General features: G+C 46.2%; 9 protein-coding genes and 2 long non-coding RNA genes across 30 annotated transcripts; 5 read left to right on the forward strand and 6 right to left on the reverse strand.

Annotated features, from left to right (window-relative positions):
* The first annotated feature begins 20168 nt into the window (after nucleotides 1–20168).
* SNX27 (sorting nexin 27) lies at nucleotides 20169–85412 on the forward strand. The gene is made up of 12 exons (XM_032303647.1): nucleotides 20169–20706; nucleotides 44209–44440; nucleotides 59137–59329; nucleotides 61332–61396; nucleotides 62690–62794; nucleotides 68325–68403; nucleotides 70417–70580; nucleotides 72571–72660; nucleotides 79618–79767; nucleotides 80070–80198; nucleotides 80639–80698; nucleotides 81610–85412. The coding sequence occupies exons 1-12, from the start codon at nucleotides 20396–20398 to the stop codon at nucleotides 81655–81657; spliced, it is 1626 nt and encodes a 541-aa protein (XP_032159538.1). The 5' UTR covers nucleotides 20169–20395; the 3' UTR covers nucleotides 81658–85412.
* A 5327-nt stretch (nucleotides 85413–90739) lies between these two features.
* CELF3 (CUGBP Elav-like family member 3) lies at nucleotides 90740–105386 on the reverse strand. 12 transcript variants are annotated; one of them, XR_004276258.1, is made up of 14 exons: nucleotides 104451–104595; nucleotides 103182–103264; nucleotides 97955–98003; nucleotides 97413–97541; nucleotides 97196–97275; nucleotides 96211–96354; nucleotides 95895–96036; nucleotides 95478–95627; nucleotides 95055–95120; nucleotides 94644–94790; nucleotides 94232–94375; nucleotides 93416–93553; nucleotides 92422–92483; nucleotides 90740–91733 (listed from the first exon to the last, which is right to left on the reverse strand). XR_004276258.1 is itself a non-coding variant. In XM_032302712.1 (14 exons), the coding sequence occupies exons 4-13, from the start codon at nucleotides 98001–98003 to the stop codon at nucleotides 93426–93428; spliced, it is 1176 nt and encodes a 391-aa protein (XP_032158603.1). In that variant the 5' UTR covers nucleotides 103182–103264; nucleotides 104451–104556; nucleotides 105312–105386; the 3' UTR covers nucleotides 90741–91733; nucleotides 93416–93425. The 12 variants fall into 12 exon arrangements, 11 of the variants coding, with proteins under 11 accessions (XP_032158603.1, XP_032158595.1, XP_032158593.1 ...); XM_032302712.1 differs by lacking the exon at nucleotides 92422–92483 and adding an exon at nucleotides 105312–105386 and having other exon boundaries at nucleotides 90741–91733; nucleotides 97413–97538; nucleotides 104451–104556; XM_032302704.1 differs by lacking the exon at nucleotides 92422–92483 and adding an exon at nucleotides 102958–103073 and having other exon boundaries at nucleotides 90741–91733; nucleotides 104451–104558.
* On the forward strand, nucleotides 98665–107631 carry LOC116567572. The gene is made up of 4 exons (XR_004276259.1): nucleotides 98665–98703; nucleotides 102505–102726; nucleotides 103013–103089; nucleotides 107410–107631. It is a non-coding gene; the product is annotated as an uncharacterized LOC116567572 (long non-coding RNA).
* Nucleotides 107632–110078: 2447 nt separating this feature from the next.
* Nucleotides 110079–121779, forward strand: RIIAD1 (regulatory subunit of type II PKA R-subunit domain containing 1). 3 transcript variants are annotated; one of them, XR_004276313.1, is made up of 5 exons: nucleotides 110079–110180; nucleotides 110665–110741; nucleotides 116009–116055; nucleotides 117160–117287; nucleotides 117924–121779. XR_004276313.1 is itself a non-coding variant. In XM_032302970.1 (4 exons), the coding sequence occupies exons 1-4, from the start codon at nucleotides 110097–110099 to the stop codon at nucleotides 116794–116796; spliced, it is 372 nt and encodes a 123-aa protein (XP_032158861.1). In that variant the 5' UTR covers nucleotides 110079–110096; the 3' UTR covers nucleotides 116797–117915. The 3 variants fall into 3 exon arrangements, 2 of the variants coding, with proteins under 2 accessions (XP_032158861.1, XP_032158862.1); XM_032302970.1 differs by lacking the exon at nucleotides 117924–121779 and having other exon boundaries at nucleotides 116633–117915; XM_032302971.1 differs by lacking the exon at nucleotides 117924–121779 and having other exon boundaries at nucleotides 117160–117915.
* Nucleotides 121780–135421: 13642 nt separating this feature from the next.
* Nucleotides 135422–140026, reverse strand: MRPL9 (mitochondrial ribosomal protein L9). Its single transcript, XM_032361567.1, has 7 exons — nucleotides 139492–140026; nucleotides 139173–139329; nucleotides 138600–138724; nucleotides 138336–138386; nucleotides 136640–136741; nucleotides 136054–136137; nucleotides 135422–135939 (listed from the first exon to the last, which is right to left on the reverse strand). The coding sequence occupies exons 1-7, from the start codon at nucleotides 139606–139608 to the stop codon at nucleotides 135805–135807; spliced, it is 771 nt and encodes a 256-aa protein (XP_032217458.1). The 5' UTR covers nucleotides 139609–140026; the 3' UTR covers nucleotides 135422–135804.
* Nucleotides 140027–142789: 2763 nt separating this feature from the next.
* Nucleotides 142790–145944, forward strand: OAZ3 (ornithine decarboxylase antizyme 3). Its single transcript, XM_032361568.1, is given in 6 exon segments — nucleotides 142790–143013; nucleotides 143301–143361; nucleotides 143363–143437; nucleotides 144182–144357; nucleotides 144869–144954; nucleotides 145701–145944. Coding segments are annotated over 6 exon segments (564 nt in total). The 5' UTR covers nucleotides 142790–142990; the 3' UTR covers nucleotides 145844–145944.
* Nucleotides 145945–147804: 1860 nt separating this feature from the next.
* On the reverse strand, nucleotides 147805–164119 carry TDRKH (tudor and KH domain containing). Of its 2 annotated transcripts, XM_032361562.1 has the most exons (14): nucleotides 163909–164118; nucleotides 155294–155442; nucleotides 154048–154154; nucleotides 153249–153438; nucleotides 152411–152550; nucleotides 151986–152310; nucleotides 150719–150879; nucleotides 150356–150528; nucleotides 150071–150135; nucleotides 149661–149812; nucleotides 149324–149425; nucleotides 148957–149053; nucleotides 148685–148774; nucleotides 147805–148500 (listed from the first exon to the last, which is right to left on the reverse strand). In XM_032361562.1, exons 2-13 carry the CDS (start codon nucleotides 155415–155417, stop codon nucleotides 148722–148724), a joined length of 1689 nt encoding a protein of 562 aa, XP_032217453.1. In that variant the 5' UTR covers nucleotides 155418–155442; nucleotides 163909–164118; the 3' UTR covers nucleotides 147805–148500; nucleotides 148685–148721. The 2 variants fall into 2 exon arrangements, with proteins under 2 accessions (XP_032217453.1, XP_032217454.1); XM_032361563.1 differs by lacking the exon at nucleotides 148685–148774 and having other exon boundaries at nucleotides 163909–164119.
* A 146-nt stretch (nucleotides 164120–164265) lies between these two features.
* Nucleotides 164266–183308, forward strand: LOC116601003. Its single transcript, XR_004289882.1, has 3 exons — nucleotides 164266–164364; nucleotides 164608–164720; nucleotides 183197–183308. It is a non-coding gene; the product is annotated as an uncharacterized LOC116601003 (long non-coding RNA).
* On the reverse strand, nucleotides 172414–177581 carry LINGO4 (leucine rich repeat and Ig domain containing 4). Of its 2 annotated transcripts, none has more exons than XM_032361561.1 (2): nucleotides 177430–177487; nucleotides 172414–174924 (listed from the first exon to the last, which is right to left on the reverse strand). In XM_032361561.1, the coding sequence occupies exon 2, from the start codon at nucleotides 174886–174888 to the stop codon at nucleotides 173107–173109; it is 1782 nt and encodes a 593-aa protein (XP_032217452.1). In that variant the 5' UTR covers nucleotides 174889–174924; nucleotides 177430–177487; the 3' UTR covers nucleotides 172414–173106. The 2 variants fall into 2 exon arrangements, with proteins under 2 accessions (XP_032217452.1, XP_032217451.1); XM_032361560.1 differs by having other exon boundaries at nucleotides 172475–174901; nucleotides 177430–177581.
* Nucleotides 177686–202038, reverse strand: RORC (RAR related orphan receptor C). Of its 3 annotated transcripts, none has more exons than XM_032361565.1 (11): nucleotides 201918–202038; nucleotides 199713–199742; nucleotides 188694–188779; nucleotides 188207–188348; nucleotides 186491–187003; nucleotides 186135–186256; nucleotides 185089–185221; nucleotides 184848–184919; nucleotides 184517–184627; nucleotides 183098–183207; nucleotides 177686–179802 (listed from the first exon to the last, which is right to left on the reverse strand). In XM_032361565.1, the coding sequence occupies exons 1-11, from the start codon at nucleotides 201955–201957 to the stop codon at nucleotides 179641–179643; spliced, it is 1521 nt and encodes a 506-aa protein (XP_032217456.1). In that variant the 5' UTR covers nucleotides 201958–202038; the 3' UTR covers nucleotides 177686–179640. The 3 variants fall into 3 exon arrangements, with proteins under 3 accessions (XP_032217456.1, XP_032217455.1, XP_032217457.1); XM_032361564.1 differs by having other exon boundaries at nucleotides 184812–184919; XM_032361566.1 differs by lacking the exons at nucleotides 177686–179802; nucleotides 183098–183207 and adding an exon at nucleotides 183325–183404 and having other exon boundaries at nucleotides 184812–184919.
* A 5120-nt stretch (nucleotides 202039–207158) lies between these two features.
* On the reverse strand, nucleotides 207159–209549 carry C2CD4D (C2 calcium dependent domain containing 4D). 3 transcript variants are annotated; one of them, XM_032303369.1, is made up of 2 exons: nucleotides 209374–209549; nucleotides 207159–208422 (listed from the first exon to the last, which is right to left on the reverse strand). In XM_032303369.1, exon 2 carries the CDS (start codon nucleotides 208362–208364, stop codon nucleotides 207321–207323), a length of 1044 nt encoding a protein of 347 aa, XP_032159260.1. In that variant the 5' UTR covers nucleotides 208365–208422; nucleotides 209374–209549; the 3' UTR covers nucleotides 207159–207320. The 3 variants fall into 3 exon arrangements, with proteins under 3 accessions (XP_032159260.1, XP_032159259.1, XP_032159258.1); XM_032303368.1 differs by having other exon boundaries at nucleotides 209103–209549; XM_032303367.1 differs by having other exon boundaries at nucleotides 208989–209549.
* Nucleotides 209550–213710: the final 4161 nt, after the last annotated feature.

Raw genomic sequence — 213710 nt, forward strand, 5'->3', positions numbered from 1 at the left:
CTCAAATAGGCATGGTCAGTTATTAACTCCCATTTCCAGGCCCTCCCTCTCTGAAGAATTGGGGATGAGGCTGCAAATGCCAAGCTTCTAATCACAGCTTGACCTTTCTGGGACCAGCTCTTGCCCAGGAGCTTGCCCAGAGTCACCTCACAAGAACAAAGATGCTCCCAATGTTCTTCTATCACTTAGGAATTCACAAGGGTTACGGGAGTCCTGTGTTGGGAACCAAGGCCAAAGACCAAATATGAGAACAAGAAATGTTCCCAGTGCCCTTATCACTTAGGATATTACAAGGCTTTTAGGAACTCTGTGCCAGGAACTGAGAGCTGAAACCAATATGTATATATATATTTCTGTTATCTCACAACTTATCTATAGTACAGACCTCTCTTCTTGGATCTATTGTAATCTCAGGGTCAGGAGGACAGAAATTGACTACCTTCCCAAATAGTGCTACACCGTTCTCTTTCTCGTTGTAAAAAGAGTCACTCTCTTCAGTGAGTCAGGCTGGAGACTTTGGGCTGTCTTTGACTCCTTTTTCCATTCCTTCATCCGTTGTATCCCGTTGGTCAACATGTCCTGATGCTTCCTTGTTTGAAAAATCCCTAAGACTTGCCTCTTGTGTCCACAGCCTTGTCTCAGTCAGCCTTAAAAGCTGGATTGCCTCAGAAGCCAGTGTCTTCTGGTTTCCTACCTTCTAGTCTAACCTACCCCAAGCCCATCCTCCTTACCACCATCATTTGAATCTTTCCCAAATACTAGGTTCATCCTATTAGCTGAAGGTTCATCCTTCAGCCAGGATGAAAAAAAAAAAACTGAGGGGAAACAGGACAGTCTCCAAAGATGAAAATCTACCTGTAAAAGGAGGGGCAGGTTTACTCCATCTGGCTCCAGAGGGCAGAACTTGGGTCTGTGGGTGGTTTTGGTGGGAGACCGCCAAGAAACGAAAGAATGCATGGACAAGGAGAGAGTCAACTGGCCTGTCCTGTCCAGTTGGCAAGTTTCCCTGCAGACACCAGTAATAGCCCAATTTGAAAACACCCTGAAGGGCGCCTGGGTGGCTCAGTGGGTTAAGCCGCTGCCTTCGGCTCAGGTCATGATCTCAGAGTCCTGGGATCGAGTCCCACATCGGGCTCCCTGCTCAGCAGAGAGCCTGCTTCCCTCTCTCTCTCTCTGCCTGCCTCTCCATCTACTTGTGATTTCTCTCTGTCAAATAAATAAATAAAATCTTTAAAAAAAAAAAAAAAAAAAAAAAAAAAAAAAAGAGTTTTTTAAAAAAAAAAAAAAAAGAAAACACCCTGAAATATAAAATACCTAGAAATTGGGGCACCTTTGTGGTGCAGTTGATTCAGCGTTGGGCTCTTGGCTTCAGCTCCAGTCATGATCTCAGGGTTATGGGATCGAGCCCCGCAATGTGCTCTGCGCTCAGCCCGGGAGTCTACTTGAGTTTCTCCCTCTCTGCCCCCTGCCCTGTACGTGCTCATTCTCAAATAAATAAATAAATCTTTAAAAAGATACCTGGCAATTGCCTTTATTGGAAATGTCAGTGAGCGATGTGAAGACAATGACCAAATTTTGTTGAGAAATATGGGAAAAGTCAATGAAGGAAAACTTCCCTGACTGGCAAAGTTAAAATTATAAAGATGTCAATTCTTTCTTAATTTATTTCAGGCTTTGTGTAATTGCAGTGAAAATCCCAATAGAGTCCTTTTAGAATTGGCTATAATTATTTTAAAATTTATCTGGAAGAATAAATAGGGAAGATGGCAAAGAATATGTTGAAGACAGAGCTTAACTGGGAAGAAAGAGTATTAGCCTTGGCAAACAGTAAAACATTATATAGCTTATACATCAATTTAACAGACTGGCAAGGCAAAAATTTTATATAATTTTATATAAGCCTTGGCTCAGGGGGTTAAAGTCTCTGCCTTGGGCTCAGGTCATGATCCCAGGGATCCCAGGATTCGGGGATGGAGCCCCACATCAGGCTCTGCTCAGCAGGGAGCCTGCTTCCTCCTCTCTCTCTGCCTGCCTCTCTGCCTACTTGTGATCTCTGTCAAATTAAATAAATAAAAATCTAAAAAAAACCAAAAAAACAAAAAACCACCATGGGGGGCTCCTGGGTGGCCTAGTCAGCTGAGCATCTGCCTTCAGCTCTAGACCTGGTCACAGGGTCCTGGAATCGAGTCCCACATCAAGTTCCCTGCTTAGTGGAGAGCTAGCCTCACTCTCTGCCCCCTCTGCCTTCTCTGCCTGCCCTTTCCCCTGCTTGTGCTCTCTCTCTCTCTGACAAATAAATAAAATCTTTTAAAAAAATAAAAAGAACAATGGGGAGAAAGGCATTTGAACAGATGGTTAAAATTTGGGACATAGGAGCAGGTACAGGACTCTATCCTTAAATAGTACAACTAAATAAATTCCAGGTAAATTAAATATTACAAGTTAACTGTAGGCAGAAATATAATTTAATAACTCTGAGAGGAGATCCATTTAGAATTTTAGTCCTCAAGGTCATGAAGGTATATGTCAATTATACCTCAATAAAAAAATTTTAATTCACAAAAATGTGACTTGTGAATTGAACTGAAGGCCAAAAGAATGAGGAATTCTTAGTGACAAAGATGAAAGAAAATAGTCACATTTTTACTGATAAGCTCAAACAAAATGATTGAAATACTAAGATCCCCTTAGACCACTGATCAATATGAGGATGGATAATTCCTACACATGTTTATTAAGCTCCCACTCTGTGCAAGCCATGTAGCTTTGCACCCTAGGATTCCCCTAGGGTGACCAAGGGAGACGAGTGTGTCGAGGTGGAGAACGTGGGTTGCAAGTCCGATGGGCTTAAGCAATAAAGGGTCAGTCTTATGGTTCAGGTGACAGGAAAGTCAGAGACGCTGTAGGCCCAGGCAAGTGTCCATAGAGTACTCTGAGGTCTCACTAAAGACCTGCGTTCATTCTCTTTGTTCTCTCTGCGCAAGAGGTTTGTTACAGTGCTTATTGTAATAGTGTAAAATGAGAGACAACATGTGTCCAACAGCAGAGAAATGGGTCTGGCACATGAGAATGTGGCTTCCCTGGGATATTATGCGTTCACTACAAATGGCCTTCATGAAGACTATGTCACATCAGGAAACAGTGCTTCGAATGTTAAGTGACGAAAAGTAGGGCTCAACATTTTAGGGACACCTATTACAGCTTTGCAAAAGAAAAAAAATGTTTCTGAAAAGGCTAGAAATAAATACTCTGAACCACTCCCCATGCTTGTGCAATGTGGCTTGTTTTTCTGGTTGGTTTTTGCTAACTTAGCCCTTCATTTTCCAAATTTCCTATGGCGTTCATTCTTTTCTCTCTAGCAAGGCTGCTTCCCACACTGCCTTCAGCTCATGCAGGGATCAGTCTTGTCTTTGTACATTTTCCGGTATTGGTTCCTTCACCTGGAATGCCTTCCTCTTTTGACCTATTAACCCGTTAGACATTTACTGATAATCAACACGAGGATATTTGTGGAATGCATGGAAGACAGTGTACAAGAAAACACTTTGTGTAGAGCTTTACAGATGGTAGTTTTTATCATGAGGAAATAAAAAGGAAGGAGTGAGGAGGAAGAGAAAGACGCCTATTCTTTGCACATTATTGTGCCAGGCGCTAAGGGAGGACAGACTGGAAAAATCCAGAAGCTTACCATCTAGTCAGGTGGGTAGGGGAAAAACAACAACATGTGGAATGCTAACACGAGAGAGGCAAGTAGTGCTGTGAGAGAAGGGTGGGGAGGATGTGGGGTTAGAAGCAGACCCTGAAGGATTTGGGCAGGTAGGTCCCAGGAGAAAGGGCAAAAAGAAAGTCCAAGTGAGAAATAATCAGCCTGTGTGGGGGCTAGTGGGCATAGCTGAAGAATCCTGCTGGAGAAGTATTGGGGGACTAGGAGGTGTGGGTGGCAGCTAGGGTGGGCATGCCCCCAGAATCTGGACTCTAATCTTTACAATAACGGGTCTCCAACGGAGTTTTTAAAAAATTAGTGTGTAGGTTTCAGCGGGACAAGGGTCTTCCTTGTCTGTCCTGTTCAACACTGAATCCCTAGTGCATAGAAGCATGGTTCCTGGCACACAGTAGGTGCTCAATAAATGTCAGTTGAAGGGAAGTGGGAATGAAGGCTCATCCCAAAGAGGTAGATGACACAGATTGAAAAGGTCAAGGCTGGTGGCAGAGACACAAATTAACAGACTGTTAGGGCACCTCCAGGCATGAAGTAATGAGAGACTGACCTGCGCTAATGGCTACAGAACTGGAAAGTAAGGGACTGCTGTGATAGTCATTTGGAAAGATGGGATAGGTCCTGGTGCCTGACCAACTGAATGCAGGACATGGGGAGAAAAAAATCTAAGATAACATCAAGGAAAGTCACTCATGCTTCAAGATGGCCTGGGTTCCTCTGCCAGGAAGGCTTCCCAGAATTCTCAAGCTGTGTGTTCCCTTTCTGAACTTAACACAAATAATCTGTATCACCCCGTTTTAGGGTGCAACATTATCATCCAGACTTTGCAAGTGCTTGTTTCCCCAACTAGACTGCAAACTTTATATTTTATTTTAAAGATTTTATTTATTTATTTGACAGAGGGAGACACAGCGAGAGAGGGAACACAAGCAGGGGAGAGGGAGAGGGAGAAGCAGGCTTCCCGTCAAGCAGAGCCTGACGTGGGGCTCAATCCCAGGATCTTGGGATCATGGCCTAAGCAGAAGGCAGACCCTTACATGACTGAGCCACCCCTAGACTACAAGCTTTTAAAAGGTCAGGGTTGGGGCGCCTGGGTGGCTCAGTGGGTTAAGCCGCTGCCTTCGGCTCAGGTCATGATCTCAGGGTCCTGGGATCGAGTCCCGCATCGGGCTCTCTGCTCAGCAGGAAGCCTGCTTCCCTCTCTCTCTGCCTGCCTCTCCATCTACTTGTGATTTCTCTCTGTCAAAAAAATAAATAAAATCTTTAAAAAAAATAAAAAATAAAATAAAATAAAATAAAATAAAAGGTCAGGGTTATCTCCAAGCCCCTGAATGCCTGCCCTTCCTACTCCTGCAAAGTAGATGCTCAGTAAGTCTTTAATCATTTAGAAGAGACCTGTGTTCTCCTCCATGCTGAAGAGGGTGCTTTACTTCTGTTTTCTTTTTTGTTCTCTTTTCTCTTTTTCTTTTTTAAAAATTATTTTCATCTTCTCTCTTAGTTGGTTCGAGGGAGTGAGGAGGAGGCCTATCCTGAGTACTAATACATTCCCCATGGAAAAGTCAAGGGCCAACTATTGGCATTGCCACCAGCAATGAGGAATTTCATTCATTTATTAGTTCTTATATGGGCTTAGTCATAGGGGAATGGTGTAGCATAGAGCCGAAGCTCAGCATGGGCTTTGGATTTTGCTTATAATCTTAGATCTTAGATCTGTCATTTACTGGCCATGCTGGCTTGGAAAATTTATTTATCCTATCTTCTCTTTAATTTGCTCATCCATAAAATCAAAATGGTAATGTCCACCTCACAACATCTACCGAGAGCTAACCATGTGCCAGGCACTGCCATTTGAGTCCCATTTTACAGATGAGGAAATGGATACGCAGAGAGGCTGACCACGCACAGGTGAGAAGTGTAGAACTGGGAGCGGGTCCTAGGCCATCCAATCCCATGGCTCCTGTGCTTGGGCTGCTTTTGAACCTCAGAGGTGTGGCCATGGTCCCCACAAAGCCATATGGAAGGATCACGTGCCACAGGTCTGACACACAGCAGACACTGGATATGCTAATGTTGTTAACATTTTTGAGCATCTAATGTGTCAAAGGAATAGGCTTAGGCTCCGGGAGTGTGACCAGGAAGAGACACACTCCGCCCTCAGATTGCTACCAGTCCGCTGCTGCCACTAGATATTTGTGGGCCCAGAGGCAAAGCAACAATCATGAACTCTCACTGCTGAAAGATACCACAGAGCCTAGAACTGCCTCACTTTACAGGTGAGAACACTGAGGCCCAAAGTGGGGGTGGGGGGAGTCACTCAAGATGGAAGCTTGGATGAGAATCCAGATCTCCTGCATTGGAGTGCTGGGTCCTTGGCCTAAAGAAAGTGTCCAAAAAGGCAGGAGATGGTCCTTATCCAACGCTGGCGTGCGTTTCCAAAGCAGCTTTCCTTGGGGGAGCAGAAGATGGGGTTGGGGGTGTCATGGATAGACAGAGAGAAGCCCATCAGATCTTCTCTGCTTGCCTGGCTCACCAAGTCTTTAGTATCGTCCTGTCTTTCTAAACTTCAAATGGCAGCTCCCTCTTCCTGCCTTGTCTTCCAATGAGGATGGCCAAGTGACAGAATTTCTCTGATCCTTGGGTTCCTTCTCTTAAAAAAAAAAAAAAAGCCAAAAAAGTGGGGGTGGACTAAGGTCTCTTTCAGCTCTAAAAGGGCGTGGGTCTTGTGGGGAATGCTTTCAGAGCATATTTACTCAGTAAACCTGAAAAACAGAAGGAGTTTTTGTTTGTTAACTGGAGGTTCTGCTATACCGCAGGTTGCAGCCACAAGAGGGCAGCAGGTCCTCGAGCCCCAGGGCAGATGGCCGGGGTGGGCCCCGTAGGAAGAGAGGAAGCAGGCTTTCTCCAGGACCTTCCCTGGGGTCCCAGAGTTTTCCTGTTGTAAATGCCAAACTCACTTCTTTAGCAAAAAGCAGCCAGCAAGCTTAGGGTGAGACGAGGGAGCAATTTTGCAAATTAAGTCTAGCACCAAAAAGATGAAAGACCAGGCCTAAAAAGAAATTGGATTCTAGGAAAGTAAATATTTTATGAAATATTGAAAATGTATCCCTGTCCTAGTTTAAGTTGCCTGCAGCTCACATCATCAGAGGCAGAGCTTTGAGAAGAGCGGGGAGCATTTTACAGGCTGATAAAAAGTATGGCAGGCTTATAGGTGATTTTAAAACTTATTTGTGAGATTCCACCTCACACCAGTCAGAACGGCTAAAATTAACCAGTCAGGGAATGACAGATGCTGGCGAGGATGCGGAGAAAGGGGACCTCTCCTACTCTGTTGGTGGGAATGCAAGCTGGTGCAGCTACTCTGGAAAACAGTATGGAAGTTCCTCAAAAAGTTGAAAATGGAGCTACCCCTATGACCCAGCAATCGCACTACTGGGTATTTACCCTAAAGATACAAACGTAGTGATCCAAAGGGGCATGTGCACCCAAATGTTTATAGCAGCAATGCCCACAATAGCCAAACTATGGAAAGAGCCCAGATGTCCATTGACAGATGAATGGATAAAGAAGATGTGGCAGGGGCGCCTGGGTGGCTCAGTGGGTTTAAGCCTCTGCCTTTGGCTCAGGTCATGATCCTAGGGTCCTGGGATCAAGCCCCGCATCGGGCTCTCTGCTCAGCAGGGAGCCTGCTTCCCTTCCTCTCTCTGCCTGCCTCTCTGCCTGCTTGTGATCTCTGTCCGTCAAATAAATAAATAAAAATCTTAAAAAAAAAAAAAGTTGTGGCATACACACACACACACACACACACACACACACACACAATGGAAAACTATGCAGCCATCAAAAAACAAAGTCTTGCCATTTGCAACAAAGTGGATGGAACTAGAGGGTATTATGCTAAGTGAATTAAGTCAGTCAGAGAAAGACAATTATCATATGATCTCTCTGATATGAGGAATTTGAGAGGCAAGTGGGGGACTGTGCGGGGAAAGGAGGGAAAAATGCAACAAGATGGGACCTGGGAGGGAGACAAACCATAAGAGACTTTTAATCTCAGGAAACAAACTGAGGGCTGCTGGGGTGGGGGAGGGATGGCGTGGCTGGGTTATGGACATTGGGGAGGATATGTGCTATGGTGAGTGCTGTGAATTATGTAAGACTGATGATTCACAGACCTGTACCCCTGAAAAAAAAATACATTATGTTAATAAAATAGTGTACCATAAAAAAAAAACTTGTGAGGTTCATGTGTTAGATCAGTGTTTCCTAAAGCTACTTGAGAAGTTTCAGTTTATTTTGCTCATGTTTATTTTATTTTTTAAAGTTTTATTTATTTGAGAGAGAGAATGGGAGAGGGAGACAGAGAGAGAGCATGAGAGGGGTGACAGTCAGAGAGAGAAGCAGACTCCCCGCTGAGCAGAGAGCCCGATGTGGGACTTGATCCAGAGACTCCAGGATCATGACCTGACCCGAAGGCAGTCATATAACCAACTGAGCCACCCAGGTGCCCTTTGCTCATGTTTAGTAAGGCTTTCCTCAGGAAATAATTAGTTCTGGAAGTTTCCAAAGCTCTTTGGAAACTCAGCCAAGACACCACTTTTTTTTGTTGTTGTTGTTGAGGGAGAGGGTAAAATAACCCAAATTATCATGTGTCATTGAATGAAGAACACCAGCCTGGACACATTAATGTGTGGATAGGAGAGGAAGCTTGGTGAAGATGTTGAGGACGGCTGCGCGTACTGGCTTGGCTTAACCTCTTCAGAGTTCCAGTCACCAATAATCACATTTCAGATCATCACAAAAGCCCAGAGATTCCCGACGACCTTCCCATGGGCTTTCTCAAATATATAAAAGACCTTGATTCCTTGAGAAGACAGTTCCCATTGCAGATCACAATCTTGCAAAACTTCTACAACACCCACACAACAAAAACGTAAGGATATGAGCTTTATATAGAAAGAGAATCTTGCTTAATTATCAGTTGTAGAGCTAGAGCTTCAATTTCTTTTTCCCCTACCCCCAGGGCCATGAAGGGGTGATGATTGGGATTAAGCTGCCCACTGCCTTACTCAACCAGCCTCATTTCTGGACCTCTACTACCTTGTGAGGTTCCAAAACACACTGTGTGCCATTCCCCACCTCTCTGCTTTTGCATATGCTGTTCCTTCTGCCTGGCACTCTCTGCCCTGCCTTAGCCTTCTAACAAGCTTCTGTTCAACCTTCAAACCCCCCCCGAAATGACACCGTTTGGTGAAGTCTTCCCCGACTCCACAGAGAATCGCCCACAGTTAATCAGTGGATCCATACTAGCTGGTACAAAGCTTATCCCATTCTACAGGAATTGTTTGTTTTCATGTCTGTCTCTCCCCCCAGATCTGAGAATTCCTAAAAGGTAGGGCTGATGATTTATGTCTGTGTCCCCAGCCCTGGCCCAGTGCCTGGCATGTTGTGGATACTCAGCAAATGCCAGCTGACCAGAAATGGATTCTCTTTCCTGTAACCAGCAGAGTGCTTTGCAAGGTGACTGACCAGGATCACAGAACAAAATGGAAACCATTCCTAAAGGGAGCCCTGGAGCTCTGCCTGGTATTCGGAACTAAATGCAGAAAACTGCTAACAGTCAATGTTCGTGCTTGGAAGGCACACAGCATTCAAAACTTAATGGAGACCATTTGCCTAGAATCTATTTTAAGAAGATTACATGTAAGGAGAATTTTTCTGATCATGTGATTAAGCTCCAGAACATGAATTTGAGGAAGTGACAGGTACTCCCTATTGAAGAGCTGCATAATTTATGTATTTTGGAAAAGACTGTTTGGAGTGAGTAGGTAAACATGAACAGAGACTTCTGATTGTAAGTTTATGTAATAGAATTGCTCAGCTCTGGGCACTGGACACGGGGTGGGGCTTTGGTAGCTTCCCGTGGAATGACGTGGCCCTCCGTGAACGGGTGTTGGGGTTGGATACATAACTGTCACTTCTCTGCACAGCTCCTCACAGCTTTGCCTCATTTGCAAACATCTGAGGGATTAGTAAATATTAGTAGATACATGTTGTCGGTAAATAGACTGCGAGAACTGCCAGCACCTGCTGGTGCTAAGTCCTTGTGCTCCTTTCTGGCTCCGAGTCTTCCTCTCTGCCTCCTTGTTCCGCAGCCTCTTGGCATGGATGTGGGGATATCCAACTGTACCAAAAGAGGACTGGGAGACAAAGGAAGAAAGGGGGCAGGTAACCTTTAAGGGGAAAAGAAGTGGGTATCATAGTTGGTTCAATTCTGTGCTGGGGGTTCCCTTGTAGGGCACTTTGGGGGAATGGAATTTCTTGAACTGCATGTCAATCAAAACAACAGTAGGTTTGAGAAAAGAGGGAAGGACAACACAGGAATGTGAAAGAAGTGATTGCTGAGGCTAGAAATGATTCTCACCCACAAATTAAAATGGGCAAAAGTTCAGCATTAGGTTATCAGAGAGAACCATGAATTTATATTGTACATTTGTACCTTTTTCAAGTTTAGTGCAATTTCTTCATTGTATATCTTTTTTAAATCAAGATTTTATTTATTTGACACAGACTGAGAGAGAAAAGGAGAAGCACACTCCCAGCTGAGCAGGGAGCCCGATGCGGGACTCGATCCCAGAACTCTGAGATCATGACTTGAGCCTAAGCAGACACTTAATCGACTGAGCCATCCAGGTTTGAGCCATATATTTGTTGTATATGGCTATATACATATATACATACGTATATGTAGACACACATATATACATATATACATATGTATATATGTATACATACATATATATAATATACAGATATATTTGTTGTATATCTTAAATAGTCTCACTATTTTATTAAATTTTTTATTGTGATAAAATAGACATAAGACTTACTATTCTAATGATTTTTAAGTGTATGATTCTATGACAATAAGTATTATTTACATTGTTGTGCGACGGTAACCACCATCCACCTCCAGAACTTCATCTTCCACAACTGAAATTCCATATCCATTAAACACGAACTCCCCATTTCCTCCTCCCCCAGCCACTGGCAGCTACCATTCCACTTTCCATATAAATTTGAATACTCTAGGCATCATATAAGTGGAACCATACAATACTTGTTTTGTGACTGGCTGGTTTCACTTAGCATGTTTTTAAGATTCATCAACGGTGTAGCATTTGTCTCACTGGTTAATTGTTATTGTTGGGGAGGGGGAGAGGCACAGGGAGAAAGAGGGAGAGAATCTCAAGCAGGCTTCATTCACAGCACAGAGCCCCATATGAGGCTCAATCTCGCAACCCTGATAATCACGACCTGAGCCAAAATCAAGAGTCGGATGCTTGACTGACTGAGCCACCACTGTTTCATAAGTGCATCTTGCAAAATCCTTTCTTTTTTTTTTTTTTTTAAGATTTTATCTGAGAGAGAGGGAGAGAGAGTGAGCGCGTGCATGAATGGGGGGAAGGGCAAAGGGAGAGGGAGAAGAAGATGCCCCCCCACCCCGATGCAGGGCTTGATCCCAGGACCCCGAGATCATGACCTGAGCTGAAGGCAGATGTTTAACTGACTGAACCACCCAGGCGCCCCACAAAATCTTATTTCTTAAAGTATCTCCATGTGTAGATAAAGTAGACATCGTCATCTCTAGTTTACAGTTGGAGAAACTGTTGAAGAGTTTGTTGAAGAGAAACTGTAGAAGAGTTGAAGAGAAGATAAGTATATCAGATATGACTGGATGCTTTTACAAATCTGTATCCCCCTATACTCTCTCCCTCACAACCTTCTTTCTTTTGTCAGAGCCCCAATTATGTTCTCATATTTACTGGCAAGCTATTCCAGGGAATACTCTTAGCTCCATGAGTAAATCTTGATTAGTTGGACTCAATCACAGTTATCTCAGGTCTTTTGCCAATGACTGGTTTAGGTGATACACTTTTGGCCAAGAGACATAAGAGAAAGCTGAAGCAAGACCTTTAGAAAGAGTGTCTTTACTTTTACAAATAGACACAAGAAGAAAAGGCCTAGTTTCTGCTTCTCAAAGTGGTCACCTGTGTGGGTGATGCTCGGAGCTCGGCAGCCATCTTGTCACTATGGGAGGAGTTAGCAAATGTTGACATGGCAGAGGAGAGAGATGGAAGAATGTGATCCTGAATGATATGAATAAGCTGCTGAGTTAATCAACACTGGAACTCCCCACCTTGATCTTGATACTTATGTGAGATCATAAATTTCCTTACTGTTTAAAGCGCTTTTAAATTTTCTGTATTTACAGCTAAAAAAAATACTCAATGATTTTGAATGATAACAGCTGAGCAGGAATGCAGAAGATGCAAGTCTCACTCCCCTTTTCCACTGGATGATGCTAATGCCTCAGGGCTGGTCTTTTGCTATGCGACCTCCCAACCTGTTGTATTATTTCTGAACTGTTGGCTGTGGGAAGTAATTTTTGGTGAAAAGGACCTGTGGAAAATTAAGTTCAATTTTGAGGAAAAAGTTGGAGGCACTGGAGAAAATGACGAGAGACACAGAGTGACAACTGCCTAGTGCATTACAACTGGAAGGATGGTGAAAAATGTTATTTGGGAACGATCCGCTGAAACATAACAGTCAGGTCTGATGAGAAGGGCTAGATGGAAAAAAGCCAGCCAGTGAGGCTATAAGAGCCAGGGAGCTTTTCCTTCCCATGGGAAGCCCAGCAAATCTTGGAGAGGTGGTATGTAGCAAATGGGAGACAAGGGCATGACATGAAGATGGCCAGGGGAAGGGCTTTGAGACACCAGAACTATTCGGTGCTGCTAGAGAAGTAATATAATTATAAGTACATACTAAGCTGACTCCAATGCTCACTTAAGCCTGTGATAGATTCTATTAGCTACTTTTTATAGTTTACCCAAAAGCTTTCTTTTGACTAGTGACCTGGGTATGTGATCCAGGTTCGGACAATCATAGTACTTCATTGTCCAGGCAAGTTGAATTGGTCCAGGTGATGTGCACACAAAAGGGCCAAAGTCCTTCCTGAAAAATAATACATGGATTTTGAGAAAAATAAGGTGTTTTTTGCTAATAGATAAAGAGAACCAGAGATGAACAAAAATGAAAGGCAGATGAAAAAGAATTAGGTGGCCCCAGGTTCTCTGTGTCTGACACTTAAAAGGCCTTGGTTTCTATAGTGCTTGGTTTAAATCAAAGAGGCAGGGATACCTGGGTGGCTCAGTTGGTTAAGCATCTGTCTTTGGCTCAGGTCATGATCCTGAAGTCCTGGGACTGAATCCCACATTGGGGTCCTTGATTGGTGGGGAGCTTGCTTCTCCCTCTCCCTGCTGCTCCCTCTGCTGGTGCTCTCTCTTTATAAATAAATAAAATCTTGGGGTGCCTGGGTGGCTCAGTGGGTTAAAGCCTCTGCCTTCGGCTCAGGTCATGATCTCGGGGTCCTGCATTGGGCTCTCTGCTTAGCGGGGAGCCTATTCCCCTCTCTCACTCTGCCTGCCTCTCTGCCTACTTGTGATCTCTCTGTCTGCCAAATAGATAAATAAACTCTTTTAAAAAAATGAATGAATAAATAAATAAATAAAATCTTAAAAAGAGTCAAGGAGCCATCCCAATGTGGCAGGTTATATTTTTCAGAGATGGCCAATGTGATATATCCCACTCTGATTATGTTGCAAAATTGACACTCTTCTCATCTAGGGTTGTGTCTGTGTCCCTTCCCATTGTACCTGGGCAGACCTCTGTGACCACCAGGACAAAAAAATATGGTGAGGTGATATCATGTGACTTTCAATGCTGCGTCATAAAAATGTCATGCACCAGAACCTTTGATTTTGGAGCTTTGACACAAAACTTGAAGAAGCCAAGAAGAAGAAACCACATGAAGAGGCTATGCATGGGGGTCAGGCCATCGGATCAGCTCCAGCTGAAGTCCCAGCAGACAGCCAGCCTCAATTGCCAGGAGTAAGACATGCCCAGGTGACTTCAGCCACCAGTCACCCTGAGCTTTTGAGTCCTCCCAGCTGAGGCCCCAGGCACTGTGGGACAGAAACCAGTCATCTCTATGTGTTCTATCTGAATTCCTGACATACAGTCCATAAGCATAATAAAATGATGGTTTCAGGCCACTAAGTTTGGGGATGGTTTATTTATAGCTACAGTTAACATGAATACCCAGTGTCCTTCTCAGTTACGTGAACCAATACATTCTCTTCTTTGCTTAAGCTAGTTTGGATTAAGTTTCTGTCACTTGCAGCTATAAGAAATTTGATTCATGTACTCTTTAGTCTGTAGGTATTATTCAGTGTTGCAGATCAGTTATTCAATTTACCAAAAAAATAAATAATAAATAATTTTTATGTGGTCTTCATGGAGAAAGTACAGAAAAAAATAGAAGGATAGAAGACTCAGAATTAAGAAAAGGGGCTAAGAAAAGGGCCCTCTTTTTGTTTTCTTCAACCTGTGAGTCCATGGGTAATGATATACCTTACTGCCTCATTTAAGCCATTTAATTTTTTTTTTTCACTAGTGTTGAGTTCTGGCCACTGATCAGCTGAGTGACCTTTGAGAAGTCATGACACATTGCTGGGTCTATTTCTTTTTTTAGAGAGTTGTAGTGGAGGAGCTATTTCTTCATCATCAAAATGAGGGAATGGGGCTAGATATGATATTATTATTGATATCTATAATTAAAATAATAGAGGTCCATTATTTTATATATAATAGTGATAACTGTGTTATTATGTTAGGTGTTTTCCCCATATGACTCATTTTACTCCTATACAGCAGCTGTTATTAGACACTTTCTGGTCCTTTTCTGGACTGAGATTTCATCAATACTCCTTCTCTTGTGCCCCTCACTCTCTTAACTCGTTGAGGACATGTCATGTGTGACAAGTTCCTGGTTTTCCAGAAACTTATGTTCAGATTAGAAAAGTAAAGATGGACTAGACATTAAATTATTATGGTCTAAACTGAGGGGCACACCACAAATACGATAGGAGTAACATTTGTTATCTGCTGCCATGTAACAGATGACCACAAACTTAGCAGCTTAGAACAACACACATGTATTATTTCATAGTTTTTGTGGGGCAGGGGTCTGGACTCAGCTTAACTGGATCCTCTGTAGGGTCTCACAAGCCTGCAATCAAGGTTTTGGGCAGGGTATGTTCCTTAGTGGAGCCCAGGATCCCCTTCCAAGCTTCTGTGGTCATTGGTGGAACTCTTAGAGGCACTGGACTGAGGGCCACCATCTTCTTGCTGTCAGATAGGGACAAGTTTCCAAATTCTCCATTCCTAGAGGCTCCTGCAGCTCCCTGCCATGGGCCTTCTCCACAGGCACATCAGAACATGGAGGCTTTCTTTCTCAGAGCCAGCAGGAGACTCCTTCATCCTAGTAGGCTAAGAAGTGTTATACAATGGAACTGTTTGTATGGGAGTGACACGTATCACCTTCGCCACATTCTGCTGGGCAGAAGAAAGTCACAAGTCCTGCCCACAGGCAAGGGGAGGAGATTACACAAGAGTGTGACTCACTGGGAGGTGGTAGTGGTGGAGTGTCCCAGGAAGGTGTGTTTGCCACAGAAATTTAGGAAAAAAAGGTAAGTCAGAGTGAAGTGGACTCCCTCAAGGGAGGTTTTATGGAGGGACTTAAGCTAGAGTTTAAAGAAGGAGTAGAATTTAGACCCCCAAAGAGGGAAAGAGAAGAGGCAGACTATCTAGAATCAAAGGACCATACACATATGAGCAAAGGTGTGAAGGTGGGGTTCTCTCTTAAGTTAATGTCACACAAAAGCCCAATGGAAACCTGCTGACTTCTTATATTACAAAGGACAGGAGGATCTTTTTTTCTCTTCTTTCTTTCTTTCTTTACTTATTTGAGAGAGAAAGAGAGAATGAGCATGGAGGAGGAGCAGAAGGAGGAGCAGACTCCCCAGTGAGCAGGGAGCAACTCCAGGATCAAGACCTGAGCCAAAGGCAGACACTCAACCCATTGAGCTGCCAAGGTGCCCCTCTTTTCTTTTTCCCCCAATGATTTATTTATTTATTTGGGAGAGAGCTGGGGAGGGGGATGGGGCAGCACAGAGGGAGAGGGAGAGAGTCTTAACCAGACTCAGGCTGAGCACAGAGCCCTAGGCAGGGCTCCATCTCATAACCCTAAGATCAAGATGTGAACCAAAATAAAGAGTGGGACGCTTAATGGATTTAGGTGCCTAGGAGCCCCAGAACATTTTTTTCTCTTTAACCAAAAGGAAGCTGGGTATTAAAGAGAGTCCTGGCTGTGGTGTCAGAAAATTTGGGTTCATGGTTCAGTTCTGCTATAAACTAGTAGTATGATTGGGGCCTGCTGGTTAGCTGAGCCTACTAGCTTCCTGTGGATGCTTCTATTTATGTTGCTATTGTGAGGACTTTGTAAGCTCTTGGGTGGGAAGTGCTCTATACACTTTCTGGGTCCCATTTCCAAAGGCAGCTTCATCGAGTTCCAAGATCCCACTCTCTCCAAGGCCATCTCTCTGGCTCTCTGGGAATCCTCTTTCTCAGTCATCACCTAAATGGCCAGGGAGAGGCACTCTCCAGGTTCTGGCCTTGGCACCCCTAATCACTTTGTTATCCGCTCTGCCTGGTGTGCTCCTCCATCACCACCCACCACCCTGAGCCCACGCTCATCAATCCATGCTGGGGCCAGACCCCTTCCCCAGTGCCAGACTCACGAAACCAACCAATCCAACCTGGATCTCCCCGAAACCCCTCATATCTTTCTCATATCCAGAACTAAACTCATTGCCCTCCCTGCAAGCTTCTTCTTCTTCCTCCTGGTCTTGGGAAATCACACCACCAAGTCTCACCGCTTGGAACATTCTTTCCTGCCCTGGCCTCACACCTGAGCTCCAAGTGATGCCAAGTCCTCTCTGCCCAGTGTGACCCTCCAGTCACCACAGTCCACGCCTCCCTCTTGTCAGTTCTCACGGGAGTCAGGGCACCTGGTTCTCAACATATCCTTCTGGCTCATTTTGTTCTCCACACTTCCTGCTGGATGAACTTTCTCAAGCACGAATTTAATAATGTGTCTGCTCTGCTTTAAAGCATTCAGAGGCCCCTAAATACTTGGGAATGAAATTCAAACTCCTGGACATGATTTTCAATGTCTGAAATCCTCTCCGATGTGATTCTTGCCCACGTCCCCTCGCCTCTGCTCCAGTCCTACTGAACTGCAGTCCGTTCTCACATGGCACCATGTTCTTTCAAGTCTCTGCGTTTGAATGCACTGTTTCTCTGGTCAGAATTACCTGGCCACACCATCCTTCTCTGCCTTGCCAGCCCTTCTTATCCAGAATTACCCAGCTTAGCTGTTCCATTTTCAAGGCTCTCCTAGGGGCACTCTTGCCAGCTTGTGCAGGCCTCTATCACAGCTCTCGTTACTCCACAGACCCAAAGCCTGGGTTGTAACTGTTTTTTTTCTTTTGCTCTCTTCCTAGTTGTGAGTTCTCCAGAGCAGTAATGGTGTCTTATTTTAGTTTCTTTTTTTTTTTTTTTAAAGATTTTATTTATTTATTTGACAGAGAGAGAAATCACAAGTAGGCAGAGAGTCAGGCAGAGAGAGAGAGAGAAGCAGGCTCCCGCTGAGCAAAGAGCCCGATGCGGGGCTCGATCCCAGGACACTGAGATCATGACCTGAGCCGAAGGCAGCGGCTTAATCCACTGAGCCACCCAGGCGCCCCTTATTTTAGTTTCTTATTTTGATGCTCTGATCACCTTTTCTTCCAATCTGATCCTTTCTACATATTTTATGTAGTTATATTTTGAATAGGTAACACATTCATCTGCCTAACATCTGCCATTCAGATGTTACAAAAAGCTATATAATGAAGTCTCCCTTCAACTGCTGTCCCACTCCAGTGGTCCAATCGCCCTCCCCAGAGGCAATCAACATTATCAGTTTCTTGTGAATACTTCTAGGGATATAAATATTTCTAGACATAAAAACATATCTATGGTTCCCCTTTTATACAAAAATGTTATCATGTTCTACAGACTATGCTGTACCTTGTTTTCACTTATGTACTGTATCCAGGAGATCATTTCATTTCAGCACATAAAAAGCCTCCTTATTCTTTATTTTCGGTTTTCCATTGTGGTTGTACCCTAAGTTAATGAACATTGGGTTACTTTCAGTCTTTTGCAAATACAGATAATACTGCAATGACTCTCTTCACAAAAATGTCACTTCATACACAAGTTTAACAGTAGAATGAATTCCTAGAAGTGGGGCTGCCAGATCAAGGTGTACGTGCATTTGTGAGTTTTACCATGTCATACTGCCCTTCATGGAGTTTGCAGATAACATCTTCTTTATCTTTGTATCCCTAACACCACTGCAAAGTCTAGAACAGAGCAGGCATTCAGTACATTTTTTTTTTTTTTGGTCAAATAAACAAACGAAAAAATAGCTCTTTCAGTGGAAGCTCCCGTTTTCCTTTCTTTGATGTCTAGTGGAAAAAATCTATGCCCATATAGAGCTCAATTCAAACTAAATGATTGTAGAGTATTACTGTAGAGCAAAATTCTTATTTCAACTTGTACTATTTTCCCTATTTGTGCAATTGATATACTTCTTCATCAGGTTGGTTATAAGATCATACTAACTTCTATGTTCTAATATAATAGCTGAATCCTTATCCCACATTTTGTGAGATGTCTTAATTATTCTACTACTCTCTTCCCCCACATCCTGAGCAATTACTAGAAGCCCATACACAGTCCACAAATTCTTTCAGGTGGTTGCTTGTTGCTTTTATATGTCATCAGACCTCTCTCTGCAACGAAACTTTTATTGTCTTTTTTTTTTTTTAAGATTTTATTTATTTATTTAGTTGAGAGACAGAGAGAGTGTGGGGCAAGGGGAGAGGCAGAGAGAGCTGGAGAGAGAATCTGAAGCAGACTCTGCGCTGAGTATGGAGCCCAACCTGAGGCTCAGTCGAAGGACCTCAAGATCATGACCTCAGCTGAAACCCAGAGTCAGACACTCGACAGACTGAGCCACCCAGGTTCCCTGCTTTTCTTTTCTTTTTTACACTGTGAATCCCTGTAGCTCCTCCTGGATTGTTTACTAGCTCTATGGATTCTCTACGCCTGTTTATTCATCTAAAAGTAGGGCACATTATAGGATTGTGAAGATTAAATAAAATTACAGATGTAAAGTGCTTAGAACAGTGTTGGGCACATAGTAATGTTGAGAGAAACAGTTCTTTATGGGTCTCTCATGCTTCTACCCATCTTCCTGGGTATGCCAAAAGTGCAAAACCCTGACTGCTCTTCACCAGGGTCAATTCTCAAGGTTGCATTTAGAGTGAGCAACTTTAAGGAAAGAAGTAATGTCTCCCTACATGACAGAGAACAGGTTTGTCATTGCTTCCTATGAAAAGGCAGTTTTCCCCCAACTCAGTGTTCCTTGGTTGTGCACAACCAAGTAAGTGCACAGCCTTCATGTGAGCCCTTGTAAGACCTGGGGGAAGAGGAATTGACACAAACGTGCTGAAGCTCATGTTGCTTCCTGTGTGGTAATAGCCCTTTGTCTCCGACCCAGTAATTCTGTGTCTTTTGTCAGCATCCACAAAACAGTAACAGACTAACTTATGTCCAGTCACAGACATCAGTCAGGAGGGTAAACTGAAATACCAGACTCCAGTACTAAGTGCTTAAGTAAGCTATTTTCATTATTTTGGTTCTTGCTCTTCTTTCTTGCCTTTGCTGGGCATTCTGCACACTCTCTGTGAGTGTGCATTTGGGTAGGTAGCTGAAAAGCATCAACTGGGCCATTGGCCAAGAATTCTACAGTGCTGTTTGGGGAAACAAAATAAATCAGAAATAAAGGATAACTTCAAAATCATTGCCCAATTTAAATTATTACTTAGCCCCTCTAATATCCAGTTCTAAATCGCTGAGACTGTAGTTTTCTCTGCATATACTTTCTGTATAGTTGGAGTATAGTTTTTATATAGTTGCAATACGTGGAAGTTGCGAAAAAATAACCGGGTCTTATTTCCTGTTAGCTAATAGCTGAATGAGTTTGGGCTCTACAGTTCAGTTTCCAAATAAGTGAAATACAGAAATGAATTCATGATCCACTCAGCTCACAAGGTTGTTGGGGCCACGGAATAAAATAATGTATGCTAACACAGAAGGTACTGAACAAATGAGTTGTAATGATTTAAGGTTGCAACTTAAGGCTGTCGAGTCACAAACATCAGTTTATCCTAATATTTTGCTTTAGAGGCTACAAAATGAGTTCTGAAATGAAAGAAGAAAAAACTTGACCGCATGTCAACAGTTGGAACAGTCCGTCGCACTCGATGCAGTGTTAGTCGCCCAAACTACAACTCCCGTCAGGCTTTGTCCCCGAACTGCGTCACACATAACCTCCGCTCCGCCCCGGGCCCTGCCCTCACCCCCGCCCCCACCGTCCAGAAACTACAACTCCCAGGAGGCGCCACGGGCCTAACCGTCCGTTTTCCCCCCGCCCCCGGCCTCCCCTTTACCCCCTCCGGCGGCTCTGTGACGGACTTGGGTCCCGCGGGCGGCGGAGCGGGCGCGCGCGTAGGGGGTCGCGCGGCTGCTGAACTGGGCGAACGCGCGCGAATAGGGAGTGGAGGCGTAGGGGGGCGGCGGTAGGGCTCGCTCGCTCCCAAGATGGCGGACGAGGACGGGGAAGGGATTCACCCCTCAGCCCCTCACAGAAACGGGGGTGGCGGCGGCGGTGGGGGGTCCGGGCTCCACTGCACCGGGAACGGCGGCGGGGGAGGCGGCGGCCCGCGGGTCGTGCGCATCGTCAAGTCCGAGTCCGGCTACGGCTTCAACGTGCGGGGCCAAGTGAGCGAGGGCGGGCAACTGCGGAGCATCAACGGGGAGCTGTACGCGCCGCTGCAGCATGTGAGCGCCGTGCTGCCCGGGGGGGCGGCCGACCGGGCCGGGGTGCGCAAGGGGGACCGCATCCTGGAGGTGTGAGTATCTGGGCGCCCGCCGCCCCACCCCGCCCCGCCCCCTCCGGCCGTCCCTGCATCTCACTCTACCCCTGTCGCGCTCGGGCCCCACTGTCCCCCCTCCCCCCTCCAGTCCCGGAACCGGCCCTAGGGACTCCGTTCCCCTCAGGCCCCGCACCTCCTTGGGGTTGACCCTTTCACCTCCCCGCTCCTTGGGTTTTCGCAACGCGCACCTCCCTCCTTGTAACCAGTCTACGTCCCTGCGCCCCCGCTGTTTTTACCCCTGCCCCCATTCTTCTGCCTTCTTTTCGGCCCGGTTGCTTTACCCCTGGGTATGCCGCTCTCTTCTCCGCGCTGCCCTCATAATGGACTTCTGTCCCCTGCTGACGGAATCTCCTTTTCTGACCCGGCCTCTTTCGTGTCCTCCCCAAGTTTTCATCTTAAGCATCGTAGTTTTTGTTCGCCGCTGCGGTCAACCCTCATGGACCGTCCCTCTGTCCTCTAGACGAAGTAGGCAAACCTGTGATCTGCTCCCACTTTTCCTGCGGAAATATCATCCCTCTACTGCACTCCTTTTGCTTTCCTTAGTTACCCTCTCCTGTGGTTAAGCACCCCCTCATTTTTTCTGTCCTGCCCTGTGTCCCTTTCCCCCTCTCCCTTTTGGATTCACACTCCCAAGAGTGTACCTTCTTCTCTGATCCTTGCTTGCATGCCTTTGTTTTTGTTTTTGTTTTTGTTTTGGTGGTGGGGGAGGGTGTCTCTGACACTAGTTTCTTTACACTATTGTGTAAAGAATATCCCATCTCACGCAAGCATTTCGAATCTAGTGTCTACCATTTCCATGTACCTCTGTGAGCATCCGTATTCTGAGCCCCCCCCCTTTTCTGATCTTCATTTTTGCACCATACTCCTACTTCTTTTTAGTCAGGATTATGGTGGAGCTCTCCTTCATTCCTCCTTCCCCCCAAATTATGCTCCTCTTTCGGGTCTTTGACCTCCTTACTTTATTGGGGCATGCCCTTTCTATTCTCTCTTACTACATCCTCTTGTGATCCCACGCTTGAGTTTATCCTATTCTTTATCTCCTCCAGGCTGCTTTCACTTCTCAGTTTAGGCTCTTGCTGCTGCTGCAACCCATCCTCTTCCTACTGCAGCCCCTCCTCCTTCATACTCCTTCAACCTTACTTCCCACTGCATCCCAGAGCTCTGCTGCCTTGTCTTCCTGTGTTTCTGTGCAGACCTCCTCCATCACTCTCATCCAGGTTTTACCCTTGGTGCCTTTATACTTTGTATTAAAATTTATATAGTGATTGCTGGCTGACTCTCATTACCTCCATTCTCCTCAGCAGTCTTCAATCCTGTATCTCTTGCATTCTTACTGAACCTTATTTTTTCCACACTTTTGCCCTCTCTCTCAGTGCTTGGATTTGTCCTCATGAGGTCTTTCTCATTTTTTATAAATGTTATTTTAGTTACAATTTCCACAACTTTCAGTCTCTTCTGTAGGAAAACAGTAGGTTTGCCGAAGTTTTCAAAGAGGTTAGTATCGTGAGGATCTAGCCTAGTTGAGGAGTCCCTCCCTTTTTATTTACCTCATCACCCCTGCCCTTATCCTCTACACACTTTCTCTGTGGAATTCACTCATTCTGTTTACTCTTACCTTCCACCTGAAGAAATAGTAGCTCATCAAAATAATTGTTTGGAGCTATTTAACTTTCCATTTATGTTTTCTTTTTCCATTAATGTTCTGTGTGCTCTTTTTTCTTATTCTCTGGTGATACATTCTTAATCTTTGGGGGCCTGGGCATTCAGATATAGAATGGAGTTGTGACCAAAATTTGTTTCATACCTGAGCATCTAATTCTATTCTTTCTAGATAACTAAAAATCTGTGGTTGATGTTTCCTTCTGATAGAAGCTCTTGTAATTGTCATTTTCCTTTCCCTTTGGAAGTTAACTTTGGATCCAGGTGTTTATTTTTAAATTTAAAATTGAAGTATTTATTTAAAATTAGAAATTCATCATAAAGTTCTACATTACTCTTTATAAGAACTAAAGGAACTAAAAAAAAAAAAAACTAAACCACAAATAATTCTGTAGATGACTACAGCTAACATGATCAACCATTTCAAATATATATGTGTGTGTATATTTATATGTATATAGATATATATATCAACTAACAATTTTATAACAGAATCTTGACATAAATTAGTTACTGTAAGGAATACTTCAGATGATCCCTTAGGACAGATGGAAGGACTTGCCTCAGGTCCATGTTCCAGGCTAGGCCCATTCCTCCTCCTAGAGAGAAAACATTGAATTTTGGTGCATACGTGGTGGTGAGTAGGGACTTTGTCTTAAAAGAGAAAGAAAGTGGGCAGGACAAAAGAATGCTCTTTGCTTAGAGAACCTTACTCTGGAGGGTTGTGATGATCAGACTTTTTCCTGGCAATGGTTTCTCACCTTTCAGCTGTATTTTGATTTCCAAATTCTGTAAAGCTTCTTTGCTACTGTTGTGGAAATGGTGATAGTTGCAACACGGAGTCAGGCAAGTTGTCAAATTGTCTGAGACTTCAGCTCTACAGCCTCTTTCCTTCTTCCAAAGTCTTTATCTTCTCCTTAGGTTTTCATGTGAAGGAGGAAATCAGCGATGGAACAGACACAGTTCTTGAGGGATATCTATGTCTGTTTCTTGTTTTGCTTTTGTTTAGGTTGATGCTAATTTTCCTGTAGCATTCTTTAGGCAGCACTCCTTAGAGCTTTTCTTTGTCTCCTACAGGTTCCTTAAACCTCTTTGTTGCCCCAGGAAAGTTTTGCATGTTACTGAAGTGCCAGGTGGGATCAGGGTTAGGCATAGGTAGATTATTATTGTGTAGACATAGTTTGCATGAAGTCATAGGTGGATGTCCGGACCTTGATGATTGCTGTTTAAGACTTGTCCCTATTTTAGATGCCTTCCTGCTATACACAAATTATTCCAATTTTCATATATTGTAGTCATTTGGGCAACTGATTGAGTTGTGAAAAGAACTGAGTAACTTTGAGATTTAAGGGACTAAAGTCTTGGATAAGAGTAAGAACATTGATTTCTTTGTATTTTAAAGTCTGTCTTACAAAGGTCCTGTCCTCATTGAATCTTAGAATAGTCATTAAACTAAATTCAGTATGAATCAGTTTGTCCTTTTACCTTCAAAACTGACTAGATTCTAACTGCTTTGCAAAGAGTCATGTTGCGGGATATGAACAAGCCCTCTGGGCTCTAAATTTTACTTTAGATGGAAAATTTTGTGCTAGCAATGTTAGTCTCCACTTTGTAATTTTTCCCAGTGTAACATATATTGAATGTTTCCCTTTGATGTGTATATACCTGGAGGGATGGTTTCAATAAGTAGAACCAAAATGCACATGTCTTTGCACTAATTATATAGTATGTGCAGTAATATTTGACTTCAGGTTAATTTTCTTAAGGTTAAAGTATTTCCAAAGGCTCTTGACTGATTTCTTGAGAGGTGCCCGTAGAAGGGTTATAGTTGTGGTACCATCTTTATTTTTAAGTGATTAGGCTTATCTGTTGAGTAGTTTGTTTTATCTCTTTGGTATTTGGGTGGTGTGGTGTTTAATAAGCATGGACCCCTAAGATTGCTTGCAAGCATTTAAAATCCTGGTATATTTGTGTGGCGTAGAGTTTATGCTTTTCCTCTTCATAGTGTCAAGATAATCTACCCATCGACTTTCCTTTGTTAAAGTTACACTTGCTCTTAGCCAAAAGGCTGAGAAGTGATTCCCTTGTTAAAAGTTAAACCATAAGAAAAAAAATTAAAGCTGTATATATATATCTATGTCTATATAGATTTGTTTATTGGGAGTTCATTTTATAGGAATATCTCATGGCCATTCCTTTTTTTTTTTTTTTTTTGGCTTCATTTAATGTGAAAGTTTGGAATAAAGAGGTTGGTGCCACAAGAAATATTTTTACAAATTACGTGTGAGTCATTTAATGTTGACTGCTAAGTACCTTCTCAGGAGCTGCTTTCTCAATTATAGATGAATTCTATTTGGCCCAGATTTTCCAGGTAGATTTTAGAAATGATGTTTGAAATCATGGTTATTGATCAAAGGAAAATTTTATGGTACTGATTCTTATGCTTTAGTGAACATAAAAATCACTGGGTGTGTTTGTCAAAAGTATCAATTCTTGGGCTCACACTTTAAGGGTTATATATGATTCAGTAGGTCTTGCATGGGGCCTAGAAGTCTTTATTTTTTTACTCCCTTTGCAACCTATGTACCCAGCCCATACCTGGAGCAACAGGTTCTAGGTCTTGAATTCTCAGTTCATTTTATCTTCGTGGTTATATTGAGAGTTATGAGCTAAGACTATACTAACAAATAATGATTTTTTTAGACTCCTGAACTCCAGCCCTTAGAAAATCAATTCAGTAAGATAGTAGACTATTATATCTGCTCATTTAGACTTTATTGAATCTTTCTAAATGTTGTAATAAAGGTATGTGGTGAAGGGTTAGAACAAGTTAATAAAATCCTTATATCACTTTGCACTTTTAAAATTTTTATTTTTATTTTTATTTATTTTTTTTATTTGACAGATCACAAGTAGGCAGAGAGGCAGACAGAGGGTGGGGGGAGGGGAAGTAGGCTCCCTGCTGAGCAGAGAGCCGGATGTGGGGCTTGATCCCAGGACCCTGGGATCATGACCTGAGCTGAAGGCAGAGGCTTTAACCCACTGAGCCACCCAGGCACCCCACACTTTCTTTAAATTAAAGATTTATTTTAGAGAGAGAGTGAGCGAGAGAGGGCACAAACAGGAGTGGGAGGGTGGGTAGGGGGAGAGAGAGAACCTCAAGCAGACTCTGCTGAGCACAGATGCGGGGCTTGATCTCATGACCCTGAGATCATGACCTGAGCTTGAAAATCAAGAGTTAGACATTCAGCATCAAGAGTTGAGCAGTCAGGTGCCTGGGTGGCTCAGTCAGTTGAAGTGTCTGCTTTCGGTTCAGGTCCTGATTCCAGAGTCCTGAGATTGGCAGGGAGCCTGCTTCTCTCTTTCCTCCCTGCTTGCTTATGTTCTCTGTTGCTATCTCTCTCTCTTTCAAATAAATAAAATCTTTAAAAAAAAAAAAAAAGAGAGAGACATTCAACAAATTGAGCCACCCAGGCACCCCTCACTTTGCACTTCATGTAATGTGTTACAATTTGCATAGTATTTTTACATTTGATCTTTACAACAGCCTTGTGAGATAGGGAAAATATAAATTCCTTGAGGATAGGGACTACATATACCCATGTTGTTTCCCTACTCAAAGGTCTAATGGCACATACAAGGTATTATTCAGTAAATATTTGTTGAATGAATATAGGAGTATTATTTGTCCCTTTTTCATAAGAGAGGAAACTGAGTATTGCAGTAGTGAATGTTAACCAGAATTAAACCCAGGTCTTTGGATTCTAAATCCAGTATATTTTCCACTTCTTTGTTTTCTCAGCTATTTTTGGCTGTTAATAGTCAACTATTTTTGACTGAATGGTCCCTTAAAATTCTTTTTTTTTTTTTTAAAGATTTTATTTATTTACTTGACAAAGATCATAAGTAGGCAGAGAGGTAGAGAGGCAGAGAGGCAGAGAGAGAGAGGGAAGCAGGCTCGCTGCTGAGCAGAGAGCCCGATGCGGGCCTCGATCCCAGGACCCTGAGATCATGACCTGAGCCGAAGGCAGAGGCTTAACCCACTGAGCCACCCAGGTGCCCCGGTCCCTTAAAATTCTTAAAATTCAGTCACATCCCTATAAACTTGAATAGCATTTGAGCTTTGGTTCTATTGTGAAATGTAACTTCTTATATCATTATTTACCCTGTCTCTGATTATTAAATTGTATGGGTTACAGGGAACCAAAATGGCTAGTTGTTGCTCTTGTTTGTTGATACTCTTTATTGGTTAGCAGTGAAGACAGCCTGATATAATCATAATTGCAGTCCCAGGAAATACTTTTAATTCCCTAGGTAATTGAGGTAGAAAACATATAAAACTAAATTTGAAAATAGCATTTATCTTCCTCTTGGAAATCACTTCCACAACACTGCTGTTACCAGGAAAAGATCTGTTGTTAGTAACAAGATTTGTCTGGTTCATATAAATTATTGTGAAGAAGGCTTCTCTTCAGCCCCCACTGACTAGTTTGTTTCAGGTGAGGGTTTGTTACCATGCTCTCAAGGATAATTATTTTTTAAGGTAAGTTCCGTTGGGAGTAATTTTTATGATAAGCAAAGAGACTCAGTTGACAAGCAGACACTTAAAATTTATGATCACTGCCCTGTGCTTTGGGAACGTGATGTGTGGTAAGTTTTATTCATTAGATGATGGTATTACTGACACAGTGGATAATGTGGTGGTTTAGGTTAGAGCCAATTAGAATTGTTCTTTTTGACTATCAGCTATATAGATTTTGAGCAGTTCTCTAAAAGCCTGTGTAGGGGTGGTATGATTCAAGCCCCACATGTGGAAAAAAATATTTAGGACTTTTTTTTAAAGTAGACTCTAGGGACACCTGGGTGGCTCAGTGGGTTAAGCCTCTGCCTTTGGCTCAGGTCATGATCTCAGGGTCCTGGGATTGAGCCCCGCATCGGGGAGCTTAGCGGGGAGCCTGCTTCTCCCCTCTCTCTGCCTGCCTCTCTGCCTACTTGTGATCTCACTCTCTCTGTCAAATAAATTAAAAAATAATAATCATAATAAAAATAAAAAGTAGGCTCCATGCCAAACATGGAGCTTGAACTCATGACCCTGAGATTGAGTTGCATGCTCTACGGGCTGAGCCAGACAGGTGCCCCAAAAATATTTAGGCAGTTTTAAAATATCTTTTTAAAAACTTGCAAGTCTCTGTAAGAGATATATTTTATATTAGAACCAATAAAATACCAAAAAAACCCACCTGAACCAAGTTTCAATAAACAATATTTAGTGTTCTTGTGCTCTCTGGCATTTTTTAGTCTGTTCAGTATTTGAGAGTTTTTTGTTTTGTTTTTTGAGTGCTGATGGTGATCCACATGAATTTCATGACTATTAGGTTATGATCCACAGTTTGAAAAATAGTGATTTAGGGTATCGCTTTTCTGGTATGGCCCACTAATATCACCCCATCTGGTTTAGCAATTAAGCACAAACTATGTGTAAATTACTGTTAGGCTTGTATGAATCACAGAGTCCCTGCATCTCTGCCCTTGAGAAGTTTAACACTGCAGTGGGTAGTATACAATTTACTGTGTGTAAAGCAAATGAATTAAGGGGAGATAAAGAATACAGTGGAGTTTAAAGGAAAGAGTGATATGGTTGAGATGACTGGTGGGTAGATCGGTCACAGAAGGCTTTTTTTTTTTTAAACTTTTTTTTTTTTTAAGATTTTATTTATTTATTTGACAGAGAGAAATCACAAGTAGATGGAGAGGCAGGCAGAGAGAGAAAGAGGGAAGCAGGCTCCCTGCTGAGCAGAGAGCCAGATGCGGGACTCGATCCCAGGACCCTGAGATCATGATCTGAGCCGAAGGCAGCGGCTTAACCCACTGAGCCACCCAGGCACCCCAGAAGGCTTTTTAAATTGTGATTGAAGGACAAGTCTAATTTCAGTAGTCAGAGAAGGGTGAAGGAATTCATAGGCTGAGGAAACTGTGACCAAAGGGAGGAGGATATGAAAAGTTCTTGGGATAACAAGAAATCTAAAGTTGCTATTTGTAGACAGTTGGGCTTGAAGTTAGATCAAAAAGGGCTTTGAATGCAAAGCTATGAAGTTTGGATTCTGTTCTGTTTTTGAGGTCAGAATATAATTATATGTGCATTAATACCTAGGACTCCCTGTGAATTTAGTTTTTATTTAAAAGAGGTTGAATAACTTCCAAGGCCAAAGAGGAAAATCACTATTAGAATTAGAAGAATTTCAGAGCATCTAGTCTCTTGGGCTATCTTATACTATATAAAGAAGGGAACTAAGAACAACTAAGCTCTAACACCCATAGCTGGGAACAGCTGGTGAGGAGCTGGTTGCCTTTAATTTGTTTAAGTTTTACTTCACAATCTAGCCTAACTTGTCTAATATATCCTTCTCTTTTTAAGTTTTTTTTTTTTTTTTTTAATTTATTTATGTATTTGGGAGAGAGAGGAGAGGCAGGGTGAGAGGGGCAGAGGGAAAGAATCTTCAAGCAGACTCCATGCTGGGTGCAGGTTTCCATGTGGGGCTCCATGAGGATCTGACAACCCTGAGATCATGACTGTAGCTGAAATCTAGAGTCGGATGCTTAACCCACTGCTCCACCCTGGCCTCCCACTTCTCTTTAAGCTTAAAATGAGTGTACTTACTGTTCTGTTCACAGTTGGTAAGTTTGATCCTTACATGCTACAGACCCACTGTGCTCTGCCCTACAATGTTCTGTTTTAGCTGTTCTAAGAATTCCTAGTCTGCTCCTCTGATTTGAAGATGCCTCCTTTAATTTAAATATTTGGTTTCTGCATATAGCATACTGTTGGGAGTTGAGGGGACTGAAGACAGACAGCTTAATATAGTACTAAGATTTATATGTGCTGTCTACATTCAGAATGAAAATACATCCTTAAATAAGAATTGGTGATGACCACAAAGTAAATTTTTGCTTTCTGTCCGTAATCTGAAGGGTACTTCAGGATTAAATTGTGTGATATGGTTTTAGTAAAATGCAAGGTAGTATGTATGTAGTCTCTTGTTTATAACTTAGTGTGCTCCCTGCTGTTAGTTTGCTCCCTGCTAAGCAAGTAAGGTTCTCATGGTAGTTGAGGAAATAAACCTATCTGCAAGGTATTGAAGTTGCAGAGTAAGAAATTGTATTTGAGTATCCTTATAGGTACTTCCTTCCATGAACTTAAGTTATTATAAAAACATCTTTTTATTTTTTTATTTTTAAAGTTTTTATTTTATTTATTTATTTATAAAAAATATTTTATTTATTTATTTGACAGACAGAGGTCACAGGTAGGCAGAGGGGCAGGCAGAGAGAGAGGAAGAGAAGCAAGCTCCCTCCTGAGCAGAGAGCCCAACTCGGGGCTTGATCCCAGGACCCTGGGATCATGAACTGAGCCAAAGGCAGTGGCTTAACTCACTGAGCCACCCAGGCACCCCTAAAGTATTTTTTTTTTTAGAGATTTTTATTTATTTATTTGATAGAGATCACAAGTACGCAGAGAGAGAAGGGGAAGCAGGCTCCCTGCCCAGCAGAGAGGCCACCTCTGTCCCAGGACCCTGAGATCACGACCTGAGCTGAAGGCAGAGGCTTAACCCACTGAGCCACCCAGGCACCCGCAAACATCTTTTTAAAAATGATTTATTTTTGCTTAAGCTATCTAAAAGTGTAGGTTCTTGTGTCAGACCTCAGAGCAAAACTAAAATGACAAATCTATGTGTTCTGTGGACTTGAAACACAAGTAATTAGTTTACTTCTCTTTGGAAAAGTACAGAGTGTCTGCAGAGAGTCAGCTGCTTGTGTGGATATTCTCCCAGCTGTGTTCAAGCAGCTGATTACTTTTAGAGAACTATTCCAGGAGATTAACCAGGAAGTTGTTTTTTTTTCCCCAAATACTGCAGTACTTTTATATTTATATGTCTGTCATGTTTTAGTTAGGTTTATTTAGTATGTTTTTAAAAATTGGTATATTGGTTAAATTAATTTTTGGTGGTCTTGGAAAATGTGAAAGTTTTGGAAACTTCTTCCACTTCTTTTGCTGATCAGTTTAATCATTTAATCATCTATAAAGTTTATAACTTGTAAAGTGTGTCGTTTGTCTACTGAATGCATCATGGGTTACTTAATTTTTTTTTACCCAATGTTACTGTCATTTTGATTTTGGTAAGGTTAAAAACTACTTTCTGGATCTGTTTTCTCAAGATATGTAACTTGCATCTCTCTTTACTTGGAAACAGCAATGAGTTTTGTTCTCTGGCCGGTATTTTGAATCCAAGGAAATGTGACACTTATATTTATGAGTTATGTGCTAGTAGATTATTTTAGATTTCCCTGCCTTACCCAGTTATCCTTTATATTGCTGATTCAGGAAAGGTCTTATTGTACCTTTCTTCTTCTTCTTTTTTGAAAAGATCTTATTTATTTATTTGACACAGAAAGCAAGAGCAGGAACACCAAAACAGGGGGAGTGGCAGGCAGAGGGAGGGGGAGAAGCAGGTTTTCTGCTGAGCAAGGAGCCTGATGAAGGGCTGATGGGACCCAGTGATCATGACCTGAGCTGAAGGCAGACGCTTAACTAACTGATCCACCCAGGCGCCCCTCTACACTTCTTTCTGTACACTCATGTATAGTACCTCTTGAGAGTAATTGAATGTTTAGGAAATAGCTAGTAGGATTCAGGGTGCAGGCTCTTGTCCTAGATCAAACTTATCTCATCACAGGAGGAGTCATGTTTTTAGTCACGTTATGTAGTAATCCAGAAATAGTAGTGAAATAGAACTTTAAAAAGTTAAGATTCCTTCTTTGGTAATTTGTGTCACTTACAAACTAAGATTGTTGATAAACCTGGTTGATTTTATCCTTTAACTTTCACTATGATCAGTGTACCAAATTAAAAACATTTGGGGGTTCCATTTCAATTGGCCATGAAGGCAAGGGTCCAAAATACAGCAGATCTCAGACTTTCTGAGTTGGTGTTGGGAAATGATTTAAAACTGATTACGTTTGTTTACTGTTCAGTAACTGAGGGGGGTTGGTTCTCAGCAGTAGTGGTGTACATGGGAAGCTATATTAGGCTAGGGAAACCATAATGACTACTAGCAACTTTCTTAACCCCTACCTAACATTCATCATCCCATAATGTAAAGAAGTAACCCAATTTTCACATTCAGCCTTACTTTTAAATAGTTTAAATAGAACCATGCAATACTACATGCTGACCAAATGTTTAAAGACAAAAACTGAAAAACTAACAATCCTATCAAAACAAAATAAGTGATGTTGTAAATAGTTTTAGTATCAGAACTTTAAGACCTTACTGGTAATTCTTTAGCCTCTGTCATGTGAGGGAACCCACTGTACTTAATTTTTTTTTTATACTTAGTGTGGTGCATTTTGTTTTCATGGATGAAACAGTATAATTATAATAGATTATTCCCAGAATTTACGTGAAATAAAGACTCGCTTTTTAAATGTCGACATGTTTATTTCTTACTACTCCTTACTTCATTTTGCTATCCTTGGAGTCAGTGTTATTTTTAAAATTAATAACAGTTAGTTACTTTTATTTTCAACACATTTGAGTAAAAGAAAACATAGCCTTACTTTGAAATTGCTTATGTAATTGAATGCCATATTTTACTCTTAAGCATTATTTCTGTTACTTCCCATAATAGAAAGCAAAATTATCACTAATATTAACGTTTGAAAAATGTAGAGCTTGTATAATGTTTTTAGTACTTCCCCCTAAACAGTGAAACCAGTATAAAAGTTAAAAATAAGGAGTGGAATTATGGGAGTACATGAAGGAAAACCATTATTGAATGTTTTTTGTGCTAGTCTTAATAATTTTTCATTCATTGGCAGTGATAGAGAGAGAAAGAGTACAAGCAGGGGAAGCAGCAGAGGGAGAGGAAGAAGCAGGCTCCTCGCCACCCTACAACCCTCCCCGAGCAGGGAGCAGGGAGCCCAATGTGGGGCTCTGTCCCAGGATCCTGGAATCATGACCTGAGCTGAAGGGAGTTGCTTAACCGACTCAGCCATCCAGGTGCCCCTTAGGGAAAAATTTTAGTGAGTGCTTACTACCTGAACATGGGATTAGACACTGGGGATAGAAAGATGAGTAACGTGTAGTCCTTGCCCTTAGGAAATTAGCTGCATGTAGCAAAGTTTATCCATTTCTCTGCTGAAGGACATTTGGTTGTTTTCAAGTTTTTGTAATTATGAATAAAACTTCTATGACATCTGCAGGTTTTTGTGTGGACAAGTTTTCAACTCCCTTGGGTAATACCAAGGAGGACAGTTGCTAGTTCAGGTGGTAAGAGTATGTTAGTTTTGTGAGAAGTTTCCAGTCTTCCAAAGTGGCTGTACTATTTGGCATCCCCACCAGCAATGAAGGAGCATTTCTGTTAATCCATATCCTTGCCAACGTTTGGTATTGTCAGTGGTCTGGATTTTGGTTATTTTATTAGGTGTGTAGTGGCATAAAATTCACTCTTTTAATTATAAAGTATTGTAATATGATAGAGAAAATTTGGAGACTAAAGAAAAGAAAAAAATCCCCCATCTTATCATCCTAACAAAACTACTTTTGGTATTTTGGCTTTTATGTAGGCATCTTATATAAAGTTGAGATCATACTGTTATAATTTGTAATCTAACTTTTAAAATTAATACTTTATTTACCAGAACAGTTTGATTTACAAAAGAAAATATCAGAGAGTTCCCATATATCCTTCTCCCACCTCAGCCATATAATTTTTCCTTTTTTGAACATCTTACATGAGTATTGTCCTTTTGTTTAAATTAAGGAACCAATATTGATGTATTATTACTAACTTAAGCCCATAGTTTGTTCACATTTCTTTAGTGTCTAGTCCTGATGTGTTTCTGTTCCAGGATCCCATCCAGGATACCACATTACATTTAGTTGTCATGTCTTTTTAAGCTCATTTTGGCTGTAACAGTATCTCAAGTCTTTCTGTGTTTTTGATAACCTTTTGATGACCTTGACAGTTGTGAGTATTAGTCAGGTATATTATAGGATGCCTGACTACTGGAATTTGTCTGATTTTTTTTTTTTTTTTCATGATTAGACTGGGGTTTTGTTTTTGGGGGAGAAATATTACACAGGTAAAGTACCATTTTCATTAGTTCAAGTGAGGAGTACATACTGTTATTATGATTTGTGATGTTGATCATCTGGTGCAAGTTGTGCTCAGCCCCTCTCCCCTATTGTACCCTTTGGATAGGAGTCACACCCGGCGTAGCTTACACTTAAGGAGTAGGGAGTTATACTTCTCCCCTCTAGAGTGTAGTATCTGTTTAATTTATTTAGAATTGTTCTGCATAGGAGAAGGATGCCTCTTCTCCCCCATGTATAAATTTATCAATCATTTATGTCATGGGCTCAATGGATACTTATTTTATAATATGGGTTTTATAATCCAATACTGCTTTATTTTATTGCTCCATTTGTTCTAGCTTTGACCATTGGTTGGTCTTTCAGTTGGCCCCTGTGCCTTTTGCCATACCCTCCTCCCCATTAATGTTTGGGTTGTTTTGTTTTGTTTTGTTTTTGAGCACTTCTTTACTTTCTGGCACTACAAAAGGCTCTGGGCTCGTGTTGTGTATTTCATGCCCAATCCTCGAATCAGCCATTTCTCCAATGGGTCCTAGTTATTTTTAGTGGGGAATGGTATTAGAAAGCAAGATCTGGGCAAGATGCGGTGGTAGCTACCAGGGTATAACTTCTTTCAGGTCCTCTCAGTTGACAACAAAAGAATATATGTGTGTATATTAGCCCCTGTATATATGCATATCTGTAAATATTTCTATATGTAACCATCTTTATCTGCATTAAGTTAAACATGAGTTCTTACTGATACTGTAGCTTTACTTCATTACCATATGATTTTTTGGTTACTCTCCCTTGCAGATCTGTGCATTTCCACTTCAAAGGTGAGAAATTTGGTTTCCCATGTTCATCATTCATTTACTTGTTTAATTCCAGTATACACATATAGCAGTTGTTAACTTGTACCTTGGGGAAGCAATTTTATCGACTAGAGTATAGTATTTATGTGCAGTCGCTTTTGCCTTTATCTTATAGAATTCATTATGGTTACTTAGGTCTGTACCTTTTCCCCCTATCCCCTTCAGTGAGGTTGTTTAAAATACATTTGAAATACGAATAGATTCTCTTGTCACAGTCTGGGATTCTCCCAACCTGCTAGCTGTTTTTTTGTTTTTTTTTTTTTTTAATTTGCTTACCTTCAGGTTTACTCAATGTTATAAATATCCTTAAGTTTTGCAAATGCATTTTGTCGTGATTGTGTGTTACAGTGTCATACAAAATAGTTTTATTGCCCTAAAAATCCCCTGTGCTTCACTTATTCATCCTTCCTCTCTCTCCACACCCCAGCAACACACTGATCTTTGCGTTTTCCAGAATGTTGTATAATTGGGATCATACAGTATATAGCTTTTTCATATTATCTTCTTTCCCTTAGCAATATGCATTTAAGGTCTCTCCCCCGTACCATGTCTTTCTGTGACTTGATAGCTCATTTCTTTTTATAGCTGAATATATTCCATTGACTGAATGGATAAACAGTTTTGTTTAGCCATTCACTTAAAAAGGACATCTTGGTTGCTTTCAGGTTTTGGCAATTACGAATAAAGCTGGTATAAACGCTTGTACATGGGTTTTTGTGTAAATACAAGCTTTCAAGTCAATTGAGTGAATACCTGGTAGTGTGATGGCTATGTCTTATGGTTGAGACTAAGTTTAGCTTTTTAAGGAACTATCAGTCTGTATTCCAAAGTGGCCATACTGTTATGCATTACCACCAGCAATGAGTGAGTTGCTCTTGTTCCACATCCTCATCGTCATTTGGTGTCATCATTTTTTTTTGGATTTTAGCTATTCAAGTAGGTGTGTGGTATCTTGTTTTGACTTGCAGTTCTCTAATGATGAATGAAGTTGAGTAAATTTTCATACTCTCTTTTTCCCTAGGTTTTATTTATTTATTAGAGATAGAGAGAGAGAAAGCACAAGCAGGGGGAACAGCAGAGGGGGAGGGAAAAGGAGGCTCTCCACTGAGCAAGGGAGCTCCATCCCAGGACCCCCATTCAAGGAGCCTGGGATCATGACCTGAGCTGAAAGCAGACATTCAACCCACTGAGCCACCCAGGTGCCCCACTTTTCATATTCTTATTTGCTGTCTGTAAATCTTCTTTGGTGAGGTGTCATATCTTTTGTCCAGTTTGTAATTGGGTTGTTTGTGTTTTTATTGTTGAGTTTTAAGAGTTCTTTCTATATTTTGGATACAAGTCCCTTATCAGATATGCATTTTCCGTATTTCACCCCAAGGGTGTAGCTTGTTTTTCATTCTCTTAACAGTATCTTTCACAGAGCAAAAGTTTTTAATTTTAATAAAGTTCAGCCTAACAGTTTTTTTTTCTTAGATAACATTTTTGTTGTTGTATCTAAAATCTCTTTGCCATACCCTAGCTTGTCTCCTATGTTACTTTGTAGAGGTTGCATTTTATAATCCACTTTTTAAAAAATAACATTTTATTTATTTATTTGATAGAGAGCTAGAGAGCACAAGCAAGGGGAGCGGTAGAGCAAGAGGGAGAAGCAAGCTTCTTGCTGAGCAGGGATCCTGATGCGGGGCTCCATCCAAGTACCCTGGGTTCATGACCTGAGCCTCACGTAGACACTTAACCGTCTGAGTCACCCAGGCACCCCTACAATCCACTTTTTAACATAATATTGGCTCAAACATTGTTAGATATTTTCTTCATCTCCATAATTTTAAATGATTGTTTTATAGTTAATTTGTGCTATAATTTTAACTATTCATCACTCTTATTTTTTTTAATTATTTTTTTATTTTTAAAGATTTTAATTAATTAATTAATTAATTAATTAGGCTGACAGAGATCACAAGTAGGTGGAGAGGCAGGCAGAGAGAGAGGAGGAAGCAGGGTCCCCACCGAGCAGAGAGCCCGATACGGGGCTTGATCCCAGGACCCCGGGATCATGACCTGAGCCTAAGGCAGAAGTTTTAACCCATTGAGCCACCCAGGCGCCCCTCTTATTTATTTTTTTTTAATAAGAACAGAAATTTGGAAACAGTCTTTTTCTTTGTTTAGGAATATTTCATTTTTTCTTTCAACATACTTGAGAGTGGTCCACATACAAAGGTTAGTAAGTTCTTATTACTCTCTTGGAGCTCCTATTTTGATGTTTTCCTTTGGATAAATTTTTCGGTAATGCCATTTTAATTGAAAAGATAGGAACACTTTAATAACTTTAGATGCATATTACCTGTAAAATTGCTTTTCAGAAGGATTTTACCAGTTTACATAGTCATCATCTCATTTTCCCTGTAAGTTAACATTAAAAGCACTGAGGTGGGGCAGCTGGGTTGCTCAGGCCATTAAGCTTCTGCCTTTGGCTCAAGTTGTAATCTCAGGGTCCTGGGATGGAGGTCTGCATCTCAGGATTCCTGCTCAGCTGGGAGCCTGCTTCTCCCTCTCGCTCTGCCCTGCCCCCTGCCTTCGTGCTCTCTCTCTCAAATAAATAAGTAAAATCTTAAAAAAGTATTGAGATAATAATTTTGCGCTTTTTAAATTGTTGACAAGTTTTGCTATTTATTGGAAAAAGCTCAAACATTTTAGAAATCTTTGGCCATTTACATTCTCTAGTTTTACTTCTCTTTTCCTGTCAATAAGGTGTTTTAAAATGTAAGATGCAAAATGTTCTTATTTCTGAAACAAATTACAAAATGGTCCAGAATAGTAATTTTGTGTAGATGCATCCAAGCTTCACTTCTTTTGGCTTTGTTCGGCTTACATGTGATTGAATCTCTTATCTCAGGAGTTTAAGGGCAAAGTACAGCCTGATTGCTAAGACAATTAGTCAATAAACATACTCCCAGACTTGATTGTTTGCCTAAGTAAGATAGTGAGGAGGCAGAGTTAGATGAAAAGGAGTCAATCTAAACCAGTCAGATGCCTTCACTACAAATTAGAAAGGACATACATTCACATTTCAGTAGAGTAGATCCTTGCTTTTATAGTCTAGTGTACCCACCAACTGGGCAATGAACCAATGAAAAGTCGAAGTGTCTCTCTTCTCATGTGTCAAGGGTCTGTTTTTCTCCAACTTGGAGTCTTTATCCAATTTCTATAAAGATACGTTGTGGACAGAGTGGGGAGGTTTATAAAAAGCTTTGTGTAGTTGAAGAAATAATAGGTATGTAAAATTTTAAAAAACTACTCATAGTTCTAGTCACTCTAAACTATTTTCATATTTTACACAGTGTGCCTTTTCTTGGGCAAAAATATTTTATGCGCTCATAATCACAATACCCAGTATTTTGCATTTAACATAATATAAGAACTTTTCCATGTTATGTTGCATGTAGTCTTTACAGATTTTTTTTTTAAGATTTTTATTTATTTATTTGATAGAGAGAGATCACAAGTAGGCAGAGAGGCAGGCAGAGAGAGAGGGGGAAGCAGGCTCCCCGCCGAGCAGAGAGCCCGATGCGGGACTCTATCCCAGGACCCCGAGATCATGACCTGAGCCGAAGGCAGAGGCCCAAACCACTGAGCCACCCAGGCGCCCCCTTTACAGATATTTTTAAAAAAATAATTGGTCCAGGGGTGTCAGGGTAGTTCATTCAATTAAGTGTCTGACTCTTGGTTTTGGCTCAGGTTGTGATCTCAGGATTGTGAGATTGCATTCTGCATTGGTCTTGCTTTCAGTGGAGAGTCGGCTAGAGATGCTCTCTCCCTCTCCCTCCCACTGTGTTCCACCCCATGCTCGCTCGCTCTCTATCTCTCTCTCAAATAAATAAAATCCTAAAACTAAACAACTGGAAAAAGAATTGTATGATCCATTTGCTTGATGTACTTCAGTGTCTTTATTCAGAGTAATTTAAAAGTAGAATAAGGATTGTGTTTCACTCTGATGATGGACTCCTATTTCACATTTATAAATGAGGATATTGTATAATAATTTTTATTTAGTTTTATTTTTTTAAAGATTTTACTTACTTATTTGAGATAGAACAAGAGAGAGAGAGCGCACAAGCATGGGGAGAAGCAGGCAGAGAGAGAAGCAGAGTCCCTGCTGAGCAGGGAGCATGATGTGGGGCTCCGTCCCAGGACTCTACTGGGATCACGACTTGAGCTGAAGGCGGATGCTTAACTGACTGAGCCACTCAGGTGCTCCTAATTTTTATTTTTTAAGATATAATTTTTTAAGTACTCTACACCCAGAGTGGGGCTTGAACTCAGGATCCCAAGATCAAGAATCACTTGCTTAAAGATTTATTTTTATTTTTATTTTTTAAAGATTTTATTTTTAAGTATCTGTATCCAGCGTGAGGTTTGAACTCACAACCCTGAGATCAAGAGTCATATGCCCCACCTATTGAGTCAGTCAGATGCCCCAATAATTTTTATTTTTAAATAAGTGTTATTGAGGTTTATGTATGGTCAGATGCACACAGCTTAAGTGCAGAGTTTGAATTTTGACAGAGGTATCGACCCATTTAACCACCCCCCAAGTCAAGATACAGAATACTTCTGTCATTTCTGAAAGCTTCCTTGTGTTCCTTTGCATTCAGTAGTTACCCGTGCCCCGCAGATAACCACTGATATGATTTTTACCACTGTAAAATAGTTTTCCCTATTCTGGTAGTTAAATAGATGGAATCAAATCAGTCACAGACCCTTTTCTGTTTCACTTCTTTTTCTCATTATGTTTTTGAGATTCATCCATGTTGTTGTGGATATCAGTAGTTTTGGTCTTTTTTATTGCCAATTAAGAGTTCATTGCATGAGTGTGCCACAATTTTTTTAAAAATCTGTTTACCTTTTGGTAGATACTGGGCTGTTTTTAGCTTTGGACTGTTAACGAATAAAGCCTCAGTGAACATTCAACAGCAGTTGTTTATAAGAAATTGCCAGATTGTTTTTGCTTTGTGCTTCCATTAGCAGTGTATGAGAAGTCCATTTCTTCTATATCTTTGGCAAAAGTTGGTTTTATCCTCTTTTTTATTTTAACCATTCTTGTGGGCATGTAGCCACTGTGTTTTAATCAATATAATTGAAATCTATGTCATATTGCTTGCAGTTATAGGAATGTATTGTCTTTTTTTTTACAGTCTGTCTCCAAGGGACTAATTGCCCTTTAATTACTTTTTGTGAATGTCACAGGGGTGGGAGGTCAAGATCATATTCTGTTTACCACACAGAATGGCTCCTTGCTGTGGTACATTTAGTGATTGGCGCTGTCATATTTCCATCCATATTTAGTTTCAGTATGTACAGCTTCCTTCAGTAGGTACACCTTCCTCTACAAATCCCGACTATTTAGAGCTTTTCCCCCTTGCTTTTCAGAGTGTTTATATTAGCTTTACAATTTCCCCTGTTGGCTTACTTTAGTTGAACCGAAGTCTTATCTAAAGCCACGCACCTGGGTGGCCTAGTTGGTTAAGCATCTGCCTTCAGCTCAGGTTAGGATCCCAGAGTCCTGGGATCAAGCCTAGCATGGGGCTCCCTGCTCAGTGGGAAAACGGCTTCTCCTTCTCCCTCTGACTGCTGCTCTGCCTATTGTGCACTCTTTTTCTGTCAAATAAATAAATAAAGCCACTCCCCTTAGCTAGCTAAAGGCCTGATTGGGCCAGATTTTGGTCTTATGTAAAAAATGAGAATTTTATTAAAATTATGAGGTATATTTTTATAATGCTGAAAACACAAAGTATACATTGTAGGTATATCTGATTACCCAGAGAAACAAAATTTGTGGATTGTTGGAGATTTTTACTAGCCTTTTTTTCCCTTATGCTTTATTATGAAAAATTTCAAGCGTACAGAAAAGTTGAAGGTAATGCACAGTGAATACCTGCATACCCACCACCTAAATTTTATAATTAACATTTTGCTGAATTTGTTTAATCAAATACCTGCTGAAAATGTTTTGATAGTGTGGTTGAGCTGTTCCCTTTCTTTGTGGAAGAACGTAGATGAGTGGGACCCATTGGGCAGTAATTACTTTTGTGTGGTATAGGACTAGGTGGTTCTCTGATGCAGTGATATTATGAAGGTGATTCCCTTCTTGTGATGAGTCAGCGTAGGTTGAGAGCTCAATCATTTATTTTCAGATGAATTCCAGCTACATTTTATTACAAAGGCAGAAGACAGGCAAGGGAGATTGGTGATAGAAAAGATTTGTGTCATCAGGAGGCCAAAATGCTACTAACCTGCTTGCCCAACTGATACAAATACTATCACATGGAATAGCTGTCATTTATTGAGTAGTTACCGTCTTCTAGAGCTTTATCTCATTTTAGTTCTCATTCTGTTAGCTAGGTATTATTAGCACAATTTTATGGGTTAGGAAACTGAGGTTCAGTGAGATTGAATAATTTAGCAGTGTCTCATCTGTTAAATGGCACAAGTGTTACTCAAAGCCAAGTCTCTCTGACTCTAAAACCCATGCTTTGAACCAGAAGTCAACTGCTGGAAGTTTCCTTTATTGCAGAATTTATAGTTTACATTTATGTCTTTAGAATTGTCCAAATTGGGCCACACTTTGAGCTTGATATGGTGGCATTCTTGTGGAAAAGAGGGTATCATAAACATTTTTATAATTGCAGAGTCCTCTTAATTTTTGAGGAGGGAGGATCCTTTTTGAAATTAAACATCCTGGGGTTTTTACTGACCTCATTTCATTCTCTGAAGAATGAAGGAATTTCCAGCCTTGTATTAAATTGTGGAATGTATAACCTTCCATTTTTAGTAGAACCAAATAAACATTAGCAAGTGTGTTTAGAATGTGACAGTGGTAGTTCGTTCCTGTCTTTATTTATTTAATTTTTTTTTTTTTAAAGATTTTATTTATTTATTTGAGAGAGAAACAGTGAGAGAGAGCATGAGCGAGGAGAAGGTCAGAGAGCGAAGCAGACTCCCCATGGAGCTGGGAGCCCGATGCGGGACTCGATCCCGGGACTCCGGGATCATGACCTGAGCCGAAGGCAGTCGTCCAACCAACTGAGCCACCCAGGCGCCCCTTTATTTAATTTTTTAAAAGAGGTTTTTAGGATGATAGCCAATTTAAAGCTTGGTCTTTCTGATAAAGAATTGAAACGTAAGCAAGCTCTCTTGCTCCCTGGCTCTTGGAATAAGCCCTACTGAATTTTCCCAGATGACTTTCAGGGCTTGTTTTTTGAGTGACCCAGGAAAAGTGTATTTTAATGTAAAAACTGAATGGTTGGTGGCAATATGCATTGAAAGCAGTAGTTCTTCACCTTTTTGGTTAAGAACTTTTAAAGGTTAAGAACTTTTAAAGCCAGTGGAAGCAGTGGACTCCATACTCACGGTGAAAAATACATATATGCACAAATATAGTTTTACAGACAAATGATATAGGTGTTCACCAACCCCCAGCCTATTGACAGAATACCCCAGATTAAAGATCCCTTAAAGGAGAAAAAAATGGGGAGCTGAAAAATAAGATTTTAGTACAGTTAAACTTTTTTCATAAATGTGTGTTTCATAAAATTGCTTATACTAACATAAAATCTTATTTTAGTATCCAAGGTGTTCAGTCTCTAAAGTGAGTTTTCCCTACTTTGTTAAAAAAATTTTTGGTAAGGGTATTCATGAATAAGCTAAAATTCCTAAGGGTAGATGAAGTTCTCTATGTTGATTTCTAAATTTTTGCTCTTTTCAATTTTTTCTACCAGCAAAACATGTTTGTAGAACTATTGATAAGGCTAAAGATTAGATGAAATCCTTTGACAATTCCCAACTTTAGGTTTCCATTTCTTCTTCAACCAACATTTCTTCAACAGCGATGCAATACTTTGTTCTTTTTTTTTAAAGATTTTATTTATTTATTTGACAGAGAGATCACACGTATGCAGAGAGTCAGGCAGAGAGAGAGGGGGAAGCAGGCTCCCCGCTGAGCAGAGAGCCCATCCCAGGACCCTGAGATCATGACCTGAGCCAAAGGCAGGTTAAGGCAGCGGCTTAATCCACTGAGCCACCCAGGAACCCCACAATACTTCATTCTAGTGCAAGTATTCAGGTGGTGTTCCTAGCGAGTTACATGTTTCATTACAGTAATCCTCACAACAATCTTTTTAGGGGCTTATTATTGTCCCCATTTTACAGATGCAGAAAACAATGCTAAGAAAGGTTAAATGACTTAGTTAAGACCAGTGCCTGCACTGAAGGTAGGGCCAAAAATTTGAACCCATAGCTTCAAAGCTCATTTTCTCTCTGTTTTACCCTCTGGCTCTGTGATGAGAGTTGATCATTTTTTTGATTACTAGTTTGACCTGATCCAAATCTTAAAATCCCAAATTTCTATCAGTGGAGGGGGTGCTTTTATTTTTTTCTATAGCTAGCCAATTGTAAAATTACTGAATTTTTGTGTGTGTATAAGTTAGACTTTAGGTTGTGAAAGGTCTAGAGTGCTGAATTTACTGATTAGATTGTTAAACCCAAAAGGAAGGAGGTTTAGCAGGGTGATCTCTTGCCTGTTCTGTTTATATAAATGGATGTTTCAGATACCAGACTTTGACAGAGACAGTTCCAGTGACTGGAAAGTTTGTGGAAAGCTTGTTACTAAACTTAACATCATTTTCAGGAAGGAAAAATCCTAATGGTTTGGAACTGAAAAAGAGCATAACTCTAAAGGGTTGTAGATCAGCTTTTATCACACTGAGTAAAGGCCAGGTGTCTATTTCTTAACTCTTGGGAGATCGCCATGGAGGGAACCTCCAGCTCAGCTAGCTGCCTTGTGGTTTTTGCTGAGACAGCAGGCAGGGTCAGCATCGTAGAAAGGTAGTTCACAAAACTCACTTTGCTGAGTGAGTTTTGTGACACTCAGCATCTTTCTTGACAAAATTATTGTTCTTCCAAACCTTGTACTTTTCCTAGTTGCAGCCTTCTTATGCAATGAAGCAGGGAGGAGAATGAGTAGGTTGATTTACTATATAACTTTAGATGTAGGTTCTTTTAGTTTGAACTGATGACACAGGGCTTTAAGTGAGATAGCACAGAGCAGAAAGAAGAGTAGATAGAATGCTAAGAGAGAATAATTGATGTAATTGGGAGGACAAAAGTTGGTTCAGATAATGAAATTTCAAAATTGCCTTTTTATTAAAAACCAAGTGATAAAAGAAATTATTTATATGAAAATATATACCACTTAACTCCCAAGGTGATGAAACTTGGTATAAAGGAAAATTAAATTGACTGATTTGGAGTTACGGGATAGAATCAGATATAAATATAAAAAATTATTTTAAGTCATACTTTTGAGTCTTTACAAATTAAAGGAATGCATTTTGTAAAAAAAATTTCTTCTTACAGAAATTTTAGGAGGTTTAAAAAGAACTAAGTAGAGTTCAAATGGCAGTATTATTAAAAGGTGTTTTGAATGTACTGTATACATGCTTGGTTAGGATGAGGAAATTGGCTTTGAAAGCTTTGTTTCCTCTGCAGCTTCACCATGTGCTTTTCCTGAAGCTCTGTGTGGGATTCTAGCATAGAGGAAGGGCAGGCCCTCTCACCTGTTTCCATTTTTTCTCCCTGCCATAAGTTCACAAATACTTTTTCATGTATGATCTATAAAAATAATAACAGCTTTTCTGGAACCAAATTAATCTTGATTTTATGGTTCATACTGCGTGACAGTGGGGGCAGGAGGGTGGAGTTACAAGGTGTTTGGACCCTTCTGGTTTATGGGATTTCTTTTTCCCTTTTTCCCCTTAGGAACGGCGTGAATGTTGAGGGGGCGACACACAAGCAGGTGGTGGACCTGATCCGAGCAGGCGAGAAGGAATTGATCTTGACAGTGTTATCTGTACCTCCACATGAGGCAGATAACCTAGATCCCAGTGACGACTCGTTGGGACAATCATTTTATGATTACACAGAAAAGCAAGCAGTACCCATATCGGTCCCCACATACAAACATGTGGAGCAGAATGGTGAGAAGTTTGTGGTGAGTGTCAGCTCAACTCAATCCTCAAAACATTTAGCTTTTATTTCCCCTCGATCTTGTCATTTATGATATATATTAGAGCATTAGAAGTAATCACCACAACTTTGATTAGTTTGTCTACCAGCAAGATGGGTTCATACATAAATAAAAGATACTGATTATGATTTTTGCAGGGAGTAAAGTGCGGTAATGGAGAGGATTTCTATTTCTGTTTAAATATAATTCCACTGTCTTTCCAGACAGTTTTAAGTTTGCATTCTGGTCTTTTGTAAACATGTTTAAGTTGGTTTCGTTGACTTGTTTGTTCTTTTATTGGTTGCCATATATCTTTGCTAATAGCAGTCTCTCACTTATTGTTGACTCTGTAGAACTATAGAGCAAGGTTAATTTCAGAAGATGGTGTTTTCTAAAACATTTGGGTAATACAGAATTTGTCCACATCAGAACCTACAAATGCCCTGCACTCCTTTCTACCTCTTGTTCTTTTTCCTTTTCTTTGGAGATCCTGGTTGAATGATTAACTTGGGTTTTCCGCAAGGTCCTAAGTATACTCTGACTACAGTTCTCATGCACTGTTCTATATATTGTCAACCTGTTACTGTTGTAGATGTGCAGGAACGCCCATCTTGAGTTCTGGGTGATATGTGCCAGCCCCTTTTTTGAGTGCCTTGCTTGTTCCTCAAAACCTGATAGGGGCTGGTAGCCCAATATACTTATTTTTTCTCTTGATTGAGGTATGCTTTATTTGCCTTTGATTATTTGGGGAGTGTTGAAATAATGAGAAATTCATTATTCTTTGTAGAAAGTGCAGTGTGTTCTGTTAGATATTGGCAAACAGACCATATGTGTTTCAAGGTGAACTGCTGACTAAAGATGTAGTCTCTGAAACTGGGATTTATTCCCTGTGTAGGAATGAGCCACAGGACATTTATGGTAAATTCTTTTTAGTGGAGAGATAAGAAAAGCAAGCAGAGAAGCCAGAAAAGTTCAGAAGGATCAAATAGTGTTCAACTGCATCTTTAATTTAGCTGGTGATGGTAATCCATATAGCACAGCACAGTTTATGTCAGCCTGGTCTACGGATTCTCAAAGCCTTACCACAAAGTTTAGAGTTTTGTGTTTTGGAGGTACTATACTTTGAATCACAAGGCATGTAAAAAGTAGAAATCAAGGTCAGCTCCTAAAAGTAGAGCAGATTCGATGTTGAGACCTTTTGGGAATTACCTGAGACCTTTGGAACCTCTGTAGACTTTAGAAAAGGAATGAAACTACTAATTATCTGTTTTAAGAAAATCGATATTACTGAGCATAATTTACCAACATTAACATTCACCCAGGTTAAATGTTCAGTTTCATGAGTTTGGATAAATGTACATAGTTTTACAATCACCATCATCACAATCAAGATACAGAACATTTTCACCACCCCAGAAAGTTCCCTGGTAACCCTTTGCAGTCAGTCCTCTCCTTATAACACCACCCCTGTCGGCCACTGATGAGCTTCCTGTTAGTATATTTTGCCTTTTCTCAATGTCAAATAAATGAAATCATATAATAATATTATATATATATATATATATATATATATAATCATATAATAAGTAGTTTTGGGTATCTGGCTTTGTTCATTTTGTTCATTTTTTTAAAAGATTGATACATGTTGCATATATCAGTAATTTGTTCCTTTTAATTGCAGTTAATTTTTAATTGAATAAATTTACTATAATTTGTTTTTCCAGTGGCTTTTTGATGCATGTTTGGGTTGTTTCCAGTTTGGGGCTATTATGACTAAACCATGAAATAACTTTAATATATGGGGCTTTATGTAGATGTATATTTTAATTTCTCTTGAGTAGCTAGAAGTGGAATTGCACGGTCATATTGTAAATGAAAGTTTAATCTTTTTTTTCCCTTTGAATTTTTTTTTTTTTTAAGATTTTATTTATTTATTTGACGGACAGAGACCACAAGTAGGCAGAGAGGCAGGCAGAGAGAGAAGGGGAAGCTGTGCAGAGAGCCCGATGCTGGACTTGATCCCAGGACCCTGGGATCATGACTTGACTTGAGCCGAAGGCAGAGGCTTTAACTTACTGAGCCACCCAGGTGCCCTCCTTTGAAGTTTTTATTTATCTATTTGAGGGAGAGCGTGAGCACAAGTTGGGGGGCGGAGAGAGAGAGGGGGACAGGGAGAAGGACAAGCAGACTCCCCACTGAGCAGGGAAACCCATGCAAGGCTCAATCCCAGGACCCCAGGATCATGACCTGAGCAGAAGTCAGATGCTTAACTGACTGGGCCACCCAGGTGCCCCTAATCTTTTTTTTTTCCACCCCAAAGATTTTATTTATTTTTTTGAGAGGAGCAAGAGAGGGAACAGGAGTGAGGGGAGGGAGAGGGAACAGGAGTGAGGGGAGGGAGAGGGAGAAGCAGACTCCCCTGCTGATCAGGGAGCCGGGTGTGGGGCTTGATCCCAGGACCCCGGGATCATGACCTGAGCCAAAGGCAGATGCTTAACCCCATGAACCACCCCGGAGCTTATTTTCATGTCCTTAGTGGCCATTCTTACATTTTCATTCTTGAATTGTTCAACTTTTTCCCCCATCTTTAAAAAAAAGATTTTATTTATTAAAAAGAGTGAACATGAGAGAACGAGTGGGGGCAGGGGTAGAGGAAGAGGGAGAAGTGGACTTATCACTGAGCATGGAGCTGATCACAGTGCTCCATCCCAGGACCCTGAGATCATGACCTCAGCTACCCAGGCGCTCCTCCCATTTTATTTTTATTTTTATTTTTTTAAAAATATTTTATTTATTTATTTGATAGATCACAAGTAGGCAGAGAGGCCGGCAGAGAGAGAGGAGGAAGCAGGCTTCCCACTGAGCAGAGAGCCCGATGCGGGGCTCCATCCCAGGACCCTGAGGTCATGACCTGAGCCGAAGGCAGAGGCTTTAATCCACTGAGCCACCCAGGCGCCCCACCTCCCATTTTAAAACTTAAGTTTTTTATCTTCTTTTTTTAAAAGATTTTATTTATTTATTTGACAGACAGAGATCACAAGTAGGCAGAGAAGCAGGCAGAGAGAGGAAGGGAAGCAGGCTTCCCACTGAGCAGAGAGCCCGATGCGGGACTCGATCCCAGGACCCTGAGATCATGACCGGAGCTGAAGGCAGTGGCTCAACCCACTGAGCCACCCAGGCGCCCCTTATCTTCTTATTTTGTTGCTAAGAGCTCTTTATGTATTTGGAGTCCTTTATCAGAGAGGTGTTTTGTAAAGTATTTTTCCCAGGCTGTGGCTTGCCTTTTTAAAAATTTTTATTTATTTAAAAGATTTTATTTATTTGAGAGAAAGCATGAGAGGGGGTAGGGTCAGAGGGAGAAACACACTCCCTGCTGAACAGGGAGGCTTATACGGGCTTGATCGTGGGACTTCAGGATCATGACCTGGGCCGAAGGCAGTCGCTTAACCCAACTAAGCCACCCAGGCACTCTTTATTTTTATTTTTAAAATTTTTTGTCATATGTTCAATTAACCAGCATATAGTACATCATTTGTTTTTGATGTAGTGTTCAACATTTGATTAGTTGTGTATAACACCCAGTGTTCATCACCCCCACGTGTCTCCTTAATACTCATCACCTGGTTACCCTATCCCCCAACCCCTCTCCCTTCTGTGACCCTTAAGTTCCCAGAGTCCAGAGTCTCTCATGGTTTGTCTCTGATTTCCTCCCATGCAGTTTTCCTCTCTTCCCCTGTGGTCCTCTGTGCTATTCCTTTTGTTCCACATAGGAGTGAAACCGTATGATGATTGTCTTTCTCTGCTTGACTTATTTCACTTAGTATAATCCCCTCCAGTTCCATCCATTTTGATGCAAATGGTAGGTATTCATCCTTTCTGATGGCTGAGTCATACTCCATTGTATATATGGACCACATCTTTATCCATTCATCCGTTGAAGGACATTCTTTTTATTTTTAGCAGTATCTTTCAAAGAACAGAAGTTTTAAATTTTGATGAAGTTGAGTTTGTCTGTTTTGTTCATTTATGGATAATTCATATTCTAAGACAGTTGCCTAACAGAAGGACACAAATCTTTTGTTTTTTTGTAAAGCTTTTATAGTTTTAACTCTCTGTTTTTGTAATAACTTTATTAAGATGTGATTTACATACCAGCAATTGTACAACTTAAGTGTATATAATTCAGTGGTTCTTAGTTCACAGAGCCATTACCACAGTTAGTTTTAGAACATTTTCATCCTCTCAGAAAGGCAGCATCCTCCCTATCTCTCATCTCCCTATAGATCTTTCTATCTCTATAGGTTTGCCTATTCTGGACTTTCCACATAAATGAAAATCATATGTGTTCTAGGGTTTATCCATGTTGTAGCATGTATCGGCCAAGTAACATTCCATTGTTTGGAAATGCCACATTTAATTTATCTCTTCTTCAGTTGATGGTCATTTGGGTCATTTCTACTTTTTGGTTGTTGTGAATAATGCTGTTTTGAGTATGTGTGTTGTTCCAGGTTTTTAATATATATCTTTATAAGTACTACCTTTAAATAATTCAGTATTACTTCTCGTATAATAAAAGACGTTTACAACCGTATATATCATTTCCTTCTGTCATCCTTTGTGCTGTTGTTGTCATACATTTTACTTCTATATGTGTTATAAATTCCATGTTACTTTGTTATCTTTGCTTTAGATAATTCAAGAAATGAAAAATAAGGAAAGGGTCCTCCCTGTTCAGCAGGGAGTGTGTTTTTTTTTTTTTTTTTTTTTTTAAGGTTTATTTATTTGACAGAGAGACAGCAAGAGAGGGAACACAAGTTGGGGTAGTGGGAGGGAGAATCAGGCTTCCTGCTGAGCAGGGTCCCCGATGCCTGGAGCTCAATCCCAGGACTCTAGGATCATGACCTGAGCTGAAGGCAGATGCTTATAAACGACTGAGGCACTCAGGCGCCCCAGGAAAGAGCTCTTTTATAATAATTTAATTACGTATTTACCATTTATGGTATCCCTCATTCATTTGTATAAATTCAGTTTCCATCTGATATCTTTTTCCTTCTGTCTAAATAATTTTCTTTAATGTTCTTATAGTGCAGATCTTCTGGCAATGAATTTTCTTAGTTTTAGTTGGTCTGAAAAAGTCTTTATTTCACCTTTATGTTTGAAAGATATTTTTACCTGGTGTAAGATTCTGAGTTGATGGGTTTTTTTCTTTCAGTACTTTAAAAATGTGACCCCTGGGGCAACTGGGTGGCTCAGCGGGTTAAAGCCTCTGCCTTCGGCTGGGATCATGATCCTGGGATCCTAGGATTGAGCCCCACGTCAGGCTCTCTGCTTAGCAGGGACCCTGCTTCCCCCTCTCTCTCTCTGCCTGTCTCTCTGCCTCCTTGTGATCTGTCAAAAAAAAAAAAAAATCTTAAAAATGTGACTCCTGTATATACTGGCCTGAATAGTGTCTGATGACAAGTGAGAGACCTGATTATTTCAGCTTTTGTTCTTCTCTAAGATGTAATGTTTTAACCCCTTACAGTTACCGTCAGAGTTTTTTAACTTCAAAGTTAAGTCTTTCTTGGTGTTTATCCTGCTTGGGTTTTCTAAATTTTATAGATTTGTGGTTTGATATCTTACTATTTTTCAAAAATTGTCAGCCAGTATGTCATTAAATATTTCTTTAGCTGTGTTCTTTTTGTCTTGTCCTTCTGAGATCCAATTACTTGTATGCTAGACTGTTTGATACTGTCCTAAGCTTTTGGATGTTCTATTGTTTTCTTTTTCTTTCTTCCTTCCTTTTTTTTTTCTTTTTTTGCTTTAGATTGTTTTTGTTACCCTGTATTCAAGTTCACTGATTATTTCCTCAGCTGTGTCCAGCCTACTATTGAGCTTGTCAGAGAAATTCTTCTTCTCTGATACCATGTTTTTATTTCTATCATTTCCCCTGAAATTCCCCATCTATTTACACATGTTGTCTGCCTTTTCCATGACATCTTTTAATGTATGAATCATAGTTATTTAAGGTGCCTGATAGTTTTGACATTTAGCTATCTCTGAGATTGCCTTATCTCTTGCCATAAGTGTTTTTTCTTTCTTACTTTTTTGCCCTGTAATACATGATTGAGTACCACGTATCATGTGTAGAAAAAAATAGAGACTGACGTAAATAATATTTGAACCTGAAAATAAGCACATGTCTTCATCAGGGGATTGAGTCAGTCAGGCTCAGTTTGGGTGTTGTTTTGGCTTTTGGTACCTTTATTGTTCCATAGGCTTCGAATCTCTCTAATAATATAGGCTGCTTTGTGCTTAGAGTACGGGCTGGGGTCAGAAGTTCTGTTTTTCTGTGTTCTGCTCTCCCTGCCCTCTCAACTTTTAGCTTCCCCTGCGTTGCCTATACCACAGACAAGTTCTCTCTACCTTTGCCTATCCCCCTCTGACAGACTGCTCGTGCTTTTTATTTAGGCTAGATTTATAGTGGGAGTTCTGTGTTATCTGGTCCAACTTCTGTCTCAGACAGGGTCTATGCCTGTATCTTGGGAGCGAGACTTTTTTAGTTTTTCTGCCCTTCTTCCTTATCATAGCTAAACTCTGCCTTGTATCTGTGGTTAGTCTTGGAAGAGTTTCTTGTCCCTTCTCTAGCTGTAGCAGAGCTCTACTTAGTATCAGTATAGGAATTTGGGTCTAAGATGGTTTCCTGCCTCTCACCAGGAGTAAGGAGTAAAGGGTTTTTCATTTTAGTTTTTCCCCAGAAGCAGTGGATCTTTGCCAGTGCCCTCTGAATGAGAGAATATGCTGGCTATCCCCCCAAGGGCTTAAGGCTTTTGCTTAATGATAGAAGATAAGGGTTTAGGGGATGTAGGTGGGGCATTGTGGTTTTTTTTGCTAAGCACCTCTGTCATGCCTAAGCTGCCACAGTAGCCCATTTCTAGTGTCCTGCTCTGAATCTGGTCTTTCTTGTGAGCACAAGAGGTGCATGAAGAAGACTTCCAAGTGCATGGGAAATCTCTTATATCTAGAGCAGTATTACTTATTTAAGATTTACTTCCTAAATCTTAAACAGAAGCAGCCAATGATAGCTACTTAATGTATTTGTCTGCTACTACTTGTTTCTGTTATATCTGAGTCTGTTTCTATTGATTGAGTTTTCTTCTGGTTTTAGATCAAATTTTCATGCTTCTTCATATGTCTAGTAATTTTTGATGGGGTTTTGCACCTTTTAATTTAATGTGACAGTATGTTAGATTTTGTTATATTCCTTTAAAGAATGATGGGTTCTGTTCTTTTCTTTCTTTCTTTCTTTCTTTCTGCTGGCATGCAGTTAAGTTCCTTATACATTACTTTGATCCTTTTTCAGGTTTTTAAGCTCTTTCAGGGTAAGCCTAGAGTAGCTTTTATACTCTAGAGCTAATTTAGCTCTACTCCTAAAGCATGGCCCTTTTGAGTTCTTTTGAATATCATGGAGATTCAAGGGAGGTCTCTCTGTTCTGGCTGGAGGGAAGTCAAAAGATTACAGATGCTCTTTGAACTCTAGTAAATTATTTTTACAGCTTACCCTGGTGATAGTTCTTTCCTCAAATTGCTATTTGGCCAGAATTCAAGGGGATCCTATACAAAATCAAGGGGATTTCTAGAGCTCTGTCTCTCTTTTGCTCCCCCCTCTTGTGTACTCTGTCCTACAAATCCTAGCTGCTTTGGCCTCCCTGAACTCTAGTTTCTGTCTCCACAACTCAGTGAAGTTGGATGCCCCAACTTCACTGGATGCCCCGTCTGACCCCCATTTCAGGAGAAACCAGAACCTAAAAAAGCCTAGGTTATGGTAGAGGTCATCTTGTTTATTTCCCTTTTCTCAGGGATTACAGTTCTTAGTTGCTGGTTGTCTAGTGTCTAAAAATAGTCATTTCCTATGTTTTGCCCAGTTTTCTAGGTGTTTATTGTAAGAGGTTAATTCCAGACTATTTAGAAGTTCCCAGATTATCCTATAAAAACAGAATATTTTTATTTATAGGTAATTAAAACTTGATTTTTAATATTCTTGATTTTAAAATAAATACCAGTGGAACCTTGCTTCATACTATTTAGAAAATTTGATTCTAGTTCAATTAAGGATTTAAATAACAAAAAAATTAAAAGCTGTTAATAGAAGGTATAGGTGAATAGGTATAGCAAAGAGTTTTTGGTCCTGGGTATAGCAGAGTTTAACACAGAAAGCAGTGATTATAAGAATACTGATAAATTGGACTTCATAAAACAGACATTTTTAAAAAATCAAGTTACATAATAAAGTGAAAAGACAAATGACACAGTAGGAGAAGTTAGAATATACACACATGAAAAATCCTATGTCAAGGACTTATAATGAACTCTACAAATCAGTGAGAAAAGCACAAAAACTCAGCCTAACACTGGGCAAAATATATGAATGTGTATTTTACAGAAGAGAACACTCACATGGCCAATAAATGTGTGAAGAGATGATAAACATCATTAGATGAAACATTAGAGAAATGTGAATTAGGACCACAGTGAGAAATCTTTTCATACCCATTCCCCATTGGCAAGAAATAAGAGGATCTTTTTATGTTTTACTGAGAGGAGTATAAGTTGATGTAACTAACCACTTTAGCTTACCGTCTGGCATTATCTATTTAGGTTGATTATTCACATACTTCATAACCTTACAGTTCTACTCTTAGCATACCCAAGAGAATCTTTTATATATGTACAGCAGGGGGTATGTATACAAATTCATAGCAGTATTTGTTCACGATAGCCAAAACCCAGAAACAACCCAAGTGCCCATCAGTGGGATAACAGATATTTAAAAAGCAAAACAACAAATTGTTATATACAGCAGAATAAACCACAAAGGTATGTAACATTGTAGATGAGACTAGGGAAAAAAATAAGCCATGAAAAGATCTCACTCTGCATGATAACCTTTTTATAAAACTAAAATACCCCCCCTTTTTTTGTTATTTCAGAGGTAGAATTTAGTGATTCATCAGTTGCATATAACACCCAGTGCTCATTACATCAATAGTCCTCCTTAGTGCCTGTCACTCAATTATCCCTCCCTCCACCACTTCCCCTCCAGCAACCCTCTGTTTCCTAGAGTTTGGTGTCTTACAGTTTGCCTCTCTCAATTTTCATCTTATTTTTCCATCCTTTCCCCTATGTTCATCTGTTTTGTTTCTTAAATTCTGCATGTGAGTGAATTCATATGGTATTTGTCTTTCTCTGACTTATTTTGCTTAGCATAATAACCTACCCTCTAGTTCCATCCATATCCTTGCAAACAGCAAGCTTTCTTTCTTTTTGTAATATTCCATTAAAACTAAAATATCCTTTAAAAATTAATATAAAAAATAAAAATGTAAGGATTACTAATAGATACAGGAAAATACTATAAAAAGAAAAGCAAAGGAATGATGAACGTGATTGAATATGTTAATTTTGAGGGTCAGGGAAGCAGGGAGAGGAGGGGATAAAGGTGGCAGAGATTATGGTTAGAAATTATTGTCAGGGTCTTATTTATAGTTTACTTTTGACAAGGTTAAAGTAACTAATTAAATTTCCAAACAAAGAGCTTGCCATAATGAGACTGCGTTATGATCCAGGGATTATGATTAATCTAGTTCTGTACACCTGAGGTCTACATAAAGAAAAAAAAAACAGACCATTTATGATCCATCTTGTGGGAGAATACACATACACATGCATGCACGAACACACAAGAAACCTAAGTTATTGAAGAGCATATTGTGGCCTTTGTGCTTTTTTATTTCCAGGAAGGAGCCTAAATACTTCAGCATTAGGGAAAAATCCGAGTTAAGGATCTCACAGAAGTGAACTAAGAGTGCTGTATCTCCTTTTACTTTATACGCAGCTTAAGAATGGCAATGTTGTTGTTGCTGTTTTGAGACTTTTTTAAAAAAAGATTTTATTTATTTATTTGATAGGAGAGAGAGATCGCAAGTAGGCAGAGAGCGGGGGAAGCAGACTCCCTGCTGAGCAGAGAGCCTGATTCGGGCCTTGATCCCAGGACTCTGAGACCATGACCTGAGCCCAAGGCAGAGGCTTAACCCACTGAGCCACCCAGGCACCCAGTGTTGTTTTTTTTTTTTTTAAAGATGAATTTTCAGGTAAAAATAAGATTAAATAGCAGGATGGTGTTAGAAACAATTTGTTGGTCATAATGTACATTGAAGTTTCATCCAGATCAATAAAGGGAACAGGACAGCATCTATTTGACTTTTGGAAGCTGAACTTGGATGATATTGCCAAAATGTCACCATTCTATTTTTATTTTCTAGTAACTTTTGCATTATATAAGGAGATTCTCCTCTGTGTGTTCAGTAACATAATTCCTGTCAGAAAATGAAAACTTTTTAATATTCACATCCTACATAGGATGAGATGTTACCATTTCAAAGCCTTAAGGTGGGGATCTAAGGAACCAACAAAATGGAGATCTCTTATATCTGGGATATCTGATATTCTGGGATTTTGGTTTTGCTATTGAATACAGAGCCCAGATGTTAATAGAATTGCTTTCCCTGCAGTGGATTGTGCTCATTGTAAGATTTTATCAGTTACAGGGCACCTGGCTGGCTCATTTAATAGAGCACAGGACTTAATCTCAGGGTGGTGAGTTCAAGCCCCACATTGGCCATGGGGCCTGTTTAAGAAAATGAGAGAAAAGAATTTATCAGTTATCATCATCTGGCATTTATTACATAGGATTAAGTCATGAGGCTAGAGAGAAAAATGACATGACATGAATTTTCAGCATTTACATATTAGAAATTATTTTGAAGCTGAATTTTGAAACTTTGACCTACAGAATCCAGAGAAACAAAATTAGATCCCTGACAGAAGTTTTATACTTTCCTCACCCATATTTTTTTCTGTTGGGTTCTTACTAAGCAAAGAGGATCTCAAGAGGACTGAAACTTGAAACTCAATGGTGCTAAGAGCAGTGCAGAGCCTCTAAGCCCACTGAGCCCTGCTTGCCCCAGCCCTGGAGCCTGAGGGCAGGTGCTGTCTGATTGCATGGGCTCTGCCCATGAATGGGTAACAACAGAAAGTGGTATCAGAACAATGAGATTCAGCAGTTTTGCACAGGAAGCTTTGGGAGATGTTGTTTAATGTAGTCTCCTTAAAGGTGGGACAAAATTGAACAAACAAGAAGAGTTTGGTCCTTTGGAAAGTGTGGAAGCTGCTAGTGAACTCTATTCTCCACCATCAGGAGAAGTCACTGAAATTAATTGCAGAAAATCCAGGACTTGTCAACAAATCCTTTTATGAAGATGGTTGGCTGATCAAGGTAACACTCAGTAATCCTTCAGAATTAGATGAATTAATGGGTAAAGAAGCATATAAAGAAATACATAAAATCTGTTGAGGAGTAAAAATGGAACCCCTAAATAGTATGAAAGGAAGGAAAGAAGGAATGGAGGGAGAGGGGGAGAGAGAGAGAGAGACAGACAAACTTGTTGCCTCAGACAACTGGCTTTGCAGTGTGAACCTTCCAAGTTGAAGAAAGTGAACAGTGATCGTTAAATTCAGTGTACTATGGCAAGCTGGACTAACTTCATCTTATTCTGTTTATGATCCAGCCAGTCTTAGGGTTTAAATTAAGGTAGAAAGATCCCAAAAGCACTGCCTGCCCGTGTATAGCTGTAGTTCCTATTTGATTATGTCCTCCTCAAGTCCAGAGAATGAATGAAAAAATATATATACATACATATATATATTTTTTAAAGAATTTATTTATTTATTTTACAGAGATCACAAGTAGGCAGATAGGCAGGCAGAGAGAGAGGAAGGGAAGCAGGCTCCGTACTGAGCAGAGCGCCCGACGCGGGGTGCGATCTCAGGACCCTGGGATCATGACCTGAGCCGAAGGCAGAGGCTTTTAACCGCTGAGCCACCCAGGCACCCCCAGAGAATATATATTTTTGATAGACATTCTCGTTTGTAATGAGACTATGGGCATTTCTTTCTTTTTTTTTTTTTAAAAAAAAGGTTTTATTTATTCATTTGACAGTCAGAGATCACAAGGATCTCTTGTGATCAGAGATCATGACGTGAGCCGAGGGCAGGAGGCCCCAACCCACTGAGCCACCCAGGCGCCCTCTTTCTTTTTTTTTTTAAAGATTTTATTTATTTGAGAGTGAGTACACAAGTAGGGGAACCGGCAGGCGTGGGAGAAGCAGCCTCCGCACTGAGCAGGATACTAATGTGGGACTCCATCCCATGCCATCATCATGGGATCATGACCTGAGCTTAAGGCAGATGCTTAACTGACTGAACCACCCAGGCATCCTGAGACTGTGGGCATTTCTCATGGCCCATGGACATTTCCTGAATTTTAGGCAGAAGACCTCAGCATGCACTAAGTCAATCAGTCATTTTTTTTGGCAAGTGAGTGTGTCCAAACCAGGGAACTATGAATACTGATAGATCTTGGTTAATTTTCAGGACCAATGAAGAACAAAGACAATCTGTTGGCACTCTTTTTGTATGTTTCTCATTTGCTTAGCACAGTTAATTTATTTTATTTTATTTTTTAAAAGATTTTATTTATTTGATAGAGAGAGGCAGGCAGAGAGAGGAGGAAGCAGGCTCCCCACCTAGCAGAGAGCCCAACGAGGGGCTCGATCCCAGGACCCTGAGATCATGACCTGAGCTGAAGGCAGAGGCTTTAACCCACTGTGCCACCCAGGCGCCCCTAGCACAGTTAATTTAAAAATGGTTTTTGGCTCTTGGGGAGGCCATTCCTGCTTGCCTTAAAGTATTACAGAACTGTCAGGCATCCAGATTATTTATATTTCTGTTGCCTTGACACCACATTTAAATTGGGATGGGGGAGGTAGGTGAGTGGCTATTTGATGTTACTCTTCTCATCGTATAAAGAAACTGAAAGTTGAGTCAATTTCTCAGGTTTCTTGTTGAAATTATCACAAAGGCCTCTCAGGCTGTAGCGTTCTTTTTATTCTAGGAAATGTTTTACGGGACTTCAGATCACTCAGGTGATCACCTTTGAAGAAATACAGTCATAGTCTTGTGCATTATCAAAGATCTATTGATCTATTCTATTCTTCCCTGGAAAAAGATTTTGGGGAGTATCTTTGAACTAGCAGTATCCCTAAGTAGTTTTACCTCCCTTCCTTCCTAGTATGAGGAACTCAGGCTGATACGTATCACCCATACTGTTATGGGCTTAGTTTTTGTAAGCAAAAGAATGGTGATGTTATTGAGAAATTTGGATACTTTAGTTTGAGAAGGAAGTATGTAAGGCCAGACTGACTAAGAATTCTTAAGACTGCCTGCCCTCAGGAAAACTGTGGTATTATCTAAGGGAAATGCTGTTCTCCTTTTATGCATTTGTACTTCAGGAGGCAGTGATGGGAATACTTGATAATATATGTGATTCATTACAACTTTGAGTGATAATCACAGGAAGAACGCTCATTGATCCGGATCATACACATCCTTGGAGACTGTTTGATAGTGATTAGAGGCTTTGTTTTTAATTGGAGGAATCATGGGTAAAAAGTTATAGGAGAGGAATCTTGAATAAATTAAATTTTTTTTTTTTTTTGCATTTAATTCACTTCCTAAATCACAGAACCATGGGAAAGACACATCTTGAGCTTTGAAGGAAAGGCTTTGGCCTATACATTCTCAGTGATTAACTTGTGATTCCATGAGTAGATGATCTGTTTTGTGCATGTTTAAAATTTGTAATGATTTTTGCAAAACCAGTTAATGTGATTTGGAGCCAGTTTTTCCATCTCTGCCTCATTTGTTATGTTCTGAGAATACAGAGTAACTTGGATTATTAGTTGTTTTTGGATTGCATGTTCTATCACTTTCCTTTATGAGGGTACATAGTCAAGAATTTCACATATATCCATTTATTTTGTAATCAGATATTTACTGAGTGCCTGTGTTCCACACTCTGTTCTAGAAGCTTGGCATGTATCTATGAACAATAGACAAATGTCTCTAACCATTTCTTCATGAGGATTCTTAACTCTTCGTAATTACAAGGTGGTCCTTAGAATATGTTTATTCTTCAACTTTTTGTTAGCCCTGTTTTAATGATGGAAGGAAGAACAAAACTAAAGCTATCTGACTTTGGGAAAGTAGTTTTTGCAACAAAAACATTTTACTAACAAAATGCTACTATTACATAATTTTTGGAACTTCCTTGAAGTTTGGGCCACACACAAATAACAGTCACATTGCTTTCTAGTCAACCCTCACTTTATAAATCTCCAAATTTACTTGCTTGTTCATTTGCTAGATTTACCACATTGACTTTGAATGACTTAACTTTCTGAAAATAAAATCCACTCTTTAAAGCTGATAATTGCCTTTGAAGATATTTAAAACAATGTGTTGGAGGTAATTTTAATAGCAAAAATAAGGTCATGGGCTGCTTAAAAGGAGTAGCACTCTGTTGTACCTATCATTTCTGGCATGTTTATTAAAAGTAAGCCTTATTTTACAGTGACCATGAACATATTCTCTGTTAAGTATGTAGCAGAATATACCTCACCAGCATCTGTCTGAGCTTGACTTTAGATGATTCTGTGATTTAATTTGTAGTAAGTAGGCTTTTTTTTTGTTTTTTTGTTTTTTGTTTTGTTTTTTTTTTTTTTTTTGTTCTTTCCCCTCACCAGGTATACAATGTTTATATGGCAGGGAGGCAGCTGTGTTCTAAGCGGTACCGGGAGTTTGCCATCCTACACCAGAACCTGAAGAGAGAGTTTGCCAACTTTACATTTCCCCGACTTCCAGGGAAGTGGCCATTCTCTTTGTCAGAACAGCAACTAGATGCCCGACGTCGGGGGTTGGAAGAATATCTAGAAAAAGGTAAGCTGGCCTACTAAACTCTACTCTCTTAAGTAGACATGGAGTCTGGTGGGTATATGTTGCAACTCTTAAACTCCATAGCTAAGTTTCCCGAAACTCAGTAGTGAAAGTAAATCACATTTCTCTGACCATTGATGTTGAGTGATCTGAGCTTTGAAGCTCAGACTGAAATGTCCAGCATAAGGATTAATTGTCATTTCATTGACTTGGTGAGGACTTAACAACAGAAAAATACATAATTCGTTTTTGATGCATTAGGGACCTGTATTTATAGGGTTAACGTTATTTGCCAGCAAACACAGACTCATCAACATGCTGAGTTGACTTCAGAACTAAACAGGCCATACTTAAAACATTTTTATTAAAATGATTCTCAGTTCACTGGCAAATCATACTTGAAAACTCCTTTTCCTCTTACAGGTGCGAAGTTGTAGGTAATCTAAGGTCCTGTTGATCTAAGCAGGTTATAGGTTAAAGTATTGAAACCTACTTGTTATCTCAGGACTTCCAAGTAGTGTATCAGAAGTCTGAGATGTGGGTGCTGAAACATTTGCTTATCTGGAAAGATAAGGAGAAATGACCCAGATTTCCAGAATAAGATAGTTCATTCTGGTGGCTCAGAGAAGAGATCCTTATATTACGGAGTTACGTAATTTCCCAGTTGTGCAACAGGCCTTTTTGAAAATACTAATTTAATAGAATAATGGTCTTACGTGATATTTATTAATTCTATGTCCTTGTGTCCTTGTATAAGAACTAATTGGCCTAATTGAATTTTTTTAAACTTTTGTAGAGAGCCTTATCCCTGAAGAAAAAACTGTTTCCCCTGTAGAAGTTAGTGAGACTCCCTCATCTGTTTTTAGCTTTTTTCTAACATGGAATGGCCTCTAAACACAGCCCTCGGGAAATGAAAAAGGGTATAAATTTTTTTTAATAAAATGAAGTAAAATCATCCATATAACTTAACATCCTCATGAGAGTGTCAGGAAATTAACTTAGATTTAGACAACTACTTACCTGCTTTGCTTTCCTTCCTTCCTTTTTGTCTTTTCTTTTCCTTTTTTTTTTTTTTTTTTTTTTTTGGTTGTTTTGAAGCTAAAGTTGGTGAGATGAGAAGATGTGCTGAGCTTACTACTTAATTACCTACCCATTTTTTCCGAAGTAGTTTTAAGTTCTTACGGTTCTCTGACTGGCCTGGTTCCTGAGCAAAGTAGTCTTTTTTCCTTTTGTATTTGCTTTATTCCTAATTGACCTTATCCTTGCTCTATTGTCTTGTTCTTAGTTCACATGTGATTGCAAAGTTAAATTTACTGAACTTTCTCTGGTTTTGGGTGACTTCCTTTGGCCATGTTTAATATTTTTAGCAAGCTACATCATTTTTAAAAGATTTTATTTATTTATCTGACAGAGAGAGAAAGAGCACAAGTAGGCAGAGTGGCAGGCAGAGGGAGAGGGAGAAGCGGCCTCTCCGCTGAGCAGGGAGCCCAATGCGGGGCTTGATCCCATGACTCTGGGATCATGACCCGAGCCGAAGATAGCCACTTAACCATCTGAGCCCCCCAGGTGCCCCATCAGCAAGCTACATCTTTGAGCATTCTATTATTCCTCTGTTGTAGTTCATATTTATAAGAATATTTGTTGTGCCTTAACATGTCATACGTCAGGAATGGCATACCTCCTCTGCATTGCCTGCTACTCACGATTTATGCTTAAACCTTGGTATGTTCCTGACTTTAAAGTCTTGATTTTTAGGGACACCTGGGTGGCTCAGTGGGTTAAAGCCTCTGCCTTCGGCTCAGGTAATGATCCCAAGGTTCTGGGATCGAGCCCCACGTTGGGCTCTCTGCTCAGCAGGGAGCCTGCTTCCTCCCTTCTCTCTCTGCCTGCTTCTCTGCCTACTTGTGATCTCTCTCTGTCAAATAAATAAATTATATCTTTAAAAAAAATAAATAAAGTCTTGATTTTAGAATCTCATGCCAGATTCTATTTTTATTTTCTACAGTGTGCTCAATACGAGTCATTGGTGAGAGTGACATCATGCAGGAATTCCTATCAGAATCAGATGAGGTAGGTGAAGAATCCCTTCAGTGACTATTTACCCCTTGACTCCTTGTGGGGGAGAACAAAGATATTGGTTATAGATTGAACTGCCATAAATTCTCCAAATGAGTGTTTTTTCAGCTTCCCTTTCTTCTGTACCCTGCTTATCTTTCAAGATCTATCCTCCTAGCAAAATTCAGATAAAACAGTATAGTATTGTTAACTCTGGTCACCATGCAGTAGAACTCCAGAACAAGAGCTAAATCTTGGTCATCTTTCTATTCCCTGTGCCTTACCATAATGTCAGGCATATTGTAGGTGCTTAATAAGTATTAATGGAGTAGAAGAATGAATATGTAATGCTGCTATATTAAATAGTGTTTTATCAGCTAATTATTTTTTATGTATATGTCTTTTTTTTCCCAACTAGAAATAAGTTTCTTTCAGGCAAGGGCTTACAATGAAGTAATACTTAGGATAGTTTTAGATGATGAATATTTTTTAAGTGGTAAACGAAAATCCACTTGCTCTTAAATAGTTGTTTCTCTCTAATAAAACTTAGAAAGTCAGAAATCTGTTAGAGGAGGGGTACCTGGGTGGGTCAGTTGGCTAAGCATCAAACTCTTGATATCAGCTCAAGTCTTGACGTCAGCATTATGAGTTCAAGCCCGGAGTTGGGCCCCACACTGGGCATGGAGCCTACTTTAAAAAAAAAATCTGTTAGAAGAATATATTAATCATCAAAAGCAATAAGAAAGAAGGATCTTTTAAATTAAGGGATAAGAATTGTGTACTCTTCTCTAGAAGAAAATTGGGCATTATACTAACTCAGAATCCTGCATTTCATCCATTTTTCCTGTCAAAGGTGTTATGATTACTTCAGGGTTTGGAAAGGAACTTAAGATACGACTTGAACCAATCTAGCATGCTTAACCATTTAAATCCAGAGAATGTTTGTCAAAACTACTGGGTTTAGTTGTTCTCTTTTCTCATTTGTGAGTTCTGAATTTTGGAAGTAAGCCAAAAATCTCATCTGTGTTTGACCTAGACTGCTTCACACAAGTGTTCTGTTTTGAAATGTGAACATATTAGCTTTAACATGTTTCTTTCCTCCCTGTTCATCTTAAAGGTGAACTTCTGCTGCAGCCTGAAGTCAGCTTTCTGACTTGTAAAATGTATTGACTTTAAGGTTTCTTTTTACCCCTTTTCACTGGAACTTGTTTTCTATCACATGTTTAGGTTTGTTGTTTAGCTAACATGTTGCAAGGAGAGTGAGGATATGCTGGGTCATAAATTCTATCTCTTTGTCTTTTCCCCCAGAACTATAATGGTGTCTCCGACGTAGAGCTGAGAGTAGCACTACCAGATGGAACAACAGTTACAGTCAGGGTTAAAAAGAACAGTACTACAGACCAAGTATATCAGGTAAGTTAAACTTGAACATGTAGACTCAATATTGGATGGTATAAAGCTAAGGAAGATAGATTAAATGAGTTAATACCTATAAAGTGCTTGAACTACCTGGCATATAATGAGTTTATTAAATGTTAGGTACTCTTGTTAAGGTTATTATTAATGTGAAAATAGTTTGCCCCCCTTGAAGGAAGGGTACAGTTACCTACTGTCACAGTTACCTACCTACAGTTACCTACTGTAGGTAACTAGTTACCTACCTAGTAGCTGTGATTAGCCCACCCCTTCTTTTTAATTGTAAAAAACTTTAACATACATGAAAACAGAACAATACAGTGATCCCCCATTTTTCTATCACTTATATTTAATAATCATCAAGATTTTGCCACATTTGTATTATATATCCTTTTTTCCTTTTCCTTTGTTTAATTTTTTAAAAAAGATTTTATTTATTTGAAACAGAGAGAGAAAACACAGGCAGGGGGAGGAGGGGCAGAGGGAGAGGAAAGGCAAGAAGCAGACTCCCTACTGAGCAGGGAGCCTGATGCAGGGCTCAATCCCAGGACCCTGGGATCATGACCTGAGTCAAAGGCACGTGCTTAACCGACTGAGCCACCCAGGTGCCCCTTTGTTTAAATATTTTAAAGCAAATTCCATTTTATTGGACCTGTGTATATTTCAGTATAAATCTCTTAAAAAAAAAAAAAAAGGACATTCTTCTTATATAAACACAAAGCCATTATCAGGTCTAAAAAATTAACAGTATTTCCTTGGCATTAACTAATAACAAATCCATAGTCAAATTTTCCCAACCCTATCTATGGAGATGATTTTTTATAGTTGGTTTGTTAAAATTTGAATCTAGGGTTGCCTGGATGTCTCAGTGGGTTAAGCCTCTGCCTTCGGCTCAGGTCATGATCTCAGGGTCATGGGATCGAGCCCCACATTGGGCTCTCTGCTTAGCAGGGAGCCTGCTTCCCCCTCTCTCTCTGCCTACTTGTGATATCTCTCTGTGACAAATAAATAAAATCTTTAAAAAAAGAATCTGAATCTAAACAAGGTTTGGTTTTTATGTTTGTTTTAATATAAAGCAATCTCCCTTCCCTTCTCCAACTTTTAATTTCCATGTTACTGATTTATTGCAGAAATTGGGTCTGTGGTGTACAATGTCCCACATTCTGAGTTTATCTTTTTGTTTGTTTTTTATCTGTGTCATTTAATATGTCTATCTTCTCCTTACATTTTATATAAATTGAAGTTTGCTCTAGAGGTTCGATTAGGTTCAGGTTCAGCTCTGTTCTATAAGAATACTTCACAATTGGTGATACATAGATATCTATCTATAGATATAGATAGATATAGATAGATATCTATGTATCACCAATTGTGAAGTATTCTTATAAAACAAATATATATATATATATAAATATATATCTCCTATTGCTTTTCAACAGAAGTTACACAATATCTTGTTATCCCACTTTTTGTGATACTAAGATTAATTAGTAGGTTGAGGTGGTGATGACCTGGGCCCTCTACTGTAAAATTTCCCAGTGATATGTAATTAGATGAATGTACCATCAGTGATTGCTGCCTTAACCACTGATTTCATTAAGGGTTACAAAGTACTAGTTTTCTAATTCTGTCATTTCTTCATATTTGTTAAGTAGGCTTCTTCTGTAAAGAACTTGTCCTTAACTAGGGCTATGTAGTTACCCTAAAATACAGTTTATAGAAAAGGGAGGATAAATATTGAATTTTTTTATTGCCAAGTTTCAGAGTAAAGAATTGGTGTCCTATTTGATTCCAGTGAGGGCCAGTGAAATAATTATTTTGTTTTATTTTATTTTTAAATGTAATTTAATTTTATTATCATGGGGTTTTAGGTTATTTAATATAATTTAACATATATTATCTTTGATGCTCAGATTGTTCCAGTTTTGGCCAGTGAAAGCTCCTTCATGTCTGCTTCTGTATTCTTTTGATGCAACTTACTTGTTTATAATAACATTCTTGCTTTTTGATACAAGATGTTCTGGTCTCATCTTTGTATATTTCTCATCCTAGATTTAGAATCAGCCACTTTCCTCAGGAGTCCTGGTTTCATAATCAGTGAAATAATATATATATACACACACACACACACACATTAATTTAATTTAAATTCAATTAATTAACATATAGTGTATTATTAGTTTTAGAGGTAGTGTTCAGTGATTCGTCAGTTTATATAACACCCAGTGCTCATTACATTATGTGCTGTCCTTAATGGCCATCACCTAGTTACCCCATTTGCCAACCCACCTCCCTTCCAACAATCCTCAGTTTGTTTCCTTAGTTAAGAGTCTCTTACAGTTTGTCTCTGTCTCTGATTTCATCTTATTTTATTTTTCCCTCCCTTCATCTATGATCCCCTGTTTTATCCGCATATAAGTGAAATCATATGATAATTATCTTTCTTTGACTGACTTATTTTGCTTAGCATAATAATTCCATCCACGTCATTGCAAATAGTAAGATTTCATTCTGTTTGGTGGCTGAGTAATATTCCATTATGTATATACATATACACATATATATACATATACGTATATGTATATATGTATGTGTATGTATATATATACATATACACCACATCTTTTTTATCCATTTATCTGTCAGTGGACATCGGTCTCTTTCCATAGTTTGGCTATTGTGAACATTGATGCTATAAACATTGGGGTGCAGGTACCCCTTCAGATCACTACATTTATATCTCTGGGATAAATACTTAGGAGTATTAGGAGTGCAGTTGCTGGGTCATAGGGTAGCTCTACTTTTAACTTTTTTGAGGAACCTCCGTACTGTTTTCCAGAGTGGCTGCATCAGTTTGCATTCCCACCAACAGTGTCAGGGGGTTCCCCTTTCTCTGCATCCTTGCCAACATTTGTTGTTTCCTGACTTGTTAATTTTTGCCATTCTGACTGGTGTGAGGTATCTCACTGTGCTTTTGATGCCAAGCATTGTTGAGCATTTTTTTCATGTGTCTGTTGGCCCTTTGTATGTATTCTTCGAAGACATGTCTGTTCATATCTTCTGCCCATTTCTTGACTGGATTATTTGGTTTTTGGGTGTTGAATTTGATAAGTTCTTTTTTGTTGTTGTTTAAAGATTTTATTTATTTATTTGACACAGAGAGAGATCACAAGTAGGCAGGGAGGCAGGCGGGGGGGCGGGGAAGCAGGCCCCCCACTGAGCAGAGAGCCTGATGTGGGACTTCATCCCAGGATCTGAGTCAAAGGCAGAGGCTTAACCCACTGAGCCAGCCAGGCACCCGAGTTTGATAAGTTCTTTATAGATTTTGGATACTAGCCCTTTATCTGGTAATATATTTGTGAATGTCTTCTCCCATTCTGTCAGTTGTCTTTTTGGGTTTGTCAGCTGTTTCCTTTGCTGTGCAAAGGAAAGTCCCAGTAGTTTATCTTGATGAAGTCCCAGTAGTTCATTTTGGCTTTTGTTTCCCTTACCTTTGGAGATATCTGTAGCAAGAAGTTGCTGCAGCGAAGTTCAAAGAGGTTGCTGTCTGTGTTCTTTCTGCTCTAGGATTTTGATGGATTCTTGTCTCACATTTAGGTCTTTCATACATTTTGAGTTTATCTTTGTGTATGGTGTAGAGAATGGTTCAGTTTTATTCTTTTGCATGTGGCTATCCAATTTCCCAAAACCCCAACGCCATTTGTTGAGGAGACTTGTCTTTTTTCGATTGGATATTCTTTCCTGCTTTTTGAAGATTAGTTGACCATAGAGTTGAGGGTCCATTTCTGGGTTCTCTATTCTGAGAAGTTATATTTAAAGGTTATGATCTGGGTGCTAGATATAATCCTTACTTTTATCCTTTTTTTTTTTTTAAGATTTTATTTATTTGACAGAGATCACAAGTAGGCAGAGAGGCAGGCAGAGAGAGAGGGGGAAGCAGGCTCCCCGCTGAGCAGAGAGCCTGATGTGGGGCTTTTGTTTATCTTTAACCCACTGAGCCACCCAGGTACCCCCCTTTTTGTTTATCTTTAATCCTGATTTGATCAAGACTTTCAGGGAGACAAGGTTTCTGGATATTAATGTTTATTTTTCCTTTGTAGCAAAGAAATAAATCTCTTTCTCATACATTTACTCATGTACTATATACCATGACAAAGGATATATATTTCTGAGATTATAGCATGATGCAGTGATTGCAAGGAAAATGTTATTTTTACAAGTTGCTGGTTTTGTTTTGTATTCTTTGTTTTGTTTTCTAGTATTTCTCTAGCAAAGCCAATTACTTGCCCTTTTTTTTTTGCACTTTTCTTCTTTTTTTGGCACAAGTCTCTTCCTGAGACTTGTAGCTGTGAGCCATTTTCTAAATTTTGAAAGCATTTCAGTTTCTGTTCAGTGCAGTATAGAATGGTGACTTAGAACATTTATAATCTCCAGTTTCTGTCTCACATCAGGGATGAGCTTAGGTTTGATAATGTGAGTAGGATATGGGAAGAAGGATATAATTTGATATGGGAAGAAGGATATTTGGCTTACTGAGACACTAATATTTAACAGTTTTATCTTGTTAATATTTATATTGAGATTGATCTTGTGGTACTATTTTGTGTTTTTTGAGTTTTGATGTCTTCTGTTTGTAATTTCAGTTTTCATTTCTTTGCACATGGAGTTTTTCAATTGTTTTTTGTCCTATGAGCTCCTAGAAAGAAGGATTGATACTTGTTTTTTAAAGATTTTATTTATTTGCTAGAGAGAGAGCACAAGCAGGGAGAGCAGCAGGCAGAGGGAGAAGCAGGCTATTCACTGAGCAAGGAGCCTGATGTCGGATTCAATCCCAGGAGCCTGGGATCATGACCGGAGCCAAAGGCAGGCGCCTAACTGACTGAGCCACCCAGGCATCCCCTAATACTTATTTAATATGCCTCTGTTCCAACATTCTATTGTTTTCATGTGGATATTCATGGTGATAATGCTTAGAAAATGGAGGTCCCCAGGTGGAGGCATGGATCCTCCAAAAAATAAATAAGAATAATTTTGAAGCATGAACAAAATTGTCAAACTATTTTAAGCCCAAGAACCAAAGATACAGATTTTGTAGGTTAAATGTGTGAGAGTGGATATTTAAGAATTTATTTTCTTCTTAAGACCTGTTCTTATCAAGCACATGACTTACAAGTGGTGTTAAAAAAGACCTTCGTGGGATGAAGTCATATTTCAGAGAGAAAAGATATTTAAGGAGAGATTATTATTAGCTTGAAGTGGAAGGGGAAGACTCATATTTAGAGATCATAGCTCTTTGGGTCAGATACAGGTTTTTTTCGCCTTTCATTTCATACATATGTGTGTATGAGTGCATGTAGACATACATACAAAGAAGAATAGCTATAGACTATGTATTTAGTTTATTTGAAACCAAGATGGCAAAACTCCTCCCTTCTCCCCCATTGCACATGGGGGACATGCCTGTCTTTTCCCATAGTATTGTCTGATTTAGATACCCTAAAATGAGTCTATCCTGTTTACACTATAGGCTATTGCAGCAAAGGTTGGCATGGACAGTACGACAGTGAATTACTTTGCCTTATTTGAAGTGATCAATCATTCCTTTGGTAAGTGCCAGTTGGTTTGTTTAAATTTTGTTTGAGGGTATTTTATTCTAATTCTATCAAACTAAAGCTCCCAGAAGCTGTCAGACTGAAACTGTTTGCCTAGAGAATAAGAGCTTGCAGAAGGGGAGATCCTACTCATGAGGACTGTCTTGCAGAAGCAGACTAGGCAGATCCTATTGAGTCCAAGTCAAAAGGGTGTCTGATCACTGATCCTTTTTCCTCTTTTGTAAATACAGCTTACTTATACCTAGCACTGATACTTCATGGCATTTTTTAAAATCAGAGTTTCAAAATTAATATATTCCAGTGAAGTAGCCAAAAAGAGGGATAGTCGATTTAGCCACAACTTGTTTTAGTGTACTTCTCTGCTTTTTGTAGGTAATTAAGAATAGCTTTTTATTTTCAGGAGTTAGAAAGAGATACATTGCTTAAAAACCTTTGCTTTAATACATGTATTTAATTTTCCGTGTAAATAGATATTCTTTTTCTAGGAAGTTTTATTGCATGTTGACAGGAAGTTTCTCATATGTTATTTTATAAAAGCTAGGGATGGTGGTCACATTGGTTGCATTGAGATCACAAAGGGGAGGAAGTCTGAGTGTCCCCCTCCCCAAAGAATGAATTTATTTATTTATTTATTTACTTACTTACTTACTTATGAGAGAGAGCATGAGAGGGAAGAAGGTCAGAGGGAGAAGCAGACTCCCTGTGGAGCCAGGAGCAGCCCAATTCAGGATTCGATCCTGGGACTCCAGGATCATGACCTGAGCCACAGGCAGTCGGTTAACCAACTGAGCCACCCCGGTGCCGAGTGCTTGCTGTTGATGACATAGATTTCCTACAGTTTATGGGTCTTTCTACATCATATATATATGGGGCTAAGGCCAGAAATGACAGGTAATATTGACTGATCCCACCTTCCTCCTCCAAAAAGGGGGAGAGTTTGGTAGCTTTGGGTCGCCTTGCCATCCCTGGTCGAGGTATAACAAGGTCGATTCCCCTCAAAGCAGCTATCTCCTTATTATTCTTCATCTTCCCAACTCCCTGTGGTCTAACTAGGCAGATATAAATGTTGCAGAGGATTGCTAGGGAACCAGGGCACTTGGATTCTAATCTTACTATTTTTTTCTAAACTTTAGTTAACAAATAAAATGGGAAATACAAGATCTGTCTTTTTGCAGTGTTAGAAAGTCAGGTAAACATCAAGAGAAGAAAAGTCTGAACCTTTCCAAAGAAAAGTAACATAGAAATTAAACACGATAGTGTTTTATCCTGCTGTGCCTTGTTAGGAAGAGGAAGAAACATTACTGGGAAGACGCTTTTCACTTTGATGGATGTCTTAGAGTAATAGGGAGAGGCTTTCAGCTCTTAACAATAGAAGCAGTTCATTGAGAATTGCCACATGGGAAACTCTGTACCATAGCTGGGTGGGTAAGGCTTGCTTTAAAGATGTCCGTGGACATTGTGGTAACTTGCCAGATAATGGATAAGATAGTTTGAGTTTGGAATAAATGCTGTCTGCACAGTCAACATGTTAACTCAAGGGCATGCCATGCAAGTGATAGATTTCTGTCAATTTGAGACTCGATTGGCCATAGTCATAGTTAGAAGGGATAGATTTGGCTAGAGAAATGGTTATTTTGTGGTCCCATAGCAGAGCTCGTTGATGGTTGTAAACCAGTATTCTGATTAAGGATAGCCTGCCACTCTTTTTCTTTAAGATTTTATTTATTTATTTGACAGACAGAGATCACAAGCAGGCAGAGAGGCAGGCAGAGAGAGAGAGGGGAGGAAGCAGGCTCCCCGCTGAGCAGAGAACCCAATGCGGGGCTTGATCCCAGGACCCTGGGATCATAACCCGAGCCAAAGGCAGACCCTTAACAACTGAGCCACCCAGGTGCCCCTAGCCTGCCACCACTCTTGATCTTACACAGTTGTCCTGAGGAAATTCCTTATGTATCTTTTCACTTCAGCTTTCTTTCTTTCCCTTTTTTTTTTTTACTTTCTTTTCAGTACGTAAGCTGGCACCTAATGAATTTCCTCATAAACTCTACGTCCAGAATTACACATCAGCTGTGCCAGGCACCTGCCTAACCATTCGAAAGTGGCTTTTTACCACAGAAGAAGAAATCCTCTTAAATGACAATGACCTTGCTGTTACCTACTTTTTTCATCAGGTAGGTGAATTGATCTTCCCGGAAAGGCCTGATTTCTTTTTCTGCTTATATGTAGTATGTAATTTGCCAATCCAGTGTGAATTCTTGATAAACTGCTTTGCCTCCTGGATCTTAGTTAAGTTATATTTTTAAAATGTTCTATCATGGAGCAACTGGTTGACTCAGTCAGTAGAAGATGCTAACTCTTGATATTCCGGTTGTGAGTTCGAGCCCCATGTTGGATGTAGAGATTACTTAAAAAAATCTTTTAAAAAAGTTAAAAAATAAATGTTCTATCCCATTTACAGAAGATAATTAAGTTAAAGAAGTAAAGATGTCCTGGAATTAAGATAAATTTATTATTATTTTTTTAAAAACAAGAAATGAGCATATATGGCTATGTACCTATTACAAAACTTTTCATCAAAATTACACATATAGAGTTTAAAGCTCAAATAGTTCTACAAAGGTTATTATGAAAAATATCAGTTACTCCACTTACGTTTATCTCTGCTTCTTTTAGACAACCATTTTCACCCCTCCTTTACCTTTTTTTGTTGTTTTATTTTATATTTACTCCTATATCTCTTTTATGACTTAGTTACATTCCTGTACTTGAATTTTTCAGATTCAAGCAGTATCTCTTAATTTCCCACTATAGAAGATGAGACTCTAGCTCCCTTTCCTCCTGCATTCCCACTGCGTACTCCTGCATATGCATATCAAGCATACTTTGCTAGGTGACAGAGCTAGAAATTAAACTAGTTTCTTGACTTCAACTCTGAACTCATTGTGTTATGTAAATATTTTCCCTTAAATGGCTATGGGGAATGATTTTTACCTTAAAGAAATAAGCAGTCTTCTAGTGAAGGTTCAAGTGGCCCCAGGCTGGTGCCTACAAAAGTTGTCCTTATAGCAAATCACTGAGGTTGGATTCTAATGCCCTGGACAAGTGATTGTTTGTTCTTTTCCCTCCTTTTTTTCCTCTCCCAAAGATGAATATTCCCTTCTCTTAGATTTTTAAAGTTTTTCTTGGGGTAGAATGAGGTTGGGAAGGGGATACATGTTTCAGATAGCTGAACCAGGAGTAGTTGAGAGTAAGCACTTATATTTAAGTACCTTCATGCATGTATCAAGTCCTGTTGGGGATTTTTCTCCATGTATGGTCTCAGATTTATCACTTCCTGTCTTCCAGTTGCTACCACCCTAGTTTACAGTCTTGTTTCAATTCATGCCTAAAGCACCATAACTTCATCAGTCTCCCTTATTTCATCCTCTTTGTAGCTTGGTTCATTTGGCACTCATGTATAAATCAGTCTGTCTTTTCAAAATAACACAATTTTTTATTCCTTATTTTCGCTCCAGTAGTCCTTAGAGCTGTACTTAACTCTAAATTTCTGTGCCTGTTTTCTGGGGTCCTTCATAATCTGTTAACTTACCCATCCAGCATTATATTTTGTTGTCCCCTGACATGTACCCTTTATTTAAATCAGGCAGATCTGTCTCCTGAATATATTTAAGCTCAGAGGCATTCCTGTTTCCTGACTTCTGTTTGTAGTTTTTTCTGTTCATCCTAACATTCGGGGTCCAACCAAGGCTTCCCTGATAATTGTAATTAGCAAAAAACTCTGCTGTTCTTACTGTGTATCACTTACTCTCTATACCATACATCTTTGCTACTTCATTGTTAACTTTAACAATTATATACTATCTTTCAGCATTCTCTAATTGCTTCAATCTGTATAAATGAACTGCAATTTAAATCTCTTAACAGGAGAAACAAGATCCTCATGTGCCTAGAACAATTCTAAGCACATACTGGGGCACTCTTTAAATGCTACTTTAGTCCAATAAATATATCCTTGTGGCAGAGTTCACTGGTGATGATGATGATGGTTCAAGTGGATAAGAGTTGTTCTGAAAACAAATCTGTATCTCTCTACTTTTGTCAAGAATGTGCTTGATAATGACTTTGATGTTCCTTTCTTCCCTTCCCTTGTTTTGTTGACAGGCTGTTGATGATGTGAAAAAAGGTTACATCAAAGCAGAGGAAAAGTCCTACCAATTACAGAAGCTGTATGAACAAAGGAAAATGGTCATGGTAGGTTTATGTTCCCATAATCTCTTTATATAAAATGCTCATTCTTATCTCTTAAACCTGTTATTCCAGTCATTTTTGAAAGATGTTGCAACTGGTCAGTGGCTTAATTAATTAAAAAAAGAAAAAAAGGAGGGGGATATAGACCTTCATGTAACTATGAGGGTCCTCCGTCATATTTGTTCCTCCATTTAGCATATAAGAGGGTATTTTGCTATGTGTGGGTATTTAACATTATTATTGACAACAACCAAACAGTATTTTTTTAATATTTTATTTATTTATTTGACAGAGATCACAAGTAGGCAGAGAGGCAGGCAGAGAGAGAGGAGGAAGCAGGCTCCCCATAGAGCAGAATACCCAATGCAGGGCTCGATCCCAGGACCCTGGGATCATGACCTGAACCAAAGGCAGAGGCTTTAACCCACTGAGTCACCCAGGTGCCCCAACAGTATTCTTTTTTGATAAAAACTTCTGAAGCAAAAGATGTGCAAAACATTTAATATGTAAATATCAGTTCTAAAGAGTTGATATTTAGATTTTTAACACTAGAAATGTTTTAATTTTGGCTCAGGCTGTGATCTCAGGGTCGTGAGATCAAGCCCTGCATAGGGCTCTGCACTCAGCAGGGCAGCTGCTTGAGATCGTTTTTCTCCTTCTCCCTCTGACCCTCCTCAACGCGCCTGCATGCTCATGTGCGTGGGCTCCCTCTCTCAGATAAATGTTTTTTTGGGTGGTTGTTGTTTTTAAAGATTTTATTTATTTGACAGAGAGATAGACAGCATAACTAGGCAGAGTGGCAGGCAGAGGGAGAAGGAGAAGCAGGCTCTCTCCACTGAGCAGGGAGCCCCACACGAGGCTCAATCCTAGGACCCTGGAATCATGACCTGAGCCAGAGGCAGCTGCTTAACCAACTGAGCTGCCCAGGCACCCCTCAAATAAATGTTTTTATTTATTTATTTTTTTTTTATTTTATTTATTTTTTTTTTTTAAAGATTTTATTTATTTATTTGACAGAGAGAGAGAGATCACAAGTAGGCAGAGAGGCAGGCAGAGAGAGAGAAGAGGAAGCAGGCTCCCTGCTGAGCAGAGAGCCCGATGCGGGGCTCGATCCCAGGGTCCTGGGATCATGACCTGAGCTGAAGGCAGAGGCTTAACCCACTGAGCCACCCAGGTGCCCCTCAAATAAATGTTTTTAAAATGATTTTATTTATGATTTAGCAATTGGAAAATCATTTGTTTTTGTAATTTCCTTCTCTGCAGTGGCTTAAAACATGTATGCTCAGTGGTGCCTTTTGTTAGTGTGATATCTTGGGGCTGTGCTGTTTGATTCAATAGCTGCTAGCCTCATGTAGCTATTTAAATTTAATTTTAAACTCATTTAAATTAAATAAAATGTAAAATTCGATTCCTCAGGTACACTGCTCTCATTGCAAGTGTTGAGTGGCCACATACGGATCGTACCTACCATGTTGGACAGCTCAGATACAAAACATTTTGATCATCACAGAAAGTTCTGTTAGAGAGGAGCTAGCTACAGTATTCCTTACATGTTTTATTTTTATTTACTTACTTATTTTAAAGATCTTATTTATTTATTTATTTGGCAGAGAGACAGTGAGAACAGGAACACAAGCTGGGGAGTGGGAGAGGGAAAGCAGGCTTCCCGCAGAGCAGGGAGCCTGATGTGGGGTTCAGTCCCAAGAACCTGGGATCATGACCTGAGTCAAAGCCAGATGCTTAATAACTGAGCCACCCAGGCACCCCTCCTTAAATGTTTTAAAATGAGCTTTCAGTTTGCACCTGCAATAAATACAGGGTTGGAAATTGTCAAAAGTAAAATTTGTAAAGAACGCTTATATAAAATTTCACTTCTAGAATTTTAAAATTTCTTTTTTGCAAATTCAGATATTGTTGAAAGTTTTCCCATTACAGTTTTTCATGATTTCACTCAAGACAGTTATCTTTAGTGATCTTTCACTCAAGACAGTTACTTTGGTGATGATGCTGATAGGTCACTGAATTTCTTTTGTACTCTCTGTGTGTGCACTTTTTTCCTGAGGAAATATTCTCTTTCTAAACTAACAGGTTGGAATAAGTATACAAATAAGTCAGCCATTGAACTCAGCCCATAATCTTATATCTAGCTGGGATAGTTATTTTATTGCTTATCTGACAAAAAATAATAAATCTGTTTGCCTTAGAAAACTGCCAGAGATCAGGGAACCATTTATCAGTGCTCTACATACCAACAGGCTAAAATAGACAATACAAAAATCTTTTAGACAGAACTAATTCTTGGCAGAATTTTGGTAAAGGGTATTTTACTATGTGAGAAACAGGATATTCGATTTTGGGGCACCTGGGTGGCTCAGTTGTTTGAGTATCTGATTTCTGCTTAGGCCTCGGTCTTGGGGTCCTGGGGTTGAGCCAGCCCTCCCCGCCCACCCCACCGCCAGGTTCAGGCTCTGTGCTCAGTGGGGAGTCTGTTTCTCCCTCTCCCTCTGACGCTCCCCCTGCTCTGTCTCTCAAATAAATAAGTAAAACCTTAAAAAAAAAAAAAACAAAGAACTCGATTTCTACCTGTTCTTTAGGATCATGGCATTGTCTTTATATTAATTTATGATTCTGACCAACACATCTGCATCTTTTTGGTGAAAAGGAGCAAGTACTAAAGGACCATCATCCTCTGAAGTACTTCTTTGCCTTTTCCAAAGGCAACAAATCAAAGTAATTTCATAAGGGCTTCTGATAATTCCAGTATGGAATACATATTGTTTCTTTGCACATGTAGTACTCGAGACACAATGTCTTCCATTTATGCATTCAACAACAAATATTTGTTGATTATAATTTGTGTGGCAGGCACAGTAGAAGGTGCTAAAAATATATGAAGAGATTTGGATTGTCCTATGGCAAAATATAAAAGATCTGAATCTAACAAGCTTGGTAATGTATTACAAAATTACTTTTAGACTCAGATTTTTATCTTGTGATCACTCAGTTAAGAACTGGAAAATAGGGGGGATTGGGTGGCTCAGTTGATTAAGCATCTTGAGTTCAGCTCAGGTCATGATCTCAGGGTCATGAGATTGAGCCCTTTGTGGGTTAGGACTCTCACTCCCTCTGGGTCTGCCCCTCCCTCCCAGCTTTCCTGTGTGTGTGCTTTCTCTCTCTCTCCCTCCCCTTCTCAAATAAAGAAATGAATCTTAAACAGCAACAACAAACCTTGAATACAGTTGATCCCCTTGGATCATTGGAATTGAGTATAACATACGTTTAAACATTTATGGAATTCTGTTGTCTTAAAAACCTAGTGCCACAAGCAAGTACTAGCCCTATAATATTGCAACTAGATTTTAAATAAAGTCCCACCAAAGTTTGAAAAGTGTGAATTTTATTCAAGTATAATTTCATGTATTCAAGTATTAGTGTTCAAAGAAATTAGCCTACCCAGTGGTCATGTTCAGTACATTGAATCTTCCAACTGGGATGGGCCCTTCTGAGCCTATGTGTCTTGATAATAACTTAATATGGTTGATTGTCCCAAGATTAGGCCACATCACTACTGTTAGTTGCCAAATCACTGTGAGATCTTCAACAAACTTCAAGGTTTTAGTTTCTTTTCTATAAAATGGGAATATTTGGATTGCCAGCTATTAAGTACACTCTTGACTCCAAAATTCTTAATTAAACATTCTGTAAGTTCGCTTATTTTCCAAATACAGAGGACAGCTCATATCTTTATACTTTGTGCAAATCTAAGAGTGTAGAGATTTAAAGTTGAGAAATACTACCTGACCTGAGAATCTCTGAAAACCTTGTATTTCCCACATGACACTTAACCTCTGTCATCACACCAAGCCACAGGTACCCTTCGTTTCCATTCAGGCTATTTTCAGAACTTAATGCCATTAGAAAGGCCCCTAAAGGTCCTGTGCTTTCAAGGACTACATTCTTAAATTTGGAGGGATAAATGAGCATTTTTATTTGAAGGTGAGAGAGAGGGGCACATAGAATGTCCTGGTACTGTCCTAGGCACAATATGTACATTCTCATTTCCTCCTTATAACCATGGAGGTGTATGGAGAAGTGGAGTCTGATTCTTACTAATATCACTTAGCTTGTCAGAAGTGGAACTAGAATTTGAACGTATTTCAGCCTGGCTTCAAAGTGTATGTTTTTCCCTATAGCAGAGCAAAGAAGCTGGCAGCAGTGTCTTTTATTTCCAGATGGCAGAGGTGAAGCCCCCAGGCAAAGTGACTTACACAAAGTCACAGAAAGAGAGTTTAGGGGATGCACAGCTCCAGGCTTCATCTGATGTCTTTTCCTAATTCCTCCGTTTGTCTACATGTTTTTCTTTTTAATAAAATAAAGCTCCCTATTAGGAATATGGCAGAAATATTTTTAAAACAGTAGTGGTGTCTCTCAAAGCGAGGTCTCAGCAGCTGTGTTACATGTAAGGCTCTTTCAGTAAAGGACATGAACAGAACCAGTCCCAATGCTGCGTGACACCTTCCAGCATTTACAGAGGTTCTAAGCACCTTTGAGCAGAATGTGCTGCTTACTGAGCTTACAGACTCCCCGATGACTGTGTTAGGAGGATGCCATGAATTGAGCACTTGCAGGCCTGCTTGCAGGGCACTCTTCTTTTTCCCTTTAATACTTTAGGAAATTTCAGATATGTAAAGAAGTTGGAAGAATCGTACATTTAGCCTCCATGTACTCGTTACCCAGTTCCAGCAACCTTCCACTTTCCTGCCGTTCATGTTTCATCTGTCTCACACATATGCTTTCTTCCCCTGGAGTTGGTTTTTTTTTTTTTTTAAGATTTTATTTATTTATTTAACACACAGAGAAATCACAAGTAGACAGAGAGGCAGGCAGAGAGAGAGGGGGAAGCAAGCCCTCCGCTGAGCAGAGAGCCCTATGAGGGACTCTCCCAGGACCCTGAGATCATGACCTGAGCCGAAGGCAGAGGCTTAACCCACTGAACCACCCAGGCGCCCTCCCCTGGAGTTTTTAAGAGTACTATATACAAATAATTAATAAATAAATACATAAAAAATAAAATTTAAAAAAAGAAAAAAAGAGTAATATATACATCATTTCACAGGGCATTCCTGAGAGGGAAAATAGTTGAGCCCTCTGGCTAAGGATAATGGAGCCTTTAAAATTATTTTTTAAGCTGTCATTTATTGAATACCTAATTATGTACTGAGTACTATGCTAAATACTTTAATGGTCACAAATAACTGTGTGATGTAGGTGCTATTACTATATTCCTTTTCACAGGAGAGGAAACTAAGGCTCCTGGGATTTAGTAATTTGCTGGAGTGCAAGTACCTTGCCAAAGGTGACATAGTTAGGAAGTGATGGAGCCAGGATTCAAGCACAGGGTAGTCTGGGCCCAGGCTCTTGACTTCTCTTTGTACTGCTTCCTGTCCCAACCTTTCTGCTTAAAATCTCAGAAGAGTTTTATTCCATGGCACTGCCCGTCTTACATACCAGAGTTTAGTGGCCAGAGATATCTTTTTGCTCATAGTGCTAATGGCAGGGCCAGGCAGTATCTACTTTTATCCCTAGTACAGGAAGGATGATGAAATAGGGGGATGGAGTAAGGTGACAAAAGGAAGGAGAAATGAGAAAAGAAAAATGCAAATCAGATATTGTGGCACTGCCTGTCGCTGTGTTCTTGCTGTCATTTTATAATTTTCCCTCTTTGAAGTTGCCATTATTTTACCTAAACGGAAATAAATACAAAGTATGGAAGGGAGCATGTAGTTTGATTTTATTTCTGTGGGCCTTAAAGTCTTCCCAGACAGTCTCTGGGGCAGTAGCGATGGTCTTGGGTGCTGTTCATTGGTACCAGAACTACAGGTTGCTCAGGACCCTTTTTGTGCCTAGGCCCCTTTGTCTCTTCTCTCTTAGGCAGAAGGCTACTAGCTGATCTAGTGCAGATCAGCTAGTGTGCTGTGCTTTTGTCTTCTTCCAGCATTCCCTGCATGTCCCCAGTGTGCTCCTTTCTGTGTGTGGGGACTCAAGGCTCTTTGCTTATTTTCTAGTCAGTCCCTGAGAGGAAACTGGGTCAGAGTCCATGCATCTTTTTTTTTTTTTTAAATCATCTTTTCCCTATTTCTCTTCTATTCTCCTTCCCACTCATCTTTTACTCTCCCCTCCAAACTCAAAATAATGAGTTCAGTGAAAGAGAAGCCAGTCTTTTTTGTAGAGGGGAAAGGACAAAGAGCTGAGTTGGGAGTCCTTTCTGAGTCAGTCTTGTAGCACTGTACCTTGAAGGGTTGTATATGCCACTCATTTGGCCCACGTGCTTTTTAAGGAGGCATAGGTACTGGAGACCAGGGGATGGTGGCACTGATTTGGGGACTAGTTGGCAACAGAGAAAGGACCGGTGGCCAAGAAATTAAACCTGGCTTCTAGTCTGGACTGTGCCACCTGTGATCTTAAGGAAGTCTCCTGTGGGAGACTCTGGGTCTAGCTTTAACAGTCTCTCTCAGCTTCAACATGTTATGAGTATGAGATTTGGGGTAGCTTACTCCTCCTCATGGAGGTCCTTATAACTTTTGATTTGGAAGGAGATATTAGCTCCCTTTCCTTAATCATGCAGATGGGTTTGATTCCCGTCCCGGAGGCAAGTGAAAGGAGAGGCAGACTTAATGGCATTGTGAGTTCTGGCTCCATTTGTGTACCAGTAAGGTAGAGAAAGGAGGTGGGATTGGCAGTGCGGAGGTGGAACAAAGAATCAGGAGCTGGAAGTGGAACAAAGAATTAGTTCGGGAGTCTGGCTCTTCTTAGTGCTGGTTATGAGACCAAAGCATGGGCTTCAGGTTGCTGGGTGAGAGGATTCTCCTTGTTCTTTCTCTGGTGTCATACCAGCAGTTCTTCGTGGTGGGTCAGTACCATAGTAACACTGTTTTTGCCTTCCTTTTTTTTTTTTTTTAGTACCTCAACATGCTAAGGACTTGTGAGGGCTACAATGAAATCATCTTCCCCCACTGTGCCTGTGACTCCAGGAGGAAGGGACATGTCATCACAGCCATCAGCATCACGCACTTTAAACTGCATGCCTGCACTGAAGAAGGACAGCTGGAGGTGACAGTTCAGCATGGGGCTGCAGCTAGGAGCACTAGAATTGACACTGTTGCTCACTTACTTGTTGGGGTTTAGTTCCTGTAGGGAGGGGAGGTGAAATCAAAGCTATTTTGATGGGGTAGGTAAATCAGCACTGGATCCACACTAATCCTTACCTTCCTGGCTACTAACTCTGATGCTTCTGTCAAAGTCTTAAATGATCCAGACATCTCACTCCTTTCACTTCTGCTGTGTGGTTCAGAACTATCCTAGCTATACTCTCCAGCATTCTTGGACTTACACTCTTATTCTCGGTTGTTTAGAACCAGGTAATCGCGTTTGAATGGGATGAGATGCAGCGATGGGATACAGATGAAGAAGGAATGGCCTTCTGCTTTGAATATGCCCGAGGAGAGAAGAAGCCTCGATGGGTTAAAATCTTCACACCATACGTGAGTAGTAGACAGGGAAACAGTCTTGGGGAAAGTAGATTGGGTTTGAAGTTCTCAAGCTGAATGCATAAATGGGGAGAGCTGTAGAGGTAGCAGTTGTCTTTTGAATCCTAGAGCCCCAGGTGTCTTCCTGTCTTTCCTGGAGGACTTCACTAGGATTGGCAGTTTCACATCCCGTTTGACTCACAATTACCACTAGAAGGAGCCAGAGAATAGTAGATGAACCAGGCCTGGGGGGTTTTTGTTTGTTTTTATTTTGTTCATTTGGGTTGGTTTTTTGTTTGTTTGTTTGTTTGTTTGTTTTGGTGATGCTTGCAGGTTTTTCCTCTAGGCTGAGCAGGTTGGTGATGTGCGGTAAAGGAGGGCAGGAGTTCAAAGGTGTGGCCCTGTGATGCCTAATCTGGAGAAGTCAGTGTTGCTATTTGGTTTTTGTTTTTCAGTTTAATTACATGCATGAATGCTTCGAGAGGGTGTTCTGTGAGCTCAAGTGGAGAAAAGAGGTAATTCTAAACAATCTTAAATTGACTTTTTATCTCATTTGTTTAAATGAGATGAAACAATCATTTGTTTAAAATGATAGGCCTATGGCCAAATACCTGGGACCTTCACCTCCATCTCAGTCTTTAAAGGAATATTAGAGACAGTTTATTCTTCTAGAGAGGTTATTCTTTCAGGCTTTGGATGCTGAATGGAATGTGCAAAAGAAGCCCTGCTTCCTCCCTTGTCTAGTGGGTAGCCATTGGATGTCAGCTATTCCATCTCCCAGGCCTTCCTGGACCCTCCTCTGCAGTGGTTTTGTTTTTGTTTTTTAATCAAATTACTTCCCTTGTTGTTCCTGACCCAGAAGGGCAGCTGTCCTCAGTTTTAGCCGTTCTGACTAGACGAGTCATGACAGAACCTGTCTGGGCTAACCAAGAGTGCGTGGTGTGGGAACGTTCTGCTCCTGTTTTACTGCTGTCTGAATATGCCAGTGCTGGAGCAGAATTTGGAAGATTCTGAATAATTAGCTACTGATTCTCAAAGACATTGTTTCCGAAGTTCAGAAGATAAAGTCAGGATTATAAAAATTTGTATTCTTGGTATAGTAGAAAGAGCACTGGGCTCCAAGAATCAGTTCAGTATTTTCTCCCAGCTTTTTTCCTCCCTGCAACGTTGGGCAAATGAGCCTCCCTAGATCCCATTTTTCCTGTCTTTTGTCATCTATAAAATGGGAAAGCTGAACCAGATAATTAATCTCTAAGCTGCTTTCTGGGTCTACACAGCTGTGCTTCTAGATGGGAAGTTACAGAAGAGGAGGAGGCCAATCAGATTGAGTCATGTAGCCATACATTTTTCTCCTCCTTTCTGAGGGTGGCTTCCAGGTGGGAGGAGATGCAGACACCTCAGTAACTGATCTCTGTTTTCCTTTCAGAACATTTTCCAGATGGCGAGGTCACAGCAGAGGGATGTGGCCACCTAGCCTTTCCTCATCTCCTCCTCTTCACCCTCATCCTCTCACCCCTTTCGTCTCCTGTGTCAGACAGAGTAACCGTTAACACAAAAGAAGAGAAAAAGGAAAAAAGTCATTATGTTCAAAAGCCCTAAACTAAATACTATTAATAGTCCCTCATGTCTCTGGAATTAAGCTGGTAGAGAACAACAGGTTGGTCAGCACCAGGAGTCAGCTGAGTTAAGACAGGAAAATAAGCCCAACGATGCGCCAAAGGTATCTTTGTCCTTTCACCTGGGCCTCATACCAACAGACTCTCCTTGTACTATATTTTTAAAACTGGAACTATGAACTCCATCCATTTGCACTGTTCAGACATATATATGTATGTATGTAAAAATTATATATACACAAATTAGCTGCACGTATATACATATATATATTTCTTTTTAAATTTCATATTGATGGCAGTACCTTTTTTAGCTTGTGTTTTTACACACCTTTCACTAGAATTCATGACTTCTCTCTTGCTCTCTTTATTTTGAAACAAACTTTAAAAAGGAAAAAAAATATTTTACCAGGAAAATACCTCTCCTCATGAAGGACTCGATAAGTTTACAACCTGCTTGGGTTTTCCCCCCCTTTTTTGTACTGAGTGAAGATTCTGGCTTATGCATTGCCTAGAGTCTGAGGAGCAAGGAGCATAGTTTCTTTATCTTCCACAAGGCTGCTGGGGAGGAGAAAGAGATGTATATCTCAAGGGCAGCAAGACTTGCAGATCTGCAGGGAGAGTCTAAAGTCTTGGTGTGGTCCTTGATTTCAAGACACCTTTCCTGGTCCATCTCGCTCTCCCACTCATGGCTTTCTAGCCACATTCTCATCTCCTTCTCACTTCCCGAGGGCCCCTTGAATGTTCTTCCTCCACTGGCCTAGAATGGAGGGGAGGGTCAGCTCAGGAGGTTGATGCCACAGGAACCTGAAACACTTCGTGGTTGTAATTTCCCATTTCCCACCATTTCTGAAGCAGGCAGAGTATTAGGGACCAGAGTTAAAGCCAATACCTTTAGGCACAAAGATCGGACTTAGGGGAAAAGAAGGAAGAAATGCCCCTTAAGTATCTAAGCTTTTCCCTATCCATTCCTGACCAATAATCACCCATAACCAGTTATGTTCTCCGTGACTTCCTTAAAGAGCCGTGTTGGGAAGAGGGCTCTGATGATATCCCTGAGGACTTGGGGAAACTTGGAATGAGTCAGTGGTCTGTGCCAACCAATCTACTGCTCATCCAAGCCAGCTGAGGACCCAGGAAGAACCAGTAGGAATATGACTGATTTGAGTTGGATCTCAATTTTTAATGAAAAGGAGCCTGAAAGAAAACCATTTTGTCCCTCAAAGAGCTCCTCATCTCACCTTGCAGTTTGAGCTTTTGAGACCTGAGAACTGTATCCCAGGACCAGGTGGGGCAACACTCTCAGCCCCCGGCTCTAGAGATACTGCATTGGGGGTATGAAGTTGGGCTCCCATGCAACCGAAGCACGTCTGTGAGCCTTCTTTTCTTTTTCCCTTCTCTACCTTCTAAACAGAAACCTCCATTGGGTGGCATCTTTTGCTTTGTCTAACTGGGAGGCAACCGTACTTGGTTTAGTCAGTCTACTGAGCAGTGGTGGGGTGGTTTGAAGTTTCTTTTTCGGTAACTTGTTTTTGCGGATCGTCATGAGGCCACTTTTCTTTCCCTCTCACTCTGTTATCCTGGCAGCTGCTTGCCCCAGGACAGTGTGGGATCATACAGGACACCTGCCTTCCCTCCCCTTCTCCAAACATAGGTGAAATCACAGAATACAGACGTAGGGATGCTAAATGTTTTAAAGTTACAGAGAGTGATCCCTGGTTTGAAAGTTTTGATACAGGATTAACTTCTTTTGGCTTAAATGAATTTAATAATGAGCCAAAGGACCCTAGAAAGAAGATAATGCTGATTCCCCACTCCAAGATGCTAAAGAGGCTTTCGGCTCCAGCTTTGTTCAAATCGTAAACATAGCAGCCGTTTGCCCATATTCCCTCAGAGTGCGAGAGGAATGAGCAAATCCGGGGTCCGTGCAGTATCCCAAATACTGACCTCCCATTGTGAGATGTGAGATGGTGGGGGGATGGATGCCCATAGGATAGAGGCCCGTTTGGTGGGGGGTGGATGCTGCTCTGGTCCCTTCATGGCAGAGCATTCATTCACTTGGTGCTTTGGAGACGGGGTGAGGGCCCCATGGGTATTGGCCTGTGGGCAGAATCAAACAGCCCCTACTAGCAGCTATACCACTAACAAAGCACCCAGTTACATCAAGGAGGGGGGAAGGAGGGAGCTTCTGGAGGACAGCATCTTCCCCTCTTCCACCCACAGCAGGCCTCCTGGACCAGGCAGAGGTCACTGTGGCTTCATAGGATCAAGCTCTTTTTTGCATGAAGCAGTGTTAGTGTGACACTCCTTTCCCCTGTTGCTCTGTACTTCCGCTCCCTAATCTCTGCTGTCTTTCTTAGTCCTGGATTGTGCCCAGGGAGACTTCTGCCCAGTCTTCTTTTGCAGTTTGTCTCTGGGAAGTGGAGGGGCTTGCCCTCCCCTCTGCTTTGTCCCTGCAGAACCAGCAGGATCTTCCTGATCTGTTTTGCTCCCCTCTGCACTCAGTTTCTGTCCTCTTTGGTAAAAGGTCAGAGTTTTGTATAGATCAGGAGAAAATGCAGGCCCTGAGAAACCTGTCCTTACAGAAAGGTTTCCTAGGGCCATGCTTTGGGCTCTCTGCTCTTTATATTTTTATTCTTCTCTTCCATTTTCCTGCCCTACCCTTGCCCTCAGCCTAAGCTCAACCAGGTGTGTGCTCAGGGCAGCTCCTAGGCCTGGCCTTTTTCATTCTGTCATTACCCAGGCTAGTGGCTTTGGTTATCTCCTCTTGTAGCACCAAACCTAGTGCTTGGAGCAATAGTACAGGGCATTGACAGGAGGGGACATCTCTCTCAGAATCTGCCAGCTTATGTCCTGGCTCCTAGAAGGCAGTTTTCCTCATGGAGACTACATCCTGGTTGACCTGAAGTCTCCAGACCTGGAGGGACTACTGTGCCCCCTCCTCTCCATTGTGCTCTCTGGCTGGGTCAGTTCAGCATAGAGACCATTTGGGCTGTTGGAGCCCAGGATACTGCTAGGTTCGCTCACCAGATTGATTGTGTCCCATTAGCTTCCTTTTGAAAGGAGGACAACGCTGTTGATACTCAGAAGAGAGGCAGTGGGTTTGCTTCTTCAACTCCTGCCTTCCAGTTCCACCTCCTTCCTTCCTTTCCCTCTAACCCTGAGCACGTCATGCCAGGCCTCACTCATACCAGGACAGCAGCTTACTCCTCAGCAATAATCTCGAGTGTGGGGAATGTTTAGGGTTCTGGGAAGGGCAGGAGCAAAGAGGGGAATGCTGGGGGCTGGAGGCACTTGGCCATCTGCTAAATTGGACACCAGTTTTATATCATGCCCCCCCCCCCTTTTTAAGCCAGTGAGCTGGGCTTCAGTTTTCCCCAGGCCATGCATACTTTTAATTTATTTGAGAAACTCTAATTGTATTTTCACTGCAGTATCTTGTATTTTTTATTTGTGATTTGAGAAATGTGAAGAGAAAATACACAGACACATAATGGCTAACAGTGTTTCTTTCATTCCTTGTTCTAGAGCTAACCACTCTAAAATTGTTTGGTAATGTCACTTAGTGTAATTAATTGTAACATATTCTTTTAAATAAATTGATTTATTGATGAAACTAGTCTGTGCTTTCCTAGGCTACACATCCTTTGGGTTGCGTGGGAAGACGTGAAGAGGGATGAGATGGGAGTTAGAAAGGTCAGTCTGAAAAAAAGTAGCTAGAGGAGCACTCTTCTGAGGGCAGGAGATAGAGAATAGCAGGAGAATGTGGCTTCTTTAAAAATGCCTTCTACTGGGGCGCCTGGGTGGCTCAGTGGGTTAAAGCCTCTGCTTTCGGCTCAGGTCCTGGGATCGAGTCCCGCATCGGGCTCTCTGCTCAGCGGGGAGCCTGCTTCCTCCTCTCTCTCTCTGCCTGCCTCTCTGCCTACTTGTGATTTCTGTCTGTCAAATAAATGAATAAAATCTTTAAAAAAAAAAAATGCCTCCTACTCCCTCAGATGTCAGAGTTGATTGTGCCAGCCCCCCGCCCCCCCAAATCCACATAAGGCTCACAGGACCCCTCTCCCTCAGCCTTACTCAGAGCCTAGCAAAGCCTTTGGGACACATCTTAGCACTGTCCCTCTACCCCAGCAACATGATATTTCATTTTATAAATGCCTCAGGAGACTGGTCTGAATCTGAACCTAATAACAACAATAATAATAGTAATGCATAATAGTAGGCACTCTGGGTGGTTGTATTCCTTCTGCCCACACCCCTGAGAATAAAGGTGGTTGTGGATATACTTTGTTTTTACAGAGGAGTCTCAGGTGCTGTGACCTAATGACCTACTCCAAAGAAACCTGCTCCTCTCTACATTAGCTCCTGGGCTGAATCTGCTCTGAAAAGCTCAGCATTTGTGTTAGGTCAGATATTTCTGTTATTTTTATAAACCTGTTTTATCTTTATAACCCCTGACCATATGCTTTTGCTCCTTGATTGAAAGCTATAAAAGCAGGAACTACTGTGACATTTCTTTTGGCAGTTTGGGGAGAGACATTTGTTCTGGGTCTCATTCACTCAGCCATCAGCATTAAATAATTGGAATCTGATAAATCTGATATTGGGTAAATAATTTATTTTTCTTTAACAGGGAAAGAATCGGTAGAGAAATAGTGGAATCCCAGAGCTGAATTACAGAAGTTTAAGTCGACAAATATTGATTGGCTATCTGCCTGCGCAGGGCACCCTGTTCCATATGACAGCAGATACAAAGGAAAAGAGGCATTGTTCCCGCTTTTAGCCCAGCAGAGAACAGAGAGATTCACGAATGCGGGTACATGGCAGTGGAAGGTTGAAGTGCCATAAAGACTAGGAAGAAGAGGGGAGAAAAAAAGACTTCTGGATGAAAACTAAGGAGGGGTGCCTGGGTGGCTCAGTGGGTTAAAGCCTCTGCCTTTGGCTCAGGTCATGATCCCAGGGTCCTGGGATCGAGCCCCGCATCGGGCTCTCTGCTCCGCGGGGAGCCTGCTTCCTCCTCTCTCTCTCTGCCTGTCTCTCTGCCTACTTGTGATCTCTGTCAAATTTAGAAAAAAAAAAAAAGAAAGAAAGAAAGAAAGAAAGAAATCAACTAAGGAAATCTTTGTGAAGAAAGTGGTGTTTAAGGTGAACCATGTAGGACAAGCAGGATTTCAACAAGAAGGTTTTTCCACAGACATTATTGAGCTATCATGTGTCTGACACTTATAATTGGGAATGGAAAGCCATGGGGGGAGGGAAAGGATCAAACACGTCCAGATGAACAATGAGTAGTCCTATTTGATTAGAACTTAGGGATGTGTAGGAATAAGATGAAAGATGAGGTTTGGAGAGCCTTGGATGCCAGGGTGAGGAGTTCTACATTAAAAAAATTTTTTTGTTGTTTTTGGATCAGCTGCAGTTTAGAAACTGGTACTTCTAAATACATACAGAAGGCTCAATTAGGACACTGTTGGTAAGTGGAGGCAGTGATCATTGAAAGGAGGATGTGAGGAAAAAAAATGTGGAAGTAATATCTTGTGATTAAATAACATTGAATGCATGTGTCAGGAGTAAAAGACTCCTGAGGTTTCATGAATAGGTGGCTAGAAAATAGAAATATTTAAGAGTTGAAACAGGGAGAAAATGTTTTAGCTTTGGACCTATTACGATTTAGGCATGGGTGAGAAATCTAGATACATAGGCATCTAGCAGTTACTTCGTAATTATTTGTTGAACACCTAGTGTTCTGGGCGCTTTTGAGGGTGATGGGGATACAGTGGTAAACAAGGTGAGGGACAGACTCAGCATCTCCCTGTGGATGGATCTGTAGAAGGCTTCTATGGAGAACAGGTTGGAGGAGGGCAGGTAGGGAACCACAGAGACAGAGGAGAACCCACCAGAGGGCTCTGGTGGTACGAGGGTGACTTTGGACTTTGTGGCCTTGGAGACAGAGAGACAGATATGTGTAGGTCAACAATATATTTGAGAGAGAAGACAAGTAGGGCTTTGCAGTTGGACTGGATAGGAGGCGTGAGACGGCAGTAGTGCTAGACACTCATAAGGAAGACCGAGGGAGGAAGGCACGACCCAGAGTGAGTTCAGGACAAAAGTTCAGTTAGAAACAGCTGGGAGTCATTCTCATCAAGTGGATGAGAGGATACAGTATATTAGAGGGAGACCCAGTTTGTGGGGGGCAAGAGGAGCCTGCCTGATTACTCAGGAAAGTAGATCCAGAGAAGGCCCAGAGAATGGGAATCTTCCAAGGACTAGACTCTTGGCTTAGGGTAACTCAAAGTTGTCAGACTCGGAGAAAAGAGTGAGTCTTGGCCATGAGCGGAAATGCCTGCAGTCACAAATACTAGAAGCCAAGACTGGCTTTGGCATTTTAGCAGGAAGAGTGTAAAGACAAAGGAAACCATGTAAATCAGACAGGCTGTGCCCCGTCTCCACTGAGGAAATGGAAACACCTTGTATGATGTTTGTGCATTTCTAAGCTCTCAAAATATGGCCAGGGCATGGGGGTACATTGGAGGAATTATCCAGGGCTTTTCCTGGCCACACTGTTGTCCCTAGAGCCCCCTAACTGTGGATATTTTTCTAAATGTGTTTTTGTTTCTATAAATGGAAGGCTTCTCCCAATCCCTGCTATTAATCTGTCAGCTCCACTCTTCTGCCTGAAGTTCTTTTCCCATTCCCTTCTCTTTATGCTGCCATTAACATTGGAACAGTAACTTGATCATTTTAGAAGCAGCAGCTGAGTTTCATTCTGCTTGGTCTGACTTAGGGGATCCTATTATTCTCATTTCTTATTTCCTCTGCTTTCTCATTTTGTTACTGCTCAGACCTCTCCTGCTCAGAAGAGGTGGTAGTGAACTTTGGGAGCTAACAGAACTACCCTCCTTGATACCCTCCTTACTATATTTGAAGCTAATATGATGCCAAAGAAATCTGTTTATACAAGGTACAAGTTCAGGACTTCCTTTTCTGACCCTAAGTGTCCTACGTTTTCCCATGAAAGTGCCTGGAGATGATGAGCACTGGGTGATGTATGGACTTACTGATTCACTATATTGTATACCAGAAACTAATATAACACTGTTAACTATACTAGAATTAAAATAATTTTTAAAAAGGACCTGGAAAGGAGTGCCTGGGTGGCTCAGTGGGTTAAGCCTCTGCCTTCAGCTCCGGTCATGATCCCAGGGTCCTGGGATCGAGCCCCACATCGGGCTCTCTGCTCAGCAGGGAGCCTGATTCCCCCTCTCTCTCTGCCTGCCTCTCTGCCTACTTGTGATCTCTGTCAAATGAATAAATAATATCTTTTTTTTTAAAAAAAAAAGGACCTGGAGAATCCCTGCCCCAAAATGCTTCCTGTCCCCCAAAAGACTGCCCTTGTGTTTCCCTCTTCATCCTTCAACTTCACTTGTATCTGCTGCTTCTCCGGAGAAAATGTGACGGCAGTCTTGCAGGGAGGGACACAGCCGTGAGCAATGACAATAAGTAGTCTTCAGTGTTTGTCAAGGGGCTGCCTGTGATCAGGGAGGATACCAGGAGGAGGAGATTTTGGAGTCTTTTGCCTCCCCTCTCCTCCATCCTACGAGAACCCACCAGTATGACACTTTGGGAGACGCTCTTTGGTCTAAAATTCACCTTCCATCTTTCTGTCCTGACCCAGAAACTGTGGTGAGGACACAAGCGAGTCACTTCAAGGGAGAATTCCTGGTGTTGATACCAACTCCTGCTGTCCTTACACACACTTCTGCCTGTCTGCGAACACACACACACACACACACACCTATATATTCGAGATTCCAGATGTTCCTGCCTGATTCTCTTCTGAGTAAGGCCCCATCCCTGATCTCTGCCAAGCTAAGAGACTCTTTTCCCTGAAAGAATATCCAGATATGTTTCTATTGTACTTCACATGTTGCTTCTCTTTTTACTACTTTTACTAGTTTGGAGCAGTTTAAGAGAAGGCCAAAGTATGGGGCCGATGTGGGGGCGGGTGGTGAGGAGCCACATCCATGTGCTCAGCTGGGACAACCCTGGCCTAAGGCTGGCTGGGCTGGAAGGTAAGCAAGTTTAAAGTAGGGAGCATAATGAGGGTGGGATAGCAGGTTGCTGCTAAAATCAAGTGGCCGAGATGCTGTGAAGTCACACACTACTCTGTGTGAGCCCATGTGAGCCCCCTGAACCCAACCCTAAGGCAGTTCACAGAGAAGAATCAAAAGAAGACCCAAAGCAGAGGGACCTCAGGGCTTACGCAGTCCACCTTCTGCGTGATGGGACTCACTGCCGCAGCCTGCTTGGTACTTGTTGGGATCTCTGTTTTGGGTCAAAGAACGGGTAATTGGGCCTGCCTGATGAGAGAATCATGGGCTTTGGAGTCTGACATATTGGGCCTCCTTCCTGCAGCCATCCCTTAGTAGCTTTGTGATTCTGGGTAAGTTAGTTACCCTCCCAAGCCCTTTTTATTTAACCTGTCTATAAAATTATATCCTGCCTCACAGAGTTGTTGGGAGGTTAAGGGAGGAAATGTACATAAAGGGCCTGTAACAATCGCAGAGCAAAATCTTAGCTCCCTGTATCCCACTGATGGGTGCAGGGACAGCTCACCCCCACAAACAAGGGAGAAATGGAGACCAGGAATGTGAGACTCAAGTCCCCAGCCTTCAGGGGGACAGGGCTAGATACAAGAAAGGCCTGCTGACCTGCTTTCTTCCCTCTGTGCCTAGTGCTGCAGAGCATTCCAGGATTAAGCCCCAAGGAAGGGTGGAAGAATGGGATCATGAAGCTATGGTCAAGACCTGGACCAGCTCAAAGGTCTTAGACCCTCCTGACAGGTCTCTCTCCCAAACCTCCCCCCCACCCACCTTTGTCCCCTCCCCAGTGCACAAAATCCCCTACCCTCAACTTTCCAAGACTCTTATTTGATGCTTTTAAACTTTTTTCTTTATTTAGACAGAAAAGACCAACTCTTTAAAAGTAAAATGCAATAAATAAATAAGTTAAGCATAGAGAAGTGTCTGAAACGGACTCCCCAGTCTCCCCTTACCACTCCCACCCCCCACCGCCCATTTCTTTCCCCTAAAACTTCTTCCTAAAGAAAATGATCAGGTAATAAACCCCTGTAACCCCTCCCCACACCCCTCCTCCCATATACCCAATTACCCCCAAAGCAAAGGGAGAAATCAAGAGAGAGAAAAAATCCAAGGGAAACATTGTCTAAACTCCCAGAAAGAGAGATGGCAGCGTCCGGGCCAGGCCGGGCTGGATAACGCACGGGTGGTAGTGGTATTTACACGGAGGGGACCAGCAGAGACTGTAAACATTTTTAGGGGTTTCGGGGGAGGTCTTTTCCTCATGAAAGGAGGAGGGTCTCTGTGGCTGACTGGTGGAGAGGCAGCCCTCAGGGCTCCCCCACACCCTCCTTAGAGGGGGCCCATGGGGGAGGCAGTGAGTTTTAGGGCTGGGAGCCCAGGGTTCAGGGATATCCTACCTCTAGCTGAGGGTGGCAGGGAGTGTGAGAACCAGCTTCGGAGAAACCCCTAATGTGGGGAAGAGGCTGGGGTGAAGGTGAGGTGGGGAGCTTATGGGAGGCCCCTCTGTCCTCCCGGGGGCCACAGGCCCGCTGGTGGGGGAGGCAAGTGCGAAAGCTGGGCACAGAAGGTCACCACAGGAACCCCAGCAGAAGGCAGATAGCCCGGAGCCTTTGAGCCTGTCCCTTGCTCCCTCACAAAGGCCAAAAGGGCACCTGGGAGGAAATAGGCCCTTCAGGAGGGGCAGGGTGGTGGGAGTGGGCCGGTGTCCTGTTCCCCCAGGGCTGTGAAGCAGCTTTTGCCCCCAGAGCCCCATCGAGGCCCCGGGCAGGTGTGCAGAGAGGGCTGGGACCAGACGTGGGGAGAGGGGTGTGGTGCCCCTTCCTCTGGTGTCTCCAGACCTGTGAAGTAAGGAGACATGAGTGAAGCTGTAGGGAAGGCACAGCCAATGCAGGTCACAGGCCCTGCCAAAGAAGAGGTAGCTGGGCTGGCTGACGCAGGAGAGGATGGGGCCGCTTGGGGAAAGCAGGTCATCAGAAAGGCCTCAGTCCAGACAGCCCCCCAGCTGTTGGACGAGGGGCAGTGATGGAGGAGATGGGAGGGAGAGGGCCCATGATACAGGAAACCAAAGGGTATTCAGGAGGAGATATTTACACAGCCCGTGAGAGAAAGAAAGGCTGGAAGACAGAGAAGACAGGGACTGGAGGGGACAAAGCAAAGGAGTGAGACAACAGGCAGGCAGGCAGAGATAGCTAAGAGAAAGGAGAAGGGGCAGCGGACAGACGGACACCTGGAGGAAGAGCAAGGCGGCCAGGCTAGGACCTGGAATGGGGCTTAGGGCTGCAGACTTGGGGGCTGAGACCCCCAGACCCTAGAGAGTGCTCTCATTCCTTTTCAGAAAGGAACAAAGAAAGCAAGAGAGAAATGCACAGAACACAGACCACAGTCACCAACCACTGTTGACCAAGCACGTCCCGCGAGCTGCCCCCGGCCCTGACCCTGGGCTGAGGGGCGCTTCCCTCCGCGGCCCCCTCCCCAAAGAACAAACAATCGGCTCCAAAGACAACACGCTCGTTCCATGCAACTTACAGGGGCCCGGAGCAGGGGTCCGGGGATGGGGGCTTCGGCCGACAATGGACACGGGCCCTGGGCTGGGGGGGCCCCCAGGGTGGGGGGAGTTAAGCAGCCAGGATTGGGGGGAAAGGGGGAGAAACAGAAAATGTGGGTATTGTTCTTGGGTTGTGTTTTTTCAGGGGTTTGGTCCAAAGGAGATTAAACAAACACAAAAGTCACCAAAGCTCACAGCTCTGTGGCCACGAGGCTAAGGTGGTGATGGCAGTTGGGTGGAGGGGACCCATTTTGTGAAATTCGGGCAGTCCAGCATTTTAGCCTTCTCCACCTAAACCAAAGCTGCTCCTGGGAGGCCTGAAACTTGGACTTCCCCCAGTCTGTTCTGTGCACTCTGCACTGCCCCATGGGTCTATATTGCACAAGAGCCCAGGGTCTATACTACGTGGGGTCCAGGGTGCTGAGGGTCTAATGTCCCCACCTCTCAGGAGGATAGATATTCCAGGAGCCACGATTGTAGAACCCTCCAGTATCCTACACCAGCCCCCTTACTTCTCCAACTCGACTCCTCTAATTCCACTCTGACCCAAAGGAAAACGAATAAGAGAGACACACACAAACACATAGACACTGACCAGACAAATGACACCAAATTCTGAGGAAGACCTGGGAAGTGGACACAGATCTTGACAGACTTGGCTCTCTCTGGGGTCACAGTGTGTGTGTGTGTGTGTGTGTGTGTGTGTGTGTACACGCACACACACAGGTGTATGTATGTGTGTGTGAGAGAGAGAGACAGAATGACTCAGGTGACTGAAAGGTGACAGCAGAAAGTGACTGAAAGGGTGACAGCAGAAGGAACTATACCAGACCCCAGCTTCAAGTGCACAGAGTCAGGCGGGGTAGGGTGGGCATCCCTGAGGCTAGGGGAGCATGGGGTGGGGGCATTCCAAGTGAGGGCCCTGGCTTCAGTGTGAGGGAGTTGAAGAGGTCACAGGATGGGAGCAAGACCCACCTGGGGGCCCTCAGTAGGGCCGGTTGGCATCCTTAGGCCGCTTTAGCTGGACTTTGAGGCGCTTCATGCCAATCTGGAAACCGTTCATGGCCTGGATGGCAGCCTGGGCACTGGCCGGATTGTCGAAACTCACAAAGCCTGAGGTGAGAGGGGCATAAGGCCCAGCCCAACCCCACCTCACTTGCCTGTGCTTAGGGCCAGAACCTGCTCCTTGGTTCCCTGCTTCCCCAGCTCCCTTCTTCCTGGGAACCTGAGGGCCTGGCACACAGCAGGCATTTGATGGGGAGCGGCTGATTGACAGGCTGAGGAAACGCAGTGCAGCCACTCAACATGCTCTTGGACATTCTTTCCAACACTCTCTGAAGGGCAGCCCCTTCCTCAGCCTGGATAACTCTGAACCTGCCTTCTGAAAACACAGACCACTTCTGGCCCTTTGTGACTTCTCAAGCAGGGAGGACAAGGCTCCTTCTCCCCTGAAGCAACTTTTCAAAGACATGAAGGCAAAAGACCCCACTCCCTAAATTTTCCTTTTGAAAACCAAACATCCCGTTCCTGAGACTCTTCCAGACTTTGGGGAGCGTGAATTTGACCAGTGCTCAAGGAGAAAAGGTGGAGTTGCAGGTTTTGGAGGAAGAGCTAGACAGCAGCCGGTATGGCATGCTGAGGGTGTAAGAAAGGTTCCTTCTGACCTTGGATAATCTGGATTTCAAAATTTGGGCCCACTGTGACCATGAATGCCTTTAAATGTCTCAGACCTTATCCATATTTGGAGTTTGGCAAAACTGTACTGTATCTTTTGGATCACCACAGTCTTACCAAAACACTTGCTCTGATTGGTGGCCCGGTCAACAAAGACTTTGGCTGAGATGACATGGCCGAAGGGGACGAACATCTGGAGGATCTCTGAGTCCGTGAACTCCTGGGGCAGGTGGTAGATGAAGATGTTGCAGCCGTCAGGGCCTGGATGGCAGCAGACACAGAGGAAGAGCTCAGGAATTGGGAAACGCAGGGCAAAGGCCCCACGGAAAGCAGGCCCTGGCAGGGGGACCCTCCCATTCCAGCCCCCACATGCGGGCCAGGGCACCAGACACCTCAGCCCCACTCGCTTTCTTCCCACACATAGGGCCAGAGTCAGGCTTGGAGCAGGCGACAGGGAGTTCCCAGCCCAGGACCAGGGCGCTCCTCTCCCTGAAGGCTCTGGGCCAGGAGAAGGGCGCCCAGGCCGCACCTTCCCGTTGCTGCTGCTGCTGCTGTTGCTGCTGCTGTTGCTGCTGCTGCTGCTGCTGGGGAGGAGGTGGGGGCTGCTGGGCGACCAGGGTTGGGGGAGGCTGCGGGAACGCAGGTGCGACCAGGCTGTAGGCTGCTGGGTAGGCTGCTGAGGGGGCGGTGGGAGAACGGAGAGCTAGTGGGGGTCTCGGAACTCCCCTAGCCCCTGGGGCCCTCTGGCCAGCCCTGTCTCTCTTCGCCTAGCCCAGGCCAGTGGGGTGGACCAGCCCTTGAACTCTGGGTATACTACCCCTAACGTAGGACCCATGGGACCCATCAGGAAGCCCCAGGGGGTGGCTGGCAGGGCAGGGTGCCTGGAAGACCAGCTTCTCTCCCTCGCTGTCCCTCCTGTCATGGGCCCTGGGCTCCTCACCTGTGTAGTGCTGCATCCCCGCGTAGGCCTGCTGCAGGGGGTCCACAGGTGCCGCGGGGCTCTGGGCTGGGGAGAGCAGCACCAACTGTGAGGCGGGGGAGGACGCAGAGCCAAGGCCAGGCAGGGGGGGAACACAGCCTCCTGGGGCGCGGGTGTGACAGGATAGTGCGCAAAGGCACAGGGTGGTGGGAAGAGCGCAGAGCGTGGAGTCTGACTGCCTGTGCAACCCTGGACTTCTCTAAACCTCAGCTTCCCTGGCTGTGAATGGGCAGGAGCCTCTGAGCCCAAGGATGCCAGAGCAGAGAAAGCACCTTATGACCCTGAGGCCTGCAGAGGGAGGGTGCACCACAGCTGTCTGTGGGCAGTGGGAGCGGTGGCTTTGATAGCTGCTGGGGAGGGAGGGGGGCAGGCAGAGACCCCCACCTGGGTAGGGGTGAACCCCGTTGGGATACAGAGCATCAGGGGCAGGTTGCCCGGTGGGCTGGGTGGGCACCGGGCTGTAGCCGTTGACGCCCAGGGCAGCAGGGATTGCCGAGACGGGCGTGGCGGCGATGGCAGGAGGGGTGCTTGTTCCTGGGGAGGAGAAAGCGACAGAGACAGAGCAGAGGAGCGGACACACACACACACACACACACACACACACACACACACACAAACACAGAGAACCAGTCAGCAAGGCTGCAGGCATTAGGGAGGAAGCAGGCCACTCTATTGCCCCTGAGTCCCTCTCAGGCCCTCTGGCTTCCCTGAGCAGTGCCCTATGTCCCCTCCCCGCCACATACACACTGACCTGTCCCACTTGTGCCCAGCCCAGCCCGGCCTGCCTACCCTGGGCTTTACCTGAGGATGGGGTGATGGGGGTGGCAATGAGGCCATTGGCATTGATGGCGGCCATGTGCTGCATCTGCACGGCGGCCATGGTGGCCATGGGGCTGAGGTAGGCACTGTGAGCCGCCACCAGGGCTGCCTGCTGCTGCATCAGCTGGAGGGAGGGGAGGAGAGGACAGTGGGGCCGGGTCCTGCCACCCCCACCCCCATGCCCAGCCTGGCTCCCCTCCCAGCCACGGACCGTGGCACTAGAAGGGTGGGGGCAGATCCTGGAGGCCAGGAGGCGGCGGGGAGGGGCCCAGCCCAGGCCCCCGGGGTCAGTGCTCACGGCCTGGGTGTAGGCGCTGTAGGCTCCAAACTGCAGGGCGATGGGGCTGAACATGCCCAGCTGGGTAGCCACCTGCTGCATGCGGCGGAGACCTCGCTCCTTCTCCGTGTCGGCAAACTTCACCACCAGGCTGGATGAGGCACCCTGGGCAGGGGCCACGTGGCGGTTAGAGGGACAGAGGAGTCAGGACCTCTCCTGCTCAGAACCCTCAAGGCCCGGCCTCGGTTCCATCCCTCCAGGCTTGGCCTCCTGGGGAGGACAGCCATCAGGGCGCCTCTGTCCAATGGGAAGATTTTCATCCCAGCTTCCCCCTGTGCTGGGATGGGCGAGAGGCTACAAAACGTTGAGGAACTCGAAGGTACGTATTTGGAAAGGGAATAGCCTATTGAAATCAGAAGGGTGCCTCTGGCTTTGTAAGGATTCCGAGCTGGAAATCATCCCCAGCCAATATTTAATCTCAGCCTGGTCATCCCATCTAGCTGCCCCAGTCCCCACACCACGATGCCCACCCCCACACCCTGACCCTTGTGGTATGCTCAGAGCATGAAGCCTCAAATTTTAATACCACCTCGAGCTAAATAAAAACCAAACCCAAGGAACATGTGCGGAGATTTTGTAGAATTCTGGACTCTAGAATGCAATTCTCTATTTAGTGGTGCATCCTCTCTCGGCCAAGGCCCAGCTAATCGCTTGCCCAGCCTCTGCTGAGGGAGCTTCAGAGTCAGCTAGGTCCATCAGAGAAACACACTCTGCTGGAGAGCCCCCCACGAGCACAGTCAGTTGGCCAGGGCATGTGGGGCCTCTAAGCAAGTGTTCCGATGCCCAGCCAGGGAAGGTGGGGTGTACAGGAAGGTGGGCGAAGAGACAGGAGATGGAGAGGCTGAGGAGGGAAGGAGGCTGGAGAGGAGGGCAAGACCTGTGGACTGGAGGTGAGGGGTCAGAGGTGGGGGGATGTCATCTGAAATGTGAATGTGGGGGTGCTCACCGGCAGGGTCCGGCTGCTGTGAAGGGTGTTGATGGCCGCCTGGGCCTCCGCGTGGGTCTGGAACTTGACAAAGGCGCAGCCTACAGCATCCAAGAGCAAGGAGGAAAGGGTGAGTGCTCACCCTCAAGGGCCCCCAATGTTCCTGTCGCCAGGGAGCCAGGGGGAAAGGAGCAGAAAGGCCAGAGGGCCCGGCTGGGGAAGGGGAGCCACTGGGTACCTTTGCTGGTGCCATCTGGCCCCCGGAGCACAGTGCACTCGTCTATGGTCCCAAAAGGCTCGAACATCTTCCTGACGTCCTCATCTGTCTGCTGCTTCCCTAGCATCCCCACAAAGAGCTTCCGGTCTTCTGGGGGGTAAGGCACAGGACAAGGGGCATGTTCAGGGCTCCCTGGCTACTTTCCCCCACTCTATCCCGCCAGGACAGGCACAAATCCTGCCCTTCACCTTTGGCAACTCCCTGGAGCTCCAGGCACTCCCCTTATCCTGAGACTAAGGCTACTAGCAGTGATGCCAGTGATTTTGGGGGAAATGGGATACAGTTACATGGGGTGCTCAGCACAGTTCTGAAGGGCTTGCACTTTCCTCTGGGCTTCAGTTTGGCCATCTCTACAATGGGCTAGATGACATCCCCTTTGACAACAACCCACACCTTGACCAGGAACCCTTTGGAATTCTCAGATTTCCTTCCTCAAGAGAGGCTGTCCCTCAGTTACTCTAAGCCCTGGGCCTAAGTCCCAAGTCCAAGGGTACAGAACCTACCTCCTCGGCTCTCGCTGTCGGCCGGCTTGACCTGGATCGGCCTGTTCATCTAAAAGGAGAGAAGAGAAGGCAACTGCTGGGGACCTCCTCTGAACCCGACAAGAGCCACCCCTCACCCCCAGGCTGGGACCTGCAGAGAGGCTAGAGGAAACAAGCCCCAGGCCCTAAACCCTAAACCGATGATGGGAAGGGAGGGATGGGCCTAATCTTGTTTAGGATTAGGACCCGGGGAGATTAGAGGCAGTGGGAGGTCAGGATGTCTAGGAGGATGCTCCTGGGCCCACTCCAGGCCCTGGTGAAGCCCCAGGTAACTTGGCCAGGGACAAGTGATGCTCTCTTTAGGGGGAGAATGGAACTTCCCATAGGACCTGGCTCCCCAGATGGAGCCCAACCAAGGGGCTATTCAGCAAGAGCTGCCTCAATTTTACAAAGTAGGGGCAAGACAGGCCTCTCCAGTGAGCAGCCCCAAGGAAGACTATCGACCCAGGAACACCCTGACTTCCTTCTGACCCCAGAGGTGTGTCTGCTTCTCTATCTGCCCCCCTACACCCCTTGACCCCAGGGGGAAGGCACTCGGGCAGCACAAAGGGAGCAGATGCCCAGTCTCCGTGGCAACGGGAGAATGCGCGCCATGGCAACCGCCCACTCAGCCTGATTTATCCCTCCCGTCGCCCTGGCGACCGTGGTGACGTCATCACTTCTGCTGCTCCACACACCCGGAGAAGGAGTGGGGGGGGGTTGAGAACAGGGTATGCTGGGGGTGGAGGATTTGGAGGGGGCTGGGAGGTGGGGGAGGGGCCCAGGACAAGCTTCCTGATTCGTGCTGAGCAGGCTCTGCAGGGGCCACACTGTCCCTTCTTCCTCAGCCTTCCTCCTCCAGATCAAATCCTTGGTGTCTCACAGCTGAGAGGGCTCCGAAGGAAGAACTGCTGTCCCATGCTCTTTTGACATTCTCCCTGTACCCTGAAGTCCTCCAGAGCTCTCCCTTCTCTTCACTCCTGCAGCATCTCCCTTTGTTCGGTCTCCAGTGGAAATGCAGACACCCCTCAGTTCCCCCCTCCATGATCTTGCCTGGTGAGGGGACTTAGCAATGACTTCTGCAGGTTGATTTCCTTCACTGGGGGCAGGGGGCATCTTCAGAACTGGAGGGAGGGAAGGACTCAGTATTTCGTGTCTGAAAATATTTTGCTACTGCGGGGCTATCCTAGCTCCAGTAACCAAAAATATAAAACAAAAGAAACCATTTGTTGACATTCGGAGGGGAGCTACGGGTATCCTCAGGAAAGGCACTGGACTGGGGGTCAGGAGATCCAGGTTCAGGGACTAGCCCTGCCACTCACTAGCTGGGTGACCTTGGACAAGTCACTTCTCTCCTCAGGACCTTAATATTCTCCTCTGTAAAACAGTGGGGCAGATCAGATGGTGGTGAATCAGGTTCCCCTCAGCTCTAGTGTTCCAGCCTTTGGGGATCTCGTGTGTCATCACTTCACACAGAGAAGTACAGGACTGGTAGTGGGCCCCTTGACCCTTCTCACACATAGACCCTCCGCCCTGGTATCCAGCCATTCCAGTCAGTGCGACAGGACTCTGCTGGTGAGGGAGCCCAGGCCTGGATCAAACCTAAGCCACACCTTGGCGGACACCCCTGTCCTGCCCCACCCCCATTTATGGATCCAAGAGCAGCTGGCTGGGGGGAGGTGGGTAACAGTCACCCAAATCCTCCAGCCAATCTGCCCCCAGCTTTATCCTCCACCAATCTGGGATTATCCCTTCGAGTTTCAATCTCCTCAGGAGCTTGCACCTGCATGTGTGTGTGTGTGTCTGTGTCTGTGTGTGCGCACATGCACATGTGTGTGTAAGAGAGAGAGAGAGATGTGGGGGGCGGGAGTGGGGGTTAGACACCCAGGGCGCTCAGTTTTGCACGCTGTAAAGCTGTAAAGGGCCACACAGGCACCTTAGCCCCAGCCACACCTCCTACAGAAGACGTAGACTCCACACCAGGGTCTTTCCACAGCATCAGGGAAATCTTGAGTTGACACTATCCCTTTCCCAAAATGCCCCTAGGTATCTGAGGTTCTAGGCAAAGGCGGGGAACCTGAGACCCAGAAAGAAAGGATGCCATTCCCTTACTGCACGGGCTCCCAGGCACAGAAATAGCACCTCAGTAAATATCCACAGCTGATAGGGATTCACACAAAGACACACTGGCTGTGTGCCGCGCAGGTCACGTTGACAGAAGGTCCTCGACACAACTTCCCTCAGAGCACCCCCCCCCAACCCATGCCCAGGCTCTCCTTCTTGGCCTGGCACTTCCTGTGGGAAGCTCGGTCTTTGTTAGCTCAGCTCGGGCACACCTGCCCCCTCCCCTGAGTCCAGCTGGGCCCTGTTTACCTGGCAACCCAGGCTCGGGTGCCTCTCTTCCCTAACCACCACCAGGCAGGTGATAAGCCCTCCTGAGGGCCTCCCAAAGAAGAGGAGGCTATTTATACTCACTCAGACTGCTCCCCCACTGACTTGGTCACTCATAAGGCCCTTATCCTTCTCACCAATAGCAAAGACCTCACTTCCAGCAAGAGCTCCTATTTCCAGAAAATCTCATTCTCCAGAGGACACAGGCCTTCTGCTCTGCCACCCCTGGCTCCTGACTCCCTTCCACCTGGTGTCCCAGACCACACATGGATCCTTTCCACGGGGCCCAAATTCACTGGCCCAACAGCGAGCCAACAGGCAGGGCCCATAGCCCCAGAGTGGGACTTCAGCCTAAAGAGAGGGCGTAGGGCAGGCTAGGCAGAATTAGTTCCTCCCACCACCACCTCCAGGAGGCCACACCCTCCCGTAGGAAGAATCCACAGGCCTTTGGCAGAGCCTGTCCTGGGAACACTCAGGGGAGAGAAAAGGAAATAGGGCTTGACAGCCACAGGTCCAGCCTCCATTCTTCCTCTGCAGCTGAAGTATCACCCTAATATAGCGGGACCGTGCAGATTTCGGGGTGACAGAGATGGGGAGGAAGGAGAGAGAGCTAAATGCTCCCATTAAAAAGAGCCTATATTGGGGCACCTGGCTGCCTCAGTCGGTAGAGCATGTGACTCTTGATCTTGGGGTTGTGAGTTCGAGGCCCACACTGGGAGCAGAGATTACTTAAACATAAAATCTTAAAAAAAAAAAAAAAAAAAAAAAAAAGCTTGTATTAGGAGGGTGTGGAGGGAGGTTAGACAACAGGAAAAACTTCCCACAGAGGGGATGCACTAAACAGGCATGCGTGCGCACGTACACACACACACACACACACACACACACACACACACACACACACTGAACTACTATTTGAGGAAACAATGCTGCCAGGAACGCAGGTGGCAGAGAAAAAGACCTGGGGGATACAAAGGGTCAGGCAGAGCCTGGACATAGACATCTGCTCCCCTAGACGCCCCAAGCCCCCAGCACAAGGGTACCCTTGGAGGATAGGACCTCCCCCCTCCATTTCCTACTAGAGGCTCTGTCAGGCCAATCTGGATCCTGTCTGGAGGCGAAGGCCGAAGTGGAGGCCTCAGTGTCACCTGGGAGCTCACTCAGGGGCGGGGCTAGACAATCATTAACCAGATGCCCTCTTCCCTCACCTGCCACCCTGGGCCTATATTTTTTTCCAGGAAGTGGGGGCAGAGACCTTCTGCACCCTGCCAGTCAGAGCCCTGCCCAAGCTCACAGACAGCTGGAGGGGGCAGACCCAGGCCAGGTCCCTGCCTAGCAAGACGGCAGGAAAAGAAGAGACGTTGTGACTAAGATGAAAACTATTGAATTGTCAGGAGTCTCCACAGAGGAAAGAAAAGAAAGGAAAGTTGGAATGTGACGTGATGGAAACCAGGCTTCCCAGGGAAGAGTGTGCCCACACCCACGCAGCCAGGCTGGAGGGCACACGTGCACACGTGTGCACATGCACGCGCACACGCAGGCTCCCCGGATCCCAAGCCTGCTCTCTCTCTCTCTCTCTCTCTCTCACAACGGTGTGCGCGCACACACACACACACATACACACACGAACACACACGAACACACACAGATCCTTAATGCCATAGGCCAGGGCTGTTCCGGTGCCTTGCCACCAACGAGGACGAGATGGAGGGGAGAAAGCCAGTCTGACTGTGGGATTTGCTCTCTTAGCTGCATTTAAGGGGTGAGGGCCACAGAGGGAATGGGTCACGGACCTACTGAAGGTTTGAAGTTGGGAGTGACTGAAGCAGTTCTGATTTTCCTGGATGCCCCCACCCTCTTTGCCCGTCTGTTTTGTCTACTTCCCTCCCAGGAAGGAATGGAGAATCAGCCTTTTTCTCCATGCCCCACACAGGGGAAGGGGTAGAGGCTCCAGCACCCAGGCCGGGCTCAGCAAATGTTTGCCTGAGGGATGGATGGGGTAAGCTCTCAGAATTACTTCCTGGGGCTCAGGGGGTGCGAGGCAACAGAAGCACACAGACATGGGAATAGAATCGCACAACCTTTCCCCCCAGGCTGCATGGCAGGAGGCAGCCTGAGATTCTCTATCCCTGCCAGCCCAGGCCTGGGACAATCTGCACAGCTATCTCGGAAGAAGAGAAAAAGAGCTCTGACTTTTCAGGAGAGAGGCCATGCCGGAGGGCACCCCTGCCAACCTGGGCACACTTTGGGGGTCAGACTTGATTCTCCGCAATGATGTCTGCCCTGCCCTTGCTTGCCCCAGCCCATGCCCCCCAGGGCTCTGCTCCACCTTGATGCCCAAAGCTCTTCCTAGGAGACACGAGGTGAGTCTTTGAGAGCACAGAAGCCCGCACAGAGATGCTAGTCCAGCAGGTACCCACTGTCCCGGTCACAGTCAGACATTCCATCCCCAGAGCCACAAAAGAGTGCCTGGGTGCCTCCTGCTTACTTTGCCACACACTTGGTATCCGGAGTCTCTCCCCATGCCTCACAACCAGCTAAGCTCTCTAAGTGCTGTCCCATGAGCAGGCTGGGAAGTGGAGAAGGGGCTGCACCTGCTCTTTACAAAGGTCACATTTGCTCTCTAACCGCTGTCTTCCTTCTCTCCAGGTAGAAGAAATGAATGCATCTCCAGTAAGAAAGAGGGCTGTTAGAAGGAGAGGGGGGCCTCCTGGTGATGAGAGGAGGTAGGAAATGAGTTCTGTGTCTCAGAAAGGTGGTGAGCCCCCTGCCCCTTCTAGCGCCCTTTTCCGGAGTGCCCTATGAATATGGGACTCACCCCTGGAAGCGTCTTCTGTTCGTGCAGGGCGCTCTGGGCCTTCAGGGCTGAATCGCGGGCACAGTATGTCAGGAAGGCACATCCTGAGGAGGGGCAGGGGCAGAGAGACCGGGTGGGGGTGAGTCCCTGATATCCCCTCCCTAAAAGGATCCCCCCAGCCATGACACTGAGGACTGGGAGGCTTGTCTCTTCTTGCCCCTCTCTGGCCGCTGGAGTGGGAAGGTGTCTGAGAGGGGCCAGACATTTTGCCCCAGGGAGTCTCTGGGCTGAGTCGTTGGGAGAGGGGGCTTTGTGTGGGGGGAGAAGGGGCATGTGGTTGCCAGACAAGTGTGTGCGGTGTGGTTTCTCTCTTCCTTTGCTGGCCTCTTTTCACCTTCTCCTTTGCCTCTACCTCCCTCCATCTTGGTTCCCATCACCCTTCTCCTCTCCCATTTTCCCTATTTCCTCATCTCTCTCCAACTCTGTGGGAGGCAGGTGGAGGGTGAAAAGTGGGATAGAGGAGAAGGAAAAGGGAGAGCAGTTCACTGCAAGTCCCTCGGCCAGTTGACAGGGGAGGCAGTGGGCCCCCCACCCCCACCCACAGTGCCTGGAGCTCTCCAAGTCCTGACCGGGGCCTGACCCTGCTTAGCAAGAGTGCACAGCCCTTGGACAGGCCCAAGGAATGCCTCTTGGCCAGCCTCTCTCAAGTTCCCGCCCCCACACTTCCCAGATCTATACCAGTCTCTGTCCTCCACACCCTGCTTCTCAGGTCCCTCTCTTGGGTCCTGGAGCTGCCCTGCCCAGTCCATGTCCACTCTTGCCAGGGTGACCCCCACCTCAATAGAGCCTGAGACCTACTAAGATTCCCAGGCAAGTGTACACACACGCACACACACACACGTGCATGCACACACACACACGTGCGTACACACACACACACACACACACACACACACACACACCCCTGCTGGCTCCTTATCTCCCAAACCAGATCTCTTGGTCCTCCATCCTCCTTTGAGTTCATCCACGACATCACCCTCTCATCTCTGGAGTCCACATCTCTGCATCCCCTCCAAACTCTTCTCCTAAAGAGGCCATCCTAAGGCCTGCATCCGAGTCCCCGCTCACCCTGGCTGTTCTCTTGCAGCTCCTCCATCCACTCCTTAGCCCCTGAACTCTTTCCTTCCACATTGGCCCTTTCCAGCTACTCCAGCCCTCCAGACTGGCTTCCCCTCCTCCCAGCCTCCCCTCCCACCCCTGGCATCTCTCCAGCCTGGCCTGACCCCTCACCCTTGTGCAGCCCGGTGTACTTGTCCTTGATGACAGTCAGCTCGAAGATCCGACCAAACTGTTCGAAGATGGGCTTCAGGTCCTTTTCCTCCAGGTGCCTCGGGATCTGCCCCACAAACAGCTTGATGGCATCCGGCTCCTTCATTGGGGCGGCCCAGGAGGAGGGGCCGAGGGGAGCAGGGAGAGGCCCAAAGGCCAGGGGGAGCTGCCCAGCAAGGAGGCAAGTGGTGGGGGCCGGGGCCCAGCCGGGGCTGGCTTTCCCTTTGGCCCCCAACCACAGTGCTGAGCAGAGGGGCAGCTCTTCACACAAAGGAGGCCCAGGGAGTTGAGGGCTAGGGGTCAGGGGTCTAGGCAGACACTGTCATGCCACCAGGGGGCATAGCCCAAACAAATGATCTCCCTCCCAGAGATCTGGCAAATATCCCAGAATGGGGGTCAGTGTGCTCAAGATCTGGAGGATTAGGGTGGTATCTGGGGTGCTGGGGAACTGGGGGTTAAGAGCTGGAGTCAGGGAAAGGGCCTGAGGAGGGTGATGGAGATGGAGGCTTAGGGGTTAGGGGCCTGGTAGGTTGCCAGCAGCGCCCGGGGTTGGGGGGGAGCACTCCTGATGTGGGGCAGGTGGAGCTCTCGTTGGCTTTCCCGGGAGGACACCTCCCCTGTGGCTGATTCTTCTGCTGGGTCCGAAGATCCCTGATGCCAGATGCTTGATCTCTGATGGCGGCAGGGCTCCGGGGGTCCCTTTTGCCTTGCCGCCCCCCTTCAGGTCCTCCCCTCAGCCCCCCTCCCACCCCCACCCTGGTCCCTGGGCCTGGGTTGCTGCTGGCTGCTCCCGCTGCTGGGGCTGCCTGCTTTCCCGGTCACCTGGGTCCCGGAGCTCTGCTCTCCGGCCGCGCTCTCCTCAACAAAAACCTCCCCCCTCCACACCCCCCTCCCCACTCCCACCTCCTTTCCCCTGACATCAGTGATGTCAGTCTCAGGGGTGGAATACAAATTCTCTACCCTGGAGAGGGACGCACAATACAGACAAGAGCCACGCCCTCTTTCTATCTCCTTCCTCCCTGACTCCCTTCCCACCCCAAGAAGAGCAGCTGGTGCTGTTGATAATAACCCTTCCCCCATCTTACTCCCCAGTCACGAGCTGGGCAAGACACTAAGATGGAGAATTTATAGAGGAGCCCTAAAGTGGGGTCCATTGTTCCGGGGGCTGGAGCTGTCCCCGGTGCTGGAAGCGAAGACCCAGGAGAGGGGAGCAGGGGGGAGGAGGAGAGGGGAGCCGGCATCTGGGGAGACTGAGTGTGGGGAGCAAAGGAAAGAATCTGGGGAAAAGAAAATGTCATAGAAAGAGTTGGGAAGGTTGGGAGTGGAGGGAGATGTAGATGGGGCGGGAAGCAGGTCTCAGAGCCTGGGGGAAAGGGCAGAAGAGGACCCAGAGAGGAAAGATGGAAAGCGGGGGGGGGGGGGGGGGGGGTGGAGCGGGGTGAAATGAGCACAGAGAGAGAACTGTGTATTTTCCGGAAAAGGATCCAAGAAAAACTATGTCTTGCTGGCATTTGCCAACGCCCCCTTCTCTCCCTCTGGGTGGTTTGTGTGTGTAAGTGCGTGGGCAGGGAGACAGCGGTGGTGAGGTGGTGACGACTGTGAGAGCTATCACTTGTAAGCTCCTTGAAGAACTGGGCACCGTTTAATTCAGCATTTTACTGTTTGGGGTCTAGCACAATGTCTTGCTCATACATAGTTGCTTAATAATTATTTTTTGAATAAACAGTAGATGCAAAGAACCTCTGATAAGACCAAATACCCGATTCCTTTAGGGGGAAGAACCACAACTAGCAAACTCCAGTTTAGGGCAGAAAAAAAAAAACACACACACAACAATTTCTCGTCCCTTTGCTCCCTTTTCCTAGTTAGGTTCCTTGAGTAGGACTCTCAATGTGAACCAGGTAGCAAAAAGGGATGGGGGGAGCACATTTGGAGGTCGTTACTCTCTTAAACCACTCTTCTTCTACAGATGATTTGTTTCCCCCGTAATCTCAAGGGAGCACTGGGCCCACCCACAGCACCCTTCAGTGCAGGGAGTACCTGCTGACATCAAGTCTCCTGGACTGGGCAATCCTTGTGGAATGCCCCATCTACTGTCAGTCCCTTCTTCACCCCAGAGTGGGGTTGATGTCTCCACAGTGGCACTGGTGTCTCCGAATTCCATCCAACTGAATCCCTGCCACCCCCATTCCTCAGCTATCACAGCAGGCAAGCTTCTCTTCAGGAAGGGAAGTAATAGTAATGGCACTTAGATGACATGGTGCCCCAGAAATTCTTCCAAATGCTTTACATTTACTAATGTGTTTAACCCTCAGCACCACCCTATGATGTAGGTTCTACTATTACTTCCAAATAAAGATGAGGGAACCAAGGCACCAACAGATAAGATGGCTTGCCTTATATCATAGAGCTAGAAAGAGGCCTTGGGCGCCTGGGTGGCTCAGTGGGTTAAGCCGCTGCCTTCGGCTCAGGTCATGATCTCGGGGTCCTAGTCCGGCTCCTCAGTCCTGAGTTTAACCCCCATCATATGCTCCCCTTGGGAATGGTAAGAGTTGTTAAGCCTGGCTTTCTTCCTTGTGTGCCTTTATTTGAGCACTGTGTAATAGATGGCCTTCTTTCTACTGCTTTTGATTCTCTGTTGACCACCTTTCATCCTTCCTTAGTCTGGGTTTGAGTGTGTGTGTGTGTGTGTGTAAATATGATCACAGTTCATCATATGGATGCCCAGGTCCTCCCAGGTGGGCCCCTAAGATGGGCACGGGGGTAGATGGGAGGGAGATGGTAGAGGACCCAGTACTGGGTGGTCAGAACACACCATGGCAGTGCCAGGGAACCAAGAGTGCAAACACACATGGAAAGCAACTTTCCACTCCCTACTCCACCCTCATTGTTCCTTTTCTTGCCTCCTAATCTGATCTAGTTATTTATGGAGATGCTAAACAGATCACACCCTCTGAGGATGGAGCCTAGGAAGACCCCATGGCCCTGTTGATCTCGTTACTCTGTGTCTTGTCAGCAGATCTGCCGCCCTGCTGCTCATTCAAGCTTGGGGCTAATCACATTAATTGAAATATTAAACATTTACAAAAATGAATTATAATGAACTCCCCTTCCTCCTCCTCCCAGTCAGCAACTGGGGAGACAGCTGCAGGCAGCAAAATGCCTCCAGCCTTTTGCTTAGTTTGTGGTCCCCAGATGGAAGGTTTCTATCTGAAAGGAGAGGCAGAGTTAAGGGGAGAAGAGGAGGGAGCTTGCTTCAGGGCATCCTTGCTGGGTGACTGTGGGCACATCTCTGCCCAGTGACTTAACTCTGGGGGGTTAACCCTAGGACTCCGAGGCCCATTCTGGGAGGTTGCTCTCCAGGAGGAAATGAGGCTTCCAAACCTTACTTCTTCCAAGGTCTTTCCTCTTTCCACCATCCCCAAGCTCCCCCTCCTTCTTATTCTTCTGCACTCAGTTCTAAGCTGCCCTACATAAAAAGACTATTGACTTTATAAAGGGAGAGCTCAACTCCTGATTTTAGATTCTTAGAAAACGGATAATTGGGATATATTTCAAAGGGAAAAAGGTAGGGGCGGTATATGTAGGCAGAGTGGCTAGTCACCAGATACTTGTTGGCCTCACCAAATGAAAGCAGAGTGAAGCCACGTGCTGCAGAAACCATGACACTGTACAAAGAATCTATTGTTTGATCTTCCTTCCCAAAAGTGGCTGCTGTCTCAGATGGAGAAGTAAGACACAGAGGTAAGAGGTGAGGACTGAGGTGCTATGAGAAAACAAAAGTAAGTAGAAGTAGCCTCTCTTATTTACAAATAGTGGTACTTGGACCAAGGGAAGTGCTCAGTCAAGAAAGGCTTGGTTGATTCTCAAAGTACAAGAAGATGACAGACTAGCAAAAGAAGGACATTACTTATTTTATACACAGGGTGGGAAGATAGAGAAAGTTTTACATATTTACGTATGCATGTGTGTATGTGCACGTGTGTGTGTCCGTGTACATGTATATATTTGTCAGTCCAGCCCAGCATTGTTTAATAGAAGGCAAGCCATATACATAACTTAAATTACTAGTAGCCACATTAAAAAAAGCTAAAGAAACAAGTGAAATTACTTCTAATAATAGATTTTATTTAACTATAGATTCTCAATATTATTCAATGTTTATATGATATGTCCAAAATATTCAACCTGTCATCAGTATAAAGATTATTCATAAGATACTTTGCTTTTTTTAAACTACATGCTCAAAATCCAATGTGTATTTTACACTTAATAACACATCTGACAATTCCAGCAACATCTGAGTGCTCAGTAGCCACAGGTGGCTCACGCTCACCTTACTGGATAGTGCAGTTTAAGAGGTTCCCCCACTAGCTTCTGTGGGGTTGGAGGGGTGGGAAGAAACAGGTCTTGGCCAACAGGAACCATCACCTCTGATTAACCTCTGCTCCTGCCTGAAAAAATCACTGTGACAGATGGCAGCTTATCTACCTCTCTTCTAACCCTTTCTCCTAAAAACCAGACAAACAACCACATTGATTACTAACCTAGATGAGATTCCTGGGAAGAGACCTGTAGCTCACCACCTCATCTATCTTCCAGGGTTGTTTTTTTTTTTTTTTTTTTTTTCTGGCTTAGGAACTGTCCACATTTTCACTTCTTCCCTTCACTCTTTGCTGAGAAGGATAGAGGTGGACCACTGAGAGACCCCCTCCAAGGCCAGGGTCGAAATGCTGGCCTAGTTTCTCCTTGGGCAGTTGTCCACAAATCTGAAAGACCAGCCTCCCTTCTGAGGTCTTTTCCTGGTCTCCCAGGAGACCTCTGCTGGGCATGATGTCTGGGGGTTAGAAACTCAGCACCGCGTGTATACACGAACAGGCTCCTGTCCTTTCCAGGCCTATTTGCAGCTCTCTGGCTTTATGTTTCACTTTCCTTTCTTAATTAGATACTAAAAGAACACACCTTGAAGACCAACTGCCTTTCCCCTCCTCTGTTCACTTGGGAGTGGGAGAGATGATTTAGAATGTATGAGCAGCAACCTTATCTACACAAGAAAGTCCGTCCAAGAGGGGAAACCTCTGGCACGAGATCCCCCAGGTCCTTTCCGGTATCTTTAGTATGAGAATGTCCCTTCCATTGCAGAACTCTGTTCACTCCATCCTATGGGATGCTTTCATGTTAAGTGTCTACAGGTCTGAAGGAGGGGTTTGGCTTTGGGGCCGGCTGAAAGGGAACAAGCTTGAATTCTCTCTACTACTAGGTTTCAACAGCTGCCAGAAAACGGACAGGGTCAGGAACCTGATTCTGGGAGACTCTGCCTTAGGAATCCCTTTTTCAGTTTTGCTTCAGAGCCAAGGGAAAAAAAAATTATTTGAGGTTCGGTGGGGTCAAGAAGAAGAAGGGCTCGTTCCATATACAGACAAGAGGGGCAATTAGCCCCTCAGTCTGGAGAAGGAGATCCCTTGGAGACCCTCCCGCGTTTATTCCTTGCTTTCAGAGTGGCCCCCAAATTCCTTCCCCCAGCCCCTCCCCTCGGGCTCGTGAGGGCCGGACTTGGGGGGCGGGGCCTCAAGGCGCGTGGTCCGTCGCCTTGACGACCTGGGCAAGATGGCGACGCTACAGGGCGGACTTCTGGGGCCGGACCCGGGAGCGCTGAGCCCCGCGCAACAGGAGCAGCTGCGCAACTTCAAGGTGGGTGCGCCTCGGACTCCCGCCTCCGTCGAAGTGCAGCTCCTCTAGAACAAGGGCTACAGACCGGGAGGGGGTCAGGGAGGAGGGCGCGGGAGCCTGTTCTCAGATGAACTGGCGGAAGGCTGGGAGAGACCCCCGGTGGAACCGTGGGCTTCTGCGGCTCCGGACGGAGCCTGACCGGCGCCTGAAAGTGCAGGAAGAACGACCACAGAGGTCTGGCCAGTGAAATGGACCGAAATTACTGCCGGAGACAGTAACTTAGTACAGGCAAGAATTTCCGGACGGTGGAGACCCGACCTTAGCTATGGCCTCCGAGTCTGACCGAGCTGGAGGTGTTGGTCTATAATAAAACAGGCGGCTTAAAATTTCAAACATCCCGGGAAAAGACCTAGGTCAGACGCACACCTAGTTTCCCCAAGGCCCGCACTTGAACCCTGAAATCTGTCTCCTCGTGGAGCGTGACCTTTTGCTCTTCTCCCCCTAGATTCAGACTCGGATTGCTAATGAAAAATACCTGAGGACCCACAAAGAAATAGAGTTGCTCATAAGTGGTTTCTTCAGGTAGGTGGTTTTCCTACCAGCCTCGACAACTAGTGGGAAGTAGTACCAAATGTTGGTTGGGAGAGATGAGTGACTGCTGCCTTTAGGGTCAGAAAGGTAGGAAAAAAATAAAATAATACATATACATACCTATATGTATATATATACATATATGTATATAATACATATACATATACATAAACAATCAAAATTTTATATATATATACATATATATATAGTAGACAATATTTTAAGATTGAGTTTTTTCTAACTCTGAGATATGTGGCACCTGGTGTGTTTCTTAGTTACCTCTAGAGGTTTTCTTTTTCTTTTCTTTTTTTTTTTTTTAAAGATTTTATTTGTTTATTTGATAGAGAGAGATCACAAGTAGGCAGAGAGGCAGGCAGAGAGAGAGAGGAGGAAGCAGGCTCCCTGCCGAGCAGAGAGACCGATACGGGACTCCATCCCAGGACCCTGAGATCATGACCTGAGCCGAAGGCAGCAGCTTAACCCACTGAGCCACTCAGGCACCCCCTAGAGGTTTTCTTAAGTTATCTCTAAATTCTCAAAAATATTAATAGTCATTTTATCTGGAAGGATAAATATATATCTTCTGACACTTGGAAGAGGTAATTTCGCATTGAGAAATTCAGCAGGCAGCCACTGGGTGTAGAACACTATTTCTCCATCAGAGGAGCTTAACAAGATCACTAGAACTTAAAAAAACATTCAGATGTCTGGCCCTTTTCTCCCTAAGAGCCTTGTTGTGGAAAGACCAGTGGTTGGAAGCTATTCCCCTGTACGTCTTGGGGAAGAGACTATTTTCCACCATCCTGGAGCATGTTTTTCTTTTCCCTACATTGCCCTTCAGCATGGCATTTGTTTGGGTGGAAAATTCTCCTAATGGGATGAAGGGCAAAGAACTGTCCAAAAAAAAAAAAAAAAAAAAAAGTCTTGGCGCAACAACAGATGAAAACAATAGAGCTGTCTCAAATACTGTTTGCAGACAAATAGGCCAGGTTTAAATAATAATAATGGCTTCCATTTCCATGCACTGTGTTGGTTTCCTACATTAGCCTTTATCACACTGAATTGGAATCTCATTGTCTGTCTTCTGTTTCTGTCCCTGGACCAAAACCCCTAGTTGGGGCAGCCATGTTTGCGTCCCCCCCACCACCCCGTACCTGCACACTGGATGCCATCTTGGTACTTGTACTGATCCTCCCAGCAACTGCAAAACAGGTTATCATCACTTCCATTCTGCAGCTGGAGAGGTGAAGTACCTTTCCCAAGATGCGGAACCAGGATCCAAACCGCTGTGTTGGGTTGAAAGCTCACAGGAGCTGGGGAGCCAGAGGTGCGGCTCTTCTTCGTCTTCTTCTTCTTCTTTCTTTTTTTTTATATTTTATTTATTTATTTGACAGACAGAGATCACAAGTAGGCAGAGAGGCAGACAGAGAGAGAGGAGGAAGCAGGCTCCCTGCCGAGCAGAGAGCCTGATGCCCAGGACCCTGGGATCATGACCTGAGCCGAAGGCAGAGGCTTTAACCCACTGAGCCACCCAGGCGCCCCTCTTCTTCGTCTTCTTAAAAGTCGACCTGGAGCGGTGTCTTTTTTTCCAGGCTCTTTCGTCTTTCCTGAATCTCACTGTTCTTCATATCCTAATCATTTCTCCAGTGGCAGCAGAGTCTCACAGACCAGGTAGGGGATGGAGAAAGGGAAAAGCTTCTCTGTGAAGCTTGGTTTTATTTGACCCAGGGGTAAGACTTAAGGCAAAAGATAGTTTAGGGGTCTTTAGTCAGTGTCAGTCGTGGGAATCAGGCCATCATTTTCTGCACTTTTTCTTCTAAAGGGAAATGAAGGTTAGCTTCATTCCTATCCTGGGGACCTTGCAGTCCCAAGTTAGGAATGATTCCAGCAGGAAGGTTGGAGATACAGATGTTTAAAGCCTGAATTAAGTCACCATTTGCATTGTTAACAAATACAAGGAACGGGTGGTGGTGGTGTGAGATGGTGAATGAAGAGGGTGATGTTTTTAGTTATAAGTCAGGGATGGGCCAGCTTCTCCATCCAGGAAGTTTCCAGGAGGAACTGGGTGTCTGTGCCTGGCTCGTGCCAGAACAGCCCCTTCCCTTCCTCACCATCCCCACCTCCTGAACCGGGTAGGCCACCTGGCTCTTCCCTTTGCTGTCCCTGAAGTTACCTACAGGAAATGCTCCTGGCTCCTTTTAGGCCTTTCTCTTTCTGAGATGGAGGTGGGAGGGAGAGAAGAAGTGTTTAAAGTTTAGGGGTTTGCTTTTGTTGTTTGTGGTCTTACTATTACTGCCTTTGGAAGATACTGGGATGAACCAGAATCAGCCCCTATCTGTACTGGATACTTCAGATGGTCTTCACCTTGAGAAAAGAGGAAGGGAGAAAAGGGAACAGAATCCTGGGCAGCGTACCTGCCCTCCCGTCTTCTGCAGGTCTCTGCTCTAGACTCACTCCAACCCACGAGAAGCTCCAAAGTGTTTTTGTTGGGAAGCGAGCTCCCCACTTGGGTTTTCCAGATCATGATGACTTATGGTGATGCAGTCGCTTCTCTTCAGGGTGTACTTGTCCATACAGTGTATGGAACTCTTAATACCTTGAGTTTTGGACCTGAAGAACAGACAGAAGAGGGATCTAACTTATTTTAGGCACCTGGAGATCTAGGATTTTAGGCTGGAGATAGGATAGCAAAGTGTGAAACTGTAGAAAAGCTTTATTAGATATTTTTGTAAGTAGCCAGGCAGATGAATCTACCCCAAATTTAACACTGGTTATGTCATTCCTTGGCTGGAAAAATCTGCAGTGGCTCCACAACATTACCCCGTACCCCCAACTTTTTTTTTAACATTCCATTGAAGTATAATGAAAAGTGGCATATCCTAAACTGGGTGAACTTTCACAGGATGAGAATACACATGGTAGTGGGATCCAGACCAAGAAATAGAACCTGACTAGCATCTTGGACCTGCTGAGACCCTTCCAAGCACTTCCCCCAAAAAGGTAGCCAGTATTCTGAATTCTTTTTATTTATTTATTTTTTATTTATTTGATACAGAGAGAGAGAGAGAGATCACAAGTAGGCAGAGAGGCAGGCTGAGAGAGAGAGAGAAGCAGACTCCCTGCTGAACAGAGAGCCTGATGATGCGGGGCTCCATCCTAGGACCCTGAGATCATGACCTGAGCCGAAGGCAGAGGCTCAACCCACTGAGCCACCCAGGCACTCCAGTATCTTGACTTCTCGTAGCACAGATTTGTTGTGCCTTTTTGCACTTTATGTAAGTGGAATTCTACAGTACGTGCTCACTTGTGTCTGACTTGCATGTTGCTCGACTGTGTCTCATAGATCCCCCATTCTCACTGCTGCGTATGTCCTGCTGTGTGACTAGTCTGAGCTGTACGCACTCATTCCCCTTGTCTTTTTTTAAAAAATATTTTATTTATTTTATAAGTAGGCAGAGAGGCAGGCAGAGAGAGAGGGTGGTGGAGGGAAGCAGGCTCCCTGCTGAGCAGAGAGCCCGATGCGGGACTCAATCCCAGGACCTTGAGATCATGACCTGAGCTGAAGGCAGAGGCTTTAACCCACTGAGCCACCCAAGCGCCCCCCGCCTTGTCTTTTCAACTGAGTATAATTGTCTCCCCCTGGCCTTCCAGGCTCTCCATAATAGGGCCCCTGTGCTCCCAACTACTCTCTGTGCCTGCCTGCCGTCCCCACCAGATGGAACCTCTGATCATTCCACTGACCTCCCCACTGACGCCGTGGGGGGGCACTGACACTGCTGGATCCTGGAGATACAAAGGTGGGGACTTCTGTTCCTACTCTTTTTTTTTCTTTAAAGATTTTATTTATTTATTTGATAGAGAGAAATAGCCAGAGAGGGAACACAAGCAAGGGGAGTGGAAGAGGGAGAAGCAAGCTTCCTGCCAAGCAGGGAGCCCAGTACGGAGCTCGATCCCGGGACCCGGGGATCATGACCTGAGCCAAAGGCACACACCTAACGACTGAGCCACCCAGGCGCCCCTCCAGTTCCTGCTCTTGAGGAGTTCACCATCTAGAGGATATGGACTCTTTCCTTTCATTTCTCTTGCTGCTTCTCTGGGTCTGGGATGCCCTTGTCCTGTCATCTGAAATCCCGACTGCACCACAAGGGGTGCCATGTGCTCTGTGAAGCTTCCTGGGGCCCTGTTCTCTGTAACCTTTCTCGCTGTCCACAGCAGACTATTAACACCCTCTTACAGCCCTTCCTGCAGGGTGCTTGGCCTTTCAGACATTTGGGAACTTACCCATTCTCTTTAACTTGACTCATTTCTTTGAGATGGTGCTGTATTTTCTCTTTTTTAAAAAAAGCAATCCCTCATATCTAGTATAGTTACTTACACAAAATTTGTGCTCAATAATTATCAGATGGAATTCAAGGAGAAGGGAAGCCAAGTCCTTACAGCTTGGGAAGCAGGGGCTTTGTGGGCAGGCGAGGCCTTCTTCCAGGGGGCAGGGTGGCCATGGCCAGGAGGATGTGTTGTAAAGAGCACGGACCTTGGAACCACCAGACCTGAGCTCTCTGCCCTTTGTTTCCTCTCTTTGTGAACTTGGGCAAATGATTAACCCTTTGAAAGATTGATTTCTTCATATATAAAATGCGGCATGGCCATTGCTGTTTTGCAGGGCTGTTGTAAAGTGAGATAAGATTTGTGAACATTCCTTATGAACCATAAAGCTCTATGTGAAATAAGGCATATTCCCGCCCAGCGGCCCCAGTGCTGAGGCCTTGTTAGTGTTGCTTGGAGACCCGCCGTCCATCCTCTCCACTTTGATTGCATCGCTGCCTGCCCCATAACTCCTGTGGTTACTCACTGTTAAACATCGTCACCAGGCTGTGGGGTTGTATATATGCCCCACCACACACAAGCCCCTCAAGGACTAGGCAGCATGTCCTTCATCTCCACCACCTATGCCTGGCTTGGGATCTGGTTCTGTGAAAATGTTTGATGAATGAGTGACAAGCTTCACCTGGCTGGGACACAGCTGTCTTGTGAGCTGAGCTTAGTGCCATTTAGAATTGCTGCTCCTTGCCTCAGAACTTGATCAGAAGGGAAATCACAAATGGAAGGGTCTTTGTCAGGAGTTCTCTGGCTTATTGACTCCCAGACGGGTGTGTCATGGGTCACTCCGCTCCCTGAAAGGTGGGACCCGCTGCCGAGGCTGAGTGCCGTCTGCCTTCAAGCCTGCTTTATTCCTACGCTTATCTCTTCATGTCTTCCAGAGAAATGTTTTTGAAAAGACCAGACAGCATCCAAGAATTTTCTGCAGGTGAGTAAGGCAATGTCTGTTTTGGGTGTTTGAGAAACCAGCCCGAGGAGTATTATTGCAAATTTAGACTTGGACAAGCCCACGATTCTCCCTACAGAGTTTGGGGGTACGTCTTCACTTGATGTGGCCCTGGGGAGCTCTTTTCAGAAGGCTCTTTCCATCATTGTCATTTCCTCCAAATGAGGACAGATAAGAAATGAGGCAGAGCTTCTTTATGGTGAGGATTAAGGATTTTGAGATTCCCAAAGGAGCAGAGGGGCAGCTCTTCTCCCTGGGACTCCTGAAGTGGGGTTCCCCACCCTGGCCGCACATTAGAATCACCTGGGGAGTTTTTAAGAAATGCTGAAGCCTGGGCCCACCCCAGAGGTTGGTATTTAATTAGCTCAGGGTGAGGGGGGCAGCCCCATGGTTGTAAAGGTCCCCAGGTGATCTTAGTGGGTTCCACTGCCCCAACTGGCTTAAGGTCACTGGTATTCAGAGGGAAGGGCCGGGAGGGAGGCTTTCTTGGGGCCTGTTAGCCCAGGGAGCTGGTGACGGGGGCACACCGTTTCTAACTGAATCTGGTGCGTCTTTGCAACTCCAGCAGATGCTGCCTCTGATTCACATTATGCCGGGTGTATAAAAACCATCCTCTGTCGTCATCGTGTGAGAGTCTGGCTCTCCTCTGAGAGGATATTCTCAGAGAGGAGAGGGCGTGAGAGCTCAGAGACAAGCTGGCAAGCTGAGCTGAGACGAGAATAACACTTGGCATTTTTTTGGGCCCCAGGATGGGCCGGGAGCAGCAAACCCAGAGATCCCTCAGCCCTCTGATGGCTCCCCGTGCGTCAGCAAGCTGATGAGCTGCCGGCTGGTGTGGCCGGGCCCGGAGCCATTCTGTGTCAGCCCCTCCCGGGAAGGCGGGAGCTGGCAGGCTCAGCGCTACTCCGGGCGGAGATGGGGACCACGGGATCTGCTGTGACTTCTGTTACTTGTTGGAAAGCAGGGCCGCCAGGAACAGGCCTGCTGAGGCTGAGCCAGCCTTGCTTTTGAGCCGAGTGAGCGGACTCCCTCCCCGCCTTCTCCCCTTGGGTTTAGATAATTTCTTCTTTTCGATTCTCATCCCAGACTATTTCACGGATCCAAGACTTCCCAACAAGATTCACATGCAACTAATTAAGGAGAAGAAAGCGGCTTAATTAGCAGAATCAGGATGCTCAGCTGTTGAGAGAGACCAGGAAGAATCCAGCCTCAGGGTGGGTGTTAACCTCGCTTACAGACAGAGGCTGCTTTGCTCTTGTCAAAATAAAGTCTGGGCTTCTCGGCCCGGAGTGTGAAGGAAACCAGAGGGAGAAGCGGCAGAGAAGTTTCATGCAAAAGTGTTTCGTTTTCTTGACACTATTTTGGGGAATTAGGGGCTGTGAAGAGTGGCCCAGGGTTTGTCTGGCATGTCCATGGCAGGAAGAGACATCTGTCTTCAGAGCCTGGTGGAATGGAGTCGGAGAGTGGAAGCGGAACCGTGTGGGAGTGAGGAGTGAGGAGTGGCAGGGAGACGGGGGTGGGACCCACTGGTATCCAGACCCCACTGTCAGACTGTGGAATACTGGAATAGCGAGCACTCTCGCAGATGGCCTTTTCCTTCTGTCGCTGGTGCGGGGAGCAGAGAGGGTTCCCATTGCTTCTGGAAGGGGCTGGAACAGTTTCCTTCGCAGCACCTTGGACGAGGGACTTTCCTGTTACCCATTCTTTTCAAACCAGGCTCTGCCCAGGAGGGTTGTCTCCCATTTTTCAGGCAGGATGATTTCTGAAAGAATTTTGCAGGTTGGGATTTTTTCTTACGAGGTGGGAAGAAGCCACGTTCCTGGTGTCACCACACCGTTTGTATTTTGCAGGGTCACCCGGAAGCAAGGGAGCCCTGTTGCCATCAGAGTGGGGTCCCAAGCTGCCTTGGGCCATATCTGCTGTTGCAAAGGCTTTTAAAGATATTCATTAAAAACAGACCTTTCTAATCTCTCTGCTGTGTTTCACTCAGAAGAGGATGCCATCCAGTAGGGAGGGCTGCGGCACCCCTCCTTGGACCTGCTGGGCCGCAGGGCCGTCTCTCCATCTACCGCAGCCTGTGGGCCTCCACTAGGGCAGCAGGCTGCTCCCACGTATGCCTCACACTGTGTCCTCCTTGACCCTCCAGGCCACTTGCTCCCAGAGCTGAGGCTGGAGGAGAGAACAGGGGTGGGGACTCCAAGAGGCCCACAGCTGATTGGGGCGGCCCTGAAGCTGAGTCCACGTTTTAGCACGGTGTCCTCCCCACCCCCATCTTCCCTCCCATTTACCGTATGGCGTGTACAAGGTTTAACTTTTCTATCAGCGATAAAAGCAATGGGGCTGGAGGGACTGCAAGAAAATGAGACTGGACAAGGAAAACCCATTTGGGGTCCTGCATCTTGTGAATTATAAATCTAACAGGTGACTCAGAAGTGGTGGACTTTGTTCATGAGGATTTTTACCAACAAGCTGCCCATCTGTTGTTTGCAGCTAACAGGCAGGGGAGAGGGCCAGTTGGTCTTTGACATCCTTTCCAGGCCTGGAAGGCATGAATGTCTTCTGTGCTTGTGCCCTACCTCTCTGGTCTCCACAACCCGCTGTGTGAAGGACCTCTCACCTGGGTGTCTCCGGTCCACATCACCAAGGCAACGGAGGCACAGCCCAAAGCAGGGGCTGTGCTTTCTCTCTCTGCCCCTTGTCTCTGTCCATCTTATCCCCAGCTACCAGCCCCTCCATGGTGGAAGGGCCACAGAGCCGGGCATGGAGAGGACTAGTAAAGCGATGCCTAATAAGCTATGCAGCAGGAACCTGAAGAGTTTTTCAAGTGCTTTCAGAGTCACACTTCAGCAGCTATGGCTCTGGCAGTGAGCTACCCCTGCTTAGAAAATCAAGATGAAGCCGTCAGCAGAAAACCCACATGTAGTAAGGACCTCTGATGTGAAGTGTTAAATTAGACTCTCTCGAAAGCTTTCCCAGGAAGGGAGGCCTGCCTCAAGGTGGGGAGAGGGCAGTGTTTTCCAGATGCTCATGTGCATGATACCACAGGAGGACAGTGGTTCATTCTTGGAAGGTTCCTGGAAGAAATAATAAATGCATTTCAATTAGAATATATTTCAAAGCCAAGGAAAGCTTGCATTTAGCACGTGGTCCTAGAGCATCTGCTCTGTTTGACATCACACACTGGGTCCAGAGGGTCAGGTGCAGAGGTCATCCTGCCACGAGCTGCTTGACGGTCTGGGAGGAGATGTGCACCTTTCTCCCCAAGCGTGAACTGTCCGGATAGCTCACCTTGTAGATGGAAAGCACCGTCAGAACAGGGGCCAAATCTAAAAACCGGGCTTATGTCTGGCATGTAGTAAGTGCTCAGTAAGCATCTGTGGAGGGAATGAATGCTTGTGTAATGGAGCAAGCAATCATGTTGCATCAGCCGCTACAAAGACTTATAAAGTCACAGAGCTGTGATGGGTGTAGGTACATCTAGAGGAGGAGGAAGAAAGGATACCGGCTCTACGTGCAGGAGTGAGGACGCCCCAGAGAAACTGGCATGGGATGGGTGGGGAAGGGTTTGCCAGAGGGATGTGGAGGGTGGCATGGGGGGCCAGGGTACTGTAGGCTCTCCACTTTGCTGAGCAGGGAGGTGGTAGCAGACCCTGCATGTCCCCTGCTCATCCTTCTTATCCCTTTCTTCCCTGCTGACCATACACCAGCTTTGTTGAGGGCAGCAGTGGGCTCAGCCCCAAGTGGTAGATGGTATTTATCCTGAGCCAAGCATGGCAATCACATTCCCTGGTTTCCCAGCCTGCCTTGCAGCAAGGGGCAACACGGGTCAAGGTGCACTGTGGGTTTCTAGGAAAGCTTGGAACCTTCCCTTTTCCCACCTTTCTTCCTGTTTTGAGCCTGAAAGTGAGGTCTAGAGCTGAGTGGTTGTAGTAAGGCCATGAAGGGACAAGTACGGTGGCTGAGCCAGTCCTCCAGAGTGGCAGGGAACAAAGATCAAAAGACTGAGGGCCTGGTGGCATCTTTGAGCACTTGAACAACCGAGTAAACACCTGCCTTCAGACTTCCTGACAAGTGAGAAAAAATACATTTCTCGTTTGTTTTGAAAGCACACCAAGAGTTTAATCCTGACCCACCACTTACCAGTTGTGCAGCCTTGGCAAAGCTGCTTAACTTTCTTGAGGTCAGATTTCTCAGTCTAGAAACTGAGACATGTAATTAGCAGCTCCTGGGGCTGCTGGGTTAGGAATAAAGAAGGGACAGTGCCTGGCACGTGGGCAGTGTTCATAGGAGGGTCTGACTGGAGGTGAGAACAACGCAGGGATGAGAGACCCAACAGGAGGAAGATGGACCCGCCACAAGGAGCATCACACATGAGACCCAAGAGGCTGATCTTCACCATCTGGGCAACAGAGAGCCAGCAAAAACTTTTAAGCCAAGAAGAGTTCATGAAGAGATTTAGAAAGTGTCAGAGTGTGGAAGATAAACTAGAGGAAGCTCCGACTAGATGTGGAAAGACCTGTGGTCCCAGCCCGCACCGTCTCTCCCGGCCCCTCTGCAAGGCCCCTCTGCACTCCCATCTTAGCAGGCCTGTGCCCAGGCCGGCCCGCTGTCAGCGGAGAGCCCACTGCACCTGGGAACAGAAAACCCAGTTTATGGCGGCTGACGCAAATAGAGGGTTGTTTTTCTCACCCAACAGTGTGTCTGGCTATAGGCAAGATTCAGAGGTTCAGTGGTGAACACAAGGACGCAGACCAGGCTTTCATCCCTTCCACTCAGCCAGCTGTAGCCTGTGGCTGCACTATTGCGAGGGGCTGCTTCTGTTCTCCAGTGGGGAGAAGGTGGCAGAGCTGCACCAGCCGAGTCTGTCCCTTTTTGTTGGGAAAGCCAAGTTTCCCCAAATGTTCTCTCCACCTGCATCTCACAGGGCAGACTTGGGGTCCACCCAAGTGCTCCAGGGATGGGGAAAAGGAACATTTAACTCTAGCTTCTAGAGAAGGCAGTGTCCGGAGAAGAGTGGGAATTGCTGTTGGGTTAGCCCCAAAGCAGTGTCCATGCTCACCAGTTCCTTCTACCTGCCCCTGCCTGTCCCTGTCTGTCCCTGCCATTCCCCCCAAAGAATGATCTTTTAAGAAACCTAAACCGGAGGGGTGCCTGGGTGGCTTGGTCGGTTGTGTCCCAACTCTGGGTTTTGGCTCAGTTCGTGATCTTACAGGTCCTGGGATGGGCTGTGTCTGTGTCGGGCTCCACCCTTGGCCGGGAGTCTGCTAGAAGATTCTCTCCTTCCCCTCCCCCAATTGGTGTGCCCCTTTTGCTCTCTCCAGTAAATAAATCTTTTAAACAAGAAAGAAAAAGAAAGAAAGAAAGGAAGGAACCTAAATCAGAGTATGTCACTCTTCTGCCAAAAACCGTTCCATGGTCTTCCAAGGCACTTAAATCCAGATGGCTTTCTAGGGGCCTCAGAGCTTTGCAAGACCCCCTCCATTTCTCAGACGTTTTCTGCCCCCTGCCTCCCACCTGCCTGTGTTCCAGACACACAGGTCTTTTCTCCCTTCCTCAGACATGCCAGCGGAGTTCGGAGTTCCGGAGTCAGGGTCTTTGAACTCTGCCTGCATTGTTCTTCTCCAGGTCTTCACAGGGCTAGGGGGCCCAGCTAGGATGCTCTGGTCTGAAAGGAAGCCTCTTGCTAAGGGAGCAGGACTTACTTTTCTCAAACGGCAAGTCTGTAGTGTCAGTTTAGGGCCTGCCTCTGCGGTTTGTTCCTTTTCCCTTGTGGTCGAAGGCTGAGCAGGAAGGGACTGTAGCAGCGATACTTGTCTTTCTTTTCTGGAAAGCAGGTCTTCCCCCAGTAAACCCCTCTGCCTCTGCCAACTCCCACTAACACCTCATTGGCCAGAACTGTGTGCATGGCCGCCTTTAAGGGAGGCTGGGAAGATGAGTATTTAGCCAGCCAACAGCCATAGAGAGCTTCTTGTCACTTTCTCGGAGTCCTTTCCTAGAGTTCCAGACATTTTTAATATTTAATTTAAATATCCACGCCCCGCCTCTGCCATCTTCTCTTATATCATTCTGTCTTTTTCACAATACCTGTCGCTGTCTGATGTGATCTTGTTTGCTTGTTTTCCTGTGACTGTATCTGGACTCTGAGCTGTGGCAAGAGCTGGCCTGGCCAGCTGTGTTGGTCATTGGTGGCCTGGCACCAACAGCTGCCCAGAGTACCCTTGCTGAGTGAAGGCTGAGCCATGCGCCTGGGCCCAATCTGTGCAGGGGCATGGGGACAGGAGATGGGGTCTCATATTTGGGAGGAGAGCAGGCAGGATTGTGGTTTGAATGGGGGAGAGATATAATGACTTTGAGGTTTCTTGCAGGGGCAAAGGGAGACATATATGATGGGATCATTCACTAACACAGAAGTGATAGATTTAGACCCAAAGGTGTCTGCTGGGTTTGTAAGTGGGGTGTGGGTGAAATTAGTGTGAATCACTGCAGTGGGGTCAATGGGAGTTGGACTGAGTGAACTTCTTAGTCGTTGTGAGATGGGGATGTAGTATGGACGCACATGTCTTTCTAGGAGCATGGTTGTGGAAGGAGGTGGAGGAAGGGCAGTAGTTTGAAGGGGAGTTGGGTCACTCATGGGCTTTTGGAAGGGGAGCTGCTTGAGCAGGCAGGGATCTGGCATTTTTCATCTCTTGAGATCTGTTTTACTTTCAGGCTAAAAATGTTAGAAGCTTCTTAAAAATGTTGCACAGATAGGACCTGATATTGGAGGTAATGGGGACTAACAGGCTGGCCTAACTGTGCCTCCATGTGACCTAGAGTGACCTGTGTCAGCTGCTCCTCCTCCTCACATTTGGGGCAGTGGCTCTTGGGGCCCCGCAGTAAGGATTGCCCCAGTGTTGTAGCACAGGGTGGCGAGGAAGAAGGGCAGCATTTAGAAAGTGAGGTGCTCTCCTAGCCAGACAGGCCTCTACTGCCCTCTCCTGGGCATGGCTACAGAGCTGAAGCCGCCCCAGGAGACTACCTGTTCAGGCCAGAGTGAAACCATCAGCAGGGGAAGAGAAACAGGGCTTAGGAATGGGGGAAGGAGTCACAGATTCACAGATTCTTGTAGAAGGAAGTTGCTTCAGAAGTTACAACATCCAGTGCCTTGTCTCTGGCAGTCCTGTTCCATGAGCTCACTAGATGTTTCCTTCTTTAAAGTGAGGGAAAAAGGAAACCTTGCAAGGTTGATTCATTCATTCACTTACTTGCCCATTCATGTATTCAACAGATATTATTAGACATTAGGTACCCACAATGCAAAGTGTCGGAAATAAGATTCTCTTTCCTCAAGGAACTCACTGCCTAGTGACTGAAGACAGGCACATAGATAATTACAATACAATTTCAAAGGTGAAGTAAGAGAAACATACAAGGTATGATGCGCATGCAAAGGAGATGGCCAGGCTGTCTCCCAATGTGGGAGCAGAATGCTGACAAATGGATTGGGACTGTGGGCTCCTGTCTGATACCATGCCTCCCCACTGTCAGCTCTGAGGGGCAATTATCATTTCCTCCAAGGAAAGTTCTTCCTGAACTCTTCCCTCAGTTTTATCTCTGTGTTTAATACAGTCTGTTAGGGCCTTGTTTTCACAGCTATAAAAAGAGGAGTGTGTTACTGGATGTTACATTTGAGCATCATTGACATGACCAAACTCTATGAATGCTGACATTTGATGAGTTAAAACATCTCCCCAAAAGCTGGTTGGCAGGTGCATATGGCCATCCTTGGGAAAATTGAGCTTTAGTCCAGAGGAACCAAATGTACCTTGTGTACAGTTGCCTCACCCTAAATGCTTGCTGAAAAACAAATTCTCAGCATTCTAAAACCATCCGTGTTGGTCCCTTGGGTGGCTGAGTTTCTTTGTTTCTACAGGGCGATAACTCGTCCCCTGTGGATTTTGTTGTGAGGCTTGGCATTGCACAGCCTGACATCCATACCCATGTCTGGCCCTTGGTAGGCTGCCATAGATAGCATCTACTATTTCAGTGAAGTAGCGGAACTCAGTATGTCATTTCCCCAGAGCCAGGAGCAGTTCCTGAGGAGAGGTCACAAGTGTGGGCACCCTGGTGAGAGGAGGGAGTAAGTGCAATGCAATGCAAGTTGACATGTTGGAGTGTAGGACTGAAGACTCAGAACTTTCTCAAGAAAGCTTTTTCAGGGCGTAACCCAGTGCTTCAGTAGTCACACTTCTTCTTCTTCTTCTTCTCCTCCCCCTCCCCCTCTCCTCCTTCTTCTTTTTTTAAAGATTTTATTTATTTGACAGAGCAAGGACAAAAAGGGGGAGAAGCAAAGAGAAAGGAGGAACAGACTCCCCACTGAGCAAGGAGTCCAACGTGGACTCAATTCTGGAATCAATTCTGGGATCATGACCTGAGCTGAAGGTAGATGCTTAACTGACTGAGTCACCCAGGTGCCCCACAGTCACACTTTTGACCCTGTCTCTCACAGGCCCCACGTGGACTGGAATCTGAGGTCCTTCAGAAGCAGGACTTTACAAAGTACCCTATTCTTTGGTCATGAGGGCGGAGAAGTGACAGCACAGATTCCTTAGAGAATTACAGTGATGAGAGACTCTCTGGTGGCTGGGAGAGCAAAGTGCCAGGAGTTGCCTGATAGTTGTAGGTTTGATTATTGTCCAATTAACAAGTACCTGGGAACAAAACTGGATGGGAAGAGGCTCAGTTGATTACTATATTTCATTTCCACACTTTATGATTAGAGAAAAGAAAACCAAATGCTAAAGAGGATTGAACCATAGAATTTCTCCAAGTGGAAATTGCCTTAGATCTTAGTGATAGCTGAAGAAACCTGCCCACAGATGACAGAGTGGTCGAGGAGCTGGCACTCTCCTAATTTCCAATCTAATGTGACTCTAGTATTTCATGCTAGAAAAAAAATACCTAGAATTACTAAGTTTGGTGAGCAAAATGTGGATAGGTGACAGTTCAGGAATGTGGAAGTATTATACCTCTGGGTAGTTAACCTTGCCTTCTAACTGTAGTTGAGGACGAAATTGAGTCATTCATTCTGCTAACATGTGAATGCCTGCTATATCTCACTCAGGGTCATTTCCAGCTCCATGAGTTTCATGAATTCACTGTTCTATACATCATTTTGAACAAGATGCTATGGGAACATCTACTGAGTGTAAGGAAAGGTAGTCCTCCCCTTGGGGCAGGCAAGATGCCCAGTGCATTCTTGCTCACATGTATTCAATAGGTCATAGCAGTGTTTGGAATATGCCACTTTCTCATTTTTTCCCCTCAGCCGATGACCCTTCCAGTAGTAAAACAACAGACTGTGAGACCCGCCTACACCGAACCACGAAAGAGAGGAGTTGTCTATAGCTGTCCTAGCCATTGCATTCCTCACACTTAATGGAAAGGTGCTGTAGTGGGTGCTATGGTGTGCCATCCAAACACCCTCTCTAGGACTGAAGCACCCCTGTGCTCTCTCTCCTGCCTACACTGCTGGGTAACGGGTCTCAGCTGAGACCCCTCTAGGGTCCTCCACTGAAAAATCACCAAAGTTCATGCCCGTTCCTGAGGATCCAGAGATCTGATTCCCTTGCCTCTGTGGGGGGCAACCCTGAAGGGTCCTCTGTCCATGTTGTGGCTTCTTGCTTTCACAGATGTGTTGGTCCTGACATACACCCTCCTAAACCTTTACTCAGCTTTCCATCTCAAGGAATGTTTCCCAGGGAACTCCACCTGGCAAGAATTGGTGCCAAGACTACTGAGGAAAGCAGATTCTAAATTGAGATTTTATTTTATTTATATATTTATTTGAGATGGTTGACATTTTTATTGCTTTGGAGTTGGAGGGCGGGGAGCAGGTGCTCAGGAGCTCTCGGTGGGGCAGGCACATCCTCTTCATCACCACAGGCTTCTGGCAGCATGGTGCAGATCTGGGTGGCACTTGTTCTCGTGATCCTGTGTCTGATGGGGCTGAGGGGGGCCCTGGGGCGATCTTGATGGTGGCCCCTACGTAGGAGGTGGTGGCTTCTCTGGCCACCAAGATCCATCTGGGATCTTGGCTTCCTGACCACTGCTATACCTTTGCTGTAGGCTGTGGGTGCCATGCCCACAGTCTGGCGGTGGATCAGCCTGTTGTTGCCTGCGAGACTTCAGGTTGCTGGGCTCTGTGGTGTTTCTCTTTTCTGTCTTCTGCACCACCATCCACTGCAGTCAGGTGGACAGGGCAGCAGCTGCTCTCACTGCCGCAGCCGCTGGAGGCAGCAAGACTGAACTGGAATTTTAAAGCTGAATCACCTGTTGGCCAGCTGGCAGTGAGGGACCCCATCACTGGGGGTAGGTGGAGCTCGTATGGCCCTGACACGCTGGCTCAGTGCAATTGAGGCCCTCCTTGGCAGCTTAAGGAGAGTTGTCTCTTGCCTCTAGAGGACCCAAAAACCTCAGAAGGACCCGGATTTACTTCTAAGAGTGGGAAAACTCCAGAGAGGTTTGAATTCTTAAATCTGGCAGGTCTGTTGGGAAGGAGTGAGGCCCTGGGTTGGTGCTTTAAAAAGTGTTGAATCCTGCATTCTCCTGCATCCCTTGGGACTGCAGGAGTACCCACTGCTTCGCCGGGTGCCTCCTGAGGAAGAAGGCCTGGAGGCCCCATGGGGCTGGCCGCATTCTGAGGGTGTTGCACCAAAGAGGGTGGGACATAAGGGTGAGTAGTAGATGGATATGGAAGCCCCTTCCCATGATACAGGACTTAATATTCTGACAAGTGCCCCGAGAGATACTGTTAATATTCTGATGTGATGGCTCTTAATCACTTGGAGGAAGCCACGGCCCACATTAAGTGAAGCAGAAATAACTGTTTCTTCATAAATCTTGAAAATTTTCCATTAAAAATAAGTTTTATAGTTTTAGTTTATTTTTAGGTCCATGGCCATTCTGAGTTAATTTTGGTATGAGGTGTTAGATGTAGGTTAAGTTTCCTTTTGTGCTTATGGCTGTCCAGTTGCTCCAGCATTTGTTGAAAAGGCTGTCTTTCCTCCATTGAACTGCTTTGGTAACTGTAAAAAAAAAAAAGAAAAAAAAAATTGGGGGCATATTTATGAGTCTGTTCCTGAGCTCTGTATCCTGTTCTACTAATCTATGTGTCTATCCCTCCACCTATAGTTATACACAGCATTGATTATTTTAACTGTATAATCTAAAAATTGGGTAGACTGATTTCTCATACTTTTTTCAAAATTCTTTAAGCTAGTCCCTTTGTCTTTCACATAAATTTTATGACAATCTTGTAAATGTTTACAAAATGTTTAGGATTTGATAGTAATTACATTAAACCTGCATGTCTACTTGGGAAGGAAGTAACATCTTTACTATATTGAGTCTTTTGATCCATGAATACCGTATGTCTCTCCATTTATTTAGATCTTTGATTTTCTCATCAATGTGTAATTTTCAGCATGTAAATCTTGTGTTTTATTTGTTATACCTACGTATTTTTGAGCAACTTTAAAGAGTATTGTATTTTTAATTTTGGTGTCCATGTGGTGTGTGTGTTTGTGTGTATGTATGTGGCATGTGGGTGTGAATTTATTTTTAGTTTTTTTGTAGATTCCTAGAGATTTTCTAGACAATCAGGTCATCAGTAAATGGGGACAGTTTTATTTGTTCTTTTTCGTCTGTATTTTTCTTGCCTTTTGCACTGTCTAGAACAGCTAGCATTATTTTGAAGAAGAAGGGTATGAAAAAAGATATACTTGCCTTGTTCTGATCTTAGGAGAAAAGCACTCAGACTTTCACCATTAAGTATAATATTAACTGTAGACATTTTGTAGTTTTTCTTGCCAAGTTGAAGAAGTTTCCTTATATTCCTATTTTTCTGAGAATTTTTTTAAACAAAAGCCAGGAATGGTAAAAAAACAAAACAAAACAAAAAATCATGAATGGGTATAGAGTTTTGTCTAATGATTCCATCAATTGATATGATCATGTTTTTCTTCTTCGCAGTGTTAATATGGTAGATTACATGGATTGATTTTTTAATATTGAACCAGATCGGCATGCCTGGAATAAATCCCACTCGAGCATGGTATATAAATCTTACCATAATTTGATAAAATCTATTTGCTGATACTTTGTTAAATTCATGAGAGCTATTGGACTGTACTTTTTTTTTGTTGGGGGGTTGTCTGTTTCATGGTAATACTAGACTCATAAAATGAATTGGGAAGTATTCCATCCTATTTTGTGGAAGAAATTATGTAGAATTATTAGTGTTACTTCCTCTTTAAACATTTGGTAGAATTCTCCAGAGAAACCATTTGGGCCTGAGAGTTCTTTTGGGGGAGAAAAGGAGAGCCTCAAATAATGAATTAATTCTCCTTAATTATTATAGGACTATTCAAATGATCTATTTCACACTGGATCAGTTATGGTAGTTTGTGTTTTTCAAGGATTTTGTCTGAGTTGTCAAATTTATGCATATGGAGTTTGTAGTGTTCCCTTATTATCTTTTTGGGATCTATAAAGTCTCTATGCTGTGTTTCATTCCTGATCCTTGTAGTTTGCTTTCTTAGTCTTGCTAGTGGTTTGTCAATTTTATTGATGTTTTTCAGAATACTACCTCTTTGTTTCACTGATTTTTCTTTATTTCTCTCACATTGCTTTCTGGTTCCTTTTATTTTTATTTCCTTACTCATGCTTGCTTAGGGTTTACTTTGCTCTTCCTTTTCTAGGTCCTTAAGGTGGGGCTTAAGATGATTGATTTTAGGCTTTTCCTCTTTCTTAATGTGTGCATATAGTGCTTGAATGTTCTCTCAGCACTGCCTTAGCTGTGTGCCACAAATTTTGATGTTTTCATTTTTGTATTCAGTTCAATGCATTTAAATTGTCTTTCCTTTGGAATTTCTCACTGACCCATGGATTATGTAGAAGTGTGTTTAGTTTTGAAGTATTTTAAGATTTTCCTAGCTTTCTATTGTTGATTTCTATTTTGAGTGCATGATAATCAGAGAACACATTCTGTATTATTCCATTTTTAAATTGGTCGAGATTTGTCTTTTTGTCTGGGTTATGGTCTGTCTTGGTGTATGTTCTGTGGGAGCATAAACGAAGGTCTACTCTGCTGTTGTCGGGTGGAGTGTTCCATAAATGTTGATGAGATCTTGTTGGAGATGTGTTGTCATTTCAGTTATCAGCATCTACTATCTTTTTTCATTCAGTTTGAGATCTTCCTGGTTCTTGGTATGATGAGAGACTTTTGTTTTCTAATATGTAACAATTTTTTTAAAAAAGTAATCTTCATGCCCAATGTGGGGTTTGAACTCACCACCCCAAGAACAAGGGTCACACGCTCTCTCAACTGAGCCAGCCAGGCACTGCATGATGAGACTTTTTATTGGAACCTGGACATCTTTGTATTATGAGATTGAATCAAAATTTAAACTCCTGGTTTTTTAAAATAATTTTTTAATAAACATATATTATTAGCCCCAGAGGTACAGGCCTGTGAATCACCAGGTTTACACACTTCACAGCACTCACCATAGCACATTCCCTCCCCAATCTCCATAACCCCACTACCTTCTCCCTACCCCCCTACCCCCGGCAACCCTCAGTTTGTTTTGTGACATTAAGAGTCTCTTATGGTTTGTTTCCCTCCCAATCCCATCTTGTTTCATTTATTCTTTTCCTATCCCCCAAACCCCCCATGTTGCATCTCCACTTCCTCATATCAGGGAGATCATATGATTGTTGTCTTTTTCCAATTGACTTATTTTGCTAAGCATAATACCCTCTAGTTCCATCCACGTTGCCGCAAATGGCAAGATTTCATTTCTTTTGATGGCTGCATAGCATTCTATTGTAGATATACACCAGATCTTCTTTATCCATTCATCTATTGATGGACATCTAGGTTGTTTCCATAGTTTGGCTATTGTGGACATTGCTGCTATAAACATTCGGGTACACAAGCCCCTTCGGATCACTACGTTTTTATCTTTAGGGTAAATACCCAGTAGTGCAATTGCTGGGTTATAGGGTAGCTCTATTTTCAACTTTTCGAGGAACCTCCATGCAGTTGTCTAGAGTGGTTGCACCAGCTTGCATTCCCACCAACAGTGTAGGAGGGTTCCCCTTTCTCCGCATCTTTGCCAGCATCTGTCATTTCCTGACTTGTTAATTTTAGCCATTCTGACTGGTGTGAGGTGGTATCTCATTGTGGTTTTGATTTGTATTTCCCTGATGCCGAGTGATATGGAGCACTTTTTCATGTGTCTGTTGGCCATCTGGATGTCTTCTTTACAGAAATGTATGTTCATGTCCTCTGCCTATTTCTTGATTGGATTATTTGTTCTTCGGGTGTTGAGTTTGCTAAGCTCTTTATAGATTTTGGATACTAGCCCTTATCTGATATGTCGTTTGCAAATAACTTCTCCCATTCTGTCAGTTGTCTTTTGGTTTTGTTAACTGTTTTCTTTGCTGTGCAAAAGCTTTTGATCTTGATGAAGTCCCAATAGTTCATGTTTGCCCTTGCTTCCCTTGCCTTTGGTGATGTTCCTAGGAAGAAGTTGCTGCGGTTGAGGTCGAAGAGGTTGCTGCCTGTGTTCTCCTCAAGGATTTTGATGGATTCCTGTCTCACATTGAGGTCCTTCATCCATTTTGAGTCTATTTTCATGTGTGGTGTAAGGAAATGGTCCAATTTCATTTTTCCGCACGTGGCTGTCCAATTTTCCCAACACCATTTGTTGAAGAGGCTGTCTTTTTTCCACTGGACATTCTTTCCTGCTTTGTAGAAGAGTAGTTGACCATAGAGTTGAGGGTCTATTTCTGGGCTCTCTATTCTGTTCCATTGATCTATGTGTCTGTCTTTGTGCTAGTACCATACTGTCTTGATGACGACAGCTTTGTAATAGAGCTTAAAGTCTGGAATTGTGATGCCACCAACTTTGGCTTTCTTTTTCAATATTCCTTTGGCTATTCGAGGTCTTTTCTGGTTCCATATAAATTTTAGGATTATTTGTTCCATTTCTTTGAAAAAAATGGATGTGATTTTAATAGGAATTGCATTAAATGTGTAGATTGCTTTAGGTAGCATAGACATTTCACAATATTTGTTAAACTTCTGTTTTAACTTTCTGTGAACTGCTTTGGCATGGGAGGGAAAGGTGGGGACTTCATGACCCTCCACCAGCTCTAATCTCTGGCTTTATTTAGGCTCCCTCACTGCAGTGCAGGAAACTACCTCTATGCAATAAACTGAGGCAATTGGACGGCTCAGCTCACCTCATTTATTTTCCTCTTCTTATTTAATGGAGTTCTGCACTACCTGCTTTTCAACATCCACAAACATGTATAATTTTGTCTGTGTTTTTGGTTATTTATATTGGGAAGGTGATTTCTATAGCTGTGATCACTTCATGGGTAGAAGTGGAAGTCTTCCTGAGCCAGATTTTCAGCTGTATGAGGCTAAGGCCCTAGGAGATAGGACCTTGAAATGGTGTGACGAGTGTGTAAGATAGTAATTCCCCGTCTTCTCCCATAAGGACTCATGACGATTTGTTTGCACAATACATACTGGAAAAAGAGGAATATTTGACCATTTGAAGAAGTACCTGCTACAGAACCCTATCTGATATTGATGTCCACAGATCTAAAGCATCATATGGCCTCGTTAGAGTGGCAGTGTATGGAGACAGGGTGTCAAATATTCCAGACCCAGGTCTGGCTCTCAGTGGTTGTGCTGGGTTCATAGATCCACCTAGCAGTCATTTCACTGGTCCTTGATGAGTAACTGAGATGGACATATTTGAGAGTTGGCAGACCTACGTTAACCATGACACGGTAAGAGCTCTCATAGTGAAGAAGACCAGCATGAAACTCTTGAAGCTGCCTCTACCATCTCAGGCCAAGATAATAAATCAAAACTATCACATCAGTGGCCTTCTTGAAGGTCTTCAAGAAGGTGGTCCCATCATAAGGCTATTTGATTCACTAGCCTGGTCCCTGGTAAAACCAGACTGTTCCTGGATTATGACCATCTCAACCAAGTAATTTTCAACAAGTAATCGGCTGTGCTAAATGTGGTGTCTTTGCTAGAGCAGATTAACACAGCCTCAGGTATGCAACAGGCAGCCATTATTTTGAGCAATATATTCCTTTCCATCTCTATAGGAAAGGAGGATCATAAAAAGTTTGCGTTCACTAGTGGGACGAGCAGTAATATAGATATAGTCTTGCACCTGGACCATGTAAACCCTCCCACCCCGTCATCCTATCACCTAGACCATCTGGGCATTCCACAAAGTATCACCTTATCACACTGATGTCATCATGGTCATTGTACAGGACGAACAAGAAATGCAAGTACATTAGAGACTGGAGGTACATAAACCTGTGAATATTCAATGATGTTTTTAGAGGTCCAGTAGTCTGGACCATGCATGCCAGGACATTCCCTCCAAAGTAAAGGAGAAATTTTACATCTCCCATCTCACTATTAGGAAGGGAACACACAGCCTGGTAAACCTCTTTGGGGTTTACAGACAGCATATTTCACAGTGTTCTGATACTGCTATTAATTTTGATTATACATGGACAGGTGCAGTCATGGCCTGCAAAGGGCATAATGACCAGGTACTTTATCAGGTAACCTCTTTGGACTAGAAGTACAAGTTAAGGGGGTGTAGCTAGGAATCTAAATGGGGAGTAGAGTGGGGAGAGGATAAATACCCCTGCAGACAGGACAAGCTGTAGCAGCAGGGGCTGTGAGCTGTCCCAGACCTTCCCCTGTGTTTTCCCAGGAAAAGGGGCCTATCAGAATCCCAAAGAGATCATTTCAGAACTTACGAAGTAAATGGATCCGAAAGTCACAAAAGGTGGACTGTAGTGGAGACTTACAGTGGGCCCCAATTTCCGCTCCGGGACTGAAGCTGCTGAGAATGCTGAAAGCTCTTATCGGAGTTCCTCCTGGGAACTACTTTCACCTGTAGTCAGTCATCTCACCTGAGCACATGGCCACCTGCCTCAATAGGTTACACATTTCTGCACAGCGATCCTAGCTTGAGTGTGAGAGACCAAGGTCTTTGTTGAGACCACTCAGGTCCCCATCCCCCTCTACCCAGTCCCACTTCCTTGACTCCCCCTCCATACACTTCCTGCAAACAAATTTCCAATTCAGTCTGTTTCACCAGGAACTCACATTATAGCAAATCAAAACAGAAACACTTCGGGATTAGCTGTGTGGAATGTTGTGCCTGTTGCTCAGGCAATTTCAGAGAGCTTCACGTTGCTAATGGTGGTGGTATGGAAAGATGTTGTTAAATGAGCTTTTCATCTTTACTGTAGGGATGGAGATCACTGAAATGGCAAATTTCCAACAACACCAGTGGCACACTTGAGTTATGGAGTCTGGCCAGTGTGAGGCTGGCTACAATTATCAGTGCAACTGATGATAAACCTCTATTAGCTGGGATAGCCTCATGTGAATCAAAGTTACTTACCTGACTCGGAGTGGTAGATGAGCTCGAACAGTAGGATAAAAACAAGTCTCTGAGCTTCTAGTAAGGATCACAGAGTCAATGGTCTCTTCTTTACCTTTCCTAAATTGTGTGACCTCGCAGTATATTTGAGTGACTATCATAATCCATTTGTCAACTGTTGGTCTTTTTTCCACTCATGGACCTTGAATTTATGCAGAGCTACCTACTTCCCTTATCTCCCCTCAAGATCCCTATTCCATAACTACCCAATGACTAGCCCTATATCGTAACCCTGGTCTAGAAACCAAGGTACCATCTTTTTCATAATTTCAGGGGCTGATTATAGAAACAAAAGTTCTCCTTAAATTTCTTTCATCTCAGCTTCATTTTCTCCCAGCAATTATCCTTAGGCCTTATTTGAATCCCTTTAGAAAAGCAGAATCCAGGGCACCTGTGTGGTTCAAGTGGGTTAAGCCTCTGCCTTCAGCTTGGGTCATGATCTCAGGGTCCTGGGATCGAGCCCCACGTTGGGCACTCTGCTTGGTGGGGAGCCTACTTCCCCCTCTCTGCCTACTTGTGATCTCTGTCAAATAAATAAAATCTTTAAAAAGAAAAAGGTAGAATCCATTGTGCTTATTCAACTTCTTGACTTTATCAATATACCTAACAAAAATAACTTTTTTTTTAAAAGATTTTATTTATTTATTTGACAGAGAGAGACCACAAGTAGGCAGAGAGGCAGGCAGAGAGAAAGAGGAGGAAGCAGGCTCCCTGCTGAGCAGAGAGCCCGATGCAGGACTCGATCCCAGGACCCTGAGATCATGACCTGAGCCGAAGGCAGTGGCGTAACCCACTGAGCCACCCAGGCGCCCCAAATATAACTGTTAAAACCGAAGCCTATTTGCTTAAGTCCTTTGCCCACAGCACCCATGGGATCTAGCCTGCAGATGCATCCTCTTCAAATGTAAGGGCCTATTTAATCAGAGGGAGCCATTTTGTTGTCTACGTAGTCAACTTAGATTGACCCTGCCCCTACCAGAGGAACTTACTTGCAAAGCCTAGATACAAGGGCAGGTCAGGCCAGGTAAAGACATCCAGTCAGTGGGGTGTGCATATATCTACCAGGGTAAATTAAAATTCAATTGGCCACGCGTGTGTAACCTACCAGTTTTTTTGTGTGTGTGGCAGACCTAGCATGACTGCAGTTTTCTCTGTGTATTGCAATCTCATTGGCCACCTGTGTATAGCCCGGCTAAACTACCTCTATAAAAGTTAAGTCTGTGAGGCTGGGAGGGGTCACCTCTTTGTAAGAGACAGCCCTGACTGGTCAGTTTGATTCTCGATGCTCGGCATGAAATAAAGTTTTGCTTGACCTTCGCTTTGTATCAGTCTCACTCCTTTGATTACGGACCCTAATACTTCTTCCTTCCTTTTTAGCACTAAACCCCAGTAGTTCCAGAGGAAAACCTACTTGGTGGTCCTATCCCCAGTCTACTCAAGCCTGGTAAAAAACATCTAAAAAGAACACAAGCTTACAGTCAGTGGTATTGTAATAGCACTGCATGGTGACAAATGGCAACCAGACTTGGGTAGGCACAGGAGAACATGCAGAATTATCCAATCATTATGCCATACACCTAAGACTAACATAACATGGTGTGTCAAGTATGCTACAATCAAAAAAATTGGAAAATTAGAAATTTAAAATTTATCAAAACATGCACACAAACACTTAAAGACCATACACAGCCCCATTTGTAGCGGACAGAAAAGTAAACATAAAGGTGCGGTGGTGTTCAATCCTAACTGCATAAAAGTAACTGCTGTGCATATTGTATCACTGTTGTAAAAACACCAAAAAATAAAAAGAGCAAAACCTCTTTATTTCCTCTTGAGATACAAATGCTCAGTTTGTATGTGGGACCATTCCTGGAGACCGTGGCTAGCTCTTCCACTTGTTTCAACAAATTGCAGGCCAAACAGGATCTAGACTGTTTCCATCTGTTAAATCTACAGCCTGGTAGCCTATGAGCAGGACTGCCCGGTAAGGCCGGATGTAGTAACAGGCAAGCACGGAGGTAGGAGATACGGTGGATTCAAGGTGTATGTGCAGTTTAGGCCCATGTCCCCACATGCTCTCTAAATTCCATTATTTGATCAGAGCTGGGAGTGGTATCAGGGTGCTGGCCCATTGTTGCTCCCTGCTCCTCTGATTCTGCTCTTCTGCTTCTGAGGGTCAGAAGGGTTAGATCATCTGGGAGCTGGTGGGGGCCATTTCCTTGGCAGCCTGCCGGGCTAACCAGTACTTGTATCTTTTGGTCTTAGGCCTCTCAAAGTTCACCACAGACATAGGTACCTTCACAGTGTCAAGTCCGTTTACCTGTACACAAAATGACAGGAATCCTCAGAGGTCAGTTGGGCAGATAAGAGCTACTACCATCCAATCCCACCTTTTCACCAGCCAGAAAGAGGAGACCATATGTGACACACTCACCGTCACCTCACACCAGTACTCCCCCCACTGCGTAATGGGCTCTTCTGGTAACTTTAATGCATGTGGGGCGACCACAACACCAAGCTGCAAAAAGTCACAACCAAAAAGAGATCTTTTTACATTGATGCAACTGTAGGCAACCTCAAAGGAGGTTCTGGAGTTTCCTGTAAAGGAATGAAAAAAACTGAGTTTCACTGGCTGATTCCTTGGGAGGGCACAGACCTCCAGAGATAAGAGCAGAGAAACTCGGTCCTAATTTCTCAGAAGAGGAGGAGGATTCACCAAGGAAAAATAGGTCTTGAGACTGAAAATCACTTCACAAAAGTACAAATTCCCCAGTGAGTCACATTTCCTAGGTTTTCCCTATCTAGAGAGGAAATAAATGATTCCACCATCTTTTCCAATCTGCCTTCAAATTCTGGCCACTTAGTCCTTAGCCATTTCCCTCCCACAACCCCTGCAACCAAACAACACTTTCCCTAACTCAAGCTGTATGATCACACCCTTTCCTAACAGATCAATCGTTGGCCTCATTCCCGGGGAAGCTTCTACCCTCAGAGGTACAGCAGTATTTGGGAACACTCACATTTTTGAAGAAATGGCGGGCGACTATTTCAGGGTTTAGTTCCCATTTGACATTATTCTTCATCCCCACCTCCAGATGACAGCTTCTCAGAAATTTCACTGTCTGACAGGAATTATAAACAAGAGATACGTTAGAGGGACGCCTGGGTGGCTCAGTTGGTTAAGCAGCTGCCTTCGGCTCAGGTCATGATCCCAGCGTCCTGGGATCGAGTCCCGCATCGGGCTCCTTGCCCCGCAGGGAGGCTGCTTCTCCCTCTGACTCTGCCTACCACTCTGTCTGCCTGTGCTCGCTCTCGCTCGCTCTCTGACAAATAAAAAAAAAAAAAAAAAAAGAGAGAGAGATACGTTAGAGTTGCAATCAAAGGAGAAGAAACATGTTAGCAAGAAGCCTAAGGTCTGGGTTCAGGAAAAGGGCACAATTTCTGCCTCACAAGCATATAGGGAAGGTGACTGGGAGGGAGAATATTCTTCTTTTTAAAAATCTATTTATTTGACAGCACAAGCAGGGGGAATGGCAGGCAGAGAGAGAGGGAGAAGCAGGCTCCCTGCCCAGCAGGGAACCCAACGTGGGGCTCAATCCCAGGACCCCAAAGCCACGACCTGGGCTGAAGGCAGACGCCCAATTGACTGAGCCATTGTCTCAAGGCTGATTTTGTAGGAAGATTTTTAGCGAAACTTTGGAGGAGAAGGCCACCTATACCTGGCTGTTCCTAAGCAAGGAGAAACAGGCCATGTCAAAGTTAGACCTATCAATGGGGACCAGTGGTATATCTCAGAAGAGACTGACTTTTTCTTTCTTTTTGAGAGCGAGAGACAGCATGCATGAGTGAGGAGGGGTATAAGGAGAGAGAGAATATTAAGCAGGTTCCACGAAGAGCAAAAAGCCCGACCTGGGGTTTGATTTAACAACCCTGAAATCATGACCTAAGAGGAAATCAAGTCGGACGCTTAACCAACCGAACCACCCAGGTGCCCCAGGATAGAATAACTTTCACAGACCATATTAACCCAATACTTCTGGCCCTTCAGTCCTACCCCTACCCCATTAACAATTTCTCCCTGCTTATAGAATGAAGTATAAATTCATTAGCTGAGGATTCAAAATGTTTTGCAATCTCACCCCAACCTTCTTTCCAGCCATATGTTTTGTAATATTACCCTATGTAAGTCCTCTGGTTTTGCTAGACTGGTTCTACTTTCCATGTTAAAATAATGCCTGAACCACCTATACTTTTTTTCCCTTGATACCTTTCCCACTGTCCTGTTCTATCCAAAGCCTACTAATCCCACAAGGCCCAATTCAATCCCATCTGAAGAAAAGTCCTCTCCAGTCACCCTAACCCTTTTTGATCCATGTCATTCTTATAATCTACTGCCTTGAGGTTACTGATCACCTCCTCATGTGCCTATGTTCTCTGTGACTTATCTGTAAATATCCTTGGAGGCAGAATCCTCATCTCCCATTTTTCCACGGGTCCCCTGGTAATCGGGTTGGGGCCCTCCTCAATAAGGGCACATCACCCAACAAGTGAGGATCTCCCAGGAGGCCTCAATACCAGTTATGGCAGCCAAACATTTCTCCTTTCTCCTACACTTGTTTCTGCAATCAGGAGATTTCAAGGAAATCAAGGAGCCTCTCAGGAAGAAAATGGTGAATCCTTAGGTGACAAGTAACAACTTTCTATGTTTTTACTCACCATCTCACCTGCCCTGGTCTGGATCTTCTCTAATTTTCCTTCTTGTCTCAGCTAAAAAAGAAAGTTAAAGATGAGAAAAAAGAAAAAAAATAGGAGTCCATGATAAATATTGAATTTACTATGCTGGATACAGGCTGAGTTTCTGGATTCTTGTACTTCTAGTCTCTATTTCATTTTTAAGTTAGATAGCAAAGAAAAGAAAGTTGCAAGAAGAAATCTTATGATTTTTATTCCTCCAAGCCCCTCTGCCTTCCTTGCGCTCACCAATTTCTCCTCCTCAAACAGTTTCTTGTTTTCAGGGGAGGCATATACAGCCAGACCTTGAGGCAGTAGTTGATTCCGGCCCAAAGATTTCTTCACTGAGACCAGGTCACCCCGGACTCCAAGTCCTACCAATGAGAACAGATACTGGATCAGGCTCCTGTTTAAGGAGCAAAGAATCAAAGAAAGAAGCAGCTATTATTCCCTCATAGCGCTTATTCTAGAAAAAATGCTAATATTCACTAAGAACACTTAGAAACTTCTAATTAGTTTCTCTGGGCCTGATTTAGAAATTTAATATTCCCTGTACAAAGTGAGAGCTGTCCCATCACTGGATCTCAGTAACTGTAGCACATGCTATTAGGCCTCCTTTTCCCTCCTTGCACTGTTGCATGTTTCTCTATGCAGGAACGCGAGGGCACAATCATAGTACTTGTTATGGCTTCTTCTCAAATATACAGCAACTCATTTCTACAAAGTAGAATAAGGACGAAAACAGCTAAGGGGGGACGGCAGGGAAAAGCTGATGTCAAAGAGAGCCAGCCTAAGATAGGAAGTATCTTTACCAGGCCTCACCTTCCACGGACTGCGTGAGGATGAGCTCCAGGCTGCCTTTGGGCCCGTGTTTCGTGTCCTCTACCAGCTTATAGACCCGGTGTCGCCGGCGTAGGCGCGGCTTCCGGCCCTCTCCGGCCAGCGGCACCTTCCACCAGCGCTCCACGATGACTGTGCCCTGGCAGCCGGGGACGGAGGGTGAGCGAGCCTCCCGGAGAACCCCCTGCCGCCCTCAGCCGCCGGAACAGCCCCTGCCAAGCCGCGGCCCCCCAGAACGGTATTTGGGCGTAAAGAGTCCCACCAGAGGCGAGGACTCCCTGAGCTCAGAGGTGGCCCTCACCCGATTGTGAGAGAGGCTGAAGTCGCGCTCCGGGCCGGGCGTGCCCCCTGCGAGTCGCGGGAGCAGCAGGCCCCGCACCATTCCTCGCAGCAACGCTCTCCCCGCGGCCGCCGCCATGTTCCCAGCGCCGAGGGAGAGTGGAAGAGGACCCCAGCGCCGGCGCAGGAAAGGCCCCAGCGGCTGCCCGCGGCGCGCCTGAGCTGCCGCCTCTCCGGCTGGCGAAGCCGAGGAGCAGATCCGGCCCCAGTCCGAGGGTGGCCTAGCCGCCTCCTGGCGGTCGGGAGCTGGGGGAGCTAAGGCAATGATCTGTGATTCGGCGTTTTCCTTACTCCCTCCTTCCTGTTTCTTTTCCGAGCAGGCACGCCCTGACAGATCATGGCATGAACCGGAGAAAGACACCGTCTCCTTCTTGGCTTCACTTTATCTTTAAAATGGGGGCTTTGGTTTATTTCTTGTGGCTTTGAGGTCACTTGCGGCTGTGGCATTCTGTGATAACTGGATGCCAAGGGAAGAGGGTTGCTGCGCTCACTTTTCCTTACTTGAGATCTTCCTAAAATGGGGGAGAGATGGGATCCTCTGGAAAACTGTGGACAGCCAGGAGGAGGCCTACCCTTAATCTTTACAACTGTGTTACTCCAGCTAGTATTTAAAGAATTCTAAATAGCAAGGGAAATAAGCCACAGAAAAAGGAAAGTATGGCAGTGGTGAGGGAGCAGAAGGCACAAAGGACAAAGCACAAGCTGACAACCCACAACCCCCACCCCAGCTTGTGCTTTGTCCCCAGCTTGCCTTCTGCTCCCTTCGCAGCAGGGTCCAGACTGTTCTGTGGAGAATCTTCCTACCCGAGAGAAGACCACATACATGGAGTGAACAGGGTCTGTTTGGCATCAGAGATTGCGTAAAGGTGTTCTATGCATCCTGTTATTTGACCCTTAAACGTTCTCATTTCTCCTAATTACACTTGCCTCACTTAGCTTCCGGGACACCAGTTTTGTTTCTGTTGTCTTCCAACTTCACCAATTTTCTTCACAGTTTGCTTTGCTGATTTCTCCTTTTCTCCGAACTTAACTTGGAGTGCCCCTAGGACAGTCTTTGGATCTTGACTCTTTTCAATATACACCCCTGCTTTGATCTCATTCAGTCTTCGTGATTTCCAAAGTTCGTTCTCTCTCCTAGACTTCTCCTAAACTCAGACTTGAATAGCCCGCTGCTTATTTGTCTTCTTATTTATCTAATGGACAATTCAAAGTTAACATGCTTCAAATCAAACCCATCTCTACCCTGCCTCAAACTGCCTCACCTGAGGCCTTCCCCATCTCAGTTGATGGAAACTGAAACTGTTCTTTCAGTTCTTGGACTCAACTTATTTTTCTCAGACTCCCAGAAATTCTGGGGGTTCTATCTTTAAACTGTTTCCAGAATCCAACTACTTCCCACCACCTCTAATGGTTCAGCCTGGAGTAAGACACCATCTTTCTTCTGGATCAGTAGTAGTTTGTTGGCAAATCTGCCTTAGTGCTCTGCAATTTATTTACAACACAACAGTCAGGATCTTTAAAAAAAAAAAAAAAACAGACATCAGATCATGTTACCCCCCTACTCAAAACTTTGCAGTGACTTCCCCCTTTAGTCAGAATAAAAGGAACGGGCCATACAGTCGTCTACAGGGCCTCCCTAATCTGCCCCGTTAGCTGTTTGACTTCATCTCCTCCTTTCCTCACAGCTTACACCATGGCCTCCCAGTTTCTTGAAAACACTCAGGCACTTTCTCCTCAGGGTGTTTGCACTAGCTGTAGCTTAGGCAGGGAATGCTCTCACCCCCAGATGTTGGCTTGGCTAACTCCCCCACCTTTAAGTCTTTGATTAAATGTTATCTTTTCATTGAGGCCCATGTGGATCACCCTACTTATTTCTCCAGGCTGCCTAACCCCTTCACACTCATAATTTTCCTTTATCCTCTTTTCTCCATAGCACTTATCATCTAACATACTAAATTTTATGTTTATAGTTTGTCTTCTCACTGTTTCAGATTTATTAGAGAGAGTGCAACAAGGAGAAAGGGGGAGGGAGACAGACTTCCTGCTGATTGGGGGAGCCCCACAAAATCAAGAGTCAGGGCACTTAACTGAGCCACCCAGGTGCCCCTGTCTTCTCACTGTTAGAAGCTAAGTTCCATTAAGCAGGGGTCTTTGTTTTGTTTACTGGTGTAGCCCACGCGCCTAGAATATTGCCTGGCTTTCAGTAGGCCCTCAATCAATATTTGTTGAATGGGTGAGTGAATGAATATGCAGAGGTTTCAAACTGGTGGCCCCAGAATCAAATTTTGCTCACAGTGTTGCCTTTTTTTTTCATTAACAGTTATTCTTTTTTGAGTTATAGCCCCTAGTTAACATTTGGAGGAATTTAACACAAAAATCTATCTTTCCATTTTATGTTGAAAAATCATACAGGGGTACCTGGGTGGCTCCGTTGTTAAGGGTCTGCTTTCAGTTCTGGTCATGGTCCCAGGGTCCTGGGATCCAGCCCTGCATTGAGCCCCGCAATGGGCTCCCTGCTCGGCAGGGGAACTGCTTCTCCCTCTCCCATTCCTTCGTTTGTATTCCCTCTCTCACTGTCTCTCTCTGTCAAATAAAATCTTTTACATACACACACACACACACACAGAGTTAAGAAAAATCACACGATCTGGGACCACTGAGTCTGCATTTCTACAACTGGACAGAGCTGAGTTGAGCTTTCCACTTTGCTACAGCCCCACCCAGCAGCTAATTCCATTAGCTGTCCTGGCTCCTGAGGCTGTTTGCAATGTCTACCCTACAAGGCAATGATATAATTCAACCATGTGTAGTACCCCTGGGTTATTAAAGGTAGGGATATAATAAAAACATTGAATTGATAGGAACTGGGAACCAACATATTAGGTCAGACATTGCATTAGGGCCTCCGAAGCCTTCAGTGTTAAAGACACCAACCAGTTAATGGCTTAAGTGCAATGTGTATATGTGTGTGTTACAGGAGAGTATGCACACACATGCATGTATATGCCAGAATAAGGAGCCAGGTTGGGTGCACTGGATAGGTGCTCAGGTGAACCTGTTTACCAATCAGTACAGAAACTTAAGTATTCTAATAACTGGAACTGCTATGAAGTACTTACTAGATAAATAGGAGCCATAGTTAAGGGGGTTGGTAGGGTGGGGTAGGGGAGCAGCAGAGTGGAGTCCTGAAGTGACATAAGGGCTGACCCCTTGCCCATGTCATAGTACCCACCGGGTCACAATGACACCAGGTTGTGTGAACCTCTGCCACCCTCTCTGAACCTCACTTTGCCGCAGGGAGGCACTGAACTGAGAAACTGCCTTGTTACAGGTTGCGACCCTCTGCCTTCTCCCTTTCTTATATCAAGAGGGGAAAAACACGGAACTACCTCTACCCGATCTGGTCACCATACGCCTTTTACCTTTACTGTTACAAATACCGGATCACCCTCCGGGAGAAGATGCTGCCTTGTTGTTATAAAAGGTACTTGTTTTCATCTCTACTTGTAGTTGTTCATATAAACTTTCAGGAAAAATAAAAGAATTTGAAGGAAATTCCCAAGTGGTAAGTGGTAATAGCAAAAGAGGGTAGAATGCTGGCGTGGAACTTTAAAATTTTTCCATCTGGCTGGCCTGGGAGAATGGAAACAGGCTGGGCAACAGAAGATACAGAAGGTAGTGCCAGAGCCCAGTCCTATGTACCTGGAAGTTAGGAGCCTCTCCCCTTCTCAGACACAGAGGGAACTAATTTGGGCCCCTTTTCCCAACCAGCATCACTTATAAGGAACGGGAGGACCTGACACTCCGGCCCCGTTCCTGCCTTCAGTGCTCCTGAGTCCCTAGCAGGCCTCCAGGTGGTCAGAAGCACCAAACAGGGTGATCACAACCAACTTAAAGAATTATACTCGGTAAGTGGCCTTTGTGCTGGCGCCGTGCCAGGGAAGTCCCTAGCTTGCTGTGATACTTTGTGAAGAAGGGGCATTAGCTAGTTGGAAAAGAGTCTGTAGATCTTAGAGCTCATGTACAACAGCTAGTTGCTTTAGAAACAAGGATTCTGGCCCAGAGATATTAAGTCAAGATCATAGAGTTGGTGGTGAAAAGCAGAATGGGAAAAGAGGAGGTGGGAACAAAGAGCAGAACGTAGTAAGACTTCAGGGAAATAAAGTTGTTTAGATGCTAAGCAGGGTCTAGAAACCAGAACGCCTCAACTTGCCCCTGTACCCTACTGCAGTAACATGCCTGTGGGTGACCTCTGTATTTTAAATGAGAAATAGAATTCAGAGAAAACACCTATCATGGAAAAAAGTGGTAAAGCATTACCAGTGAGACAGTAAACAAATGACAGAATGTCGTTTGAGGAGTAAGACCTCTGAGGTAAGTTTCCAAAGGGCTGGTGTGCCTCTCAGGTGAGGTCAGCAGGCAGTAAACCTGCAACTGCATCGACTCCTTTCTAGATTGTTTGATATCAAGGAAAACTCCACAGTAGAGAATTAGGTCCTAGGACTAAGGGATAGAGTAAGACACTGGCTCCAATTCTCCCAGGCTCCCTGTCAGCACATAATTAGCTCTCTCAGACACAGCCAAATCGCCTGCGATCTGATCTGAGGTCGAGATGAGAACAGAAAACTATTACTCTTTTGTTCCTCTTCCAGGCTGGGAACCTGACGGTGCTGGCTACTGACCCCCTGCTCCATCAGGACCCAGTGCAGTTAGACTTCCATTTCCGCCTCACCCCCCAGACCTCTGCCCATTGGCACGGCCTTCTTTGTGACCATCGACTCTTCCTGGATATCCCGTATCAGGCCTTGGATCAAGGCAACCGGGAAAGGTGACTGACCCCCGATGGGAAAGCAGGAAAGAGGAGTGAGAGGGGAAGGGGCAAAGGGTTTCCTTCTTTTATGTCATAATCAGGGAGTGGGGCTGCTAACCGGTGAGGGTTGATTCAGAAGCTAGATACTCTCGCACCACTGAACTGGCAGGCAAACAAGCCTGTGAGCTGAGCCAGAATCTGGGTTTCAAGGAATCACAGCCCATGGGAGGCTGCTGGGCTGATTCAGAAACACAGAAGTGAGGATCCATAAATAGTTGAGTGATAGGACGTGCCTTCCAGCTGTTTGTGTTTATAGAGCAGTTCCTTCTACCCAGGCCCCCTTGGGTGTCAGTCCTATTGTGTGCAACCCCTGGCCTTCAGAGAAAAATCTAGCAATGCAAGTTCATCAACTTTTACTTCCTGGCTTAGGTCAGGAAAAAGGGAGCTGTAAGGTTTCTTCTATTCCAAGTAGGGGTCTGGATTTTTAGTTCACTAAACATTAATTGTAATTCTTCTCTCTGGCCCCTAGTTTGACTGCAACACTGGAGTATGTAGAGGAGAAGACCAATGTGGACTCCGTGTTTGTAAACTTCCAAAACAACCGGAATGACAAAGGTGGGGATTGGCTGTCCTTCCTGACCCATAGTGCTGAAGCAGCTGACAGCAGCTTTCCCTTTGTAGGATACGCTCTTCCCCTACTCTTTAGAAGAGAATGTGCCCTAGGCATTTCAGGGATTTAACCACCCCTCCCCCTACCCACATGCGCAAGGAAATGATGGCACCCAGCACTCTGTGCCTTCAAATTACACTGGGATTATGAGGAAGGCCCTACAGGTAGATGTCAGAAGCCAGACTGAGGAAGCACTCAAGAAATTAACACAGAACCATTCAAGGCATGTAGGCTGGTGGGACAGAAAGAACCTCAAACATATTAAGCACCTACAGTGCGAAGGGGTTGAGCATAGGGCCAGGAGGATAGGAATATTTTTAACCAAATGCTTGGAGCACATGTTGCAGAAACCACTTCTTCCCTCATACTGTTGGAAGATGGTCAAGGGCTTATTACCCTATCATTGTATTGGGCTTCATAAACCTCAGCTCATTTAAATTGTGAGGAAGGTTCTATGATCTCCATCTTACAAATGAGAAAACAAGTTCAGAAAGGTTAACTTGTATGTTACAAAGCTAAGTAAATGTTAGAGCCACATTTCGAGTCTAAATCAGCTAGTCCACAACACATCACCCTAATGCCAACACTACATGGCTTTCCCCCAGCCACTCCCCGGAGAAAGAAGCCAAATCTGGGGGAATAGCTGTATGGAGCCTTGAAGTCTTTTCTAATTGTTTTTCTCCTTTCACAGGTGCCCTGCTACGGGCCTTCAGCTACATGGGGTTTGAGTTGGTCAGGCCAGATCACCCTGCCCTCCCTCCCTGGGACAATGTCATCTTTATGGTGTATCCCCTTGAAAGGGACCTTGGCCACCTCTCCAGTGAGCCTCCCTGAACATACTTATTCCTGCGGATAATGGGAACCTGATAAATGGGAACCAGGATGTGATTCAGGACACCTTCCATCTTAGGAATAAAGGGTAGTGCAATCCTCAAGTGTTAACTTTTCTGGGGGGGTGGGCTGCGGGGGGAAGGCAGGGTTGGTTATGCAATCCTCAAGTGTTCACTATTTCTTGGGGGGAAAAATGGGTAGGCTGAAGTGGAACAGGAGCCCTAAAGAGCCCAAATCACTACAGGATAAACATTTAATGATTGAAAAATTAAGAGGGACCTGCACCACAGAGGGAATGGAGAAACTAAGAATCTTAGTTTCCTTTGTCTTTTACTTTTACTTATCCTAACCATTTACTGAGCACTTGCTAAGAGAAAAAACCGGGCACTATGGAATTCAGAAAGACTTAAGCCTTGACGGGAGATTTTTATCCATATATTTCAGTTCAAATTAGAGAAATACTAATTCCTTCTCTTTGGTTGTGGAGGAAATCCAAGAAGTTACCTGGATCCCACAGCTGTGACTCAAGGGGAGGATTTCAACAGTCAAATTCAAGAAGTAAGCATAGGAGAGGACATTCCACACAGCAAGAAAAATACAGGTTGTGTTGAAAGAATAAGGAACCCACCTGATTGGCAAGACTTAAAAGCCGCATTAAAGGGGCGGCTGGGTGGCTCAGTGGTTGAGCTGCTGCCTTCAGCTCAGGTCATGATCTCAGGGTCCTGGGATCAAGTCCCGCATTGGGCTCTCTGCTCAGCAGGGAGCCTGCTTCCCTCCCTCCCTCTCTCTCTGCCTGCCTCTCTGTCTACTATGATCTCTCTCTGTCGAATAAATAAATAAAATCTAAAAAAAAAAAAAAAAAAGGCCACATTAAAGGGACAGACTTGAATTTACAGTAACAGACTGCAGCCAGACTGCAGCCCCATTCATTTTTCTGAATGGAGTCCTAAGGGACTGCTCTACTTAAGGGTGATTGCCAAGGGACCAAGGAGCCTGGTGACTACCTGGCCTCATGACCTGGTTGTGGAGCAGCACCAACCCCAGGGCCAGCACTGCTTCAGGGGTGGGTTCACTGCAGCCAATATCTGAAACTTTGCGAGGTCAATAGCTGTCCTTACTGATTCTTCTAAGACCCCACTGGAGCCTTTCTGCTAGATGGTACTGAGAAAAACTTTTTTGAAAACTGTGGCTATGGGAAAACGTGGTTGCCATGCTGTGTATGAGTAGGCCCAATTCCTAGATTTAAAACCCTGCATTAGACATCCTTATGTACTAAAGTTCTGCAGTTCACCTTACCGATCCTTAAAAGCCCTCCCTGTTCATTGGCCATTAATCCACCACCCACAATGCTGCTTACAGTGTCTGCTTCCAAGCTCTTCATGGCTCCCACTGGCCGTACACTACTGCCTACAATGCAGAGAGACACAAGGATATGGCTCCCAAAGGTCTTACAGTAAGTTCACATGGTGAAGATCCACCAGAACCTAGGCCTCTTCTTCCAAATATCTAGTTTGGGTAGGGTCTTTTCTGTTATAAAGATTTTACTTGAGAGAGTACACGTGCATATGAGTGGGGCAGGGCAAACAGTGTATTGTGGTAGGGGGAGGGGCAGAGGGAGAGAATCTCAAGCAGAATCCCAGCTGAGCAAGAAGGCTGAGGCGGGGCTTTGACCTGAGCTGAAATCAAGAGTCAGATGCTTTACTGACTGCACCACCCAGACACCCTTGTGGTTCTTATTTATACCATCTGAGCCTAAATTGGTCTGGTTCTTAGTGAATGGTTAATTCTAAAGTAACTTTAGGGAAAGGACAGATCAGGGAAAGGACAGGATCTGTGCATGGGAAGGGCATTTGTTTAAAAAATGGGCCATCCTTGTGAGGCACGTGACAAATTCTACCAGGTTTAGGTTCAGAAGATACCCACAGGCCTGCTTCCACCTGATTCAACCAATATTTAGTTTTAGATAATTTTGTGAGAACTTTATTCAGCAAAGAATCCCCCAAATGATTCAAACAGCTATGTAAGTTCTCTTTCACTCTATGAATGTGTGTATACACACAGATACTACACTAGCACTTCAGAACATTTCCTGAGCCGCTCTCTCCTTGTCTACTTGTATTTTAACCAAAGTTTACAGGGAAAAACCTATCTCTAATAACATATCAGCAGTTAAGGCTGGGAGGCAATGTTCTCTTCCCCTTTCCTGAGGCTTTTTTAATAATAATTCTGCTGATTTCTGAAACTGCCTTCTGACTCAACTGCAGTCTTTGAGTTCACCACTCAAAAACCTTTAACTAAAGTCACCTGATGAGGTGAGTCAGAAGTCTGCAGAATCATCACTTCCAGTGACCAAACCCTGGCTGCTTCCCAGCCCCAAAAAGGACACAGCCTTGCAGAAGCATAGATCAATGCCTGGCAGAAAACAGTGAGCCAGATGTTGAGCAACCTGGAAGCAAACTCTGGAAGAATACGGGGTCAGGCAGGTGAAGTGGGGACGTGTACTTGTCTCCCTCTACCCTGCACTCTTTCTGGTAGTCCGACAGAAGGAGAGAAGGCATTCAGTCCGCAGCAAGCCAGGATCGTGTATGTAACAGAGGAAGGACTGCACAGATCTCTTTATCATAGGCTCCTCTTTCCACGTACCAAATCCTGTGCCAAACCTGCCAAAGACACAAAAACACAGAGACATAAAAAGCTTGAAAGGGCTCAACCTGAGAGTGAAGCTGCAGGAACTCAGCTGCAGAGCAGTGTTCAGACAGGCTAGGGAAGAGAGCAGAAGGCAAGGCCCCTGTTGTCACCCTTGTTACTCTCTGGTGGCTTCAGACAGAGGAGAGCTGTACTCACGCAGTAAAGCAGGCAGCTAAGGTGGCTGAAGCCAACTTCACAGTAAGTAGTCATCGTCCAGGTTATCGTCACCAGACATGGAGGCAGCTTCTGCGTAGCAGGAATGGAGAGGAAGTTAGGCACGGCCACTGAGACTCAGGGGAAAATGGGCTACTTGGTTCTCAGGATGCTTTTGGTTAAGAGCCCAGATTTCACATCACCCCCGGTTTGGAGAGACCAAGTGAAAAACAGTAACTTCAAAAGATGCTCTAGGGAGGAAATGCAGCCTGTACCTGATAAGCTGAGGCAGGACAGGGTATTTGCTATCTCTCCAGGGCTCTTCTTGGTCCCAGTGAGCATGCTGTCAAGAGACACATCTGTTTCTGTGGCCTGTAGGGATGAAGACGAGAGAAAGGAAGAATGTAGTGTTGGCTGGTGGGAAAGGAGAGGCCATCCCAGCTTTATGCCCATGGGATGTGGTTAAGGCAGTTGGGTTTGGCTGCCAAGAGGGACACAGTGCTTGCTTTGAGCAACCTGTGGAGCTACTCCTTAGGAAAGCCCTCCATGGAATGCACACAGGACTAGAAGCCCTCCCATCTCTCTAGGCACCAGATCTGCCCCGAAGCAGCATCCTACACGTAGCCACAATGGCTCACTCACCACATTGTGCAACATGTCTGGGACAGCTCTTCTTCCTTCCACGTCTTCTGGAAGCTCAACTGCGTATCCTTTACGAACTAATTCTAACCCAATATCGAGTTTCTGAGAAGAAAAATGAAAAGGGAATGATGTTCTCTCTAGGGATAGGAATATCTGAGGAACTAGGACAGAAGAGTTAGATTAGGATTGATACTTCAAAGACATTCCTTGAGTGGGAAGTAAGCAGGATCTTATGAGGTAGGAGTAGTATCAGATAAGGATTTCTAGGAAAGAAAAAGTAAATGAGACCATAAATATACTGAAGAGATAGTGAGCAACGAGTGGAGCCCAGTCATACCTTCCCATTGCTAGTATCATACAAGTAAATCTTGGGCCAAGTTGAAATCCCAGTCTGGACATAGCTGGAGATCTTGGCCACCAGGGGCTTCCAGTCAGCACAGTGAGTTAGTCTGTCAAACTCATCCAAAGCTTCCTCTTCCCACTGTTCACCTGGTAAAAGATTGCAGGGAGAACCTATGAAGGGATCCCTGCTGATGGGGGAGATTACACCCTGGAGGGAAATTGGAACCACCCCTTTCTACTGCACAAGGCACCTATGTCTGCCTGCTTGCTGCTTTCTACTGCTGGGGAGGAAAGACATCTGAGCCCCCAGAACTCAAAGCTTGGGAATGTGAGAATTCCTTCCATGTGCTGTATGAAAGTTTTTCTATGTGGAGGCAAGGTCAATAGGCCACGTGACCAATTTACCTGAGGGGGCAATCCGTGCCAGACTACACTCTATTGCTTGAAATGGGAGGCTCAGGAAGTCACTCCTAAAGTGAAAGAAACTGAAATTAGAATCCCAGTGTCAGAAGGGTCTCTTACAGTCCTTGTTTCTAGAGATCACCAATTAACCCAGCTGGAGAAGATAATAATCTGCTCTGTCAACAAGTTCTCTTCCCAATCCCCCTACATGAGTGCCATGAGCATACCACCAGCTATGGGCCAAGGCAGAGTTAACAACTGGGACTCCACCATGGCCTCCATACTGACCTGAGTGCCCGGAGGTCCTTCAGTGGGCAATCTCCATTATCTCCAAAGTCAACAAAGTAAAGGTCTAGGTTCCCATTCTCCAAGGTGCCAAGGACTCGAGCTCGATACCAGGAACCATTTGTAGGTAAAGGTGCTGCTACAATGTCTCCCACATGCACAGTCAAGTCTTCAGGCTGCACAGGGGAGTGAGGATCAGGATGGGGAAGAGTTAGGATGGGCAGGCTAAAAACCAGATAAGCGGAAAGTGCCAAAAGGAAGAACAAGTAGTTGCTTCCCAGGAAAAGAGAACACACTACAATGAAAAAAGAGCCCCCCCCCACCCTTTTTAAAAATCAAACCCAGCCCAATCCCTATGGCACTCACTAGACTATTCTCATAGTGCTGGGTCATCTCACTGACAAGCTTATCCAGCTGCAGGCTGCGGGAGCCGATGATTTGGATCCAGAAGTGGTTGGGATGTTCAGAGGCAGAGACATAGACTTCCAGGAACTCATCGGCATGGAAACTGAAGTCAGGACTGGGGACTAAACACAGGGATAAACAAGTTAAGCTATAGAATCCTCACTTTCTAAACTGGTGACCATATGAGAATCACCTCTGTTTGAAATGGGGAGACTGTCTCAGAGGTGAAGGTACAAACACCAAATGGGCTTTGACCATTTAAAAAATGGCTGGAGGGAAAACTGGATGAATCACACAAAAACAGCCTGAAGACACATCCTAAATTGATTTGTGGATCTTTCTATGTAACTGAGTAATACACGGAGTTTACACTCCTAGTCATCTGCCATATATTCAAATCAGACACCAATTACAACAAAGGTAAATCCTCCATATGCTAGCTGCAGCATGGACCAGTGGAAAGATGTGGGCTTGTTCTAAATCTCATTCTATCACTGACTCATTATGTGACCCTGGACAAGTCTGAGAACCTCTTAGGGGCCCTGGTCTTCCCTGCCCCCATCCCACAACCTATACACAGAAGAGAATGCTCACTGTCTTTTCATTCTTCTTACTGGTGATGATTCTTTTTAATGGTGATGATTTTTAAAAACAGTAATGAGGTAGGCCAAAAACAAAACAAAACAAAACAAAACAAAAAACACCAGGTTGAGTATTTTACTTATTTAATAAATCTGTGAAAGAATATCATGTAAATTCAATTATTTGATATATTCAGTAGTACTAGTTTCCTGTGAACTAGCATATTTTAAGATTTTATTTTTTTATTAGTTTATTTATTTCCAGCATAACAGTATTATTTTTTCACCACACCCAGTGCTCCATGCTAAGATTTTATTTTTAAGTAATCTTTCTACCTAATATGGGGCTCAAACCAACAACCCTGAGATCAAGAGTCACACGCTCTACTGACTGAGCCAGTCAGGGGCCCTGTGAACTAGCATATTTCTATATCATTCTCCATCACTAACGTGTCTGTGTTCAGAAAATTATTATTTATGTTTAGTACTAACCTCAAGTGAAATATTACCACATAAAAGTATATCTGTGAAGAGACTTCTAAATGCAATCCAAAAAACAAATTGTTTTTACTACTTCCTATTTTGGGTTATCTAAGCCAGTATTTCTATGTTCTATATGGCAAATGGGTTCCCACTTTGTTACATACTTTCAAACATGGACATCTCTGGACTGGTCTGAGCTCCAGATTTCTGAAAGCTGTCACCATTAGGTTTCTCCCAAGCACTTTCTGGCCCTACAACAGCCACATCACCGCCTCCTTTTCGGGGAGGAGATCCTGGTAGGGTTGCTGGCTCTGGCACCGTGCCAGTACCAGCGTTTTTCCACAAAGCTGGCTCGCCAGCTCCACCAGACTCTGCCACTTCCTCTCTTCTCACACTGATTGGCTGCTTGCGTGGGACTCTGGTTTCTGCAGAATGTGCAATTCTCTTCCGAAGTTCTTCATCTTCTGAAACTTTCTCCAGTATCAAATGCTGTGGTAAGAGATGAGATCTCTGTGGCCAGATATTTTCACCCAGGACAGAATAAAGGGTTCTCATTCTTAGACACAATTCAAATCTATTAGCTACTTGCCTTAGCTGCTGCCACTTCCTTCTGCGTTCCTGAGATTTTTATAAGCCTTGATAGTAGCAATGTCCCCTCTGATTCTTTGTCACAGGTAATTTTGGCTCCAGAGGCCTTACAGATTGAACGAATAGTCTCCCCACCTCTCCCTGCATTGAAAAAATGTAAAAACCTGTCCTTTCCTCCTGGCCAAACTTAACTATTACAGAAATCACTATTTTGTATATACTGGGAGAGAAGAGTCAGTTCTATGTACCAAGTGAACAGAATGTAAGATACTGAACAGAAAGCAGAGGCTACTGCAATCCTTACTGTGAGAAGGGAACTAGGCACAGTCTTCTCTTTCTGCTTAAACTCTTGATTAGTATAAGTTCATGTCATTTCCATTTTTTGACCATTCAGCATACTTTACACCTGCACTTCAGAAGATATCCCACACTGTGAAACACTGGGCCAATGATGGACATTTCTCTACCTCTAATAGCAGCATAAGGAATGCTCTTGGGGAAGGCATAACAGATGCTCTCTAGAAGAGCACTATCTTGAAAGATCTGGGATAACATGAGCAGGATTAGCTTTCTTTTAAATATCTGTTATGAGGTAAACACATTTACCTGAACCCTTCTGGAACCTACTTGTAAGGATCAGATCATAAAACTTCTTGAGGTAATGGGTTTGCTTTACCACTGGTTCTATAAAAAAAGTAAAGCTCTGGTCTCAATATTCCTGTCTCCCCACCCCCCCACCAAGGTGAAGGGAGATAGGCCAGGAAAAACCCTTGGGAAGGTGTGAAAGAAGGCAAAGGTGAAGAAAAAAGGGAACAACAGAGGAAGCTGTCCAGTGGTACCTATGATCCTGCCCACGGATCTCTGGGGAACTGAGAGCTGCTCAGACACGGGGGTATTCTCTGTCAGGATCTGATGGATGGCTGCTTTGGCCTTGCACACCTGAACAGGAAACCCACTGATAAGCAGCACCCGTTCATCGCCTACATCCTCTGTGTCCACATCAATCCGAGCACCTGTCTGTTTCCGCAGCTGCAGAGAAAAGGATATATGGCAGTACACTCTAGAATAGCTCCCATTCGGGTCAGCAAGGTACACTCTCAACCTAACCATGGAGGCAGATGGAACTGGAAGTAATCAGCTAAATTAGGATGGTATAAACAGTCCTCAATTACCTGTAGTTATGAAAGGAGATTAGTGACAAAGCTAACCTCAACTAGCAGTTGATTCAAAACAGTTTCTCTTAGTGTTTAGAACCCTTTTTCCCCCTAATTTTTTTCTTTTTGATCAGACAATCAAATATTTGGGTTTTTTTGATATTCCAAATAAACAACAGAAGAATTAAATAGCAACTCAACATTTACTAACAATTAACAAGAGCTCATTAATTCCATAGTAGAAAGGAATGGTTCAAGCTATACCAAGTTGAGAATCATGCAATCAAAAGTGCCCATTTCAAGCTGAGTCATTTATTCTCTAGGGAGAAGTACAACTCTCTAGAAAGAAAACAGCATAGTTAGCTAAAAGTTCCTGTATTTTTTTCTTTCGAAGACATACATAGTATGGGATGGGGGCAGAGGAGGGAAGCAAGATTAAGCAGAATCAATCCCTGGGGAAGCCAACTGCCCGTTTGCCACTTACCTGTTTAATATTGGCTCCTTGCCGGCCAATGATGAGCTTCACAGCCTCCTGGGGAACTCGCATCTCTATCTCAATGTCGTCCTCCCCAACAAACGTCAACCGCTCTTCTGCACAGATCATGGCTCATCAGATCAGACTTAGATAGCATCCAAGGTACCCCAGCCCTCCCATAAATCTAGCCGTCAAAGAGAACTATCCACGAGATAGACCCAGAATCTCAACCATAATGACAAGAAGTAGCATCGGAGTAGGATGAGAGGGTCCAGAAGACCAGAACATTATCTCTGGGATACTACTTCAAATTTGGATCTGCAAGGAAGGGGTGCTGGATTTTGTGTAAACTGGATCTCCCAGGAGATGACTCCTGGAGAAGATTGAAGGTTGGGGCACTTGGGTAGCTCAGTCATTAAGTGTCTGCCTTTGGCTCAGGTCATGATCCCGGGATCCTGGGATTGAGTCCCACATCAGGCTCCCTGCTCAGCAAGAAGCCTCCTGCTCCTGCTCCCACTCCCCCTGCTTGTGTTTCCTCTCTCACTCTGACTCTGTCAAATAAATAAATAAAATATTTAAAAGAGTAAAGATTTTAAAGTTGCCCAAGGAGTTCACTGGGCTCAGAACTTCCATTTGTACCTAAATCCTTTCTCTAGGTCCAGCCTATGGGTAAACTGGATCCCATGGTTAGCTTTCTTTTTTTTTTTTTTTTTTTTTAAAAGATTTTATTTTTTATTTATCTGACAGAGAGAGATCACAGGTAGGTAGAGAGGCTGGCAGAGAGAGAGAGAGAGAGAGAGGGAAGCAGGCTCCCTGCCGAGCAGAGAGCCCGATGCGGGACTCGATGCCAGGACCCCGAGATCATGACCCGAGCCGAAGGCAGCGGCTTAACCCACTGAGCCACCCAGGCGCCCCCCATGGTTAGCTTTCTAACAACTAAATACAAGAAGCATATAAAAAAGATAAAGAGTATAGATGTTAAAAAAAAAAAAAAGATGAAAAAGAACCCATTGTGGTGCTGCTGTTGAACGGAACAAATCAAGAGAATTATAAAATGAATTTATCATTTCATAGACTAGCTGCACATTAAGGGCATAGAAAAGAAGAAACAAAATAGTTTCAAAGACCCCTCACAGAAAGCCAATTACATCCCAACAGACATACCCAGTCCAGCAAGGAGAATTTTCATTTTAATTTAACAAGGCCAGAGCACGTTCTGAACATTGCCATATGCACAGCTGTGGGGTTCACGTACCTCTGCTTTCCCTGTATCTGCGGTATAGGATATAGGCAACCGTTGCACTGGCTGGGATCCCGAGGCCCAGTGCTATTTTCTGAATAGTGGACAAACTTGTCCAAGAAGTTCGTTCAGTGGACATTTTCTGTTGTATTCAGACTTACATCCTGAAATAAGTAAATGAGGGAAAAGAAGAAGCTTTCATCCTGTACCTTTATGACTGGCAGAGAGGCACGGAAACATATTACAGTATTATTAAAAAGAATACGACTATCAACCTTTCCATATTAAAAGCTTAAGCAGTCTCAAAATCTCCCCCACCCCCCACCAAATCTATTTCATGTAAAAGGTCTCAGGGTATTTTTTCTAAGTTGCTAAGCAACATACATAAAGAGGCAAACTTCATTCCCCATACCCTCCCAAGGAAAACCATACATTGGTCAAAATTTTATAAGATGGAAGAACAAAAAAATTGTTAAATGAATAAAACAGTACAAAAATATATCTTTAGATTTCACATCAGACTACTTAAAATTGCTTATCTGTGCCCTTCCATGCCTTTAGGCCTTTCCAGAAGCTGTTGTCTCTGCAAGAATGGCTTTCCAGGCCTAGTTTTATTTACTTTTTTTTTTTTTTTTTAAGATTTTTTTATTTATTTGACAGAGATCACAAGTAGGCAGAGAGGCAGGCAGAGAGAGAGGAAGGGAAGCAGGCTCCCTGCTGAGCAGAGAGCCTGATGTGGGGCTCGATCCCAGGATCCCGGGATCATGACCTGAGCCGAAGGCAGAGGCTTTAACCCACTGAGCCACCCAGGCGCCCCTTCATTTACTTATTTTTAAATATTTTATTTATTTATTTGACAGAGAGAAAGAGCGAATGCATGAGCAGGGGGAAGGGCAGAGGGAGAAACAGATTCCCTGCTGAGTGGCGAGCCTGACAAGGGGCTCGACCCTGGGACTCCGGGATCATGACCTGAGCTAAAGGCAGATGCTTAACCAACGGAGCCACCCAGGTGCCCCTTCAGCCCTAGTTTTAGGCTCTGCTCCTTCTACTTCTTTACCTCTACTGATTTCTATTTATTCCTCGGCTAACACTGAAAGGAGGTCTGCCCTGTTCCTTCACCAAAACTACAACTTCCCAGACAAACTAGCTGGCATGTAGAAGACCTATCTACTCTCACCTCTGCACCTTCTGTATTTGGGTTTCTCCTCCTCTTTCCCTGGAAGTGCCTTTGTAGTTTTGGGCCTATCTCTCCGTGGCCTCTATCCACTGCTACTGTTACTCTGCTGTCTTGGGGCAATTTCATCCACACCTGCACCTTCAACTACTACCTATATGCTAATGACTCTAACAACACTGCCCCTGACTGATTCAGAAGCTCATCAAATCTCATTCAGACCACTAGCCTTGCTGCTCTTTGTCACTGTATCTTCATTTTGCTGCCAAGCTAATTTTTTTTAAAGATTTTATTTATTTGTCAGAGAGAGAGAAAGAGCAAGTGAGCACAAGCAGGGAGAGCAGCAGGCAGAGGGAGAAGTAGGCTCCCCGCTGAGTTTGGGGAGCCTGATCCCAGGACCCCGGATTCATGACCTGAGCCAAAGGCAAATGCCCAACCGACTGAGCCATCCAGGTGTCCCTGCCAAGCTAATTTTTAAGATTTTGTTTATTTGAGAGCAAGAGAGGGAGCGAGCACAAGCAGGCAGAGGGAGAGGGTTAAAACAAACTTCCCTCTGAGCAGGGAGCCAGATGCCTGGCCTTGGGATCCTGAGCTGAGCTAAAGGCAGACACCTTTTTTTAAAAAAAATTAACATATAATGTATTATTTGTTTCACAGGTACAGGTCTGTGAATCATCAATGTTAACACAATTCACAGCACTCACCATAGCACATACCCTCCCCAGTGTCCATCCCCCAGCCACACCATCCCTTCTACCACCCTCCCCTCCAGCAACCCTCAGTTTGTTTCCAGAGATTGAGAATCTCTTGTGGTTTGTCTCCCTCTCTGGTTTCATCTTGTTTCATTTTTTCCTCTCCCCCTATGATCCTCTGTCTTGTTTCTCAAATTCTTCACATCAGTGAGATCATACGATAATTGTCTTTCTTTGATCCGAAGGCAGACACTTAAGCGACTGAGCCACCGGCGCCCCTCTGCCAAGCTAACCTTAACATCATCACTGTATTTTCTTATTCCATAACCTCTCACACCCTCCCAGACAACTCACATTGTCTCTTCTCAAGTCTCTAGCACCTCCTCCATCCACGCTCTCAACTGATGTCTTAACCTCCTATGCGACCGAGAAAGCACAGCATTCAGAGAAGATATTAACTGAGCTCTATCACACTTAACACCTACCTCTATCTATGCCCAAATACCTACCTCCTGTGGCCATGGATGAACTGTCTCTTCTCCTGGCACTGAAGGCTCTCATAAAAGTATTGCTCTCCTTCTTTCTCATGCATTCTTAATGTTTTCCTGTCTCCTGGATCTTCCTCTTTCCGTCAACAAACACACCACGGTTTCTTGTTTCTTTCTTTTTTTTTTTTTTTTAAAGATTTTATTTATTTATTTGACAGAGAGAAATCACAAGTAGATGGAGAGGTAGGCAGAGAGAGAGAGGGAAGCAGGCTCCCTGCCAAGCAGAGAGCCCGATGCGGGACTCAATCCCAGGACCCTGAGATCATGACCTGAGCCGAAGGCAGCGGCTTAACCCACTGAGCCACCCAGGCGCCCGGTTTCTTGTTTCTTAAAGAAAACCTTTCTTGGGGTGCCTGGGTGGCTCAGTGGGTTAAAGCCTCTGCTTTCGGCTCAGGTCATGATCCCAGGGTCCTGGGATCGAGCCCCACATCGGGCTCTCTGCTCAGCAGGGAGCCCACTTCCTCCTCTCTCTCTGTCTGCCTCTCTGCCTACTTGTGATCTCTGTCAAATAAATAAATAAATCTTTAAAAAAAAAAACCTTTCTTGATTCCACTTACTCCTCCAGATTCTTCTCATTTCTTTCCCCCCTTTCACAGGAAAACTCACAAGTGCCAATACTTCAGTGCTCAATTTCTCTTCTTGAATCTACTCCCACTGTTCTTGCCAAGGTCACCAGTGACTTCACATGGCTAAGTCCAATGGTCAATTCTCTGTCTTCACTCTACCTGCCCTCGCCTTCATATCTGGCACAACTGGGAACTCCTCCTGCTCTGAGACCCTTTCTTCACTTGGCTTCCACAGCAGCACTCTTCTGGTTTTCCTTCCCCCTTTCTGGCTGACCCATCAGTCCGTTTCCTTCTCTGGCACTGGTAATCTCTTAAAACCACACTGCCCCCAGGCCTCTGTCCTTTGCCCTCTTGTGGGTTCTATCTCACTTTCTTAGTGATCTCACAGAGTTTGATTCATAGTTTGGCTTTAAATCCCATCTGTATGCTAATAGCTCCCAAATTCATCCATCCATTTAGGGTCATTCTCCTGAACATCAGGTTTGTATACCCAACTGCCTAGGAGACCTCTCTGTTAGAGATCTAATAGGCCCCTCAAACTTAACAGGTACCACACTGAGCTCCTGATCTCACCCCCTGCCTGCAGTCTTAGCTGACTCAGTAAATGGCAAGTCCATTTTTTTAGTTCCTCAGGTAAAAATCTTACTCATCCTCTCCCTCAAATAGCACCTTTAGTCTGTCAGCAAATCCTATTCATTCTACCTTCAAATTATCCAGAATTTGACCACTTTTTATCTGTCCGTTCCTAAGATGACCATCTTCCCTAAACCATCATTATCTCTTGCCTTGATCATTGCAATCAATTATACCCCAGAATTTGCCATTGTCCATTCAGTTTATTCTCAACAGCTGAAGTCAAATAACATTACTCAGCCACTCCAAACCTCCCAGTGGTTTTCAATCTCACTATGATTATAAGCCCAAATCATTATATTAACCCATGAGGTCTTCATTTTGATTTTAACCCCATTGGGCACTGGCACTGAAGGCTCTCATAAAAGTACTGCTCTTCTTCCTTCTCAAAACCCATTGGGGTTAAAATCAAAATGAAGACCTCATGGGCAGGAATTTTTGTTTTGTTCCTCAGTGCACACTGTAGCCAGTCAATAAACATTTGCTGAATAAATAAACTTCTTGAGCAACTCTGTTGCCCATGTGAAAAATCATTAATGGCATGAAAGGGTCTTTATAATCTGCTTGCCTACTGCTTTCACAACCTTATACTTGAAGCCCACTGCTATCAGGGGAACAGGACGTGCTTTCCTGTGTCCCTTCTGTCTTCCTGGTCATACTCCTTAGCTGTTGGTCTCCCTGGCAAAATCCTACTCCTTCCTCACATCTCAGCTCTATTGCTACACTTCTGCTGAGGCCAGTGTGATTTCCCCTGGCTGATTTAGGGTGAGTTTCTCCTTAGCTCCTGCTGCCCTATGAATGAGACTTCCATGATAGCATCTGCTCACACTGTATGCAACTGTGTATCTGTTATGCCTGTGTCCTGGAGAATGGCTTCAAGCAGGCTAGGTCAACCACATCTATTCAACACTTCTAGGTTAGGTGTTATTGTGACATTAAGGATGAAAAGATAAATGTACTGAGTAGCTACTCTGCTACCAGGCACTTTACCTCCATTATTTTAGTTATCTTCATGTAATCCTGTAAGGTAGGAAATGTTAACCCCAATTTTATAGAGGAATATACCTTCTTAGAAAGGTTACCTCTTACCCAGAGTCTGGGTTATTATTTGGATATTACAAACCTTACACAGTGACTTTAGGAGCCCCTCTCTCCTTTTTTTTTTTTTACATAAACCGAGCAGAACAGTACTTGGTGTTTTTATTTAGGAAATTCAAAATTAACACTAGTGGAAAACACTGTAGCTGGTAAAAAAAAAAAAAGACAGTGTCTACTTTCAGATAGTACAATCTAGTAGAATAAAACAGTGTAGCTTTTACCAAAATTTGCTTTAAAATGAATGAGAAAATATAATTTATGCTATGATTTGCCTCCAGGTACAAAAGTTTACCCAGATGATTTGATATCCAAGAAAAACATTTTTTTTTAACCTTTAAGAAAAACTGGTTGTAGGAAGGCTAAAAACGTACTCATTAACATAGGACCTATTCAGGAATAAAACTTTGATTCTAAATGCTTTTCCTGAGGCAGAAAGAAAAAAAAAAAAGTGCTTTCCCTAAAAGCCTTTCAGGAAGGGTGATGAAGGAAAAGAAGAGACCTAGCACAGATAACTCATTCCAGGGACACTTGGGAGGCTCAGTTGGCTAAGTGTCTGCCTTCAGCTCAGGTTATGATCTCAGAGAGGTACTGGAATTGAGCCCTGAGTCTTCCTCTCCTTCTGCTCCTTCCTGGCCCCCATCCCCCACGCTCTCTAATAAATAAAATCTTAGTTAAAAAAAAAAAAAACAACAAAACTCATTCCAAGAAGCAGATAAAAATCATGGTAAGACTGCAGGTGGATTTCTTACTATATTCAGACAGAAGACTAAATTTTGCATCTGGTCTCTAGAGCTTTACTGACCAGCAAAAATGAATAAAGTTCTTTACAGAACCACCAGAAGTTTGTCTATATTTTTAAAACTTATGTTTTTAGATGATAGTTTTAAACAAATTTTATTCACTGTCTTGCCCACTAAGGCCCAAAAGAGAAAACATTTCATTACCTGGGTGAGGGACGCTTTTCAAGTTTCTTGTTATTTCAGACAATTTGTTATTTAGTAAGAAGATCCAATATATATAGTATATCACTTTTGGAGATTTAGTATACACATGGAGAAATGTGGCTGCTTTCTTTTTTTTTCTTTTTTAGTAGGTAGGAAGAAAAGGCTTGAGTTTAATGTGTGTTAGAGTTACGAGGTTCCTTTCCTAACTGGATTAAAAAAAAATCAGTTTCTCTTTTTTCTAGGCTGTAAATAAAACCTTTCACTGATTTCTGTGAAACTTTGGGTGGTATCATGTTTGCATATACCAAAGGAAAGGAAATAAGCTCTGTCCCATAAAGACTTCTGCTTAAAGTCTTGAATTTTTGAACCTCAAACCACTTTTTTCTTATTTTTTATTCTGGGTATTCAGAAGAGAGTTCACTTCTTTTATCTAGTGGTTACTTCATATATTTTTTTATATGGTCTCTAAAGTCCAAAGCTCATCTTCCTATTATAGTGCCTCATTTAAATAATGCTCTTTGTTATGGGCTGAATATGCTGGGAACACAAGGAGGAATAAGAATTCTCACCCTGAAATACAATCTGGGAGGAAGGATAAAACACCAAAACAACTAGCTACAGACAATGCAAAGACATTATAAATTCTTGGTTAAAGCAACAGCTGGGGACACCTGGGTAGCTCAGTTGGTTAGGTGATTGCCTTCCACTCAGGTCTTGATCCCAGGGTCCTGGGATTTAGCCCTGCACTGGGGCTCCCTGCTCAGTGGAGGCAGGGGGCTGCTTTTCCCTCTCTGCTGTTCCCTGTTTGTGTGCTTGCTTTCTCTGTCAAATAAATAAAATCTAAAAAAAACAAAAACAAAAACAAAAAACAAACAAAGCAACAGCTGGGGGGAGCTAGAACTTAAACGATTTTTTAGATGGCAGAGTTGAAAACTCTTTAAAATAAAAATAATTTTTCTGCACCCAAACCAATAAATATTTAGTATCCATTATGTGATTGGCCCTAGAGGATACAGCAGTCCAGACAGACTTAGTAGCTGATTTCATGGGGCTTCCTAACTGGCAAGGAAGGTCTTATCTCGACAGGCAAGAGTCTGTAGGTGTTAAAGGTTTTGGGAAACAAATCTAGGTCTGTGAACAAGAGTGGTAACTGAATCCATGCTCTAATGCTGTCTGCCTTTTAACACATTTCTGGCCATAATTCATGCCTAAGAAACCATAGAGTTTTAGAATTGGGAGGACCAAAGAAATGATCTGATTCCACTAATAATGTTCCAACTGGGGAAACTGAAGCACAGGGAAATACAGGGATTTCCCTAAGGTTACACAGCTAATTAGTCATTTCCATACAATGCGGTATGCACTGTGGTTTGAAGACCAGTCACAAAGGCACCTCTTTAAGGAGAAAAAAAACGAACAGAATTTTCACCCCAGTTCAGAAACTGTAAGGATCAAGGCAAAAAAAAATCTGATATTCCTCCTGCTCTGCTGCCAATGCCCCCCACCCCCCACCCCCCAATCCCAACTTCTCATGCTTGGTTGGGTTTCATCACTATGGGCTTCCATAGTACTCCAAATATCACTTCATAACACATAGCATTGCTTGTAATTCTTTACTAATGGCTGGGTCTGTACTGACAAGAATGGAAGGTAGCAAGTGTGGGGTAGGAAGACAAATTCAGAGGATAGTTCAGGTGCCAGTGATGGAGATGGAGAGGAGAGTTTTAGTAGGTAGAATACACATTAGATCTAACAATTGATTCATGGAAAGGTTCAAGGGTGAGCCAAAGAGCTAGCTATCAGGTTTCTCATTTGAACATCCAGTAGATGGTGTCTGAGACACAATATTAATGATTTGGTGGTGGACGAAATGTGGTGGGAAGGTGAATGTCCATGACGAGGATAAATTTATTATTTATTCAAATATTCTATTTGAATGAAAGCAAAATTTCACTTAACTCCTTTTCACATATTACAAATGAAGTCTGTGGAGCTACCTTAGGTCTCAAAGAATGCATATCTACTTGATTAATCAAGTATGATTTTACTATAATATGTATATAATTTCATATGGTTTCTCTTTTAAAATAAGTGGGAAATATTACAGCAACAGGGACATAACTGTATAGTACTGAATGCCAACTTGTATTTAATTTTATTACTTCAAATTGAATGTGAAAAGGAGGTTGGCATTTAAGACCATCATTCTAGGGGAAACTGAGTAAAGAGGAGACACGTGGATCATTTCAAGGTGAGAGAAGCAGATAATAGTTTTCAGTAAAAACCAATTTTGAAATTTCTTGATATTTATATGAAACAGTTGCTATTTGATATGCATAAATAAGGCTTACTTTTATGTTATTTCAAAAACATCGTTAGGAGTCAAATCATCGTAAGCTCCATGGGGCAAGAAATCTCTCACTCCCTTATCTCCAAATAACCAGAACCTACAAAGTAGCCAAAACATAGTGACAGGCCTGTTGAATTGAAGCAGCTTGTTCAATATTCTCATCCTTGTTACATTTATTTTTAACCAATGAGTGAAGAAAGTCAACCCGTTCAGAGTGAGAATAGAGTAAAAACGTAGCTTTGACGGGGAATCTTCAGACAAAACCTCAAGAAGGGAAACTGGGAAAACAAAAACTCCAATTTACTATTCAGACGACTGACTGAATAGTCATCCTATTAGAATAATTAAAGAAAAAGCTGGAGAAAATAAAAGGCAAAGTGATGGCGGTTCTCAGTCTCAAAAAAGATCTCTCGAGGAGTCCAAAGTAGCTTGGGGCAAACACTCCGGCCCCGGGTCCGTTGTGGGACCAGAGCATGTCCTCCGGATTCGGTTGGTAGCCCGCCGTTCGGCTGCCCCATACCCTCCGGACGCCTCCCTTCTCTCAGCCCCATAGTCCCGCCTGCTTGTTGCCCCCGGCCCGGCCTCTCGCGTCCCCTAAGTTTCCGCGTCCGGTCCCAGCCTTTACCGCTCCTCCAGTCAGCCGTCTCGCGCTCCGCCTCGCACCTAGCCCCAGCGGCGGTCACCTCCTCCCTCTCGCACAGCAACTCGAGCCCCGCCTGCCTCGCTTCAGCCGCCTCTTCCCCGCCCCGCAGCCCGCCTGCACCAATCAACGCCCGGATCGCAGTCCGACCAATCGCCTGCCTCGCCACAGCCAATCCTTCCGCGGGCTGCCCCTGAACGACGGGGCCGCTGCGTGCCGATACCCAATTACCCGGATGGACTTCAAAGCCGGCCACCACGTCACCCAATAGGAGCCAGGGAAATCAGACGTTGTTAATTGAGACTGCACCTGCTGAGAATTAAACAGCCAATTAGAGGCTTCGCGGAATCCTGCCCGCCCACCTCTAGTCCAATTACCGAGGAAGCTTCAACGTCCCCTAATCTGGGGGAAAAAATCAGCGCTCCTGAGTCTGGGACCAAGGTGCGAGGGCGTGGAATCACGCATGCTTGTCACCGTTCGCAAAAAATTAGTGCCTTTGTACAAAGCTAGTGTCACCGACACCCCAGTTACCGTGGGGAGAGCAGCCTCCTGACCGGCGATGGCGATGCTCCGCCACTTTTCCTCTGTGATCTTTTTGCCTTGATTGGTCCTAATACTGTGGAAGGGACTCAGGAGGCATGGAAAACATTTTTTTTTTTTTTTTTTTTTTTTAACATGAAACAGGCTCGGTAGAGATGGAGAGGTTGAGGGGAAAGAGGTGCTCGGAGTGAACAGATGATGAAGACGGACACGGCAGCTGGGGAGATGGAGAGGGACCCGAGTTGGAGCGCCCCGTGGTAAGGGAGCTACGGGTAGTGCGGGCGTCAGGGGCTCGCCCTTACCTAGGGATTGAGGGGAGCGTGTTGGCGACTGGAGCAAAGGCACAGCTGGGGGCCCCGTTCTGTGCAGCGCGGCAAAGGGGGTGGGCTTTCCCAGGCGGCGGTTTCCTTGGGGAGAGGGCATTCTAGGCGCTGTTCCGGACCGTGGACCGTTAAGGACGGTTGGGCCCTGCTACCGCCGTCGGGCGGGCTGGGAGCCTCGCGAGCCGGACCCCGCACTCCCCCAGGCTCACCCGGGGACGCGGGGCTGGACGCTCCTCGTAACGTGGAGGTCTTTGGCACTATCTTTTGTCGCTCTGGCTCACGATGAGCACTCCGTGCGTGTTGAAGGAGCGCCAGATGGTATCTTTGGTCAAGTAGAGCGATGCCTTTGGGCCTCAGGTTTTCGCTTTGTATTAATTTTTAAAATGTACATTTTGAGTAAGTAATACACATTCTACAAAATTCATAGACTTTAACGGTTATTACGGTGAATAAGGTCTCTCTTCCCTCAGGAGGCAACCAGTTTTACTACATTCTTGTATTTTTTTTCCCACAAGATTCTCTCTCTCTCTCTCTCTCTTTTTTTTTTTTTAAGATTTTATTTATTTATTTGACAGAGATCACAAGTAGGCAGAGAGGCGGCGGGGGGAGGGGGTGGGCGCGAAGCAGGCTCCCAAGCAGGGAGCCCAATGCGGGGCTCTACCCCAGGACCCTGGGACCATGAACTGTGAGTGGAAGGCAGAGGCTTTAACCCCCTCAACCACCTAGGCACCCCCACAAGATATTCTATAGTAAATATGTACATATATTCATATATATATATTTTTTTTCTCAGTTGATAATTTATTATCCGTACTGTTCTTGCCATTATATAGCCTAGATAGCTTACCAGCACAGCATATGTATGTGCTTCATAGTTTCACAGTAAGACTGAGGGATGTATTAAGATATGTTTAACCAGGGGTGTCTGGGTTGCTCAGCCGGTTAAAGCCTCTTCCTTCTCTCAGGTCATGATCCCAGGGTCCTGGGATGAGCCCCACATCAGGCTCTCAGCTCGGCGGGGAGCCTGCTTCCCTTCCTCTCTCTCTGCCTGTCTCTTTGCCTACTGGTGATCTCTGTCTGTCAAATAAATAAATAAAATCTTTTTTAAAAAAAGGCATATTTAACCAGTCCTTTCACATTAAATTGATACCCAAGTATACTTCATCTGGCTGATGTTTATCTGTATAATAAATCCTAAGCCTAGCTTGTGTTCTCAGACTTCCGTCCTCACATTCCTGGCCCAAAGCCCTCCAGTTTGGCAATTCTGGAGCCACAATGCAGCACTCTGCCTGTCCTCCAGAAGAAAAACTTTGCCATATGGGGCTACCGAGAAACCCCAAATGATTATCTTTTGCACGCCACTTGACTGTACTGAAATTATACAGCCTATGTGGGCACTAATGCCCTGTCTGGCACAGCCTGAGCGCAGACCTCCTGAACGACACCTAGAAAGCTGGCCCCAAACTGAACACATCCGACACGTAACGGCCTTAGGTTGTCATCTCTTCCCAACCTGCTTTTCAGACTTCAGAACCTAGACCTTATCTCCAATCACTGCCCAGAGGTGAAGTGATGCAGAAATAAGAACTCCTCCTTCCCCAAGGCAAGAAACCTTGTGGTTGGCATGTTGTCCAACGTTCAGTGTAGGAGAAACCTGCATGCTCAATGAGGCCCCGCCCATGATTGAGGGCCGCCTTGGGCACAAACGCGCATTGTGACCGCGCATTGTGACCCTAAGCGTGAGTCCCCTATTCAAGTAACGCCTCTCATTGGCTGGAACAAGAGCCCTCCTACGGGGCTTGCCATATCCATAGGCCCCCAGGCCTAACCAGAGGGTGGGTATTACAGTTGTCTGTACCCAGTGTTCTGCTCTAGAATCGCTCAATTGGGGGGACACATGATGCAGAGAACAGGACTCCTCCCTTCCCACAGAATGACCCCAATCTCTTAGGAGCTGGGCAAATCACCAGAGAGGGAGACTCTTCCACGCCCCTGATTCCACCCCTACATTAAACGACCATCGTAAATACAACACTCCTATGTCTTTTTACTTTGCTTATGGTGGTATTTTTGCTAGGCAAATATTTTTATGTATTTGAATTTATCACTATTTTTAAATAACTTCTGGTTTCCTATATTTAGAAAAGCCTTCTACCAAGATTATTAAGAAATTCTCCAGTGTTTTTAAAAAATACTTTAATCGTGTCTTCTTTTGTATGTAAATATTCTCCTGGAATTTATTTTGGTGTAAAAGTGTGAATAGATAACCAACTTAGCTTTGTTTTATTCATCTCTACTTATTGAATGAACCCGTATTTCCTCCTTTTTTTTTTTTTTAATTCTACCTTTATAAGACCCAAATTGCCATATGTATTCAAGTCTGTTTCTGGATTTTTTGTGTTCTATTGATCTCTTTTCAATTCTAGTACCATACTGGTTTTTTAAAATTAATGTACATTATATATTTTCTCATCCAAATTTTAAAAATTGATGTATAATATACATATAGAAAAGTGCACAGATGAAAAGAATACATTTTTTAAAAGATTTTTATTTATGGCAGAGAGAGATAGCGAGAGGGAACACCAGCATGGGGGAGCTGGAGAAGGAGGAGCCCAATATGGGGCTCCATCCCAGGATGCTGGGATCATGACCTGAGCCGAAGGCAGACTCTTGACAGCTGAGCCACCCAGGCACCCTGAAAAGAATACATCTTGATGAATTTTCAAAAAAGTAACACATTTGTGTAACCAACACCAGATCAAGAAACAGAACATTATCACTCAAAGCCACCCTTGTGTTCCTTCTCAGTCACTACTCCCCTCAAGGGAGTAGTGGGCTCTTTTGATTTCTAATAGCACAAACTAGTTTTGCCTCTTTTTGTTTTCTGTATAAAGAGAATCAAACAATATGTACTTATTTATGTCTAGATTCTTTTGTTTGGCATTATTTTTGTGAGATTCAGCTATATTGTTGTGTGTAGTTTTAGTCCATTCATTCTCATTACTGTGTAGTATATTGCGAGAATATACCCCAAGGTACTTTGTGATTGTACTGTTAATTTTATTTTGATTGGAACCACATATTGTTAGTTTACCCAAGGGAGAATTGTATTTGTCATACAGAATCTTCCTACATACCCATCTAAGCCATTGGTGTTCTGTCAGCAGCATTTTAAAGTATTTGTCATATAGACTTTACATATTTCTTGTTAAGATTATTCCTCAGTATTTGACTGCCTTGATTGCAGTAGCCACGTTTACTTTTTTAAAAGGTAAACCAGTAGTTCAGACCTAAGCAAGAATAACCATTGTTGCTATAAAAAGTACAGGCCTGCTTTATGGACCCATTATCTTCTAGTTCCAATAGAGGTGGTAGGCAAAAAGGATATGAAGTGGAAGTCCAAAAACGAGGATTACAAATTAACCACAGGAGGAATTTCTTAATCAGAACAGCAGAAAACCAGGTGTAATCCCTTTCCACAGAAATTTTTTGAAGGAGTGTTGACTTCTAATTAACTTTTAATTGGCTGAACAGAGAGGTTGGCAGTAGAAGGGACAGGTTTAGGTGAGAGGATTTCAAACTCTCAAATCCTATTTGGGATTTGTCATCTCATGCACCCCTCCAAGAGCCCGAGTCAGGATTGAAAGATTGTGTTATGAGGCTGGGATTGAATGAATTGCAATTTCTGTGTCCTTACCTTCAGTTTTGAAGAGTCTGTCCTCTTCCCTTGAAGGGTCTTCCCTTGAAGGGTGCAGGAGTAGGTGATACCAGTTAACATAAGGTCTGGGTTTTCCAGAGCATTCAGTGAGCAGGTGTTTCCATTCAATAAGCTAAGCAGGAAAGTGGACCTTAGCTAGAAGGCTGGGCAGTGAGAGGTTCTCAAAGGCAGTAGCCTGGTTCCAGAGCCTTTCCTGCTTACAGAGTTCCCTTCTTGGACAACAGGCAAGTAATCCAGGCATACAATATTCAGCCAGCTGGGTTTTTAGAAAACAGCATTCATTTCTCCCTTTGTCTGTTGTAGGAGTTACCCCATCCTCCCCCATGACTCAAGGCTCTGCATCTGAAACTAGTAACCCAGAGGGCGGGCCTAAGTATCCCCAATTATGCTGTGCTGCTCTTTAGTCTTTAGAGCAGATGGATGAATTGTGGCAGGTGTCCTCTACTTCTCTGGTCTCCACCACTCAGCTCTATGTCTTCCTACTTAATTCTCCTTACAGAGCAATTTGGAGGAAGAGGACTCAGGAGTCCCTGATTTCAAATGCTCTCCATCCTGAATCACCACCACACTCTCTTCTTTGGGCAAAATTCCCTCCCCACCCCGAACTCTCCTGCCTCCCACTGAGAGATGGAAGCTGGTGGGAGGAGGGGAACAAAGGAGAGGAGAAGCTGCCCTGACCTGTGCTAACATCCATTCTGTGCCATAGTCCTTCCCAGCCTTTCTCCTTGCCTATGATGGACCCTAGAGAGTATAGGCTTGTCCTCAGCCTTCCCTGCCCCTGCTTCTGATGGCAGAGCTTCTTCACCTGCCTTCCATGGAGCCTGTGATGGTTTCAGGGTGACTGAGGACAATCTATAAACATTTTTTTCATAGCTCATTCCAGGCATTCTCAGAGGGGTCTGTGACTCCAAAAAAGCTGTGGATCATTGCCTTGCAGGGCTTTCATCATTGAATCCGGGATCCAGCATAGCATAGGAAATAGAGAAATTGGAATGTGTCAGGGACCAAAATGGGGAGTGCCCAAATGCTGCCCGAGTATTTAGGGGCCCAAGTTTCTCTCAGCTTAGGTGAGACCATGTCTGAAATGGAAGAGAGGAGAGTGGGAGAATGAGGTAATCTCAGGAAGGTTCTGTCAAGCAGGGGTGGGCAGAAGGTAGACCTTCTGGTTGTTCTACTATACTAGAAATTACTGAGCAGCCTCTCTATAACCTAAGAGGTTTTTGACATTAGAACCCAGAAAAGGAGGAAGTCTGAAGACTCCAAATTTTGAGAGGCTCTGTTGCTGGCACCTAGGATTTCAGTTCAGACCATTTGATCCATGGAATTTCTGCCCCTTTCTGCCAGTCCCTGGAGCAGAGGCAGCCAGGACATTTGGAGAGGGAACTGAGAAGAAAGGGTAACAACCAACCAAACAACTCCCAGCTTCTTGAGTCAGGCGCCTTAGTTCCTGAAGGCAGGGGAGGACCAACAGCTGGCTGTGTCCCCCTAAGGGACTTGTTCTGAGTGGTGGGGTGGAAGAGGAGCCAGGTCAGACCCTTCCATGGAGAGGCCCTGGGGAGGGGTCAAAGGAGCAGGCAACGACTAAAGCAGCATACTTAATGGGAAGCATTTGGGTTTTGATTCCCGACAACCCCGAGTTCAAAACCAGCTGCCTCGGGGCGCCTGGGTGGCTCAGTGGTTAAGCCGCTGCCTTCGGCTCAGGTCATGATCTCAGGGTCCTGGGATCGAGTCCCGCATCAGGCTCTCTGCTCAGCAGGGAGCCTGCTTCCTCCTCTCTCTCTCTCTGCCTGCCTCTCTGCCTACTTGTGATTTCTCTCTGTCAAATAAATAAACAAAACCAGCTGACACACACACACCCCACCCCACCCCCCACCCCCCCCCGCCCCCCGCCCCCCGTGCAGTCACACCTGGGCTGAGGGCAGCCTCCCCAGGCAGGTAAGATAAGGAACTGGCTTGCTGGTGATTGGACAAGCTGTGGAAGTGCTTATCACCGTGACCTTGCCACATCAAAGAGCTTTAGGAAAAACTGTGTAGGGAAAACAAGGGGTGTTAGTGGGCGGTAGTTCCACGGGCATTTTCCTCAGGCTGAACGTGCTTCTCGAGGGCTACATTTAAATATTAAAACTGATACTTGATTTAGTTATTGGAAAACTTTTAATATATTTGGAACAACGTGGATGTGTGAACCCCCCTTTTCAACAATGACTTTTATGAAACCTATGAACAGCTCGCATCTTTCTGGGAAAATTTAGTGATTGAATTGAGATTTGCTATAAGTGTAAAATAGACACTGAGTTTCAAACATGTAATATGAAAACAATAATGTAAACTATTTCATTACTAATTTTCATATTGATAACATGCTGAAATGATAATAGTTTGGGTGCCCTGGGTTCAATAAAATATAGTATCAAAATGTTATGGTATCTTTGCTTTTTCTTATGGTTCTTTGCTTTTTCAACGTAATACGAGACCATCTGAAATTACATGGGTGACTCACATTCTCTTGCCTTTGGGCAGTGCTGTTGTAGAGACTGTGGGACCCGGGGAGCTGCATCGTCTGCTCTAGGGCACGTCATCTGTTCCCCACTGCTTCTGGGGGCTTTCCAGAGATTTGTCTGCACAGCAATGCTGCTTCTGCCCTCTTCTGCATTGCAGAGTGGGCAACTAGAGTGAGGACCTCTAGTACTAGACCCCCAAGTCCCAACCTACTAACCTGTGCATGGAAGATTTTGGAGGGGAAAGGGCTGTGCCAGGGAAACCTTTCCGGTGCCTTACAAACTGGAGAGGGGCAGTTGCTAGGATGTGAGAGAATTGGGTTGGGGTTTGGGGGAATGAGGTTGGAAGCTCAGGGATAACGTTTTCTCAAGATTGTTGGATTTTTCAGCCTCACTCCCCAGCCTGCTGGGTTCTTACCTCTGGTCCACTCTCATATCCTCATTGGGCCCCACTGAAGAGCTTGCGTGCTGGTCAAGTCTGGCTGCCTCCTGGAGGGCACCTGCTCCCCTCTTGGTCAGGGACAGTTTGAGCTGGGAATCTTCTAATTAGTGGAGTCTCCTCGAAGCAAGGACGCGAGCAGAAGGAATTGCTAGGAGGCTCATGATGCTTGCATATTGTGGGGTGGTTGGGGGCTCTTGAGGGCAGAGGGGAGCTAAGGACACTGAGCAGATGCTGCTGCAGAGAGAGGCTCCCTAGGGCCACATGACTCCCCACTTCTCAGTCTCTCCTCCCTGCCCCTCCTCTCCCTTCACTCCTCCCCTTCTGATGATGCTGGTGCTGCTGCCTCTCAAATCTCTCCTTTTCTCTGGTTCTGCCTTGCTTTCTCTTTGAAGCACACTCAGAGGCAGTCAGCAGCTCCTCCCACCCCTCCTCTGTACCTGGGATCTCTGTTCAGTAGTGACCTCTATCCAGAGACAGCTTCCCACTGGGGCTGCACTAAACAGGAAAACAAGGGGCACCTGCAGAAAGGTAGTGGAAATTAACTAGGCAGCCAGAACCTGCTGCTGCCTCTTTCCTCTGCTTTTCACTACAGTGTGTGGTGCCTCTTCCTGCCTCTTTTCTCCAAGCCTGGTCCTGCTGGGTTCTGGGACTCTCTCCTAGCACAACTGCAGATCCTTGCTTTCGTTGGGCATTTTCTAGGAGTTCCCTTTATACTTTTCCTCCAGGGAACCAGGGATCTGTGATTGGGAGATCATGATTAGGAGACCCCAATAAGAATGAGAAAGAAGTGAAGGAGCTGGGTGTCCTAGGCTGGTATTTCTGCAGCAGCTCTCTTGGAAGGTGGAGGACCTCTCCTTCTCCAGCTGCACAGATGCAGAGGACAGGGAAAGGGCTGAAACTGAAATAGATAGGAGTCTCTGCAGAACATCTCTGGTCCTCCTTCTGTGTCAAGCCTGTATATCAGGCAAGCCCATTGGGATACATGCTCAGTGGGCAGGCAGAAAGGGTAGGAAGGGAGAGATTTGCTAACAATGAAGGGGGAAAAAGAGTGAAATAAAACTCCCGATATCACACTTCATTTAGGCTGCAACTGTCATGGCCATTTGGCAGCAAGTTTAATGATGTGACAGATGGGACAGGTATTGGAGGCTCATGCAGACATAGCGCCAATGTGTAGTGTGACCTCCCCCCACCCCCACCACCGCTATCGCACATTCACATCTTCCTACCCTAAGGTCCCTGGCCCTAGTTCGTTGTGCCTGGGGAGGGGACAGAGCAGAAAAAAAGAGGGAGACTGCCTGGTTGAGGAGCAGAAACACAGAAGGAAGTGGCACTTCCCAGCCCCACCTCTGCAATAATCTCATAGCTGTGGTTGGCAGCTGGTAGTGATTGTTAAAGGGCATAAGTGCGAGCAAGTAGACTGGAGCCTTGGGGATGTTTCCCGCTTTGTTGGGGGAAGGGTGGTTGGGGAGGGCTGGGCTGACTGCGGATCTGTATCTTCTGCTCCCTGGGGCCCTCAAATTGCAAAAGCAGGGGGAGGCAGACCATCCTTAGCTGCTGGCACAAGGCAGGCGAGTGTTGGACTAGCTTCTGGTCCAAGGAGCCTTGGTTTTCTTCCGTTCTGGTATCTTGGCTGGAATTCCACCATGGAAGGAAAGGTCAGAAGAGCTTGGCAGTGACCCGGTTACCCCCAGAGTTCTTATCCCCAGAGGGCCGAGGGGCCACAAAGTCAAAGTTCGTGTGATGTTTGACCCGGCCTTTGCCCTTGCTCCAGAGGGCAATGAGGCCAAAGCAGAGGGTCACGGAGGTGAGGAAGGGAAGGAAGCCCACTGCCAGCACCATAGCGACCCCCCTGCTGTCTAGGAAGAAGGGCCCTGGGATAGCTGGCATGGTGATATTGGGGTCAGAGAGGGTGCCGTTTGGCGGTTCCACTTGGATTACTTCTAGCCAGGTCTTCAGGGAGTCATTCCCAGCAACATTGCTGACCACGCAGATGTAGGCTCCCCTGTCCTGTAGCTGCACTGAGCGGATCTCCAGCGTCCCATCCTCTAGGACCCTCACTCTCCCAGCCCTTCCCAGCCAAGCCCCCTGTGGCCTCATCCAGGAGACAGTTGGGGCTGGGTCTCCGTCTCCGGAGCACGAGAAAATGGCATGCCCCCCCTCCTCTGCCATGACCCATCGCGGCCCAGACTTTCGGATCAGGGCTGGTTTGCAGGTGAAGTGCCCTGGAGGTAGGATGTCTGAAAACTCCCTCAGGCTCTTCCCCTGCACATGCCGGGGGCCTGCACAGGCTGGGGGCGACGCGCCAAAGTCCAGGCGGCGGCGGAGCCGTAGCAGCCAGAGGAGGCGACAGTCACAGGTCAGGGGGTTGCCGGACAGCCTCAGGGTGACCAGTTTGTCTGGAGCAGGGAAGGCTGTCTCCTCTAGGGTCTGAAGAGCGTTATCTGCCACATCCAGGAGGTGGAAGGCGGTCAGGCCGTGGAAGGCATGGGCAGCGATGGAGGTGAGGCATGCGCCAGACATGCGGAGCTCCTGGAGCCGCACCAGAGGACTGAGCCTTCGGGCTGGGATGGCTGAGATGGGGTTCTGAGATAGATCCAGGACCCTGAGGAAGCTCAGGTGATGGAGCGCTTGGAAGGGCACGGAGCTCAGATTGCAGCGGGTGATGGCCAGGTTGCTAAGATTGAGCCCTGCCAGGCTCCCAGGCTCCAGGGCCTCTAGAGATGGCCAGTGGTGGATCTCCAGCTCCTTGAGCTGCCCCAGGCCCCGGAGTGCCCCGGCTGGCAGCCTCCCAATGTCCAGTTCTCGAAGCCTGAGGGCCACCAGTGTCGGGAGGCGGGCCAGGGCTGGGCCAGGCACTGTGCTGAGGTTACAGCGCTCCAGTGTGAGGGTGCTCAGCTTGGCCAGCCCTGCAAAAGCTCCTGGAGCCACAAACACCAGGTGGTTGTCCCCCACCTCCAGCTGCTGAAGGCTGCCCAGCTCCCCAAAGGCTCCGTCAAGGAATAGGACAATCTGGTTGAGGCGAAGGTCCAGCAGCCTGAGGGCTGGTAGGCCTGAGAAGCTCCCAGGCCCCATGATTCGTAGCCGATTGCCCTGCAGCCTCAGGGTGAGTAGGCTTTGGAGGCCATGGAAGGCTCCGGGTTCCAGGCTGGACAGCTGGTTGTAGCTGAGGTCCAGCTCCCGGAGCAGGCCCAGGCGGGAGAGCATGCCACGCTGAAGTCCCCACAGGCGATTCCCACTCAGGTCCAGGAGCTCAGTGTCCAGTGGGAGTCCTCCAGGCACAGCTTCCAGTCGCCGATGGGCACAAAACACTGCCCGGGGCTGTGAGGCGCAGTCACAGACAGCAGGGCACCCACCGCAGCTCCCTCCGGGCAGAAGGAACAGGAACAGGAGAGGGGGCCAAGGGGGCCAGGCTCGCTTTCGAGCTGTGGCCATGGCCATACCCTCTTCAGTCCTGGAATAGATGATGATATGGCCCTTTATGGAAAGTGACTTCAGGTGATGGTGACCCCAGCCTTCCCTGGGCCTCCTTAGAGGAGAGAGAGATGGAGCTATCTGTCTCAGCATTGCCAGCGAGTAGGGTGGAGACCCGGGAAGCACCACCGGTGGACCACTTCCTTGGGTACCTCCTGGGCCTCCTCTTCAGAGAATCTCTATTTTCCTCCTGCCCCTAGCCCTGGACACCAGGCCAAGTGCTTACTGGCTCATGGAACCTTAGTTGAGCCTGATTCCAGTGGGGAAAGTTTCCTGTGGATGGGACAGGAAACAAGGAAGTAACTCTGAGTCTTCCTGTATTGGGTTTTTCCTGTATCTGTGAGATCCAGGAATACCTCTGGTCCCTTCTCCCTGATACTTGTTCTCCCCAAGCCCTGCCCTCTCACTCTCTGCTGACCCTTGTTCTCCCGTGTTATCTGCCCCAGATTTTCCCCCCTAGCTCAGGGGGAATCACATCCTTGGATTAAGATTGGAGTGAGGTCCTCACCTTGACTGAGTCCTCCAAGTCTGGGAAACCTGCTCAGCTCTGCTCCCCCAGGCTGCAATTATTGCCCCTCTGCCCTTCTCCAGTCTGGCCTGGGGCCCTGAATGAGCAAGATCCAATCTCCCTGAAATGCCCGTGTGGACAACAGCCAAGCTGCACCTCAGCCACAATATAGGTTGCAGGGGGCACTTGAGTCCCTCACAAGAACCCTAAGGGTGATCCCCTAGTGGCTGACACTGGGGTATGTGAGGGACCCAAGGGATGCCCAAGTTTTGAGGTCGTTGCTTGGTCCTTAGTCTCAGGCTTCTCTTCTTTTCCTCCTCGATGGTGTTTTGATTTAGTCCAAGGTGTGAGTCTGAGGGAGCTCTCTTGTCCCCTTTGGGCTCAGCTGTCCAAGTGATACACAGGAGACAGGTGTGAGCCAGGGATGCCTAGACAGGTGAGAGACAGCACCCGGCCCGTTGCTGTGGGTGGGGAGTGTGCGAGCCCTTGGCTGGCACAGCGATTGCTGGGGGAGGCCGTGTGCAGAGCCTTTGGACTGCAAGTGAGTTTTCTGGGAACCGAGGGCCTCGGCAGAATCATGATGATGGTGGGCAGAATGGCCACCAGGGAGTGATCGAGGTGCTAGAGGAGAAGGGGCTGGTAGATGGTGAACTCACCTTCAGCTTCCCCTGTTCAATGTCAACAGGGCATTGAACAAGGGAGGGGAGGTATTGGAATTGGCAAGTGAGGGCTAAAGAGATGGGACTAGAGAAAAGTGATGCTCCCTGGATGTCAGTCTGCCTGGGTTTCTTTCTAGCTGCGGATCCAGATGGCCTTTGGGGCTTCAGGCTGTCTGGGCCCTGCAGGGTCAGTTTTCTCCCACACGTCCCATTTTCTCCCATGTGGAACTTAGAAGAGGCAGTTTAAGAGATGGTAGGACTTCTTCCCATTCGGGGGGGATCACATCCCTGGATCCTGATTGAAATGAGGCTTCACAGCCCCCCTTTAGAAGGGCTGTTCTGGTGGCGCTTCTGCTGTGGTAGTGGGAAACTGAAGATCAGAGAGGCAGAGGGAGGCAGGACACTGTCCCCAGGCTTGGGATGAGAGATAAGTGCATGGGGCAGGCCAGGGATGCTTCTCAGTCTCCTCTTGTCCCTAGGTATTTCTGGCATGGGACAGATGTGTCCCAGTGTCCCTCATTGTCCCTGTGCCTGTTCTGGGAAGTCCACCCGACAGCTAGCTCTTTATCACAACTGCTGCAGTTCCTGCTCATCCTTTTTGCTGTGCATTCAGCAAAAGTGCAGTGAGGCATGTAACCCAGCTTCCCTTCCTCCTACTCCTGTGAGTTTCCTCTTGGTCCCCAAAGCCTGCTGGGCCAGGGGCTGGGGGATCTGGGGACAACCCCTTTTCTTTATTTTTAAGGTGGCTAATTTAATCACAAACTTCCCTTGCCAGTCTCCATGGCTACAGGACTGGCTTCCAGCCACTTTTGCAGGAAGAAATGGGTGTCAGAACCACTTATTTCTCTAAATGGGGTGGGGTCTGGGGCAGCATCTCTTCAGGGAACAGGAAAATTTCTTCTTGCGTCTATGTGGCAGTCCAGAAACACATCTGAACCTGGATTATCCCTTTTAAAGCAGACCTGACCGAGGTGTGGGGACCTGCATGGGGAGAGGGCTCTTGGTGGAAAGACTTCTGGAATTTCCACACTGAAATGTGGGAAAAATCCATCCCAGAGGTAGAGGAAGCACTGGGGAGATGGACGGAGGTCTCCTTAGAGTCCTTCCCCACAGGGGCCTCTGGGACATTTTAGTTTTCCCATTGAAGTCCAGTGGGGCCAAGATCAATGGCTGACCAGAGCCAGGAGGGGAAGAGAGAGGGGGGGCTGGGGACAGTTGGTGGGGAGGGACAAGAGGGGCACAAACCCTCCAGCCTGACAGGCATGTTGGTCTAGCCATGTCTCTGAGAATGCTATAGAGAAGGGCAGCTGCAGCCTTGGGACAAGGGGTGGGGTCACTTACCGGAGAAGCTGGAGGGCAGCATCAAGTTGGACATTGCATCTATCTGGGGCTGGGGGCCGTCCCATTCAAGCTGCACCCCAGGGCCGGGGTGGGGGCTGGCTGTACCTCTGGGTATGTCTCACTCCTCGCCGCCTGCCACCCGCTGCCCGCCCGCCCGCCTGCCCACTGTGGCTGCTGTCGCTGCTGCGGCCGCTGCTGCCAAGACCGAGGTAGAGAAAAGAGCCAGAAAGCATTTCTCCTTTTTTTTTTTTTTTTCTCCTCTCTCTCTTTTTAAACCAGGCGAGAATGAGTCTGCAGCAACCCTGTTGGTGCAAAATAAATAAATAAAGCAACCAGGGAGGGCTGCAGCAAGCGCCACTACAGGAAGGTGAAGGGGTGGGGAGCGCACAGGGAGACTTTGGGGTCCAGGAGGGGTCAGGAGGTAGAGGCAGCCAGCAACTCGAAAAGGTCTCTTGTGGACATCCTGACTCCCCCCTGGGGAGCTCTGGGGCCCAACACCCTCCTCAGGGTTGTCTTTTAGTCTCCCAGATGCAGGGAGAGTCTGTGCAGCCTCTCAGTCTTAATGTCCCCCAGGGGTAGCATTTTGTGGGGAAAGTTCTCAGTCCGGAACATCTCCCATGGGGCTTAGTTTGAGACTCCTTCGGTGGGGGTTCCTCAGCAGCAGCTCTCAGGCCTCCCTGGAGGGCTGTGCAGAGTGGGGGCTGCAGTCCTCCTGATGTTCATGGGTCGCTGCGTTAGAAACCTGGGTCTCCCCACAGGAATGAGACAGGAGAGCAGCTTGTCTGTAATCAGATTTAAGAACCCCTGCCCCTGTCCCTGCCACACATACCTATGGGCTTTAAAGTCATTTTATGAAGAATAGCACAAGTTGGGGTTTATGTTTAGCTGACTAAAACCCTCCCCTGAGAGGAACACAACACCCCCACATCACTGGCTGTTTATCCCTCAGAGGAGGGCTCACAGTGATTTGTAAAGCCAAGAGAAGTTCTGTGGCATGATCACAACTAGACACACAGGTGTCTGTCCTGTTCCCTGGTCTCCCCCCTGCTGGAGTTGGGGTGAAATGACGTCTATTTCCTTTCCACACAATGAAGGATGACTCTTCCAGGGGTTTGTCTGTGGGCATCTGACTGACCAGTATCCAATCATCTCTTCTTCTTTGGGGTTTCTTATGCTGACAACTGGGGCTGGGATTGAGTTTGGGCCACCCCAGGTCTAAGGTTTGTGGACTGGTAAACCATGAGAATGTTCTAGGGTCCCTCAAGATTGGGACTCTTTCCCTGAGACCACTAATTACCTCTGAGCTGTGACCTCGAGGAAATCATGTTAGGTTGAATGTGTCTACAGAGGTAGAGGTAGAGAATTGCAGTTTGAGTTTGTGAGTGTGTGTTTTCTTGTATGTGGATGTGTGTCTCTCCTCAGATTTGTGCTGACGCCTGAAGTCTATTTCTAAAGTGCACAGAAGTGGTTTGAGTTCTAACTATCTGTGATGTTCTTGGCCTCCAATTGTATCCTATCCCTGTACCCAAATGCCATAAAGAAATTATCCCAGCCCCTTACCCCCATTCCATCCGTATTCTCCACATAACTCGTTTTTTTTTGTTGTTGTTGTTGTTGTTTGTTTTTTAGTTTTTAAAGACCCTGGGAAAAGGGCAGGGTGCCCAACCATTTCCTTGCTGAGCTAAGAGACAGGGGGAAACAGAAAATCTAAAGATTTGGATTCATGTTATGTACAGGTTCTCCTGGGCTTCAGCCATCAGTCTCTGAGCTTGACATATTTCACCAGCCAAAGCCCATGGGGAAATGCAATGAGGTATTTTAAAGTCCTATTCTTAGCTTCTGAGCCCAGAGGTGAGTTCTATTCATCCAGGGTGTCCTGGATCTGCCTAGTGTCCTGAGGACACCATGGTCCTTCTGGAGGTCCTTATGTGCCACCCGAGGCCTCTCAGAAGCTGGGGGTGAAGGGTCATGGGAAAGGAGACACAACAAAGCTGAGGCTGGAGATGGTGTTCCTTCATCGCCACCCTCTGGCTCTTGGCCCCACTGCCAGGCAAGCCTTTGGGGGAAAACCAGTCTCAGCAACTGCACACCCCTCAAGAACAGGCAGGGACCACCCTCCGGGGGCACAGGTAAGAAAAATGTGAAGGTGGGATGAGATCCGGGAGGAAGGCCAGTAGGCTGTAGGGAAGGGAAAGGAGTCCCTCCTCCAGGTCACTCGGACAGGCCTTCAGGTGACTCAATTTCAGTGCTGAAGAGTTCCTTGTAGAGTGGAGGAAAAGCAGCTTGGACCACAATGGGGTGGAGATGCTGGAAGGTCTGCAACTTTTCCACGTGCTGGCTACACAGGCTCCGAAGTTTCCCCTTGGGTGGCAGCTGGAGATGGGTTAACAGGGGAGGAGGGTCAGTACTCTGACCTTCTCCCCAGAGCAAAGATGTTCTCTCCTCCCTGGGCTAGGGCAGCCTGCCTTGCTTTCCCCCTCTGCACTTGGCACTGGAAGAGGGACTTGGTAAGAGTTCATCACAGGGGGGTTATGTTCAGGAAACCGGAGGCAAGCAAGGGCTGCTGCGGGACAGGTGCGTGTTTTCTGAGTGAACCGCCCCCATTACATTCCTGCTATTCCTAAAATGAACCCTGGTGAGTACTCTAATTCGCACTATCTGCTCTTAGAAGAGTGATGCCCTGCAGCTCTGTTGTAGTCCATCACATGCCCCTGGGACCTTACTTGATGCTGTTCTCCTCACCTGGAATACCTTTCTTTTTTTTTTTTTTTTAAAGATTTTATTTATTTATTTGACAGACAGAGATCACAAGCAGGCAGAGAGGCAGGCAGAGAGAGAGGAGGAAGCAGGCTCCCTGCTGAGCAGAGAGCCCGACGTGGGGCTCGATCCCAGGACTCTGAGATCATGACCTGAGCCGAAGGCAGTGGCTTAACCCACTGAGCCACCCAGGTGCCCCTGGAATACCTTTCTGATTCTTCTTTGCTTGGCTAAACTTCCTCACTTTCAAGTGTCCCCTCCTCTGGGAATATTTCCCTAACCTGGATGAGGTGCCTTTCCTTTGGGCTTCCCTCTGTGTAGTAGCACTTAAACCCATTTTAGGAAAACGGTCTAATTTGTTTGCCTTCCCACCCTAGCTAGGTTTAATTTCCTTAGGTAGGGTCTCTCCTTGTCTCCCTCTCTCCGTCTCCCTCTCTGTATCCTCTGTTCCTGTCATAATGCTTGGCACATGACAAATGCTCAATACCTCTCTGAATTATAAACGGTTTCCAAGCAGGTACCCAACACCACCAGTACCAGTACTCAGCCAGAGGGGAACAAAAGAGGCCCAGAGACCCATGAGGAGACACAGGCAGGGAGACCTCACTGGAGAAAGGCTGAAAAAACCAACCTCTGCAGCTTCCGCTCACTAGCTGCTCCCTCTTCCCCCCACTTAGTTTCCTAGGAAAGGGGCAGTCAGAGAAGACCAGGCACATAGATCTCTTGATATCTCTTGGATTCATAGTCTTCTCATTTCTGCTGGTTTAGTCTGAGTTTGTCCAGACTGCCATAGTAGCTTCATCTGCCATCCGTTCATCACTAACTGTTGAGAACCTACTCAACTAGGCACTGTGATGGGCTATGGTGATATGTCACTGGATAAAATAAAGTATAATAAAATAAAATATCTAGCTTTATTAAATGCATATTCTAATGAAGGATCCAGAAAACAAATATATAATAAGCTTGAGAATTTCTTTAAAAACAGTACTGCCGGCGGGACGCCTGGGTGGCTCAGTTGGTTAAGCAGCTGCCTTCGGCTCAGGTCATGATCTCGGCGTCCGGGGATGGAGTCCCACATCTGGTTCCTTGCTCTGTGGGGAGCCTGCTTCTCCCTCTGACTCTGCCTGCCACTCTGTCTGCCTGTGCTCACTCTCTCTCTCTCTCTCTCTCTGACAAAATAAATAAAATCTTTAAAAACAAAACAAACAAAAAAAAACAGTAGGGCCGGGTGAGGGGTGGAGGGCTTTTTGCCTCAGGCGGTCAGGGAAAACCTCTCCAGAATGAAGAGATGGAGCCATTTGGAAGACTGGGGAAGAACTTTCCGGGCAGCGGGAACAGCAGATACAAAAGCCCTGAGATGCATGTGTGTGTGATGTGCTGAAGGAATGGCAAGGAAGCCAGAGCTGCTGAACAGGTAGGTGACTGAGGGGTCGGTGGGAGGAGAGGAGGTGAGAAAAGAAGTCGGGGTCATATCATGCATGAGGCCAGTGAGCCGTGACAGACTCTCGGATTGCCTCTCAGCAGGATGGGTGGCTACAGCAGGACTGAAACCTGTGCTAAATGGCTCTCCTGCAGGATGGCCTAGCGAGGCCTGGGGGGCCTAACAGGCCACAAGAGAACACTTGGGGGTTAGGTGTGATGGTGGAGGGTTTGTATTCTGAAGGTGAAGCCAACCAGATCTGCTTTCCAGCTGCGCTCCCAGGCTCTAGTCTCTCCTTCCAATCCGGCCGACCGGACTTGAAGTTCTTTCGGACTTAGAATGTTGTGTAAGTCATCTCTATCCTCAGCACCTAGCACTCATTGTGCCTGGCACATAGCAAGGGCCCATTGCTTGAACGATTACATAAATTGTTCCTCTACGCGGGTTCCAAATTAAATTGCCTAAATAATAGCTCTGATGATATCATTCCTCTAGCCTTCGGAGCTCTCCATTGCCTGGAAATAAAGCCTTCATTCTTTAATATGGCACTGGAAGTCCTCTCTGATTTGCTACCTGACCCAATTTCAAGACTGTCTTCTGTTACTTCCCTGCCCTCATCAATGCCAGCTCTCAATCTGACACGTTAGAATGTACCACAGCTATTCCCCATATATGTGCTATTTTGCCTCCTTATTTTTGCCAGTGGTTCCCACAGCCTGGAATGCTTGCCCCACCCCCATGAATGTCTGTTAAAATCTGACATACTTCATTGCCAACCTTAAATGCCACCTTCCTCGGAAGCGTTTATGACCCACTCCTTTTACCCCGAATTATTTTTAATTCCTGTTTTATGCTGTAATAACATTCCCCCACTATCTCTTATCGAAGTAACCTATGAGTGGTACGGGGATATGGTAGCAGAGCACTGGGATTAAATCTTACATTTATTACTTACCAATCGTGCAAACTTGGACTAGTTGCTTAAGTCTCTTCATCACTAAAAGGAGGTTTTAATACCTGTCCTGTTGACTAAGCTGCCCTGAGGATGACTGCACGTCTGGGACAGCAGCATCTTGTTAATTGCATTACTATTGTATCACATACCGTAGGCTACTCTATATTAGAGTCACTGGTATACGAGCCTCTTTGTACCAGACCAGAAACGCCCGGTGAGGGCAAGGACGGCCTCTTGGGATCTTTCCATTCCACAGTGCCTTACACAAACAGGTGCTGGGTGAGTGTGGGCTATATTAAGCCAAATTATTTCCTGGTAGTCCCTCCCAATTCCAGGTTCTCTTAACCTTCTGTCTCTATGCACATGGAAGCGACATCTCATCCCCTTGGTTCCCGAGCTGCTGCAAGCTCTCTTAACACAACATGGCACTCAAGGGCTTCCTACCCCCAACCTTGGAGCCTGGCCCTCGCCAGTCCTGGGGGCCCTGCTCCTGCACTGGACCTGACCTCCTCCACCTCAGGGACGGCTCTTACCTTAGCCAGAATGCCTTGGCGGTGAGTCTTGTAGAGATGGTGATGAAAAGCCAGCTCCAGGTTGTGCTGCAGCTGTTCTACTTTCCTTTTCTCTTGCAGCCCTGGCCGGTCTGAAGGAGGGCATGGGACCATAGTGAGAACAAGAAAGAACACGGACGTTAACGGCCCCCAGAAGGGTGTATCAGTTTGGACATCTGTGCTGGATAGTGGCCTTCTCAGCTGAATGTGTACGCACGTGCATGTGCATCCTGGTTTGGTCATGAGAAGCTCTGGAGCCTGGGGCTTGGCTAGCTGTCTACAAGGAAAGCTGGGGAGAGATGAAATGGATAAGGACATCCAGTCTCCTGGGGAGCCTGGGTGGCTCAGTCAGCTAAGCATCTGCCTTCGGCTCAAGTCATAATCCAAGGTCCTGGGACCAGGCCACGCATCTGTCTCCCTGCTCAGTGGGGAGCCTGGTTCTCTCTCTCCCTCTGCCTCTCCCCCTGCTCCTTCTCTCTCTCTTGCCTTCTCTCTCTCAAATAAAATCCTTAAAAAAAGTAAAGACATTGAATCTCCTGACTCCAAGCAGCCTTCTCCCTGGTACCCTGATATTTCACATAGCCCATTCAATGCTTGGATTCCACTATGGGGGGAAAAATGAGAGGGAGCCCTGTCTGAAGTGGCCCTGCTGAAGCCTCCTAGGCCCAGCACTAGGGCCTCTGCAGCCATCTGGGGCTAATTTCAACAGACAAACCACCTTTTGCCCTGGCTCCATAAAACGGCCAGAAGTCATCTTTTAAGTCTTTATCTCTAGTTCGAAGGATGTGTCTAGGTCTCTACCCATTGGCAGAGTCAGACAACAGATAATTTTGATGGGCAAACTCAGGTTAGTAGCTCGACCCACTTCTCTTGAGTTCTCCAAATTCTTAGCCTTCCCCGGCTCAGCCCAGCCTGCTCTGTTCTGGGGGGTGGGCCCCCGAGTCCTGCCATGACAGCGCACGGTCCTCAACCCAGCTTACACAGAGCAGTGATCCCCACGCACATGGCAATCACCTGCGGGAGGCTATAAAAAATCCTGGTGCTCTGGCTCAGATCAATGACCTCAGAGTCTCTGGGAGTGGAGCCCAGGGAAGAATCACTTTTTTAAAATCTCCAGGTCATTCCAGTGTACGGCCTCACTGAACTGAGTGACAGGAGAGCTCAGGAGCAGAGGAAACTCTCCCTGGGAAGCGGCTTCCTCTCTTCCTCACGGCTCCCCGGCTCCCCACTTCTCCAAGCCCACCTTGGAGGGTGTTTCCCTCCCTGAGGCGCCTCTGAAATCTTCTCTCTGCTCTTTAAAGCCATTTCCCAGATTTAACCGCATTTGAAGGTCCAGGCCCTTCAGCATCCGTCTCACCCCAGCCACCTGCATGTCCCTCAGGCAAGCCCAGCGACACTCACTGGCATTGATGAGCACTAGCGCTGTGTAGAGAGCGATCTCGTCCTCAGAAAAGCGCAAGGAGCTCAGGGAGCGGGAGAAGTCAAAGATGGAGCTGATGAGCTCACTGCAGCCTGAGAGAGGGAAAAACTAAAGGATGAGCAAGGTAGATGAGGCCACTGCGCCCAAGGACACCCGCCCTCTTGGTGTTGGGAGCAGGGGGAGTGATTTGCCCTGAAAAGAGGGAGCCTGGGTCTTGAAGCTTTAGATGGACTTGCCATCCGATTCTGGTCTCTCTCATTTCCCCCTGCCCCTCACCCAAGGCTCGGAACAGCTCCATGCCACCGTATTTGCCTTCGAAAAAGACCGTGTGGTTGTCAGCGTTGTAGGCCCGGCACATCCTGACCAGCACCACTTCCATTGCTCCTGGAGAGGCGGGGGACAGGCGAGCAGGAGTCAGGTGGAGCCAGGGAGCTGGCTAGGTGCCCCTCCAGTGTCCTGCTTTCCCTAAGCCACCTCCCTCTGCTCAGCCCCACCTCACCCCACTGCATGCTCACTCCCCCTCCCTCCAGGCCTGCCCCCAGTCTCCGGGCACCTGCTTTGAGAAGCACAATCTGGTCATTCTGGCAGAGCTCCATAAAGCCTGAGAGCCTCTTAGCGAACTCCACCACGTACTGAATGGCCTCGGTGAGGCGGTGGGCACAGCGTTCCCACATCTCCCACATGGACTGCAAGGAAGGAGGAGGGTCCCACTGTAGCCTCGTTTATGACCCTGTCACCCTCCCACGCCCCTGGGAGCCCAGACTGATAAACTGCCGTCGTGAGGTTCAGAACTCCCATACTCTCCACTCTGGCATTTTCAGCCCATTCTCAGCACAGATGCACACTCAGGGTCAACTCCTGTCATTTGGTCCCACTCACTGAGCACCCACCAGCCACTGGCACCAAGTTAGCTGTTGTGGGGAAATGAAACAAAATTCTGAGATGCAGCTTTGCCCTCAAAGGGTTTGTGTTTTGTTGAGGTGAGAAGCACATACTGACCCCTCTCCCCGTAGAGACCTGTAGAGCAGGAAAAACTGAATGCCCAACGAGTGTTTTTTAGAACAGGTATGATAGGCAAGAGCATAAACTTTGGAGCCGGGTGGATCTCAGTGTGCCTGTGGCTCTGCTACTTTATGACCTGCGGTAAGTCTGTTGACTTCCCCAAGCTCAGTTTCCCAGTCTGTTAAATACAGAAATAAATGCCAGCCTCGTAGGTTGCTGTGGTGAGGGTGGAGGATCATTTCTGGGAAGCGTGCATTTAGCAAAGTGCCCGGCAGAGAAGGGGTGTTTAACAAATGGGAATCGGGGTTCTGTCTACTGCTATCACACAGAGGGGACGGGAAAGGAGAGTGTACTGAGGGCTGTACACACCAAGGTCTGGTTGCTGGCAGAGGTAGGATGAAGTCCAGGCAAAACATCAATAGGAGAAAAGGAAAACCTATCTATCTGCTACACATAGACGCATAAGCACACACACACCCCAGACTTGAAAGCAGGTACACACTTGTGTCTGTCTGCTTCGCCCCAGCCCACTTGCATGTGCAGGTAGCCATTTCTTACCCTCCCCCCAGCCCCTCCCACATGGTCTCCTGGCCTCACCTTCGTCTGGTAGCCGGCCACCTCCTCCCGGGAGAAGATGTTAGGGCGCTGCCTTAGCAGGTCCTCTAGCCGCAGCTGACACGTCTCTCGGTAGGACTTACAAACGTTCTGCACCAGGTGCTCTGGGGACAGAGGAAGGCACAGGCTTCTTCTCAGCCAGCTGCGACCCTACCCATACTCTTTGGGTATGCCCTTGGCTTATCCTTGGCCTGGCCCACCCCTGTTCTACCTCCCACCCCTAGGCCCCTCAGCTCCCTGGGGCTCATGTTTGGTGTACACAGGGTGCTGACTAGGGCCCTTCTCTTGGAAGCCCCTCCCTCATCATCCCTAACCCTCCCCGCCACCCCATTGCTCACCAGTCTCTGTCAGGGAGGCATAAGGCCCCTCTGGGGCGCTGTGGAAACTGAGGCTGCAGTAGCTGTCCGGACCCTTTCCTGGTTCCTCAAGCCCAGGATGCCCGGCATCCTCAAAACGAAGTCCACATCTGTCAGGGCTCAGCTGGCTGCCTGTGCTGTAGAAGCCCTTGCCAGTCTCAGCCTTGCCCCGCTCAGGGCTGTATTCCAGGTGGTATGAAGCCCCGTCAGGCCCGGCCTTGGCCAAGCTGCTGGGGTAGGAAGACTCGGAGCCCGGGGCTCTCAGGAGGCCAGGGGGGCAGGCCGCGGCCTCAGGCAGGTCAGGTGAGGAGCCCTGGGGCAGCTGCCCATCAGGGAGCCCTATAGGGCAGGCGAGGGGGTCGGCCTCCTGACCCCCCGCTGGGGGGGTCTTGGCCACCTGTCCCCGCTGCTGCTGTTGCTGCCGCTGAAGCTGTTTCTGCACCTCGGCGTGCAGGCTGTCCCTCTGCTTCTTGGACATGCGGCCGAACTTGACAGCTGAAAGAGGTCGGGGATCAGGAGTTTTCAAGGCAGGAGCTCAGGGTACAGGACAGCATCGACAGGCATTTTGATCATTACAGAATTCACTTGCTGTTCCCTGAATAGCTGGCTCCAAGCAGAGCTTCTCCAGTGTGGCCTAAGAACCTCCCCTGGGGACCCCCACTTTTGCTTAAGAGCCTTTCCACCTCTTGCAGGTGTTTGCCGCGGGCTATGTCCAGCCCAGTCTCCCAAGCAAACTCTCCCAGCTGGAAACCAGCTTCTGCTGGTAGCAGAATTCAAGCAGCAAGTCTGGACTGAGAAGTCTGACCTCCTGATGTCGGGGCTGGGGGTGGTCGAGTTGGGTGTCTCGAGCTGTATTGGGGTCACCTCGCCTGTCTAGGAGGGTCGGAGGAAGAGGAGAGCTGAGAACACAGGTCTCCCTGTGGTCAGGCCTGCAGGCTCCCTGGTGACCTAGATACTCACCACAGCCCAACCCAGGCTCCGCGGCTTGTTTCTGAACATCCTCTTCTGCTCTCTCTTTCCTGCCTTTTCGCTACCCCCCACACCCCTCCCAGGTGTGGGGGCACAGCCCCTCGCCCCGCCTGCCCCTCTGCACCCCTGCGTGTTTCCTTTCACTTTGTTATTTTGGGCGCTGAAAAGTGCTGACAGCCTCTTTCTGGCTCCTCCTCACCTCATGCCTCCCCCAACCCCACCCTGGGCTCCCTCTGTGGTGGTGATGGGGGGCTGCACTGAGGTGGTGGGCAAGGGCTGAGGAGAAAGGCCTCAGGAACTGCAGCCCTTACCCTGATGCATTCCAGGTGGTTCTCAGGCTGACTCTGGCTCCAGTCTTTAGCCACTGTCCCGTGTCCTAGCAAGGGGATGGGGGTCTGGGGGGATGGTGCTAGCTCCGGAGCCATGGGGCAGGAGGGAGTGTAGAAGCTGGATGGTAACTGGGCCACAGGCAAAGGAAGTAAGGAGAATCCATCCCAGAAAGAAGAAGTGAGGAGCCTGGGGCATTGGGGGAAGGAGGGCTGTTCTAGCAGAGCCTACAGTTGGGGACCACGAAGAACTTTGCTGAGGTGTACCCCCCAATGCGTGGCCAGCCCATGCCCCATGGATGGAAGGACGTTTCTAAGGGGCAACCTCTGCCTAGCACAGCAGGCCTGCCTGCCTCTTTGGAGACTCCAGGGAAACCCCAGGGGGCTGCCTGCTTGGCCTCACCATCTCGGGACATGCCCAGTGCCAGGCATTTCTGCAAGCGACAGTGCTGGCATCGGTTACGGCTGGTGCGGTCGATGGGGCAGTTCTGCTGGCGGGTGCAGGAGTAGACCACATGGCACTGCTGGCTCCGGCGGAAGAAACCCTGGGGAAGGCAGGCAGAGACCTCAGTTGCCCATCTCGGCCAACCCCAGCTCTGTCCCCAGGGCTTCCAGCCCAGGTTCTGACCCCAGCATTCCCAGACCCCATGACCGGTCCATTTTCTCTCCTCCCTTTCTTAGCAGAATTACGACTTGCCACACAGTCATGTCCCCAGATTACGGAGAGGCCCTCCCGAGTCAGGCACTGCTCCAGCAGCCCCCCAGCTGCCTCAGGAGACAGACCCAGTGTCAGAACAAATGCCACAGAAAGAGAACAAAGCCCACATCACCCCTTCTGTCCACCTTGGAAGAGAAACTGCGCGCGAGTGTGCCTGCTTGTGCATGCTCACCTTGCACCCCTCACAGGTGATAACCCCATAGTGGATCCCAGATGACTTGTCCCCACAGATTTTGCAAGGAATGACTTCAATTTGTGCTGAAAGAGAGAAGGAACAGTAGGTCAGCCCAGGGACCTGATCCGCCTCCTACCCTGCGCCTCTGGGCTGTAGATACAGGTACACGGTGCTTCCCCACCCTGCTCCGGCTTGCTCTACCCCGTCTTGCAAAATGGAAGAAGGGCAGTGCCAGTGCTGCCCTGCAAAGGGTCTGGGGAGGCCGTTTTCAGTTTCACGGGGCAACCTGGAGCTGTCTTAGCTCCATGGGGGCAGAAAATGCAGCTGCAGAGAGGACACCTGCTCCACCCTTGAAGTTGAAAAGCTCCAGTTGCCACCCTCCCTCCTGAGGACCTAGGAGTTCTTGCTGATTAACAACACCTGCTTCCCGCCCAGGGGCCTTCCTCTAGGCCACCCTCCCCCACCAGGCTTTGCTCCTATGGGCATAGGGTGAGACGTGGTGGTGGGGGGAGGAGATGTGGTACGTTAAGGCAGGAGGCCCCAGGGGACCAAATAGAGATGCTGGCCATGCTCTGGCTGTGCTCGGCTGGCAGTGAAGGCTCAGGGATGGGCTGGGCAGCGACCAGGGGCCAAGAGGACACTGAGTAGGACCCAGAGAGAGTAAGGAGGAGTGGGATGGAGCCCAGGAGAGGGCTCAACAAGCCAGGTCTGTCAGATACTGAAGATCCGGTCAAGAATCAAACAGGACGCTGAGGCCCCAGGCCCTGGAGCAGAGAGTGGGCAGCTCTGCGTGTGTGCGCCCATGAGAGTGCCTGTGTTTATGGGCCCAATCACATGCGCGCCAGTCATGAATGTTAACTGTGGCTGGGACTAGAGACCATCTCATGCAACCTTTGTCCTTTCCTTTCCTTTCCAGGTGGACAGATAGACCAGACAGGGTAAGGTGGTTGGCCTGGAGTTCATGCAGCTAGTTTCCTCCAGAGCTGGGTCTACACTCTATCTCCCCTGCTTTCTATTAAGTTGTTCCTTATACCTGGCTTTGGGGTCCATATGCCATCGGGCATGTATGAGGGTATGTGCACACATAAAAGGTACGTTTGTTTGTTAGCTAGCAGGCACAGTTGCCTGTTGGTGTGTTAGTGTTTGTTCATTGGCCAGTAGGGCCCCCGGCTGCCCACTGAGCCCATCATGGCCTTTCAGGGCTCCAGATTCTTCTCCTCTACTTTGCCCTATCCCTTTCAATGCCCAAAGCTCTCTACTGAGTTTCAGGGACCAGCAGTTGGGCTTCTCCCAGCTTATCTTTGAAGGGGAGTTGGGATTTCCACTATGTCAGGGGTTTTTATCCATCCCAAGGGGACAAGGGTCTCTTCTCTGCCGTGGGTGCCTTGCTGCCTCCCCTTTGAGCAGGCCAGAAAAGTGATCTAAGCCCCCAGCCCCAGGTCATCTCTGACTGGTCCCCAATTGTGTTCCACTGTGAGGGTCAGTGGAGGCAACAGGTTGCCTATAGGGCAAGCCTCTGTTCCGTTGAGCTTACCTCCGGCCCAGGCCTGGACCCTGGTCCTGCAAAGGGCCTCCTGATGTGAGGTGGGGAGGGGGATGGTGGCTTGCCCACCACCCCGTGGAATTTTGTTTCCCTCATCTTGAAACCATTGTCCCCTCAAGCCAACTTGGAGCTGAGTCAGAGTAAGCAGCTGCCTTCTCCTGGGGGACAAGGCCCATGGGTATCTGCAATTCCCTCAAGAGAAGTCACTTCTTTCCCCAATCTCAGCCCCCACTTGCCTGCCCAACATCCACATAAGAGGGTGTGATCATCATGGACAGATGGCAAGAGAGCCTTTCAGATTCTTCCCAGTAAATTAAGAGCAGATTGGAATGCATGGAAGGGAAGAGAGAACAAGAGGGGACCGGTAGCTGGAAAGGGGGCAGAAAATGTGGAGGCACCTGCATGTCAAGTCACTTAGATTCTCTAGGCCTAGGTTCCCTTGTCAGTGAAATCAGGATTAAAAAAGAACATTGTTTGTCTGTGGGATGATTGTAGGTAGGTCAGTAGGTGTGATGACATTACCTGCGGAAAGCACTGTGTTTAAGAGGCAAATTCTATGTATGCTGTTACTACGGAGCACGGCCGAGGGTGAAGAAATGCAATGGGCACCTGAGGCCCAGCAGAAGCCTTGGGCCCCATAGAATCTGTGCTTGCCTTGACACCTTCCCCTCCAGCAGCATGGGTCTCTCTCTCTGGCCCTCAGCTCAGAGAGGGGAGAAACCAACGTGGGTCACCCAAAAAAGCAAGCAGAGGGGAGATTAGGCCAAGCCACAGTGGGAACTCGGACTCCAGCCCAGCAGTCAACCACAGGCCTCCTGGCCTCTTCCCTTCTCCCAGAGCCACATCCGTGTGCGTGTGTGCGCCAACCACACAGGTGACCCAGACCCATCTCTCTCTGCCCCACACCTGACCCACAGCTGATCCCAGCTCCAGGAACCTCACAACGCTGTGAACCAGACCTTGCTCTTCTCATGGGATGGTGTAGCCAGCCACCAGAGGTATACCCCTTCACAGATACCTATGCCTGGGGGGATGCTGGAGTTTGGACCCCAGCCACCAGGCCAGCCAATCTTCAGGGTTCCCCAACCACAGCCCCCCAAGACAGAGGTACACAGTGAGGTAGGAACATGGAGTCAGAGTTTCTGGGCTAGAGAGGTCCAGACCCTGTAGCCTCTGAGCTAGAAAGACCAAGAGGCTTGGGACTGGCAGGCAACAGAGATTTAGACCTTGAGATGGAGAAACAGGGGCAGCGACACAGAAAAACCCACAGTGTGGTCCCAGTCCCAGTGCCGTGAGCCTGGCCCTGTGTGTACCATCAGGCCCTCTGCTCCCACTGCTCCCTCCTTCCCCTGCCACCTGTACCCCGTTCAGTGCCATCTGCCCGAAACCTCAAAGAGAAAGGACTGGTGCGCATGAGTGTGACTTGTGGAGGTGGGGAGGGGAGAGAACGGGAAGGGCTGGCAGAGGTGGCAGTGGGGTGAGCAGGAGCTGAAAAACACTTCGGATCCCTCACCTTCACAGCCTACCCCTGAGCCCCTGCCTGAAGCAGCAGGTGATGGGAACCCAGGTTGGGGAGGGGGAGCTGAGTAATCACAGGATTACTCAAACTGTTGTGCTGGAGCCTGGCCTGCCAGGAACTTACCATCTAAGGGCCTGCGGGTGCCAGGAACTCGAACCAAGCAAAGGTCAGGGCTGTCTAGGCCAGCCCCTGTGGCCCCCGCTGCTTCGGGAAGATCTTTGTATCTTATTGTTGCTCTCTCCTGGGGGGCCCAGCAAAGGAAACTCTCACACTCCCAGGAGACAGAAGTGCCTCCTTGCTCAGGAAGGCTCCCGAGATCATCTAGGGACTTTGTGATTCTAGCCCTTTGCGTTTCACACAAGATCACCAAGGGATCTTGTGAACGTGTTGTGAGCAGGTCCCTTCTCAGGTGTGGGGGCCCAGATTGTGCCTTTGGACAGGCTCTGATTGGTGCTCACTCTGGCTGGTCATCAGCCTATGCTTTTGAGTAGCAAGAATCTGGGCCCTCTTGAGGTTTTTGGGTCAGGCGGCTCCTCCTGGGGGGTGAGGGTAGGGTTGGTCATCTCCTCCCCCAGTTCATTCTTGTGTCTTCTCTTCAACCTGGGAGACCTCTAAAGCTTCAATTCTGATAGGGTGCTGGGGAGAGAAAAGGAATCTCTTCTGGATTGCTTCAGAGACTGAAGTATTCCCAAGGAGCTTGCTATGCACATCTCCTCTGTGGGGAAATCCGGTAGCAACAAAGTGGTCTGTCTGCTCCTCCCTCCAACCCCTCTAATCTCGCCCTTCCCACAGCTGTGAGATTCACTGATAGCGCTCTCTGAATGCGTCCAGAGCCTGGCCCTGGGCCACCTTAGGAAGCCAGCTGTGAGCCTTGTCCAGGTGCCCTATGCCACAGAGAGGAAGCGGTAGGAGCAAAGGAGGGGCTCTAACCCAGGGGGATCTCTCCCCTCAAACCCCAGAGCCTCCTCTATCCCTGATGGTGAGTGGGTGCAGTCAGAGGAGCCGTGGGGTCCTTAGCTTCTCCTGGTGCTTTGTCAGCCTCCCGCTGGGCCTTCCTTCTCTTCTCTTTCTCTCTCCTTTTCTCCACTGGACAGTGATTAAGGTCGGATGGTAGTGATAGACGTCAGCCTTGGCTGAATTCTTACTCTGTGCCAGGCTTTCCATATGTGTTTCCTTAATGATTATGCCAACCCTGGGAACTAGGCATTACTTGCCTTGTCCCCGTTTCACACATGAGAAAGCAATCTGGGAGGGCATAAGTGGCTTGACTACGGTTACACAGTCTGAAGTGGAGTATCTGGCATTTGAACCCAGGTCTTTGTACCTCGAGAGCCCATGTCCCCAGCCGTTAAGCTACACCCCCTCCAAGGATGAGATACCCAAATACATCAAGGAGATGGGATAGGGGTCAAGATTATTGGCTGCAGAGGAAGAGTGTGAAGTGTGGAGGTGGGCTGGGAACAGAATTCAGAGAGGACCCCCTGTGGAACCAAAGCTGACACTCGCGTCTAGTGTAAAGACCCATGGAGACATGGCTCCCTCTGTCCCAGCTCTTCCTCTCTGGAGCCCACCTCCTCCTGCCTTTACTCATGTCTTGGGGCAGGCTTCCAAGGTCAAGGTGGAACAGCTTGCCTGACCCAGCAGAGCTCCTTCAGGGGTGTGGACTGGCTTTCATACATCTTAGTAGGCCTCTGCAGAGATGAATGAGTGAATGGGAAAGAGGAATTCTTAGTTTAGCTCCTCCCAACCCCCCACCAGCACAGAGACCACAGCTCTGGCCAGGGGTCCCCTGTGTACCCCAGCCTGCCACCAGCCTCCCTCCTTTCTCAGCCCTCCTTCCCACAGCTTCTGCAAAGCTGGAAACCACGGTGGTGGGTGCCACCACAGGGGAACAGGAGGGGGAGGGTCGGTGGGGGGCCAGGAGAGAGCTGCTCTCTACCTGCTGAACACTACTCCCAAGCCAGGGTGAGGATTTTCTGCTGATACACCCAGATCCCGGGGCTGAGAAAGTCGTGAAGCTAAAACTCAGGTGGGCGAGGGAGAGTCTGGGGTTCTGAAAAGCCACGAAAGCCAGCCAACCACCTGAAACCCCTCCTGGTACCCCCGCCACCCCCGCAGTCTGGGACAGGAGAAAGGAGGGGAAACAGAAGAATTGAGTGAAAACAACCAGTGCATGGTGGGGGGGGCATGAATCACCAGGAGGAAGCTCTGAGGAGTGGGAGCCCCAAGTCCCAGGCAAGGGCTTCCCAGCCGCCAGGGTCGGAGCTCCCTTCCACAGGGCTCTGCCGTTCCAGGACACATGGAACCCAGTGACACTCCGGCTCTGGTGCTGAGTCCCGCCCTGTTAGTGTCCCTTTCCGAGAGAGACACCTCTGTCTGTTCTGAGGCCAGAGTCCCAGGACAGCATTGCAGTGGCAGGAGGAGTAGAGGTTAGGTCTCAGAAAGGACTGGCCATGGAGGACGAGAGGAGACCCCAGGGCTGCCTTCTAGAGGGCTCTTAGCATGGGAAAGTCCCTGTTCCCTGTTTGAGTCAGGGACACAGACGCAGGGGAGGGGAGGGGTGCCTCTGGGACGGGTAGGGACACCAACACCCATGCTTCGCTGTACGGGACAGGCTGGGATACTCCAGCTGCTAGTATCTTGGGCTGGGGGTGTTTGGGATTTCTGTTAGGAATGGAAGAGAGGAAAAGGCAAAGGTGCAGGGGTGATACAAGGAAGGAGGAGGCCCTTTGTAAAGTCTTCAGGTGGCCCTGGGCTCTCAGGATAAGAGCTGTGACCCCCTGGGGACCTGGACTTCTTTCTGACCCACTGCTCATCATGATCATGACCAAAATTGGGAAGATCAGGGCATAGCAAAGACAGGCATGAGACCTCCCATCTGCCCCCCACCCCCACCACCTCGCCATCCATAGCCAGTGCTGGGGCCTCATGCCTCTTGGCTTCACACTAGCGTGTCCTCAGAGAGAGAGAGATGACTAGGGCCACCATGCCTCTGGTTGGCTGGGGAGTCTGTTTGGCCAATGGACTTTTCCTCTTTACTTAGCAGCAGGGAGCCATGGCGAGGAGCTGTGCCATCCTTTCAGAACCTCCATGTACTCCATGCCTCCCTCTCTCTGCCTTCCTGGACGCTGCCATTATTTCACGTCTCCCCTTGGCCACCCATCCTCCTCCCTCTGCATCTCTCTCTCTGTGTCAGCGTGCCTTACTGTCTTCTGTGCTCCAGCTCTGTCTTGGGTTTCCTACCTCGATGTTTTGGTGGTATTTCCTGGTACTTCTCCATTTATAGCTCCATCAGGACATTACTGGCCTCTGCTCCTCTCTTTATTTCCTGGTCTGTGTCTGCCCCCTTGGTCTCTGGGTGTGTCATAGTCCCCAGCCCCCAATGTGCTGCCTCTCTCTGACTATGGTCAGAGGGCTTGGGGGTGGCTGGCATTCGTTAGGAGTGTTATGGGGTGGGAGTGGGGGATAGTCAGGTAACCCAGGGCTGTGAGATACCCAGAGATGTCCAAGTGAGAAGCATTGGTGGCATCCAGTCCCAGATCGGAGGGGACCCCTCTCTCCTATCTATCAGCCTGGATGGAGCTGTTGGAGGATATCATGTGGAGCTGCCTAGAAGCTCCCTCATTCAGTCCTGGGGACTCCTGCTCTCCTGCCGAGCTCTGAAGCATATCTGATCCTTGCTTGCTAGGGTGGATTTGCTGACTGGAGGTCATTTCGGGGAAGATTGGTTTGCTAACCTTTGCTGCTAATCAGAAGAAGCTAGAAGGAAACGAAAGCTCCAAAGGGCCCCTCTTCCTGTGGAAGGTTTGGCTTTTTTCCTCGCCTCACTGACCCACCCAGCTCATACACCTGCACTGGGATCTCTGTCCCAAGCTCTTCCTTTCCTATGGCCTCCTTTTCGTCTGTGTCCTGGGAGCATTGAGACGCCTTCACCAGCCTTGGGGATGCTCACCTTGGGGACCAGGGCTCTCTTCTTGGTCATAGGTCCTTAGAACTGGGAGCCTCTCCCAAGCTGGTTTTGTTTTTAGGTTCAGCTCTCTTGTTTTGTTGATGAGGAGACCAGGGCCTAGTGACTTGCCTAAGGCTACATGGCAAGTTAGTGACAGAACTGGCACCAGAACCTGGTTTTTAGACTCTCGACCCATGGGTCTTTCCAGGACCCAATATGGCTTCTCTTCTGTGGTTTGTGGGAAGACCCCAGGTTGAGGCTGGGGCTGCCTCAGGCCTCAGGCCACAGGGACATGGGGCTTCCCTTTTGTGCATTTGCCCGCTGCTCTGAGAGGTGTTCTAGCTTTCCTTACATGAACACAGGATGTCTGATTCACCCATCCTTGCTCTGCTAGAAGGCACAGGGACCCCAGACATCTGCCTACTAGCTGTTGGCCCTTGGCTCCACACCAGGAAGAGGGTGAAGCTGAAGGCTTTCTGCTCCCATCTCCCTTCCCCTATCCCCCCTCATCAAATGGGTGACTGAAACTGGGGACACACACACACACATGCATGTTGAGACCTGGATGTGGGGTTCGGACCCCTTCTACCTGCTGATCTGGCTTTCCTTTCCCTGTCCTGCTGCTTTGGGGCACAGTAACCCCTCTGGCCGTCTGGCTCCTCTTTCACCAACTCAGAGGCAGGTTGGAGGCATGGAGGGAAATTCTGCAGTCAGAATCCGGGTCTGTGCCTGTCAGTTAGCAGCCGCCCTCTGCTACAGCAGTGGGATCTGGGGCGAAGCTCTCCCCTTCCTGGGGCTCAGTCCTTTCTTGTTAAACGAGGAGCAAAACACCTCAGATAATCCTGCAGATCGTTTCCAGGGCTCACGACAGTGGCGTTCCTCTACAACGCCATGTATTACCCAACCCGCAAAATTGCCTGGGGAGCAGGACTTGTCAGTTACTCCACCCATCTCCCCACAGACCTTGGCCTTGACTGGGACACACACTGCCAGCAAGAAAGAGCACTCAGCTTTGCTCACACTGTTCCCAAGACACCCCTCTGTTCTAGAGGCCCAGGGATGACGATGGCATCCAGGCTTCCCCACTCCCACGTGGCCCCCTTCACTTACTTCTCATGACTGAGCCTTGGGCTTTGCTGCCGCCTCAGCTCTCTGTCCTCAGCAGGGGGTGGTCCAGGGATGGGGCACAGCTGGCAGCTGGGTTGGGGGTGAGGCCCTTTCTGCAGAGCCTCAGCTCGTAGCTCTGCACCTAGCTCTCTCCCAATTCTTCTGGGGCAGGGGGGTTTAAGCCACCAGAACACAGGTGGCCGAGTGACAAACCCCCCTCACCGCATCCCCACCCCCTCTGGGGTGCAGCAAGTAGGATGACAGGCGCCCCACGTGGCCAGTCTGGGCCTGGGGCAGGGTGTGAGGGGCGGGGCAGCCAATTGCAGGGGGCGTTGGAAAATTCCAAAACCACATGCGACAGCCACACGCGGTAAAAGCTGTTTCCACCCGCTGGGGTAGTTCTGGCTGGGGAACCAGAGTGGAGCTCACAGGAGCCCGGCCAGGTTCCTACTCCCCCCTCCCACTGAGGACCCAAGCCTGACCCTCTTTGCCAGGTGACTCCAGGGACAGGGATGTTTCTAGAGGTAAGTCACAGGATGTCTGCCTGGAGGGGGCAGTGGCTTGTGCCACCTGAGACCCTGTGGACTGCCAACAGCCACCCAGTTGGGTGCGATCTGGGAGGCTGCCCCACCGCCCACCATGCTCAAGCCCTCCGTACTGACATGGTGCATGCCCCGGGGCTAGGGAATCAATGATAAGAGCAGCGGTAATAATCATCAGACAAATACCCACTATCTGCAGGAAGTGTTAGTCTGTCAGAAATTTCCTCAAGAGCAAAACTGAAATTGGAATGCAGATAACGATGATAGCGGTGATGATGGTGAGGGTAATAATAATAATAATAATAATAATAATAATAATAATGTTTACATTGTGCCAGAAATACTTCTTAAGGTTTTATATGGATTATCTAATACTTACAAAATACTTTTATGAGATAAGGTACTGTTATCTCCATTTTGAAGATGAAGAAAATGAGATAACAGAGAAGTGAAGTAACTTGCCCAAGGTCACACAGCTAGTAAGTGGTGGGGTCAGGATTCAAACTCCGGCAGTTTGGCCTCAGGAATGGCAGGGTTTCTCTGGTTCAAATCTGCTCTTGAGGGTGTGTCTCAGCTTGGGAGGTCTCCTGGCATGTGAGTCTAGAGTTTTTCGGCCTAGGGGTCCTTCTGAGGGGCTCTTTCAGCCTCATATCTGCTCTGTGGGGTACCTCAGACTGGGAGTTCCCTTTTCAGGGCCCTCCAGTAGCTAGGCCCTCTTTTTGTCTGGGGGTCTCTCCTGGGTTCCTCCCTTCTTGGGGTTGTCTTGGAGCCCCTCCTTGGGGTTGTCTCAATTTGGAGCCTATTTCTCTGAGCCTCCCAGCCTGGGGGAGTCAATCTCTCCTGGGTTCTCTGCACCAAACTTCTTAAAGAGGTCTCTGATCTTGTCAGGCCTCCAGCGGCTCCTCAGCCTGGTATAGGCTTTTCCCCACTGGCCTTCCTCTGGCTCTCAGGACCTGGGCAGTGGATTGGGGTAGGGGCTGTCCCCCTGGCTTCTCAGAGGACACTCTGGTCTGGGGGTAGGGGCATGGTTGCCCAGGACCTTTGGGCTGGGAAGGGGGCGTGGTCCTGGCCAAGGTTTTTGTGGTAAGAGGTTAAGGTAGGAATGGCATGTAGCCTCTTCCAGTTCCAGCTGCTCCGAAAGTCCCCCTTCTCCCTCCCCACCCACATATGGTCCCTGGCTCCCATCCCCCAGCTCACAAGCACGTCACTCCTTGACCTGCTTTCCTCCCAGGGCCCTGCTCAGCATTTCCGTGGGGCCCTGTGGCTAGGGGCAGGCGAGGCATAGATCAGGATTGTGCTGAGCAAAGCAAGCCCCCACCCAGGAGGATGTGGCATCCTGGATGCCCCCCCAGCCCCTGTCTGCCCAGCTCAGGGACCAGGGGATGCTGTTGCCTCTGAGATTTCTCGATGGGGAACGGGGAGGCTCTAAGCAATCTTGGAAGCCAGAGTAGGGTCAGCGGGCTCTCCGGAGGAACTGGTTGGTAATCCAAGGGAGGGCCATGGAGAAAAGCAGGTGGTCTCTTGCCCCAGAATAGTCCTCTGTCCTCATTAATTCAGGGACTTATGCTTATGGAGGCCTTCCCCCAGAGTACCCTCGGGCTCTTAAGGGCAGCGTGCCTGGCCCTGGTGGGATAGAAGCTTTGTGACTGAAGTGGAGTGGGTGCATTTTCTGGGACAGTAGTCTCTCCCACAAACTAGGGGACAAGATCTGCTGTGCTGAGAGGCCCCTAAAAGAGGGTACATACTCTCCAGTGTCCTTGGGAAGTCCTTCCTGAGCTCTAGACCCCTTCCCACATGTTGTAAACTCAATCTGTCAGGGCCCAGAGTGTCCCTGGGTATTATGTTTCCTACAGAGGTGAAGGCTTTCCTGCTCTCCAGCTCTGTACAGCCTGGCTTGTTCACACCTCAGGACGTGTTAACCACCAAGAGGAGCACCAAACATGGCTCAGCTGCCACGAAGCCTGCTGGCACAGGCTCCCTGAGTTCCCGAGGCTGCCCCTGCCTCCCTCTGCTCGCTCTCTCCCTCCTTTCCCTACTGGCTCCTGTGCCTCTGTCCAGCACCCCTCCTCTCAATCTCCCAGGGATCCCTTTAATAATCATTCTCTCCTTGTATCTGTGGTGCCCCCTCTCTGTGGGCTTCCCCCATCTGTCACCCTGCTTTTGAGGTTTCTTCACCCCTCCCCCTGCTGGGCTCCCCATCTCCCCTCTTTCCCTAAGCTCTGCCTCTTCTGCCTCTGCTGGGCTCTCCTGTCTCTGGGCCTGCTCCGAGCTTTGCTCTCTCGCACACAGCCCCAGAGCCCTGTTCAACTCATCTCTCCACACCCCATGCCAGGGGCTGCCCCAGCCCTCTACTCACAGGTGTGGGTCTTCTTTGCAGCCAGCAGCTCTGGAAAGAGAAGACAGAGGGCCGGGGCCAGAAGTTGAAGACCACCGTGGGCATCAGGAGACAAACCCCTCCCCATCACAGCCCCTATCCTACCCCATTCCTTCCTCCAGAACCTGGTATCTGAGCAGAAGGTAGCCCCATCCTTCACAGTACCCGTCTCTCCGTTCTCTGACCCTCAGGGCCTCCAAAGTGCCAGGCTTCTCACCACGTCTGGGAGTCCCCCAAACTATTCCTTCTCTCGAAATGTCCTTTCCTGACGCCCTGCTCAGCGTTAAACCAACTTCTCATCGCTCAAGCTTCCGATGGGAGAAGCTGCCCACACCCCTCTCTCCTGACCTCGTGCTGACACTCAGCCCCTTGCGTTTGGTTTCCCGACACTCACAGCCATGTGGTTATCTAACTGCTATCATTGTGTCATTATCCATGAAATGAGGTTCTCTTGCTACCTGGGAGGCTGTCTCAGTGACCTTGTTATTCCCAGAGCCTTCCATAGTGGCTGGCCCATTAGAAGAGCACGTAAATATTTTGGAGCTAGAGTTACAGCTCTGTGGGAGTTAAATCTCTTGGTTGCTTTCTGGTGCCTGAAAGCACCTAGGGCTTCCAGAGGTACGGAGATTGAGGGTAAGACACTGAAGATATCTGGAGGAAAAAGAGGGAGAGTCTGCCTTCCCAGACATCTGGTCTACCAGCCCGCAGAGGAGGGAGCCCCTTCCTACTGCTAGTGCAGGTAGACAGCAGGCAAGTAGAGTGCCTGGGTGGGTTGACACAGGGTGGGCAGGGACGCATATACTTCTGAGGGGTGGCTGCTAAGCGTCATGGCAGTGGTGGTTTTAGTGGTGGGGTGGGGAAGGTGGTTATTCATTTATAGCATTTATTGAACACCTACCAAGGGAGCCCCTGGGAAGAAGTTTCTCCTGCCAGTCCTTGGTCCCTTTCCTACCACCACACAGCAGCTTCTCATGGAGCACAAGGCCAGCCTTTTGTCCAAGAAAAGGCTGCAGCCCTCTCTTATGCCCCCTATAATCTCCCTGACCTCCGAATCTGCTCTCCTGTTACATTTTCCCTTCCGCTGCCCAATCCTGGACATCTCTCCACCATTCCCCACATACTGTCCTTCTGCACAGGAGATGCTCCCCACTGGTCAGCTTCTTCAACGGGGCAGGGTTGGGGGGTGGTGGTAGTGGTCATGAATGGACTAGAAGTGTTGGGCTCTGCTGGGGTGGGGTGGGGGAGGATTGCCCCAGGAAGGAGGTTCCATCCGGCCCCTCCCCCCTCCCCCTGATCCTGACTGGCCCCACCCAGCTTCCTCCCTGACGTGGCACCTCTCTCTGGCCTCCAACCCTGTACCTCGGAGCAGTCCTGGAAGGGGGGTGCTCCCCTCACCAGCCAGCCAGTTGCCTGCCTGGGAAGTGGATTTCTTCCTCCACCAGGTGGCCCCAGAGCCTGCTGGCCTCGCTCGCTTTGGTGCTCATTACTGATCAAGCATGTGGCAGTGGCTCCCTCTCTGAGAGGGTCTCTGAGTTAGACCACACGTGGGGCCAAGGACTGCCTGACTCTGTCTCCCACTGCCCCGGTCTGCTGCAGAAATGAAACCCCACGCTCCTGGGCCAGTGGGAAGGAAAGTGCCAGGCTAGTGGGCATGGGCAGCTGACAGGGTGTGCCTGCTTCCATCCCCGACCCTCGGTCTGTCACCGTTAAAGGTAGGACAGGTCCCTCCGTTGTTGAGTGAACAGAAGGTGGAGTGGCCAGCCTTCCAGCGGTGGCTAGGTTCCGTTCCGCCAGCAGTGTCGCCACCTCCTCGCAGGGGGCGCTCGTGCTGGGGAGGGCCTGCCCACATTCTGACTCTTCCTGGCTCAGCTCCTCACCCCCCCACCCCTGCCCCACACCTGTTGCTTCCTTCTCCACAGCTCCCTTTCTTTCATCTCCATGTGTTTCCTGCTTCTCCCCTTTTCCCTGCTCTCCTCCTCTGCTGAGTCCCCAGTCTCTCCTCCTGCTTCTCCTTCAGTTTCCATCAAGACTGGCCGGCATCCCCAGCCAGTCCATCTCTCTCCTCTTTTCTTGTCTTGTCCTCCTCCTTCTCCTCCTCTTTTCTTGACCAAACTCTTCCAATCTCTCTCTCTTCTGAACCTCCTGGCAAGTCCTTTCCACCTGCCTGCAGGGCCATGGGCCTCTTACCCTGCGAGGCTCGGTGCTGTCTCTGTGGGCCCCTGTCCATGGGGCAGCTCCCTTGGTGCCGTCCTTGCTGCCCTGGCTGCCCAGGAGGGCAGGGAGCAGGGCCCAGGAGAGGGAGGAGGGAGCAGGGAGGGAGCACCTGGCCCGTCAGCAGGCAGGGGAAAGGAGTGGCTGGCAGAGTGGCCTGGCCGCAGGAGGGGACAAGGCGAGAGATTGGAAGAACAGAGTTTGGAACCTGGAGGAGAAACAAGAAAAGGGAAGGGGACTAGCATTTATTGACCACCTATGTGTGCTGGGCCCTTTGCCAGATGCTTTATGTAGGTCCATGATTTTTTTTGATCCTCACAACACATATCATTATTCCAGATTTACCCCTAAGCTACATGATGCTCAGAGATGTTACTGACTTGCCCAAGGAGAGTAAGCGGCTGAACTGCGATTTGAACCCAGGTCTTTGTGACTTTAGGATGGTGTGTTTTCTACCTGACCAAGAGAGGCAGCAAGAACAGAGGAGATGGGGAAGGGATGGCTTCCCTGGGGGGTGGGGGGACGGATTGTGCTGCTTCTCCGGGATGAGGTCAGACTCATCCCATGGTTCCTCAATTTCTCGAGGTCTCTGGCTGCTTAGCCCCTGCGCCTCCCTGTCCTTCCCCTGAATTCCCTGGCTTGCTGATGCCTCCACATTTTCCTGGTCTGTTGGGGGCATTGCAGGGCTGGAGGAGTGTGTGGCGGCAGAGAACAATGGGAGGTGAGCAGCCAGGAGAGATGCCCCTGCACTAGCTGGAGGAAGTAGAGGCCCCCCACCTCAACTCAGTGGGCCCACACTGGAGCCCATGCAGAGGAAGGGCTCTGCAGAAGGCTTCAGGACAGGATGAGGCTGGTGCAGGTCTTGGATGCCGCTTCTCTCTCGCACAGCCTCAGTCCAGAGTTTGATTAGCTGGGCCTGGCTCTCCTGGTTACCCAACAGGCTGGCTGGCCAGGGGCCAAGACGCAGTGGGGCGGCTCCCTGGCCCCAGCTCCTGCTCTCGCTCCCAGCTGGTAAACAGCAGCGCAGGAGCCAGCCACACCACAGCACGTGGCACCTGGCATGGAGAGGGCAGGCGGCTGCCCCTTCCCTCTCCTGCCCTCCCGTCTTGCCATCCTACCCTCCCGCCCCACCCTGGAGCTTTGCACTCTGCTGCCATCAGCACCTCCATTCCTGGGTGACTCCTGGTATCTCCCAGTGGCTGCAGCTTGAAGGACAAAGGCTAGAAGTGAAGAAGGACTTCCCAACTCCTAGGATGGTGGGCAAGGGGATAGGCAGTGAGGAAGAGTGGAGCGGCCACTTTGGGGGACCTTCTTATGCCAAGATTCTGATGGTGTGTCCCCTACACCATTTTTGTAAATGGAAGGCCCACACATCTAAGTGGCCCACACTTCTATGGACCACACTTCCCCACACAGAACAGGATGCAGACCTGTTTTGGTAGTCTCCCCGTCGGGCAGGCTTGGATTAAGAGGCAAGTCTCTCCAAAGTACCACCCCATCTGGTGCCCTCTGGCAGACAAGTAGAGCCAGCCCAGAGGCAGAGGGACAGGGGTACAGGGGAAGGCTGGGGTCCAGCTGTACTGCTCTCCCTTTCCCAGCCCAGTGATTGGCTTTGCTTCCGCTCAGGATCCTCTCTGTCTCTCCCTGTCCGCCCCTTCCTGTCTATGGTTCTGTTTTTCGTGCCTCTCCGTCTTGTCTCCTCTTCCAGCCTCTCTTCCTCTGTGATTCTGGGTCTCCCAGGGCCCTTTCTGACCTCCTGGTTGGGGCCACCATGCCAGGCTATCGGGCTACCCCCCCAAACCACAGGTATGACTGTCTCTCCCAGCCACGCCACTGGTGACACTGTGTAGGGTGGGGAGGAAGTGATTGGGGCTTTGGAAGACAGGGTCCTGGCGTCTCAGCCTAAGCAAGTCATGTGCTTTCTGGACATTCCAGGATCTCTACCCCTTTCCTTTCCCAAGCATGGATTCCTGGGATTCCTGTCCCTAGGACAAGAAGTTACTGTGATCATCCTTTTGGGAAGTACCCCCTCATGCCTAATCTTCCTGCCTCCTGCTCCAATCACAGCCCCTTTTCTGGAGGAATCGGTCCTTTCAAAGCGGGGCAGTGTTTGGGGTTTTTTTTTTCCCTCCTCAAATTTATTCTTACAATTCTTAATTCTTATGCAAGGAAGAGGCTGATAGGGATCAGAGAATCATTTCACCCTCACGTGCCCAAGTTCCCTTATCAGAGTGGGGAATCTCAAAGCGGGGGTGGGGGGGTGGGGGGTGGGGGGGTTGGGGGGGTGGGCAAGCAGCCTGGAGGAGGTAGAGGGTGGTGGTGGTGGCTTGGAACTGGGGGACCAGTCACCGACTTGTTTTCCCTTCCTCCCCACCCTCTAAACCACAGAAACCACTTAAAGCTCAGTGCAAGCCTGCCCTTCCAGGGAGGGCCTGGGGGTGTGAAGGTGGAAAGAATGTGGGGTCTGGGCAGCCTGCAGGCCCCATACTGCCCCAGCACCATCCTTCCAGGGCCATCCTCTCTGGGAAGCCTGAGTCAATGGTGAGGACAACTTTTCTTGGGTCCTTTCTAGGAGGTCCAGGCCTGGGGAGTCCTCAACCCATGGGAGTGATCCAGGGAGGGGGCTGTACCTCCCTCCTCCCTCAACCATTAAAAAAAGCATAACAGAGGCTCTAGAAACATCTGTAGAGCTCCAGGTCTCCACCCCTCCCCCTTCCTGTCACAAAGGCCACTGTGGGTGGAGGGAATAGTAGGAGTTTGACCCCAGCTACTGGCCCTGAACTTTCTATGGTGACCTGCCTGTACCACTCATCTGTCAGTTAACATCTGTGATCACTTAGGCTTGGGCACAGCAGCGAGTGCTGAAAGGTGGAAGCTGGGAGTTTGGGAGCTGAAAGACTTGGATAAGAACATGGCCTGCTATTTATGAGTCTTCAATAAGGATAAAATAAAATAAAATAAAAGGGGATGATAGTAACTCCTGGGAACGGGCTTTGAGACCCCAGCAGTGTGCACACAGGAGGGATTCTTGGCACTGTATTTGTCCGGGGGCACGTTTGTGTGGCTTCAGCCACAGAAACGCAGAACACAGAAGTTCCTCTGGGAACCCTGGCCTCCAGCACAGGGGAACAGCTCATAACTGTGACTTGAGTGAGTTGCTCTTTGAATCTCCACCTCACAGCCTCCTCTGAGCAGCAGGGTGGGGTGGGAGATCTGGGGGAGCCAGGGTCCTAAACCTTCCGGGCAACCAGGCCGTTCCCAGGCGAGTTTACTTAGCCTCTCTGATCTACCTCTCAGTAAGATGGGAATGATAGTACTTTCCTTACCGAGCAGTTGTGATGATTACTGGGAAAACACAGGTAAGCTACAGGACCTGGTCCAAAGTACTGTGGCTAAAAAAGGATGTTTTGGCCCATCCATTCCTATGATCTTCCCTTCCCTTTATCTGACTCCCCTTTCCTAGGCCCCCTCCTGCTTTCTTTTTCTCCATAACATTTACCAAGTAACTTAACTTCTCTCCTTTCTTTCTTTCTTTCTTTCTTTCTTTCTTTCTTTCTTTCTTTCTTTCTTTCTTTCTTTCTTTCTTTCTTTTTATTTAACATTTTACTTATTCATTTTGTAACTTGTCTGATCCCAATGTCTGTTTTGATCACTGGCACCTCAGTGGGGCCTCCCTACCTTGTGTTGCAGGAATGCATGAATGAAAGTTAAGTGACCTCTGTGTTTCTCTCCAGGGACTTGCAAATGGGCATCAAATCCAGTTGCTCATCAAAGGTTGTGATGGGGGGATTTGGGGCTGACGGAGAAGGACAGTATTAAGGAAAGAGCTAGACCGATGGGTGATTTCACAGACTGGACAAAAAATGGTAACACTGTCCTTCTAGGGAAGGAAGAGACACCTTTCAGAGTGAACTGGGTGGGAGGTGGCAATGGGCACTTAGAGATATAGTGGGGTATTAAGAGCCCAGACTCTGGAGCCAGACCCTCTGAGTTTGAATCCTAACTGTACTCTTCACTATAGGAGTAAAGCCCAAGGTCACATTGGCTAACAAAAGTACTTAACCCTCCAGGGAGTTGCTGGGAAGAATAAACGAGTTGACAAGTTGTTGAACAGTTCCTTGCTGGGTGATAATCCTTGTAGCTGTTAGCCCTTTTTATGGTTTGGTCAATGTTACCCCCTGGTGGATGGCTGGAGCAAGGGTTCCCTGGCCTCGGGCTGGGGCGGCTGGTGGGGGTACCTAATCAGGGGAGGGAGAAGGCATCCCCGCGATCTGAGCCAAGTACGTTTGTGTTTTGTTAGCACCACTCATGCTGAGCTTTATCAGGATCCAGCAGGCTCTGGTTCAGGGCACCATGGAAACTGAGAAAGGGCCCAAGGGGGAGGGGGAAAGAAGCTGGGTTGGCCCATTGCCTTCCTCCTCCTCTCCCTCCTTCCCTCCATCCCTCTTTCCTCTAAGCTGGGCATGAGCCAAGAGGAACCAACTCCAGGGAGGGTGGAGAGACAGAGAGAGAGAGAGAAGAAGGTCACTGCTGACGTCAGGGACATTCAGGTAGGAGGTAAACACAATGTGACCTACATTTTCTCCTTCCCCACCCTCCCCCTACTCACTGGGGTAGCCTTTCAGAGCATCTTTGAGAAGAGCTCTCACACTCAGGTAAGACGCCCTTCCCATCTCAATTCCTGGGACAGTTTTTCTCCGCCATTCCGTCCTCAAGGGCTGCTTGGACTCTTGGCTGCAGCTTTGCCTGCTAGGGTGGCACAGGCACAGGCAAGAGAGAAAACACTTAACTCAGCACTCTGTGCTGACATCTCCTGATTCACTCTCAAGACACAGAAATTTCTTTTCTCCTCAGGACACACGAGGGTATAAGTGGGGAGGCAGAGGGGTGGGGGACTGCTGATTTCCCCTATGCAGCCCCAAGGAACCCCCTTGGGGGAAAGGTGGCTGATGTTGGTTTCAGTCACAGAGCTTTTTCTGCAGTGACTCAGTGATTAGAGGACCCCCTGAAGGGGTGGAGGCCTTTTTGGACAGGGCCTTAGGACCTACACCGCCCAGACCTATTAATCTAGCTTCAGCATCTCTTGGGGATGGAGCCCAAGCCTGTGGATGTCTGATTATTCTAATGCTCACTCAAGTTTGAGAACCACCACTTGAGGTCAGCTCTAACTCTGTGTAAGTGAGTTTCTTCCATCCCTGGTGTAGCCAAGGCGGAGGGAAAAGAGTAGGCTGTAGATCGGAGCTTAGGATGCCAACAAGGGGCGAGATCCTGCTAAAAACAGACATTTTATTAGCAAAAATAAATACAAGCTGGGCAGACGAAAAGAAAGAATACGCAGACCTAGAGGAGATCTCTTTGAGGAAGAGACAGTCTCTCAGTCTACAGGCTGAGATGGGCAGGTGCCGGGGAGGTCCCCAGACCCAGCCCCCCGCCCAAGGGGGGCAGCAGGGCAATGAGGGGCGCCTCACACTCCCCCAGCAGCACGTCTCTGCGGAAGCCTGCGCCCCTGTCCAGCACCTTGGCCCTCAGACTGCGGGCGGCCAGGTCTGGCGGGCCCAGCCCGTCGAAGAAGAAGTCCTCGTTGAAGATGGGGTTGGCGCTGCATTTGACCACGCGGCTCCGTTGGCCCCGCGGACCGACGCGCGGCCGCAGCCTCAGCACCACGCAGCAGCCTCCACCGCCGCTCCCGGGGCCGGGCCGCGACTGCAGCAGGCCCTCGGCGCTCACCAGGCGCAGGCGCAGCCGCCGGGGCCCGGCCTGGTATTCGGCCGAGAGCCGCAGCTGGCCGCCGTGGGGTCCGAGGCGCAGCACGCTCTCCTTGGTCGGCCGCAACTGGCAGCACAGGAAGTCCAGGTGGAAGAGCGGCGGCCCCGCGCGGCGCGGCGCGTGCGGGCTGGTGTCGGCCGAGCTCGCCTCCTCCGGGGACAGTGAGTGCGGCCGGGGTCGGCAGGGGCCTGACCGCGGCGAGCCGAAGGGCGACGACTCGGGCGACGAGGCCGTGTCGCTGTCGGGGGCCCGGCAGAGGCGCAGGTCCGGGGCGGAGACGTGCCACCGGCCGTGCGCTGGGGAAAGCCCCCTGGCGGCGGCGGCGGCGGCGGCGGGCGGCGGCAGCGGGTGGAACAGGGACTCGCGCCGGCGCGTGTGCGGGCTCTCGGGCAGGAAGGCCCAGCCTTCCCGGCCTGCCAGGTGGGGCAGCGAACAGGCCGCGGGGAGGCTGCGCCCGGCCAGGGGCTCGGGGCCCCCAGCGTCCGGGAGCCGCGGCGGGATGCAGAACTGCGGAATGCGATCGGGAGTGAGGACGTTGGGACAGGCGCGCGCGGGCGGGCCCGGGGCTCGGCGCTTGGGGAGCAGGCTGGAGGGCGCCCATTGGGGCCTGGATTCCGGGGGCCCCAGCCTGTAGCCGGCTTTCTCCAAAAGCCACATGCAGTGGGGGTGGGGGTGGGGGTGGGGAAAGTCGGAATTTAGCGTTCCCGGCGGAGGCCTGCGGAGGACAGAAAAGGGCCAGAAGTGGGTGATACAGCGAACATACACCGGTTGGTCCACCACGGCGCACTTTCTCCCGGCGCACGGGCCCCTATCCGAGCAGGAAAAACAAGGGGGTGGGGGGTGAAGCCTGGGGGCATGAGGAGAAACGGAGGGCATCAGGGCATCGGACAGTCACATTTGCAGATGCACGCCTTAGGCACCCGAGATCTCAGACTCCGCCATTAGTGCTAAAGATGCTCAGTGAGAAGGCCCAACACACCCACTGAAACTCTAGGCTACTATTAGGAGAATGGATGAACATGCTCCAACTACCGAAAGGTCCATAGTCACAAACACGGACACAGATCCCGAACCCTGCTGGGACATCCTGTTCCCCGGAAGAGACACAGAGGCCCTTGGCAATCTCATCCCCTTCTCCCTCGCCCATCCCGAACTCAGACTCTCCTCCTAGGTCTTGTCTGGCTCCCCTCCCAGAGGAAGGAGGAAGCTAGCTCCGGCTACCTTCCTGGCAGCCAGGAGCAAGCCTCTCCAACCTGAGCCATCCTTCCGTCCTGGCCCCACCTGCCTCCTCTTACTCCTCCCTCTCCTTTCTGAGTGGCTCCCACGCCGGAGCCAACTCACGGCACACCAGGCTGCTGCCCTGCGAGCCCCCAGGGCAGGTCCAAGGAGACGCACCTCTGGGGGTGAGGCGGGGATCACAGAAGGGTATTCCTCCTCCCCAAGCCCTTGCCGCAGCCTCCCAGCCCCAGGGCATCCTGAGTCTGCAAGGCTGGCGGTCAGTTGGTCCGCCACTCCCACTCTCCACTCCTCTCCCTAGGAACCACTGAGCACAAAGGCGGTATTGATTCTCTGCCACCCCCAGAGTCGGTTCCGGAGGCTTCACCGCTGGTCCCTCACCGCACACCCACGCCCCACCCGCGGGACCGCGACATCCTGACCGTCTGACCATCTGCCTGGGAGCCCGAGCCCACAGCTAGCTCCGTCAGACGCCCGGAGGGCAGGCCTCACCCTTGGGCTGCCGCTGGTTCCTGGCTTCTGGCTGGCAGAAGTTCAGAGCCCAGAGGGGAGCAGCTTCCTCCCCAGCTTGCTCCCCCAGCCCAGTTCTTCTGGGAGGAGCTGGCAGGGGCCTCTGTTGCCTACGTTCGACCTCTTTTCCTGGATAAACAGAGCTCTGTCTCCACGGTCATCAGCCCAGCCTTCTTAACTCCTTCCTCCAGGTTTCTAGCAGCAAGCCAGTCCTGGGCCCTGGCCCTCTCTGCAGGGAAGTAGAAGGAGGTCATCAGTGGGCAGTGGCTTCCATACCTCTGTGCTGCCCGGGCCCTACCCTCGGCTTGCTAGGTGAAACCCATGGCCATGGTCACACACACTCTGCAAAGCCCTCTTTGATGGAGTCCCCCCCCCCCATTGTTCTGTTCTGGAGCCATCACAGTAACTCTCAGACAGAGGGACTTGCAGTGTGACTGGTTCTCTGAACTATACTGGCTCAAGGAAAAGTTACCAGGATTCAGATTTCTGGACATAGAGACACTGAAGACAGAGCTGGTTCTATCAGTGGGTCAAGCGCCAGCTGGCCTGTGCTCCTTGTCTTTCGCAGAAGGCTGTTAAACTGGAAGCATGGAGGGTGCCTCTCCTCCCGTCCCCTCCCCTGCAGGCAGATCCCACAAAGCACAGGCCACCACTAGCAAGATGAGACCCTCAAGTGCACCTACCATCCCTCACTCTCTCAAAGGCTTCAGGCTCATTCCCTCCTTAGGATTTTTGCATAGGTTGTTCCCTCTCCTAGGACGACTGCCCCCTTCCATTCTTCAGATCTGGAGGCCCTCACTGACAGCCTCCCATCTAAATTAGCTTCTGTTGTATACTTTCACAGCACCCCATATTTTCCTTTCTGGCATGGGTCACAGGTTTGTTTGTTTGTTTTTCCCCTCTGTGATTTTTGTATATGATTATTTAACATCTTATTAGACCGTGAGCATCATGAAGGCAGCACTTAGGACAAGGCAGGTGCTCAATCAGGATTTGTTGAATGAATTAATGACATTAAGCAGAATTATATCTGAATCAATTTATTCATCCATTCACTATGCTAGGTGCTGGGGGTACATAGAACGGGGGCAGGCTAAAGGAAGAGACAGTTAATAAACTTGCAAACAACAACAAGATGCAGGAAACAAGATGGTTATTTTGACATGTGATACCTGAGAGTTTTAAAAAAGCATATGTTTCTTTTGTGGAGATCCCTGGTGACTTCAAACCTCTAGTCCCATGGCTTCTGACTCAGCGAGGCCCTGGTGTCCTTTCTGGGGAGGGTGGTCTATGTGGAGTGCAGCAGCCAAGAACTCCAGGCTTTGGCATTGGTCAGACATTTTTGGCTTCTATAAGAAGTCCAGAGGTAGGGTGGAATTCAGGGAAGTTTGATTCTGTGGCTTCATTCATTCAGTTACATACCACCTATATGTGCCAAGCACTGTGCTGGACTGGAGGATATAGCAGTGAGAAAACAGATGTATCTCCTAGCCAGCCGAAGTTGATACTTTATTTATTTATTTTTAAAGATTTTATTTGGGATTTTATTTACTTGTGATCTCCATCTGTCAAATAAATAAATAAAATATATATATTTTTTTATTTGACAGAGATCACAAGTAGGCAGAGAGGCAGGCAGAGAGAGAGGAGAAAGCAGGCTCCCCACTGAGCAGAGAGCCCGACGCGGGCCTCGATCCCAGGACCCCGGGATCATGACCCGAGCTGAAGGCAGAGGCTTTAACTCACTGAGCCACCCAGGCAACCTGAAGTTGATACTTTAGCAGAGGAAGAAAAGATGATAGAAAAAAAAAAATCAGTAAAAAAAAAAAAAAAAAGTACAGTTTATGAGAAGTGTTGGGAAGAAAATAAAGGATCATAGAGGAGTGCTCAGTTTTAAATGGGGTGGTCAGGGATGGCCACCTTGAGAAGGGAACTTTTCAGTAACAACATGGAGAGAGAAAGGGTTTCTGAAGGAAAAACATTCTAGGCAGAAGGAATCATCAATGAGAGGCTCTCGGGCAGAAGCATGCCTGGAGTGTTCAAGGAGGCAAATGGGTCCACAGAGCTGGAACAGAATGAGTGAGGGGGAGGTAGAGTCAGAGCGGTAACAGAGCCAGATGTTTTTGGGACCTGTAGCTGCTGTGACAATTTTAGCTTTTATTTGAGCTGAGGAGTACTATGACTTGCCATGTATTAAAAGGGTTGCCTGGTGACTATGTTGAGAACAAAATGAAGGGGATAAGGGCATAATTAGAGAAACCAGATAGGACACTAATGAATTAATGTTTGCATAAGATGATTGGGGCATAGATCAGGGTTGTAGTAGTTTCTAGATCTCTTCTGAAGATCAAGTCAATAAATGGATCCATCCCCATCTAAAGAGAAAGAACGATCTCTTTTTGGGCCGAGCAACTGGAAGAATGGAGAATGGGCTGAGAAGAGGAAAGATTAGGAGCTCAGTGTTAGCTCTATATAGTCTGAAATGCCTGCCGACCTCTTAATAGAGACATTGAATAAGCAGATGCATATATGAACCTGGAGCTCAGAGGAAAGGTCCAGACTGGAAATATAAGCGTGGGCACCAAGAGAAATGAAGATAGAATTTAAAGTCAAGAGACCTGATTAAGTATAGGTAGAAAAGAGGAAGGATCCCGGGCTCAAGGCTCAAGACTGAGCCCTGGGCATGCCAGTATTTTTTTTTAAAGGATTTTATTTATTTACGAGAGAGAGAGAGAGAGAGAGAGAGAGGTTGAGAGAATGAATGGGAGAAGGGGCAGAGGGAGAAGCAGACTCCCCGCTGAGCAAGGAACCTGATGTGGGGCTCCATCCCAGGATGTTAGGATCATGACCTGAGCCAAAGGCAGGTCATGCCTGACTAAGCCACCCAGACGCCCCAAGAGAGAAATTTTTAAATCACAGAAATAATGGTATGTTTGTATGCTGATGAGAAAGATTCCATAGAAAGGAGGAAATTGGTAATGCAGAAGAGACAAACGAGAATTAATGCAGTGATATTCCTGAGTAGACACAAAGAAATAGGTTTTGGGCATGGGAAATCAATCTGGGGGTTGTCCTTTGCCTACTATGCGGACAGTTCACCCAGTTACTGAAGGGAAAAGAACTGAGTAGAGGTAGAAGATGAAGGAGTGGGTGGTGGGAGCTTGTTCTCTCTGAATGCTCCTAATTGCTCATGAAGCAGGATGCAAGGTTACCAGCTGAGAGTGATGATGGCTGGAGGAGAAGGTGACTCTAGGGTTTGGGTAGGTACCAGGAGAGGAACAATTACCCAGGAGGACAGGGGAGTGAAAGCTCTAGGGAAATGCAAGCTGGCAGCTGGGTAGTACTGCAGGCTTGCCTGGAGGATAGCAGCCGTAACTTTATGCTGCAACCAAACAGCACGGTTGTGAGAGTTTTCTCTAGCTGTATTCAGTTATACAAATGCAGGGAGAAAATGGGCAGAGATTTGGTTCAGGATTGTGCTCCGTCATTGATAGTTCACTTTCTGGCTCCCTCTCTCCTTCCATTTTCTTCTCTTGGTGGATAAAATCAAGGGCACATACAAGCGCACCCACTGCCTGGGTCGCACAGCAGTGGGACTGAGAATGGAGTATAGATAATTCACAGCCTCGTTGCCTCAGTCAGGGTCAGGTGAGGTGAGGAAAACAGCACCTGTTGGGCAGTTCAACAGAGGGAGTTTAACACAGGGAACTTGTTACGAAGGTATTGAAAGAGCTAAAGAGGCAGATAGGCTGGTGAGCACAGTCTAGCAGAATCTAGGACTTTGGAGACACAGCCTTTCAAAGCAAAGAGAAGGGGAGAACTCTTAACTTCTTGCTACTTCCCGCCTTCCAACTGGTCACCAGAGCCTCTCAAAGGTGACAATGGGACACCTAGGTGGCTCAGTCAGTTGAGCGACTGCCTTTGGTTCAGGTTATGACCTCAGGGTCCTGGGATTGAGTCCCACATCCAGCTCCCTGCTCAGTGGGGAGCCTGCTTCTCCCTCTGTCTGCTGCTCCCCCTGCTTGTGTTCGCTGGCATTCTCTCTGACAAATAAATAAATAAAATCTTAAAAAAAAAAAAAAAAAAAGAGTGACAATGGAGCCTGGTTTCCCAGGTTGTGGGCACTGGCTTTGCCCAATCCAAGGCAGAGGAGGGATGGAGGAGGGATCTGAGAGCCATCAAGCAAATGACTGGTGCACAGAGGAACCACAGGTCAACTTAACGAGAACAAGATGTCAGACCTGGAAGGAACTTAGA

Source organism: Mustela erminea, chromosome 10 (genome assembly GCF_009829155.1).
Source record: "Mustela erminea isolate mMusErm1 chromosome 10, mMusErm1.Pri, whole genome shotgun sequence".
Lineage (NCBI taxonomy): Eukaryota > Metazoa > Chordata > Mammalia > Carnivora > Mustelidae > Mustela > Mustela erminea.

Excerpts from the sequence above, each read along its gene's own strand:
- RIIAD1 (XM_032302970.1), top strand. The coding sequence starts at position 110,097 with ATGGCGACGCTACAGGGCGGACTTCTGGGGCCGGACCCGGGAGCGCTG. Across the intron at positions 110,742-116,008 it reads CTCATAAGTGGTTTCTTCAG|AGAAATGTTTTTGAAAAGAC; the intron begins GTAGGTGGTTTT and ends CATGTCTTCCAG. Across the intron at positions 116,056-116,632 it reads CATCCAAGAATTTTCTGCAG|CTCCAGCAGATGCTGCCTCT; the intron begins GTGAGTAAGGCA and ends GCGTCTTTGCAA.
- C2CD4D (XM_032303369.1), bottom strand. The coding sequence starts at position 208,364 with ATGTGGCTTTTGGAGAAAGCCGGCTACAGGCTGGGGCCCCCGGAATCC.
- LINGO4 (XM_032361560.1), bottom strand. The coding sequence starts at position 177,494 with ATGGGACGGCCCCCAGCCCCAGATAGATGCAATGTCCAACTTGATGCT. Across the intron at positions 174,902-177,429 it reads GCTGCCCTCCAGCTTCTCCG|GACTGAAGAGGGTATGGCCA; the intron begins GTAAGTGACCCC and ends CATCTATTCCAG.
- RORC (XM_032361564.1), bottom strand. The coding sequence starts at position 201,957 with ATGGACAGGGGCCCACAGAGACAGCACCGAGCCTCGCAGG. Across the intron at positions 188,780-199,712 it reads TGCAAAGAAGACCCACACCT|CACAAATTGAAGTCATTCCT; the intron begins GTGAGTAGAGGG and ends TCTCTCTTTCAG. Across the intron at positions 184,920-185,088 it reads GATTGTGCTTCTCAAAGCAG|GAGCAATGGAAGTGGTGCTG; the intron begins GTGCCCGGAGAC and ends CCGCCTCTCCAG.
- SNX27 (XM_032303647.1), top strand. The coding sequence starts at position 20,396 with ATGGCGGACGAGGACGGGGAAGGGATTCACCCCTCAGCCCCTCACAGA. Across the intron at positions 62,795-68,324 it reads CTACAGACCAAGTATATCAG|GCTATTGCAGCAAAGGTTGG; the intron begins GTAAGTTAAACT and ends TTTACACTATAG. Across the intron at positions 80,199-80,638 it reads TTAAAATCTTCACACCATAC|TTTAATTACATGCATGAATG; the intron begins GTGAGTAGTAGA and ends TTTGTTTTTCAG.
- TDRKH (XM_032361562.1), bottom strand. The coding sequence starts at position 155,417 with ATGTCCACTGAACGAACTTCTTGGACAAGTTTGTCCACTATTCAGAAA. Across the intron at positions 149,426-149,660 it reads ATGATACTAGCAATGGGAAG|AAACTCGATATTGGGTTAGA; the intron begins GTATGACTGGGC and ends TTTTCTTCTCAG. Across the intron at positions 148,775-148,956 it reads GTCCTGCCTCAGCTTATCAG|AAGCTGCCTCCATGTCTGGT; the intron begins GTACAGGCTGCA and ends CCTGCTACGCAG.
- CELF3 (XM_032302701.1), bottom strand. The coding sequence starts at position 104,595 with ATGAAGGAGCCGGATGCCATCAAGCTGTTTGTGGGGCAGATCCCGAGG. Across the intron at positions 96,355-97,195 it reads ACAGCAGCCGGACCCTGCCG|GGTGCCTCATCCAGCCTGGT; the intron begins GTGAGCACCCCC and ends GCCCCTGCCCAG. Across the intron at positions 95,628-95,894 it reads CCCCATCACCCCATCCTCAG|GAACAAGCACCCCTCCTGCC; the intron begins GTAAAGCCCAGG and ends TCTCCTCCCCAG.
- MRPL9 (XM_032361567.1), bottom strand. The coding sequence starts at position 139,608 with ATGGCGGCGGCCGCGGGGAGAGCGTTGCTGCGAGGAATGGTGCGGGGC. Across the intron at positions 139,330-139,491 it reads TCAGCCTCTCTCACAATCGG|GGCACAGTCATCGTGGAGCG; the intron begins GTGAGGGCCACC and ends CCCGGCTGCCAG. Across the intron at positions 136,742-138,335 it reads AGACCAGGGCAGGTGAGATG|ACAGTGAAATTTCTGAGAAG; the intron begins GTGAGTAAAAAC and ends AATTCCTGTCAG.